Consider the following 280588-nt stretch of genomic DNA (forward strand, 5'->3'; position numbering starts at 1 on the left):
ATGCTGCCAGGGGTCGTTGCCGAATCGATTGCCGATGTGCCCCATTAATTAGTGGAGCTGGCGCCCATCGCTCGTCGTTCATCGCTCGTCGTTCATCGCCCATCGCCCAACGCCTGGGGATATTTACCATAATAGACAATTCATCATCAAATTCTGTGTGCCCCCAAAGCAGGCCCCCTTCCCCCTTAAAGCCCTCATTCAAACTGTCAACTGCAGTTCCTAGTCTCGTTCAAGCATTCCCCTCTTGAGACGTCTCCGCTGCCTGATTTCCTCTTCTACGATACGCAGGTTCTGCTGGGCCCTCGATAATTGCACTGTCACTTGGCTGAAGACATGGCAATTTGTGGCCATAAAAGCGCGCAAATTTGTTATCCCCCCCCCCCCCCTGCAGCCACTCTCCCCCTCTGTATCTCTGTGGCTGTGGCTGTCTTTATGAGGCCTGTTGATGAAATGGAAATGCAAAAGACCCAGTGAACAGATCTGCACAGACTCTGAGCCACAGCCCAGGCCAGAGACCCATTGAAATCCATTTAATCGAGCCATCATTCCGCTTGCCATCGTCTCCGTGGAGCTCTGTTTGTTGATTTATGAAATATTTTGCGCCGCATTCGCGCCAAATGAAAATCCATTGCCCATCGTCCAATTTCATGGGACCGCGGCAGAGCCAGAGCCAGGGCTAGGGCCATAGCCATGGCCATGGCCATGACCATGACCAGGGCACGCGTTCTCTTGGATAGTGGATAGTGGATGCTGGATAGTGGATGCTGGATGGGTTTATGGATGTGACTGTGGCTCTGTTGGGCGCTCGTGTTCATTCTTAAGCAGCTAAGAGGCGTTGCACATAATTTGCTTTGATCTGTTTCGCATTTGGCCAGCTGTCAACCCCGAAATGGGGCAGAGGGGGCTTCCCCTCTTCCCCCTGGATGATGGCTGACAATGGAAGCCATCTCCTGGAGAGCCATGCCGGCCTGCTGTTTAGGCGTAGGTTTCTCCGTAAATGCCAATTGCCAGAGATCTGTTTTGCAATCAGCCCGCATGTCCAAATTAATTTGCTGAAATAACAAAATAACAAATTGAAAAGTGCTCTCCGATCTGCGATCTGCGATCTGCGATCTACGATCTACGATCTGTGCGCAGGAAATGAAGATTTATATATAGAATACAATTTATGAAATGTTTTCTTGTATCTTTCGAAAGCACTTGCATTACCATAAAACCTTCGAACGAACCTCCCAAAAAGAAACCAAAATTTATGTTAATTTCCAAATTCGAGGCCCCAGAATTGCTTCTAATAATGTGGCCTGCCCTGCCCCCCTTTCCGATGATCCCCCACTTGTACTTTAGATCCAGTGATAAAAAAAAGTCTAAAGCAAACACTCGACTCGATTCGAATCGACTCGAAAGCGCGTCACGTTTTTCGGTGGGTTTCGCTCTTCGCTCCCCACAAAAAAAAACTGTGGTCTCTGAGTGCCGGGGAAATATATGTTAAGAAAATAGATCTTCAGCTCTTGAGTTGTTCAGTTTTTTTCCAGTACTTTTGGATGTGTAACAAATTGAGGTTTGAAGACCAAGCCCCAAAGCCCACCATCGATTGTCATTATCAATGTGATAAGGCCATCCATCGAGAGGAGCAGCAGACGGGGCAGCCGCGGCAGCAGTGGATGCCTCATCTGTGGCACAGCTGCTGTCAGTCGGAGACGCATCCACAGTCGCGGGGGAAATACTTCGAATGCACTTGAGACATTTCTCTTGAACTTCAACGCCTGCCATGCCGCTGTCAAAATATTTCAATGGGTTCTGCTCCCCCCCCCCCCCCCCTCCCCCCTCCCCTGCCCCCTGCTCTTATGCTCTCTCCAATTCAATCCAATCCAATCCGCTCTGATTCTGATTCTGAATCTGTGTTTTTTCCCCCCTTTGTTGCCTTTTTTTATGGGGACGGACTCGTTGTGCGGTCTTTTGATGAGATCTCAATATGACGGCTGTCCAATCCGTATCTCTCTCCAGGGAGAATGAGAATGGTTGCGTGGTGTGGACTGGAGTGGCGGTGGCGGTGGAGGTGGAGGTGGGGCAAAACAGTTTGTTAGACAAATTAAATCTGTTATTTTCAATTTTCAATACAAACCAGAAACAACAAACACCAGAGGAGGGACAGCAGATGGGTTGTGGGGGGGGAATGAACTTCTAAGTAAGTGAAACTTGTTCTTAGAGAGAGCCTGGAGAGACCTTCCCAATTTGCCACAGAGCCGCATTCCCATGTCGCGTTTTGTAACCACAAGATGATCGGATCGGATCGGATCGGGTAGATCGGATGATCGTCGGCCACCGACCATCCTCTCTCTCTCTCTCTCTCGCTCTACTGACTGCCTCCTCTGTCTACACTCTCGCATATTCTTGTATTTATAAGGTTTCTGTCATTTCTGTTAAGGATTGAGTTATTTGCTTGCCCAGAGCCCAGCCCCAGCCCCAGAGCCCAGCCCCAGCCCCAGCCACAGCCCCACATGTTTTTACCTTCTCTCTGGAGGACGGGGAGAGCGCCTTGGGGATGGGACGTGTGCAGAAAATGCGGTTGTTTTGTTATTGTAAGGCGATACTTTTTGCCCCAACGAGAATCGATCGCAACGATAAAGATTGTCGCACTTCATTCCGCAGTACATAAAATGTGAAAAATCTTTGTATAAATCATAGATGGGAGCCGCCCCTTTGGTCTTTCGTTCAAGGACTCCAGAATGCAAGAATAAAGGAAAAGCCGAAGAAGAATAACTGAAATATAATGCTCAGAGGGAGATCGGTTGGGAGCTAGAAAAGATCACGAGTTTCGGAAGTTTTCAGAGTCGGCAGGCTCAGCCTTTCCAATGTTATAGAAGGAGTAACTTCTGGGCAATTATCCCCCACAATCACCTCTATTTTGGCTTTGTTTGATGGCTTTCCCTCGATTTACCTTTAAAGCCTTTAAAGCGGAAATTAGTTTACACTCGAAGGGCCACCATCTGGCCAAATCTGGCAATAGAATTGCCATTTTCCTGGGCACTTAATGACATCAAATTTCCATGGCCGACAAAAGCCTTTTGTTTGCATGTGTGTGTGTGTGTGTGCGTGTGTGTGTGTGTGTGTGTCATTAGCATTGGGTGGGTCGGTGGTCCCTCCTTTGGAATCAGAGAAATTTCCCACAGCAATCAGAACTAATTTAATTGTGATAAACGACAGCTGCAGTCAACAATATTATTATTGCAGAATTTTCCCAGAGCGGAGTAGGGTGGGGCAGAACTTAGAGAGCAAACAATAAAATAGCAATTAAAGCAGCAGCAATAAACATTTGATTGCCATTATTATTTTCCAATATGTACAATATTCATGCAACATGCAGAATCCACACACACACACACACGCACGCACACACACACAGAGATGCAGATGCAGAGATACACTCGTGCGAGTGGGTAAATTGTTGGCCAGCAAATTGATAAAATTGCAATAAAGTTAATTTCACATGGGCCGACCGCCCGCCCGCCCCTCCCGCAGAAGGAGGGGAGGAGACGCCACTCGGCTCTAGCGGCTCTAGCGGCATCTCCGTATCGGCATCTCTGCATCTCTGCATATCTGAATCTGAATTTGCTTTTATTGACACTGTCTTATCATAACTAAAATCATTTGCATGCAAAACAAGGATCGGATGGGGATCCCCGGGGGTGCCAGGGCTGCCAGGGATGCCACGGATGCCAGGGAACGGGGAAAGAGCAAGAGAATTGTCGCTGGCAAACATGAAAATTCAATAAGCATAAGAATTTCAAATTTACGATGAAATTAACAATAATATTGCAGCCAGCAGTTGCCGGAGGGCTGCACAACACGACGACACACGGACACACAAGGGGGGCGGGGGGGGACACTTCCTATCTATCTGTCTCAGGCTGTATGTCTCTCTGTCTGTTGCCCCCCCATAGGGCGGCGGGAGAACTCTAGGTGGTGGAACAACAACAAAAACAACAAAAGAAAGCAAGAAACTCACATTTGCACGGGTCCATTTTCGATCCTGAACGAGAGTAAGAGCGTATTCACTTTGTTGTGCAGTTTGCCACAACCATTGATGACCTATTCAGTGGTTCTTAACTGTAAAACTGTATATCCCATTTAAACCAGGGCTAGGATAAGCGCAGATGCGTTTTTTGGGCTTTGGAAGAACTTCCGCATCGACAAAAATCAATTTTCGTAGCGATTTCCATCGTTTGGTTGACTTCCAAATGACATGCGAATTAGCGGCAAAAAAAGAGACAGCCTTATGGGTAAAGCATGCAGTTAGAGAGAGAGAGAGAGAGAGATATGTGCTGAGAAAGCTGCTGCAGAAAGGGGGGCGAGATTGCGGGGAATGGCAGAAATTAAGGGATGATATTCATATGGAGACCATACAATCGATATACATCGATAGATATCGCAGGGAAAGCGAATAAAGAGCACAGCAAGTCCATGGATGTTTTTAAAACATGAAACTATATAAATTTAGTACATATATCCCCTAGCAGATGGCAGCGAGCACAGGCACAGGCACAGGCCATCGCCCGAGACCCAGGCCCAGGCCCAGGCCCCGTCCCGGACTCCCAACGTCACAAAGCGTCACAAAATGCTCTATTTTGCACGCAAAGTGAGTGCGGAATTGCGGCACGAGGCTGTGGCCAATCTGCAAGTAGCCTTGTCCAGGCCTACAGCAGGGAAGCAGGGGAAGGCCGCACTGCAAAGCACTTGCAGAAGATTCCTATGCACCTAAGTATACGCACTGCCGAACTGCCGCGTGAGGCGCCGCTGCGTCTGCGCAGAGTGCTTCAGACGGAGGTGTACAACACTCTCGACGTCGCGGAAGCGAGCAGAGCGCATTCCGGGCCTATAGTAAATAGTAAATCAAACACTTTGCAGGTCTTGTGGGATGTGTGATGCAACAATGTACATCTCTGGTCTTTATTCGCGGTGTTGTATTTGTATTATGTTCTTATGTTTTTGGTCGTTTGCTTATGTTTGGTATGGGGTGTGGTAGGTGTTGGTTACTGCCAGCCAATCGATTTGAAAATGTGGTCCATCTATTGTGGAGGTGTTGGTGGGGCAGTGGGGGCGACAGGCTTGGCGTAGCGAGCGGTCCACTCGCGTGCCAAGCGGTCGTACTCCTCGCGGTCCTTCTTGAACATGGCGGCGGCGGCGGAGTTCATGGGGCTGTCGGAATTGGGGTCCGACAGCAGCGATTGGATGGAGAGCAGAACCTTTTCCACGGTCAGGGACGGCGACCAGGCTGAGCTCAGAATGTCCACACAGATTTTGCCGTTGGCAATGTTGCAGTGATAGATTTTAGTGAGGAATTTCAAAAGCGGCGGTTTGAACGGGTAGCCGGTCGGAAATTTGATTTCCAGCGGGAAATGCCCGCCCTCATAGGGCGTGTTCGAGGGGCCTAGAATAACGGCGCTCCAGGTGTAGATGGAGTCGTCCACCAACGCCACTGTGCACCCCTCCGTCGGGTTGCTCGTCATCATGGCAATCTCCTTGCGGATGCGGCGGGCGCATATATTATCCTCGTGTCCAGTTTCTTGAGTCGCATCTCCAGGGCCAGCGGTTGCAGGCTCCGCGGCGTCGCTGCGGTCTGGGGCCACGGCATCGCGCACAGCGTTGTCGAGGCGCCGGGTGGCAGCGCGCGGACGGCCGTTAGCATCGAGTCTCATTCTTCTTAGAAGCACTCGGGGCACCCTCGGCATGACGGCAAACAGTCTTTTCAGATGAATTTCAATTGAAAAAAATTACTGCTTGCGAACGCTCTTACACTTAATACACTAGCACTTGATCTGAAAATGCGAGTCACGGCATATGACAGCCGTGTGGCAGAGCTTCCTTTGACCCGCTTTACAACACTTATTCCTTTCCTATTGGAAAAGCGGGCTGTGAGAGCGAGAGCGAGAGAGCCTCAGTTCTTGGACTGAAACACACTAGCACTTGATCTGAAAATGCGAGTCACGGCATATGACAGCCGTGTGACAGAGCTTCCTTTGACTCGCTTTCCAACACTTATTCCTTTCTTATTGGAAAAGCGGGCTGTGAGAGCGAGAGCGAGAGAGCCTCAGTTCTTGGACTGAAAGCATATGACAGCCGTGTGACAGAGCTTCCTTTGACTCGCTTTCCAACACTTATTCCTCTCCTATTGGAAAAGCGGGCTGTGAGAGCGAGAGCGAGAGAGCCTCAGTTCTTGGACTGAAAGCCGGGAAGCTCGTCTGGAATGCTTCGTGAATGCTTACAAGAATTTTGGTGTTTATATGTCTGTCTCTTGTCTTCTACCAAAGACAATCCCAATAGTAAAATTGTTTGCACTCCAAGGTCCAGGGCTGGCTTCAGGGCTGGCTCCAGGGCTGGCTCCAGGGCTGGCTCCAGGGCTGGCTCCAGGGCTGGCTCCAGGGCCATAGAGGAAGAGCGCTGAAGAGCCAGCCCATGATGCAATTATACAAGGTGGTCTCGTCGGGAGCCGAAGTTTGTTCGTGTTATCCCTTATCGTCAGTGAATGCTTGCTTGTTGATTATGAACGTTGTTCACGGACGACTTTTTTTATATATTCTTAACCCTTATGTCCCGACTGCAAAAAAAAATCACATATTGCATATTATATAAATAGCATATAAAGAAAATTGTAATATAACTAAAAATGTTGAAGACAAATTTTTAATGGCTGCATAAAATTTCAATATTAATATATCAGTAAAATCATTTTATTTTAAAATTTTAAACGCCACGGGCCTGTTAAGGTTTAACCAACATCAACGTATGCCGTCTCACTCACACTCACTATACTATGTGGCTTTCATTCGTTATCATTCGTTGTCATTCGCATACGTTAAGGGACTGACTTTTGCCGACGAGACCACCTCGTATAATTGCATCATGAGCCAGCCGATGTCTCGTTCAATATATGAGACAGGTTACATACCTGACAGACACGATTCTCATACATTTTAGGGCTGGAAATCGGCTGCTTCTAGATCTGAATTCTCTCTGGAGCTCATTTTGCTTTAAATTCTACTCTCATTCGAATAGATTGCAGAATATGAGCCTGTGGTCACTCGTCGCTGGCCATCTTTCAAATTGCATTTATCATTTCGCTGATTCTGTGTACCGCAAGAGCATTTGCTCTGCCACCACCTCCTGTTGACTCTGGTTGGCCCCGTGGCGTCCTTTTTCTTTATAGTTTAATGCATTTATTTAATAAATTCATATAGGAAATTCCGCACAACGCCAATGGGGGCAGCATGCGAGAAAGAGAGACGACCCACGGCCATTGGATGGCGTTCACATCACGCACACAGAAAGTGGCACTTGAATGGTTCTGTTCATCCATTGAGAGGCCGAACGAGCACACAGCACACCATGCCACACCGCACCGCACCCTAGAGGACGGGACGGACGTACTGTACCATCATCATCGTCTTCCATCGGGCATTGGGCATTGGGCATTGGGCATTGGGCATCCCATGGATCCCCATCGAACGATTGTAAACAATTTTACGAGCTCGCTTGCAATAATCTACGCAATTTTATTGACACTTGGCTTTTTGTGTGTAATTCATGCCGCACCGCGGGATATCCACAAGATTGTCGCTGCAGACAAAGAGAGAAAGAGAGAAAGAAAGAGAGGGAGACCCTTCAGATGGAGAGCTCCCAAACTTTCTCCAGCCAAATCTCTCTATCGAATCTATCAGCGGCACTTGACATGGGGAATGCGCTTCTCTTACCTTGCGGGTTGCAGGTTGCGGGTTGCAGGTTGCAGGTTGCAGGTTGCAGGTTGCAGGTTGCTGGTTTCGGGTTGCAGGTCATCCCCGCGTTTTTGGGAAGTGGAAAGGGACCTCCCAACTATCTTCCATGACCCATCTGATTGTCACCTAACGTTTGACTAATGAACTGCTAGATGGAGACGGGATTGGAGGCTGCCAGCTGCTTCATTGAGAGTGTGGAGCGTGGAGCGTGGAGCGTGGTGTGTCGACTGCTGTCTGCGGTAGCTGTCTCCCATGCCACTTTCCACTCTCCGATAAGCTATCTGCCAATCTGGCATCTGGCATCTGTGCTACTTAAATGTGGCACTTAAATACTCTTAAACGAACCCAGCCGAATGGTATTTAGCATAGTTAAAGAGCCACGCCAGGCCGGGCCATGCCCCGCCAGGCCCCGCCATGCCACCCTTTCCATCCCCATCCCTATTCCACAGTCCCCAGTCCCCAGTTCCCAGCTCCCAGTCCCTAGTCCCCTCTCCTATCCTCTCTGTCATTCATTATGGCCCTTTAATCGCTTGTCATAAACTGCAATCGTATTCATTTCCCTCTCCGTCCTACGTCCTACGACCGACGTCCTACGACCGACGTCCTACGACCGACGACATGCAATTATATGTAAATAAATATTTTTATTTAAATGCTTATTTATTTATAGTATGCTCTTTATGGCCATGATTTACTCTCTGCAGTTACTCTCTTGTTAATAAAATTATTATGGATTGGATTGGAATGGATTGGATTGACTCTCTCTCTCTCTCTCTCTCTCGCTCTCTCCCCTTCTCCACCTTTCTTAGAATGCCAGCATTCTCTATCCTCACAGTCCACTCCCTCATTAGGCATTCGCTTCATTCACATATTTCCCAGCTTCTGGTACAACTTTCCAATCAAGAAACGAAAGAGAGACAAGCATTTGCTGCCAAGACTCAATTAGCCAACATTCACCCGAAAAAAAAACAAAATAAAAGAAGAAAAAAACATTCACAGCCTCATTTCCAGCTTGGTATTAAAATATTCGTCAATTTTTTATCGATTTCTTACACACCTCGAAAACACGGACACACGGACACACACTCTCTCATAATTATTAACCTTTAGCATTTTCACGCTTGAAGCTTTATGGGAAACACGAAACGAGAAAAATATTTCAAAAATCAGGCGGGAAAAAAACGGGGAATATTTAAAGATACTTTTTTTTATATTATTTATGAGTATCTATTTGTCAGTGGAGATGCGCAGGCAGCCGTGACTAATCAGGCAGTGAGGCAGTGAGGCAGGCAGGCTGTGAGGCAGTCCCATATTCTGATTCTCATTCTCATTCTCAGGGTACGGGTACGGGTACGGAAAGTTTTTCTGCCGTTTCTGCCGCTAATTGCCGTGAAGGCGCCGCTACCAAGCCGGGCAGCTGGCAACCCTTCCGCGACTCCTCCACAGCGCGGAGCCAGCCGCATGCAAATTGCGGCAACAAGTGCAGCACACACTCGACTGCGAGAGTGTTGGCCAAAAGCGAGAGATTTCAGCTTAATTATCATAGCGCACAGGGGCTGGATGAGAGGATGGGATGCAGTGTGCAGTGTGCAGGGGGCAGGGGAGGCGAGGGGTCTGCGATTTGGATTGTGTGTACAACCAATCAGCAGCAGAGTCGCTGCAAGTCCACCAAACAGCAAATGAGCATCTGAGAGAATGTATGGTGGCGCATGGATGTGTCACTAAGAGTTTGAGGGGGAGGGATCGCCGCCAAGAGGAGGGGGGCTGCTGCTGCTGCTGCTGCTGCTGGTGCAACGTGTTGCGCTAATTTTATATGCAAATTATGGCAAAAGCGCGACTTGTATGCTAATTTAAGCCCCCCGGCCCACGGCCCCCGGCCCCCAGTCCCAACCCCATCGCTTCACACTCCTTCATTTTAATGATCTTTGGAGCTGAAGTCCGGAGTCCGCTGTCCGGAGATGGTGGCAAATATTTGGGGAATGCAGTGATGTGGCTGCGGCTGCGGCTGTGGCTGTGGCTGTGCCCCTTTTGGGTTTTTTTTTTATCTTGCGAAAAAGTGTGAAATTTTGACGCAACGTCAAAGCAATTTCCCGCTTCACTTTGCAGCGATATGTGGATCAGAAAGAGAGGGCCCGACCGACCGGGCTGGTGGCATGGGACCTGGAACTTCCTTTCACCGCGTGTTTTGAGGCCCGTTAATGATTTTTGAATACATCATGCTGCGTTCATTTTAACACTCAAACACTCACAAATTCACACACCCATACACCCACACACTCGCTCGTATTCGCATATTTCGCGTTCTTTTGCCTTAATTTTGTTTGGGAAGTTTTACACTTGGCATCTTGTCAGGTTCCTCTCTTTCTCAGATACATTCCCGTACGATACGAGTGTATATATTTTGGCGTGTTGCATGTAAATCCTTTGGAGTGTGTCTTAATTAGATGTGCCACCAGACAGCGACAGCAAACGACCCAAAAGATTATATATTGTGTACTTAAACTTTCCTTTTTTCGGGTTTGTTCTGCTTCCCTTTTTGGTGGTTATTAATCGAGAAATATATATATTTAAAAATACCTTTAAACTGCTGGGGAATATGCATTATTATTAACATTTATTCCTAAAGAGCTGATGGCTTTGGGAAGCTTATAAATCATGAAATTAACCCAAAAGGTGTTCTTTTTAAGAGCCACTCCGTTGAGTGGTACTCGAATATATTCAAAGTATTTAAATATTATCGGAAATATTATTGTAAAGCTCTCTGTTTGGAGAGACCTGCGGGGCTGGTATATGTGGGAAATATAGCCAAACAAATCTTGAATATTATTCCAAAATTATCTGCAATAATTATATAGTTTTTGTAGGCCATATATTCAGAAATCTGTTGAAGATATTCCTTCAAAGAATCGGCACCAAAGGAACTCCTTTTAGTGGTTTTTTGGGTTTATTAGCCCCTATGAAATATGGGAATATAGAAACCCAATTAACTATTGAAACTGGGTCACTTACGAGTTATTTACACTCCGGGCAAAAACTTTTTGTGCAATCAACAGATCGAAAAGCATACATATAAAACCCAAAATCCAAAACCCAGCGCCAGGGAATCACAAAAAAAGAAACAATTTATGAAAATTTATAGAAAACGCCAAACGCAAATCAAGTGTTACTAAATTGTGAATAATGACTCCATCGAAGCAGCGATCCAAGCAGTGGAGCCCCAACGAACCAGCGCTGGAGCTGAAGCGGTATCCGAGAGGCTGTATCCGCGAGCTGCACAATTTCTGAGCGCTACAAAAGCGACCAGCAATACAAAGTCTAACGAATCTAATCAAAAGATAAACTCACGCGCATCGACATCGACGTCGACGTGGAGGGACGTAGAAACCCTGCTCCTAACGAGTATTTTTTAAGTTTCAATCAAAAATTCGTTACACTTTGCATGCCACAGAGATGGGGCATGGCTGGAGGGATGGGGAGAGAGGGGGCTGGCAGGGGGCTGGCTGGTTGCTGGTTGCTGGCCGATGGAGATGCCAACTCGTGCAGCTAATAAGCCCCGGCTTACAGCAATGCGGCAATAATCATCATTTATTTTTTGGGTTCCCCGTTTTTTGTCTCTTTTTTTTGTTCCTCTTTCCTCTTTTAAGTTTTATTTTGTTTTTCGTTGGCCGCAAACATGAAATTATGATTTTTATTGAAGAATTCGCACAGCGGGCGGTGTAATTAATCAGCGGCACATGGCGGCACGAGGGGTGTGTGGAGGGTGGAGCGTGGAGCGTGGCAGCGTGGCAGCGTGGCAGCGGCTGCTGCGGCGTGAAACGGGGCGAGGTCGAGTGTCAGCAGCAGAGGCGGCAACAAGCAGCAAGCAGCGAGCAGCGAGCATCCCAGGTAGTACTGCCTTTCCAGACAGTGGCTGTGCAACGTTTGCGGGTCATGCCACAATGCGTATGAGTAACTTTTTGTGGCATCGACTGCGGCCGCCGACCGGCAACCCGCTGCGAAAGTGAGTTTAACGGTAGTTTCCGCTGCCGTCTAACAATTCGATTGCGACTCCATCGACATCGACGCTGTTTGATTTAAATTGTTGGCTATTGTTGGCCCATTACTTTTCGGTCGAGTCTTTTGGGCCACACACACGCCGCCCCGCACCGCGCCGCACCGCTCGAGAGCGCTCCACAGAGTGGAAATGCTTTTAATATTGGTCTAGTACCCTGTACTCTTGGCGGAGGGTGTTGCCTGGCCTTGGGTCAAGAATCAATTCGGTGTTTGATCTAGAAGATCGCTTTTTGAACAGCTCAAAGACCTTTCAGCGGACCATCGAATATTCTGCAGGAGGGACGGAACTACAGCTTTTAACGCGCCTCCAGGAAGTAGGGGGCTCTATTCTCCACAGATGCTTCTGAAGCCCTTAAGCATTCGTTTCGGGCTTGCATGGATCTTCTAGCACTCTTCATACCCTTTCTCGGACTCACACGAGGATTCCAGGGCGCCTCAAATGTGCCCATAGTGGATCGCCGTATTGCTGTGGCAGGAATCAATGGAATCAATCGCTTTCCAACTGCCGTTCGGGGACCTCCGGAGAGCGGCTCCCCAGTGGCTCCCTGTGCCAGCAGTGCCCTGGTGGAAGGACCACTTTCTGTTCCTTCTGTTCTGGCCCTCCCATTGCCTACTCTCCGGCGCGCTGCGGGGTATTTCTTAGTCCAGTTCTGGGCCCCCCCGTTTTTCAATCGTTTGCGTACTCGTGGCTCAATCAAAGTGCTGGCTGTTCCATTTGCAAGCCAACTTTTGGTTTTGTTTTTGTTGTTGTTGTTGTTTTTGTTGCTCTGCGGTGCCTTGTTAGTCGCGGTGGCCGCGTGGCACTTAAGCCGAACCTAAATTACGCCAAAATCGATTGCAATTGCGTTGATTATCGCTGTCCGAAGCGGCGGCGGCGGCGGCGGCGGCGGAGGCCCGCGTTGCCGAATTTATCGCCCGCAAATGCATTTCACGCGAAATTTATGTAGTTTTGTGGGTCTCCTCCTTCACCCTCCAAAAACCCCGAAAAAAAGCAACAAAAACTCAATATATATACCAAGTACGATATATATTGGAAGCTGGATCGAAGTGGCCGGCTATTTGGCCACCGGTTTTAAGCCACGGTGGCAGTGGCAGTGGCAGCCACAGCCGGCGCTGCTCTTTGGCTGCTTGCAGCTTATCGTGGCAATTACAACGAGAGATTTATATATGGGGATGGAGGGTGCAACGGAGGGGCAGGGGACTGCTGGAGGCAGGAGCGACTCCGCAGAGGTGAGTGGCAAACACCCGCATGGAGTTCAAACGAAACGCAGCCGGCAGGCAGGCAGGCAGGCGGGCAGGCAGGCAGGCAGCCCCCCCAAAAACGATCCAAACTAATCGCCAAGTGTTTCCCTTGTTTTGGTATACCCTCTCGAAGAGGGTACAATGCCTGCTCCAGAGATGCTAGCAATCTACAAGGATATAAAGGATTCGTTTCCTTGCTAAAAGATACTTTTCCCTCTTACGTGCAGCACCGCCCCTCGGTCACGGTACTCTGCTGCGTCTGGGCGGATGCTGCCTTTTCCAAACACCCTTTCGATGGAAAAAATGCATCTCCTAGCGTATCTGATGATTCGACCTCAAGGATCGATTTTCTCTCTTGGCTTGTGTTATTTTTTGGGGCCACAAAATGTCGAATTAAATGGATTTTTATTGAAATCAAGCCTCAGCCACAGGGAAGTGACGGCTAAAGGGGGGTTCCGGCTGCTTGATTGGATCTTAAAGGATCTAATTGGTCGCCACGTACTCGATAGAAGGCTACAACTGGGGCTGAGGGTCGTGCGGGGTCAATACTGTGGTGTACTCCGATCTTAAACCATTGCAATGAGGTCTTGAGACTGCGAATTCGGTTGGTCAGAACAGCCGGCAGATACAATCTCCTGAAGCTCATAAAGTTCTCCGCTGACAGATCGTTGGCATATAATCGAGAGGCGAACGAAGTGGAATTAAAGCCAAAACTTCTTAAGATTCTGCTCTCGACGGAGGGTCTTCGCCTGAGATACTTCTGCATTCCACGACAATCGCCTGGAGGGCTTAAAGGCTATACGCGAATAGAGTCATAAGCATATTAGAGGCTCCATCTCCCTCTCCCTCTCCATCCCGCATCGGGCATCGTTTGCCGTTTGCCACATAAAGTTATTCACGGCCAAGTGCATTACTAATTGGCAGCAGATTTTTATCTAATCCCAGTGCCATGAATTACAATTTCAACTAATTACAGTGGTAACTGTGAGGAGTGGAAACTGGCAAGCAGGCGGGCAGGCAGCAAGGAAAAGCAGGTGAAGGATGCTACAGCCATGTGCCATGTGCCATGTGGGCAGATCCATGTGGCAGAGGCTGCCTCCGCTGCCTCGGCTGCCTCGGTTGCCGGGCATTCAATGATTTATTGGTTTGTAATTTCCATTCGAGGCCCACGAGCCTTGAACACCAATGAGCCCTGCCCTGGCTCGGGATTTGGCAATGGCTCTGGCTCTGGCTGCTCCACATAGACATAGACATTGAACATGCGACAGGAAAAGGCAAACATGGACACTGATCGCACAGCAGCAGTCGAAGCAGCAGTACAGGCCCAGGCCCAGGCCCAGGCCATGGCCCAAAGCCTTGATGATGGCCTAGGAGGAGTCTCGTCTCCGTGCGTCCGTCGTCTCTCTCCTGCCGCGCTTGAGGTTGACATTGGAGCAGCGTCAACTAATGAAGATGCGCGATGCATCATGATGCACCTTCCACTGCCTCGGCCACGGCCACGGCCACTGCCACTGCCACTGCCACAAGAGTGTGTGGAGCGTGGAGTCAAAAGCCCAGAAGCAATTTTCGTAATCAGAGAAATTCATAAAAATTAAAAGAGTCATTTGCATGTTGTTGCTGCTAGTCCGAGAGCTCTCTGCGATGGCTGCGGCGATCTGAATACAGTGTCAGCTCCCTAAAAGGAAAATTTCGATTATAAATTGGAGGAATTTTCATTTGAAGGAATCATCTATATCTGAACACGTGAATAGTTGCTTAGAAATACTTGTTGCCTCCATTCGGTAGGCGTCACGTGTAATGCAGCAGCGCCCATCGGTCGCCGGAAGCCTTTGCGTCCTGCGTATTAATAGCAATAATACTTTTGAGCTCTAGATATCTAAAGATACTCATATTCTGATATCTCAAAGATACTTTTGTGCATATTTATCCTTCAAAAGTCGTCTTTCGAGCCGCCAGTCTACAGAATTCGTAGCCAAAGATACGTTTTGTCCCTCTATCGAATGGCCACTGTATGGAGCTCGTAATGCAAGAAGGATTTGCTGTGTGTTGCATAGTCGTGTGGCCTCTCCCCCTCTCCCCAACTGGTTTGCTGCTGCGGCGGCCAGAAGAGTGCTCTCGGCATTTGGGTGTAAAATAAAGGAATGACTAATTTTTCAACGTTTTCGACGAATGATAAATGTGGCATGTGGCGAGCCCCGAGAGCAATCATGTTGCACTGTCACTTGTAGTAGCCCCTGAAGTCGACACACACACACACACACGCACACACACACACACACAGCACAATCGCAATGGCAGAATCCCAGTAGACGGTCACCTAAGCTCCACTGTCGTGTGGTTTGCTGCTGCTGCTGCTGCTGCCACGTTTGGAATTGTTGCAACGTCATAATTATCCCAGACACAGTGCCACATACTCGTGGTAGTGGTACTCCCCCTGGTACTTGTCCTCGGGAGTCGCTTTTCTCGTCCCTGAGAAAATGAGTAACGACTGCGAGACGGTAACGACTCTCCAAAACGACAACTCCACGAAACTTCTGTGGCACCCAGCGATTCATCCTAGAAACGGGGCGGGTGGAAGGGCCGGGGGGGGCTTCAGCTCATGCCACATATATTTCGGACCTTCGACTAACTGAAAATTTACATTTTACGAGAGTGACGAACATCCTGCCCTTCCGACCAGCGGTTCAAGTCATTAAGCATCCTCCGACGTCCATCCCCCAGTGCGAGGTGGAAGATTTAGGACCCTCACAGGGTAAATAATGTGTGGGTAAGGACACCAGGGCAACAGAGAGAGAGGGGAGCTGCTGCCGCTGCTGCTGCTGTCCATCGAAGGTGGTCTGCAAAAAACACCGCGAAAACAACGACTGTCCAAGTGCCAAGAGTAACAGCAGAAGAATGCCCTAAAGGAATCATTTTATAGACATCATCGGAAGTTGTGGAACCCAAAGGAGCCACAGAGCAGGCAGGAGGCAGGAGGCACAGAGTGGAGGCACAGAGTGGAGGCATGGAGGCATGCTACAACGACTGGTAAACTAGTTTTCGTAGCATTTAATGAAGTCATTAAAAGCCGCGCGTGTGGCGCGATCTCAAATTACTTCGCATAACCGAAAATTACATACGAAATGAAGGGCCAGGGAACGGAGGAGCACTGCTCTGAGGCTGAAGCTGGGACTGGAACTGGGACTGAGGCCTAGTCCCTTGGACTAGGACCGCGCCCCAAAGAGCTTAAAATAAAACGATGTTTGCAGCAGGCGGGTAGAGAGGCACAGAGGTGGGGAGGCGGGGAGGGGGGCAACAACTAATGGAGCTGGCAAACTGGAAACCCGGAGCCTGTTGGGATGCCTGAGCGACTGTCAAACCGGTAGAAGAAGTACAACCTTCAACCGATGACTGCATCCACGAACGCGGTTGCAGCCACGAACTAATGGACTGTGCAAAAATGAGTGACGCAGCATCAGAGCATCCAGAGGAAGACGAAGATGGAGCTGGAGTTGGAGTTGGAGACGCGACTCCAATGAAGTGGCGACGGCGACGGCGACGGCGACTCATTGCTGCAACGGATGGCCAGGGCGGATGGATGGATGGTTGGATGGTTGGATGGATGGATGGATGGATGGCCAAGGCAATGGCCATATTTAGATAAGGTAACGACACAAATTTTTACAATATAAATGCAAAAGTCCCCTGGTTTCCCCCTCTTGCAGCCGTAAGAATGATGTAAAACGCATTGGGAATGGAAAATGGCAATGGGAATGGGAATGCAGATGCAGATGCAGGCAGAGAGGCACTCAAGCGGCATGAGAGTTAAATTCGTGTTGAAATAAATTAATTGCGCTAACTTGCAACTCATGCGGCACTGCATCGTAGCGCAGCGCAGTCCTGCGTGCCGTGCCGTGCCGTGCCGTGCCTCCTACTAGGCCAAGGCCCCAAAGAAGGTGGAGGCATGCCCCGTGCATTGAATTTGTCGTCGGAACTGGAAGATTGGACACTCAAGATGTGAGCTGAGGCTTGAAGGAAGCCTCTATCTCGTATCTCTCTCTCTCTGTCTCTCTCTCTCGTTCTGCCTGCAGCATCATGAGTGCCATCGATCAAAGTCTGCATTTGAGAGGGAGACGACTCCTGCCTGCTGCCTGCCTGCTGCCTGCCTGCTGCCTGCCTGCCTGAAAGAGGCATGTGGAAGCCTTGAAGATGAGGTTCTGTGTGTGTGTGTGTGTGTCGCCTCGAGTCAAATGTCCACAAATTAATTTTCTTTATTAAATTTCAGCGATGAAAAATGACGCGAAAAACGCTTCCGCATGCGCAAAAAAAAAACAAAACTCAGGTGTCGACCGTCGACCGTCGACGGTGCGGCCAAAAGCAGCTGCAGCTGAAAAACAGACTTTAATTTGGCCCAAAAAAACAATGTGCCGTTCCATGTGAAAGATTCTTGGTCTCGGAACGACGGTAGCTTAAGCATTTAATTGATAGGAGAGACTGGAAAGACAGGAGTGGCATGCCACCCTGCCACCGTGCCACCCTGCCACCGTGCCACCGTACTGTGAATGTGAATGTGAATACTTTGATTAATTTCTTGTCTTAACGGGGCATGCAACGCCTATTGATTAGCCAACCCCCTTCTGTGATGGCTAACAAATGGACAGGGCAGACGATCCCCATTGATCTCTGGACGGAAGAGCCCCCGATGTCCGTTCAGAGTTTAAGCAAAAGTTTAGTTAATTAAGCAGCCCATTTAAGTGTCTCTCTAATTACAGCCCCCAAAGAAAGACCCAACATAATGAAGAGATTAGAGAGAGAAAGAGCCACAAAAGGTACAAGTCATTTCCCCATAGGGACAGTGGCAGAGACAGAGACAGCGGGAGAGACAGCGACTGAGGCAGAGGCAGAGAGAACTTCAATTAGGGAACAAATCCAAACCGAAAGAGGAATTGGAAATAATAAGGCGTAACTAAATAGGCGCTTTAGTCTATAATCATGACACAATTTCCTGCGCCAAAGAGTACCGAAGTACATATCTGGGGTGCCCCTGCACCAGGGGTCGCGTCGCCCGCGTTTCCTCAGCCTCAGGAAGTTCTCCCGCTCGCCCAGAGCCCCAGACACATGACTTTTGCACTTCTCAGAGGTCCGGTCTGCTCTGTGGCCCAATGAGTTGGCAGAAAGCACTTGTAAATGGGAGCATTACAATACACACTCGCCGAGTCGCGCGCCCCTGCCCCTGCCCCCGCCCGCGCCCGCGTCACAGTTGAGAGTTCAAAGATGAAGCGAAGAGACACCGACTCCCCTCTAAGTAGCAGCCCTAAATAACAATGATGATGATGATTTGTAATAAATTGAATATTAACCAGCATTTCGGAGCCACAAAAGCCACACAGAGGGCGGCCCAGAGGGGGCCCGAGTGTGTATGTTAATTCCTGTCAAGGAATGCAAGTCTCCGGCGAGGAGTGTCACTCATTTCGCGGCATCAGATATGACAGGTGCACAAAGCACTCTCCACAATCCGCTCTCCACTATCCACCATCCACTCTCCCTGCTTCCTGTTGCCTGTGCCTCTCTGGAGGTGTGTGCCACCTATAATTAAGATACCAAAGTGGTGTAATATGCACATTGTTTCGGCATTGCCGCAGCGAAAAGGGGTAGGTGCATATACATACGAGTCGGCCATATAGGAAGCGACGGCCTGCCCGGCTGTGCTGTTCCTCCATAATTTGTGAACAATTACGCTTTGTAATACCATTTAATGACTTCATTGCGCCCGAAATATACGTATAGCAGCGGCCCGGCACCGTCTGGCATTCCATTTGGCGATTCTTATCGCACAACATTTATGGAAAAGCTTTCTGTTGGTGGGAAAACCGAATATTTCCCTCTCCAATGCAAGAGGAATCAATGGAGAAATGTAACATCGGTAGTTCTATGAGTTCCATCGGGGTCTATCTCTCTCTTTGAGAAGCAGAAGCAGACGAAGAAGAAGAAGAAGCTTTCTGTTCTGGAAATGGATCTAAGTGCAAAATAACTCTAAGCCCCGAATCGGGTTCTGGGCCACAATTTGTTTGTGCAAATTGCAAAAAGCTTTTAGTATTATCTATAGGGTAATCTGATCCGATTATCATTCGCTGGGCACACATTAGCCCATGCCCCATGCCCCAGGCCGCAGGCCCCAGGCCCCAGGCCCCACCACTCTCCACGTCGGATCAGACCCTCCTCCCTAGACAGACCCTAATCCATGGGCAAAAATGTCATTAAAAATATTTAAAACCCATCTGAAAATGGAACTGAAAAAGGAGTAAAACAGGAACTGGACCTGGAGCTGGGGAGCAGAAACTGGAACTGCTGGAACTGCTGGAACTGGCACTAGGACAAGCTGTTGACGTCTGCCTTTAGCCGCTCTCTCTCTCTCTCTCTCTCTCTCTGGGATCCTCGGACTCTTCGGGTTCCTCTATAATCGTAAACATCACTTTGCATAATAAGAATGCTCCATCAATTTGTGCACTATCTAAAGTGATATTAATTAAAAGATCATTTATATCGGTGTTCATAAAATAGCAAAATGTTGAGGCTGCCGCTGACGTACGACGGGGACGCGACTCTCGCGGAGACTCTCATCAATGCCAAATGGAATCAGAGGAGACCCCTTCGGATGATGATGATGATGCTGATGCTGATGGCATGGCATGGCATGGCATGGCATGGAAAGAAGTTGTCGCTGCGGCGCGTTGATATTTATTGATACTGACAATGGAGTCCGCCCTCTCTGCCGTCTCTTCTTGCCTCCTTCGTGGAGCACTGGGTGCTGCACCGGCACCGGCACCGGTTGTGGTGCCACTCTTTCTCCCCCTCCCCACGCTCTTTGGAAGATGACAAGTTATGCAAATCGTGGAGACACCAAGATCAAAATAAACTTTACGCATCTGCATCTCTGAGGTACTCCTCCTGCTCCTGCTGCTCCTCCCACTCCAGAGAGGGTACTCCTCAGGTGAGTGGGCAGAACGCACATCCAACAACATGGACAAGGTCATCCTCTGCAGCACGCAGGGCAATGGGGGGCGGGAGCGGGGGGGAACGTTGCAATTCCTCAAACTAAGTGACTCAGGCAGATGACCAAAAGGCAATGGCAATGGCAATGGCAAAGGCAAAGGCGACTCCTCTGTCCGAAACGAGTGCAAAAGTGAAAGATTGATGGCGAAATTACTTGAAATGTTTGCGTGTGTGTGTGTGTGTGGATGCCACAGGCGGAGGAAGGTGCAGCGGCATCAGCGGCATTGAACAGCGAACAGGAGCGGATTAAGGCTTATGGCATGGGGCCCAAAAGGGAGCTGGAAAGCCATAGGGAAATTTCAATCAGAAAACCATTCAAAGAAGATTCCCAAAAATATAGAACTCTCGGGGGAAGCACATCGAAGTCCCCGACGCTTCCCATAGACTTCTCTAGGACCTCAGTCCGTGGACTCTTCTCATGGGCTTCTTTCTTAGATATTCCGTTCCCGTATCTGTTGGATCGCCTCATCCATGACAGTGCAAACCCTAAAACGTAAACAAGGCAACAGGCAGCGTCTTAGACAAACGTCGCGTCGGTTGTCTGTGTCTGTGTCTGGCTATGGCTATGGCTATGGCTATGGCTATGGCTATGGGTATGGGTATGGGTTCGGGGGGCCCTGGTCGTCTGTTGATCAATCTGCGACGCCTACCCAAAAAGCAAAGAGCGGCTTAGTGGTCTTCCAGCCGCAAAGATGCACCGCAACTGCAACCCCTGCGCCTCCTGCCATCCACCATCCCGTGGTCCCGTGGTCCCGTGGTCTTGTGGTCTTGTGGCCTCTTCTTCGTTGGCGACAGGCGACAAACCTGTCTGGTTAAAGAGGAGTTCTTTCGGATGCTTGATGCTTGGCCACTTGCCTACTTTGTAGGCCGACTGTTGGCTTTGGCACTGGCTTTGCCTTTGGTTCGCGGCTTTGGCCATCAACTTGTCCGCTGAGCGATGAAGATGGGGGCTTGGGTCCGGTATGGGATTGAGGATGAGTCTGGTCTCTGGTCTCGGGTCTCTGGTCTCTGGTCTCTGGTCTCGGTCCCTGGCTCTCTGGCTCTGCCTTCAATCAGTCGAACGCAATTCGAGTTGACAACATGTCGCAAATGCGTGAGGTGGAGTGGGGTGGAGTGGGGTGGAGTGGAGTGAAGTAGAGGCAATGTTACAACATGCTACACTCTTATGATTATATAGATTATATTGCCTGCCTCCAGCCCATCCCTCAGTGCCACATGTGTATGCCACATACCTTGCAGCGCGCCGTTCCCCTTCCCCTTCCCCGCCGTGGGGCAGTGGGGCCGTGGGGCCGTGGGGCTGTGGCTGGCGTGATTGAAAGATTGAGTGCCAGGCACAATTAAATCGCTCTATGGATGAGATGATGTATGTATGGATGATTGTCACAAGTCCTAATTTGGTTGAGGGTTTGCTGAGCCAAATTCATTGGAACAGCAGGTGACACGATCAGGTGGCACCAGGTGGCACACAGAGCTCCATTCGATTGGGGAATAGTTGGATAACACACAAGTCATAAGGAGATACTTTACCTTTAGATACTTTCACTGAAAGTATTAGAAGGTTGTACTTCTCCCATGATTATCGGGCTTCGGGCTATCGGAAGGTGTACCGATACCGATTGGTATCGATTATTCATCAATCATTCCAGTAGCACGTATAGCAATCCAGAAAGTTGAATTTTAACCATCATTTGTCTAATTTGTGGGTACTACGAATAGTAACACTGCCAGTTTTAGTCGAAGCTAAGTATCTATCGATTAACGATGATCATTTTTCGATTACTCATCGATTATTTATCGATAATACATCAATATTGATGGATTATACGCCGATTACTTATCGGTAATTAATCGATTTCTTATATAGTTTTCGGAACAGTTAAAGGAGAGAGCGATGCTCAATGCTCAATGGATTTCGAAGATTATTTGTGGGGGAAGGGGACTTTAATCTGTCCCCAGACTTTCCCCAATAGTCCTCAACGGCTTCGACTTCGAATAGATGCAACTGCAATCCACGCATCTTCTACTATCCATCCATCCATCCATCCATCATGCCACAGGAAGAACTCCAGTTTGCCGACTCATTCAATTTGTTTATGAATCGCAGAAGCACAAACAGAAAAAGAAGAAGAAAACCTTCATTATTTATATGTGCTTATCGCAGTGATAAAACCGCTTCAACGGCATTCGCGCAGCCCGGAGCTGCTCGGCATTTTCCCCTCGCCTTTCTTCGGGAGGGAAAAACAAATCATTAAATGCATCTTCTCTGGAGACAGAGACAGAGGGAGGGACCGCGGAGGGACCCCCTCCCCTCCCCGTCTCCTATCAAACGCCTATTCAGTGGAGCACCTGTCTTCACCTGGCGGCCCAGAGGCGCCTTTGGAAATTGCGGAAATGCCACAGCTTCTGCCTCAGCAATGGAACGGTCAATGGTTCGGGTTTGGGCTTTGGGTTTGGGCTTTGGGTTTGGGCTTTGGGTTTGGGCTTGGGTTTGGGTTCCGTTTGGTGGGTAGCAGCCGCAGATTATTGACACAACAATAAAGATGCACAACAATCAAAATAATACAAGATTTACAGCACAACACAACACAAGACAAAAAATGAAGATGCGCGATGCGCGATGGTAGATGCTGGATGGTGGATGCCACAAAAAAGTGCAATGAAAATGCACAATAAAATAAATAAGCGCATAAAAAGGTGAGCAGCGAAAATTTGCAGTAATTTGAGATTACGTTGGCATTATGGTCCGACAGGGCCCAGAGCCCAGAGCCCAGAGCCCTGGCCAGACCAGACCAGAGCAGAGAAGAGCAGAGACCCTCTGCGAGACTTTGAAGGCTGAGGAGGGGGGCGGGTGCTCTCCCCCCCGTCCAACGCGTTGCGGCAACTTTTACTGCGGCGACAGCAGAAACTCAAAAGAGTCTGAAAGTCGCAGTCGCAGTCGAAGACGAAGTCCAGTGTCTGCCACAAAAGCCGCAGCTGTTAATGAATGGCAATGGCTTTGTTGGTAATGAAGTGTTGGCCATAATGCCACGATGACGATGACGACAACCGCCATCAGCAGCAGCAGCAGCAGCAGAAGTGGCCCACAAGACAAAGAGAGCCAATGCAGGGGAGGTGTCCGATGATGACGACGACGAAGACGACGACGACGACGACATTGACACACAGGCGTGATAAGCCTCAGATAAGAAGAGTCCTCGCTTAGTCACGAGGTTTAGCTCTGCCTTTAAATTGGTTTAGCTTTTGGTTTGCCTTTTGCTTAGGAAAATCCTTGCCCGCAGCAACCAATGCGGAAAGTGAATGAAAACAAAGGAAAATACGCATGAAATTAGCCATAAATTGGAGCAGGACAAAAGTAGAATTAAAGATAGATATACCTGGAGGAGATGGAAGATGGATTGCCCATCGAAAATATCAAGTAGAAGATTTACTTACCCAAAGAAAATGTCACCTCCTGATGGGAGCAAGCAATCCGAAGGATGGAAGATACATTTAAATGTATGACGAAGACATGATATCTCAGAGATGGAATTGCAAACTGAAGAACCTCATCTCTCTTTTACAGAAACAAAGTGTTGGGTCGTCGTCGGGCAAGGCGAGTGAGCCGAGGGTTGGCGCACGAGCGAAGCTTTAAGCTATCTAATATCTTGTAGATACCAGGACAAAGATTAGAGGACACAGATCTACAAAGAACAGCTTGGGCAGGAAAGGAATGCTCTCTCTCTCTCTCTGTCTCTCCCTGTCTGTCGCTATATCTATTTCTCTGTCCAATTTCCCAATTACTCGACTACGCGCTTCAAAGAGCAGCAGCAGCAGCGGCAGAAGTAGCAGGAGCTTAATTAGTTGGTCCAAAGTATCCAAGATTTTTATTGCAAAGCAGCCTCCGTCCATAAAGAATTCCAGCCAACAATTTTGCCAACTTCCTTGGGGCATTACGCGTACAAAACGCGCCTAACGAATGCATCTTTTTCTTCGGCGGCGAAGTGCATAAATTATATATTTCTTATACTAATGGAAAACTTTGATATGGATATAAAATATGACGTAAATTATTTTACTACTCAGCCATAAAGCTCGACGGCAGACGAGCGGCTCGCAGGAAAAACTTCCAGGAAAAAGTGCAATGTTTTTGTTTGGGCTGTAAAAAATCGAAGGAACTTGCCAAAGTTAAAGAAGCTTCGGCCGAAGTCCGACATTCACAAATCACAGAAGGAGACAGAGAGACAGAGAGAGAGAGAGAGAGAGAGAGAGAGAGAGAGAGTGTTAAGTGTGTGTGGCAAGTGGCAAGTGGCTGTGTCCGTTGTCCACTGTCCAGTGTCCAGTGTCCACTGTCCATTGGGTTTTGTAAATATTTGTCTTTGATTTAAGCGACACTCCTGCATCTGCATCTTGGCTCTTGGAGATCTGTTTTTCGCCTGTTGTTTTCTACCAATAGTACGAGTGCATGGTGTGGCATGCCCCCAAACTGCCTTGACAGCCCCCAGACACAAATCATGATTTGTAGTTGTTCCCAACTCTTTCTGCGCGCCTTCGGCAGCACGGCGATGGAGGGGCAAGGGGCACGGGGCGGAGGCGGACCCGGAGTCGGAGACGTCGACGACGTCAACAATGAAATTGTCAAGTGTTGACAAATAAATTTGAGGATTTTCGAGAAGATTTACTTATGCTAATGAAAGACACTTGTCACAGAGATCCACACATGCCTCTCCTGGCCCCCGCCCCTCTATCCCCTCTAAGCCTTGCGGCATATCTTCTTGAAGTGCGACGGAGGCAACGGCAACAACGGCAACGTTGACTCGCATAAATATGTTTGCTCTGGGAGTTTTAGAGTTTTGGCTCTGACTGTGGCTCTGGCTGTGGCTCTGGCTTTGGCTCTTGGGCTTTTGGCCAGTTTTGTTCATGGTAAAAAGTACCGTAACAAATTTGCAAAAGTGAAAGAATTTCGAGGAGCAGCAAAAGGCACTAAATTAGCAAAATGGCGAGAGAGAGAGAGAGGAGAGATGTGTTCCCGGAATGGCTGTTCGTCACATTAATATTTATGAATGTTAATGCGGCCCAAAACAGGGGGGGGGGGGGGGAAACCAACCTGTGGCCAAAGGGAGCTGCTTTTCACGGCGTTTCCCCCGCACCCCCCCACTCATCGGGGGAGGGGGGGTCGTATACATATAAACATATCTCGCATCTAATTAGAGTCCACCTGCTTCGATGAGGGTATCCATGGGATGCCTTGAACAGCATTTCACACGCTCATCAAAAACCATAAATTCCCTTCTCCGTCCCCCTTCCCCTCCCGCCACTGCTGTGTAGATGAAAAATCTCAATTGCCATCTACCTGTGAACTCTGGCCGATAAAAAACAATAAATTTGTGAAAATTGCATGCCCCAAACACGGCACAGCACAGCACAGCAGAGCGGAGCACAGCACACACCAGAAATGAAATAAATCTCAATCCTCAAAACTGAAAACTGAAAAATCCTCAACCCCGACCGATCTGCGCCTATTTTTGGGTTTAGGTGGCAGCATAATTGAGTAATTAACTCCGAAAGTCACTCAGAAACGGAACCTGTTTTGCATTTCACTCGGGGCCCGCAAAGCACTCGAGCGGCGAGCAATCAGGTTTCGGCTACGGAACGGCAATGGAACGCACCCGACGCCGGACGAAGCCAGCCGAGGGCGGACGAAGCGCGAGCCGAGACGAGCGTTCCGATTCCACGCGGGAATGGAACAACCATCGGCGCTGCTGCCTCGGCCTGCGCCCATGCTGACTGCGCTGCTGGCGGCGCTGTTATGCTGGCCACAGATTCAGATACGTTTCGTCGAGGTTCAAGATACTCTGAGTCCAAGTTGAGCGCTTTCGACGTTCGCAACGCATTTCCGCGCGACGACACCGAAGCTTGCTGAAATTTTGTCGCATCTCGCAAAAAGTTTCGTCGAATCTTTCGAATTTTCGTCGAATTTGTTCGCAAAAGGAAAATCTTAGCAAAACATTCTAAAAAGAAATAAGTCCGATTTTTTTTTAATTGTATTTTTCTGTATGTATTGTGTGTGTGTCTGTGTGTGTGTGTGGCGTGTCATTGAGATTTTTTATTTGTGCAACAACAACAAAAGTGCCTGCAACTGAGATACAAATGAAATACAAATATTTATGCTCGTAAAACGCATCTAAAATTCTATCTAGTGCCAAAGAGAAAACCTTTTTCACACAACAAAATCTAAATAAATATATAACCAAGTAAAACACAAAAAAAAAGAGGAAAAACAACAAGAAAAAAAAGGGAAAATCCATAGGTTTAATAATAGAATATTCAAATTTTGATTGGTATTCAAAAATGCACAACTAAATGAAAATCGAATAGAATACATTAACAACCGAAAAGTTGTGTGCATTTGTTCTCGGTGAGCATCGTAGCCGTAGCCGTAGCCGTAGCCGTAGCCGTATCCGTATCTTTTCCTGTGCTCTGTGGCACTCACTCTCTGTGTGGATTCTCGCTGTGACGCCTGCGCAGCAAGCAGCAAGTGGCAAGCGGCAAGTGGCAAGCAGCCAGAGTCGGCCCGGAGTGAAATAATTCTAATTGGATACCAAAACGGACACACAGGACAGGAAACGGAAGTTGGCTGCCATTTGCAGAGCCACTTGGCCAAGGTAAGTGCTTGCGATACAGATACATACACTCGCCCAAAGATACAGATGGATAATTAGCCATTCGAGCAGGAGATAATCTATCTTTTAGTGCCACAAAGTACAAATACAAAAGTATCGTGCCATAATGCTGACAAAATAGTGTCCGTCATTCTGCACGTGTGCCTGTGTGCCTGTGAGAGTTGTTTGGATCTTTTGTATCTTGTATCTGGCGCTTTTTATAGCCATGATTAAATTTGACAGTTGACAACATTTTGCCGCCTTATCTGAGTGCCTCGAATCGCTCCATTTTCCTCCTCCACTGCTCTGTCGCCTGTGTCGCCTGTGTCGCCTGTGTTGCCGGTTAATTGTGCCACAAATTTCGTATAAATTGACAATTCAACTGGCGTTTTACATGTCGCCAGGCCCGTGTGTAAATTCAGCAGACAGATTGGCATTGACCCAATGATGAGAGTGTGCTTGTTGGCCTAATGTTTTATTAACTAGAGCAATGACAGGCCACAAGACACACATTGGGCACACACACACAATGGGCGTGGATTTAATGGGCCGAAATGTTTATTTTCTTTCGAGTTTTTTTTCGTTTTTTCTTTTTTGAAGGGCGGAATCATCACAAATGAGCGGAAAAACTTAGCAGGTGATTTACAGCGACATTAAGGGCTCTCTAAATGGTCTATTTGTGAACGCAATCATGATATCATTAACATTTTTGGAGGTCTGTTTAGCGAGAGATTGAGCCATTGGCCGTCAAACTATCTTTAAGGGTTACAGGTGTATGGGAGATGGGGAGATATCTGTAGAATGTTTAGTCCCATAGCGATTGAGACCTCTGTACGGGCTTAGAGACTGTTAGAGACCCCATTAAAAAATGAGCTAAAATCTTTAGCTTTCGATAAACGGACGATTCTGAATAGATCTAGCAGAGAAATCCTTTCATTTCAATAATAAATTGAGGCCTCGATTGAACTCCAAATAAGCACAAATAAACGTTGGATAGAAGCAATCTTTATGGAGATATTTAGACAATAAAAGGATTCCTAGTATCCCCAGCCATAGAAGAAGTAATCATTCAGAAATCGAAAGGGTGCCCGCAATCTACACCTTCCTGCGAAGAGTCCTCTCTGTTTGCCCCACAAAGCGGCCATCTATCAACCCGAAAAACCGAAAAACAACCTCGTAATTGTTTAGCCAAAAGACCAGCGTTTATCGTTTTTAGATGGGGGAAGGGACGTTCCCTTAACTTGAACGTGACCCCCAAATACAAAAAACACACAAAAAAAAGTGACACAAACTTTTTCTTTGGCAAACTTTTGCTTTTCCGCAAACAAAAAGAAACCCGAACAAATTTTTCAGTCATGCAACATGCCAGTCTATTGCCTCGGAGAGTGCGGTGTGTGCAACAAGCATAAAAGTAAACATCGAGAAAATAAAGAAAATGTATAGAGGAAAAACCAAGCCCCAGCCACAGCCCCAGCCCCAGCCCCAGCCCCAAGGTCAGGCGGTGGCTCGATAAGCAGCTGCTGGCAGCGGGCCCTGAAACTGGCCCTAAGCCCCGAATCTCACGAACATTTTGTGCGCTTTACGTGTCGCCAGAAATTCTTAGAGATTTTGAAAGCATATTTGCAACACGTTCTAGCCAATCGAATGGCTCTGGCTTATGGGTCTCTCTTTTTGGTCTTTTGGTGGCGTCGATGGAAATCTGAATTCAAATGAGATTCTGGGGCCGCTTCTTTCGTTGATGTCTCCATCGTTTGTCGGCGTTTAATTTATGGGATATTCTTCATTAGGATTCTCACTGTTTTGCCCGGCATAGCATATACGAAATGTGCCTTTCATGTTTCGTTTTGTATCTTTTGGCCTGGCCTCTAATGTTTATTCAAATATGCGACATATTCCGCCATCGAGAGTCTTGATTGTCTTGGAAAAAGAAACAGCAGCAGCAGCTCTGGCTCTGGCTCTGGCTCTGTGTCTGAGCTCTTTCTTCAGTTTCTGTCTGCCTCAACTGTCTGCCCCTTCTGCTATCTGCCCCTTGTGTCTAGACAGAGAGACGCATCAGCGGAAGGAAGCCCAAGACCTGCACTTGAACTTGAGACCAGACCCTTCTCTATATGCAAACTCCTTCTCATTCTGCTTCTCCATCGCCCCCGCCATCGCCATCGCCCTCGCCCTCGAACTCTCAGGTCTCTGGGATTCTGTGTGTGTGGGTTCGCAACCCTTTTTGCATACCATATATTTCTTACCCTCCATAGCAGAAATATAAAAAATACATGCCACAAGCCTCCATGAATGAAATAAGCCCTGGACCTGCAACGAGGGTGATAAGCAGCAGACGGACGGCAACTGTTTGTCTGTGATTGTGTCTGTGTGTGTGTGTGTCTGTGTGTGTGTTCTCCCATGGCTAGACCGCACACCAGACAGCACAGCACAGCAGAGCAGAGCAGACCCGACCAGACCAGGCCTCTGACATGCCACAGAGCCCACTCCTAAGCCCCTGCCATGCCTCAGACACCTTTTGTTTTCCCCCAGATCTTGATGTCTGGGGCAAGAAGTGAGCCGCTTAGTGGCCATGCCTCCCGCCTCTCCCGACTCCCCTGCCTACTCCTGTTGCCGCTGTCAACTATTGTCAAGGCTTTAATTAGAGATTTCCATTGCGATGCCACCCGATTATGTTGATAGATTCCATGCTGACTCTGCTCATTTATATTATGATTTACGGGGAGCGACAGCCCCACTCGTACTCGAGAGAGAGAGAGAGGGGGAGAGGCAGTTGAACTTTGCCACTTAATTGAAACTTTCAGCACACGCCTACATCTTCCGCCTCCCTGCAACAGCCTGGCTGGAGCTACGCTGCGTATACGCAATATGGATGCCAAAAAGTTAGTCACTTGAACTAACTTGTGGCCCAAGCCGCACACAGACTCGCACGAATGCTAATTACACATATTTATGGCCAAATTATATTATCACTGCGACACGATAGGGCCCCAAGGCCGAAAGTTTTGATGGAATAATGAGACGCAGACAAGTTCCTTCGAAGACGTGGAAAAGTTTCGCCCAAGGGTTTCCCATTGAACGGGTTCCAGTCGGGGGTCCCTCAGCAATCGACAGAATATTATTCGTGTGTCTGTGTATCCGAAAGATACCCATAATTCAATCGGGTATTAGTGTGGTGCTACTTGGTTCATTCAGATCTAATCAGCAGATAATGCAAATTTCGCTAATTCTGCGATGAATCGTATCTTCTAGATACAGCAAAATACGATGTACCTACGGCATGGAAGAGCCCTGAAAAAGATACAGCCAATGCCCGATGCCCGATGCCCGAAACGACTTTGATATGGGGCCGAATCGGTCCGATGATGAGCTCTAATTTCGAAATTATACAAAATTGCTTTTGTGTGAAAGAGAAGCAGAACTGGAGCTCTGAATCCCTCTCTCTCTTGCTCTGAAGTGGATGTCAGTTTTGAAGCTCAGTTTCGGTTTCCAAACTTGAAATTGTCTCTCCCTCTGCGGCTGCTTTCCTGCGTTCCTCTGGCGGTTGCCCGTTGCCCCGTTGCCTGTTGCTTTTGTTGCCTTTGAGGCCCCATAACAAGTTAATTTTGATGTAAATTTTCACAGACTTCACAGCCAGAGATTCGATTCTGTGGCAGAACACAACAGAAGAGCGGAAGGGCAGGAAACCGGTTAACATAATCACTTAATTTCCTGTGATTGTGTGTGTCTTTCTGTATCTTTTGGTATGGCATTACGATGCTTTAGATGAAAAGAAGTGTCAATATTATTAAGTGATGATGTCCCCCCCCCTCCCCCTCCAGCAGCCCACCGCTATCTGCTCCGCACAAACGATGGGCAGAGGCAGAGGCAGGGGCAGGGGCACAGGCTTTTGATAAACGAGCCAATGCTGTAAATAAAAACCAACACCAGATAAAAGATACTCAAACAAAGCCCCGAACTAAGCTCCAAACTCATCCATGGAGTTGATAAATTGTATCTATATTTATGATACTGTGTGCCGCCGTTGCTGCAAATAATTTACAATGTTTGCAGCTCCACGAAGAAAAAAACTAAAATTCGGTGGCAAGGCCAAAAAGCTTGTAGAACGTAGAATAAAAAAAAATAACATGAAACAAACACACAAAAAGAAGTAGCTAAAAACAAGCGCAACAAATGCAAACACACAAAAAAGCAAACAAACAAAAAAAAGAAGAAAAAAGAAAGTTTAGAATTTTGGTAAAACGAAGTTGAAGATACTCTTAGAAAGCCATTGTTTCGATGAAAGCCATGGGATATGGAGGACTTATAGATCGAAGATACTTTAACCTAGGGCTTTTTGGAATATCTTCAGAAACAACAGAGAATTCAGAGATTGTTAAACCGATAGGCTAGATTTATAGGATATAGCAATACGATAGACTACCGAATGTTTCTCAAGTGTTTTGGGGGGTGCATCCCCTCTTCGTATCCACATCCGTATCCATCGTTTTGTGCATTTGCAAACATCTGTTTGTAATCGTCGTACCCCGTCCCCCCAAGGCAGGGTATAAAAAGTCGCTTCCAAACAAAAACAAAACGAAAAAAAAAAGAAGAGAATACAAAAAATATTGAAACAAATGCTGAAATGCTGAATTATTAGCACACAAATCGCCGGCAGCAGAGGCAGCGGGAGCGGCAGAACTACAGGCAGAGGAGGTGGCAGCGGCAGCGGCAGAACTACAGGCAGAGGAGGTGGCAGCGGCAGCGGCAGAGCTAGAAGCAGTAGAAGAGGCAGCGTCAGCGGCAGCGGCAAAGCTAGAAGCAGAGGAAGAGCGAAAAGCAGAACTAGTGGGAGATTCCTCCTCCTCCACCCTCCTCAGCCCTTGCTCCACTCTTGGATCTGGGCTCTGGGTTCTAGGGTCAGTGACGGGGACTGAATCTTTTTTGTTTTTAGTTTTATTTTCGTTGAGGCTGCTTATTCATGGCTACAGCTCCCCCGCACTCCACCCTCCACCCACCACTCTCCACTCTCTGCCACTGCCGGTGCACTATAAAAACAAGAACAAATGCCAAACGAAAGAAATCTGAAAAAAGAAAAAAGAGAGCTGGCAAAAATAGCAACACGTGAAAACCGCAAGCGAAAAACCTGCCACAGCAAAACACACAACAAAACAAAGCAAAACAAAACAAAAAAGAAAAGAATGGAAAAAACTAAATCAACAAGAAGATGGAAACGGACCAAAAAAAAAAACTAGCAAAAACAAAAAAAATGAAGAAGAAAAAACAACGGATAAAACCACACACCACACTTGGAATATGACGAAAATAAAAACTAAAGCACACACACACACACACACACACACAGACAATTTGCAACAACAAATGTACGCCAAATGCTGCTGCAAAGAGGGGAAGGGAGGTGCGGGGGCGAGGGCGGGGACGGGGACGAGGGTGGAGCGAAGATTTCCAGGGGGATTAGGGAGCGGAAAATGGGATATTCACGATGGGATGTTAAACGATTATTTTTGATGTAATTAACTGCATTTTCGCGAAAATATTTAAAGAATTTTCACAGGAGGATGGAGGATGTTTTTTGATGATCCCTTCGATATGGAATATATTTGGATGGTTTTTTGTTTGATTTCTTCCTTAAATATGGATATGCCATTGAAATTTCAGGTCTCCCAATAACAATAATATGTCATACGACCCTCTGCAATGAGAATTACCCTCGCTTGTGGTCCGCATCCTCTCCCCCTCCCCTCGCTGTGTCTATGCATCCCTTAGTGCGTGTATCTATGTATAACTCTGCATTTATGACGAGATCTGAGCAGCATCATAATCATGCAGCAATGCAACGCAATGCTGCAACGTATGCGCTTGAGGTAATGCCAACCAACAGGAGAAAGAGAGAGGGAGGGAGAGGGGGAGAGGGGGGGGGGGGGGGGGGGGGGGGGAGCGTTAAAACCAAACTAACTATAAATAAAACCAAAAGCCAACAATAGCAGCAGCAGAGGAAAAAAACATAACAAAATAAGAAACCACACGATGGGTGGAAAAAAACTTCAAGCCACAGACGATGGGAGGAAGTAACATCCACATCACACACACACAGATACACACAGATACACAGATACAGATACAAAGCACGAGATACAAGCAACAAACATTGCAGCAGCAGCAGCTGAAAAAGCGAACGCATCCACAAAACACAAAAACAAAGCAAAAAACAAAGCAAAAATAATAATACAAATAACTATAGATGCATAGATACGAAGGATAGTTAGATGAAGGAAGGATGTGCTGCCAAGTCCCTCTCTCTCTCTCTCTCTCTCTCTCTGTCTCCATCCTCATCCTCAGTCTTCGTCGTCGTCTGCGTTGTCGTTGTCGTTGGGCGATCGCATAGCCGTTGCCATAATTGTTTAAGCGGCCCAAAAGCATCGTCCCCGCCCTAGCCTTGGCCCACCTGAGAGGCAATGCTATCGGCCATGCAACGGCACTGTGGTGCCTGCATCCGAAAACCACCAAAAAAAAAAAGCCCGATCCAAAGGGGTAGCTTCTCTGGGACACAAATTTCATCGGGAAAAACATCTCGAAGAATTCCTTGGTTTTCCAATGAAAATTCGTATAATTTTCCTTGCTGAATGTTGGATCCTTCAGGCTTTTCCTTGATCCCAAATATTCTGTGGCATGTTTTCGCCTCTTGCAGCCCACTGTGGCTGCCTGTTGGCCGGACTGCTCTTTTGTGGGCAATCATGTGCAGGCAGCAGGCAATAAGCGCTGGAGCCGCCGACGATGGGGCCGTGGAGCCGTGGAGCCGTGGAGCAAGTTACTCCCTTTATGCATGGAGGCCCTGTCTTTGGCTCTAGCTCTGGGCTCTGGGCTCTGCGCCTCGGCCTCGGCCTGGGCCTCTGTTGGCTCTTGTCTTTGCGGCTTTCTGCTCTTCGTGGCTAAAACCTGATTATGACTGGCCCCAACTGTTTTGTTGGCTTACATGTTGTGTATTCTAACACGCTGCGGACGTCCTCATCATCATCGTCATCGTCATCGTCGTCTTCGGCTGGGATGGGATGGGATGGGATAGGAATGGAATGGGATGGGGATCTGGGGATCTGCTGGGCAAACAAAATGCGTCTTTAATGCAAACATGCAGCAGCAGGCAGCAGCTTCCTTTGAAGTTGCACGTTGCAAGCAGAGAGAGAGGGGCAGCGGGGGGCAGCGAGTGGAGCTGCAGCTTAGGGCAAGAGGAAGCAGCAGCAGCACTGGCGGACCTGGCGGACGGGAGGACTGTGGCATGGAGGAGGAGGCCTGTTGCATGTGCGTACAAAACTTTAAACAGGAATTTTAACAACTTGCTTTTGTACTTGTGGCTGCCTTGTACTGGCTGTTGCAACAACATTGCAACAGTGCGGCACAGGCAGCGGGCAACGGGCAACGGGCAAACGGGCAACGGGCAACAGCCAACAGGCAACATTGCAACAACTGATTTATACAGAAAATTTCCTATGCGTTCGCTGCATAGCCCCCCAAAAAGGAAGTGCATGCCAATGGGATGCTGGAGGTACTGTTGCATGCCAAACAACGTGCCACAACAATCTACAGCCAATTAGAAGATTTTCATATTTCTGATGCCACATTTCAATTAAGTGGCAAGACATACAGCAGCGGCAGCAGCAGCAGCGGCAGCGACAACAAAAGGTCGAAAGTTGAAAGCGAAAGCAATGCCCGAACATCTTTATGGATTCCAGTCATCAATCATCTCTATGCATTTCAATTAGCCACCGATTGGGGCAGCGAACGGCAGCTTCAAAGGCCGCACGACAGAGGCAGCGGCAGCTGACAGAGAGAGGGAGAGAGGGAGAGACTGATAGTCACATCGGCTGCCACAAGTTGCGTTATCGCGATAATTAACCAAAAAGTTGAAGTTGAATACGTAGTCGGAGTGGCCGCCCCCCAGGGGTCGGTCGATCCACAGCTGCTGCGAGTGGCACTTGAGTCTCCGCTGCTCCGCTGCTCCGTTGCTCCGTTGGAGCAAAATTTCTGAGCGAAAAACTTTATCTGTTTTCATTAAATATTCGCCACAAAAACATTTTTAATTATGGCAGACGCACACGCAACACCGGCAACGGCCGCAGCAACGGCCGCAGCAAAAGCGAGAGTCAATGTTGCCCCCAAAATGGGAAAAAACAAGGTCAGGGCTATTAAAACTGCATTACAAGCCGCTAAACATCATAATCATCATCGATAGATGTGGCACTGCGGCACTCTGTTGCACTTTTTGACAGCTGTGCCACATTGCCAGCCAAAGCCGAGGACCGCTTCAGACGGGCGGCGGGCGAGGGGCGAGGGGAGACGGGAGCTTCTGTCAGGCGGCATCCACCATCAAAAGTCGACGGCTGTTACACATATCTCATAATTGTGGAACAGAGCCCTCGTGCAACACATCTTCATCTTTTGGGCTACTGCCTCAAGTGGTGACACACCATCCATCCATCCGAAGCGACGTTTGAGCCAAATCTGCGAGTGCGAGTGCGAATGCGAATGCCACATTGCCAGGTTGAAGTGCAGTCTGGGAGCGCGCTCCTTTTACTTTGGAGGCACTCGGCACAGGGGTAGAGGGCTACAGGGGGGATCTGAGAGATGGAGTGCTCCAAGGAGCCAGAGAAACCACAGAAACACTTTCCCAGAAGCAGAAACCTCTTGGCTCTGAAGGGTTTCGGCTTGGTTTCCTATGGAAATAGATTCCAGTGGGGCGGGGGGAGGGAGGGATTGCATTTATCTGTTGGAATATAGCGATATGTCCAATAGATTTGTCCTTGGCATCGGGTTTCAACATAACGCAGCTATTGTTTACACTGTGTGCACCACGGCAAACAATCTCACGCCCCAACAGCCCACACACCATACCACATGCCACGCCACATCACACGGCAGACACGCTGCCTCTGCCGCTGCCACTGCCGTCGCCTCTCGTACAACCGTTTAGCAACAATAAGCTATAAAATAAAGGTAAACCCAATAAATGACATCAGTTTTATTAAAAATAAATCCGAAAAACGAAACGCCAAACCCGCCGCTTGACAGGCAGCGACAACAGCGACAGGCAGGCAGCAGGCAGCAGGCAGCAGCAGGCAGCAGCGATGGCTAAAAGCCAATCAACGGCATGGCATGGCTTGGATTGGCTTGGCTTGGCTTGGCTTGGAGTGGAGTGGAGTTCGTGGCCAGATCAGACCACTGCAGTGGTGGAGTCCATGGGCCGAGACACCTGTGCGCTCCAATCTCTGCTGGCGAGAGCGAAACGTGTTCGCACGCTGCTGGCGAGAACCGTCAATCGGTCGGCGTGACGCCAACAATAGGCAAAGAGAGACAGAGAGAGGGAGGGAGGGGGACAGAGGGAGAGAGGGAGAGACAACGAGCCTGACCTTTTCTACGATACGGGGGAAACACAGTGCGGAACACACCCACTCCCAGGAGACAGAGACGCCAATGCCCGATTCGTCGTGCCCCTGCGCCTCCCTGCGCCTCCCTGCGCCTCCCCGAAAAGGAAGGGCGACTGTTCATCAAATTCTCGCATGTTGCACTGTCAAACTGTGCAGCTAAGAGATGCAACACACGCATCAGCCTGCTGCTTCGTTGGGGCAACGCCATCTGCAGCTGCCGCCTCTGGTGCTGCAACTGCAATTCCTTTGAAAAAATTCCACCACTTGCCACCAGTTGCCACCAGTTGCCTCCAGTTGTGGCACTGCACAGATGCTGCAGAGTGTCGTATTTGATGTGACAGCACGAGCATATCCCCGTTTCTCTGAGTGCATCTTTTGTTTGCTCTCTGCGCGCCTCCCCATAATGTTTTTATGATGACCCACGGGCGCAACATTCTCTCTCCAAGAAACATCTTTTGCCCCTCTCTGCTCTCTGCTCTCACCCTCTGGCCTTAATCCAAAGAGTTGTCTTTATTTTTGCAACTGCCACTGCAATTAGCTGCAGTGCTGCAGTGCTGCATGCCCCACACACACACACACACACATACAGAGGGCAGGAATTATGGGACTCCAGTGGCAGACTAGTTGGCATTACGCCTCTGCCATGAGTAAAAATGATATTTCACATGAGAAATCGAATGAAATTTGAGCATCGATTGTGGGTCAAAAGATACCCATTGACAACCAGAGCCCCCAAAACAGCTGGGCTCCCCACGAGTCGGCCAGGCAGCCGGGAAGCCGGGAAGCCGGGCAGCCAGGCAGCTGCGCTCTCCTAGAAGGCCAGTGCCTGCAATCCATTTCAATTGCCGCTTGGCGTTGCTTGGCGTTTAAGATTACGCAACCGATTAGCCAGGCAGCTGGAAAATGCGGCCCCAAAGAGCGAGCGCGAAAGATGGGGCAGCCAGTGGCCAGCAACCGGCAACCAGCAGCACGCTTATCCCCGCCATTCGCCATTCGCCATTCGCCGTTTGCCATTCCTTTCAGCAGTAAACTTGTTTATTAGATGGCCAGCAGTTAGGTGTGTGTGTGTGTGTGTGCGATCCCCTCCTGCCACGCCCCTGGCACGTGCCGCCACATAACTCACGTAGGTGAGGCCTCGGCGGCGACTTTTGGGAATTGAAATTGAAACAGATCCGCATCCGCATCCGCGTCCGCGTCCGCGTCCGAGACACGCGTCCATGGCCCCATCTATGAAATACTCGGCACAAACTATAATTAAAAATCAATGCTAAAATGCTCCACCAGAATGGCAAAAAAGTGCCATTGCCAAAAGCAGAAGCAGAAGCAGAAGCAAGAAACTTGAAGTTCAATGCAGAAGAGTGCCGGCCGAGAGTCAGCAAGAAATTTCCCCGTTGACTTTGCTAAAACTTTTCACTTATTAATCAGTGAAAATGAAGCAACAAGATAGAGAGAGAGAGGGGAGGGGAGGGGGGAGTGCAGTTAAAGTGGGTGGGTAGTGGAAGGGGGAGGGGGGCGGTAGTCGTTGGTGCAATCAACTCGGAGACACAGACACAGCGCAAACAAAATGCAAAATGCTAAAAGTGAAGCTAAAACTGCATAGGAACCAGAGCCGAAGGATTCGAGTCGAAGGAGACGACCAGGAGATACGCTGTAGAGTGATAGCTAGATGGGGGGATGGATAGATAAATAGATGGATGGATAGATGGATAGATAGATGGATGGATAGATGGATAGATAGATGGAGAGATAGATAGATAGATGGATAGATGGATAGATGGATAGCTAGATGGTATATAGATACATGGATAGATAGATCTATCTACGGATGGATAGATAGACAGACAGATGGATAGATGGATAGATCGATAAATGAAAGATAGATAGATGAAAGATAGAAAGATAGATAGATGAAAGATAGATAAATAGCTATATAGATACATAGATAGATAGATAGATAAAAGACAGATGGATGGATGGATATATAGATGGTAGATAGATAGATCTATATATGGATGGATATATAGAGAGATGGATAAATTATTGATAGATTGAGATAAAGATAGAACTAGAGTACTGCCTATCATTACACTCGCTCCTTAAATAGATACTTTCTTATATGGTAGAGTGCTCTAATGGCCAACCCCCGGCTCACTCGCTGGAAGCTTGCTGGAATAAAGCGGGCGACGATCCCCCAAAACTATATGGTATCCATACTTGCTTCAATTCTAATATTCCGTGTCCAAAGCAAACGGCAGTCCGTATATGCCAGCGCCAGTGCCAGGGCACTACAGGGTATCGACAACAACTCAAACAAACATCCTCTCATTGCAGTTTGCAGTCAAAGTTGACTCTTTTACGCATTTTTAAGCGCTCTCCTCCTCGCCTGGGCATCGCCCCCACACCCGCCACACCCCCCACACCCGTTATGCACACACACACACACACACACACTCTGCCTGCTGCCTGTCTGTCTGCCGTCTGTGTCGGTGTGTGTGTGTGTGTGCCGGACGAGCATAGTGTGGGAAAAGTAGGCGTGGCCATTGGGCATTAAACGGTATATTTTCAACTTTAGCTCAAGCTTTTGCTTGCTTTTGCTTTTGTTGTTGCTTCGGCAATGGGCTACGGGGATCGGCTGCAGCCGTCGGTCGGGGGCGGGGGGCAGGGGGCGGGCCGAAGGGGGTTCGTTGATTTCATTTGGTTTTACTTCTCTTCTTTTTCTCTTTCTTGTTTTTTTTGTGTTGCGTTGTTTGCAATTAATTGAGGAACGACGACTAAAAATAAGAGTTTGTGAGAACAAGAGTGGTGCACGGAGAGAGGGGGGGTGGTGGAGGGAGGGAGGTAGAGACACAAAACAAACAGAGACGTCATGTGAACTGTCTGGCGAGGGACACACACACACACACACACACACACACATACAGCACACACGCACACAGAACACTTTGTATGCAGCATATCCTGTGAGCTTGTCCATTAATGGGACTCTCCTCCTTCGACTCCCCTAATCAACTCAACTTAGTTCCGACACAGAGAGGGATCTACAGATATACAGATATACAGCTATATAGACAGTCATGCCACCATGCCCCTGCATCTGCCCCTGCCTCTGCCTCTGCGAGCAACTTCATCATTAGGCTTCTGCCGCCGCTGGCAAATTGATTCATTAGTCAAAGTGACTTTTATTTCAAGCAAAAAGACAGACAGACAGAGAGAGAGAGGGAGAGAGAGAGAGGGAGACCCTATCCTCTATCCGTGCATTCCTTTCGCTTTGCATGCACTCCACTTTTCAGCATTCATTTATTTATCGAAAATTGCATTTGATTTCTCAATTAAATATTCTATTTATTGCTTATTAAAACCACTTTGGATCCGACTCTGTAACTCTGTGACTCGGTGACTCTTTGGCGCCCATAAAACGCTAACGCTAACGCTAATACACACACAACACAAATGCTAAAACACGCCCCGGTCTTTAAGCCACAGCCGCGCCAACCGGTTCGTGGCCAATGGCTCTGGGGAGGGACTGGGGCTGGGACTGCGGCTGGGACTGCGGCTGGGACTGCGACTGGGACTGGGCCGGGTCTCCAACTGTGTTATCAATAAATGAGCCGCCGCTTGCCGTTTTTGATTGTGTCACATTTTGTGTGTGTTTATGGGCAACAGAATCTATTTTTATTACCAAATTAATGTGGTATTAGATCGCTGGCAAATCAACAGGCGGTCCCCCCAGCTCCCCCCAGGTCCCCCCAGGTCTGGCCAAAAACATGTTATCCCTTTAACGGCCACAAGCTGTTGTGCTCTCGTGTCTCTCCCACGCATTGCTCAATCATTGGCCCATTGGCCGACCACTGGTTTCGTTTTATAGTCCGGAATATCCATGGGAATTAAGGCCCCTACGCAGCGGCAGACAGGGAAAGAGATACCACGTCAATGCCGTTTTTGGCAGAGAGTTGCGTGCGATGGACTGATGAAGCGATTTCCCATTTGTCTATGGCCAAAGAAGTTACAGTTAATTAGAGAGCGACAAAAGCTTCTCCGGGTAAACGCATCAGATAAACGCCAGACTCCTTTTCAAGAGGCCAAGCTTTCGGGCTTGTGGAAAAGCTTTCAGAGATCTATAGCATTCCAATGAGAACGAAATCCCTCCCTCCTCCCCCCCACCACCACCAAAAAGCAGCAGCTGCTGTCCATACTTTTACTTTCCGTTCGAGGATCAGCAGCAGAGCAGAGCGGCAGCAGAGCAGCAGCAGAGCAGCACTGCAGTATGCCAAAGAGTCATTTCAGAGATCAGCAACTGTACAATATCTGCTGTATGTAATCTATATATAGTGACAGCCACAGGGGAGTGTCACCTTTTGCGGTCTTGATCGTATCCTCTACCCCTCTTCCCCTCTTCTCCTCTCCCCACTCCTCCCGTCCCGCGTTCAGCGTCCGCTGTCAGGCGTAATTTTATACGATCAGCTTTCGATTTGGCTGAAGCCCGAAGCCCGAAGCTCGAAGCCTGAGGTTAAAAATTAACATGACCAAAAGCCGGCGATAAGTTGAGATTGGGGATTGGGCTTCGAGGCTTTTGGCTGTTGGCTGTTGGTTGTTGGCTTTGGGGCAGCAGCAGCAGCAGCAGCAGCGCATGTAATTTTGTGGCTAAAAAAGAAGCGGAAAAAACGGTGCAGAGTGGCAGAGGGGCAGAGGTGACGAGGTGAAGAGGGGGGTGCTTGGCCTTTTGGGTTGAGGTGCTGCAATTGATACTATGGCCAAAGGGACGAGCGCTGGAGCGCTGGAGCGCTGAAGCGGATTCGTATTCGATTGTCAAATCCAATTGTGTGGCATCGAGGAGGAGGAGGAGGAGGAGGAGGAGGAGGGTATTGGCCATGTAACATTGGCTTTGGGTATGGACATGGACAGGGACATGGACATGGGTATGGGTGTGCGTATCTGTGTGTGGCAGTTGCCTTGCGGTTGTCAGGCATACTCGTATCCTCTCCAGACCACTCTTTTACCACCTCTTCTCATCCTCTTTGAGTCCCGCGCTGCCTGCTGCGACGAGCTGTCTTTTCCCTCTCTCCACGCACACCGCCCTCCCCCCCTCTCTCTCGTTGGCTTTCGCTTTATGCGATATGAATTACACAAGTTTCCTGGCACTTTTGTGTGCGAGCGTTTTATGGCCGTTTTCCTCTTTATTATGGCTGCAGCTGTGTGTGAGAGATCTCTGTGCGTCAGTGTCAGTGCTGCCTGTGTGCCTGTGTCCCTGTGTGCCTGTCCCTGTGTGCCTGTCCCTGTGTGCTGCCTTATAATATAATAATTAAATGAATTGCCAAAGTGTGTCCGCAACAGACGTGCGTCGTTCATCCGGGTCCCGGTCCTCGGTCCTCGGTCCTCGGTGAGTGCAAATTTAGGGATGGGAGATGTTTTTTGCATACGACAGGAGGAAATGAAGTTCGAGTATATTAGGTATAATCATTTAAACAGCGACATTTGAAGGAATATCTCAAAGAAGTCTCCTCTCTCCCCGTCCGCAAACTCTCCTTCAGCTGTGCTTTTTGTTTGACACATGTATAAAGGGTATTAGCAGTGTCGATAGAGCCTAGAAAGTGTATGGCAATAAGGAAGTGGATATAAAATGCAGAATCCACGCAGTGAAGTAATATCCCGTTAGTTATTTCTCATGCTTCGCGGAAGGAAGGGCTTCGCTGCGCCTCACGACGCCGCGCCTCGCCTCGTCTAGTATTTTCTGATCAGCATTGTCGAAGGGGGAGGGGAGAGTCGCACAATCGGCACCTTCCCGACAAGATTCCGCAAAACAACAAAAAGCTCCCTTAATGCGTCAACGCAGCCGAGTGTCGTCGTATTGTTGTTCTTGCTGAGAGAGCAATTGAAATGGAGAATAGCCCAGATTTGCCTAGAGAGAGAGAGAGAGCGAACTTCTAGAGGTGTGCGAGATGCAAAGAGAGCGTGATGGGATGGGATGGTAGTGAAGGTTGTTGGCAGGGGAGAGGGGGGCAGCAAAAAATTCCAATATCAGAACTCACGATCACGTCTCGTTTCACGCTCTCCGCTCTAGCGCTCGTCCGTTAGTCCATGCGGAGTGTGAATATTATTTTCGTCGAACATTTGGAAAGCCAGCAGGACAGCAGGCCAGCCCGAAGTTCCTTTCTGTGCTGGCTGGCTGTCGAAAAAGGGTTTATATATTATTACTCCTGCCTTTATTTGTTCTTTTCCTTTTTTTCCTTTCTGTTCTTTTGCACTCGAGGTGTCAATTTCAACGCCCTTCTTTTGTTCGCCAGGGAAACGAATATACAAACGAGTATAAGTATTCATAAGAGTATATGGATATTATATGCCATGCACATATACATACATCCATGTGCATACATGTGCATACATCATTATGCATGTACGAGTATGGATATTACCCTCGTTTTTAATTTCTGCCAAATTATGCAAAATGTTCTCGCTTGCCCTCCTACCATCGTCGTCTTCATCGTCATCGTCATCATCATCAAGGGGTTAACAAATGAACTTCTCTCCCTCGCTCGCCCCTACACTGTGAGAAATGATATGCTTCACATACGAGGTCTATAAATAAAGGCTGCCACCCACACCCACACAAGCACCCACACCCACACACGCACACGGACACACACACGCACACGCATTGAGGAGGCAGCGAGAAGAAAACGCCCACAAAATGTTGAGCAAATTTGTGAAAAATTAAAAGATTGTCGTTTACAATATATTCTATTGGAATATGGATGGTGCGGTGGTGCAGTGCAGTGTAATCTTTATGGCAGGGGGGCTGTTCTGTGGGGCGTTGCAATATCAGCACCTCATCCTTCCACATGTGTCGCACGTCTCGTGTCGTCTCGACTCCTTTTGCATACAATTTTATTTGGCTTTTCCCCCTAGTATTTTTTGCTTTTTGGGTGTGGACTTGGGAGTGGGCCGGATTGAGGCTGGTGGAGGCGTGGCCTGTTGCCTGTTGCATTTGCATCATGTGTTCCATTCCATGCAACTGACAACTCAATAAAATGTCGCTATTTTAATTTCGCCTTGATGTCGTCACGCGGATGTGACATGAAGCTGCTCCCAGCTCCCAGCTCCCGGCTCCCGGCTCCCGGCTCCTGCCCCACACTCTGCTGCCTCCAGTGCTGATTCAGTTGCAGCTGCAGCTACAACTACAGCAGATGATGATGATGATGATGTGTATATTGCCATCAAGCATTTATATCTTTTATGGCTTTGATACCAAGAAAATGCAACAGAGTTGAAAGGGAGATTGCGGCAAGACCTCAAGTCTTTCCATTGAAGGCAAGTCACAAGGGGCATGGCACGGAGAGAGGCTACAAAAGTTGGCCAAAAGTTAAGGAAACTCAAGTTTAAGCTTCTTTTTTTTTCTGTATGCAAAGGCAATTTGTGAAAACCTCAAGTCTTTAAGGGATCAGGAAATGTTCCGAAAAGTCATTATACCATGTTGATAATCTTCGACACAACTGTTGATCGAATTTCTGTGCATGTTTCTGAGGAAAAACTGCGATTGCAGAACCTCCTTTTCCATAGAAAATCCAATCTAACAGCTGGATATCGTTAAAATATCGTTAATAAACAGATGGATAAATTCCTATCCAACTTAATACCAGTTAAAAAAACAGATTTTGATGGAAAATCCCCAACACTCCAGAAGGGAACTGCTGGTCAAGAATGTATCCCAAGCCCGGGGGCACCACACTTGGCCTCACAGGCAATTTATCTATTGAATAAGATCTAACATAAATCTGCTATAAATCTAACATGACATGAATCTAACATTAAATGCATTTCTCAGGCATTAACCCTGAGATCAGGTGTACACACTCGTTAAATCAGATCCCAACGATTGCGACTGCCTTATGCATTCTTATTAAATTCGCCGCTTAAGTTTCGCATTAATTTTAATTACACCACAGATACAGATACAGTGTGCAGTGTACAGATACAGATACAGATACAGAGGCAGTGTACAGATACCGTATATACTCGCTGAGTGGGGGAGGGGCAATAGCTATTGTTGCTGCCTCATCAATTGTGAGTCGCCAGCGGAAACGGCAACAGCAACAACATCCCCATTCCCCGGCCACGAGAGGAGCGTGCAACGTGAAGTGGAACTTGAATCGAAGCAAGTGAAGCATTTCGTTCGTGGGTTTAATGTTGGGGCGGGAATGGGGGGATGGGGGCCTCGGTTTTGGTTTTGGCAATTGAGCGCGAATTTCGTTGCTCATTCACTTGACTCTTTTTCTTTTTTTTTTTGCGTTGCATTTCCTTTGGCCTGCTTCGGCCTGCCTCCGCGCTGCAAGCCCCGGCCCGGTGCAAGCTCTGTGTTTTACTCAATATTAATGAAGTCATTAAGACGACATCTTCCTTCGAGATCGCGGCGCGTAATGCGAGCGAATTATTAACAACGTTCCCGCCGCACGAAAACAAGGCCTCAACCCCCGGCTCCAGCTCCAGCTCCAGCTCCGGCTACATCTTCAGCCTCAGTCCCAGTCTCCGTCTCTCTTGCAGCTTGAGATACAACTCCATCTTCAGTCCCTGCTTCCAGATCAAGTGGCGTGTCCCGTGTAGTCGTCGTCGTCCCGCCGCCAACGGCATCAATAAACAACAACAGCAGCGGCGGCGCGGCGGTAAAAATTAATACACGAGCAGCGAGCAGCGAGCAGCAAGCAGCGAGCGGCAGTGCACTCCGCCTCCTCGCAAAACTAAAGGAATATTGTATACTCCGTACAAGGGGCCTTTCATAAATTTGCATGTCGCTGTCACACAGCCCCCGGGGCGGGGGGGAGGACGGCGAACGGATGACGGAGGGGGCAGGTTATGAGGGGGCGTGACAACAAGTCAATTCGGGCTCTCTCAGTTGTAGGCCCCCCGAAAAAAAAAAGCCAAGAAAAAAACCAAAAATGTAGCACAGAAATCTTTTTTTTCGGCAAACTGAGAAAATATCTTTAACTGGCAAGACAAGGCACCAGCCAGCGAGGAGTAACGAAGTGCGGGATGCCCTACCCTACCCTGCCCTGCCCTATAAAGGGTGTGTGCTATACCTTGGAAATATGTGAGATACATTTCTGGGAAATATTCCAACAAAGCTTATGATTTTTCCAACATAAAATCGATTAAAAATGCAACAAATTGAAAAGAAGAAATTAAAAATAAGCACAAAATATTCCCTTAGAAATATTGAAATATTTTAAAAGATTATAAGGGAATATCTTGTGGAATTACACAGCCAACTCTTGGCAAAAAACCATCACATCCTTCAGCCTTCGGCCTGAGATAAAAAAGGGTATTCCCTACATTAAAAGTAAACACCAAAAAATATGCAAAAAAATGAATATTTTGGTGTACAAAGAAAGGGGAACTGCTAAAACAGCGCAAAAAAAAAAAGAAAAAAAAATTGTTGAACGCATTAGAAGATTGATGCTGGCGGCTGTTTGCACAGACGACGAGCAGAGAGAGGGTGAGGGGGAGGGGGAGGGGGTGGTCTCGGGGTCCCTCCCCTCGGACCTGCACGTGGACCTCCATAAAAGTGATTGCAATTCCTTCGGTGTATTTTTCTCTTTTAATTTTCCTTTTTTTTCCCCCTGTTTTGTGTTTACTTTTGTGCATGAGAGCAGATTTACTCTTTTTTGTCGTTTTTTTTGGGAAGAAGGAAGGCAACAGAATGCAAAGACGTATTCAAAATGTTTTAAGGAGATTTTTGTTGATTTTGGTAGGTAAGAAAAGGACAAAAAACAAAAAGGAAAGAACTGGGTTAATAAGATCGCTGGGGGAGCCGGCGCCTCTGTATCGTGTCTGTGTCTGTGTTGTTGTTGTTGGTGGAGCTGGTGGAGCAGCGTTTAATAAATAGCTGCTTTTAGTCCGCAGCAAAAGCGCCTCATTTGTTATGCATCAAAGATAAACCCTAACTGAGATTAATGTCTCACTTCAGATGCAAAGACAGTGGCGATAGATACATAGATGCCAGAGTCCCCATGGCTTCTGTTTGGAGACCCAATCATCACACTGCCACGCGAGGGGGGAGGCGGGAGAGCGGAGGGGTAATGGGATATCGAGAGTCATGCACAAAGAGATTATGCATCGAAAATGCATGGCAATTATGTCTCTTATTATCCAGGGTATCGGTGTTTTTCAGACAAAATCCAATTACCACAAGTTGTTCTTCGGTTATTTGGTGGCGGTGGGGGGAAGGGGGAAGGGGATGTGAGGGGTAGCAGCTGCAACAAAAAAGAAAAGGCTTTTGCAACACGCAAAGCCAAAGCCACTGTCTGTTAACCTTGGCTGTGGCTGTAGCTCTGGCTCTGTCTTTGGCTCCGTCTTTGGCTCTGGCTGTGTGGTTTTTGCTCTCTCTTTTTATTAATTCTTTGCTAATTTGAATTAATTTTGTTGTCAACACGTAGTCATATAAGGATGTGAACAGTTAACCAGTTAGCAGGCAATCTCGCAGGGTAATTGAGAGCAGAGAGCAGAGAGCATCCCCACAGAGGAAGTGTCTGTAATGGCCCATGGAGGGCGGGACGGAAGGCGCTGGGACGCTGGGAGGTAATCATGGGAAAGGTTTCATGGAGCCTGGGAGTGGCTTTTTCGAGAATGCCTTTGAGGGGACAATGGAAACAGGTGCACAGATAAATGGGGGATAATCCCACCGGTGGATTGCCTTGAAACGAATGGAACTTCCCTTGAATTAACATATTTTTTGCCTTTTATTTTCGTTTTAGCCAATCAATACAGTACAGTCCCTTAATCCACATGATTTCTTGTTTGAAAAATTGCCTACTTTCCATCATTGCCGTCATCTTAATCACCTTTTTCGTTGCACCCCCAAAAAACAAAGCAAAAGAGAAACGAACGAGCAAATCGAACCCCCATTAGGCTGTCGCCAATCCAGGGATCTGATCCATCAGCAAATGCCAATACTATTAACAACAGATACGGCCACGGCTACAGATACAGATACAGATACTTGGAGTGCTATCGTAGGTTGCAACTAGCTCTCGTTGCCTCGTTTTCGGTGTGGCCTTAAATATAGACTACGGATTCCTATAAATCAGAGCCATATTTCTCAACACCCCAACACTTTTACGCGCCAAGCCGCTCATTAAAAACCATTAAGGAAAATATTCAGAGCCAGCTAAAAATTATGGCGTAAATGATACCCTCTGCCGCTGCCGCTGCCGCTGCCTATCCCCACCTGCTCCTGCTGCTGCTGGGGGGGAGGGGGGGAGGTGCCTCCAGCTCTAAGCCACGCTCTGGGGCTCTCTAAGCCGCGGCTTAAGCTCGGTTTCTGTGTCATTTTCTTGTCTGCAGCTCGGTTTTAAGCGTCAAATAAATTCGCGTCTACAGCAAAATGCGAAAAATACAACAACAAAAAACGAGGAAAAAACGATAACTGGACGGAAAAACTAAAAGGAAAAAACCAAAAAGAAAAAAGAAAAAATACTTTGTGCTGTGTGTAGACGTTGTTGTTGTTCTTTTTGGCGGGGAACGAAACGAACATTTGCAACAATTTGTTATTGGCCATTTAAACCGTTTGCTGTTGGCCCTGTTGGCTGGCCGCTTTCGACCGCCGCGGCGCACTGCGAAATCTGTTGAGTGTTAATGACATTTTTATGTTTTAACGCTTGAAAAACGCTGCGGCTCCGACCGCCGTCGTAGAGTCCATTTTTGGCCCCTTGGGTGGGGGGTGCTGCTGGAGAGGGGGGGGGCAGCACTCTGGGGCACCTGGCACTGCTCTATTTTCGGTGTTGAAATGCGCCCTAGAATTGCACAGAGTACATGGCGATTCAGCGATGACATGTAACAGAAGGCCAGTGCCCGACAGACGATCGAAGCAGCACAAGAATCTTCGAACTTGGATTATCTGGGAGGTATCTCAATCCATTCAAGTCCTTGTGGGATATGGAACTGCCCCGAGTTGATAATGGATACAAATTGTATCCACAAAACCTTGAGAACGGATCGCTTTTGTATCTGGGATAAAGAATGCCCCCTTTGCAGGGTATCTGCTAGTCTCAATATCCGCTCTACGCCAGGTGGGGGGGGGGCTCTCCGTTTTTTAGACAGCAGGGGCGTTCTGTGGCCAACATTTGGAAATGCGGTCTCTGGTCATCCATTCGGCTGCGGTCTCCGCGTCGCCTCGTCGCTTAATGGCGGATTGTTGTTGGGTTTCCATTTCCATGGCCTGCTGTAGATGCCACATGGGAGAAATGACAGGTGACTGTGGCAGCAGGCCAGCGGCGGGAGGCGGGGGAAGCACAAATACAGGGGAAAATGCCAAATACCAAATGGAAAATGGTGAAAAGTGTGGAGCAATAAATGTACAATATTTCCATTGAAAAGTTTAAGTGCCCAAAGGTCAACCATTCAATGGTGCACGCCATTTATTCGCAGTCTCAATAGCATATCCCCCCCTCTCCACCACTACCCTTTGTACCCCCTCTCCCTCCCTCTCTCGATCTACCCGCAGCAAATCCAATTTCAATTCAGTTCTGGCCTTAACTTTTGTGTCAACATTAATTAAATTTCCCTGCGCGAATTTGCAAAAGTTTTTGAGCAGCTAATTGGATTTTTGCTTTGGCAGCGGCAGCGGCAGCGCCAAAAGCAAAACATTCGCGTGCAGCCGCAGTCGCGCGACTAATAACCGCCAAAGCCAAAGCCAAAGTCGCGTCAATCGGTGGCAGGGGCAACAACAGCAACAACAGCAACAACAACAACAGCAACACAAACCAGTCGTCGCCTGCTGCAAGTTTCCTTCCTGCCACGACTGCCTCCTGCCTGCTGCCTGCTGCCTCCTGCCTCCTGCCTCTCGAGGAAGTTTTTCAAGCATAAAAAAAAGAGGAAATGCTCCTATTAAATATACGAAGTATTTCTGTTGTTTCAGGCTTCAGTGATGCCTGAAATTTTCGGGCCAAAAACAATTCGTGGCAATTCCGGCCGATTCCCTGGCCAAAAAAAAACAAATACGAGAAGCAGGTGGTCTTCGACTTTGACTTTGGCTTTTGGCCGGAGTGCGTGGCGCGGCGTGGCGTGGCGTGGCGTCTCTTTTGGCGGGTGGCAAGTGGCAAGTGCAACGGACTCGATCGGGGGTCCATGTACTGCCACTCCTGCTCCTGCTCCTGCTCCTAATCCACCATTTCCCTGGCAACTTCCTTCCTTCGGTGGCACTTCCTTTGGCAAAAGAGAAACAATGGCCAAAAAAAAAGGAAAATAAAAAACTAATAACACTTTAGAGCCAGCGACTGTCTCTCTCTCTCTTACGCTTACTCCGTCAGGGCTTGCCGGGGTCTAAGCCAAGTCTTAATTATGGCTGGAACAACTTTTTGTTTTGGTTCGCAGCTAAAACGCTTCCTGCGAGAAGCAAAGACAAAAAGCTGCCAGCTACTGAACTCCAGAGATGCACTCCACAGAGGAGCTGCCGCTGCTGCTGCCGCTGCTGCTGCCGCTGCTGCAACGTTGCACTCTCCTGCTGCAGCATGTCGTTGCTACATTGCAACAAAAGATGCAGCAGCAGCAGCAGCCGGCACCACATCTCCATGCACCACCTCCTCCACATGCACCACTTGCCGCTTGTTTTGGCGGTTGCTTTTCTTTTTTTCTCTCCTCTTTTTTTTCGGTTTCCACTCGTGTTTTTTTTTTCGTTTCGTTTCGTTTCCCAGACTTCAGTCAATGCACTCTCTATGACGTCGTCGTCGTCGACGTCGTCGTCGTCTGACTGCACAAAATGAAAAAGTTTCGCACAAAAAAAAAAGTAATGAAATCCCAGGCCCAAAAGGAAAAAACTTGCAAGCTAAAAATGCATGCAGAAATACTCCAGAAGGGAAGAGTACAGGCAGCAAGACACCCTACCCAATCGGTACTGCTAAGCCACTGTGGAAGAGGGCGTCTAAGCCACAGGAAACTGAATTCCATCGAGGCACACGTACCTCGACATCCAGATATCTCCACTGTACTCTTCTCCGTGCACTTTTATGAGGGAGAGTAAAGGAGAGAATCCCCTCAATCTCCTCGAGAATACTCCCACCGATAATATCGAGGCACACGTACCTCGACATCCAGATATCTCCACTCTACTCTTCTCCCTGCACTTTTCTGAGGGAGAGTAACGGAGAGAATCTCCTCAATCTCCTCGAGAATACTCCCACCGATAAGATCGAGGCACACGGACCTCAACATCCAGATATCTCCACTCTACTCTTCTCCCCCTTCACTTTTCTGCAGGAGAGAATCCCCTCAATCTCCTCGAGAATACTCCCACCGATAAGGTACATCTTTGTTCGATGCCACCCCTCCCTCTTTCATAGTTTTACAGGGTATCAAGAACAGCAATTCCAACAACCAACAAAACAACACACACAAAAAAAGTTGAAAAAAAAAACACAACAAAACACTCGTTGCATTTTTTTGCAAACACAAAAAAAAGAAGGAAAAAAACAAGAATGATTATTAACGCCTCTTGGGTATGCCACAGGACGATGTCTGCCACCGACTGCCGCCGACTGCAGCTCCAACTCTGATTCCTACCTCTGGCTCCCGACTTCTCCCTCCACTTGCCCCCGCTCCTCCAGGGGACAGTGGGCTGGGGCAGGGGCAGGGGCAGGGGCAGGAGGGGGCTACTGTACAAACAGTTTTCGTCATGTTGTTCTTGGTGTTTTTTCTTTTTTTTTTTTTTGGTGCATTCGCCTGCAGCAGCCTTTGGATGCAAAATGCAGCAAGCGGGGGCCAAAACAACAGCCACCGCCACAGCCGAAGCAGCAGCACAGCAACAACATGTCACAGGAGGCAGGAGAGGAGAGGAGATGGAGCTGTGGATGGAGGCAGGGGGCAGGAGGCAGGAGGAGGCTGAATCCAGGGAATGGAGGAGTTGGGAGTAGGCTGGAAGCCAAAGTCATGACTGGCATCGCAGATCCCCCCACTCATTAGGCCCCCACCTCTCTCCCCCGAGTGTCTGCCCCGTATCCTGCCAGGGTTGGGGGCCAGTGGCAGGTTGCATACTGCATCCTGGGCACCAGGTTTTGCGTCTCAGGCAGTTGCAAATTACGCTCTCAGACTCAATTGTCTTGAGCCTTTGGGGAGACTTACAGCAGCAGCGGCAGCCTCCAGGAGCAGCAGCAGAATGGGGACCCGAAACGACACCAACAATGGGCTGCATTTTAAACGCAGGTCTTAGCCATGGTCTAGACAGACAGACAGACAGACAGGCCACCAGACTGGGCTTCCAGACTGTGGAATCAGAGGCATCTCCCCAGGGGCGTAGAAGGAGAGGCAAGAGAGGCTGGAGAGGGAGGCATGGGGCAGTAGGTGGCAGAAAAGCGTCGCGTCATCGTCGCGTCTGGCACTTGAAATTTTTGTATATGTTCATTAGAACGGTTCTGTATGAGGATGGGGGATGGGGCAGGACGAAGGATGGGGCAGGATGCTTGAATGCCCTGAAGTAGGCAACACTTTTCTGGCAGGCAGGCATTGCACTTCTTTTGACGCATGCAAAAAACGATGCAGGTACAGTTGTGCGTGAAAAACGCATGAAAAAAGAACTGAATTTGTGATGAGAATTTCTTGAACAATTCATATGAAAGCTACAGCAGAAAAGGTTGTTAAATGCTCACCCACACTTCACGGCTAAGACACACTGGAAGAGAGTACTAAAGAATTTAATTTGTGTGCAAAATTCATATGAAAACTACGCCAAAAAAAACTTCTAGAGGTCTCTACAGCATGACAAATATAGATGGAACTCCACAAGAGATAAATTCATGAAATTTGCATTAAATTTCGAGAAAAGACTCCAGAATTGTAGAAAATATAGACCACATGAGTAGAATTTTTGGGGATTTTTTCAAACCCTTTTCCTTGATTTTTAATACGAATTTCTTTACAAAATCTGTATGGCGAAAATGCTTACGCAAATGGAAAATTGAGGAGATTATAGATTAAATATCAAATAAATACTATTTTTAGGAAACTGTTTAATCCCTTTTGAAACTAAAGCAGAAAAGTTTCCACATGTCTTACCTGTTTTTCTTTTTGTTGCTAGTATTTTTATGGAAATTCTTGTGGAAATATATAATACCCAAGACTAATTGAAATTGTTATCCACTTTAAATGCAATAAATATTCAATATTTATTTCTTATATATTTCAGAACCTGTCCATGGATTTATGAGGTACGTAGATCAAACAGTCGCCACCATAAGTAAACGTACGGGTATGGGTATTGGTATTTAAATCTGCTCATGGGGCACAACAAAAGCCGCTTACGATTACGTTTAATGTGCGGCAAGCCCCAAAAACTCGACAAAAAATCAACCTGCATGCAGGAACAACAAAAATAATGTAGGTACTATAAAAAGCCGAAAGAAAAGGAAACAAAAAAACCGAATGAAAAAAACGAAATAAAAATTATAAACGAATCTATTATGACAAGTGCGTGGGGGCTCTGGCTCTGGCTCTGGCTCTGGCTCTGGCTCTGAAGGCTCTGTGCTGAAGTATTTGTACGGAACAAAAGCCCTGTGTGGCAGTGGCAGAGGCAGTGGCAGTGGCAGAATACGGGGGCTGCCTGGGCTGTCGAAAATGAATGCTGAACGGCGGACGGCGGACGGCGGACGGTGGACGGTGGACGGTGGATGGGGCACCCATCATCATGTCAAACGGCAGCAGACAAGAAAACCCAAACGATCAAATTAATAAACGCCACACAAAAGATGACGAGGGAGAGCGGGAGAGATCTACAGGTAGATGTAGATGTATCTGTGGCCCATGCCACGCCCCAAACAACAAGCCAGAGACGGAGGGACGGGGAGACCGGAGACAGCTTCCATGATTGACAACTATGTTGAAATATCAAATTATAAACCGAAAATTCACATCAAAAGAAGCTAAGAGGCTTTCAAAATTCGGTAATTGCCTGATCTATTAGGCCCTCTGATGGGTGCGGGGTGTGGACGACCCTATAAGAAATAAGATCTGTGGAGATCTTAAGACCCAGATTGAAGGTCAATGACAACACAAACACACACTCGAGCCATAATTGATTATTAAACATGGTTCGAAGCGAAAATTTTCATTAAGAAAACATGTTCTTGAATTTCATGCCTCGCAAGAATTTTAATTGCCACAAGTGGCAGTAACAGTGGCACTGGTAGAGGTAGTGCTAGTGGTAGTGGCAGCAGTAGCTGTAGCCTTGGCATCGCTTCAAAACATGAACTAGAAAATAAAAGTGGAGGAGATCCGTAGAGCTGAGAAAACGGCAATCGACATTCACATGGTGCATGCCGCTTGCTGCATGCTGCATGCTGCATGCTGCTCGGTTATGGCCATATGAAAGTGCCACATAATTCTCTTTCTACTGCTCTCCCACTGCCGCAGTGCCGCAGTGCTGCATGCCGCATGCCTCGAGCCAAAACAATTTTCACACCACACCAGAGATCCGTGTGGCACTTCTTGAACTTCTTCTCCTTCGAGAGTGCATCTCCTTTGAGCATCTTTTTTTTTTTTGGGGGGCAACTAAAATGGAAATCCAATCAATGCCTTCTGCAATTTACCCCCAATGCGGTTAATGCCTTTTTTTGCTGTTGTTGTACTCTTCCAGAAGGTATTACCTTTTCAGATTAGCAGTTGAAAAAATGTAGAAAAAGCCAGGAAACTATTGGGAGATTCTCTTCCAACGATTTGAAGGCATCTTCGACACCATATAGAACGTATTCTTGGTGGAAGACTCTCGAAGAGGACTATCTACCTGTGGAATACTTCTGAAACATTCCAAAACATGGCACTGGCCATATTCCAGCATTTTCATGCCATTTTTACAGAGCCCTACTTCAATCACTTCCACCTTCTTCTATATCTTCCATACGATCTCGTATCAAATAGATCGATCCACAGAGAGTATCTAGAACTTCGACGCCGAAGCCGGACTTCTCTTGAGTTTTTAGTGGTTTTTGTAGGCGTAGTTCTAGTTTGAGAGAGTTTCCCCAGTTTTCCACTCGTCCTCATATGTGGGCTCGTCTTTTTTTTTTGAACAAGTTGCCAACGAAGTTTCTCCCAAAAGGAAAGTGCCGAGGATTTGCAATCAAATCACCTACGTGACTTCAGGAACAGAGTTCTCTTCTTTGGTTTTTCTTAAGCTTCAGATTGAAAGATACTTGTCTGGCATGGCAGATTGGAAGATACATATTTTCTATGGAATATTGAAAGATGATTCTTCTCTTTTGCAGACTGAAAGTTTCGTTTCCTTTAGATGCAGATTGAAAGATACTTCCTTTAGTTTTCTTTAGCTGCAGATTGAAAGATACTTCGTTTCGTTTCGTTACTTTCCAGATTCAAAGATAGTTTCTTTTATGGTTTGTGGAAATTAATTTGAGATTAGTTTTTCTCGCAGCTTTCATTTAAATTTTAACAATATTTTCCTCTCCCCCCACCGTTTGCCATAAATCAGGAGAAAAAAGTCTCATGAGACTCCCCTAAACGGCCGCTCCCACCGACCGAGCGACCGACAGAGCGACAGAGCGACCGAGCGAATCTCGGGCTTACACACATGGGGAGGGACGTTACCCATGGGCTTATGGCTTACACATATGTAATTATTGTGAGGCATTCAGGCGGGCAGGCGGGCGGGCAGGCGGACAGCCAGCCAGGCTGTGGGGAGAATTTTTAGTTTACGAGCACATAAATGTAATTGGATGCGCGAAAAATATTACAGGAGTATCTTTCATGCGAGTGTATGGAAAAGAGGAGTCCAGAGGCAGCTGGAGCTGGAGATGGAGCTCTCCTCTATGTTTAGAGGAGCCGCCGTCTGCTGCTGCTGCTGCTGTTCTACTCTGCAATTTTCAGGCGGCAGCTGCTTCCCAGAGAGCCTCATCTGTGGAGGATCTTGAGGCGGAATATCCCGGGCAAAACGTGTCATCATCGATTACGCAGAGTCTATGAAGAACGTGTTGCAGTGGCAGAGGCAGCGACAGAGCCAGTGACAGAGGCACTGACAGAGGCAGAGGCAAACAAGTGGCGGCTGCCTGTTACTATCGCTTTGTGTTATCGTTCTGTGAGGGGCAGGGGCAGGGGCAGGCACTGTGGCAGTAGTCCCTCGGGCGCGTAACTCAAAGCGACAACACTTGACACTAATTAATACATACGCACCGACCTGGGGAAACCTGGGCTTCCCTTCCCGCCCCCTTCCCTGCCGCCCAAGAGCCAGTCCCAGTCGCAGCTTGCCACCCACTCGGTGGTGGCAGTGGCATGTCGACGCATTTCAATCAAGACCACGTCAGCCGTCAGTCAGTCCGTCAGTCAGTCAGTCAGTCATTCAGTTGTGTTGTGCGTCGAGACGAGTGGAGATTCGTGGCGTGATAAAGTTGTTTGCAAGTGTTGCACATGCAACACACATGCACAGATACGCATAGTTGAGTGCCTAACTGGCACATTGACTGCATCCACTGCTTGCCACTGCAGCGTGCAGCGTGCAACACCAGCTAGGAAGTGCAGCAGCTGCCACACAACGAGGAAGAGAAAGAGAGGGCAGGCGCTGTCTGTGCGGCATTGTACTACTGGGGCGGTGCGATGCTTATCAGCAGCAGCCGCCTGCTGCTCCTCTCCGCTGGGCTCTGGCCTCCTCCAGATCCCAGGGGGAGGCGTGGGCCTCTCCGCTGATAATGTTTACCGTTGCATTTCCTATGCCCGATTAAGGTTGCTCCTCCGCTTGAGACGAGCGACACTCCAGGGTGAGTGGAGAGAGGGAGAGCGAAGTGTCGCTGGATGGTGTCCAAAGTTCAATTAACATGCAAGAAGTACGGGGAAAGCGCCGGGGAAATGTTGTGGAAAAATATGGAATTTTGTGGAGGAAAAGTCCCAGAGGAAGTACGAAAGAGATCCCACCTTCTGGTGGAAAAAGGTGATACCTCTCCTCGAAAGCCCTTCGCGTTCCTTTGCAATCATTCAGGCCAGGCCTTTACTGCGAGAAAAACCCCTTCAAAGGTTGAAGCCCCGAAAACCTTCTACTCGTAAAACCCATTCAGAGTCTCAGAAACATTTCCGCACAGGTTTTCGGCATTTGATTTGACTTTAATTTGGGAATTTGACACAGCAATATGCCACATTTAACGTGTCATTCATCTGTCATGCAAATGGGCCAAATGTATGGCCAAAATCTAGCCAAAATATGGCCAACAAATATGCAAATTAAGGCATTTCCTCTATGATTATACCGCTTTTTATTGACCAATTAAAAGCGCTTGTGTGGCGGAAGAAATGATTCATCTAAGTCTCTCCCTCTCTCTCTCTCTCGCGAGTCTCAGGAGCCTCTCAAGTGGAGGGCTGCTGGGCTGTCTCATCAACATTTGTGGGGGCCCTCTGGCATTTTGTGTGTATTTTTGTGTAGATTTTTGACAATGCCACAGTGCCACCAACCGACAATGATCGATGAAGTTGCGCCTTGGACTTTAACTCCGAAAAATCAGTCGAGAAATCAAATAAAAATCAGAAAAAAAAAAAAAATGTTGATAACAAAGAAAAACTGGCATTAATTTTCGGGTCTCTTTAGAGTCGGAAATCTTTGACACCCAATGCCTGAATAAATGCTTAATTAACACTCAATGGCGCGCCTAAAGCGAATTTTCAACGTAAACTGCAAGGCAATTGGAAGGCGAGAGGCAGTGGCAGAGGCAAGAGGCACAGACGAGGGGCAGGGGCAGAGGCAGAGACAGGCGCAATGTTTGAATGCAATCCAAAAGCTGAAATTAAAGGTTTTTCTTCGGTTTTTTTTCCTTTTTATTTTTCCGCCAAAACAGAAAAGCAAACAGCGGATAAAATTGACATTTTGCTTCACTCGACAGACAGGCAACCGAACGAAAAAAATGTTTCGTTTCTTTCGAGATACTCTTTCGAAGAGGGGTATTATGGGCCCAGGGGGTTTTCAGAGATCATCTTTGAGACTTTTGCAAGGGGTTTTGGGTTTTTTCCCAGAGGGTTATTGAGAAATTCAGTCCTTGATGATCAAAAATACCTTGCATCTCTCTGTCCATCTCTTTTCTGCTCTCTCCCAGTGAGGCTTAGCAGAATACCAATAGTTTTCCTTTGTTTTTAAGCAAATTAATTGGGAAGTCTGATTTCAAGTGACCAAAATCACAGCAAAATCTCACTCTTTCAATCACTTTCGTATGCATCTCTCTTCCAGTGTGTCTTAGCACAGCGAGAACTGTTTGATGCCCTACCTGCTCTCTCTCTCTCTCTCTCTCTGCCTCCATCGTTTCTATACAAATGATTGCCCCAAAGACGCTGCTCTCTCCCAGTATGGCTTAGCCTTTAAGGATCCAGCTTCTACTAGCGTATGCCATGCTTCGGCTTTCGATTTTGAGGCAAATTTCGCTGGAAGAAGGCAAGGCCCAGCAGGTCGCCGCAGTCGAAAATTCGGCGATTGGTGGAAAATGACAGTCGCAGTTATTTTGTACGCCAATCGTAGAAATCAACAAAAGCCAACAAAAGCCAGTCGTCGAGTCACTAAAAATGACTGACTTTTGGCTCTTTGGCCGCTGACTGAGTGACTGACTTTGTTTTGGGGCCAATTGGGGAGGCAGGAAGGCAGGACGGCATTCGACATTCGGCAGGCAGGCAGGAAAGTGAAAAGCAGGCACCTGAGGGCAAGGAGTTGCTGCTGCTGCTGCTGCTGCTGTTGTTGCTGCTGTTGCATTGCATCATGTGCCCCACAGTGCTGCATCTGTGTGTGTGGGTGCACGAGCAACCCGTGGATCGATCGATGGATCGGATCGCGTTGAAATCTACTCGCATGTAACGTTTAAATTTGTTGGAAAGTCCAAAAGATACGAGCGCGACGGAGAGGCTGTGGCTGTGGCAGTGGCAGCGGCTGTGGCAGTGGCAGCGGCTGTGGCTGTGGCAGCGGCGGCGGCTGTGGCAGCGGCGGCGGCTGTGGCTTTTCATGGCTTTTCTGTGGGCAAACAAGAGCTTGCACGATTTTCTTGTAATTTTCCGCGCAATTTCCCGAAAAACCAAGTGCCGTGGCCATATAAATCCTCGAATGTTTTGTTTGTTTAATTTCGTGTGGTTTTTTTCTGTGCAGCCTTTTTTTTATTTTGTTTTAATTTGTAGCCAAAACAAAAAAAAAAGAAAATCAACGACGACGAAAACTTTTGGCTAATTGTGTGGCGATCCATTGCTCATTACGGCTCATTATTTGTTGTTTTCTTGTTTGTTTTCTTGTTGCATGCAACAGTGTACCCTGTACAGGTTCTTGTGTGTTTTCTGTTTCTGTTTTTGTTTTTGTTTGGTTGCGGCTGGCGGGGGAGTACCATTTTATTGTCGGAATGATCTTGTAACGAGATTAGCATAGATATTGTTTTTCCAATCCCCCGATTAGATTCGCGATCCTTAAAGCACGATTTTGTTCGGGGACAATTGTCGGGAATGTGGTGCGGCATGCCTCCCAAAGTGCGAGGGAGGGAACGGAACTTGCTACAACTTTGCAACATTGTTAGTGGCAGTCGCAGTCGCCGTCGCCGTCGCAGTGGCAGTAAAAGTTGTTCCTACCTTCAGTCTGGTCTCTTGTCTGTTGAGGATGCTCTGCAAAGACTTGTCGCCAGAGATGACCATAAATTGTGTATTCCATGGGTTTTATGAATGGGGATTTACATATTTATTGGTCTTACAGAGTATATATTGATGATTTCAAGGGTGTGTTTACGACTTGCCTGGAATTCACTTAAAGATATTTGCATTTCATAGAACATTTGAGTGGTCTTCATTCAAGTGATGTTTCAGTCAAAAGAATCACCAAAGAACATAAAACTCGTATATCGAAAACTATAGGCAGACCTTATGGGGGGGTCCAATAGAATTTTCGCGATTATAATGCCCAGAATGAAGAAACTTCTCTTTATTTCACAGTGTGGCTTAGCACTTAAGGGTGTCTCTCCATCCTTCTACAGCATTAGCTCTCACCCAGTGAGACTCTTTCCCTCTCTCTCCCAGTGAGACTCGTGCTTCTCTCTCTCTCTTCCAGTGTGGCTTGACAGCTAAGGGTGAATATCTATCCACCTGTAGCTCCCTCCCAGGCCCATTGCGCTTCAGTTATTGACTTCCGAAAACAGATGAATACTAATAGAATACCTACGAAATGCCTTCCCTCGCTGATGATGATGTAAACCTTCGTTCATTATGTGGATATAGATCATAAAAATCGATTCCTAAATCAACTGCCATTCGAAATTCGTGAAATTCATGAAACAAGATACCAATTTTGGCAATCAACACACATCACAGGGCCCCCATAAAGACCATCACTAAATGGGGGCATAAAATTGGATGGGCAGGGGGAGGGGGCAGGGGGCATAGACAATAAAAACGCCAAAGCTTTGTATTTCGTTGGCAATTTAGAAACTTTTTCTATGCTAAAAGATTATAATGTGGCACATATCGTAGGTATTATTATAGAAACTTGAATCCGTCCGTCATAAAGATTTCAGCGCGTATTTTCCTTTTGCGTGTGATTGGAAGATGCCATAAAATGGGGTTTTGTTTTATGTTTTATGGGGTTTCTTCTGCTTGTCTGTGTGTGTGTCTGTGTGTGTGTGTGTGTGTGTGTGTGAGAGCCCCTCCATTGTTTCAAATGCCTCAAAGAGTGAGTAAATTTGAGCAGCTTATTCGCATAGAGTTGGATAAATTTGTTGATTTTGCATATGAGAAGAGCAGAGGATGAGGAGCAGAAGAGGAGGAGGAGGTGGTGGAGGCAATGGGGATGTGGCACTGACTGGCTTTTACGACTCTCGCTTTTAATGGCCAGCGGCGGCTCCGAGGCACTGGCTCTGCTGTAGGTCGTCGTCGTCGTCTTCGCCGTCGTATTATGAAATATTCGATAGGCACCGCGTCCAGGGTAAGCCGATGCCGATGCCGATGCCAGTGCAGCATTGGACTTGCAACAAATCTATAAAGCAGCTACAATGCGGCAATGCGGCACGGACCACAATGAAAGCGAGAAGAAAGGAGCACAGCAAGAGAGCGGGAGATTTGGGGCCAAAGCAATGCAAAAGCGATACAAATCGAAGCGAGGCGATCATCGACGACGACTGCACCGCACCGCACCGCACCGCTCCGCACCGCTCGCCGATCAAGTTGCAAGTTTCAAGTTGCACTTTCTGGCTGCCGAGGCTGCTGCATGGGGCTGCATGGTGCTCTCCACGGTGCAATCGTGTGGCAGAGTCTCTGGAGTGTGGCGGAGTGTGCTGCCTGCGGCACAACGGCAAAATGCTCGACATAAAGGGCAAGAGTTCAGAAAATTGTGACTGTGGCAAGAAATATTTTCGCTATTCTCCACACAGGAGAAACTGTAGCCGATGTGGCAGCAGCAGCGGCAACAGCAGCGGCAGCGGCAGCAGAAGATGCAGCAGGAGGCATGCCTCCGCCAGTGAAGCTGCTTTGCATCGACAGCGACAGCGAAACCGAAACCGAGATTCGAGATGAGCATTTTCTTCACTTCTTTTCCTGGCGGAAAATTGAAAGTAATTGTCACCTTTTGGTGCACATTTTCATTTCGCTTTTCCCCGTCTTTTTGTGGGTTTCTAGTGGCATCGAAAGTGTGCCTTTATCTTCGAGAGACGAAGGATGGAAGAATGTGCTTCGATTCGGCTCAGAGAGATGTTCGTTTGAAAGTGAAGTTCGTGGAGGGAAAGTGAAGGTTTTGTGGAAGGAAAATGCTATTGAAATCAAAATGAGAAGGCCTTTGAAGGGCCCTTCATGAAGATGATGAAGATAGAACCATAAACGGCGTTTCGTTCAATCCAAAGTGCAGTTTGGATGATCAAAGGTGAGGGTACATTGATTAGTAATGAAATATGATCAAAAAACTAAAGTTTCGTGTGATTAAAACATGTAAAAGATGATACAAAAGGATGCTTTGGTTGAAGGAAGTGAAAAGTGCGAAGAAACGTAAGGTTTTGGTATCAAAAGCCAGTTTCTGATGAGCAAAGAGTCCATTACGATGATGACAAGTATCATTGTAATGATTTAAAGCTAGACAAAGTTCTAAGCCCTAAGGAGTAGGTCTGAAAATGCCACAAAATGAGTCAAAGCCACTGCACATAGAGCATTTAATGATGAATCCTTGCCTTTAATGACTTCATTTCGGGTCCCTGCAATCAGTTGGTTTCCATCTTGCATCTCGGGATGGCATCTCCCATGAATAATCAGCAATTGTTGTTTAGAATCTCCCAACGCCCAGCTCCGAGCTCCGAGCAACGAGCAACGTGCAACGTACGAGTACATGACACAACCAATTAATTTCCTGATGCCTCATGCAAACCAAAATCATCATCTGTGGAGTGCTTCACAGTGTGCCACAATCGTACTACGGGTATGATGTGGCATGCAGCATGCAGCATGTAGCATGTTTGTGTTTATAAATCGAAGTCAAATTGCAATTCCAGTTTGTTGCAAGCAACCAATCTACTCGACTCGACTCGGCTCCACTCCGCTCCACTCCACTCTCTAATAAAGACCTCAGAGGCACCCCCGCAAAGAAGTGCTCCATCTACGGCTGCATCTATGACTCCTCTAGCACTTGGAGTCGACTCCACCACTCACTCGAGTGATTCAGTGAGGCATGCGGCAGGGAAATGGATTTGCTTGTTGCAAGTTAACATGGCTGCACATTTTGCCAACGGGAGATGCATGCAACATGAGAGCGGCAGCAGCAGCAACAACAACAACAACACAGCATCGTCGTGGTGCATGCAACACTTACCAAAGCAACAAAATTAAAGGCAAATCGCAACCAATCACAAAGATTACCCTCCCCCACACACACAGCACACTCCCCCGCACTCTGAAGGGTACAAAATGGTGGCACACAGTGGGAGAGGAGGAAGGGCGGCACGGGGGGGAGAGGGGGGAGGGGAGCAGCAAAACATGCCCCCAAAGGCGCCTTTCTGCATTGGTATTTTAAACACTAAACCCAAGCACATAATCAAAACGCTTAAATTATAATAACTTTATTAAGTCTCTGCCTCCAGTCGGCCCCCTCCCTCCTCCCCCCGCCCCTAGGGCCCTCCCCCCATGGGTGCCGCCACCCTTTTTCCCTAGAATATGCGATCTGGGAACAGGTGTAGTGGCAGCAAAGAAAAAGAAAGGTACAAAAGGGGCAACGGCAACGGCAACCCAGCGGATTGTCTGCTGTTCGGACGCTGCTTTTATTATTTCATGTCTTTTCGATACCCTTTCCAGAGGGGGCTTTACGGCTATGGACGCGGCTTGGGGACACTAGGAAGAGGGCATTTCTGGCAGAACGAAATGATTATGGTAATGGAAAACCATAAAGAGAATCATTCGAAGGGATAGTCGCCTAAAAGGTGGTCCGAATGGAACGAACGGATCAGAAATCTGCCATCGAAACAGCTGATCTATCTAAGGCCTTGGCCATTGAGCATGGGATCCCCAATTCACATAGACCATAGACGATCCATTCATCCGTTTCAATCAAATTAATATATTCCATAGCCACAATCGATTGAAGGGTATCCAAAGCCTCCAATCATTGAAAATAGCCTTTTCTCTGTGGCTTTTTTGTTGGTTTTCAAGTGGATTTTACTTTGTACACACTCGAAGAGGCATTGTTGTAGAGCTGTAGAGCTGTAGATGTTGGCGGTTCGGTTCGGTTCGGTTGCTGCCTGCTGTTTATGATTGTTTTTTCATTTTCTCAAGTGATGAGTAGGATATCTGTCTGCCAAGGCAGCAGCAACAGGCAACAGCAACAGCAACAGGCAACAGCAACAGCAACAAGCTATTTGCGACTCACGACTTTTCATGCAATTTTGAATTTAAAATTCTTCACACACTCTTTTCATTATGTGGCTCTTCATTGCTGTGGCCCCTACTCCGCGGCCCGCAGCCCGCAGCCCTCCCCCTCCGCCTCCAGGTGCCCCTTGTAGGGTAAAATCAAGCAACGGGCCCGCCATCGAAGCACAAAATAAGTAAGATGCTACTCTTGTGGCCATCTTTGAAGTGGTTGCTGTTGTTGGGACTCGTAATGGGTGTAAGGCCATCTATAGGTGAGAGTCATAGTCCATAGGGTGGGTTTACGAGTGGTAGTGGTAGTGGCAGTGGTAGTGGTAGTGGTAGTGGCACCACTAGAGCCACCAGACGCGCCTCACAATCATGCGATGCGCCATTCAAGTTTGGATTGTCGCTCAATTGCTCAGAGAAACAGTGGTTCCATGCGACATTGGTCGTGCAATATAATAGACGGGGACTAGTAGGGAATGTTATGGGGCATGTGTCATGATAGTATAAGCACAAAAATACTGCATTATGCATGCTGGATAGACGCATGTTTGCGTGACGTTTGAAGGGGCAGTTAGTTTCCATGAGATCAGGAAAATATTAGAAATAATGCCACAAAAATACCACAAAAAATACCAGAAAAATACTATACAAAATACTAGAAAATATTATACAAATCAGCAGAAAAATACTATCAATACACAAGAAATTATTCGAAAAAAAATTGATAATTACTATATAAAATACCACATAAAATATTAGAAATAATAACAAAGACAGAGATGAAAAATACCATTAAAAACAAGACAAATACTAGGAAATACTACTAAATTGAACCCCAAAATGTCAGGGGTGCCGATGCCATAGATCCCTTTTGGAGTTCATCAGTAGGCCTGGAATCCTAACGTCCTAATTGATCCCCAGCTATGGGCTGCAAGCTGATCCTCAACGATTCTTTGCGTCGCACGATGGTTCTTGTAAAGGACTTCCTTCTCTATAAAGAGAAGGTTTACTGGCACTACCACTAAGATTATCCCCCTTCGGTTCCATCCAGGATTTGCTGCTTTTAATGGACATATGTCATCCGTGGAATATTATAAGCAATCATCTTGGGCGATGATTAGCCGAAATAGTTGATGAAAGTCTTCAAGCGGCGACTCCTCTTGCTCGAAAATATTCCACGCTCAAACCACTGTGCCTCGTTGCATCTGATGCCTGCCCGAGACACCGCTGGACGATGACTGGCCGCTTGCCGCAACAGCTCACTGACTCCGGTGGCTAAGAGCGGCTCATGGGCTCAGGGGCTCAGGGGCGAGGCTCAGAGCGGCTCAGAGCGGGCTGATGATGACTTCGAGTTGTAGCTGGACGGACGATGGATTCAAGCGAATCAGCGGACCGGCCGACTGACGGACCGACAGACCGACAGGCCGAACGAAGGAAGGAACCAACGAACGACTAGCCACTTGGTGGTCCAATTCAACGAATTGACTATAATCAGTCCGAGTGGCAAGTACGTTTCAAGTGTCTGCTGCATGCAGCAAACACTCCTGTGTGTGTAGCGTGTGGCCAGAAGAACTTGGCTGCAGCTTCGTCGGCACCGTTGCAAGTGCTTTGTGGCACTCTCATACGAGTACGAGTACGAGTACGACTGCGAGTACGAGTACGAGTGTATGCAAATGGGTGCACTCTCACGAGTGTGCTGCAGCGGCACTGCAGCGGCGGCGCATAAAATTAATTTATTACAATGCAACAAATTACAACACTCATTAATATTTTAGCCAACGTTTTTAGTTCCTTTTTTGTCCCGAGAGCCAAGAACCGAGAACCGAGAACCGAGACCTGAGAGCCCAGAGCCCAGAGACCAGAGCTGCTGTTGCGTAGAGTTGTCTGGAATTTCATTTGCAGACAGGTTCAGGGGAGGCTGTGCAACATGTTGACTTGTTCATGGACCCACAGAACACACTGAGATACCCCAGAAGAGAGGGCGTGGCCCAGGGGCTGTGCGAGTCTCATACCTAATAAATCTGTAATTTGTAATTAATGTGAAAAATTGCCGCCCGAGACGGGAAACAAGCCTAAATTGTTATTATGGCCAGAGTCCAAGTTCCAGTTTCCATTCCGACAGTCCGACAGTCCAGCAGTCCGCCAGTCCGCTGTCTGCAGTCTCATTCCACAGACTGTCTGTGGCACAGTCTTGAGGCACAGTTTCTGCGGCCTGTTGTGGGTCAGAGTCATAACTCTTCCACAAGTTCGCCAGTTTCGTACGCTTAATGTTCGTGTCTTTGCGGCTGGCTCTGTGCGAATGTGTGCCTCGTACTCGTATAAATATAAATTAAGCCACTTGACTAACGCACAACCAACGCGTTACGAAAAAAAAGTGAAAACTTGGTCAACCGTTCAACACGAACAAAAAAAGAACGAGCAAAATCTCTTTTTTTATTGCCGCAGGTCGAGGAGATGGCCTCAAGATCCCCAAGATGATGGGCCAGCAGCAGCAGCAGCAGCAGCAGCAGCATATGGCTCCATTGTCTGCTGAAAGCACGGCTCATGCGGCGTGATTAATATCGAAGGTGGCCAAAAAACACATGTGATAAAAATAAATATGCTTTGAGCAATAGTTATTTATAAACGAAAGGAAACAACTTAATCAAGGAAATGTTACAGAGATTATTGGCTTAGAGAGAGGGAAATGGAATTGGAATTGGAATCAGAGAAGTTATGATAGATGATAGATAGTCCGCTTGAAGATTGTTTGGAATACTTCATTATGGAGATTTCTAAATACGGATCCCAGAATAATACCAGAACAAATACCGCAGTTACTACGAACAAGAATCATTTCTACATATGTAAATACCACGGAAAGTACTTAAGAAAAGTACCAGAATCCATAATGGATACAATGAAAAACAATGAAAAATTCCCTAAACATACTAGAACAAATAGAAATCATATATGTAGTTTCAAATTCAATAGAAGACAAAGCGTATAAGCGTATAATTACTTCTCCCCCACAAATTACACCCATCGTAAAGATGTGCTTCATAAAGATTCATCATCTCCTCCAGAGACTCCGACTCGCCCAATAAACAGTAGTATTCCCCGAAAGTGCTCTCCCATAACCCACTCTCTCTTTCCGTCTTTCCGTCTCTTTGGGGAGTTCTTGAAAACAATTTGCTTTGATGTTGTTTCTAATTTTAGAGTTTTGCTGCCTAAAAAATAAAAAAAAGAACAACAACATCTGGAACACAATTCGTGCATTAAATCATAAAAATGTAAAACAAAAAAAAACAAAAAAAAAGGCGAACTGCTTAAAGGTCTCATGACAACAAATCGGGCGTAAAAATGTCTGCATGATTGATAATATTCGAAAGTTTCAAACGCATTGACCGCAACAGAGACCCACAGTACGAATACTGTATATGTACATATGTATGTGTGTATGTATATTTGCGATATCCGACCCCTGGAGACCCTTTTGCCCCCCCTACGATTCGATGCGGTGTGGGGTCTGGTCCGTGGGCTGCTCAATTGCTACTCCCGTCGGTCAGTGGCCGAATAAAACAATTTCTTGATCATGCTGGTGGCCGAAAGGCCGCCGAATGAGTGAGTGATTCAATGGAGCAAAACGTGAGCTAAAGACGTGATACAACAACAAAACCCCCAAACAATTGTTGCCCCGTTTATACGCCTGATGAGCGCGAATCTGAATCTGAATCGGATTCTGTGGCAGCGGTCCAATCCAGCCCGTCGGCCTTTTGAAACGATACTCTCGGCACTCGGCACTCGGCACTCGGTACTCAGTACTCAGTACTGGTACTCGTATATCATAAAAATTGTTGTTGTTGTTCTTCATTCACTTGTGATATTTTTGATTTTTTTTCTCAACGAATCAATCACAATGATTATGATAAATGATTTTGGTATTTCAGTATTTCGGTATTTCTCTTTTTTTTCTCGTATTTATTCACTATTTTCTTTCAAAGTTTCCATTGTTAGAATGGGTTTTTTCTTCTCTGTTTTCTGTTTTGTGTTTGTGTTTTTTTTTTTTTTTGCATAATGGGCGATCAGACGATCAGAGGTTGTAATTGCCGGCTTATAAATCACAGTGAAAAGATATATAATTTCTGTTCAGATGATCTGTGGGTCTGCTGCCGATGGCCGAATCTTTGATTAGCACATTTGTCTGCCGCTGGAGTTTCACTTTTTGTTTGGTTTTTTTTTTGTTTTTTGGTTTCCAGCGGTGTAACGCTGACCCATTGAACTACAAATGCGAGTGTTCTGGTCAGTACTCGTTTAATGTTGATTTATTTGTGGGAGTTTGCTAAGTAATAGCTGACAAGTCGACTGTGCCAGAGGTAGAGCAAGTTGAAAAAGCAAAGAATCAACGCAGCAAAGTCAGAGTCCCGTTAGTTAGTTCATTCGTACGATAGCAGATAACCAGAGCCATGCCCGAGAGCGGCAGTCGCACCGGCACCTGGCAAACAAAAGCTTCTCAAAAATGAATTTCGCGAAAGCAATGCAACAACAACAACAAGAACAAAGCTTATCTCAATAAATATAACAAATAAAGCTCCCGTAGTTCGTAGGCAAGAGCCGATTGTCGTCGGCTTGTTTTTGTTGCTGTTGCTACTGAAAAGTTGAAGAGAGAGAGGAGCAAACGAATTGAAGGAATTGCGAGAGTGTGGATTGCAGTGCGAGGAGCGTAGGTGACACGATCGAAATGCACAGAGAGAGAGAGCGCGCGAAAGAGAACAGCAAATTGCGACTTGTCGTGCGAAATATCGTCGCTTTTTCTGTGCATTCATTGCACCGCTTATCGCGCATTCGAGGCGTAGTGTAAACAAAAAAATGCCAGCACAGAAGCCAGAAGCAGCTCTTTTAATGCTGATTTATTTCATGCTATTCTTTTTTTTGTTATTTTTTGTTATTTTTTGCCATTTTGTGTTTATCATATTTCTGTAATCTTGTTGGGAAACTTCATTAGTGTCAGCCGTGCACCCGCCTTGTGGCTTTTCTTTTTTTGGCTGATTAATGTGTGTCGACGCGGGGCGTGGCCAGGGGGAGGCTAATTTTTGGGTGAAAACCTGTCTCCACCCAAAGGCGACGCTGTTTGCATAGTCACAGCCACAGCCACAGCCACAGCCATAGCCATCTGCCACGCCCCAAACAATGTTGATCGCGAGGCAATTTAAAGTCTTTATTGTGGAATTATTAATTGGGGTGGAACCCGTATCATTTATACATAGGTAGGTCTTTCGGTTGGGGGTGTCCATGGCTTATGAGGTCGGGTGTATGGAGTACATATAAGGATATTCCACCAGCAGCAATGTGGCAGGCAAAACAACTTTCAAAAAAGAGTCAAAGTTGCCCCAGTCCCACCAGCCCCGCCACTGGCAGCAGGTTTTTCTTTTTGGGGCCAACAAATTTGACAATATTTGCCAATATTTATTAATAATTTTTTGGTTTGATTTTCCGCCTCCCCTCCCCTTGCAGACTGTGCAGCAGAGAGCCGCTCCATGAGGAGATCCGTCTGAGGCCCCGTCTTCTCTCCGCCTGAGGCGTACATATAAAATGTTTCAACGTCTGCCCGCTGCTGGCGGCGCGGACATTTACCAGGATGCTGCCGCCGCCGCTGCCGCCGCTGCCGGCACCACCACGATGCGCTCCGTGTTCCCCAATTCCCGCTTGGACTCGCTGGCGGAGAGCCAGCTGCCGGCGCCGCCACCAATGCCGCCAACGCCCCAGCCAGATGGAGTCGGATCCCTCGCTGGCGGGGCCGGGGCCGGGGCTGGGGCCGGGCCTGGTGGATACAATCCCTTAGACGACGACTGGTGGGCCAACGCCATCGAGGTGGACACCTTCGACTCGCCGCTGGCGTTCGATGCCAGCGAGAATGGTCTGTGGAATGGACACTTTGTGCCGCCACCGCCGCGTCCTCCGTTTCTGGATGAAAGCGTAGCCGCTGATGGCTTGACCACCTGTGATCTATGCACGTGGGCATGGCAGCGGAATGCCTACTCACTGGATGGTTCGATCGGTAAGTGGAAGCGACGGTGGGGCGTGGGGCGGGGGGGGAGGGGTGCAGCAGATCCCCTCTCTAGATACCCCCTGAAACGTTTTTTTCAATTAAAAAAGACAATAATCTTTGGGGGCGCACAACAGCCTCGTCTTCGTCCCCGTCCCCATCCCTGTGTGTGTGTGTGTGTGTGTGTGTGCATCGATCGCTGATATCAATTTATCAAACTGATGTTTGGGGCGTGTGTTGCATGCCTCGCGATTGCTTTTCGGCAGAGCAGGGAGCGCCCTTCCCCATTCCCCGTTTCCCCGTTCCCCCGTTCCCTTTGCAGCATTTGCAAATTTAATTTCTGCACATAACTCTTTGTGGCAGCTCTTAGGCGTTGGTTCCCCCTCCAGATGCAACCTCCTCCTCCTTCTGCGGCTGCTGCTGCTGCTGCTGCACTATCGCCCTGCCACATCGCCAGTCATTTGTCTCTGCGCTTGTAAAAGGAAACCCCGCCAGTCCCCCACTCGCTGAGGAGTCGCCGAGGAGTCGCCGAGGCGGAGGCGTCTCCTTAGATGAGGAAAAGTTTATGAAAATATAAAGCAGTGGGCGTGCTGCAGGCAGAAGCGATGCCAGATACGATAGAGGATGCTCTGCCACAGAGAGAGAGAGAGAGAGAGAGAGAGAGTCGGAGAATCAGAGAACTCTTTAATTTAATCCGAGAACCCAGGGAGTACCCACTCGCAGGAAAGGAAGCAAGGAAAACGGAAGGAAATGTATGGAAAAGCCAGGCCCTGTCATTAGGAATTGATTTTTGCCCAAGAAATCTTCCGTTTGATTCGTGAAATGTACAGAGAAAATCCAAGAAAACCAAAGTCTTCGATTCAATTGAATTTATTTTAATAGGAAGATCGGATAAAGGGGAGAAAAAGGAGAAAAACAAAGGGAAATCCTCTCTTGTTGGAAACTGATTGCCTGAAAGATTTTAAAAAAGATCACTTTGATTTGTTAATTAAGAAAATAGAAAGACATTGCAAGGAAAGAGTAGAAATAATAGCGGAAAAGCGAAGGGGATTCGCAGGAAAATGAAGCCAGAACCCATTCCCAATTGCTGCTCAGGGGAAACGGAATTCAGAGAAGGACTTTCCATAGAACCCTTTCATTAGATCCTTGAAATCACGAGGAAAACGCAAGCAAATTCAAGGGAAAACCGTCTCTCATTAAAAACTTGCTTCATTTAATTTCCTTAAATGCAAATTTCCCCCGACTTTCCCAAGCAAAAACACCCTCGAGAATGTCTCTGCATAGGGCACCCCCTCCCCTGCCCCTTAATCCATATCCAAAATCAAGTAATCATAAAACACAAAGTGAATGCCAAATGACCGCATGGAGCCACCATCCATCCATCCATCCCTCCATCCATCCATCCACATGAGCATCGGGCGGCATACATGGACTCCACATGGTATAGGGGGGTGAGGGGGTGGTGACGGGGGGATGTGGGATATGGAATATGGCATGGCATTTAGCCGTTTGCGAGTATTTGATTTCCAGGAATCGCTTTTCAGGGCAAATTGGAAGTCATTATAGTCGTAGTGGAAACAGTCCGAAAAAAACGAAGAAAAAAAAACATGAAAAATACCCAACTGCGGGCCAAAACGAAGCCCCAGGTTCTGCTCGGTTCAGGCCTGGCGATGGGTGCCCCTTGCGTTATTAGAGGCTAATTATAGAGCAGAGAGCGGAGCAGCGCAGACGAGAGGGGGGACGGGGGGCATAGTGCGGCATGCGGCATGCATCATATGGAATCCAGGAATGGAATGGAAATGACTTTATTCATGCCGACTCTATCCGCGTCCACAGAGCGAGAGAGAGAGAGGCGTCTCTTTGTCGCGCCAAATGTCTGCTGTGGTTGTTTCCTGTGTGTGTGTGTGTGTGTGTGTGTGTGTGTGTGTGCCCCAAAACGACGTGTCAACTAATTTGCAACACTCGCCACTCCACTGGACAGGGAACTGGCCGAGGGACTCCCATGGACTCTCTTCCATGGAAGTACCTGCGGGCTGCCTTTCGGCCAAGGGATTAGCAGGGGCCGGCCCCGGCTCTGAGAAAACAAAAACAAAAAAATTTGACTAATGTCTTAATTTTGGTGGAGCTTAGCAGCGGAGCCGAGCCGAGCCGAGCCGCTTTGTTGCTTTGTTTTGCCGCGCGGTTCGTTTCGGCTCTGGAGATACCCTCGAATGCGCAGCCGTGCCGCAGAATGGGGCAGGCAGGAAAAAGTCGTGCCTCCTGGAGACTGCAGCGAATTGCCATTCACTTCGCTTCATCTCAGGGGTTTGGTGGGGTCTCTACCTCGGTCTGGGTCTCTGGGGCTCTCGGTCTCTGGGGGCTCTGGGGGCTCTACCTCTGATTCTGTCTGTGGCTCTAAATTGAGTTTTTGCATGTCGTGCCCATGTCTAGGCCTTGCTTTGTTTCGTTTGTCTCGCTCTCTGCCACACAATTGACAGCTGAATAAAATGTTATTATATTTACACCATAATTTGCATGGCAATTAATCAAATGGCATGCAAAATTCGACAACACACAAAATGCCAGGCCAGAGCAGGGGCAGGGGCAACAGCAGGGGCAGGGGCAGGGGCAAGAGAGGTTTCAAGCGACACATATTTCTGGGAAAATATAAATATTCCCCACGCTCTCTGCCAATTCCCATTCCCATTCCCATTCTCAAACAAAACTCACACAAAAATACAATGCATACCATTTTCGACCCACCAAACCCCCCCGAACCCGGCCCGCCCCACCGCCTAAATGTCTTTATTATGAATCGGTGTCCCACAGCTCGTTAGGGGTTGGGCCCTGGCCTATTGGAGGATTGGGGAAGGTGTTCGAATAGAGACATTTACGAATGAATCAGAGCAAGGAGCTCCTCGTAATCGTATCATTGCACTATCGGGGAAACTCTTCCCAAGTTATGGAACCATACTCCCCCCTCGCTTTGGATGCCCCTGCGCCTGGGGTAGTCCCCAAAGCCCCCGTTCGGCCACTCGACACGTAGCGCCCCCATATATTTACTTTTATGCTTTATGGCCGTGGGATTAAGTTAACCGCCTGATAATTTCCACAGCATATTCTGTACAATTTATGCCCCTCTATGACACCCCATAATAACGGGATATAAAGGGTAACAGTTCCTATTTTCTGCCAATATTTACAACAATTTGTGGCACACACAATGCTCGCAATAAAAAATAAAAAGGAAAGGTCTTGAAGACCCAACGAAAAAAGGACTCGTGTCTGACTTTTGTGCGGCTGTGCGGCTGTTGAATGAATGTTTTATGGCAACAACAAATACGAGTATGTCCAGGGGAACAATCAGGAGAGGGAGAGGGGCAGTCGGTGCCACACAAAAGCAGCTGCTGTGGCCGGGGCTGGGGCAGGGGCTACTTCCTTCCTTTCTGCTGCCTACTTTTCGATATTTTTTATTGCTGTGGCGGAATAAATTCTCAATAAATTTATTTAAGTTGCCGCTTCTTCGGGGACTCCTCTGGCATTGTCCTTGCCACGCCACAAATACTTTCACAGTCGTAGACGAAATTATTTATGGCCTGATTTATGCTACGCTAAATGCCATTTGAAAAGTGGAAAAGTGTGCTTTCCCCAATAATTTGTTTAGCAGAGGAGCAGGAGGAGCTTATAGAAATTTCTTTTAAAATCATAGAAAAAATCTCTGTGAATTGGGAAATAGTTTTCTACTGCCCGGAATGCTCTTCAGCACTCCATCAGAGTCTCGGGTAAGAGATCTTATAGTGTACGATCAATCTTCATCTTCCTCCGAGCAAATTTTCCTACATTTTCCGCTTCGTTTATCATCGCCTTCGCTGACCATTGACTCATGGGCTTCCATGGGGGATTCCATGGAGAAGAACCCATGGCTCGTTAGCGCTTCCCCTTTGGAGGGGGGCGGGGGGGACGCGGGGCAGGGGCAGGGGCCGATGCAAATACATGACTAATCTGAAGATTATGATTATGAAATTTATGCTAAAACCGCAAGCAATGTGATTCGGTTTTTTGTTTTTTGTTTTCTTGTGTGTTTTTTTTTCGCATTCAGAAATATTCAAATCTGTAAGCGGAAATGAGTAGATGGATTTTTCTAGGTTTTCCTTCTGGTTTTCCTCGGTTTTTGCTGCTCTGTGACTCGTATAATTGTTGCAGGAAAACGCACTGTGGCCTGAAGCAGCCCATAAAAAGGCAAACAAAACACACAGCCCTCCCCGCCTCCTCCCCCCACCCCGCCTCCTCCCTCCTGTCTGAGCGAAGAAGTGAGAAGAAAACTTATTTGCTATTTTCATGGAATTTACCATAATTTCTGCTTCGTTTCCAACGTTTTCCTTCTGTGGCTTTTTATGTGGTAAAAAGATAAACAAAAAGATCGACAGAAAAGTGCAACAGAATTATGATTTCTTTCTGTTTGTGTGTGTGTGTGTGTGTGTGTGTGTTTCCATAATATTTTCCACTTTTTTGTTTACATTTTGCTTGCATTTTTATTGTGGCAGCAGCATCGCTCGTCGTTCCTCCTTCTCGATGGATTCTCGAGCCCCCCTCGTTTTTTTTTGTTTTAATCAATTAAAGCAAGCCGATCCCTGGCCTGGGGGGAAGACCACACACAGAGACTCTTCGCAAGATGCGGGCCTCCCCCGTTTCAGAGTTGGGGGGTCGCGGGGTCGGGGGTGGGGAAGAACTAATGGGAATGCTGATTAAAATAGTTGGCACTCTTTTAATCACGATTTATGTTGTGTAATTTCGCTTCATTCGTTTACTAATTATTTTTTCGAAACGATATTCGACTCCGCGCCGACTCAGAGTCTGTGTCTTGTGTCTGCGTCTGCCTTTGGGGCTCTGCCTGCTGCATGCCGCCTGCCGACTGCCACAAGAAGATCAAAGGAGGAGGCAGCAAACGTCAGCGGCAGACAAACATTGTCTCTTCTTTTGGGGGAGACATCAAAGGAAATTTTAGACTCAGTTTTCATGCCACAAACCATAAACAGCCGCCACAGCACACCATTCCATTGCCATTCCCCTATTTTGTTCAAAAATCAATTTTTTCGCCTCATTAGCAAATGACAGTGGGGGCAGTGGGGGCGGGGGCCGACGGGGGAAAACTATACACACACACATAAATGAAAAACTTGTGAAATTTCGCATCGAGAAGGCGGCAAACGATACTGCTTCGTGGTGGGGTCGGGGGCGGGGGCGGGTACGGGGGCGTACAAGTATTTATAGTGTGAAAATCAAGTGAAAATTTTGAAATTTACTAACGGGACGAAACGCATATAAATTTCGCCTAATTGAAAATCCATGCCGGCGGATAATTATGAGCGCCAGTTGGCATTAAATTTTCCCTGGGAAAGTGCGCTGTGCGGCCGTCTCGGGGGAGTGGAGTGGAGAAATGCTCTCGAATGGAACGATTTGAGTGGGTGGCCGAATATGAAATTAGGGAGAAATGTATTTCTCTATTTTATAGGCACATTCTAGCCCCAAAGCACCAGGGCACCAGGGCTCCAAGGCTCCAAGGCTCCGAGTCTGTATACCTCAAATTCGAGGTAAATTTAATTAGCTTGCAATTTTAATGCCTGGATCATGGCATCCATCCAGCCATCTAACAGGCCTCCATTAGGCATCCGAATGCAGGTCCTAAACTATCCATTTAATGGCTCTAACTAGTACTCCGCCGACTACCGGCACTCCTGCACTCCCGCACTCCCGCACTCGGACTGCCATTCAAGTGGAAAGCAAATTAAATTAAAATGTAGGTGAAATCGAGCTGCCATTCGACCACACGATCATTAAAGCCATTCCCCCCCGTAATTTCCATTCGTAAAACCCAAAGATCGGGCAATCAAATTATAAATTACAATAAAATGCACTCCGGAGAAGGCCATTTCTCCTCCAAGAATCGTGGCCTGAGTCGTCCGAGTCGTCCGAGTCGTGGGGTAAAACAATTTTCCCAAACTCCTGCCAACAGGTGGTAGGCGGCAGGCGGTAGGTGGCAGGTGGCAGGAGGTCGGGGGCGGCAGTCGACTCCTATTCATTAAGACTTCATTCTCGAGGGGTGGGCGAGTGGGGGTGTGGCAGTAGATTGTATTTTCCTCTTTCTGGTCAAAGATCATAAAAACACAGACATTTTATGAACTGAAAACGACAGCAATGACAGCCGACAGCCGACTGCCGACAGCGATTCCGCTCCTGTGTCCTCACACCGCCCGTCCACCCCTCCGCCCCTCTGCCATCCGCCCCTTGGGCACTGCCTGGCCGTCGCACTGTTTACTCTTGACACCTAAATGTTTAACTAATTTCATTTCAAATATGTTTTTACGACGCCCCTACCTGGTCAGCCCTCCAGCACTCGCTCCACACTGCATTTCTAGTTTATTTATTTTTTTATTTGTTTTCGTTGCTTCTATTTTATGAGACATTGTCGCCTGTTTCTACTGTTTAAATTTTGATTAAGAGATGACGAACGCAGATAAGACTCGTGTGTAACTGTTGCCCTGCCTCGATCGTGCCCTGATATCGGCTCTCTCCCGCATTCCCTCATTCTCACGCTGTCCTTTGGTTACGTTTTGCATTTGCATAGGGCAGTGCATTCGGGCGTCGGTCGTCGCATCGTCGGCCGTCGCATCGTCGGCCGTCGCGTCGTCGGTCGTCGGGAGATATGGATCAACGGTAAAACAGTAAAATGTCTCTGGCTTTTCTCCTTTTCTCCCTCTCTTTCTACACTTTTTACGATAGAGCGACGGAGCGACGGAGACGACGGCGCACGGGCTCTTGTTTGTTTAATTGTCTTTTACTATGGCATTTAGGCATTTGCCTTTGACTTGACTTTCGGTTTACGGGCTTTTATTTGTTCTTTTTATTTCCGTGTGTGTCAACAGTTCTGTTTTTTCTATTTTACGAGAAAGGAGATATGATACAGGGAAGAAGAACTCCTCTCCTAGCCCCAGATACAGCTGATTGGAGGAATCGACGGGGGAGGGGAGTGGGGGAGAAGTTAGTCAAAGAATTATCTATGGCATCGTTTTGGGAATAGTATTGTATGAAATCAAGACAAAACCAAAAATTCCTAAATTAAGGAACAAACGACGTCTGAAACCCGTGATATCGATAATCGATAGCAATCAGTGCTGTGCTATTTGTTGTTGATTTGCAGTAAAATCTGAGATACGATGATAAATAAGTTCATTAAATGCATAAAGACATGTGAAAGTTGATTTTTAAATTTATAAATACAAAAAACAACCGGTTTATACGTAAGAATACGTAATCGTAAGAATCTTGCGATTTGCAGAGCACGCACTTTGTGCGGTTTGCGATAGCCCGCGCTTGGCTGTGGATATAATATACTTTTTACTCCCGAAAAATTATAATTTAAATATCAAAACGAAACGAAACGATGCCACACCTCAATGGCAGTCCCAAATCCCTTCATCGAAAACTATTAAAAGAATTTCCAGAACGTATTTCCACAGATACTCGTACGTACTACCCCGCCTGGTGTATCCATCAGATTAACCTAATGTCCCATATAAATAATCAACGAAGGGAAACAAACATTTTCCATTTGGCTCGGGGGCTCGGGGGCTCGAGTGGGCGTGTCCGCTGGAACAAGAATTTTATACATTTCCCAAATGGCAATCCAAAAATATTCTTCAATTCTGGGGCTCATAAATAAAACATTCCGATTTCTAGGGGGCATAAGCTGTATTTTGGATGCTTCATAAAAAAAATATCTTTTCCAAACAATAAAGAAAACACACAGCTTTCTGCACCAATTAACAGGGCATCCAATAGATACATATGTATCTATGTATCTGTTTTCTGTATGGGGCATTCAAATTTTGATTTGCGCTTCATTAAATCCTCAAAATCAGAAGAGGCCAAGTTTTCAGCCTAATTGACTTTCAGGCCATAAAGTTCGCGACATACAAATTAGCGTGAAGGCGGCAGGAGTGGGCGGGGCACACACACACACACACACACACACACACACACACACACAACAAGATCTATGCTTGCGGCTCCGAAGTTTTTCCATGGAAATGCGAAATGCGAAATGCGGCAAATCAACAAAAACTAATTAAAATTCAACTTTTGAGGCAAAAACAGAAAGTTGCCGCTTCGCCTAAGCAATAAATATTGTAAAATATGTACTGTGACACGCCCACGCCCACACCCACGCCCACACCCACACCCAGTGGGGGTCCTTTATTCCTGGGAAATGGCGCACGCATTCCTACGGGTTTCCCTGCTGCCATTTTCCTGCGGTTTCCATTTGTCATTCGAGTGCCAAAGTTTTTTGTTCCCATCGAGTGGTTCCGTTCCATTCCGCTTGAAAGTTGCAAACTGGCAAATCTTCAAGGAAAACTTAATGAAATTTTGACTCCAAAGAAAAGCCCCAATTAATCAGAGAGCAACTTTTCAGCAGAAACTAATGGGCAAATCCCTTGGGGGAGAATTAGCTTTTGATTAATTGTGAAACGCATTTGAATAGAGAGGAGAAATCATTGAAATGCATGCCCCTAGCCCATAGCCCCTTGCCACATGCCCCTTGCCCCTTGCCCCCAAGGAAATTGAAATTCTTTTCAAGAAGCGACAACACAAAAACACCTGAGAATTACGAGAATAAACGACAGGGCGACAACATTTATCATGTGGCACTAAAAGAGAGAAAAAAACTCGAAAACAGGAACTGAAACTGAAACTTTATTTACCTGCCGCGCGGCCATAGATACACAGATACCCGAGTATCTACGCCCTGCCCCGCCCTGAAGTCCTTTTCCCGAAGTGAAGGTGAAATGTTTCTGTTGTGTGATAAACCTAATGAGCAAAAGGGCAACATTTTGGTGAGCAAACGAACCGAACGGAACCCATATTCCCGTAGATAAAGATCAAGAAAACGTAGCGACGCGGGGATCTGACTCCGACTCCGACTCTGCCTCAGACTCTGACCTGAAAAATCGTGTGCCATGTGGCATATAAAAGACTGTTGTCACCTTCTGTCCCGCTGCCCCTGCCACTGCCCCTGCCCCTGCCACTGCCACACATGACATTTAAATATTTCAATTTGTGGAAGAGAATAGGCCCTGAATTGAATGGCTAAAAGGTTTCTATCTGGTTCTGGTGCTGCTTTCCGAAGAAATTCCCAAATGCCGAAATTCCGAAATTCAATTAAGACGTTTTTCAAACATTAAATGAGCCGCGGACGTGGACGTGGATGCCGACGCTGACGCCGACACCGACGCGGAGAGATTGCCACTCTTCTGTGGCATGAAATACGAGTATCTTGGAAATATGCATAATTCCCACAGATATAATTACTCGAATGTTTAGTAGATAATTTGTTGGCATTGTTATGCAAATTCCGAGAGCAGAGCTGCAGCTGTTTTGTGGCCCCATAATTGAGACATTTGCCGCTGGATGGGGCACGGCATGTCCGATTCTATTGGTATGGAAATCTCATCACCACATTCTGCCGCAGACTGTTTTTGCATATTAAATGAGAATTAAAAACGCTGCGGAGCGGTGCGGAGCGGAGCGTCTTCCTATTAAAAATGATAACTCTTATGGAGATACATTTTTTGTTCTTTCATTTGTTTATTTATTTGTTCGAAATTCGAAGAGGATTCCCACTCTGGCGGCTACTGCGATGGCTATCTGGTCTTTCGGCTTATGCCTAATTTATGTGGTAACCCTGGTAGCTCCTGCCCAGGGTAGTCGCCATCCATCAAAGCGCAGAGCGCGAAGCGTGTTACTCCACTAATTGTTTTCAGCAATTAATCAATGTTTCCATTGTGGGAGCGCGAGAAAAACTTTCTATATTTCGTTATTTCTTTATGTCTTTATTTCTTTAATTCCCTCTCTCGTGTCGCAAACAAATAAATAATAATTTCAGTTGACATTACATTAATTCTACGCACTGTCTAGGCCAGAGACAGAGACAGATACAGAGTGGGAGAGGGAGAGAGAGGAGGGGGGGACTACTGCTTGGTAAATTGAATTTTCTTGCTCTTTTGCATAATTGAATTTATTCCGCCGCCTCTCCTGACACTCAACAGATTTTGGCTTTTACTTTGCCAAGAAGTCAACGTCATTTAATGGCATTATGCCAATATGTATCTGCTGTATCTGCGATTGCTGCCAAACAGCCAGACAGCCAGCCACAACAGCAGGAGGCAGGCGGCAGGGGGCAGGGGCACAGGGCAGGAGGCAGGAGGCAGGAGGCAGCTCCCATTTGCAACAGCAGCAGAGAAAACGTGGAGTAATCAAAGTCGCAGGCGGAAAGGAAAGGAAAACTTGGCAAACTCTCCGCCAACTTGGCAGATTTTTGTAAGTGCAAAGAGTCCACAGGAGATCCGACTTAAAGCTAGGACTAAAGTTGATTAAGGAATTGATCCCAGTTCTCCCCCGTCCTTAGATCTGCAAAAAAGTGTCACATTGCTGAACCGCAGAGAGAGGCATTTGCGTAAGGCATTTGGCATCGACATCCAACGGACCTCAAAGATCATCGGAGCTCCTTTCTTATCGCCTGCTTTCGGTGAAAGTTCTGCGCAGTCCGTTATCGATACCAGGGGCAACGGGTAACCCTTGGGTGCACTGGATAACCCCGTCCCCTCCCCGGCCCCTCCCTGTCGTCTTATAAGGAAGTGGCAGCAGATGTGGGCCAAAAGTCAAACCGTCAACAGAGGAATCCCCACATGCTCGCATGGCAAATATTCCATTACAAAAGTTTCGTACAAATTTTCGCGAGGACAACATATGGCCGTCAAAGAACAAAAAAAATACAGTCAACAGGAGGCACATCCAAGCAGAAAGAAGAGGAAGACAAAGGGAAAGAGAAAGAAAGCAGTCGCATGTTCAGCGAAAAAAAAGAAACGCACAAAAATTAAATGACAAATTAAATAATGTCAGCAACGCGGCGGCTGGCAAAAGGTTAAAGCCATAAAAAAGAGGGCCAGCGCAGGCCAGGCCCCAGCGACAGATCGGTCGGCACTCCATCGGGTCTTCAAGCCAATATAATAAATTACATGCCGACAGTGGCGATAATCAAATGAACAACAGCAACAACAACAACAACAGCAACAACAATGTGCAACATGCGTCCGAAGTTCAGGTCTCCGAAAGTCGTTAACAAAAACGCACTGAGAAAAATGTGGATACCCTCTGGAGGAGGGTGGATCCATGGATCGAGAGAACGAGAACGAATCGAAATAAAGCCACATATTTTCCCTCTGTTTTGAGGATTTCCAAGTGCAAGGATCGTAGCACTATATGATATAGATTTCGTTGAAGAAATCGATGGGAAAAACAAATTTTGATCAAAGAAACATTTTCTTTTCCCAGAAATGAGTGGAGTGAGTGAATAAAGATGGTTATACATGGAATGTTGGACATGTCCTATATATCCCAAAGAAACATCCCAACAAATTCTTTGGTTTTCCAAGAAAATCCCATCCAAAAGTCAAGAAGCAGCAGATCGTGGGGACTATATCCATCCATCTACCATTTCGAAGAGTATCTAAAGCTTCGGTCTTTCCATTTTTAATGGGTGTTTTTTGTTTTGTTGTTTGTTGTTTGGTCAACGGCTGCAAAATTGAAATAAAAATTAAATTGAAGGCAAAGCCAAAGGCGCAGGCGCAGCCGCAGGGACAGCATCAGTGAGGAGCAGGACCCCCAGCGGCGGCGCCACCAGATACAAGATACAGATACAGAAATGTGGCATTGTGGCTTGGGGGGTAGCGGGTAGCGGGTAGGGGGAGAATGCGCGCAAAAAGATGCGACATATGCCGAAAATTTTCAACAGAAGTTCACTTCTCGAAAGGAATTTCACATGAAATTTCTCGAGGTTTTTGGCAAATTTTCAGGTTTGTTTTTTTCCAGAGAGACCTCCACTTAATGGGGGGGGGGGGGGGGGAAGAGAGGTGCAACGCTCTGTGGGGCATCGCAGCTGGGAGGGGGGGTGGCATCATTAGCGGGCCAAATGCGAAATGCGAAATCCTTTTTGTTAAACAACAATTACAAACAAACAAAAAACAATTAAACGCAAAATTGAGTTGTCAAATGCGGAATGAGAGGGGCAGAGCAGAGCAGAGCAGAGCAGAGTGGGATATCATGTAAAATACTCGTATGTTGCATGTTGCAGCACACGCACCAGAGAGTCGCCTCTTCAGGCAGAAGCATTTGCCTTGGGGGGCATTTGTCTGGGGTCTGGGGTCCGGGATGCGGGGTCTGGCTTTTGGGCCATGGCTCGCTCCTGTGGCTCTCTCCCGTTCTCTGCTGTGCACCTTTTTGGTCTAATTAAGCGCCACAATTAAGTGCAAATGCGGCTCTCGGAGTATCTGTAGCTCTGTAGCTCTGTAGCTCCGTCTGTGTAATGTGCACCGTAATTACGCACTGCAGCAGACCTCTGCTGCCACTGCCGCTGCCACTGCCACTGCCACTGCCACTGCCGCCTTGTCTAGGGGGAGGGGGATTGTTACAACTGTTAATTTGTGGTCAATACCACACGTTATTTGACGTCGCTCTTGTCGGAAAATTACCTTCCCTGGGGCGGGGATTTTGTGTTTTGTTTTTTGTTACCTTTTTGGCAGGTGAGAGAAACCTGCTACTGTTGCCACCAATGCCACCAATGCCCCCATTGCCACGACACAGACCAGGCCAGACGAGACCAGACCAGACCATTGGCTGTCATTAGCCGTTTGTTTATTCCCAGTTTTCATTCAGTTAATGACTTAATTTCACCGCACAAAAACCTAAAAACAATTGTTGGGTAATTTGGGAAAATGCATAGAGAATGTCCCCCCAAAAAAAAAGAAGTAGAGGGTGGTTTGCTGATTGCTTGGAAACGAAGAGAAGCGATAGGAAAACCAAACAAGAGAAGGAGCTAAAGCACTCACAGGTGACCAGGAAATTTGGTGTTTCACTAAAATATAATACTCCGAAAATGGGACTTTTCTGCCCAAGGCCTTGCCTTTGCCTGCCACATTTCTTTGGCCAACTTTTGTGTGGCTTTTATCTGAAATTCAATTAAAATCCGGGCGATAGGCCACCGGTTAATGCCGCCCAAAACTGTCGCTAAATCATTTCTTAATTGCTCAATTTGGAGACACACACACACACACAGACACACACACACACACACAGACAGACACGCACACAAAGGCAGTCGCCATTTAATTTAATTGTGTGGACCGTTAATTGAGTCGTACTTTGGGCAGTCCGTTGGCTTTTTATTTCGGCACGAAATGCGGCACTGCGGCACAGCCCCCCAGCTGCCAGCCCCCGAGCCCCCAGTGCCACGCCTCCCTTCTCGCTCCATTCACAAAATCCGCGATACGCGATGCCCGATTCGCGATTCGCGATGTTAGATAATGTTACAGCCGCCTGTTTCTGTTTCGGTTTCTGTTTCTGTTTCGGTTTTCGTTTGAGCGGAATGTTTCACGGGGGCAGGCAATTAAAACAGGAAAAATGGAAAATGCTAAATGCAAAATGCAAAATGGGAAAACTCTGCGACAGTTTTTTGGTGGCAGTGCAGCTGCAGTGCCAGGAGGTGCCGGCGCCGCCTCCGAACGTGGGCTGTTGCCAGCCAATTTTAATGATTTACAGCAAAACAGGCGAAAACTGTGTGTGGCACAGCACGGGGGAGTGGAGGGGACGGGGGCCACATTAGACGGCGGCAGGTGGTGTCGAAATTTGCATATAAATATCGTAGAAAACGAATGCATTATCCGATAATGTAATGTGCTTGGAATTATGTCGCCGTGGCTTTCGGCATTCCAGATACAAAGATACAAGCCTGTTAACCCAACAGATACGTGGCACCCCATGGTGGGGGGATGGCGGAATGGCGGAATGGCGGTATGGGGGTTATGAGGCGGGGGGCATCATCAATCATCTCTCTGCCATGCAGATCGATTATTACAATTGCTGACAGCCACAGAGCAGCCACGGACACAGAGAGCATCCATCTGCGGTCTGGCGGCCCCCTCATTTGTATCTGATGGATGTATCTTTCGGCAGCCGAGCAGCCGAACAGCCGAACAGCCGAACAGCAGGAGGTGCAACATGCTGCAGTTCCATGGAAAACAGCTGCACAGCTGAAGAATAGTTCTGCTCCGTGTCAAGTCCTAAAAGTTCCAGGAAAAACCCACAAAAAAAGACCCCAAGCCCCCGTTCCCCGTCCCCCGGCCACCGTCCACCGGCCCCATAAAAAACGCCATGTTCTGTGCCAAAAAACAAAAATAAAAGGCTGAAGCTGAAGCTGAAGCATTACAACTTTGGAACGGCTTGTCCATTGTCCAGTGTTGCAGTTGCACGTTGCACGTTGCACGAAAATTATTTTAATGAGTTGCCAATTAGGGCCGTAAGCCGTAAGGCCGTGGGCCGTGGGCCCGCTTCAAATAGATCAGTCATTGGAGAGTCTGCTAATAAATACCTGAATGAGTGGCTCGCTGGACCGCTGGATCCCTGGATCGCCCCTCGAATTGCGTAGAGAGCGCAGCGCCAGTGCACACCTGTTGCATGAATACTTGAAGAGTCGCCGCCGCCGCCGCCGAATGAAGCAGCAGCCCCCAATCGAGTGGCGCAGGAAACTCTGAGATGTCCCTCTGCTGCCCCTGCCCCCTGCCCACCTCTCACCCCTGACTCCTCCTGATGTCCGATGCTGTTTTCAGCTATATTTACGAGTCTTTTAGGGAATTACATTCACAGATCCGCAAGACACTGACAGCATCCGACAGGACAGGACAGGACAGAAAACAGAAGGGAATTCGCTCCGTATGGCCGTATGGCTGGAATGCAGATGTTGCATGCAACCGAACATGGCCATAACTTGCCCCAAAAGCCGGACGAATTTCGTTTTTAGTTGAATATTGATTCTTGAATTGCAATCTGATGAGCTTTTCGCCTCTTAATTACTCTTGAAATGAACTCCTACTCTTAAATGGCGTCTCTTATAATTGATTGGTGGCAATCAAAAGGTGCCTGCTATGCAGCTAGATCACACAGAGAGTGAGAGAGAGGGACACACACGAATAGAATTCCACGGGCCACGGCGCTGCTCTAGCCTCTCTTTTTTCTTGTGCTTTGCTGCGTGTCTCTTCTTTTCAGAGATCTCTCTCTCTCTCTTTCGCTCTCTCTCTCTCTCTCTTCGAACGCTTGTCTGTTGTTTTCCCTCTTGTTACTGCAATTAACAACTGGAGCGAGAGAGCCCTCGTTATTTCTCATTTCATCTTGTGTTTTTTCTTTTTTTGTTTAACACTTTGTGAGGCGCCGCTTATTAACGCGTTTCCTGCTGGCCACGCCCACATCCTCAATTCAAGCGAAAATTGCTTTCCACTCGCTCCCATGTTCTGGAGTGTTGGGTGGTGGCTTGAGGGGGTTAAGGAGTTGTGGAGTTGTGGAGTGGGGCGGGGAGGGGTTATTAATTACACAGTTTCCAAAGACTTTACGCAGTTTCCAGTTTTCGGAGTTTGCCTCGTGGCTGCGTGCTTCTTTTATTTGCCCAATTGAATTATTACTCCAAAGACAATGAAAGGGAGGGGTAATAGGGGGGAGGAAGCCCCGAAATACTGAAATACCGAAATAAGCGAAGAAGCTGGCAGAAGTGAAAGGAAAGAGTAATGGGGATTGGGATTGGGAGAGGAATTTGGCGAGGGAGAGGGGGCCATAACATAATGGCGTTTGCTTTCATTATAGCACCGACAGCAGCAGCACCGAGCAGCATAAATATTTAAGCAACTGACAATGAGATAACAAACGCTAAAGGCGGGGGGAGTGTGCGTTGGGATGGCACCGTTAATGGGGTCAAAGGAGGTGGTAGTAGGAGGGCGAAGGAGTCGGGGGCAGTCCATTCATCAGTTGGTGGCGTCGAGTAAATTACATTCATTTTGCTGGATGCCATTGTGATGCTCTTCGAGAGATTCCTTCGCTAAAGGAATTCCATGAGAAATTTTATAGAAATATGTTTGGAAATACTACAAAAATATGAAGAAATGCCTAAAAACGCATTTAGAGAAATACTAAACTAAAATACCGCAAAATACTTAAGAAATACCACAAAATACTTTCTACATTAAAATTTCACAAAATACTTAGAAGAATACTACTACTTAATATGAAGACAATCCCAAAAATAAACTATTCTTGTGTTTACCAACACTGATATCGCATGACATCAAACTATTTCGAAAGGAAGGGCATCTGATCGTCGTTTACCTTCAATTGCAGCTCTATTCCTGTCTCAAATTACGCCTCTTTCGGCTTCCATCAAAAGGATGTAAAGGATGGCTAAAAGGAAGAGGCGTGGAAAGGCCAAAGGGTGACTGAAATATTTATATGCGTGTTGATTTCTGTTTGCTGAATTTAACCTTTCACCCACCTTCCGCCCCAGACGCCCGCTCGGACTCAAAGAGAGGAGATCCCCACTTGTAGATAACGGTCTTCTCTCTCTCTCTCTGTTGCTCTCTCTGTTGCTAGGCGCAAAAAAAAGGGTCAAATACGCAGCCGCCATGGCAGGCCGCATGTGAAAGACCTTGTAGCGCCGCCACCTCTGGCCCCATAGTCATCCTTAACCCTCTGCTGCTCCCGTTGCGCTTGCCTCATTTAACTGCCGCCATAAATATTCGAAATCACCAGCAACGGGGGCAGACAGCGACAGCGACAGCCGCAAGTTGTTAAGATAATAAAGTTTGTAATTAATTTTGCATCGTTAAATGTTCCAGCAGGCACCATATAATCGTAGATACGACTGCAGATACACGTACACGTACACGTACTTACCGCTGCCGGTGTACAGAGTCAGTGTCTACGGACTCTTCAGAGTAGAACCGAAGAAGAACCGCTTTCTAGCTCGAATCCGAAGCCTCAAAGTCTCGAAGTCTCCATATCCATGGATCCATAGTTTTATGGGTACTATATGAAATGGCCTAATTGACTTTGCTCACGAATTTCGAACAGTTGCCCCTAGACTTTCGTCTTTCGGTTCTCTGTTTATCCTCAATAATACACACACACACACACACACACACACACGCACACCAATGCTCCCATTCATATTCATAACTTTTTATGAATTCATCATCTTTATCGCCATCGCGCCATAAAATAATGCATAATCATAAAAAAATTACATCCACTGTTGGGGCCCCCATCTGATCATCCAGTTTTTTTTTTCGTATTTTTTATTACGCAAGCAACAACCTACATACGGATACAAGATACATGTTCTATATATATATATACGTTTATTTCTTTGCAGATAAAGCTGGCGAACTTGGATGGGCATTCACCCTAATCATAGTTTCAATCATATCGGCTCTTATAGGTGCTATTGTAATGGTCATAGTTCTAAGATGTAGAAGGTAAGTCCAGTCCAAAGAATACCATAAGAAATGTAGAAATATCCAACAGGTATCCATTCGATCAGAATAAGATGAAAAATTATAGATAACATTCCATGTATAGCCGGAAATTATATTCCCACAAGCGATACATATTTCCGTATCGATATGTATCTAGACACGTCTGTCCCGCGTCATGCAGCCGTGCCCATCGGTGGGTTGTGATACATTTTTGCCTTACCTTAGAGTAAAAAGTAGATCCTTATTAGGTTCCTGATAAAATACCAAGAAAGTTCCAACGATATTCGTTAAAACATTGAACACGTATAAATATTTGAATATTTGAATTGCTTCGAACATAATCAATTGCTGCGATAATATATTTGACTCTTCCTCCCCCAGACCCCATAAATAAACCCATAAATAAACCACTCAAAATTAATTGGCCAACAAAAACAAATAGCAAAATATCGAAATAGCCAAAATTAGAAAAATTATGAATAAACGAACACATTTTGGCATTTAGCTAGAAAAATGCCACAATTAGTCACGATAATGTACTCGTATGATGGCAAAAAAAAACACACACACACACACGTGTACCTATGTATGTATGTATGGCTCCTCTGGAGGGACATTCAACTGTTAACCCCTTTGACGACCCCAACGATCCGTCATGCTCAGAGGCAGGCGACAGGCAGCGGCGACGGCGACGGCGACATTTACAAGAGCCAGACAAATTGAAAAAAAAAACAGCAACAACAACAACAAAAATATACATACCCGTAAGAGTCTCCCCGCCGCAGATATGCGCGCGAATATATACTGTATCTGAGTACTGAGTGTCTGAGTATCTGAGCGGTGGGATCTGTGTAACTATTGAGATTTACAATGCATTGCATTGCCCACACAGGCAACACCATGAGAGACCAAGCGGTACTATGCCATACCATGCCATACCATACCATGCCAGCAATTCAATTAAACGCCCACCGAAAAAGTAAATAAATATAAAACCTCTTAAGTGAGTCAAAGAACAGCGCGCGGTGGCGGTGGCGGTGGCGGCGACGGCCCAGGCCCAGGCCGCAAAATAATCGAAGACCGCAAAACAAAGGAACATGAAATTGCTTTATTACTTAATTGCTCTTTAAAAGAAACACAAGCCGAAACAGCAGTTCTGCCACAGGCGTTTCCATAAAAAACCGAGATACTCTGCGCCTGCCTACATGTGTGTGGGGGGGATGGAAATCATACCCATGCCTACTACAGTACAGACGGGGAGTCTATCAAAATGCCACATACAGAGTGGGTCACATACTTACTCGAATCAATACGAATCGAATCGAATCGAATCGAGACACAAGTACAGGTCCATTCAAATGGGTATTCGATCTGTCGATGGAATGGCATGGAGTGGCATGGCATGGCTCTAACGGGCGCGAGGGCGGTACGGTACGGTACAGAACAACTCACGCGAGTGCCAAATTAACAGAAATTTTTGTTGCTTGGTTTCTGGTGCGGTGCGGGGCGGTGCGGTGCGGTTTCTCCATCGATTGGCAGTTGCGCAGGCGCAGGCGCCGCGCTTGTTGCCACTGCCACCGCCACCGCCACTGCCACCGCCACTGCCGTTGGCTTCCAATTTGAAGTGGAAACGCTGGCCACATGTCGCGTCCAATTAAATTGTCATGTCGTCTTATTTGGCGGCATGTTTGCATAAAATTAATTTCTGCAAATTATTCGCCCAAGCCAACAAAACAAACAAATAAACAAACAAACAAATTTGAAATGCGAAATGCGAAACGAATGAGAGAATTGAATGGAGTTGTTTTTGGAGTCAAATGATGTGAGAGGGGCTTAAAACGGGGGAATCTTTCATAACTCGATGGGAGATGATTAGCTCTACCGAAGAAATAGGGATTCCTTCGGCCTTCGGAGGCGGACCGCAAGATGGGAGGCTGCAAGATCTAAGCTGAGACAGAGGAGTATGCTCCACACACTTTCTCTCTTACCTTTTTCCGGCAGTCTTGACCGTTATTGATCCCTTCTGTGGCTACGGTCTGGCAGAAGAACTAAGCAAATGTATGATATGGCTGCTCTTTTCACATCTCCGTGGTCCGGCACTGGCACTGGCACTCGTTTCGGAGGTCTTGTGGGAGAGCCCCTTCGGCTTGGGTGCTCGCTCTTTCCATGCATCCATGCTGTTCTCCTCTCATTGATGGATTCGTCTTTTTCCCACTTTCTTCGCTCTGGCCTGAAGCCAAGGGCCTCTTCTATTCCATGCTGTGCCTCTGCTCCTCTTCAACCCCAATCAACCTTAGACTACCGCAGTCTCTGAGCTCACTTGACCAGCATGTCGTTCGGGGCTGGTTCCAGCCCCATCCGCCCATATTCCGCCCGAAACTCTGACCAAATTTGCAGCACAATTAATTCACTCCCGTGTAGTCCATGTAGAGTTGTCTCAATCAATGGCAATTGGTCCGCCATTCTCACGGTTTTTGGACCAAATTTGATTTTGCATTAATCACCTATAATACCTGCAACCCGTACCCTTCGTACGGCCCCCCCTTCCCGCCCTCCCAGGCGGACTCGGTGGATTGTCACGCTGTTTACCTTGCCGTCAGCCTTAGTCACTCATTTTGGGGGGAGACTTGTTTTATTCGCGACTACTTTTATTCGGATCTGAACAACCTCTGGCTCCGGCGGTATATCTCTGTCGCTGTCGCATAGCCTCGGTGTGTGTGTGTCTGTGTGTGTGTGTGGCTGTGTGTGTGTGTGTGTGTGTGTGGAGCATGTCACGTCGTGGTTGGACGTGTTGGCTGCCAAATTAGCAGCAATTACATGTAATATCGGTTACACTTATTTGCATATTGATGCAGTTCTCGGCCCCACTCGCTCCCCGCTCCCCGCTCTAATGGTGCTATAAATTTGCTTGGCACATGTCCCCCCGAGTTTGGTTTTGTCTCTGAATCGAATTCGGAAAAGTCTCTGATTTGCCTCGCTTTGTGGGCCACCTTATTGAGCTTAAGTCTTAAGTGGCACCTGCCATTCGGATTTTGTCCGCTTATATCCGTGGGTCCATGTGTATTTTTCGGATATTTTTTTGACAATGTTTGCCCAATGTCTAGACATGGTAATGTCTTTGAAATGCTCTCAGAGCGCGACAGGCTTGTCGGGAAAATCTCAAAGTGCCACTGGAATTGAATTTTGTAATTGGCAATAGGCAATTGGCAATTGAAGGGGCAGTGCTGAAGGGGTTTTTGGAAAGGAGTTTTGGGTGAAAAAACACTGCAAGAGAAAGACTTCCATCGAATCTGAGGGCCTTGCTGGAGGGGATATCATTGCCCTATCATTCCCTTGGCGTTTAACTAATAGATTCCCAAAAGTCCTTCATTATTTGATTTAAGGTTAGATGAAGAAACCCATGCGCTCTCTCTCTCTCTCTCTCTCTGTCCACAGGTTTCTTCTTTTTTTGATGGGGAATGCAGTTCTTTTAGGTGTTGCCTTCATTCAAAGTTCTGGCCCTTCTCTTTTAACTAAAAGTGCCCTCGATTTGACTGCTTTTTTGTTTCTATATCGATTTGATTTCAATAAACATTTGAATCAAGGTCCTCCTAGTCCGCTCCGAGCCCGCTTTTTGTTGGTTTCATTCGTTGGTTGCACAACTAAAAGTCAAGTTTAGAGACCGCTTAATGCATTTAAGACACAAAAAGGCGTGTTCAATTAGCATGCAACCAAAAAACGAAACCAACAAAACCAAAGAAACCCGATCAAACTCTTGGAAAAAGAGAAAAATGCCAACTACAAGCGCAGAAAATTGAACATAACGCAAAGGCAAAAGGAAAATCAGTGGAAAACACGGGGAGAGAAGAGAAAAGCACAGTTTGGGGGAAAATTAGCGCAGAGCCAAGGCCCCCCCCTGGTCGGAGTGGAGCGGAGTCTGGCCGCTTGTTCAATTTAATTGAATTGAGGAGAACAAAAAGGCTAAAAGGAAAACGGAAAAATCGAATTGCAAGTCGCAAGTCGCGTTGCGGTTTAACATTATAATCGATCAAGGCAAAGCGAGGGGAAAATTGTGGATCGACACAGCCGCATGAGGCATGAGGCAGGAGGCAGGAGGCATGAGGCATGCCGCACTGCACTCAATCAAATTGGACCGATTGGACAGACAGACAGACAGACAGTCGGTTAATTGATACGCACAGATCGGTGTATATATCTCTATAAAGATAGAGAGAGAGGGAGGGAGGGGGGAGGGGGAGGGAGAGGGGTGTACGTGTACGTGTATGGGCATTGGAGGTATCAGGTTCGCCCGTTGACCCAGAAAACCAGAGTGCAAACACTTGATTGAAGAACAACAACAAAAAACTGTTCCAGAAACCCCTCTCTCTGTGTGTGTGTCTCTCGCGCACACCTGCCACAAATCACTCACCAGCGGGCCTGTGCCTGGGCCTTTCAAATGCCAAAACATCTTCCTCTCGGCCATGATTTTGCCTGGCTCTAAACGCCTCGTATTGTGGCCCAAACGAATGCTAATGCATTTCTGTTGTCCTAAGATCCGAAGATATTCCGATAGCCAGATACTTTGTATCTGCTGCCCGTCGCACGCACGCAACGAGCGAGAGCGTGCCACCTCCTCCAGTTTGTGTCTTGAGTCATTCGTTTTGTGGTGCAACAAATTTGACATTTAGAATAAGTTTACTTAAGAGCTAATTTATGCGCCACTCTATTAAATACTGCATGTTTTTATTAATTGTTACAACATTTGTACACATTTTTCATTGTCCATTCTTATCTCGTTGCAGAATTAAATCAGCGAATGCCAATGGTAAGTGAATGAAGTATTACACATTTAATGCGAGTCTCCGGCGAGGGAATTGCCCTGAATTGAACTGGTGCAAGTCTTGTGGCCTTCTTTCACCAATTAATGGTTCTTCGAGCAACAGCCCCGTCCCTTCTCCCATCGTTTTTCCTTACTGAATGATCGTCGCTGTCATCGAACTTATTGCCCTTTCATTATGTATCTTTTTTGCTGCTGCTGCTGGCTGCTGCTGCTGCTGGCTGCCCTTTCGTGACTTCCCTGATGATCATCACTCGGTTGGCCTTTTTGCCATGCCTGATTAATTAGCAACCAGCAAGCATCAAGGGAGGGGCCTTGCGGGGAAGGAAGGGTCGGCCTTTTACTCGGAATTTCCATTTCCATTTTTAATTGCATAATTCTGGCGTTGCATGCGATTCAAGGAGGAAATCCTTCATTCTGTTCCCTCAGACAAGTGGCAAAAACATTTTAATTTGTTCAAGAAAATGAAGACAAATTTTTTGACGACAATGCATGAACTTCACGTTCGTGCCACAAATCTAAGATGCTGCTGCTGCTGCTGCTGCTGCCGTTGCTGCTGTCTCCTCCTGCGGCAGCTGAAATTGAAACCAAGAAAAGGAAGAGAAAATTTGTAGACAAATTAAGGCAAAAACCCAAAACAATTGTCATGGTCGTCAAACACGTTTGAAAATCGTGCAGGAAAAGCTCTTTTTCTGTTGTTGTGTTTGTATTTGTTTTTGTTTTTGATTTAGTTGCTCGAATCGCGGGATTCTGTAGCTGCGGCTCTGCGGCTCCGCGGCTCTGCGGCTCTCGGCAGTAGGCGAATTATTGACAAACGATACCTGGACCCAACCCAAGCCCCAAAGGCCACAAGAGACCACCTCTCCCCACTCTTTCTCCCGCTGCACCCCTCTCTCTCTCTCTCTTAATCTCTCCCTCTCTTTTGTGCAATTCTCTGTGGAGCTTTTTGGCGCCAATTTCACTGTCGCATTCGTCGTCTCTCTGGTTTTTTGTTTGTTTCTGTTTCTGTTTTTTTTGGTTTTTTGTTTGGGGAGGACTGACAATCGACATGCAGGACAAATTGTTGACGGCATTTAATGTCACAGCAGCCAATTAGTTGTCCCCCCGTCGAATGTTTCGCTGTTTGGATTTTATTTTGGCAAAAGTGGCATTTCGTTTTCGGTGGTACGCACGGACTGCATGTGGCAGGGAAAAACAACTGGAGACAACAGCCAGAGAGACAACAAAACAATCGCCACAAATCGTTAAGCTGTCAGCAGGCTTTTAAAGCGCGTGATTATGTCTCCGAATGTTGAATGCTGAATGTTGAATGTTGAATGTTGAATGTTGAATGTTGAATGTCGGCGGAGTTGAGAGACAAGCGCCACAGCAGTTGCCACAGTTGCCACAGTTGTGCTGTTGCTGTTGTTGTTGTGTCTCTTTCTCCTTTTTGTCCGTGGAGAAAACTGTTCAAGCTGTTCATTCAACTGTGGCACACATTTTCCATTGAGACTATGGAAAAACCTTTTGGAAAACCTATTGCAAAAGCCCCCTCCCCCCTCGACTAATTTCCATATTTAAGCAGCAATCTTCTCTCAACAATTGCCACATTCTGCTGCCTGTCTGTCTGTCTGTGTTTCCCCATTGGAAATTCCTTGTAATTGCAATTATCTTTCTGAACAGCAGCCAACGTAGTGTCGGTGTCGGTGTCGGTGTCGGTGGCGTATGCGTAACATTGATTCGTTTTAATTATGCATTCAAAAAAGAATGCACGATAATCGGGCAGCAAAACCGACAAAAAACACCGAATGCCATGTGACATTTGTTGGCCATTAAACGGGCATGACACCGGCTGCTCCGCTGCTCCGGTGCTCGGCTGCACAGCGATTGGCATTATCTCTGGCCAAAATATCCAACTATTAAGACTTCATTACACATGTCATATTTGCCATTTGCCGTGGAACCCCAAGCGAAACTTGCCAAAGGAAACCCCCACAGAAAATCCCCCTCCGCCCCCCCTTCCCCCCCTCAAACACACACAAATTAAATTCCAAATCACAAAAATGCTCGTTAATATTTTATTTTTATTTGGAAATTCTCTTTGTTTTTTCTCCTTTTTTTTCTTTGACTGTGAAATATTTTGTTAACAACAATTTGCCGTTTGCTGGTTTTTGGCGGCTGCTGCCGCCGCTGCCGCTGAGCTGCTGCCCCGCGATAAGCAGCCACAGATAAGAGACAAGCGGTAGCTGTGCCACAGAACAGCAGCAGCAGCCGGGTGGCACAGTGGCACCGAAATGCTGCGGAAACTCTTTCTTTGAAGCGGCTTTTAGGGAGCAGCCGATGGGCGCTGCTGCATCCCTCGCTTACACGCAGGAAGCTGGCACTTTGCTCACACTTTTCTGGAGCCAAGATTGTTTTGGAATACGAATCCCCAATATCCCCAAATATTTCCTATAATTTCCTGAAGCTCCCCCGGGGGTTCTACCCTTTTTCTACCACTGTGCCACAGCATTGGGAAACCGAAAAAAAAGGTGGAAAAAATCGGAAAAAAACCAAAAGTGCAATGCAGTTACCTCTAAAGCACAGCTCTCGACTCGACTCGAATCGACTCGCCTCGACTCGCAATGGCCATGCAGCCAGTAGCTGCGGCAACATCGTTAACACAGCGCAAAAACAGCCATTAAATCGGAGTTGCACTTGGAGTCGGGAGTCTCGGGGAACGTGGAACGGGGGGGGAGAGCGGGGGAGCAGGGGGAACGGGTAACGTGTGTGTGCTGTTTTGTGGCATTGGTGACATGCACAAAATGCATGTATATGAGCACCTACATACGATAACTTTTTGCAGTTTGGGGGTAATAATCGCCACAGCTAAAGCCACAGAGTCATAGCCAGAGCCCCAGTCAGAGCCCCAGCCAGAGCCAGAGCTGGACATTCGCTTAGCGGAGTACGTAAATCATAAGCATAAAACAGACTTCGACTCCGACTCCGACTTGGAGTCGCAACTGGCAATGGGGCCTCTCTGCCTGCATTATGCATGTACATAACTTGGGAAGCTGTGTCCGTCTGTCCATCCATTCTGTTGCTGCTGTTGCTGTTGCTGTTGCTGCTGCCGTTGCGTATGCACCAGGCTAATTAGTTGAATCGGCCCAAGTGGCTTTCGCAAGTGGCTCTCGCGAGTGGCTCTCGAGTGGCTCCATCATTTTCCAGAGTTAATGAGAGTGAAAGGCGACTTAAAAATATAGAAATATATATATAAAATATAATATACAGCAACATTTATATAGATTTTGCGCAAACTGCTAGGCAAATGAGTAAACCCGAGCCCCAAAGCGGATGTTGAGAACAGGTCTTCCCCAGAGAGAGAGAGAGAGAGAGAGCGTTTTATGGCTACCAATTATGCGAGAGATGTCTATAAATTATGAGTTTAATGAGTGGCAAACCATATATTTGAGTGCTTTTCTATGGTTATCCTCTGAGTCACATCTTTCGGGGGAGATGGGGGCTGGCGAAGCAGGAGCTCCATTAAACTCCCAGGCCTTAAGATCACATGTGTTGATAGCAGCAGCAGCAACAGCAGCAGGAAGGAGAAACATTTGGCATTTTCGGCCAACTGGTGGTGCAACTGCAGTTGCAACTGCAACATTTTGCCACCTCGATTCCGATTCCCAATGCCGCAGCCGCAGCCGCAGCCGAAGCCGATGCCGATGCCGATTCCCAATGCCAGTTGACAGGCATTTAATTTACGCTTTGTTTGTTTGTTGGTTTGTTGGTTTGTCTATCTGTTTGTTTGCTGTCTTTTGTTTGCGTTTTTTTTATCCCTCAGCAGCAGTGTGTGGTGTGTGGTGAATGTTTGATTTATCGCCCGATTATAAACCGAAAATGTCAGATAGATTTTGTTGTGCTGCCGCTGCGTTCGGATTCCAAGCCGTCGACTCATTGCACTCCATCCATCCCTCCCAATCCCTTCCACAGGTGGCCGCCCGCAGCCCTGGTGGTGTCGCAACAACCGGAATGGCGGCCAGAATCGATCGCCCATCTCCATAAAGCACTCGGCGGACAGCATCCGGCGGCCCACAAGCAACTCTGGCGTCTGGACCTGGCTCGGCGGCAGTCGACGCTCTTCCGCCGGCCCCGACCAGATCGGCCCGCCATCCACATCCCCGGCGGAGAACCACTATACCCACATGGATGATGCCTACAGTCCGGTGGGCGTCAGCGAGGCCCTCTACGCGGAGCTCGACCGGGAGTCGGTGCGCTCCGCAAATCCCTCGTACCAGAATACCGCCTACAGTCAGTGTGGTGAGGTCAGTATTGAAAAGTAGGCCTAACTATCGATTACCGAAGATACAGAAGACCAAGAGAATCGTTTGAGCAGACACAGACTTGAGACGGATATCCTAAAGAAACCCTCGAAAACCCTCTCGTGAAACGGTTGTCCTGAATCGGACGGAAAATTGAGCAGAAATTCCGAATCATTGATATATCATTGATCTCCCCCCGTACGAGTTCATAGTTTCATAGTTTTCTCAGTTCCCATCTGTGCTCAGCAAAATCGCCCAAAACTAATACCGAAATATCTCTGCTATCCTCCCCACAGAAGTACAATTTCCAGGGACACGAACAGGACATTCCCATGGTCGTCTCATCGGCACCGAGCAGTGCCTACTACTCGGATCTGTCGGTGACGGCCATGCCCGGCGGCGGTGGCGGTGGCGGGCCAAGTGGCAGCAATCAGGGGGCCTACGAAATCGTTGGACTGAACGTGATGTCACAGCCGCTGCCAAATTGGGATCACCATGGCGGTGGGGCGAATGCGGGCGGAGGAGGTGGCATTGCCACCACGGGATTGATGCCAGGAGACGCGGTAGCAGCGGCGGCGGTGGCAGCGGCCATGACACAGCGCCGAGCGCCACGATTGGCGGCCATCAACGAGACGAGCACCAGTACAGTGCCCTCGGATTATGTCTAAGAGAAGAGAGAGAAGAGATTGGAGGATGCGGAGGATGCGGAGGATGTGAAGGAAATGAATGTGAAATTGTTCAGCGAGCTTAAAAATGTTAATAGCATATAGGAATACCGTTATACACACCCCATAGCTTGTAAGAGTATATACGATTTATATAAGATTTATCTATGGATACGATACCATCTATCATCTACCATTTACCATTTACCACTTAGTGCTTAGGAGACGACGACTTGTGTCTTTTGGTTTAAATATGATATGATATGATATGATACGATATGATATGATATGATATAGGGGATATATTTATATGAATATACAAGGCAAGAATGTATTATATATCTAGTGTTTATATAGTCTATAAGCAACGATTTAATCGTGGGTGATATTTAGCCTATAATATGCTATATTCTTATGTTCTATATGTACTTTAAAGCATTTTCTAAAAATGTCAACATTTTTTCAATAGCCTTAAGGACGAACAATGAAGCGAAAATAGAAGACAGAAGCGAACCGTATTTCCCCCCAAAAACAAAACAACATATATATATATATACATATATATAAACGATATATACCATATACGAATACAAATACGAATACAACAATATTTATATACACACACACACACAACATATTTACAGCAAGAAATACAACCATTTAGCTCACAGCAAAAAGCAGATACAGATCCAGATGCAGATGCAGATGCAGATGCAGATGCAGATATATCTATCTACCTATCTATCTATAAAGAAACATATTTACAACGATTTTAATGCAACAGATTTCACAATATTTACGCAGTCGTGGGGGAAATGTGGCAGCAGCAGCAGCAGCCAGCACAGTGGCACACACATCATATCATTTACCACAATATTCAATATACTATATAGCTATCTATATACCGATATACACACAGATCACGAATCACAGACTCACCTTTAGCAGAGGTCGCGACGTATTGTATTTTAGTTTTTACGAATAGTAGCTCTCCTCTAATTTAAAAACAAAATAAAACACACGCATTTCCTGTACATTTTTTTTTTTTTAGTTGAAAATATAATTAAACATATTAATGCTATTTACATTCTGAATCCCAAATAAAAAATGGAGTTGTTTTTATGATACTCGTACTAATGGAGTTCGAGGGCAAAGGTGTGCCAGAGAGAAAAGGCGGTAGAGTGTTGGGTCTCATATACATATGTATGTTCTAATATTTTGCCTAAGGATTAACCTATGTATTGGATGTAGCTCATTTCAGAAGAACGGGATAACAATTACACCATATAGCATATTTTAAATTCGTGGTATCAGTATTTTCCACAAATTTAAACCACTCAATGGATGACTAGTGCTCCTACTTATTCCTACTGAATTCCACAGAAAGTTGACTTTAGAGCAATTCTCCACCCAGTACGGATATGCCCATGGGCACTACCGAAACCACAGGCACCACTGAGACCACAGGGACCACACAGACCACAGGCGTTGGCGGTCTCGGCCTGGATCTCTCGTGGATCTTTCGGTGAACGCGCAGAGTGGCGGGCTGGGTGAAACCCTTGCCACACTGCTTGCACTTGTAGTTCCTCTCGCCCGTGTGGGTCATCTCGTGATATCGCCTCGTGTGGGACCTCACGAAGGTCATGTTGCAAAAGCCGCAGGGAAATTTCCTGACAGCCTCATGGACCGCTCGAACGTGCGCTCCCAGATTGGTCGAGCTGTTGCACACCTTCGAGCAGTGCGGGCAGGACCAAGTGCGCTCCAGGGTGTGGTGATTGATGTGGACTTTGAGCTCGTTCAGGGTTATCTTCTTCTCGCCGCAGTGGGGACACGCGTAGTTCTTGATGCCCTTGTGTCGCATCGTGTGGTCCTGTAGGTGGTGCCGTTTCCGGAAGCGCAAGGAGCAGCCCGACTCCTCGCAGGCAAACGGCATTTGAATCTTGTCCTTGTGTGTGTACCGATGGTGGTTGAGCGTGGCCGGAGTGTGAAACACCTTGCCGCAGAACTCGCAAACGTGCGACTTGGACTTGGAGCCTATGTCGTGGGCTTTTCGCTGGTGCGCCACCAGCGTGCCCTTGTGGCGGTATTTCTTGTTGCATCCCTCCTGCTCGCAGGAGAACCAATGAACCGTATGTGTCTTCATGTGCTCCGTGCGCTGCTCCCGTCTATTGAAGCTCTCCGCACACCCAGGCTCTGTGCAGGGAAAGAGCAAATGCCCATCATGCTGCTGCTTGTGGATCTGGCAGCGTCTTTCGGTGGCAAATTCCTTTGAGCAGATGTTGCACGTGAAACGGCTGAGGAAATCCAGATTGGCGGTTTGTCCAATAAGCTCTACTGCATGTGGATCCGTGCGCTCGATATCGCCAGTGGAACGGTAGAGAATCTCTCGAAGCTTTAAAGGAACCTAGAAGATCGTGTAATATCCGTAAATTGGTCCTCGCTTGTGGTCTTCCACTCACCTTTTGTGGAGTTGGATTCTTTGCATTTTGTTCCTTGTCCTTCCTTGAACTTTGAGGACTCTTTTCGGCATCTGTGCACTCCACCAGCTCCAGTTGTGTGGACTCCTTGGCTGGAACAGGACTTTTCTCTGGTGCGGGTTCAATGGATGAAACAGAAATTACCTGTATGGATTCAATGAGGATAGGACTTGGATGTATGGATTCCATCTGTGCGACAGGGCATAGCTGTATGGGTTCCATGGGCGGTTCAGGACTTAGCTGAATGGATTCAATGATGTCATCCTCATCCTCGGTGTCCTCAACGTGTATCTCCCTTGCCGTGTCTTCTTTTAGTGCGCGCCATTTAGTGTCCGTCTCTATGCAGAGAGTGCGGAATGCGTAGAACTTTTCCAGCTCCTCGTAGCATCCACAGCACAATACACTGGGCAGAAGAAAATCCTGCCGAGGGTCCACCATCAAATTTGTGCAAGCGGTGAACATTGCTGCCGCTTTGGGGATTTCCATCAAGTTGTATGCCTCGTCCTCCCGTTTAACTCTGCAACAGCAGACACGGCATTTGTCCAGTTTATCCATTTACAAGGATTTTTCCCCAAGACCAGTGTGACCGCGGATTTATCGATAAAATATACCTCATTTTCAAAATATACCGTAAATATACTGACCAATTCAAGTTCTATTTTACATATTCCTCGTTTTTGACATTCCGTCGAATATTACTAGCTATATGGAAGATTTAGCCATGCCCACATAATTTTATACGATTGGTGAATCTATTTCCTACTTGATTGGCCTATTCGAAATAATTGTTTCATTCATTTCATTTAATAATCTTAAGTCTTAATAATACTTATTAATAATAATAAAGTCTTAATAATATACTAATCACTAACATCTCTATCGTCACTAACGATGTCGCTGGGATTTTTTAACAGCATTTCAGTGTTCGGTTCGAAATTCTCGCAACCGTTGTTCTTCCTTAGACATTGTCTCACATATAAAAGATTTGAAACATTTATATTTTTTAATCTATTTCTTCTATTTGTTTTTATTAAGTTCACTTCGGAGAAAATTCTTTCACATGATGCATTCGAAACTGGCTATATAAGCTGTACTTGTGAAAATTTTGAAATTGTTTCATATTTTATTTCATTGTTGAAATCTTTTATTTGTCCCAATGTATACCAGAAATGGCCAGGACTTTTGTGTGTTTTTAATAAACTAAAAAGAACCTCATCATTTTTTAAGAGGACAAAGTCATTATCGATTCCATGCGGATCTTTAATAAGTTGAGGAAATCTTTTACACAGGTCATGAAAATCTGATAATTGGCCATTGACTATGTCTTCAGGGTTTAGGAATGAGAGAAGGTTAAAACCCTCGTTAAAAGGCAACCTTTTCTTTAACTGCATACTCAACTCGATCAAAACCACACATATCGAAACGTAATCGATATATTTCACAAGTGTTGGAAAACGTGAATCAAATCTGCAGTGCTTCAGGGATTTGGCGACGTTTTCAAATCAAAGAGCGCGAAAGTTTTGACCCGTCACAAGGGACGCTGTTCGTAAAAGGGACGTATTGATTTGTTGTTGAAAGCTGGGGGATGTTATCCTTACGCGATCTCTCTCAATTATGCTCGCAATTTCATGATAGATGGGATAAGCATGGAGAGACAGAGGGAAACCATGACCGCTAGTTAATTCTTGAACTTAGCTTATGCGCTTTCCACCTACTACCTACTTTCTTCGAATTTTAATATATTTGATCTATTTTTATTGTACCGCTCTTTTTTATTCCGCAATGTCTGTCTCTCTCTCTCTCTCTCACTCGGCTATTAATGCTGATCAATAATTTATATACTTTATAGGGTGGAAAACGCATCCTTCTGGGTGTTATATACAACCAGCAAAAAACTAATATATCCCTAAACACCTCGATCATTGGGTATAAAAAACAGGAAAGTGAGAAAAGCTTTGAATTAAGTGGATTTTTTTCGTATCAGCATATACACCTATTAGCTGGTGCCCAAATTGTTGTTCTTTAAACATTGGAAACTATATTTGAAGAGTTGTCAGAAGTGAACTGTATTCAGCTCTGATCAACCTGGCCATCACACGGAGATTCAACCTTGTACAACTTTTAACCCGAATGTACCGAACGGCACGCTTCGCAATGCCAACTCTCAACATATGGCAGACGGCGCTGATCTTATTCACATGATCCCAGTGAGTCTGGTCGCATGAGACCTCCAAGCGGATTTCTGAATGGCTGCAGTTGTAGTTCCAAATACTTATCTGGTTTATTAGAAACACCGCGCGCAGCTGGATGACTAGCTCATTCGGGTTGTCCGTAAAACGGAGCGCATGGTGCTTTTCGGATGCCACATCCTCACATGGCAATACGACGGTCCGGTGGGGCAGATTCGTTCCGGTGTTCACTTGACCAATGGCGTCGAGCAATTTGTCCGACTCGATTATGCCAGAAGGACGCACCACATGCAGCAGATCATCGATACTCATGAGGGGGAGACGTACGAGCGAGACCACTGTCTTGATGTCCTCGCTGGGATTTTTGTCGCTCCATTTCCATACTGCTCGAAAGATGTCTACTTCGGGGACATTAAAAAAGTCACGTCGCAGAAATTCCTCAATTGATTGCTTGGTGAGCATTTGGAAGGAGTCATGTTTGAGTACGTCGTACGCATTTTGATCCATGAACGTCTGGCATTCTTCGATGCTCTGCTCCAGATCGCAGCGCTTGGCCGCATTTAGGATCGCGCACACGTTGCTGACGGACATCTTCTGCTGGAGGTATCCGGTTATAAGGGTCTCTACGTAGCCCAAGCAGTAAAAATGTGCCAAATCGCGTACATCGATTAACATATCCACGTCTAGTGAGGAAAGAGGTAGCTTGCCCGTGTAAAGGTACTCGAGGATTGCCTTGAAAGGCTCAAGCGGCACCTCAAGCCGAACTTCTCGTTGCCTCGACTCAAGCATGCTGCCACAGAGAAGGGCGCGGAAGTACTCGCTGCGCTTCGCCAGAACTTGGCGGTGGCCCGGCAAGCGCTGACCCTCCACCAGGAACTCTACGTCCGAGCTCATGTGGAGACTGGCCATGTCCGCAATGAAGGCGTCGAAGTTGTCGGCAGTTGTTTTCTGGGTGCTCATTTCCTGTTTCCTGGGCGTGAAATAGAGGATGTCAATATTTGCACTCCTTGTGTTATTTAAACTTACTTCATTTCGCTTTCTTAAATAATTTACGCTCACAGCTTGTCTTGTCTCTCGCAGGTGAAGTTGGCAGCGCTTGAATACAACGATTGGCTCCTATAGCGACCTATCGATACTTTGTAGCCAAGCCAATTTACTTGGTAATTTTAATTCTTATTACCGATCACCACAATCTACGCATAAGACAGTGGTAGAATGTTATTAACCGACGATACCGAACGAAGATTAGAGACTGCTTTAAAGGTTATGTACATATATATTTTTTTAGATTCTGCTTAGTCCGCGGCTTTGGATCTGAGAAAATAAGAAGTGAGAAGTCAGTAAAAGCGTGGTGCAGTATGTGTATGTTATCTGTATGTGTGATGATTAAAGTATAGATTTGAGGGAATTCCCTTTCTTTGTTTTCACAACATACCTTGTGAATTGAAACGTTTTTTCTCGAATAACGGCGCTATGATCAGAATATACCCTTGTAAGTCCTTAAAAAGAGTACATAAGAGTTTCTATGTAGTCTCACAGTTATGAAGCCAACTCGCTGAATCTGTCATTGAAAGGAAAGGAATATACTACTATTTATGTTAATATAAAAATTCGCACAGGAAAACAAAATAAATACATAAATCAGCTACTGAGAATGCACATCGAAATTTTGCATTCTGCAATGGTTGTCTCTCTCCCTCTCTCTCTCTCTCTCACGCTTCCCACAACAACAGCCACCTTTTTATCTCGCTCTCTTCCGACAGGGGGCGCACATTGCACGATGAAGAGAGAGCAAGAGATAGAGACAGAGAGAGAAGAGAGAATGAGTAAGGTAACAGTGTGATATCAAAGGAGTCTGGATGCAAGATCTGAAATCAAGGCTTCATTCAAGACGGACAGACATGCCAATATCGACTCGGCTACTGATGCTGATCAAGAATATATACCCTTTATGGGGTTGGAAACACTTCCTTCTGGGTGTTACACACGTCAACATCCACCAGAAAACTAATATATTCCCAAACTCTTCGAGCACCAGATATAAAAAACAGTTTAAATCCAAGCAGAGACCGCAAACTAATATTCAACGTGGCTAAAAAAACAACAAATGTATCAAAATGTATGATTTGTCAATGATCTAACCTATGGCTTGAAAGAATTCAAATACTATAACTCCTGGGATCTGCCTCTCAATTAGGATTCCACAACCTTAACAACAGGAGCCTTTGCCTGATCCCGCTCATGGATCTTTCGGTGGGTGCGCAGGGCCGCAGGCTGGACGAACCGCTTGCCACACACTGCGCACCCGTAGTTCCGCTCCCCCGTGTGCGTCAGCTCGTGGTACTTCCGCGTGTCCGGCTTGGTGAATCTCTTGTCACAGATGCTGCAGGCATAGCTCTTGGTCTTCTCGTGGTTCGTGCGAATGTGCATTTTCCTGCTGGTGGAGCTGTTGCACACCTTGGAGCAGTGCGGACAGGGCCAGGTGCGCTCCAGCGTGTGATAGTTGATGTGCAGCTTCAGCTCATTCTTTGTTGTTTTCTTGGCGCCGCAGTGGGGACACGTGAAGTTCTTGATGCCCCTGTGCCGCATCATGTGCACCTTGAGCTTCTCCTCGCTGAGGAAGCGTACAGAGCAGCCCGGCTCCTCGCAGGCATACGGCTTCACCAGCTTGTCCTTGTGCGTGAACCGATGGTGGTTGAGGGCAGCCAGGCTGTTCAAGACCCTGCCGCAGAACTCACACACGTGCAACTTGAGCTTCGGTCCGATTCCATGGCTCTGGCGTTTGTGCATCACCAGAGTGCCCTTGTGGCGGTAGCTCTTGCTGCAGCCCTCCTGGTTGCAGGTGTACCACGTGCCCGTGCCCTCATGCTCCCGCAGGTGTACATTAAGGTCCTGCAGCCGACTGAAGCTCTTGTCACAGCCAGGCTCTGTGCAGGGAAAGAGCAGGTGGCCATCGTGCTCTCGCATATGCGCCTGCAGGCGACTGTCATCGACAAACTCTTTCGAGCAGGTGTCGCACTTGTAGCTCGCACCCGGCTCTTCCGTTGGCGGAACCTACACGATCGGGGAATTCTTGCATGTAAATCAGAGGTTATTTAATGGACTCCCACTCACCTCTTTAGGATTTGTCTTCGTCCGTTTCCCTGCCTTTTTCTCTACCTTTTCCTTATTTCCTCTTTTTATTCTTTGGCAAGGGTTTTTCTCTTGGAATTCGCCATCGACCAGCACCACCTCGGTGGCTTCAAGGGGGGGCCCAGGGCTTTTCGTTTCCAATGTGCTGAGCGGCATGTCGTCCACATCGTCAAACCCGTCCTCTGATTCCACAAGTGTAAACTCCAATTCCACCAGTGTGCAAGCGCTTTTCTTCTGCAAGCGCCATTTATTGTCGGCCTCTATGCAGAGTTTGCGGAACGAATGGTACTTCTCCAGCTCCCCGTAGCAGCCGCTGCACAGCTCGCTTGGCAAGAAGTCCTCCTCTTGGGGGTCCACTACCAAATCTGTGCAGGCGGTGAACATTGCGGCCACCTCGGGCAGTTGCAGCAAGTTGTATGCCTCATCCTTGCACTCAATGCAGCAGGAACAGATGCGGCACTTGTCCTGATCGTCCATCTCAAGGGCTTTTCCTTGTAAACATCAGGAAACTCTGACTTCAACAATTTCTCTGATTTGTAATCTTATTTGTATATGTTTTATCCTTCACAGCACTGCAATCAGATCAGCTGTTCGCCCCAGCTGATTGTCGATAGGCAAAGTGGATAGAGATGAGCATACTTGTCAGCATATCCACTGTGACTGTAAAACATTGAAAAAATTAAAATTGAAAATAGTTCAATTGTTGCGTCACCATCCACTGGATATAGGAAAACTTTTATATGTGGCTATGCAATTTTCACACGTACATGTGAAAATAAAATGAGGCGATCTTCATGTAAATGTGACCTCTGACAATACTGTGACTCACGGGGGACTACTGAAACTCATCTCTAATGGTGGGCGGATGAAAACAAGGTTTATATTTTGTTTTTTCTTTCAAAAACGATGGACAACTCGAATGGAATCCATTACATTGAGCTGTCGCGGAATCCCATACGCTTCGATGCCGTCAGCCAGCTAACGAATGTCTTCTTCGATGACTCCAACAAGCAGGCAAGAACGGCCACACACACTTGAAAGGAATATTAAAGTCACTATCTGTCTTGCAGATCTTTGCTGTACGTTCGGGCGGTGCCACAGGCGTCGTGGTAAAGGGCCCTGTCCCCAACGAGGACACGGTTATATCCTTTTGCATGAACGATAGAGGCGGAGCCATTCGTTCGATTAAATTCTCGCCGGATAATCAAATATTGGCTGTGCAGCGGAAAGAGAATGCAGTGGAGTTCGTCTGCTTCCAGGGGGAGCAGCCTATGCTGCAGGACATCATCACGCATCAGGTGAAGACGATGATCCATGGCTTCGTGTGGATCCACAACAGGGAGGTGGCCCTGATATCCAACACTGGCGTAGAAGTCTACACTGTACTGCCGGAGAAGCGTCAAGTGCGTTCTGTCAAGTCCCTGAGCATCAGCATCAAGTGGTTCGCGTGGTGCTGCGATGCCAATGTCGCCCTGCTCTGCACCACCGAGGGCAACAGCCTGGTGCCCGTGCTGGTCAAGCAGAAGGTCATCACCAAGCTACCAAAGGTGGATTGTGAGTGATCCTCGGCTGTACTCTATTTACAAGTCTTCTTTAATGCCATTTCTATCAGTAGCCAGTCCCAGTCGCGAGGTTCAGGAAAGCAAAGTCACTCTCGGACAAGTGTATGGCGTCCTGGCGGTTCTCATACTCCAGTCGAACAGCAGCTCAGGCATGATGGAAGTGGAAGTTCATCTGCTAAACGGTCCAGGGTTGGCTCCCCGAAAGTGCCATGTTCTGCGCCTCAGTCTCGTAGGACGCTTTGCCATCAATACGGTAGACAATCTGATTGTGGTGCATCATCAGGCCACTGGGACATCGCTGCTCTTCGACATATCCCTTACCGGAGAGGTCATTCAGGATATCACGTACCATGCCCCCATTACAACGGGTCGTTCCATCAAACCCTTTGGCTTGAAGCTGCCCTCTCTATCGCCCGATGGACAAATCCTCCAATGCGAGCTGTGTAGGTAGATTCGAGGGCCGTTTTCTATATAATCTGATGCCAAAAGTGCCTTACAGATTCCACACATTGGGTGCTGTTCCAGCCGAACATTGTGATCGACGCAAAGCTGGGATGCATGTGGTACTTGAATCTGTGCATTGATCCGATTTGTAATCTGATTTCCGATCGCATACGTCTCACAGAGTTCCTGCTGCAGCGAAGCAGTGGCAAGCAGGTTCTGCTGAAGGTCCTCGGACAGCTGGTGGATGATCAATACAAGGGCACGCTGCTGCCCGTCCTAGAGACCATTTTCAGCAGGATTAACAAGATCTATGCGTATGTCAAAGTTCTTCCGAAAGTTTGGGAAACCCTTATAACCCTTGTCTTTCTTCAGCTCCTGGGTGCAGTTGGAGCTGCAGAATCAAACGGCACAGCCCTCGAACGTAAAGACATCAACGGTGAAGCACACCTCTCCCCCCATTGTTCTCATAGAGCAGTTGGATATGGTTCAGATATTCCAGAGGATAGCCAGGAGGCCCCACACCGAAACTATTTTGATGCTGTACCTCCAATCGTTGAATAAATTCAACATTGCCGCCCAGGAGGAGCTCTCGAAGATGATCATCAGCGAGCTGATTCACAATCATAGCTTCGATACACTGCGTCGTCTCGTTAGCTATTCCATGGTGCTGGAATCAAAGGCGGTGGCTTGCTTTCTGCTCTCCCATTCGGATGTGGATACGGCCATATCACAGGTGGCCATCGATATGCTGGGGAAGATTCAGGCACATGAGGTAAGCCACTATCTTCCTTGATGACTGGATTGTGTAAAATGTGTTCCTTCATTGCAGATCATCATTGAGGTGATGTTGGGGCAAGGCAAAGTGATTGATGCTCTGCGTTTGGCCAAGAATTCTTTGGGCCTTGATAAAGTCCCTGCTCGCAAATTCCTGGAGGCTGCCCATAAAACCAACGATGATTTGATATTTCACAGTGTTTTCAGGTTCTTTCAGATGAGAAATCTAAAATTATACGAGACCCTGGCTTTTCCCAAAGGTAAGTGGAGGAAACTATGTCCAATTTTCAAGATGCATCATTGAATATATTTTCTTTTTAAACAGCAGAACAGTGCACGGAGTTTATACAGCATTATAATAGCACCTTTCCTGTGGATAACTCCCTGAAACCTCAAATAAGTTGAGGAACTCTATGAGAAATGTGATTAAATGGGAATTTTCAGAGGAGAAAATCCCAAAATCCTTTCCACAATCGGAGTGCAATATAGAATATAATTTGATATTGTATTATATGCGTATATGTATAGTCTATAAATAACCTTTAAGGATATATTTCCCTGAGGATCAGATAGCATTCGCAACGTATTAATCGATTCACGTTGGTAAAAAGAGAGCAAGAGCGAGGTTGGAGAGTTGATTGCTCTCTACCTCTCTACCTCTCTCTCTCTCTCTCTCTCTCTCTCTCTCTCTATCTCTCTCTTCATCGTGCAATGTGTGCCCCCTGTCGGAAGGGAGCGAGATAAAACGCTTGGTGTTGTGTGAAGCGTAAGAGAGAGAGAGAGAGACACAACCATTGCAGAATGCACAGTTTGCACTAGAGCTAGTTATGTTCTAATGTTTGAATGCCATGGTTCCTCGAAGAGGAACTCTGTGTTTGACGCATCTTGTCGACGGCTTGTCGCGGCTCGCAGCGTTCCCTGTCGTTTTGTTTCATTGCGATCAAGGAATCCAGCTAAGATCGGTATTTGCTTTCTTTGAGTAGGGTTTTTGTATTCTTCTATCAGCAAAAACTAAATGTAAGAGACGTCACAAAGGTCAACAACCACAGTCACCATATGGAGCGATCGCTGATTGGAGGAGATGAAAGGGATCAAAAAATGTCGCTACCAGGGAGTGACCAGACACAGATGCCACAGGAAAGTGAGAACAACCTGGATTTTATTCGTATCAGCATATACACCTATTAGCTGGTGCCCAAATTGTTGTTCTTTAAACATTGGAAACTATATTTGAAGAGTTGTCAGAAGTGAACTGCATTCAGCTCTGATCAACCTGGCCATCACACGGAGATTCAACCTTGTACAACTTTTAACCCGAATGTACCGAACGGCACGCTTCGCAATGCCAACTCTCAACATATGGCAGACGGCGCTGATCTTATTCACATGATCCCAGTGAGTCTGGTCGCATGAGACCTCCAAGCGGATTTCTGAATGGCTGCAGTTGTAGTTCCAAATACTTATCTGGTTTATTAGAAACACCGCGCGCAGCTGGATGACTAGCTCATTCGGGTTGTCCGTAAAACGGAGCGCATGGTGCTTTTCGGATGCCACATCCTCACATGGCAATACGACGGTCCGGTGGGGCAGATTCGTTCCGGTGTTCACTTGACCAATGGCGTCGAGCAATTTGTCCGACTCGATTATGCCAGAAGGACGCACCACATGCAGCAGATCATCGATACTCATGAGGGGGAGACGTACGAGCGAGACCACTGTCTTGATGTCCTCGCTGGGATTTTTGTCGCTCCATTTCCATACTGCTCGAAAGATGTCTACTTCGGGGACATTAAAAAAGTCACGTCGCAGAAATTCCTCAATTGATTGCTTGGTGAGCATTTGGAAGGAGTCATGTTTGAGTACGTCGTACGCATTTTGATCCATGAACGTCTGGCATTCTTCGATGCTCTGCTCCAGATCGCAGCGCTTGGCCGCATTTAGGATCGCGCACACGTTGCTGACGGACATCTTCTGCTGGAGGTATCCGGTTATAAGGGTCTCTACGTAGCCCAAGCAGTAAAAATGTGCCAAATCGCGTACATCGATTAACATATCCACGTCTAGTGAGGAAAGAGGTAGCTTGCCCGTGTAAAGGTACTCGAGGATTGCCTTGAAAGGCTCAAGCGGCACCTCAAGCCGAACTTCTCGTTGCCTCGACTCAAGCATGCTGCCACAGAGAAGGGCGCGGAAGTACTCGCTGCGCTTCGCCAGAACTTGGCGGTGGCCCGGCAAGCGCTGACCCTCCACCAGGAACTCTACGTCCGAGCTCATGTGGAGACTGGCCATGTCCGCAATGAAGGCGTCGAAGTTGTCGGCAGTTGTTTTCTGGGTGCTCATTTCCTGTTTCCTGGGCGTGAAATAGAGGATGTCAATATTTGCACTCCTTGTGTTATTTAAACTTACTTCATTTCGCTTTCTTAAATAATTTACGCTCACAGCTTGTCTTGTCTCTCGCAGGTGAAGTTGGCAGCGCTTGAATACAACGATTGGCTCCTATAGCGACCTATCGATACTTTGTAGCCAAGCCAATTTACTTGGTAATTTAAATTCTTATTACCGATCACCACAATCTACGCATAAGACAGTGGTAGAATGTTATTAACCGACGATACCGAACGAAGATTAGAGACTGCTGTAAAGGTTATGTATATATTTCTTTCGCTTCTACTTAGTCCACGGCCTGCTTTGAGGGGCTGTAGGGTTGCTTCGTAAGCTCCCTTGGTCGATGTTGTGGAGACGGATCCGTATGAGGCTTATATGGTTAAATTTTGAGCTTTTGCTGGCTGGCAGCCGTAGTCACAAGCTGTATCGATTGTGACAATAGGGGTACTCTAAAAGTCGCAGCGTAAGATGTTGAACTACCTTCCGAACAAACAATTCATGAGTTATATATGTATATTCTTACAGAAATATCAAAGAAATTATATAAATACATATACATTTATTCCTCGAGCGAAGTGTAGTGGAATGCGACCCGCGCTAACGCGGAGTATTCCCGAAAAAGCCTCCGTTTATCATGCAAATTTATTTACGTACACATCGAAATATGGGAATAATATTGAAAAACAATAAATAAATAGAGGGCATGGGTACGGACGTGGAATATACAGAATATATAGTAGTGCTAACAGAAACGTCTGGGCGGGGCCTTCAGCTGCAGAGCACCCATCTCCATGGCCGAAGATGGGGAAAACAGCCGGCGATTGGTTCGTGGCAGCCGCAGGCAGCTGCTCGTTTGTCCATTGTCTCCTACTGGAATCTGCGCAAAGCAACGCGGACACTCTTCCACTGGCACTTGGGGGCACTCCTCCAGGCATTCCTCGTGCAAGGCGTGACCACAGCCGCCCATCACGAGGATCTGCGTGTGGTTGGACAGCCGCTGGCGGCAGATGCAGCATTTGGTGCTGGTTATCCACAAGCCACGCCGTGCCAAGCGCTGCTGCTTCACAAACTCCATATGCAAGTCCTGGCACAGAACCTCGGCGCCAGTGCGAAGTGCCTCCGTTTGATGCCGCGAACTGTCCAGCATTCCCATCAGCAGATCCTTGATGTCCCCAAAGCTGCTGTTCACGTTGTGGGGCGTGTTCATGATCAGCTGCACGAGATTGTGCAGATCGATGTGCTGCGAGGCCTCGTGCAGCATGGATTTCGTGATGGCCTGTAGCTGCTGGTGGGGCAGAATGTATTGCAACAGCGAGAACCAGCAGCGCTCCAGCTCCTGCGGGGGCAGCGTTCCAACGGATCGGGCGAGCAGAGCGCAGATCTGCCGCGCCTCCTCCACCGCCTGCTCGCCGACCGCATCCCTCAGCAGATCCATGGAGAGCTCAAAGGCTTTCGCATAGCTCTCCTGCTTCTCGTAGAGGTAGATCACAGCTCTATTAAGTCGATGGCGCTGTGCAATGGCAATGGCTTGCTCCAGGCGATAGCCGGAGTTGTTGGCTAGAAATTCCTTCACGGCCGCGGGTGTTTCCAGTTTGCAAAAGAGTTCCAGGAGCAACTCCATCTGTTCGGCATCCAGCTCGCACTGACGCTCATTGAGGCACTTTAAGAAGCAGAAAAGCAGAGCTTCCTCCTTCAGGAGGTTCTCCAGCAGCTCCATAATCCTCTCCGGGTAGTGCAGGGCTAGCAGCCGCGTTGTTTCCTTGGCATTGATCGCCAGCAGCTGTCGAAGATGTCGCTTCAATTGCGGATAAATGCATCTCTCTGGGACAGACACATGTCGTTCCATATACGCGAACATGGTCTCGTGCCTGGACTCATTCTGGATGTAGCAATCGAGGATGTTGTCGTACCGCTGCAGCTTCTCCAGGAGATACTCCACCACATAGTAGCATCGGGCACGCTCTGCCAGAGCCAGCTGCTCCTCGTCGGTGCTGATGTCCGCCAGGCAGTTGCTCGACAGGAGCTCATGCCAGGCACTCTCCCGCTCCGAGTGCTGGCGACTGCTCTCATTGTCGATATGCTCCTGGGCCAAGTGGCTGAGGACGCGCTGCAAGAGATGCCTGTCTCGCGGCAAGCATTGCATGGAGATTTGTTGGGCAATGAAGTTCAGAAGGCAGCCAATTTCCGCCCACTAGAAAAGAGGGAGAATTACAAAAACATTAAAAAAGGAGATCCTTCCATGAGGTTGTTCTGTGCTGTTCTCACTGTGGCATTTTCGGGCGTCATGATCTCCAGCAGCAAATAAATGATCCTCTTGCGGTGGGAGAAGCCCAGCTCGTTGCTGAACTCCCGCTCCTGAAAGGCCAGCGAAATGACATTTAGGGTCTCCCGCGTGTCGAACTTCAAGAGAGCCCGCAGATAGGGATACGGCGGCTCCTCTTCCTCGTGACCCGCTTTGGAATGCTGCGAGGTAAGACACCTCAGGACGTCGTTCTTCACCTGATGCACCTGCTCCACGGGAATGTCCCCGGTGGGATAGCCCCTGCCAGCGAGGCAGCTGGAAACGTAGACCAACAGACAGTTCCCCAAATCCGTCTCCTGGGACGTGACCAGAGGCAGGAGCTCCGTCAGCGCTGCAGTGTAGTCATTGAGGGCCTGCGTGTTGAGGTAGATCTGTGCGCGGTACAAGCGGTGCCGCTTCACTGCCTTCAGCACCTGATTGAGGTCCAGGCACATCCAGTCCAGCTTTAGGATGAGCTTCTCCAGCTTCGCAGGGGAGCGCTCCAGCCAGTAGTCGACCAGGGCCTGCGATATCACCGGATTAATGCTGTGAATGGTCTCCTTTTCGATGTGCTCCGAGATGTGCTGCAGAAAGAGCTCCGTGCTGTTGCCCTGCAGCTTCTCCCAGAGCTGTGTCCACAGGAGCTCCAGTTCCCCGATGGTGATCAAACAATTGACTATGGATCCCAGGCAATAGTCGGGGGCCCGCGCCGAGTTGGCTATGTATTCCCTGAACAGCATTATGATGCGCTCTTTGGCTTGGGCCCGCTTTCGGGGACGATCCACGGAGGCAACGTAGCCATCGAGGGCCAATTGGCAAGCCTCCTGCCATCGATGGTGCTTCACCAAGTAGCTAATCCTCTCCGACCACGTCCGCACGCCAATGATGTGCAGGGAACGGGCGCCCAGGACATACAGCTGCGTGCCGCGCGACACTACGGAATTGTAGCAGGCATTGCTCCCGGCCAGGGCGAACGCAGGAGAGACATTTCCCCCCGTGGCCAGTCCCTTGAACTGCGCCGAGCCGTAAACGAGTCCTGCATTGGCCATATCCATGCACTCGAGCTCCTTGCTGGAGCGCACATCCACCAGATGCAGGATCTCCGAGGTGTCCAGCGATGCCACGCACTTGGGTCCGAGCCAATGGGCGGAGAGAAGGCTTCCGTGGAGCTGTACGTGTCGTAGGTAGAGCAGCGTGATCCGCCCATTCGACACGAAGAGCTGGTGGAAGAAGAGCTGATTTCCACGACCCACAACGATGACGGGATCCACCGAGCGAGAGGTGTCCGCCGCTTGGATGAGCACCAGGTGCCAGGCGAGGAGTGGCAGGCAGTCGGGAGGCCCCTGCAGGACATGATATTTGATCACACGAAGACGCGGTCGGACTGTGACGATAAAGTACTTGGAGAGCGTCGCCAGAGCCACGATGCAATACTGATCGAGGTCATGCCGCCCCTGGGAGTCCATGATGAGAGGCTCCACGGCACAGACCTCACCACGGGCTCCAGAGAAGAGGCACCGGGAGCTGCAGCCGCGGATCCCCAGCTTTCGAGTGAAACTCAGCGACCAAACAGATCCTCCCGCATCCGCGCAGAGCGCCAGGGATGAGCGCGATGTCCACTTTACGTGCAGGACTCCAGTATTTGGGGTAATCACATCGAAGAGCTCTCGCAGAACATCCCCTGTGTGCGTGTCCAGCATGGCGACCAAGCCGCGGGCATAGCCTGCCAGTAGACGCGTGGAATCCGCGTTGAATGCGAGGCTGGAGACGGCTCCGTGGCCGTGCTTGTCCTGGTGGGCCCACCGCAGCGTCTGGGTCACATCGAAGTTCAGGATGTGGCCGTGTGAGGTGCCCACGGCTATGTAGGCGGCCACGGCACAGGCGCTGGCCGCTCCAGCGTTCACTCGCTCCCCCGCGGACGACAGTTGGGCTGATATGCCATGGAGGAGGGTGTATCGCATGATGGAGCCTCCGCCGCTGCGGCCGTCGCCACGGAGAGCGCTATCCTCCCCTATCGAGGGGGTGGGAGTGGCATGGGGCACCGGCATCCCCAGCTCTGAGGCAACGTCCGAATCGGCCTCAAATTCGCTGAGCACCGCCTCCAGGGTGGGCAGGACGTCGGTGGGCGGAATGGCAAACTCTGCATCGTCCAGCTGTTTGTGTCATTAATAAATTTTCAAGTGAATAACGATTTTTCTGTGCTCTTTTCAATGGAAAAACACTCACGTCCTCAAAGTCGAGCTGTAAAGATTCGGCCAGCAGGCTGTCGGTGGAGCCGCGATCCGACTCCAGCAGCGACTGCAGTGACGGTGCCTTCAACTCGGACATGCTGCACCCTCCGCTACGTGGCGTAATTGATTAATTATTTATGAATTAATGCGATAATGTTTTACTGAATGAAATAATTTTTACGCCCACCCCACCAGTGTGGACCGCGGATTTACCGATAAATTTATCAGAAATATACCAAAATATACCGTCTCACTTTCAAAATATATACTGACGAATTATTCAAGTTCCAAGTTCCAGTGCTCATAACAATGAACCACCAGCTCGCTACCTGGCGTCAATTCATTACTTTATGAAACTACGTAACGTTTATTACATTTATATGTTAATTTCAATAATGACTTTTAATTGTGGGTTAAATTGGCTGAGGTGAACCCAGTTCTTTCACTGTTTACTGTAAATAACGTTTTAGTTCATGAACCCAACTTCCATCCGAACCTGAAGCTCATACATGCAACGAAAAATTGTGCATCATATGCATAAGTAGGTCTAAGACATGTCAGTCTCATAACAAATCATTACTAATGTTTCAAATCAGCTTGGGAAATAAAATTTTAATTCAAATTACAAAAAAAATAGGGTGTACAAAAGTCCATATCGCCGGTTGACAAGCAACAAGTGTTCAAATGACGTAACATTTCATGCTCCCTTACGTTTCATTTCATCCTCGCTTACGTTTTATTCTTTGGGCTTTTTTGTTTAAACCGTGTTTTGGACACTATCAACGGCAACTAGTCTTTAAAATTAGCCAATCTTATAGAAAATGTATTTATTGATATGCTTAAGCTATGTGCTCAGTGCCGAGAGTTCTATCTAGCTAGTAAAATTAAACCGAATATCAAAATAAAGGAATACGAATTCCTATCAAGGACAGCGAAGGATTAACCCATTGTCGACCAGTGGGTATTAAAATACTCTCCACGAAAACTAAAAAACTTGAAGAAAGTTTAGCAGTGTTCAGGTAAAAGATATCGTGGTATTTGCTTATTTAGCAATGATGAATATAGATCAATATAAAAACAGTGTTCTTTTCCGCGTTGTTACTCAAGCTGTTCAAATGTTTAAATAGAGGGGGTTAAGTGGGCTAAGCTCGAACGAAACGATAAATGCGCGGTCACACTGTTCGCAAATGTTATCAAAACTTCCAATTTTTTTGAGGCGAGCGGTCGCAGCGCGTCGTTGTAAACAACAATTCCAATAAACGAACGCGAAACACAGCGTGCTGCTAAAACAATTCGCTGCTAGGCGGTAGGCGGATAGATGCGCTAATCGGCCAGCCTTATCAACAAAGAGTCAGCTCGCGGATCAAGGGGGCAACGAGCGTGGAAATTTCGATTTTTGCCTGCGACGCTGCTGGTTTTTTGTTGCAAAATTACCCCAATTACCGCGCAATGTTCGAAATACCATTACAATATTCCTCAAGAATTGTGCGCGATTAAAAATGTATAAATAAATTTTGTTTATTTCCGTGCGGTTCATGGCAGCGGAAGCGGCGGCGGCGGCGGGCGATTGATTGCCAATTTCTCTGAGTTTTTTTTTTTTTTTGTTTCTCGCTGGCATGTTACGCGCCTTTCATTCACGAGAACGTTTGTGTGTTTGTGCGTGTGTGTGGGTGACGTAAACAAATGCAAAAAGCGAATGAGTGTGTGCAAGAATTCGAAAAATGCGCTTCTCGATTCACGTGCCAAATAGCAACAAAAGCAAAAACAAAAACAAAAACAACAGCATCGAAAGTGGAAAAAGCAGCAGCAGCCGCAGCAACAAGAAACAACCGTAATTCCAGTGTTTGGCAGCAGCAGCGGAAGCAGGGAAATTGACATAACTCTTTATTTTTCGCATTGTGTTCTCTGCGCCTCTGTTTTGGGCCTCACATTCGTTGCATTTACCAGCTGTGCGAATCTGCAGTGGTAGTGGTGTGCCTGCCCCCGTACATGTGTGTGCGCGCAACACGTTTGTGTTTGTGCTGCTGCGTAAGCGAAGCCAGCGTTGACGTCGGCGTCGACAGCGTCCGTGCGTCACAGATGCGACAGGTAAAAAGAAGAGGCAGCAGCCAGCAAAGGCTTGCCCAATTTCCCCTTCCCCCTTCACCCTTCTATTTCCCCTTGAAATTTACATAGTTAATTACTTACCCAACACGAGTGCTCCAAATTTGAGTCTGTTACTGTAACTGTAACTGTCAATGTGCTCTGAATAATTCCGAAGATACGAATACGAATACGAAAATATGGAGATACATATTGTAGATATGAAGCTTATCAATTAGTGGCCGGCGACGGTCGTCGGGCGGCGGGCGGCGGGCGTCGGTAACGACAGCAGGTAATTTTCCACACGCAGCACAGACTCTGCACCGTGCCGCACCGCACCGCAGCCAGGGCATCGATTCTTTTGTTTTCGACTGCCAGTGGGATTCTGTGGAAGTGATTTCTGTAATTAGAGTGATTTCTTGGGCAGGAATTTCTGCAGTGAAGCGATGCGATCCCTGTGGCGAGGGCATTTCCCTAGCTCCGAACACGTGCGTCTACGAGCAAGTGGGCAAGTGGGGGAGGAGGGTATGGGGAAACCTTTCTCCTTCTTGTATTCTTTATTCGCAATGGCTCGTCAAGAGGAAGTTTCGGATCCCTCTCGCCTATATCTCCCTCTCTCGTGCCACCTTTATCCCCCATTTGTACCCGACACATGAATGATCGTTCACTTCCCACGGGAGTGATTGGTCTGCAAGGGTATGTCATGCTTCGGCTAGCCCAAAGCTTGCCTCGCTCTTTTTCTTACCTTCCTTCTTAGTTCTTCGTTCGTCACACGTTACGCTGGCGTCGGTCGGCGAGCGTCGGGCGTCTGTCTTCGGGCGTCTGTCGTCGTGGCCCCTAACTTGTCTTGGAACTTGGTCCAGCAGCAGCGACGGCGGGGACATGGGGCTGGCTGGACTGGACTTCGGACGTCAGTTGCTTGCCGCGCTAGTTTTTCCACATTTGTCGGAGATACCCTTTCCGAGAGCGAGAGAGCGAGACAGAGGTAGGAAGAGTCGCAGGGGCAAAGGCTGTCCATTAGGTACTCCCTCCACATGATATCGTTCGTTCCGAAGGTGCCGCTTAAATCCCTCTAAATACGATATGATATACGATATTCCCATAGGTTCTCCTCTTTCCTGGTCCCCCTCGCATAGTTTCAAGACCAAATTTTGTTCATTCTTTCGATGAAGTCTTTGAATACAACTTTCTGGTATTCCATTCAGCATTATTTATTTGTTGTTTTGACTCTTTTCCCAAGCAATCAACAGAGAGAGCATTCCATATTTGTTGTGCCTTTCCCCTTTCCCCCTTTCCCCCTAATCATTCTTGTTTATTATTGTCCCCCCATTCTCTTTGTTCCCCTCCCTCCCTTTCCATCTCCGTCTCTCCTTTGCTCTGTGCTTGTCGTTCATGGTCAGAAAATTTATTGGTCAACATTTTATCTTTGGCCCCCAGACCGGACCGGACCGGGCCGGACCCCCGTCGGAGGGGCAGCCGGCAACCGGCAACCGGCGGCACCCACGTAGAGCAGAGCTCTAGATTCTAGCGACTCCTTTCCCATCGTGCAACTTGTTTGCTTCTCTCTCTCTCGCTCTCTTTCTTGGGGGAACACACGCCCACACACACACACATATGGGAGAAGAGAAACTTAACGCTTCAACACGCCACAGATTTTCCACCGAAATCCACATCCATTGGAGTACATATTAGGGAAAACGGTGTGGCATGGGACAGGGGGCAGGGGGCATGTGACAGGGGGCAGGGGGCATGGGGCATTTTGAAACACACACACAAATATTTTCAACATAAGTTATGGGCATTTTTTGCTCTCCCTTTGCGTATGAAAAGTTTATGGGAAATATCTTAATTTTTATAGACCTCGTGGACTCATGGCAGCATAAACCCCATAAATTATCGGTGAGGAATGGAATGGCATGGCATGGAATGGTGGAATGGAATGGAATGGAATGCCATCCGCTTTTCCCGTGTGTGTGTGTGTGTGTGTGTGTGTTTTACGCGGTTTCTTGTTGTTGTTTTCCGGCATTTCTGGGCGCATACTTTACGTGACTTTCTGCCTCCGTTTATCGTGCGGCGGATTGTTTATCTTTGGTGCCGTGCCGCCGCCGCCTCACAGATACAATATTTTTTCGGTGCTTGTGCCTGGCTGCCCCCCACCCCCACTCTGGTCTGCTCTGCTCTCTTGTGGCAGTGGCATTCGCATCCAACAAATTGGCAATTGCTGTGGAATGGACGACTCCAACAGCATCCAACTCCGAAAAGCGTTGCAGCTGCCTTTGCCGCTGCCTCTGGCTCTGGATCTGCCTCTGCCTCTGGCGGGACCCCGAAGAAGGCCTTCCCTCTGCAGACCCTTAACCCTTTGTTGCCCACGATGATAAACGATGGCTTGTTAATAAATCAAATGGAAAATTCCATGCGTGTGCGTGTGTGCGTGTGTCTGTGTGTCTGTGTGTGTGCAGAAAGTGGAAAAAGTTGTTGAAAGTCTTTCTCTTAGTCTCTTTCTATTATACACTGAAAGAAAGCCTATTTTCAATCTTCCACCCCGAAACATTCATCGATGGCTCCCAAAGTCGCTCCAGAAATACAATTTTCCGCCAAGAGAGCGCTGCCCTGCCTTTCCCTGCCTTGCCTTTCCCAAGGAAAATCAAATGGGCGGCTATTGGAGGTATTTCGATCGCGAGGACCTTAAGGGCCCATTGTCTTCTTTATTTGCCGCTCGCTTTTCTCGGTGTACCGTTTGCTTCCTGCCTGGGGATGCATGCCACATGATTGGCTCTCTGTACTCAGCAGCAGCAGCGCAGGATACACTCGTATTTCATATGCCTTTCGGTAGATTTATGAAGTGCGCCCAGTCGCCTGGAGGAGAGGAGGCAGAGTCCTTTACTGCTGAAGCTCCTGCCCCTGCTGTCCCTGCTGCCCCTGCTGCCTCTCCTGTATCCTGTATCCTGCCTCGTGCTTCGAGCTTCGTGCCTCTGCTGCCTTTGCGGCATTCTAATAATTTTTTATTGTTGTCGCTTAAGTGGCCCATTGTACAGCTGGCAACATATTGTGTGCTTGCAACATGCTCCTGCCACTTCTGCCACTTGATATATGCTACGTTTTTGTTTGATTTTTTGGAGCTGGAGGCAAACATCCAGCCCCAACCAGTTGTCCAATTTTCCTTTTTTTTTGCATCTCATGCCATGCCCTCGTGGCGCTCAAGGGGGGCGGAGTGGCTCTCTGATGGAATACTCTTATAATTAGACGCTCTGATTAGTGGATGGAACCGGAATAGCGGCCCCTGAGGATTCCTGTGCTGCTGCATTGATGGGAGGAAAGATCAGCTGGTGGAGATCGTCGTGGGGCATCTATGGGGCATCATTCAAGGTAGATCTTATGCAGATTCCGAGGGTCTCCTAATACTTCGTCTAGGAACCCCTCTTCCCGCATCCCCCTTCGGTTGAGCTCTGATCCTGGAAGTCGAGAGCCTGGAGTCCATTCTTCATGCCACATCGGCCCTCCTCTCCCTGCCAGTGGCTGTGGCAGTGGCTGTGGCAGGCAGCTCTGACAAATCTCGTTTGATGCGGCTTAAGATGATGATGCATTGAGTGCCCCAGTTGTGGGCCCCATCCATTCGTTCATTCATTCGCGTTTCTTTCATGCAGCAGCGGGTCTCGAGGTCTCGAGGTCTCGTGGCCTCGTGGTCCCCACTCATGGATGGATGCGGCTTAGTCATTATTTTGTGTGCCCCCGCGTGCACACCATCGAAAGTGGGGGCCCAACGGAGGAGCTCGCTTGCTCAAGTCCTAGAAAAGAGTGCTGCCCCTTCATCTCCCCGCTCCCCGCTTCCCGCTCCCGGATGAAGGATGAAGGAGGTCAGGTCCCGTCTTGTGTTTAATAAATGATTTGCTGCAGCAGCAGCGGCAGGCTTCTCCATAGAAGCTCCTTATTTGTGTTTCTTTTTATCCCCACTGTGATTATGATTTCGCCGAAGAGACAAAGGCAAAATAATGCCAAATAATCCGCTCGCAGGAGAGCAGAAAAGGTCGACCCGCCCCGCCAGTGGCGACCCCATTTGGGTCTCGTTTTGGGGTTCGTTTCGTTAACTGAATTTATAAATAATCTGCCACTTTTCTATCTTCCCTGTGCCTCTGTCTCCCACTTCCATCGTTCCCTTCGTGGCTCTCCTCCAAGCCGTCCGTCGCGTGATCGTTCCATCCCGTTCCATTCCCGCTGCCCATGGCTAGACTGGGACAGACATCCGTCCTGCTCCATTCCAGGGGATCTCTCTCTCTCATTTGTCGCTCTTCTGGCCCTCCACAGCCGCCTTCCCTGCGCCCTCATTAACCCTCTAGTGCCTCGGGCCCCCCCGCCCACAAATTCTATTGCCCCGCGCCAGTGCTGATGCATATAACAGGATTATATCTATCGATTTATTTCTAAGCCCGCATTGGGATTGATTTCCACCATCCAACAGTTTTTGGAATCTGCGAATGTTTTGTGTTTTGTGCTTTGTGCTTTTGCTCTTCACTTTTTTATTATTATTTTTTGGTTTTTGTGTGGGTTCCCAGCGCTAATTAGCAGCAGCACAGATTCTGTAGAATTTTCTGTTCTATGAGATTTGTTCAACGCGGATTCCCGCTGCTGCCGCCCCCGCTGCCGCCGCCTCTGCCACCGCCGCTGTGCTAATGACTATGCTAATAATTGCTTTTGTTTCGGTGGTATCGCCGCCTGAAACTGCCACTGCCACTGCCACTGCCACTGGCACTGGCACTGCCACTCCTAGTGCTGATGATGTGGCTGCCACAGCTGCCACTGTCCGTCTGTCCGTCCGTCCTCTTTTGTTTGAGGATTCCCAATAAAAGCAGCAAAAGCGCGCGAATGCCGTCCGTTTCTCCGGGCAGTCTGCAGTTTTCGGTGTGGATCTCATTTCATCGGAATTCCCCTCGTGAATAGTGTTTTCTAGAATTTATACACTCAACGGAAGGGCCAATGATTGGATGAATCGATGTTTGTGCCTCCAAAAGTAGGACGGACAGGGGAGTTCCTCCCAGAAGTCGCTCCTTGGCTCTCGAATGCCTAAACTCTCCTTGGGAAGAGATCCCCAATTGTGTGCACGATCGAATGAGAACCTTTTCCCCCGTCTTCCTAATCCCCTTTTGATGCCCTTGTGGCGCCCCACCTCCTCTTCCATGCGTCTCGGGAATAATGTTTCCCCATGAACTAATAGATTTTTCCAACTGCCAAAATTGCCACTGCCACTGGCACTGCTGCTGCCTCATTTACTGCAGTTCTGTGCACGCCGTAAGCTGCTTTGCTGCCCTGCCACCCTGCTCTCTCTCCATCTCTCTTTCTGGTTCTTTTTCTTCTCCTTTCTCGTATTTTGTGTAGTAAATGTTTCTGTCAGTGAGGTCTTTCATTGCTGCAGCTGCTGCCCCCCCCCCCTCAAAGTGTTGCAAAACGTTGCCTCCGAGTCCTTGGAGTGTGAAAACCCTCGTAAGTTATTAGTCCCTCCATTAGGAGGCGATGCTGCTTGCTGCCAGGGTATTACGACTCCGAACAGATGTTTGCAATTCACAGAAGAAAACTTTCAAGGTAGATCCTCAGTGCGAAGGACATTTTGCTGAGCTGCTGCCGAGGGAATGCCTCCCGGGAAAACTTTATTATCATTTCTTGAACGAAGGGGCTGCTGTCGTTCCCCTGCCGCTGCCCCTGCCCCTGCCCCTCATGTCGAACTCCTTCTGCCAGCGCTTGAGGTAGGCGTGGCTGACCACGTTGTAGGAGTCCAGATAGTTGTCGACGCAGGCCCCGATGCAGAGCCGCTGCTCGGGCGCCAGCGAGGTGGAGATGCTGTCCACGCAGCTGCGGAAGCACCTGTCCGATATCCTGGCGATCATCCGGCGCACGTTCTCGACCAGGAACTTGCTCTTGATCTGCCCCATCGGGGAGTCCTGCGCGGGCTCCTTGGGAGGAGCTTCTGTTGCCGAATCTGCCATTTCGTTGCCTCTATTCTATTCGTTTCGTTTTTTTGCTCCTGTATTTTAAAACGTTTCGAATGTTTTGTTGCAACAATTTGACGGCTTTGCCACAGCTGTGTGCTATTCCACTTTTTTATATTTGTCTTTTTGCTATTCCTGCAGTTTTTTATTTGGCCAAAACACACACACGCACACACACACGCCCCACATTCCACACTGACGCACTGCTGGCCAAACAATGCGGCAGCGGCAGCGGCAGCGGCAGCGGCTTTTGGCCGTTTTTCACACACATTTTCCCCCCCTCGCAGCCCCAGCCGCAGCCCCAACCCCAAAAACTTGAAAGGTTTTTCTTGCGCGCTGCAGCTTTTCCGCTGCTGCGGCTGCCCCCCCTCTGGGTGCCCCCCCCCCACCGTCCTAAAAGTATGATGTGCATGTGCCGTCTTTTGTCCTATTTTTTTGTTAAACAAAAATTTGTACTACACTGCGCCAAAAAAACAACAAAAAACAACAACAAAAGGGGGAAAAGAAAACATAAGGAATAAAAAGATGAGAGCGGAAGGAAAAGCGGAATAAAATAAAAAATATAATAAATTTTAAGCAAAGCTAGCTGTAAAGCCGCCTTTTGTTAATGGGCGGGTGGGGGCGTGGTGCGGTGGTAGGGGCAAAACTTTATTCCCGCTGGCCATCGTTCGAGACAAGGTATATTGAGAGGGTGGGGTGAGGGGGCGAGAAAGAGCCGGAAATAGGTCACCCGTGGCGGGACTGCCTTACCGTCCGCTTGAATGTACCCTGCCTCTTGGCCCAGCCTCTTCCTCATTTATTATTTCTTTTATTTTTTGCATGCATATAATTTTTTTTTTTTTTTTATGTTTTATGCGTTGTTCCTCCTCTGCACCACACACACACACACACACACACACGCACACGCATGGTTTCTGCTGATTGCTTTGTTCCGGCGCTTAAGCGTACCACTCCTCGTGCTTCTCTCTCTTGCTCTCCCCCTCCTCTCTCTCGCTCTGTGAAGACTTTGTAATGCTTTTTACGAGGGGCATTATGCGATATTGTAGTACAACATTTTTTATGCACAGCCAAAGCAAATTTCGCATTTATTTATAACGCCATAATACCAGCACTATTTTGTTGTTGTTTCCACACACACACACACACACACATAGGTGCTGCTGTTAGTGTTTTAGCTGTCAAATTAGTGCACAGTTTTGCGGTGCGGGGCATGTCAAACCATCAAATTAGGCGCCGTTCGGGATCCAGTTGGTGTCAAACCCCAGCCCTAACTGTAGCTGTGGCCGGGCGTCGAGAGCTCTCTTTTGAGTGCCGTCTGGCAGCTTTCAATAACAATTCAAGCCGCGCAGAGAGCGAGAGAGGGAGCGAGAGCGCAAGGTCTGGTTGCTCAAAGTAGAAGTCGATCAGAGAGCGACATTCTTCGCTGCGTTCGCTCGCCGCTGCAGCGCGATGGTGAGTGGCGATAAGGAAGGAATAACGGGAGCTGCAGTCGGCCACTCTACATACACATGTACATATGTACATGCACACGTACATATGTGTATGCATGTAATGTATTGATCGTTATTCAGTTCCTGAAAACTGCCAGCCTGCCAGTGGCTGTCAAACTATACAAATTTGTTACTCTGCAAATTTGATGTACAGCAAAAATTGGCACAGAGCCACAACCAAAAACCAAAAATCAAATTACAACATTATCAAATGACATTTTAATTGCATGTTGGGGTGTACGTGTACGGGTACACACACACACACACAGTCCCCGTGAAATGTTGCAGCCGAGAGTGGAGGAGGTGTCTGAAATTTTCGCGCATTTAGCTGTCGTCGCCCCCCTTCCCCCTTCCCCCTACACCATTTCGTTCCGTTCCGTTTTTGTGGACAGTTTGAAACTTTTTTGTTTTGTGTGCACCTTTGACAGGAGCGGAAAATGAAATGTTTGCCCGCCAGCCAGAAACCGCGATGGACGGCCAGCAAAAAGGATAAGGGATAAGGGGATAGGGGGATAGGGGATAAAAGGGCGACATGTCCATGCGTGGGCTGGCTGGCCCTTTCCTGGAACGCTGTTCATTTATGTGTCGCCGTTTTTAGTTGCTCTAAAACTTTGCCTCCCGCTCTTCCGCTCCTCCGCCCTCCCGCTCTCCCGCTCTCTAAGCTGCCGTTTTGTGTGTGAATTGATGGGAAGAGATTGGATTGGATGGAAATGGGATTCGGTCCAGATTTCAAATGGGAATGGAGATGGCGGGAGTGGGAGATGGGGGAGTGGGGGAGGGAAATATCGAAATGGCTCACATAAAAGTCAATTTGTAAAATGGTGCGTCAGTTTTCGGGTTGGCCATCAATGGAGTGGAAAGCTTCCGCCTCCTCCTCGTCCTCCTCGTCCTCGCACCCGGATTCATGGACAGCCGGACAGAAAAAGAGATATTCGATTATCCGCCGGATTTGCGGAGACTGATTTTCGGCAGTTTTGGGTTTTTTTTATTTTTATATTTATTTTTAGCTCCGAAACGTGATTTGTGGCAAATGATTTCGTTAAAAGTCTACACCCATTCCCCTTTTGGACCATTTTCGATGTATCCTAGTGGAGCCCCGTACCCGTACTGGAATTTGGGAGGATATTTCCGTGGCTTTTGTGCCGCTTTCGTGCACTCCAAAGGCTCCACTCGCCTGCAAATCCCCTGCAATGATTACCAATTAATGCAATTCCCTTTTTAGATGCGCTTGTCCTTTCCCTTTCCCCCCACACCACACACCACACACCACAAGGCCCCCTCCCCCTCCCCCCTCTCTCTGCTCTGGTCTCCTTTGTGTACGCCACTCATTACTGTTTCCCGTTAATTGCATATTCGAAATGCCCCCAAAAGATCACAATCATTTAGCCATGCCACGTGCCTCAATTACAAATTCCCCAAGGTGCACTGCCACTCTCCAGCTCTCTCTCCAGCCCTCTCCTGCCCTTCCATTTCCATTGCCAATCCACAATCAAACGCACAGATACACCCACACACATCCGCACATCCATCGAGTGGGGGTGGGGGTGGTGGTCTGTGGGATGGGGGTGCAATTGGTTTTTGTTCTCCTTCTTTCAGTTTTAAAACGCATTGACTCGTTTTAAGTGTAATAGAGTTGCCTGTCGGCCACACACACAGATGCACAGATCCACAGATACACAGATACACTCACAGATGCAGCTACAGCTACATCTAAAGCTATAGATACAGATACAGATACGCCCAAACTATTGGCAAATGCAAATGAAAGCCAGCCAAAAGCAACAAAAGGAAAACCTATGGCCATCATTGGGGAAAAGGGCAAAAGCCAACAACTACCCACCCCCCCCCCCCCCCCCCCTCACCCGGGCCACCCTCCCACTGCAAAAATGTACAACAATAAGAAGCGCTTTAGCCCCCAAAAATACAACACAAAGCCGCTCCCTCTGCCGCTCCCTCTGCCGCTCCCTCTGCCGCTCCCTCTGCCGCCCCCTGGCAAAACCCCAACTGCAACTGCAATGCGACAAGGGGATGAGAGGGGGGAGCGACGGGGGAGAGGGAAAGAGAACCCATAACTAGAGCAAAAGAGAGGGCTGGAATTAGCAGCAGAGGCAGATTGGAGGGGTGGGAAGGGGGGGAGCGGGGAGCGGGGAAGCCTATAGAGATCCGGTCCGAAAAACGTTTGAACTTTGAGTCCTTGACAAGTTCCTCGAAAATTTGTATGGAGTGGAGCGTGGAGAGAGTAGAGAGAGCGGAGGGGAGGGGAAGACAGAGCTGATAGATTGTAATCCTTGCATGGAGCAGCTTTCAATTGGCTCCAACTGCATCCTGCTGCTGCTCCTCTTGGGGCACAGGAGGCATGCCCCCGAGGCGGCAGACAGCAGCAGCAGCAGCATCCAAACTCTCAATTGGCTTTGTGTGTTGTTCGATTCGAAGGGAGAGAGAGAGGGACCCCTCCCCCGTAACCGCCCCAACACGAGGAGGATAGTGCGAAAATGATGGGGCAGGCAGGAGGAGAGGCAGCAGCCACCAGTGTGGATATTGTGTGTGCCTGTGTGTGTGTGTGTGCGTGTGTGTGCGTGTCCTGCGTTAATTTAGTTTTGTTGTCATCGAGAGGGACCGACTGGACGGAGGAGGGAGGACGGAGGTCCTTCCTCTGGCAAAACCAATTGAAACAATACCGAGGACACAGGACACAGAGGAGCCACAGTGAACACCGGCTACAGTGCTCGGTGCTCCTTGCACAGTTCACGCCCCCTAATATCCCTTTAATGACTGGAGGCAATCGTCGGGGAAAGGCTTTCGCTGTAATTTGCTTTTCATTTGCTGCTTAAATCTGCCGCAAAATGCTTTTATTTCTTTGATTAATTGCCAGACGACGGCTTGGCTCCTGGCTCCTTGGCCCTCGCTGTGCGGATAATGATAATGAGGGGCCTTTTTGGTCCTGCCAAAGGTCCTGGCCCCCGAACGGGGGTTGTATCGTACTGTTGGTGGTGGATTGCGGGGTGTCCCGTCCTGTAGGCGTTTTTCGTTAACAATAAATAACGCTTGAGACAGCGCCACTTCCACCCCCCCACCGCCAACCCCCTCGAGCCGTCGAGGGGTTTTGTGCGCTCCCTCGAGTGGGCCGCAGCCGAGAATGACGACGAGGTCCTTTGATCCTTGCGAGAACGTGCGAAAACGTTTTAACCTGGCTAAGAACTTTCGCCCCGAGATTGATGTGGCGTCTAGTGGCGGAGACGGAGATGGAGATGGAGAAGGGGTGGGAGACGGAGTCCTGGAGTCCCGGAGTCCTGGAGTCCCGGAGTCCTGGAGTCCCACCTTGTTTGCTTTTCATAATGAATGCGGCTTGAATCAAAAGAAGGAAAAAATAAGCCAAGGAAAAAGTGAGAGACAGCACACAGGATACGGGATACGGAGTACGGGGTGCGGCGTGCGGGATACACGATACACACATCACATCTAAGGCATTTCCTGTGCCACACACGGCCGCTCCCCCAACACCCCCACCCTCCCCCATCGCGGGGCAAAGTTTATTGATCAAATATCGCATGTCCGTGGGGGGCGGGGGGAGCGGGGAGGGAGTGAAGGAAGGAGACGCTTTCGACCATAAAATGCCAACTAAAAATGTCATTTAAATTGTCGTTATGTCGTGTTTACTGTCGCCGTCCCGTTCTGTGTCTCTCTGTCTCTTTTTCTCCGTCTCTGTGTGGCATGTGTCCCTCAAACGGAGACCCAGGAAACCGAGAGCCTCCCCCATCTATAGGGGCCATCCATTGTATTGGCATTTGGCATTTTGTTTGGGGCTTCCTCGAGGTCTCCATTCCATTCCGTTCCGTTCCGTTCCGCTCATCATCATCATCATCAAAGTCCATATCCACGTCATGCGAGTGACGGGGAAAAACTTTCAGTTTTTTACGGACTCTCGACGGACTCTCGACGGACCCAAACCGCAGACAGATCCCTCCTTTTTTCGGCGGACTGAAAAACGATGAGCATTAAGAGCGACAGAACAATAAATTGGCGTAAATTATACATGATGATATGCCAGGAAAAACAACAAGAAGCACACGGGCAAAAAAAACACGGGAAACACAGGAAAATGTGGCTACAAATGTACTCGGTATTTGTGTTGTTCTGCGGCAAATCAAAAATTTGTAAAAGACGAAAATTAAATTTTCGGAGCAGAACTTGTAATTAATGCCTTGGAAATTAAGGGATGAGCCGCTGCTAATGGGATTGGGGCTTATGAATAAATCGCAGTTTATTTTCATTAAAAGCGAAATGGAGTTTTCACTGGAAAAGCGCGGATGGAAAATTATGAAAGATAAGACGAGGGGAGAGGAGAGGAGAGGAGAGGCAGGAGCAAACGTGGAATACGACTGATGGATGGGCTATTGCCATGTAGAGCCAAAAAGTGAGCGAAAAGTGATTTTTAATTGCTTAACGGAGGGACACGTGGGAATGGAACAAAATCTAGCGATGAGAAAGAGAGCGTGAGCAAAGTGTCGTTGATCATCGTCGGGAGGGAAGTTGCTAACGAGAAGCATCCAAAGGGAGGGATCTAACGAGACTGATCTGACGAGAGGGATCTGTCGAGACTGATCTGACGAGTGGGTTCTTACGAGAGGTTACTAACGAGAGGTTGCTAACGAGAGGGATTTAAGGGAGGCATCTGACCAGAGAGATCTAACGAGAGGGTTCTAACGAAAGGTTGCTAGCGAGAGTCTTCTAACGAGAGGGATCTAACGAAAGGTTGCTAGCGAGAGCCTTCTAACGAGAGGGATCTAACGAGATAGTTCTAACGAGATGGTTCTAACGAGAGGGATCTAAAGAGAAGTTGTTAGCGAGAGCGATCTCAGGAGAGGGTGTTAACGAGATGGTTCTACGGGTTGTGTTTTGTGCTTGATCTAGATACGTCACCCATGGGTTCTACAATCTTTGATAGAGCTTAAGGCTCTTATTCTCGACAATCGGAATTTTTCATGAGGGATTCGATCTGAAAGGACGGGTTTATGTTCTTAAACTATCGACTATAGATTGCTCCTCCGTAACCTGTGAAAATAGTTGGAGGATCTTTGCGAGTGCCTGAACTATGAGAGTACAGGTTTTGCTTGATTTTGAAACATTTATCCCTATTTTGGTTAGGTCGGAAATAATTGCAAATATTTTGCACAGGCGATCTTTGAACCTCTAGCCATCTGGCAGCTGGCATCAGGATAGTATTCTTATCAATCTTCATCAAATGTTGCTTCAATCGTAAATCACATCAGATTATATTCAACAGATTCCTGCGCCCCACTGTGCCCCACCAGCCCCATCCCACGGGGCGGCCACTGTTCCATCATCTAAAAGTGCATTAAAAAAGTTTTATTGTTGTGCTTTTTGTGTCCCGTCCTTCTGTCCGTCCGTCCGTCCGTCCGTCGAGGGGTCGTGCGTCGGCCATATTTGTTTGGCTTCCGTTTCCGCCACAGCAGCAGCCGCCGTCGCCGTCGTCGTCGGAAGTTGCCACATTAAAAAGTCTTTTGGGTTCCGTTGAACCCCTGCTGCCCCGCTGGCACGCCCCAAGGCCACGCCCTTCTGCTCTTCCGCCGCCTTAAGGAGCGATGGAGGAGGCAGAAGAGGCTGTCCTTTGGCCAAACAACAGCGAGCACTCGAGCACTCGAGCACTCTCTCATCTGTTGCAAGGTGTGAAGAGCCAACATGTTACTGCCGCCGCCTGCCGCCTGCCACCGACTGACCCTGGGACCCTCATTAACTTAATGGTCAGCTTTTCCCTCTCCCTCGACCTTTCGCTGCTTTCTCCCTTCTTCTGTCATTCGCCATTTTGTTTGTTTGCAGAGAAAAAGAAACTCATTTAAAAAATTATTAATTTTCTGCTCATTTAAAATGGTTTTTTAATGGCATCTCCCCCGCTCCAGGACTCTCCAGGAGTCTCCAGGCCCCGCCCCATTTGCCTGCCACCTTTTGTGCGGTCTGTGGCAGTGGCACTCGCTGTGGCTGCGGCTATGGGCCGATGGGGGGGCATGCCACCAATTAGAAAATCAATACGCCGCTGCACTTTGACACACAACTTAATTCAATTTGTCGTGCGGAAGCCAAATGTAATTAATGGTTTCGTTCGGGGCCCATGGTTTTGTGCTGCCTCTTGGCCATCGGGGCAATCAAAGGAGCGGGGGGGCAGCACCAGCTGGCGGCTAATGAGATGAAATGTCGTCCCCCATAAAAAACTTTTGAAAGAGTCCTTTTTGCTAGCCCCACTTTTTGCCGGAGCGAAGCCATAAATGACAGACGGAATATATAACTTTTTGATTTATTTTAATTGCTTTTGTTTTTGCTTTTATTTCCTTTTAAATTGAATGCCCTTTTGAGCTGAATGAAAGTGTGGAGGGGCCTTTGATGGAGGGAAGGAATATATATTTATAGGTGTTTCAACTCCGATCTGCACTCTCTCCCAGCTTCGAGATGTTTTTTCTTACCTTCCAATCGATTCAGAGTCCGGCAACAGCCCCAACGGAAGCCCCCAAATTCGGGCCAAAGTTCTGCGAGGCCTCGAGTCCCTCCAAACTCCTTGGGTGGGCATTCGCGACTAGCTATTGGGAATATGGCCGCCGGGCCTCCTTCGGGAGCAGCCAGTGGTAATCCTGGATGCATTCTCAGCTCAAACGCCTCTCGATCCTGGCGGGAACGAAGGATCTCCTGGAGTTGAAGTCCGTTCCGAGGGCCTAGGGCACTTTGATAAGGTGCACGCCCTGCTGTGTTTTGCGTCCTTTCGCTTATGGGCAAGTTGTAGGCACCACAACCAGTGAAGCAACAAAGTAATTCCCACCATTCCGCACGCGAATCGGTCCCCGGTGGAACAGTGGAATCGGAGCTACCCCGACAGCGACCATCACTCTTCTCAGAAGCCATTTGCCACCTCGTTTTGTCCCTCTTTGTGGCCCAAATCCCAACAAGCCTTGTTATGTGGCTGTTATGGCTGTTGTTTCCTTCGGCCCAGAGACACGGAGACAGACACTTGGAGGCGATTGCTGTGACGATTATTACCATAATGTGCGGCGGACTTCTGTGGCTAATACTCGTGTGTGGTGGCTGCCATAAGGCTAATACGAATGGTGCTTGACGGACAGACAGACAGACAGACAGACAGACAGACGGCCAGACACCATAAAAAACTATCTCCAGCATTTGGTGTGCTTTTTTATGGAGCAAGAGAACAAAAAACCACACTAAAGGGGACACAAAAGGCGATAGTCGACACTGGGAGGATACCCATTGAAAGGGGCCCCCCCGGTCGAAAGGGATCCCCATAGCCCCTAAATTAGGGACCAAGGATACAGGGGGTACGATGCAAGGCTCGAACGAAGGAGCTAAGGGACGACTGCCTCCTCAGATGCCAATTAAAAACATTCTATTCAAATGTATTCTATATGTATTTTAGTGTTTAGTAGTTAAGGTTCATTGAATGTTGATTTTCAGTACTTCTTCGTGTCTTGAGTCCTTGGTTTTTGTTTTTCTTCGCTTCGCCTACGCGTCGTCGCTCTAGGGATGGGATCAGCGTGGCTCTTCGTTGTCTAGGGATGGGAGTGGCTCGAACATAAAGAAGCCCTGGCTATTCCCAGTGGAGAAGACTCGCTCAAGTCTCGCGTTTAGCGAACAAATAACAAGCGACTACCAAAGGACCCGAACTAAGGGGGAAATGTGGCTAAAAGCCAGAACCTAAAGGCTCACAATAAGCGTAACCTTTGCAGCCAAAAACAGAGCGATCAATGCGGATCGCTTTCGATAGTTTCTAGAGGGATTCTTCGGCTGCAAACATTTTGGAATGGGATCTGAAAGGGGATCGTCTTCTTTTTCCGATTAGTTCTAGGATTGGGATGACTTTCGTTGGATCTGTGGATAAAGTAATGGAATCTAAATACTTGAGGGCTTCAATCCAGTCCACAACTTCCAGCTGGGGAATATACCCTTTGTGCTCCTTGAAATACCTCGCAGAAAAGCAACAACAACATTTCTAATACGAGAGTTTTATTTTATTACATTTTATGGCGCATAAGTTGGCTACAAAATGCGTTAACACATACACGGACACACGGACAGGGACAGGGACAGGGACACGGCCACAGAGACATCGCCCCAGTCACACAGATACCAGCCACACGCACACACACACACACACACACACACACGCCCACACAGAGACCCCATTGATAGATACAAACCATTGAAGCAGGAGTTTATTTTGTTTTTTGAGAGTCCTGTCATGGGCCATGTCCTGGCTGGTGGCTGCTGGCTGGTGGCTGCTGGCTGCTGGCTCCTGGCTGCTGGCTTCTGCTGCCTGCCATGTCCTGGACACGTACAGCGTATCTCCGTTTCCGCAGATAAACGCGCACCGTATCTGTGTGAATAGAGGCCTCGCCTCTTAGCTGTCTGTGTGTGTGGGTGTGTGTGGGTGTGTGGGTGTGGGTGTGTCTGTGTCTGTGTGTGTGTTCGTTTCCTTTTAACAAAATGTTTTGATTTCCATGGGAGAGAGGACAGCATACAGGACACAGCATACAGGACGCCGCTAGTCAGCGTCCAACTAATCTGTTATCCTTGCCGTCCCTGCCGCCTCTCCCCCTGCCGCCCCTGTCGCCCCTGCCGCCCTTGGGGCTCCCGTAGTCCCTTTTTTTTGTAGTCCTTTGCCACAGGGATAGTAACCGCCGCCGCCTGGCCTCTTGTTCTTTGTTCTTTGTTGGTTTTTGCCTTTTCAATTCATTTTATTTATCGAAGCATGAAAGACGCCCCACACACACACACACACTCGCACACACACACATTAGCAGTCTATAGATATAGTCGGGCCATAGATACAAATACATCTTCGGCAGCTACAGGATACAAATAGAAATCAGTAGAAAGAAACCGAAATCAAAATGAGAAATCGCCACCTCATCGCCCCATCGCCCACCCACCGCCCCCCTCTGCCCCAACGCCCCCTCATTTGTTGCGAATAAAATTCCATTTCTTGTATTTGTTTTTGTTGTTGTTTTTGTTGGTTGATAAATGAAATGGAAATGGAAATGGCTCGACCATGAAAGATACTCGCTTTCTTTTACAGAATGCCACTCCCCCCCACTGCCCCACTCCCCCACACACCGACAGATCCTTCATCCCCATTGTATCCTTCGGGTTTATCTTTGAAATCGAAGCCGAAGCCTCTCCACACGCCACTTCAATGTCCTCTCTCTCTCTCTCTCTCTTCCTGTCTCTCTCCCTCTCTCTGTCTCTCCCTCTCTCTATCTCTCCGTCTCGTTGTCTGCCTTTTGGCACTCATTTTGGCCTTAATTGATATTCATTTTATGCATTGGCCAAGGGGGGGGGCCGGGACCTCTTCTTCTTCTCTCGAAATATGCTTGCATTTTCCCCAAGAAAACGAGAGAAAATCCCCCCGCCTCCTCTGGCTGTGTGTGTGGCTTGTACTTTTGCTGCCAGAATCCGTAGCATACTTTTCAGCAACAGAAACAGAAACAGCAACAGCGACAGACGAGAAGAAGGCTAATTAGTCATTGTCGAAAGGAGATTGCTGGGCAGGCAGGGGGGAGTGGGGAGCGGGGAGTGGAGCCGAGAGATGGCTCCCTTTTGTTGGCCAGCAAATTGAGTTGGAAATTCAATTTGGCAAATCACAAAACGAACCAGCAGTAAACCAGGAGAATCTCAAACTCGTAAAAAACTTGTCGCCCCTGCCCCAAAAAAAGGGGGGGGGGAGGGGGGAGGGACAACAGGAAAAAGCCTTTGCCCAACAATCAAGAAGCAGCGGCAGTGGCAGTGGCAGTGGCAGCGTCACCAGCGGTGGATCCCAGTGTCCACAGCCTTCCATCGAGTGTTGAAACAACAAAATGAACTTCACTTTTGATAGCGAAATAAAAAGAAAGCATTGCAATGGGGGGGGAGTGGGTGGGGGATTGGGGGGGAATTCTAGATTGGGGGATTCGGAAATGAGAACGGGAATGCCACTGCGAGGCCACGCTAGAAATGACAACGAAACGAGGATGCGACTGCTGCAGCCTTCCATCCGCTGGAGGAAGCCGCCTGGCCGCCTTGCCTCCTTGCCCCCTCGCCTCCTTGCCCCCTTGCCTCCTTGCCATTGTTGCAACAGCAGCAGCTCTCCCTTGCTCTTGCTCTTGCTCTTGCTATTATCCTGCCACTGGCAATAAAAACCTACACCGCCATCGTAGTCCTCGTTGTCGTTGCTGCCGTTGCCGTTGCCGTTGCCGTTTTTTTTCCTGTGTCGTCCTGTGCGCCTCCTCCTTGCTGTTGCTGTTGCTGCTTTGGATTTTTGCAACTTTCATGCCAAGCATTTCTCGGTCACTGACATGCCCCCAAAAGCGAGAGGCAGCCAGGCAGGCCGGCTGGCTGGCAGGCAACGAAACGCGGCTTTTGTTGCATGTTGCAAGTTGATTTCTTTCGCATTTTTCTACTCTTCGCTCTCCTTTTTGCCCGTTGTAGTTGTCGTCGCTCGTCGTCGTTGTTGTGTTGTGGCCTGCGGCGTTGGTTGTGACAAAAAAATCTGTTTTTGGTTGACTGCCCTGCTAACATGGCTAAAATGTGCGCATAGGCAACGACAGCAGGCAACGGCGACAGCGACAGCGACAGCAACAACTTTTCATTAGAAAAATAGAAGAAACAAAAATGCAGAAAGGTTATGGCTCGAATACGGCCTTGGGGATGCCCTGTTTTGCCTCAAAAAACCACAGATGAAAGATCCATAGACCCAAGAGACATGACTGGGAAAACTATGGACTCCACGGGGTCTTACTCGTATGTACTTAGGGAAAACAAAAGTGCACCTCAATGGCTGAAATCTAGAGATCTAGAAGTTCAGAGATCATCTTTGGGACTTTTGCAGGCGGTTTTGGGTTCTTTCTACGCAGGCTATTGGGGAACTCCATCTTTAATGATCAAACAATCAAGAATACCTTGCGTCTCGCTCTCTCTATCTCCTTTGTGCCCTCTCCCAGTGTGGCTTAGCAGTGGAGCTATTCATAAATCGTGTCTCAAGTGCCCAAAAGCTTCCACAAGTCTCGGGCCCTCTCTTTGTATCGCCAATTCCCTCTCTCCCAGCGAGGCTTAGCCATATAGCATGCAGCTTTTCTTCGGAAACCCATCCGATGGCCAGGAAAATGGTCGGATGGGTGGAAGCTATCAGCATACCCCACGAGTACCCTGCATGGAAATGACAGACAGACACAAAAAACTCCACTCAAACAATGGACAAAATATTAAAGAATGTCTCGGCCGGGCCGGGGAGGGGAGGGGAGGGGCCACGCCTGGGCCGCCCAGGGATAAACTTTGTGGACAAATATTTGCCGCACATTTAAAACAATTGAAAACAATTTAAAAATATACACGCCCGTGTGTGGCCCCGTTGGAGGCCCCAAGAAAATGCCAAATAAATTAAATTCAATCAAGGAGTAAAACTTGCGAGAGTGTAAATATCCTTGCAGAGAGTGGAAAACTCCCATTTAAATGCTCGGGCACAAAGTTTTCCCCTCGAAGAAGAAGAGGAGGTTAATTTTCACCCGAACCCCCTCTCCCTCCCCCTCCCCTCCCGCCATGCCGTCGCCACTAGTGTTGCCACCGCTGGGGCACCGCACCGCTGAGCCACGACATCGACATCGACGTTTGTGCCCCTCTGACGTCTGATCCCCGCGTCGAACAAACATGCATATAATCGTGTTGCATGTGTGTGTGTGTGTGTGTGTTGTCTCGAATAAAAAAGAAAAAGGAAAAGCATAGTTTCCATGGCATATTTACACATGGCCTTTGGCATTGTTTTCACAGGCGGTGGCGTGGCGCGATATCAACATGCAAATGTGTTGTTGCAAATGTTGGAAAAGGTTCCCCTCGTTCCCCACTCCCCCCATGCCACTCCAACCCCCTCCATCCCCCTCTCCAGCACTCGCTGATGCTGTGGCTGTTGGCTTTTTGGCATCCTAAAATAGTTGGCGGCCGTCTGTTGCGGTTAGCATATTCCCGTTCCCATTCCCGTTCCCATTCCCGTTCCCATTCCCATCCCGTTCCCATTCCCATTCCCATCCCGGCTTGTACCATTTCCATTCACATTTCTTGGTTGTGGCCTCCGCCCCCACCCCCCCTTTTGGCCCCTGTCGAAATAGCTGAAAAGTGTCGAAATCCTCCATCACCCCTTTACCCCCTTCCTGTTGCCATTTAGAGCAGATTTTATTGCTACTTTCCATGGGATTTTCCCCTCATTTTGCCCCGTAAAAAGAGTGACACTTGCAGGATTCTGAATCGAAACGATACGATACGAAACTGGAGCCAAACTTTATCAAAATGCAATTGATTTTGAAGCGGTGGCAACTTTTATATTGACCCAAATTGGCGTAAACAACTTTATCCCTGTAGAATCTCTCTCGCACTCTCTCTCTCTCCGAAATACAATTTCATAAATTTCATTACAGTTTGAGCAGCCCCTAATTCCAGGGAAAACTTTGCGGTGCCTTCGACACTCCACAGAACGGACGGATGAAAAGTCCAGGATATTTTTATCAATAGATGTCCGTATTTTGTGGGGCACAAAACTTTTGTTATAAAACAAATTTTCGTACTTAACTTTTTGGGGCTTCTGCTGTCTGTTTAATTTGCTGTCCGATGTCCAAAGTCCAAAGTCCGATGCCCGATGCGGGTGTCTATATGTGTCCTGTCCTGTCCTGTCCTGTCCTGTCCTGTCCCGTCCTGCCCTGTCCTTCGGCCATCGATAGCCCTTTCTGGCCAAAAATCTCGGCGGAGTTTTTCGGGACTCTAGCAATTCGCAAACATTTTCCGGTCAATTTGTTGGAAGTTCTCTCCCCGTCTCTCTCTCTCCCTCTCTGGGTCTCTGGGTCTCTGATTCTCTGGCTTCGATTAACTTTTGTGTGCGAATGCGAGTGCCAGTGCGAAAGAGGAAAAGTTTTCCCTGCCCCCAACCCCTTCCCGTTCCTCCCTTCCCGTTCTTCTTTCGGGTAAATAACACTCTGGGAAAAGGGGAAATTTAAAGTTTGCTAAAGACTGTCCGAGAGAGAGAGAGAGAGGTGGTGGGGGCTAAGTAACTCTGTGGATATTATCTTTCACTGCAAGTTTTTACCTTTGAAAACATACACACTTGTATACGCACATATGGATGTACATACATCCCCACTCTCTCATCCTCTCACTTTAGCTGTACAAGAGAGGAGCACTCTAGGAGCATTGTTGACAATGCAAGATCTGATGCTTGGCAACATTCCTCAAGAAAAACGACCTTGCGCCAAGGAGAATTTACTAATAAGGCTACGTGGTCCGATATGGTGAGGGCCCATCCACTTTTTCCAATTCGCTCTCAGAGAGAGCAAACGTTTAACGTCCAAACCTCCAAAAAAAGAGCAAATGTTGCAGTCAACACTCTCTGTTGCCTGGGAACACGCTCACCAACATTGCCGACGATCAGGTGCTTAGCAGCATTGTGTTGCAAAGGAGGCATCAGCAGCATGGCAACATGTGTACATATCGCTAAGTAATGACGTCTGAGCTTTTGCTCTCTGTTTGATCGCTCTCTATGGACTAGTGCTATGACTCACGCACAAGCGAGATGGCAACACTGATAATTGAATGCAGCAGCTTGTAAACAAAGCGTCCATCCTCACAGCCACAAAAGCTCCACGTGCTGCTGATGCAGCGTTTCCAAGCAGCTTTACATCGCTCATCTCTCTCTGATGTTTAGCAACATCCTCTACTTAATGTTGCAGTCGCTTCTTCTCTCCCTCTCTTTGCCCTCACAGGATCATAAATAGATTCTGTATATTTACGCTACTTAAGACGCCCTACAAATCGGAAGTTCCATGGAAGTTTTACCTGTACATCCCATCCCCACCCCCGCCCCCGCGTACAGTCCCCACGTAAATGGAGTTTTTGTCTCGTTTTTGAGTGAACTCTCGTTTATGAAGTCATAAAAATCTGTCAGCTGCAGCCATAATTTTTTCAGCTCATTCAACAGATCGTAAAAAACCACAAAAACAAAATCTCATAAAAACCTTGTGGAATTTCGTGGACATTTTTCCACATTTCCACACAGCATTTCCACAGCGGTTAAAATACGTACAACTTTTCTGTCATTTATAATTTGCGGGACCTCTGTGAGAGATGTTCATTTATGTGTTTATATGCTTATGTGTGTGTGTGTGTGTGTGTGTGTGTGTGTGTTTATGCTCTTCTTTTTTTTCTTTGGTCTTTTTTGAAATGTGTGTAAAACGTTTTCGCCGCTAATTTGATGGAAATCTGAATCTCTCGCTTGTTATCGTTTGAAAAATTTGCAATTTCAGCGAAAATTGTTCAATATTGTTCCATGTTTCTCCCCCCCTCCCCCCCAGCCCCCTTTATTTTGCTTATCAATTCGCCAAACATTTTCCAATTTCCCCACCCCACCTCGCCCCCCTGCACCCCATTTCTGAAGCTTAAATTCAATAACAAATGGAAGGAGGGAGGGGTAAGGGGGGGAGGGGGAGGAATTTCGTTTCTGCCAACTTTTCATGCGATTTATTTATGACATAAAATTATTACCCTGCAACTTTTGCCATCTCTGTGTACCCCATGCCCCGCCCCCGGTGTCCCCCCCCCTGTCTGTGGAAGCAGCTATCATAATTTTGGCCCTGTCAAAGTTTTGCAACAATTTTTCACGATTTTGATGACAAAAAACGATGGAAAAAGAGTGAGGAAAACCCCAAGAGAAAAATGCGTTTCAATATTGCAAAATATTGCAGTGGGGGAGAGCAAAGAGTGGGGCGGAGGGGGTGGGGAGCTCGGTTTGGGGCAGCTTAATTATAAGTGGGAGCCGCATTTTCAGGCATTAGAACGAAAATTATTTATAATAATTGTGTTTGTTGTTTGTTTGTTTGTTTGTTTGTTTGTTGCCTTTTCATGTGCAAAACTTTTCATGTAAATTGTTTTTCCTTTGCAATTTCCCCAACAATAACGAGGGAAAATTAATGTTTTATTTTAATAAAGCCATCGCCAGCAGGGGTCATGGGTCATGGGTCATGGCCCGTGTGTCGGTGTGTCGGTGTGTGTGTGGACAGGAGTGGACCGGAATGGACAGGAATGGAATGTGTGAGAATATGCCACTAAATCAACATAAATTAAGTTTTTGTTGCATATATTTATTTGCAATGATAAATGCTCTTGGGAAATGGAGACTGGGAAATGGAGACTGGGAAATGGGAAAATGCACACAAATTTCATTTAATTTGTTGTTTGTTATTTGTTCGTTATTTGATTTCATTTCTGTGGAAATTCCAAATTTGCTGTCGGGATCCCAGCAGAGAAGGTGGATCGACGCTGGACTCCATTTTGGGCGCCTAAATATATGAGGATAATGTAATTTGTGTGTTGGAAAAGGATACAATTTTCACACTTTTGGAGGAAGAATTTCTGTTCGCTGGAAATTCCCAAGGAGTTGGCCTTTTTCAAAGCCCAAAATCAAAGCGTTTCTATGCTTTTCTCAGGATCCGAACCTAGGCTCTTTCTCTGCTCTGCTCAAGGGTCAAACTTGAGCCGTCATTCTTGGTGATTCTCCCACAAAAAGGCCAATCTTTGCAGTTCTCAGGGCCGGTCTCTCGACTTGGAATCAAGGTGTCGTTTCGCCAACTGTTTTCGACCAGAAAACTCGTCGTAGGGCCGGTAATTTGTCGGATCGAAAAGGAATAACGGGGTGCTGTTAAGAGCAAACAAACTGGGTTGCTTTGATGATGGAATCAGCTGTTTGGGCTGTGTTTTGTGGCCTTCTTAAATCCACTATCCATTGTATCGAGCCGAAAACTCTTAGCCGGCAGTCGGCCCTTGACGGAATCATTTTTCGTTCTCGGCCAAAGATGGTCCTCGGCTGCGAATACCCACAGAGGCAGAGCCCTTCTCAGAGTTAGATCCCATCCCAGAGGTTTTGAAGGCCCATCAATACCCCCCTCCATTGGAGGTAGATATGATAGACAGACATGATAGACCCCCAATGATACCCTGCCTTTCATCTACATCCGAGTAGGTGCTGGGGCAGGGGCAGGGCCAGGGGGATGGGGGGGAGACTCTTCTCCAAAGTCAAAAGCAAACTTCGGTCCCTGCTTCGTCCGAAGGATGGAAGTTCTCTCCTCTGGCCGTGGCATAATTTCCACAGCCAGTGGCCACAGCGACGACAATCTTCAAATTGTTTAGTGCCTGTTTCCATCATCATCATAAAAAGCAACGCTGGGGCGGCGCGAGTCGCAAACTTTGTGTCAAGTCTAAGGAAATTGTTGCACTCTGGCGGGGGTGGGAGAGGGGGGAGAGGAGACGGAGGTGTGGTGGCATGCCTCGAATATGCAGAGTGGTGGCTCGTCTGGCGAGCGAAACAACATCATAATGGTAGAAATCTCTGGCCGCATTAACATAATCGGGCGAGCGATGGGCCAGGGAGGAGGTGGGGGGCTGGTGGGGGCAGTGGGGACCGTGGAAAATGGTTCCGTTTCAGAGCTGTGCCTCGTGATGGTTTGACGATGCCAGTGCCAGTGGCAGTGGCAGCAACATCGCGACAGCTACAACATCATTTTCATTCGCAACCAACCAGCAAGCCCTTCCCCCTCCCCCCTTCCCCCTTCAAGGGAGGAAGCCCTTCCAAGGGGTGGAATGGGGCCAGTGGCTGGGGCAGTGGGGCATTGCGATTGTTTGGCGTTTGGCGGAATAAACAACGCGCGACGGTCGTGTCCACTGCAGAGGACAGAGAAAATGAGTGGGAGCCCGGGATGGAGGGGGGTGGGGGGCTAGGGGGGACTGCAGAAGGGTGCCTGCCACACGACAGTTGGAAACCGGCAAAGTTTTCGCTTAGCATGCATTTCCCCCTCCCCTCTCCCTCTCGCTCTCCCTCTCTGCTTGCGCTCTTCCGCTGCTCCACTCTTTGTTCTCCCGCCACCCATCTAGCCATCTCCCTCGCACTCCCCTGTCAGTGGACGCGCATAAATCAAAACAATAAAGTTCAAGCGAAAACAATGACGACACAGCGACACAGCGTTGATTATGATTACGGGCGAGTGGCGAGTGGTGAGTGGCGAATGGCGAATGGCGATAACGATAACGATGACGCGAGTCCGCGATGACGACGACAACATCATCATCGTTGCTGTTGTTGTTGCTGTGGTTGGACGTTGCTCTGACGTCTGACGTTGAGACTCTTTCGGTAGACAATGCCCCGGTTGCTCCGGTGCCCCATTGTTGCCACACCACTTGCCCCCTTCCATCTCTCCCTCCCTCCCTCTGTCTCTTTGTGTGTGCTCTCTTGCATCACTCTCCTGTCCACTCGATTGATGTTTGCTGCGACAAATTATGTCATTGAACTGCAGTACACCCCTCCCCCCTCCCCGCCGCCCCTCTGACCCCCTTCCCCCCTTGCATACCTCTTTTGCCGCTTGCCTGTGGCCTCCTCTGCTCTGCTTTTGCTTTGTTTTGGTGAAAAATGAAAAATTACCCAGGAAAATGCCGAATGGGGAATAGACAAAAAAGAGAGAGAGAGGGAGAGAGGGGGGGAAGGAGCAGACGATGATGATGCCCCTGAATAATATTTATTTAATGATTTATTTCTCAATTTTTTTTGACTGCTTTTTTCCTCTGTTTTTTGCTCTGCTTTTTGTGTTTTTTGTTTATTTGCCGACGTTGATTTTTTGTTGATTTGTAAGCAAACGGAGGAAAACTCTGTGGGGAAAACCCAGAGGCGGGAGGGGGGCGGGAGGCTGCAGAGGCGGAGGAGCAAACGATTTTTGTTTGTATTTTCAAAAGATAAAGATTGATTGCAGATACAGATCGATGCAGAAAAGCAGAAGCAAAGTGGAGTGGAGCGTTCGAGCGGGGCAGCAGGGGGGGAGGCAACAGTGGGGGGGCAGTTTCTACCACTTGGTGGCAGGGCGGGGCGGGGCATGGCAGGGGGGCGGGGCAGCTCTTGAGACTCAATTAGCAAGTGCTTATGTGCATATGGGAATGCATGTATCTGTATCTGTATCTGTATCTGTATCTGACATAAATTCAACAATTATTAATGGCCATTAAACGGACTGTCTGTGTGTGTGTTCGGGTGTGTGTGTGTGTGTGTGTGTGTGTGGAAACTGTGGCAAGTGAAGCCACAATTCCGTTCCACAAAACGAGAGACGAGAGACGAGACAACGGTCTAATGGATAAAATATTTTTATGAGACTTCACTTTCAAGGCGTGTCCAAAGCGCACCCCCAACCCCCCCTACAGCCCGCCCACCCTTTGGGCAGCCCAAACCCTAAAACCCGAACCATCGTTAACCCGTAAAATGGGGCCATTATTTATTGCTTTTTACATGGCCAAAACGAAGGCCGAAAGAGGCCGCCGACTCGCTGGAGGGAGGGATGGCTGGGTGGGTGGCAGGCTGACTTTTTGATGGGCTCCCACAACCACAAAGAGAATGAAGCTCCCAGAGAATGAATGAAAGGAGAGACAAAGAGAGGGAGAGAGAGAGAGGGAGGAAGCCCCCTGGATGGATGGATGGATGGATGGACGACACTTTGCGGATGAACCCGCCAGCCTTTTGTATATTAATGAACATTTCCAGCTGCATTCCCGATCCCATGGAGGGAGCTCGCCTCCGGGCCGTGCCCCTCAACACGATTCGCGTCGATTATGCGGCAAACCACTTAACCATGTCCTGGACACATCACTCTCCAGCTCTCCACTTTCCCTGGCCTTTCCACTCCCCCCTCCCCGACGCCCTCCCCGCTGGATGGTTCATTATGATAATAAGTCTGTTTTCGTGGTCCGCCGGTGGCTGGGGGGCTGTGGGCTGTGGGCGGGGGGTCACTGGGGGGAGGGGTTAACGTTGCGTGCTTAAATGTCGCCAATTGCGTGTATCCTTGCCTCTCCATAGCCAGCGAGCAGGAGAGTGGACACACACACACACACACACACACACATTCCGCATATATTGCACCGCACAATGTTGCATGTACGTGTGTGTGTGTGTGTGTGTGTGTGTGTGTGTGGTGTGGTGTGTGTGTGGTGTTTGTTTGTGCCTTCTCATAATTATGCAGCTGGTGGCTTAATTATAAAACGTTACTCCTGCAGTTAACCTGGGGAATTACGGAGAACAACAGCAGCAACAAACAACAGCAGGACATGGGCCACGAGCCTGCAGGGATGCTCAATCACAGCCCCAGGATCGGGAAGCAGGGGGAATACGCTTACGGGGAGTGGAACGGAGGAACGGGCGGGCAGGAGTACGGGACGATGGATGGAATGGAACAATGGGATCAACTGGAATGGTTAATACCCTTATTGGAACAATTGAATGGAACATGGAGCGTACAGAAAGATGGAAACTATGGAACGATGCGGAACGATTGGCATTCACTGGCACAGCATTTGGGAACGATGGGAGAACGAAAGGCAGGGACATCGGATAGGGTCACCGTTTACGTGGTCTACGGAATGACCTGCAGTACGGAACGAAGGGGGACTACGGAACGACGGGAAGAGTACAGAACGATGGGCACTAAAGGGCGCAGGGGAGGCACGGGATGACGGTGCGGGGAGGGACACCCCGTTTGTGGCGAGCCCAGGACGAGTGCGGGGGCGACTGATGGACGGATGGAGACGCCACACACTCGCAGAAGAGCCCCCACCGAGGGGGGGGGGGGCCCTGGCTGGCCTTCCATTATTACATTCCAGTCTCTGGGTTCATTAGCTAATTTTAGCGCACACAAATAGCATAATAAATTGATGGAATGGGAAATGGGCCTGCCCCAAGAGGGGGCCAAGAGGGAGGGAGGGGAGGGGGGGTAGCCAAAATTAGGCCCATATTTGCATAGGCTTTGGGCCACGGGACTATGAAAACTATGGAAATTCATTAAGTGAAATATAATTTGGGCTGTGGCCGGTTTTTGTTCTTCTTTTTGCGGTGGAGGGCAATCGACCTTCGAATCGATCGATTGGAGGGCCCTGTACTAAAGTTAGTACTCGTACTAAAGCAGGCCTGGTGTAAGCGGAGAGTCACTCAAATAATCCCGATCATTATTATTGTAATTATCGCGTAATGAATGGCTTTAATCATTCGATTTGCGATTCATTCGGTAAAACCTGCCCGTCATCGTGTTATGCCTTGTTAATCGCCCCCTCCGCGCCCCCCTCCGCCCACTGGCATTACCTCCGCACTATCTTTAGCGTTTCTTTCAGTGTAATCGACCATTAATTGAATTAACTCGTAAAGGGGACAGTGGGTGGGGCAGGGGGTGGGTTACGAGCATTTGCCGTACGATAGATCCAAGGTCTGCCCTGCTTCTGTGTGTGTGTGTCCGTGTGGGGCACTGAAATCACTTCTAAAGCTTCATTTGCCGCATTATCGCGTTCCGATTGATTGCACAGACAGCACCCCAGCGGCAGGCCAGCGGCAGGCCAGCAGCAGGCCAGCGGCAGACACCAGCAATGGCTCGTAAAATGTTCATAATTATCGAGGGAAAGAATACAAAGTAAATATAAATACCCTTTCGGATGCAGCGAGAGATACGTACTCCCCGCCTTGTGGCAGCATTGAGCTTGACGCCCACTCCTGGTGCTGCGGGGGCCCGGGGGAGGGGGGGGGTTTAGCTGGTTTTGATTCTTGGATTCTTCTGCCTCTCGAAACCACAAAAGCCAGCGGAAAATCCATCGAAGCGAACGCCTGCCGCTCTGTGGCCTAAGCCCCGACTCTGTCCCTGCCCCTGCCCCTGTCCCTGCCCCTGCCCCTTGTGGTGTTGCAAGTGCAGCCAGCAATTTTGGCCAAGATTTTGTCGTGGGCTGAGGCTGACGGCCCACGCGTTTGTCTGCCGCAGACAAAGTGAGTGACAGTAGAGCCTCAAATGGCGGACAAGCGGAGCGAAAGAGCACGAGAGAGCGGGTTTTCGAGCCGCTCAGAGAGGGGGGAGGGGAGGGGGCAGTGTCATGGAAGTGCAAGTCATAAGCGGCTCAAAGCTGCGTTGGTGTGGCAGAAAGAGAGAGGGAGAGAGAGAGAGAGAGAGGGTATTCCGATTATTTGAATGCAGTGAATGGAAGATATACACGATACGTGTGTAAAGCTATGGCTTTCCATGGGAAATATCCAACGAAATCCCCAAGAACCATCGCTCTGCGTCGGACACATCTGATCCCTAGGAAATGCTTGCATCTCTGGGAGTATCTTTGCCTGGTTGTATCTGTTAGAGTATCTGCGACGGCGACCCCGGAAGGCCTTTCCTTCCCTGGGATGGGGATTGGGATGGGATGGGATCGCTGTGTTGTAACTGGTTTCTGGCGCTGAATTATGTGGAAAGCTGCCCTCCGTGCGGGGGCCCCTCTCGAGTGCCTTCATATCTGACCCACAAAAAGTGATTCTGCGGCTAAATGGGGCCCCAAAAGGAGCCAAAGGAGCCACAGAGAAAGAAGGAAGGAAGCTGGAAGTGTCGATTGGAAGACCGCAATAGATGGAGCAATAGTTTCGAATGAATCCCAGAGATATATCTGCAGAGAGACAGAGAGAAGCCTCAGATACTATTCTATCTTTCGAAATGTATCTATATCAGACGGGTGTTTGTCCCCAGCTCCTGTGACTGCCTTTGCTGCGATTTCCAAGACGGAGGGAGCTCCGGCGGCGGGTGCATCCACCTGATCAGCCTCTGCCCCACATAGAATAAATGTATCTGCCGCTGGAGCGAGTTCCTGTGGCTGCCAATCCACTCTCCAGTGCTTCCTTGGCCTCCTTTTGTGTGCTCTGCGTGCTTTGTGTGTTTCTGGCTGCCACCGAATCCTCATTAGTGCAAGAGGCACAGTGCGGCAGACAGAGTGCTGGGGCAAACAGTTTTCCAATTGTGCAAATTGCTCCAGCCCCAGCTCCTGCTCCACCGAAGCCCAGAGCCGCCTGCTCGAGTGTCGGAGGGGCACTTCAGACCATCCAATTGAGGCGCCCCAGGCCCGTGCCCCAGGCCCGTGCCCCCTGCCCCGTGCCCCAGGCCCCATTTGCCGCTGAAGTTGCAGCAAATTGAAATAAAAATCCAAATCGGAATCCGTATCCGAATCCAAATCAAAATCAAAGTGATGTAAAATACTACATTGAAACACTTTATAGACTGGCATTTTTATTGGGTGAAGGGGAGGGGGAGGGGGGTAATGGGGAGGGAGAAGATTGAGGATTGGGGCCTCTGAAGTATTTTTAGAGACAAACAAGTAGGTCAGTATCGGTCGGAGAAGGCCCTGTTCTGGCCACCTGCCACACGGTGGCACACAGTGCTGCCACACCTGCCACCATGGCCCCTTCCCGCTCCGCTCCGTTTTCGTGTTCGTTTTTGAAATATCTGCAAATGAACACATTGAAAGTGTCGTCTGCTTGCCACTTGCCACTTGCACCCTGCCACACGTGCACCCTGCCACACGGGCACTGCTGCCACTGCATTTTCCTATTTTCCCATTCACACTTTTGTGTTCGATTTGTGGCAAGAGGAAAAACTCTGTGTCTCTCTCTCTCCCTGTCTCCCTGTGTGTGTGTGTGCGTGTGTGTGTGTGCAAAGTGCATTTCAATGCTTGCTAATTTTTCCTTAATTAACCAATAAAAGAACCAAAGATAAGACAGCCGCAGCCGCAGAGAGAGAGGCAGATGCCGAGGCAGGGAAATCGGAAAATCTCTCACTCACTGAATGTTATATGAGTGTCTATTGCTGGTAGAACCCCCCTCCCGCCCCCCTCCCCCACCAAAAAACCACTTGAGAGCTTCCCCCTCGCCCTCCACCCCACTGCGGGAGAGAGGGACCTCCTTCATCTCTTTCTGCCTGAGAGGTTTCCTCTCTCTCCCTCTCTCCTTGTTTTTGTGTTATTTTGCAAATGGAAATGCCAGGCTAAAAGAAAACCGGGCTCGAGGAAAAGTTAAGGGCCAAGGGCCAGGGGCCGAGGGCCTAGGGACAAGGGAAAAACAAATATAAAAACCATTAGGCAAATGTTTCGGGGGATAATTGACAGAAGAAGGCAGGGGGGGGGGGGGGAGGAGCAGCGAATGTCCCCACAATTATTGTTGGGGCAAAAAACACTTAAGAGACGCTTCGAAGCGACACTTGACGGAGGGGCGGGGGCACTGGGAATAGGGGAAATTATGGAAAAGCATCCGGGAGAAGGGGAGCGGAAGGGAAGGGAACTCCTTCGGAGCCATCCATAAATAATGGGTTGTCCGAGTTGTCCAAGGAAAAAGATACAAATTCGAAATGTGAATTCGAGTAAAATCGAATAAAGACCACAAACAAAGGCCGCACTTCATTAGTCCCCGATTCGGGCACTCGACGGCAGAACAATTCATTTGCCGAGGCGTCTCCCAGGGGCAGAATCCCCGAGAAGAGACCCCAAAACACACGTGTATATCTATCGAAAATGGGTGTCAATTTAATTGTCAGACAAACTGATTTATGGCCACATAAATAATGAAGAAGAAAGCACTAGAAAATGGGGAAAAGCCAACAGAAACGGACGGGGGGACAGACGGGCGGACAGACGGGCGGAACAGAAGGCGCTAAAGTGTGAAAAACTCATTAAGATACGTGAAATTTGTTTATCTCGAAGATACTCGCACCGTATATACAGTTCCATAGATGCCTCCCACGCATCGAGCCCCCAAAAAGGGGGGGGATATAAAAAGCAATCAGCCATGCCAGTCCCCCTTTCTCTCTCTCTCTCTCTCTCTCTCTCTCTCTGTGTGTAATGGAAAGCCAAAAGTCTCGCATTCATCAGTCAAAATAATCATCGCGAGAGACACGACAGCTACAGATACAAAGATACAGATACAGAAACCAAGAAACCAAGAAAACTGAAACTGAAACTGAAATCGGAGACTGAAGAATGGCGTCTCTGGAGTCAAGTCCCATGTCCCCAAAGGCCCCAAAGGCCCCAATAGCCCCGATGGCCGATGGCCGATGGCCGATGAATGAGTCAGTCTTTGGCTTTCGCTGGCCCGCCGCTGTCAGTGGGTTAAAAGCAACTGTTCTGTAGCTGTCAGTGGGGGCAGGGGGGGGGGTTAAAGCCACACTCATTTGTCCAAAAGTTTATTTTGGTTTTCTCTTGTTTGCCTTTGCCTTTGCTTTTGCTTTTGTTGCCTGCTGCTGCATTCAATTTACTAAAGACAATTGATTGTTTGTTGCTGCTGTTGCTGTTGTTGCACAAATTGAAAACGATTATCAATATGTTGCACGCTGACAGGCAGGCGGCAGCAGGGGGCACGGTGCCACGGGGGGGCGGTGTTGTGTGAATGCGCGAAAAACTAACAAAAAACAATACAAAAAAAGCAGAGAAATAGAAAAACAAAAGACAAAAACAGAACATACGGGGCGGTGGTCGCAGCGGCAGCGGCAGCCACAGAAAAAAGCCAGCCAGGGCAGAGCCTCCAAACGAGAGACGACTGTGGGGATACCCTCTATGTTGGGCAGACCAAGAGCCAGGGGGGAATAGCCGCTCGAATAGCCAGCGGAGTGGGATTTCTGTGCAGAGTTCTGGCCAAAATGCAGCCCCAAATGAAGGTGCAATCCACGCGATTGCAAGGCACTTTGGTAGATGGAGATAGAATGTGTCTCTAGGATGAATCCCAGAGAGGAAGCAGCTCGATGGGTCCCTGCAAAGAGCAGCAAAGCTCTGGAATTTATTAAATACGAATACTACAGAATTTTCTAGATTTATTTATAGATTTATTTTCGATTCCTTCGAAACTCTGGCGATGCTAAGCGATCTGTCCCCCTCCTTCGGATCACAGGGTATGCCCGGCAAAGCAACAACAAACATTGGGGGCTGACTGATAAATGGCCAACACACACACAAACACAAACACACACACAAACAGACACACACAGACACACAAAAGGCAGGCAAAAGAGCGCCAAACAGCAGGGGCGCTGCATGCAGCAGCCGCAGCAGCAGCAGCAGAGTGTGGCAGGCATCTCATGGGTGCCCTTCAACGCGATGCCCCTCCCTCCCCCCCCATTAACCCATCCCCCCTGCAATTTAGAGAGAGATAGAAAGGGGGGGAGGGCGCTGGGAATGTAAACAAAATGTATCGTAGAATAAATAGTTTTTAAAACCATTCTCCCCCCCAAACCCCAGCCCACACCCCACTCCACCCCCCCGCAGAACAAATGCATTTGAGGAAAAAGTGTGAAAAGTTTTCAACCACCCCACACCCTTACCCCCCATCCCCACCCCCAGCCCCACCTATCCAAAACCAGAGAAAAGAATTTCAAGTAAACAGAAGAGAACTTTCGAGAGCTCCTTTTTAATTCGAATAAACTGCTTGGCGACATGGGGACACGGGAAATGGATGGGAAATGATGATTCCCTAAGTAAATTATAAGAAAATTGTGGATGGACGGACGGATGGACGGATGGATGCTTGAGGCAAACATCAAACAATTGAGTGGAAATGTGGGGGAAAAGCGCGAAGGAGGACGGCACTGGAAGGCGGAATTCTGTGGGTAGAGGCTGAAGATACTCTTCGGGGGACAAAAATGGATTGAAGCTATGGCTTTGGATGTGCCAGGGGATTGTCTTTTCTCGGGGTTCCTCAGCAGCTAATGGAAAGCTCTGCGGAGAGAAAGACACAGAGAGATATCAGTGCTCTTCTATCGATCCTTCTCCCAGCTATCCGTCTACCTATCTATCTTCCCTCGATCTATCTATCTTGTATCTGCAAAGAGCACAAATAACAAAATCCGAAGAGAACGAATGAAGCTTTCATTCCAAGCCACAATCTGAGGCAGCAGGCGGTGGGGGGGGAGGCGGTGGAGGCGTCTCCAAGTCCAACCAACCAACTTTTGGATTGTGTCTCGCTTGGTTTCTTGGGCAATTGAAGAGGAAATTAAACAAGTTTGCCTAACGAAGAAAACGCACAAAGTTTTTTCCAAGAAGCGCGCCTTAAAGTATGCAGCGGCAGGAGGGGGGGGTGGGGGGGCGCCGGCACGAGGGGCGGCAGCGGGAAAAGCTTTTCCAAGAACAGTAAACTTTTCTTTTCTTTTATTATATTTTTTGTTTCTTTCTGCAGAAGCCGGAATCTGCCGCTGCCACTGCCACTGCCACTGTCGCTGCTGCGGGGGAGGGGGAGGGGTCACAGAGCGCGTGGTGGCGGAGGGGGGCGGAGCGGAGGGGCGGCATTGTCACTGCTGCTGCTTCTGCTTCTGCTGCTAAACTTTTTGAATCAATTTAAGTTTTGACATTTTAATGATAAATTTGTAACATGCAGAGAAAAACAAGGGCAGAAGGACACCCCCGCCCCCTCCACCACCCTGCCCCTGGCAGTGTGCCTCTCCTCCTTTGTTATGCCTTCCCCTTGCTGCTAGTGGTGGCTCCCCCTCCCCCTCTCCCGCTCTCTGATGGACTGATGGAGGATTCAGTTTATAAATTGCTCCAAGTGTTTCTCAAGATTCGAAAGGGGTGGCCGAGCGAGGGGGGGGAGGGGCTGCGGCGAGAGTTGCTCATGAAGTGACTTTGGACTGAAATGAAGTTCGAGCTCACGAAGAGAGGGGGCGAGGGCTGGCGAGGGGAGGAGAGGGGAGCGTGCTGGTGCTGAAGCTGAAGAAGGGGTTCGAAAATTGATAAAAGTATGTTTGGAAGTGAAAGCAACTTCGATTTATGTGACTTTTCACACACTTTCTCTCTCTCTTCTCTCTCTGTCTCTGTGATTTGTTGAATGTTTAAGGACGTGAAATTGATCAATGAATGGGAATATTTGTACTTTTAAAAGTTATTTGTTGGAGATTTCACTCTTTAGTGTTGGAATATCCACTCTGGAGGATAACGGGGAAGTTTTCAGCACATTTTCAGCATCAAATGTAACTAAATTTCGTTGTATCTTTGGTTTTTCGGATTCTGTAACAATTCAGTATATCAATTCGAAAGTTCTGTAAGGTTTTCCTGAAAATGCGTCTTTTGTATCTCAATAAATGGGATCTGTTCGGAGGAACAGAGAAACAACAGAGCGCTGTTAGCACAACAGAGCGCTAACAGCCAGCCTGTTATCGCTCTCTCTGCTATCCCGCTCTCCGTTAAACCGTTCTCTCAGAGCGGTCTCGCTTTCACGATCCCCTTGGCTCTCGGGCGGCCCAAGATGTATTGAGTAATCAGGCGACGTCGTGCGCTGAGCCGAGGACCATCTCCTCTCGCTCGGCTCTCTTACGTTCTGCACGCTTCCACGCATACCGACAGTCGGATGGACCCTCGAAAGAGAGCAGATGTGACGTCCATCTCGGGGCGGCCTTCGACTACCCCTTTGCAACTGGTGACTCCTCAACGATCCTCCCTACAGTCAAGATCTGTGGGTGGAAGGATCCTCTCACATTCCGAACCCATCTCTTACCTCTATACTCTGAACGTCTCCCTTCCTCCAGAAGTGCCAGCCATTCAAAGTCCCATTCCGGCGCTCGCTTCTGTTATCTCGAACACATGTGCCGTGGCGCAGTGCCTGTTTATCGTGGATAGAACATCATGACAAACATTGGCCATCTAAAACTCATTATTGACTCATTTTGTCGGCCCATAAAGCGCCCAGAAGTATGTTGTCTTTATTTTTTTCGGTTGACAGCCGCAACAGCCAGGCATTTCCAATTAAGCCCCGGAGCCAGAACCCCCTCCCCCCGAGCCCTCCCAAATACGTGAGGATTTGTATCTGCCATCTCTCTCTGTGTGCGTGTGTGTGTGTGTGTGTGCATTTGGGGCCATTAAGACCTCTGTAAACTGCGGCAGGCATATGCAGTTAATGGCTAAACACACACACACAAGCACACAGATGGATAGATAGATATACAGACCGCCCCTCCTCAGATACATTTGTATCTTGAGAGCCGTGCGGCGTGCGTTGAGCGTCGTGTGACGCATGTCGTGTGTATGATTTCCCATTTGCCATTTGCGGCTTTTGACAATTTGTCGCTTTATTTGCAGAGCAGCAGCTCTGTTCTGCTCAGCTCTGTTTGTTTGTTTGTTTGCATTCCATTCGAGATGTTCGGACAAACAAATTGACGAAATGTCTGTCCTTCTGTCCTTCCGTCCATCTTTGGCTCTGCCTCTGGGCTCTGGCCTCAGTGGGCTCTCGCTCAGTGCATCTCGAAGATAAACATCCAAGAAATCAACATTTCTTAATGTCCTTTGGAAGCAATTTCAATTTCAATTCCAACTCCAACTCGAGACTCGAGACTCGAGCGGCGAAATACGAGCACAAACAAATGTCATCATCAATTAGTTGTGATAGCGATTATCGATTCGTGTTCCATGCGCCCCGCCCCGCCCCGCCCACTCCCCTCCGCATCGCAAAAAGTGCTGATAAGCAAAGGTGCCACATGCCGCCAGAGGTGCAACCGGGAATTTATGTTGCAAATTGAAATTGGAGAAGCAAACAGAATTTATAGGCATCGTAATGGGCGACGTCCACTGCGAGTCCCAATTTATGCGATTTTCGTTGGGAGTTTTGTAATTTTTGACCCAAAAACCCAATGAAATGGATTGGACGAGGGTTTGACCAGCGGAATATCTCTGCAGTAGAGGCATCGTAGGGTCGAGGCACGTGTGCTCCATGTTCCATTCCGGCATTCCCCTGAGTAGAATGTGAAGCTCGACGCTCCTTCAATCCTCTTTCGGGCTATCCGTCGCCCACTCTCGGCCTGCTCGGGCCCTGTCATGCCCAAGTCATGCAATTTGTTGGTTTTGAACCCTTTGCGAGTGCGCGGGGGTCAGCGACTGCCCGGATCGAAGGGTATATGGACTCTGCGCCTTTGTATTTGTAGGCAGGGATTCAGTAGCCAGGGGTCGGCGGTCAATGACGAAGCATAAAGGAAAACACCTTGGGATTGGGATTGGAATGGTATGGGGTCTCTGGATGGACAGAATTGAGTGTCTGTCCGCCCAAACAGAAGTTCGATTCGATTCCCCCGCCCCCCTATGTACACGTACTAGCCCTAGAATCCATTCTATATCTATTTCTATATCTGTTTTGGCCCACTAATGAAAAGTCAACAGGGAAAAGGCCCGTTCCATGGGCTATTGTTGGGGCATTTGTGGCTGAATGTTGACACAACCGATAGACAATTATTTATTTATAATGTTTTTCCACTTCTTTGCGGTCTTGCAGATAAGACGCGACCCACTGGAGCCCCCTGGAGCCCCGACTGGAGCCCCGACTGGAACCCCGACTGCAGCCCCGACTGGAAGACTGGAAGAAGGGCCCAGCGGCAGCGGCAGTCAATGTCTGATTGTGTGTGAAAACTGGGCGGAGAACTGGGTGTCGTCTCGCCTCTATGACTGATAATAATGCCATTCGAATACTGCAACGACTGCCCGCCAGAAGAGAGCTGCCACGACAACAACAACAACAACAACAACAACAAGAACAGGAAGAAGAGCTGCCCCCACATGCCACGTGCCACACAATGGCCATGCCACAAAATGAGTATTTGAAAATCAGGAAACATATCAAATGGCGAAAGTGAAGAAAGCACAGAAATAGCAGCAGATCCAGCAGATACTGGAGAGAGAGAGAGAGAGAGAGCAATATATATATATAGAATACATAGGAAAATACCAATTTTTTTTGTTCCGGAAAGAGGAAAAGCTCAGAAAAGCCTGTGCCATAAACGGGAACTTCTATTTTGATAATTATTGAAATAAACACAAGAGACACGAGACACGAGACACACACGAGACATATCCCTGAAAAAAGGAAGAAAACGCTGCCAATTATAGCGATATACAAGGAGAGAGAGAGAGCGAGAGCAAGAGAGAGAGAGAGAGATTTACACGCAGATATAACCACCGATTGACAGCAGCAATAGCTATATATCCCTGCCTCCTCCCCCCAGCAACAATATGACAATATCATCTGGAGAGACAACAGCCACAGCCACAGCCACAGCGAGAGCTACAGCCACGGCGAGAGGCGCCACCACGAATATACATCATGCAACAGCCATAAATCGCAACAAATATGAAAAACTCATTACCAAGCCGCGGTCGCAGGATGCAATCGCGGAAACGGAAACCAATGGAAGTGCCTCCGCCACCGCCACCGCCACCGCCACTCCCGCTCCCATTGGAGCCACTACAGATCGCACAATGCTATTGCCTTTGGAGGACACAAACGCCGCCGCCGGCATTGTCACGTACAAACAGAAATCGAATGGGAGTGCCAGTGGGAGTGCGAGTGGGCATGGCAATGGGCACATCAACAGCAGCGGCAGCGGCAGCGGCAGCACCTCTTGCAGCACCTCGTCATCGACGTCAATTGGCATCAGCAGCAGCGGCAGTGGCAGCGGTGGCAGCCACCTAGGGGCAGGCTCTTCCTATTCCATGGGATGGACGTGCCATTGTTGCAATTTAATTGCACGGCGCTGCTTCGGCATCAACGTGCGGCGGTGTGTTTTGGCCCTGCTCGCCATCACAATGGTTACGATATTCTACTACACGCATTACGTCGATACGGACGTATTTAATGGGTGAGTACAACAGCCACAACAGGCCACAGGGAGGGCGGGGGAAAGCGGGGGCAAGCCTCTGCCTTGTTCCCTCCGCTCTTCTTTTTTGCCCTCCCCCCCTTTTTCGGGGGCTATTTCCAGCGGTATTTTCATTGTGTGCTCAAGTGGTGAAAATGCACTTGATGTCTGCTCCTCCCTCCTCCCCCCCTCTCGATCCCGCCTCTTGCCCCATTGTTTGCTGTGCGAAATCTGTGGCGAGGGCAGCAGCAGCGGCAGCGTTTTGTTCCCTGTTTGATTGGATCCCTATTCTCCCTCCTCCTCCTCCTCCTCTTCTGTTGGTTTTGCCAGGGGGCAGGCACGAGGCCACGCGGCATGGGGCATGGAAAATATGCTGGAAATTGAATCAAATTCGGGCGGAAAATCAGGTGCCAGCGAACGTTAATCGGGAAATTCGTTGCCTAATGATGGAAAAGCTCATTCTCGAATCCAAGAGGAAACCCCCCTCTCCCCCCGGCAGCGACTTTTTTCAATGGGTTTTTCTCTTGAAAGTTTTTCAATGTTTTCGGCGGCGCCTCGGAAAGCGGAAAGTTTTTCGCCTGCGAAAATCGGCGTGGAAATCATCAACAGATTTCTCTACGGCTTGCCACCAAAAGAAAGGACACAATTTTCCGCTATCGTTCGACAAGTTGCAGCCACAGCCGCAGCACAGTGCCACAGCACAGTGCCACTGCCACAGCCACTGCCACAGCCACTTCTATCGACGACATCGTGTGCCACACGCCACACGCCACACTTTTGCTTTGCTTCAACACCTTTTTCTGTGGCTCACAGGAGAACTCCTGGCGCTGGCTCTGGCTCTGGCTCTGCCCCTGGTCTCGGGTGGGGTTTGCCCCCTCTGTTGCCCCCCTTTGGCTCCTGCTTCACGACATACTCGAAAATAAAACTCATTTCGGTGTGGCGCCATGGCATTTCCTTCGGCGCTGAAGTGGCACTCGAACGGGGGGAATAGGGGGGTGTATGGGGGGGAAATATTGCTCATAATTGTGAGCGCTTTTCCTCGTAGTTTTCCCTGCCACGTGTGTGTGTGTGGGTGTGTGTGTGGGTGCTCTTTTCGGTGATTATTGTGCGAGTTGCTGGAATTTTCTTTTATACATTAAATTTTTCGCATGAAATTTTTGCCAGCAAACGAGAGGCCAGTGGCTGTGGCGGGGGCGGGGGCAGGGGCAGGTGCCCCACCTTTTGCTTTCGGCTACTTCTGCCGCGCAATTATGGTTTACAAACACATTTCGCCAGCGAGCAAACGGTTTCCGGCTGCAGTTGCACAAACAACGGGGGCGAAAGTTCTCCCTACCTCCCTCCCTCCCTTCTTTCTTTTTTCTCTCGTTTTCCTTTTCATCAGCAGAAGCGGCATCCAGGGAGGAGCCGAGAGGTGCAGGTGCCTGGAGGTGCAGCAGTCCTTTGTTTTCCTCCTGCCACACGCAACACAGGGCCCCCCCCCCCCCCCTCCCCCAACGATCCGAGGATCCAAGGTTCCGAAATGTTCCTTCCTTGCACTTCACTCGGCATTCCCTCCGAGCTGATTATTAAATATTTATGTTTGGGCTTTGGCTTTGGATTCGGCTTCGGCCAGCACTTTGGAATTTAATTTACGGACTCTGAGAACTGTGGCAAAGTTCATTAGTTTGGAGGCTAAGTGGTTGACCGACCGACGGACAGACCAACCGACCGACCAACCGACCGACCATCAATCAAGGCATACGTATATCCTTATAAGCGTATCCTTATGGCTCTCGAAATATGGTGAATTTTAATGAATTCAGAGACGGCCCCAGGACTCGAGAATGATTGTTGCATGCCACTGGCCGGACTGCCGCCTGCACTGCATGATGCGTGATGCGTGTGCGCGTGTGTGTGCGCGTGTGTGTGTGTGTGTGCGGCTGAGTGTCTGTGTTTCCGGTGCTCCTTGTGGCCATCCGTCCGTTATGTAGGAAAAGGCGGAAGCAAGTGACGTGCCACTCCTCTTTTTGGAGTGTTTTACCTTTGGGCTGTACGGCTGTACGGCTGTATGGCTCTACGGCTGTACGGCTGACGCTTCTCCTGGCCGTGCTCCGCCCCTCCCCTGGCTGTGGTTGCCCCTGTGGCCAAATATGCCAGCCAGAGAGCGGGAGGGAGCGAGAGAAAGGGGCTCTGATGTGCTGCGTGTTTGTTTATGTCGTCTGTCATTATTTGCACGCACACACTGGCACTCACACACACACACTCGCACACACACACACGCCACTGCTCGGAGTAATTGCACACACACGCATATGCCTAACCGTAAATGCATTTGTTGTTGTTGTTGTTTCTGGTATTTCTGGTGCTGCTGTTTCCCCCCCTCCCTCTCCACCTCGTCTCTCCCCCTCCTCTCCTGCTTTTGTAGGTGCAAAACGCATTTTGACAAAATGCAAACGTACGTGATTTGCATGCAGAGTGACTGACAGATGGACAGACAGGGAGAGAGGGAGAGAGGCAGAAGGAGCACATTATTTGAACGGATAACTAGGTGGATCGCTTGTTTGAATACCCTAGAACATACAGGGTGCATACAGGGTGGTCACCGACAAACTAAACTAATCTGGACTCCCTCTAACGTGGCATCCACAGTTGCAGAGCAGCGTCTGGCAGATTGCCGAATGAAGCCCGAATCAACAAAGCTCCCTCTCTCATTCACTCGCTCTTCCTGGTGCAGTGAGCACCCTCTGGCGTAGAAGAGCCATACTCGCTGGGTATGGAGTCGCGGCTCTAGCGTCTGGTGTCTTGAATCGATTCCTCCTCTGAAAGATATATCCCGTGCGATTGTTGTTCAGTGTCTCGTCTCCTTGGTCAGTTCTAGCTTGTTCCTAGCGTCTGTCTATCCCATTGCTGTACTCGCTTAAGAGAGAGAGCGGGACACTCGCTCAGAGAGGATCGCAAGAAACGAGTACAACGAGAGCGTGCTCCTGTGTAACGGCGAGGCGAGTGTGGGCAAGTCGAGAGTGACAGATAAATGGGAAAAGCGTCGCAGAGAATGATTCTCCTGGAGCTGTGGCACTGGCAACGCTTTGAGAGGGCAGTTGCCTTTGAGAGTAATACGATCTTGTCTCAAGAGTAATATACATAATTCATACAGCAGATAAAAAGGGTCTGTGATTAGCTTAACAACTTAATATTTTTGGTAAACTCTCCTTTGGTTCATCATCGTCATACCTCCAGGGACTCCAGGGTATGCAAATCAAGATACATAGACAGAGAAGGAGAGAGAGAGAGAGAGGGAGAGCTGACAGGAAAGAGATGGACGGATAAACTGACAGAAACAACACGCTCGCATCGCACCACAAACCCTTTCTGGCCCTCTCTGGCGCTCTCTGGCCCTCTCTGGCCCTCTCGCCTGTCGCCTGTCGCTTGGGACGAGTGCAATAATTGATTTGTAATGCAAAAACCTGACAAAACAGAACACACACACACAGATACACACACACACACACACAGAGCGAGTGTGCGGCAATTTGTATGCATTTTTCAGTAGCTTGTAATTCTCTAATTCTGCATTTTAATTGAGTGTCAGATTATGTCAGAATGTATGCAACGAGTGTGCTTTTAGGGGGTGGGGGTGGGTGTGGGTGGGGGGAAACATACGAAAAAACAATTACGAATAAACAATTACGAATAAAGTGATTTTCCCTCGTTTCTTTTTTAAGGCGGACTGTCGTGTGTCCTTTATCCTTTATCCTTATTTATGCGCTAATTGCCAGCGACAGTTTATTCGATTTGCAGGACAACAACGCTTTCGACTATCTTGTCGCCTGTCACCGGCGTAAGGGAAGGGGGAGGGGGGCAAGGGGGGGCCACACACACACGAAAATCCACTCCGCTGTCACTTTTGGAGCTGGGACTGCTCTCCCCTTTCTTTTTTTTTGGCGGCTTTGGGGGTGGGGCAGGACATTATTTGCTTTGCGTGAGGAGTGCGATAAATGCAATTTGATGTTTCCGCGGGGGGCGGGAGTGGGCGGGCAGGGAGGTGGTAATAAACAGAAACTAAAACCGAAACTAAATCCAAAACGCCGCCATCGGGCGCCACCGGGCGATAATCAACACAGAAATCGCTGCCAGGCGCGTGGCATGTGGCATGTGGCATGTGGCACGTACGTACTCACTGATGCTCGCGTGCATTAATTGACTAAATATTTTTAATTGAAAATGCGATTATAAATGAGCGATGGCCTGTCCCGTGTCCCCCGTGTCCCCCGTGTCCCCCATGTCCCCCGTGCCCCCCTGTCCCGAGTGTCCTGTGCATCCCCTGTGTCCTCTGTGCGTGTGGGCTTTTATTTTAATATTTTTCCCTTCTCTTGAAATGTGATTACATATGCGTACGCGAGTATTTGCACACAAATCCGTTCTGGCCATAAGGCTCTGTGGATCCCACTCAAGGACTCCGCGATGTCCTGCCACTGCTGACCGGTGGCCGCTGGCCGCGTGCTCCATGCTGTTCCGCCTGTCGGCGAGTGCTGCGAAATGCAATAAATAATTACATTTATTTGCTTTAAATGCAATTACAAACAAACAAACAAACAAACAGAGGGACAAACAGAGGGACAGACACGACAGTCGCTGGGAGAGGCTTCCTCTGCCATGCTCCCCCACTCCCCACCCCCCTCCCGTTCACAGTTCATTTGCCAGAGTCCCGAGTCCCGAGTCCCGAGTCCTGCTCCTGGCAGACACTCTGGCGTCCTGCCCCTGTCGCTGGCCTTTCCTCTGACATTTTCCCACTCATTTCCCGGCTGCAATTCAATTGAACTTGGCTTGATTTATTTAATTAAGTTTTTTCCCTCGTTTTGTTGCCGTCGAGTCGCCGTCTCGGCCTCCTCTGCCCCCTCTGCCCCCCCCGGCCGCCGCTGCCACTTTTGTTGCTGCTTTTCCCTGACGACCACCGCAATCGGCGGATCCGTTTGGAGTCGTTGAGTCGCTTGTCGGGAGTCTTTATTTCAAGTGTTTTCCCTCGCCCCCCCCCCCCGTGCCCGCTCTCTGCAGCTTTCATTGTTCTTAAGTGGCCGTTGCCCGGGAAATTCTTCTCTTCTGTCGAGTGGAAATATGCGCCGCTGCCGAGCGAAGGAACAAAAGGATTGCGGATTGAAGCAATATTGTGGCATCGGCGCGGCATCGGCACGGCATCAGTTCTTATTAAAGTTTTTAATGCCAAAAACCAAAGGAAATGCGGCTTCTGCTTCTGCGGCTGCGGCGGCTGCGGCGGCTGTGGCATGCCACTGACACATTGACAAGCGATTCGGGGCAGCTGCAGTTTTCCACTGAATTTCGAGGCTTAGTTGCTTCCCCCCCTCCCTAAAGCTCTCTCTCTTTGCTTAGTTCTCCCCCTCTGCCGCTCCCCCTGCTCCTCCCTTTGCTCTTCTCATTTTCCAGCATTTTCCGGCTCCGCAAATGTTTAAGTGGCCGCCGCTTTGTCTTCGTTTCGTTTGCTTTTTGTATTTGCATTTTGCACCCCAGAAAGGTCCGAAGTGGGCCACGCCCACCCGTCCCCGAAATGCATGGAAAAAGTAGGTTTTCCCCACCCCCAGAAATAGTACAGTCTCTCGCTTTTTTTTTGGTATTTGTTTTATTCCTTTTTTTGGGGCAAGAAAATTGTTTTTTTTTTTTCGTCCTTAGATATCATATTTTTCTATATGCCATATCCTTGTGCTAGATTCGCATTTTATTATGCCCTTCCTGGGCCGGGGGGGCCGGGGGGCTGGCTGGGCGCCCTGCATTACGTATGCGCCCCGTTTTGTGGCAAGCGGCTGCCGCCTCTGGTGGCTGGCTGCATGCATTTGCTACTTTGCAAATTTATTACAAATTTTTACATACGATTTATTGTCTGAGCGCGTGCAAGGCAGCAGCGGCCTGCCCAGTGGGCGGCGGGCGGGGGGCGACGGGCGGCTCTTCGCGGAGAAGGAAAATCTAGGGAAATCCCCGCCTCCGGGCTCCCCGCCTCCCGGGCTCTTGAGTCGCGCTGCGGCGACTTTATGCGCTCACGGATTCAATAAAACCGCCTCCCGCGTGTCATGTCTTCAGCGCTGACTAATAAGCCTTGGCCATGCCACCACGCTCATGGCCGTGCCCCACTTGGCTGCCCCTGCCACGCTGCGAGCGAGAGAGAGAGAGAGAGACGGGGAGAGAGTGAGCTGTTGGCCAAGTTTGTTGCACGCCCGCATAAATAACACGTCGCAAATGCATAAACTGACTTTTTGTTGCCTAATTTATGCAGCAACAAAAGACGAAACTTTCCGAACCGAGAGAAGCCTTCGCTTGTAGTCCTTGCCCCTGCCCCTGCCCCTGCCTCCTGCCTCCATCCTGGCTGCTTGACTCCGCTTCTCCTTCGCTGCAGAACGGAAACGGAAATTTTGTGCTGTGCACAAATAAATCAGCGAACTGAGGCCCCGGCCAGGTTGCATGCCTCACTGGCTCACTGCCTGCCTGCCTGCCTGCCTGTTTGCCCGAGAGTTGCCGCCCCGCAAATGTTGCACGAAATGCAAACAAGACACAGCGGAGGAGTGGAAGGAGGAGGAGGAGCAGGCGGAGGAGCAGCTCAACAAAATTTCTTCATCATCCTTGCAGCAAGGGGCACGGCACGCGTGGCATCAGAACTTTTCTCCGTTTGCTGATGGGCCAGGAAAATGTCCTGCAGTTTGTGGCAAAAATTAGAAACGGTGAAGCCTTTCTTGGCAGGGAATCCTTGGGGATTCCGTGGAGCCAAAGAGGAAGAGGAGGTCAGAGCAAAGAAAAGCAAAAAGCGTTGCTTTCCATCAAAGATTCCACCTCGAATCGATACCGACAAGGAAAGCGGTGCCACGCGTCTTGCGGCAGCGCCCCTCGGTTGGGTTCGCATTCCAAGCTACCTTTTGGTGGGTAATACTTGTCCATGCCCCAAATAGATGCCTCCGTCTTTCGGCCCTGCCTCGTGGACCCTTTTTCGGGGGGCAATTCCGTCGCTGAGGCAAGAACTTATACGCTCCTTATTTATGGCTTATGTTTTTTTGATTTTGCAGCGGGCATTCTCCCACATTATATCCTGCACTTTGCCCCCTCCCCTCCCCTCCCCCCCCCTCTCTCGTGTTTATGGGGCATTCATTCAGGGCCGAAAAAAGAGGAGAGAATAAACTTTTTGGGACCTGGTCTTGGGGGCTCTTCTTTCCTCTTTCCTATTTCCATTTCCATTTCTATTTGGATTTGTTACAGTGTGCGCCACGAGTGTATGTCCGTCTCCGTCTCTGCCTTTGGAGGAGGTACGAGTGTGTGTGTGTGTTGGTGTGTTGCTGCTATCTAAATATTTTGTTTTGGCAGTGCAAAAGTTTTGCCAGAGTCCGTTTTTCCCTTTGCCTGCCGCAAAGCAGAGCAGAGCAGAGCAGAGAAGGTCCTTGCCGGAGCCCCTCCCGCGCACGATTTTGTAATGCAAAAAGTATTTACATTTGCCCAACGAGCACTGGGAGCAGGAGAAGGAGAGAGTCCTGGCGGCATGCATGGCCTGGATGTCCTGCACGGACTGGCTGGCGCTTTCTCTGCTTTCTCTGCGCCTTGCTTCGGGATTTCGGGGCTTGGCCTAATAGGTTTTTGTTAATTTTAGGGATTTCGCCTTGAAAGGCGCTGCAAAAAGGGTTCCAGCACACAGGCAGGCAGGATGTTGCTGCTTGATTCAAGGACTCTCGGCCCCTGCCGCCGCTCCTGCCGCCGCTCCTGCTGCAATCTAATGTACTGCATGGCCCCGAAAGGTCGGCCCAAAGGTCGGACGGCAGGAAGTTGCAAGGATATGTGGAAATTGCATAAGCTTTATAATAAAATGCTTTGCTCCTTGCCAGCAAGGAGCAGCAGAAAGGATAAGAAAGGAGCGGCAAGCAGGGGAAGGGGCAGCAAGGGCGGGGGCAGCAGTGGCAGTGGAAGTTGCAGGTGAAACTATGATAAAATCGAAACACAAAAACTTGCCCAGGTCAAAGGTGTCTCTCTGTCTCCCTCTCTCTTTATCTGTCTCTCTCTTGTGAAACTTTTCCACTCGTGAAGGCGGGGCAGAGGGGCAGGACACACAAATTCACATTAGAGACGGAGAGGGGGGGGGGGATAGGGGGGCAAAGGGGGTGGGGAGTGGGAGGTGTGGCACGTTTTGCAGGTCGTTTCGTTGGTTTGTTAATGAGAGACGAGGCCGCCTGGCTGTTGTCCTTTAAAGGACACCCAAATGAAGATACATGTGAGACGGGGCGTCTGTGTGTGTGTGTGTGTGTGTGTGTGTGTGCGCGGTGTATCCTGTATCCTGTATCCTGTATCCTGTAGCCTGCGTCTTGGTTGAACAGCAGATGGTCTTGGCTTTTATCTTGCGGCAAACAGTGGCAGGAGCGACAGGAGGAGCAGCAGGAGCTGCCACTTCGCTAACGACAGCGCGCGGCAGCCGTTACATTGTGGTGTGGCATGTGGCATATTACGCATACGCAACGTGTTGTCGCGTATCTCAATTTGTGGCAACCTCCCCGCTCCCCACTCCTCGCCCCTCGCTCTTTGCTACTTCATTTTTGGCCGTGTGCGTCACTCCCCCCGCCCTCTCACTCCCCTCTCGCAGCAAATACAACAAATGAATGCCTCTGGCTGTGGCTCCTCCTCGTTCCTCCTCCGCCAAACGAAGGAGCTCTGGCGGAAACTCCTTTGATGCCACTAAATGTTGCACCACCCCCCACTCTATTCATGCATCCGAAAGCGGGATGCGGGATAGCCCAGGATCTACCTCCCCCCCCCACCGCCCTCCAGTGCCCATAACGTGTCTAATCCTCCCGTTTTGCTTGTTCCTTTGCAGCCTCATCCAGCGGGACACCCACCCGGCGCCGATCATCCACTGCCGCATGCTGAGCGCCGCGGGGAAGCACGTGCGGGACGCCTCGCCGGCGCCCGACCACCGCTCGGAGGCGCGGCTCCGCATCGATCCCAAGGTCCTGGTCTTCGTGGAGACCACCTACTCGGGCCTGGGCCGGGACATAGCCGAGCTGCTGGTCTACAATCGGATCAAGTGAGTGGAACCCAGCCCCACAAGTGCTTCTTGCCCCTCAAAATGGTTGCATAATTGGCAAAGAGGCGGCAAAGAGGCGGCAAAGAGGCGGCGATGCAGCGACTCGACGATAATTATTGCTACACTTCCGGGGAAATGGCAGTGCAAGTGCCAGTGCCAGTGGAGGTGGCAGACTGCCCCACAAAATGAATGGCAAGTGGCTGGCCCCCTCCCTGTCGCTGCCCCTGCCCCTGCCCCTCCCCCTGCGTCTGCCAGGAGAGCACTGACTGGCGCCTGGCCATTGTCAATGTTGACCCAATTTGGTTAGTTGGCCATAAAAAGGCAGGTTATGAAATTAATGCCAGGCCCTAGATGGGACTCCATTCTATCCATTCTGTCGTCCTGTGTCTGCGAGCGGGAGGGGAGGACAGGGCAGGGCAGGGGAGGCCGAGTGCCGCAGGGAGGCAGATACAGAGGAGAGATTGTGGTGCTGCTGCTGCTGCAGCGGGGCAGCAAAGCATTCCAGTTTAATTGGCAACTTATGCTTTTGTGGTCGAGTGCCTCGTCTGTCTGTCTGTCCCTCCCCTCTCTCCCTCCTGGCATATCCATCTCCAAAGCCAGCCCCATGCCAGCTCAGGCGGAAGTCTCGTTTTCTCTGGCTGCTCACCTGCTGCTGGCCCCCATTTCCTGGCTGTCTGCCTCACTTCTGGCCAAGTCAGCAGTTTTTCCATCTGGCAACAAAGTCCCCGTCCTCGGAGGCACTGAATGTAATCCGTCTGGCGGCAGGGAGGGCGCCTGGCTGGGCCCCCGCCATTCTTGAAGGGTATTAGAAATTCCTCGTATCTTTTGAAGAGGGATCCGTCTTCCTTCCTGCCTTCGAGCCTGCCTTCCTGCCCTCACACACATAAAGAGAGCCCTGGCTGCCCTGCAGTCCTGCCATCCGGGGAGGATATGCCTTTGTGATTCCGCTCTGGAGATGTGTCTCTCCCCCCGCCCCCCTCTGTGGCTCTGTGGAGGTGTGAGCCTCCTCCTCCTTCGACCCCGCCCAATTGGTTAACCGCAGGATGACCGCAGGATGTTCATGCAGCCTCCGTTTCCGGCCCCGCCCCCTCCGCCGCCCCCGCCTGCACAAATAACCGCAATTATTATGCCAGCTGCACTTTGCAGCTCTCTGCGGGGGCGTGTCGGCCGGGGGGTGGGGCATGCCGCCACAAGAGACGCCCGGCCAGGACGGGGGGGCCGGGAGGGCCGGGGAGTCGAAACGTGTGGCTAAAACTTTTTTGCTTCACACTTTTTTTGGTTTTTCTTTTGGTTTTTTTCTTCTTAATTTCTGCTTTAATAAAAAAAAGGCACAAAAATGAAGGACATGCATGTGGAATCCTGTGGCAGAGGCAAGAAAATAGTCTCGGGCCGCAGCCGGGAGGAGACCCAGCCGGGGAGGGGGGGGGGGGGGGCATGCCACAAGGACGATCCCTGCCGAACGGAGAAGAAGTCGAAAAGGCAAAAATTTCAATTTGCCGCAGCTTTTGTTGATGTTGTTTGCTGCCTGCCCCTCTAACCACCCCCCTTCCCTTCCCTCTCCTCCCCTCTGCTCTCCTCTCGTCTCCTTCTGCTGGTGGCTCGTCCTTTTGCCTCGTTTTCGGCTTTTGTGTTGTATAATTAAATTTTGTCGTTATGGCAAAGGGGCAGGAGGGCAGGGCAGGGGGGGGGGCACAAACTAGCAATGACAGCCCCCCCAAACCCCTATCGCTGGAGCGCCCTCTCCTTCAGCAGCAGACAAGTGCTTCAACTTTAATGAGATTTCAAGTACAAATAGCAGCAGCGGCAGCGGCAGCACACAGCAATGGCATTCAGTCAGTCGTAGCAGATTGTCCCCCACTTCACTCCATCCCCCCCCCTTAGCTTCCTCCTGGAGCCCTCCTTCCTGCTGCTGAGTAATGCCAGGACATTGTCTCTCTCGCGCAGCAGCAGCAGCAGCCGCCCAAATATGCAGGCGAATGACTCTTATGACCTAATCAACTCTTGGTTATAGATGCCTCTCTCTCTGACCGTGTGGCAGGAGCATCTGCTGTGTGTCTGTGTGTGTCCTGATGAATGCTTTCCCTTTACATGAATGCCTGCCTTCTGTTTCTGCTGCTGCTTCTGCTGCTGCTGTTGTTGTGTGCTTATCAATGACTTCATTAGTGGCAGCAGGGAGACTCCTTCTTCACTGGGGCGCACCCTTCGAACCCCGAACCCCGCCATCCCCCAACCGATGCGATCCTTTGGCGTGGCAACAAATTTCATTAACATTACCATCTCATTACCTCTGTGTGTGTGTCTGCGAGAGAAATTTAGTTGAAGTTTCGCTGCAACACAAGCCTGGAGGTATCTGCCATGCACTCCGACCCCCCTCCACCCCTCCACCCCTGCACCCCATGCAGGGGCCACATGTGCCAGAGGGCGGGGGGCAATCAAAGTTGTCGCTGAAAACACAGACAGACATCAAGGGCGTGGGCTGCCATGGCAGCAGCAGCAGCGGCACCAACCAAATATTGTTAAGCGTTTCCATAGGACCATTTGTATCTGTATCTGTATCTGTATCTTTAGCTGTAGCTGTATCCGTGTGTGCGGGCGTGTGTGGCAGGTGCATTTCCCTTTATAACTTTTTCATGAATCGCAACTTTCCACAGGAGTCTCTGGGTCTCCCATCTGCAGCTCTCGAGCTTTGCCAGGCGCCCATTATCAATTATTTATGAGCCGAAGAGACATCCCCCTCCCCCGGCACCCTCCTCCTCCCCCTCCTCCTCATTGCTCCCAAGTTGCCACTCAATTAGCCATGAAATATGCTCGACTCCATCGACTTTTTGCACTGTCACACGTGGCGTATGCGTAATGTCTGTGGGCTGGCAGCCCATGTGGCATGCCGTGGCACACACGATTCTGATGGCATCCAAGAGATTCCTTCGAGCAGACGAATAATCGAGAGATTATCCGGAGTTTTCCTTCCTTTGGTTGTTGGAAGATATCCTCCCAGTTTTCTCATCTCTCTCCTTCTGGCGCTCCTTTTGGCCGCTTCTTTGCTCGCTTAGACGCTCCAATTAGCCGCCAGTTCATGCTTTCGGCCAATTGATTGATTGCCAGCTTACGAGGGACCCAGTGGCCCCGAAGTGGACGAATGGCGGGGGAGCGGGGGGGGCCAAACGTTGCACATACAAATCGACTGCCAAGAGTCGCCGCCGCTGCCGCCGCCAGGAAGTATGCAAAGTTTTTGGCCAAAGTTTTTCCGGCCGAATTGGCCGCCATTTGTGTCCTGGCCAGCCTCCAAACGGGAAAGGGGGTGGGGGGGGGGGGGGGGGGGGCAGAGGCGGAACAAGCATTAACACAACCAAAAACTTGTTCTGCCACTTTTGGCGGCAGTGGCAGTGGCACGGGGGCAGTGGCACAGTGGCAGCGCCATCTAATGCGCCGTGAAATTCTAATGAAATTTTCTTAGGTAATTACGCGGCCCCAAAGCGGCCTCCCCTAGCCTCCCCCCCTGCCCACACACACACGCAAGTCGTTTATTAAATCGCCATTTATATTGTGCAATGGGGGGGAAGGGGGTGGGGCATGCCACGCCCCTCGCGTGCATTATGCGCGTAATAGCTACTTAACCTTATTTTCAATTTTTGATTCGGCTTTTTGTGCCCTGCCGCCAATCGCTGTGGCATCAGTCAGTGGCAGCGGCATCGGTGGCATCGGTGGCATCAGCATTAGTCAGTGGCGCGGCATGAAGTCAAGCGGCAGGCAGCAGGCGGCAGGCAGCGAGGCAGGACACGGAAGTCATCAGCAGCCTTGTTATCGTGGCACGGCATGGCATTGCCCTCCCCCCACCCCCCGCTGCCTCCGTGCTGTGGCAGGATCCATCTCCATCCCCCCTCATGTGTGTGGGTGTGGCTGTGGCTGGGGCTGTGCGCCTGAATAATGTAGCATGCTTTGTGGCTCAGCCCAGGCCCCGAAAACGGCGCTCATCCTTTCGCCTATTCCAAGCGCTGATTGCGCCACTGGGAGGCGGCGAACTTTTTAAAACGCGAAAAGGCGACAAACGAAGGGGGGGGGGGCACCAGGCAGTCACCCTTCCCTTCCACTGACAGGCACATGGCAAACGCCATAAACAGCCACCACAATTGGAAGACTGCCATGGCAGCCAGGCAGGGAGCCATCGAGCCAGGACCTGCCTGGTTTTTGGCCATCGAATGGGAGTGGGGCGGGGAGTGGGGGTGGGACTCCTGTCTGTCCCTGTGCTGCCATCGCTTTTCTCATCATAATCACACCCTTTTTGGCCCTTATTCGCCCCAATGTTTACTTTAATAATGTCGCGGAAAATTCCCATTTTCAATTTCGTCGCACAAGTCAATGGAGCCACGAGGCCGGGCTGCCAGAGGAGATCCACACTGGCACTGTGGGGCCAAAGATGCCAGAAAGCCCTCGAAAATTCCACAGATCACTGATCACAGATTTGCTGCTTGAACCAGAAGGAAACAACAACAAAAGGGAGACTCTGGAGAGGCTTTTTCGATACATTTCAGGTGCAAGGAAACACGCTTTGAAGCCCCTGAAAACGCCTTGTTTTCCAATCAACAACAAAAGCATTGCTTGGCCAAACAAAAGGGCAAGGAAAACACTCGAATTTCTTGTCCAAATTCTGCTGATATTTTACATGCACCGCAGAGAGTATTTTTGTGTACATTTTCTCGAGCATTTATTGAATTTCCAAACGGAAGTCTCAGCAATTTGCGTGCCTTTTTGCACCCCTCGCCCACCCCCGAAAAGGTATCGAATACAACCCTTAGATACGCCGCCAGCCATTCCACAGCCATCTTCGATTCCTTTCAACAATTAGAAATTCCTCGAAATCAGAATGCAATTCGGATACAAAAAATGCAAAAATTGTTCATTGAAATCTCCATTTTCCTGCATTCTCCTCCACTCTCCTCCACTCTCCTCCACTCTCTCCACTCTCTCCATTCTCTCCACTGTTCTGCGACACAATGGCCATACGATATAGTCCCTGAATATATGTATATAAATACCGCTATGCCCCCCCCCCCCCCCTGTGTATAGTCTTTATATTAACCCCTCTCCCGCTGCCCCTGGCCCCCCCCTTGGCCCCCAGTGAGCGCTGTTTTGTGTGTAAATATGAAGGGAAAAAAAAAGGAAGGAAAGAAGGAGCAAAATATTTGTGCTCTAGCGCTTGTGGCACGTGACGCAGCAGTTGGCTGGCTGGCTGGCTGGTTGTCGTTGCCGTTGCTGCCACACAGAGATTGCTACTGCTGCCACCTTGCAACCTCCTGGCGGCTCCTCCTCCTCCCCCTCTCATGTTTTCTTGTGACAAGTTGGCTTTTTGCCTGCCTCTCGCGCCCTCCCGCCCCCCGTGCCCTCCCGCGATGTTGTGTGTCGCTTGTTGTTAGACGAATATTTTGCTCCTTTCTTTCGTTATTTTTTTTTGTTTTGTTGCCAACAAATTGGTTATTTTATTGAATTACTCAAGCAGCAGGAGGCAGCCAATGCCACCTACGCCTCTGCCTCTGCCTCTGCCTCTAGTGGTGTGTGTGTGTGCCCCCTAACCCTGCCGCCTGCCCCCCATTTGTCGTCTGTCGTCTATCGTCTGGGGTTGCGTGATTATATTGGCCTAAACAGGCGATGGCTGGTGGCTGGTGGCTGCTGCCTGCTGCCTGCTGGCTGGTGGCTGGTGCAAGTCGCGTTCAGCGACTTTAAGGACATTGCCGTTGCGTGTTCCCTGCCCCCCACCCCCCTCTCTCGGGTGCCTCCTCCCGTGGAGCGAGTATATATTTCGCAGTGACTTAAGTAGTTTCGCCGCGTATAATAAATTTTCTAGTTTAAACTCATTTATTGCCCGGGCGACTAAGGATGAAAGAACGAATTGCCGGCAGGAAATGGAAGGGGAACGGGCAGGGGTAGGGGAACGGGATAAGAGGGATACGATACGAGACGATACCCTCTATAATGGCCATTTGTTGTATAATTTTCACATTGTGTTTAGTGCCGAGGCGTGGGAGGAGGGAGCCTCCTTCGAGGGTCTCTTATTTGTGATATATGTGTCGTGTGTGGGAGGGGGGCACTCGAGTATCTGCAGGGGGGGGCGTGTGTTAATTACACTTGAAAATTATAGGCCACGGGGCGAAAATGATGGCTTCATTCGTGGCGGCTGTTTAATCGGAGATTGCGTGCGCGGGAGAGCTGCCTTGCGGCGAGAGCTGATTGCAGGAGGTGCTCTCTCTCTCTCTCTGATGGAAATCAATCGCTTGGTCAAGGAAGGACTAATTGGGGCACGTGTGTGTCGGCTGCTGCATGCGCATCTAATCAACTAATCAGAGCCCGGCTCTTGGCGCTTGGCGCTTGCCCCTTGGGCCTCCCCTGCTAATTGCATCATTATTCACACACACAGACACACACACACACACACACACAGCGAACAAGTGGAAAAGCAAGGAAAAAGGCAGACAGGACAAGCAGATGCCTGGCTTGATGCTCTTTATGGCCAGGGATCACAGCGCCGCCGGGCAGGAGCCGAACGGAGGAGCAGGACAGGGCCTCAGACAGGACCCACAAAGATAGAAGACCCGCCCCTCGAAAGGGGCCTCCGGAAAGGTGCAAAGACACATTATCCGGGGCCAAGACATGGCCAAAAATGAGTATCTTGTGGGGGGAGCTCTTCGATTAGGCAGAGGTGTCTCTGCCCTGCAGGGACTCAGCATCCTATCTGTCCGTCTGTGCGTCTGTGCGTCTGTCTGGCTGTCGCTCTCTTTGTGGCAAACACACAGCGCCCTACAGCTTAATTTCCTGACGCAAATATCAACAGGGAACGAGGGCTAGATGCCGCAACACAGGATGGAGTCGCCCCCAAAGCGCTCTAATGAAATTACAACACACGGGGCCGGGCTGGTTGTGTCTTCCGGCGGAGTGGAGGGCGGGGTGGGAGCGCAGTGGAGACACGAGACCCCGTGTAAGCCAAAGTGCCAGTGGAAAGTCAACTAAAACTAAGCTCATTTAATGCGTTGCATAAGCGACAAGCGGAGTAGCACCTTTGCCCTCCGCACTCTGCTCCCCCCCCCACCCCTCCCACGACGACACGGGGAATCCTGCAAGCAAACAAACAAACAGACAAACAGACAGACAGACAGACAGAGAGAAAGTAGCAGGAAACATGCTACAACTACAGCAGGAACTAGCAAGGAAACATAGATCCTGTGAGTGGGACTATGGAGACCCTGGAGGATACCCTGAAGGACGTGTGTAATCTCAAGCACGATTATAGCCATCCATCTAACAGCATCTGTGTGGTGCAGTCCTCCAATTCGGCTTAACTTTGGATCATATTTAGCCAAGACAATTCCGAAAGAAGTTCTTCCCAAAAACATATCCCCTTCGGAGTTTCAATCAGGCCATAAAGCAATCAAACGTTTCGTTTTCGCCTCTAGGTGCTCCTGTTAGGCGCAGAATTCGGTGCTGTTAGGCGCACAAAATCTCCTGTAATGAGCAACATGCGATGTGCCGATAACCAAAGCGGGCTGCGTCAGCTGTTGGCACGAAAAGGCAAAGTGCTGCTGCATTGAACCAATTATTTCAAAGCAGAGTTTGAGGTGGGCTTAAACAAAGAACTATTCCATGTTTGTGCATCCAAGAGTCATCTGTTTTTTTGTAATTATTGCAATCTGGATTCTTTTTGGTGTTCCTGCAACACTGCACGTCATGCGGCTGCGCCCCTCGGTCGTTTCTACGTTCCTGGCTGGGATTCGCGCGTGCCAGCCACTTGATGGTCTTTTTGCTCTTAACTTCTGCGTTTTGCGATATCGGGAGCACCAGTTTTGGCGTTTACAAAAGTAAATCGCAAAGTGGAGAAGTGCGAAAGTGGAAAACGGAGCCTGGCAAACCTATGATCATATGATATAGGGCTTCCCTTCGCATATTATGCTGCTGTAACTATTATTTGTAGCTGTAAACAAAGGCTTTGTTCCCATTTTAGATGGATGGATGGATGGACATGTAAAGCGGTATTTGAATGCGAAATATGGGGGAATCGGACACGCGATATTCTCTGAGCGTTTTCATTGCTCTTGAGTGTCGGAAGTCCGTTGCTCCCTGCCTAACCGACAGCTCCTCAAACCCGCCGGAAAAGGGTATTCCGAACAGCAAACCAAGAGATGGGGAAGGGGACTGGGGAATGGAGAAAGGAGAAAGGAGCAACAAGCCCAGTCGCTCGCTCAGTCGCTAACGCCGGCATTTGCAGTTTTGCGTTTTACGTTTATCCCGGGGATAATTTAACACCCCATACAAATGCAAACAAATGAGCGCCCGACACTCCGGGACTCCGAGACTCCGAGACTCCGACACTCACTGGCATAAGTCTACGTACGAGTGTACGGGGTGTACGAGTGTACGGCGTGTACGGCGTGTACGGCTGTACGGCTGTACGACGTGTGAGAAAAAACCAAACATTTATTTACTTGCAAGTAATACCCGGTAATGGGTTTTTAAAACAAATCCTCTGCGGGCCTGTAAATGAACTTCCGACCTACGTCGCGCCGCCCGCTGTGTCGCCCCTTTCTCTGGGTCTTTCTCTGGCAATTAAATTTCAAATAACAACACACACACACACACGCACACACGCACACACGCACATGTGTAAGTGTAATCGGAGAGTGAAGGAACAGGAAGGAACGGGAAGGAAAGGGAAGACAAAGGCAAAGAGTGTCATTATATAGTTAATTAAACAAACATTTTGTGCAGATAAAACGCTTTAATTAATGCTCTTAGTCGAGGACTTCACTTTAAAGCTCTTTCGCAGCTCACCCCTCCCTTTCCCCCTCCCCTGCCCTCCTCCCACAGGGCTGTCCTTCTTGAACACCTGAAAAGTATGCAATGAAAATTCGTCACGCTGCTCTGCGGATCATTTGCATGAAAGGGTGTGGGTGGAGGGGACGGAGTGGGTGGTTGGGCCTGATGGACTGGGCAGTGGCTTTGCCGTTGCCATGGAATTGTGTGTTTGGATGCAATATTCAATCGAAAGGATGAAAGTAATTCACGGAAATGCAGCACATTTCAGGGATATAAATATTTCTTTTACAAAAATACGTATTTTCATATCATATTGCCACAAATGAAGACGAATAACCATTTGTGGAAATAACTGGTGCTGGGGATCCTGCGATAAAGAGGGACAATTGAGAAAGGAAACGGTTTTGGGAGGGGCTTCCAAGGTATAAAGCACCATTAATGCCATTCCAAATACTTCAGCCTTCGATTGAAGTGAAAAGTACCCAAATATCTCCCCCCCTAGTCCCCTCAATCACCCCCAATCCCTATAGCTGGCCCCATGGATCTCCTCTGCCCAGGGTATCGCCCCGTCGACTCGCTCTCTCGCTCTCCGCCCGTCTCTTTGCCATGCATGAACATGCATGTCCATGTCCTTTATAGTATTTGCCTCCTGCTGCTGGCTGCTGCCTGCTGCCTGCCTTTTGTTGTTCTTATACATTGTCCAGAAGCTGTCGTTGAGCGTGCGATTTTTCAATATCCTGGCGCGCAACATAAATGACCATTTTTGATGGGGCTTTCTGGCATGACCCCCGCCCCACCCCCCCCACATGGCTCCCGTCCTGCCTCCACGCCAAGGGGTGACACATGGTCTCGTGTTGACGCGCCATAAAATATGCAATGCATGCAGTATGTCAGCGTTTTACCCCCAACGCCCCCCCCCAACCACCACTCAACCCAGCAGCCTCACCTTTTTCGTTGCCTCCCTGCCTGCCTCCCGCCCCCTGCCCCCTCCGACTGCCAGTCAGCTCTCATAACTCGGGAAAAGACGGGGAGGGGAGGGGCTTTGGTGGAAGGCCAAAAGTCATTCCGTTTTTTGTCAGGCCCATCGCACAAAACTATCAATAATATTCCACCCCCCCCCCCCCGCCACATCCCGCAACCAGGGGGGCATCCAGGGGGCACCCAGGAGCTGTTGCTGCCGCTGCTGCAGTCGGACACATATAAACTGTTTTGCTTTATGACTTTTATATGCAGCTGCAGCTGCAGGATTCGATGGAGTGCGGGTGTGGGGGGGGGGGGGGGGCATGCTGCAAATATTTTTAATATGCTTCGCGCGGAGGCTTCGGCAGCGGCAGAGGCAAAAAATGCTTACAATGCCAGCGGCTATACCACGTTACGTTACGCTTACGTTGCGTTACGTATCGTAAGCGTATAGGTAACCTCCCCTTCCGCTATTTATTTTTTAGCATTCCGCTTCGATTCGGTTAAGCGCGGGGGAGAGGGGGGCCACAGGGGGGGCACGCGGATGAATCGCCGTTTGGCATATTGAATGCTGTTTTTTGTTGTTTGGTTGGATGGGGACGAGAGGGTGGTGGGTGGTGGTGGTGGGGGGTCCCGATTCTGATTGCTGAATTTTGGTTTTTGGCATCGGTTTTGGGTTTTGGGTTTCGGTTTTTGTTTAGCTTTAAAGTCCGCTAAATGGCGGGTATACAGGATGCAGAGGATGCAGGATGCAGGCTGCATGGCAGGATGTTGGCGGTGGGCAAAAACCCAAAGCCAGAAACCGACATTTGGCACACACACACTCGTGTGCACAACATGGTCTATACGGTCTACACAGCATCCTGTTTGTGTGTGTGTGTGTGTGTGGGTGTGGGTGCAATGTATCCATAGACACAACAGGCAGGACAGGGCAGGGCAGGACAGGGGCAGGGGCAGGGGGGGGAGAGGGCTGGGGTCAGACATGAAATTCAATCAATTGGAAATTCCATATCAGTGGAAATATTTTAATATTTATGCAAAATATTTACGCACGAGCCAAAGCATTCAGGGGCTACGGGGGGAGGCTACATTTTAGGGGCACGGGAAGCACTCGCTGGAGAAAGAGAAACAGAAACAGAAATAATAATAATAATAATATTGAAATTGAAATTGATTTTATTTATAAGGCCATTCCATTCCATCGAAAATTTATGCAGCATTCTCTCTCGCTCAATGTAATTATTGCCGAGGTTTTTTCCGCTGAGGGCCACTTGCAAATTGCAAATGAATATGCCACAAAGCGTGGCATGCTACCTGTGTGTGTGTGTGTGTGGCGGCATAGGTGAGTGAAATATGAATATTAATGAATGCCCAAAATGGTTCGTTTCGCTGTAAATCATGGCAGCTGTTAAAGTCAGCCACGGCACTGGGATTTAAACTATATTGAATGAATGAATGAATGAATGAATGCATGAATGGACGAATGAATGAGCGTATCGGATGCTCCCATTCATTCTCCGTTTGTGACAGAACAATCTATTCTTGAAAGAAAAACAAACACGACAAAGCACCCCCCCACTCCCCACTCCACCCTACCCCCCCTGGGGGGGACGTGCGATGTGCGTGTGTGTCATGGCAAACAGCTTCTGACAGCCAGATGTCAGATGCAGCTCTGTGCAATGTTCTCAAAGCGAAAGGGAGTGGGAGTCGGAGTGGGAGTGGGAGGAGAGAGAGGATATGCAGCGTCTCATTTGCCCGCACTCTCAATGAATGTCACACGTTTGACAGCTTCATTCTCTTGCCATCTCTCTCGCTCTCCTTTCTCCTTCTCTCTTTCTGTTTTGTGCGGTTTTGACAGTTATTGAGCGTAGATTTGTTACCGTTGGGAATGCATGTGAGAGCAATTGGATGTCATTGGAAGCAATGAGGGTCTTAGCAGAGCTCGAAACATATGCTCAACCAATTTCCCCTTGCTATCTGCTCACCGAAAGGTGAATAAGTAATGAGGTGACGTAGTCCGCGGTGCTGAGGACCATCCACGCTCTCTCGTACAAGCGCTGGAAAGAGACGGCAAACGTTCGGATGGTCCTCGCTAGAGAGACGATGTGGGGACGACGTCGTTCATCTTGCTCTCGTGCTCTCTGTTTCTTACTGATCGGCGAGCGCACACACGAGCACAGCTCTCTCTTGCAAAGACCCTTTGAAGAGGAGGCTGTCGTTCGGCGCTCAGAAGCAAATCGGGCAACGCGTGGAAGGGGAACGAGAAGCTTGTAAGGAGGGACTGTGAGCCTTGGGAATTGTAGTTGTCGCAGATACCTCCCACAGATAGATACACCCATCGAACGATTGCTAAACTCGCATCCTTCCTCTCTCTCTTCTGCAGATACAAAATCGAGGTGGCCGGCAAGAGCCTGCCGGTGCTCACGAACCTCGACAAAGGACGCTACGGCGTGATTGTGTTCGAGAACCTGGACAAGTACCTCAACATGGACAAGTGGAATCGGGAGCTGCTGGACAAGTACTGCCGCGAGTACGACGTGGGGATAGTGGGCTTCCTCAGTCCCAGCGAGGAGACCTTGGTGGGGGCCCAGCTGCGGGACTTCCCGCTGTTCGTGAACACGAACCTGCGGCTGCGGGACGCGAGCCTGAACCCGGGATCCTCGGTCCTGCGGCTGACGCGGGCGGGCGAGACCGCCTGGGGAGCCCTGCCCGGCGACGACTGGGCGGTGTTCCAGCACAACCACAGTACCTACGAGCCCGTCGAGTGGGCCCAGCGCAACACGAACGAGTACCCGGCGGACAGTGTGGGGCAGGTGCAGCTGCCACTCACGACGGTGCTGCAGGACCGCGGCCACCTGGACGGCATCCAGAGGGTGCTCTTCGGCAGCAGCCTGCGCTTCTGGCTGCACCGCCTGGTGTTCCTCGACTCGCTCAGCTACCTGAGCCACGGCCAGCTGAGCCTCAACCTGGAGCGGATGATCCTCGTGGACATCGACGACATCTTCGTGGGGGAGAAGGGCACGCGCCTGCGGCCCGACGACGTGCGCGCCCTGGTGGCCACGCAGAAGAACATCGCGGCCATGGTGCCGGGCTTCAAGTTCAACCTGGGCTTCTCCGGGAAGTACTACCACCACGGGACGCGCGAGGAGAACCTCGGCGACGACTTCCTGCTGCAGAACGTCCAGGAGTTCAACTGGTTCTCGCACATGTGGAAGCACCAGCAGCCGCACCTGTACGACAACCTCACGCTGCTGATGGCCGAGATGCACCTGAACTACGCCTTCGCGGTGGACCACAACATACCCACCAGCTCGGGGTACTCGATCTCGCCGCACCACTCGGGCGTGTACCCCGCCCACGAGCTGCTCTACGTGGCCTGGAAGAAGGTGTGGAACGTGAAGGTCACCTCCACCGAGGAGTACCCCCACCTGCGGCCGGCGCGACTGCGGCGCGGCTTCATCCACAGGAACATAATGGTGCTGCCGCGGCAGACGTGCGGCCTGTTCACCCACACGATGTACATCGACCGGTACCCGGGCGGCAGGGACAAGCTGGACGAGTCGATCCAGGGCGGAGAGCTCTTCCAGACGATCGTCTACAACCCGATCAACATCTTCATGACGCACATGTCGAACTACGGCTCGGATCGGCTGGCCCTCTACACATTCCAATCGGTGATCAAGTTCCTGCAGTGCTGGACGAACCTCAAGCTGGCCTCCGCGCCGCCCATCCAGCTGGCGGAGATGTACTTCCAGCTGCACCCCGAGGAGGTGGACCCCGTCTGGGGCAATCCCTGCGACGACGCGCGCCACAAGAAGATCTGGTCGAAGACCAAGAACTGCGACTCGCTGCCGAAGTTCCTGGTGATCGGGCCCCAGAAGACGGGCACCACCGCCCTCTACACATTCCTCTCGATGCACGGCAGCATCGCGAGCAACATCGCCTCCCCGGACACCTTCGAGGAGGTGCAGTTCTTCAACGGCAACAACTACTACCGCGGCCTCGACTGGTACATGGACTTCTTCCCCTCCGGCGAGGCCCTTTCGCTGCCGCCCAGCAACAGCAGCTCCCCCTCCCCGATGCCCACGCAGGCGGGCAGCCCGCGCTACATGTTCGAGAAGAGCGCCACGTACTTCGACGGCGAGGCGGTGCCCAAGCGGACGCACGCCCTCCTGCCGCACGCGAAGATCGTGACGATCCTGATATCGCCGGCCAAGCGGGCCTACTCCTGGTACCAGCACCAGCGGGCGCACGGCGATGTGATAGCCAATAATTATAGTTTCTATCAGGTAAGGCAAGTCCTTGTCCTTGTCCTTGTCCCTCCTGGGACCCTGGGACACCGCCCCCACTAGCCTCATGAAGTGATTGGAAATCCATCAGCAAATCCCCAGAACAAACACCCACCCAGACGTGCATTCCGGGTTGACCTCAAAAAGGAAAACACAACAAATCGACACAAGGAAAATGAATGAAATTTTCGGTTTTAATTTCGAGCTTCGAAGGCAAACAACAAGCTGCATGCCCCTGCTGGAGTGATGGTGTGCTGGGGTGATGGTGTTCTGGTGCTGCATGCCCCTGCTGGGGTGCTGCAAGTTCGAGTACATTTCATTTGAATTCCAATTGCGGATTGCGGATTGCGGATTGCGGATTGCATTTCTATTTGCACCCACAAAAACACTGACACATTGGAGGCACATGCCACATGCCACATTCCACATGTGTTGTGTTCTCCTAGCTCTAACTGATTCCGATTCTTCTTTCTCCCACTTTCGTCTCGTTTCGTTTCGTTCCGATTCGGTAGGTCATAACGGCAAGCGACTCGGCACCGAGGGCCCTCAAGGATCTGCGGAATCGCTGCCTCAATCCCGGGAAGTACGCCCAGCACTTGGAGCACTGGCTGGCCTACTACCCCGCCCAGCAGGTGCACATCATCGACGGGGACCAGCTCCGGCTCAACCCCATCGACGTGATGAACGATCTGCAGCGGTTCCTCAAAGTCCAGCCGCTGCTCGATTATTCAAATCACCTGCGCTACGACGTGAAGAAGGGCTTCTACTGCCAGGCGCTCAACGAGAAGCGCAATAAATGCCTCGGCAAATCGAAGGGACGCCAGTACCCGACGATGGATGAGCGCAGCGGCAAGCTGTTGCAGCGGTGAGTAAAATGGCAAAAAAACCCCCACCTCCCTCCGCCCCATTCGACAGGAGAAGAAAAAAGTCACGGCACAAAAGGTGTGGGCTGTGGGCTGTGGGCGTCCTTATTCCTTTTCCTATAGGTAGTAGCATAGTAGGTGTGAGGAGTGATTTGGGGCAGACAGCAGAATGGCAAAGGATGCTGCTGCGATGCTGCTGCTTTGAGTGAAGGATTAATGAACATATATGGGTGGCTCGGGCTCTGGCTCTGGCCCTGGCTCTGGCCCTGGCTCTGGCTCCGTCCTTTTTTTGTCCTGTTCGTGTGAGGATGGTTTTGGGGGATGTGAAATGTGGCACTTTGCGGCCGCTAAAAGTGCACTTTGCTGTACTGCGATTTCGGTGTGCCAGCTGTCAGCTGACAAGGGAAACGATTTGCTGAAGGCACACGGAGAAGGACACTTCTGGGGCGACAACATGCCAGCCAGCCCGCCCGCCAGAGGAAGCGATGGACAGATGAACTACTTTGTGAGGCATTCAACGCCACTAAATGGGGGAATATATATGTATGTACATCCCGGCAGCAGCAGGAGGTGCTGGTCGAAGTGGAATAATAGTTCAACGCGTAAGCGGATGAAATGTGAGGTCGATTTGTATGGGAACTGGGCGAAGAGTCTTAGGAAGGCTTATGGAGGGTGTATCGGTGGGGGAGACCGACCGGGGGGCGCAGCTGCATGACGCAGGAGTAGCTGTTCGAGTCGACGACCATGAATAGAGGATATGCTTCAAGTTGGGAGATTCCCACGACCTGTCCCTGGAGTCTTCTGAGGCAAACAAATATGGTTTCCGGCCACAATCTGCCGCAAAAGAAACTCCAATAAAATATACGAGAAAACCCTTCTGACAAGAGATGGGAGCCCGATCTGATCTGCATATTCGCGTAAGAGACAAGCCGCGCCATTTGAAATTCTAATTCGTTTGAAAGCTTCTCTCCGCCTGGCATGCTACCCCCCACTCATCCAGCCAATGGTTTTCCCGTTTTTCCGTTTTCCCTTTTGCAGATACTATCTGAATCACAATACGGCGCTGGTGAAGCTGCTGAAGAAGCTCGGCTCTAGGCCCATTCCTCAGTGGCTCAAAGAGGACTTGTCGACGGGCACGTGATAGCAGCTGTTTGGCGGAGGAGGAGCCGGAGCCGGAGCCGGAGGAGGCGCTGATGGAGTCGGCAGCGGCGCAGGAGGCATAAAGTATCGCAAAATGCGGGCAAAACTCAGGAAACAGTTGCATTGGCTGCACCTGGCGGCGGCGGCGGCGGCAGCGGCGGTGGCGGCACCACAAGAGAGCAGCAGCAGCAGCAGCAACAGCCACAGCCACGAGGACAGCGGCGCCAGTTGGCAGCGCCGTCGACGCCACAACTGACGGCAAACAAAAACAACCATTAAATATAAGATGACAAAAAAAGTAACATAATTAGTCGCGCTTTTGAAATGCATAAATCTTTAATTTTTTTTTGTTTTGTTTTTTGCTTTTTTTGCATTGCTATTGCAATTGCAATTGCAATTGCAGCTAATTAATGTCACAACTGCAGTTGTCAGTTGGAAGTTGGAAGTTGTACGATATACGATATATGAATACAGTTATCCAGCGCATGCATGTGTGCGCGTGTGTCTGTTATGTAAATATGACCCCCGTGGGTGTGTGGTGGTGAGCGAATGTGTGCGCATTATAAATTATCATAAATAACATCCATAACAAGAGGCGAGAGTGGCATCATCATGAATATAAATGTGCACAAGTGCTCTTTGTTAGTTGTTTACTGTATGAATGTATTTCAATATTACTATTACTACTATTATGATTATAATTATTATTAGTTGGTAATCGCCAATTAAGCGCCTAATTTAGTTTTTTACCCATGAATATCGTGTATATTTTGATGACTTTTGTACTTTGTTGTTACCTCAGAGACACACACACACACACACACACACACACACACAATTTTTACGCATTTCAATGCATCCTAAAGACTCAAATCAAAAGCACTTCTCTACTTCTATCTAACTTATGTACACTCTACTCTATCCGTACGCGTATCCGTATCTGTATCTGTAACTGTAACCGTATCTGTATCTGTAAAAGCCATGCCAAAACTGTGACGGATCCTTAACGCCCCCCAAAAGGAGCCAACGAGTGCTACACACAGCAACCAACAAGCAAACACATACTTATCTACGTTTAGGACATAGTGCGAGTATAAGGATAAGGCTGCTCTATCCCATAAGTGTATCTGTAAATGTTTTAAGCCTAAGCTCCACCCTGCAGCGCCATGTAACGCCATGCATCGTCATGCCAACGCTTGCAGCATGCAGCATGCAGCATGAATGTGCGAGTAAAATTGTAAAGCTCTAGTTGTAGACCCTAAGTCCCTAAGTCCCTAAGCACTAAGCAAAGCTCTATTGTATAGTTGGATATATGCGTATTTAGTGTATATGACTAACTAGTTCAAGTTTAGATTGGTAATGCGACAATAATAAAACGCGAACATTATTGCAAGTGTAAAATGGAGTACTACGACGAGTGCCGATGTTCTTCTTTCTGCGATCTCCACCGATCTATTCATCAGTAAAGGCGTTGAGAACTATCTGAATCGCTTCCGTTGGTCTTACCTGCTCACGGCCAACATGCTGATGAGGACTCAGCCACCTCCAATTCAAACGAGGCATTTGAATTGACACCGCAACTGATTATTAACTCATGTTTTTAACTAGTTTTAATGGCGAGAAATTATAATTTTAAATTTTCAACGGCGGCTATCGTGCACTGCACCCCTGGCTTCAATCAGCTGGTTTTGGCTTTGAATCGATATCGATATTTACACCGTGTGTGGCGCCATCACTTAGTCGGATATTGTACATATGTAGCGCCATCTCACAGTCGTCACACTTTACAGAGCCATCTATCGGTGGCAATGGTCAGTCAACTGTCATTAAAGTAATAATCTTGAATTTAAAAATAAACCAAAATCAAGGAAGGGATTGGATTTATTGAATCCAAAAAGATTATCTTCTCGAATTAAGAGTCCACCAGTAGAAAATTACTCCCACATGTGTTTTCCCGACGATTGAACTGTCTGCCAGTATAACTTTTTCTAGTTTCTCGAGTACATTAAACGGATATACTAAATTCGATTAATAACAAAGGTTACAGCTATAGAAATGTGAGCCTAAAATATGGTTGTCTAGTGACAAATGATAAAGTAGTCGTATATTTGAAGACAGTTACAGAAAGAGGACTCGGTGGCACCTTTGGAAGATCTTTATTCAGTTCTGGCATCCAGAGGATGGCAGGTGATTCCTTAATCATTTCAAATAATTTTGGGGGCTTGTAATGGCTTGGAGAACCCGACCTTGATGGGTTGGTGGATGTATAGGTCAATGCCCTCTGCGACGACTATACGATCTGCCTCGGCGGAACCCTTTCCGTGCTCGATATCCACAGGTTTGCTGTAATTGCGCAGCAGCTGCGGTCTCTGGATGCTCGGGCGAATGATACTGGTAGTCGTAATGGATTTCTTCGAGTTGGCCCTGGGCAGATCCGTCGCGGAGGACGTCTCCGAAGTGTCCAAGTCCGTAGTAAAACGTCGTTCCCGCACGGAGTTCCGCCAGTCGTTCACGATCTGCTTGATGTAAGTGTTGTTGATCTCATCCGGACCGGCAGAGGCTCGTCGTCCCTGTTTCGGCTGGGCGAAGCTGACAGACGTCGCGGATCTCTGGGCTTTCAAGGCCATGTTTTGAGCTTCAGAAAATTAGGTGTCAAATTTCAAAAACCCCTAGTCCATCTTAAAGAGGGGAAAAGTCAAGGAATGCACCCAAGATTACAAAAACCAAAGAATTTTGAAAGGTGGTTTCCGAAATATTTAGGCCATTGTGTGGAGCCACAAATGGCTACGAAATCAGATACGGATGTTTATCGAACTGAAGTTAAAGGCCATGACATAAACATAAATGTATATCTTTCACATTTTGTTACCTTTTATTCATTTGCTTTTACGGAGGAAGGTCCCATGCCACCTGGCAATCCTCTGCAAGCGCTGAATGCCCCAGAACGAGAATCTGGTAAGTGTGTTCATAGACAGCGTCTCTTCGCAATCCTAATCCTAGCAATTCCATTTCAGAGCTCCTTTTACTTCGTGTGCAAATGCGTGAGGAAAATCTACCATCTGATGAATGTATATCTAAGACAGTATCTTAAGTTAAATCCGCTAGTGTTTTAGAACCAAACAAATGTGTAAATCAGTGCGAATAAATGCTGGAAATACACTGCATGCCTTTTCTTGGGAACTTATCTGGGGTGCTTTTTTAGCTTTTCATCACCGTCGCCTGCTCTGCAGAGATCATGTACAACCAGCGCTCGATCAAGGAGATCTTTCCGATACCAAAATTGCCAATCGATTGGTAGGACTCTCCCAATCACAAAAAGGCATGCCACGCCCAGATCGTCCCATAAACAGTCGATATATAGCGTACAGAAAAAACCGGTATTTCCACGATGTGTAAATCCCAATCTTTGGAAGGCTATATCTCGGGCAAATAGGGCCAGATCGGTGAAGGACCTAGTCTCCCAGGATCGTGGGGATCTAGACTGTCGATCGGCATCAAAATCTCGACTTCGAAAATGAGGCCGATTTTTGGCAAATTCGATGATGGTTACATCATGATTTTTGGCGAAAATCGTGAGGACATGGATGTCCTTTTTTCTGATGCCAATCGATTGGCAGGACTCTCCCGATCACGAAAAGGCATGCCACGCCCCGATCTGCCCATAAACAGTCGAGATATAGCCAAAGAAAAAATGACAATTAAGGCCGACGTGAAGAGCGAAAACAAAGAAATTTCCAATCGAGGTACTAGGCGAACAGAAATCAGCAGAAAGCAACTTTAGCAAATGAAAAAAACTGGTGCATACTTTTGGGGGCGTACAAATTTTTCCTAAAAAAACCCAGCTACCTTCTGCTGATTTCTGTTCGCCTGGTATCCCAGGTCTGAAATTCTCGTTTTTGGCCATTTCCGCGGACGCAATTTGAGGGTTGTTGTTGTACCCACAGCTCCTTTATTTGTGGACCGATCCCGGCGAGCGACGACTTCCTGTGACCGGAAGAAAATCCTTGATTTTATGGAGTCCTTATCAAGGATCAGGGATCAAGGATATCTCCTCTAGTCATATATATCTTGTTTTCTCAGTTATTTGGGGATGGCCCGGGACGTGCGATGGCTTCCTTCAATCGGAAAAATATCCTTGATCCTTGCATAAGGACTTCGTCATCCCCAGCTATACTTATTTAGTTTTCTCGGCTATTTGTGGACCGATCTGGGGGTGCTATGTCTTACTGTGATCGGGGGAACATCCTTGATTTGATGGAGTCCTTTTCAAGGATCAAGGATATTTTTCCCAGTCACAAATATTTCGGTTTATTGGCTATTTGGGGGCCCCTTTGTGATCTTTCATGAAGTCCTTTTTCAAGGATCAAGGATATTTTTCCCCAGATTTCCCAGGAAAGAAACAAAGCAAAAATTGTTGATAAAGTTTTTATTTTGATCAAAAGGACTTTTTGACACCAGCAGAATTACAAATAAGATTACATGCAATGACATCCTGTATGAGGCCGGACTCCTGATCCTCCTAACGTTTCCTCCAGTTGCAATTGCGCAAGCAGATGGACGATTGTCTCGACGAAACCCACGATGATTACTTCCTACTGCGCTGGCTGAGAGGAGAGTTTACTCCAGAGAATCCTTTGTATAGGTCCTTGCTTACCATCCAGCAGAGAAAATGCTGAGACCTGAAAGAACAAACTAATGGATTACTTATTTCAGTTCGATTATTATTATTGCTTACATCCGTGCAGATCCTGAAGGCGCAGGCTATGTGGAATGTGGACAGCATCGCCAAGACTCCAAAGGATTTTTTGCCGTATGGCCTAGGAGGCTGCGACAAAGAGCAGATAGGCTGGCAAGCGACTGACAGCCTTGAAAAGCCTTGAAAAGTAGGCCATGTTTTCCATAACATTTCCCTTGAATCGATACGGTCCACAATTCTCATTCACTTCCGAGTCTTTGTCGACACTGAACACATATTTTCTGGAATAAAAAAAACCGAAACACATTTGAAATTTGTCTTTTTTGAAAATAGTTAAATCGAAATTAAATTTGAAACATGACCGATCAGCTGGAAGACGTAGAAGAATCTACGGACTTCCGTGACTTAGAAGAGTTAAATGACGACGTGCCCTCATGCAGCGGCACGCAGCAGTACAGGAAGGACCGGTTCGTGGTTAACAAGTGGGTGGCTCATGCTCTCTGGTCCTGGGACGTGACCGTGGACAACTGCGCGATCTGCCGCAACCACATCATGAACCTGTGCATCGAGTGCCAGGCGGATCCCAATGCCAACAAGGACGAGTGCACCGTGGCCTGGGGCGAGTGCAACCACGCCTTCCACTACCATTGCATCGCTCGCTGGCTGAAGACGCGTCTGGTTTGCCCCCTGGACAACAAGAAGTGGGTCTACCAGAAATACGGCCACTAAACCAAGCTGCAAGCTACAAGCTGCAAGATGCAAGCTGCAAGCTGCGCACTGCAAACTGCACACTGCAAAAGAACTGGAACTCGCTCGCGTTGGGTCAAACACGTTGTATATTTGAGAGTTGTAAACAAAATTAAATAAGATTTTCAATGGGCTTCTCCCTCTAATTCATGTTCGGGGCCCAGGAGCTGTTGTGCGGTTGGCCTCACTCCTGTGATCTGCTCGATTTCGTTGTACAGCGAGTCCCGCTCCTCGATTAGGCTGGCGTACTTCTGCTGCAGCTCCTTCTCGCGGTCCATTTGTCGTCGCACATCGTCCTGCAGCGATTCCAGGCGCCGCGGAACGGCAATGGCCTCTTGCTCGCCGAGGAAGCGGAATGTGGACAGTGAAATCGAGTTTAGGTCAATCTGGGAGTAGGTGTCGTGCAGCTGCTTGATGAGCACCTGGGCGCGGGCCTGGTAGCCGCCGGTTAGGATCTTCAGCTTCTTCTCAATCTTGCCGCAGCGCTTGGCCTCCTTGCCCATGTGGCGACGGTTCTGTTCGAGTCGCTTCTCCGCCGACTCGAGGCGATCCTTCTTGCTCGCCAGACTCGCACGCGTGTAGCGGTGCTGGGAGGGTAAGTAGAGGACCTGTCCCAGGCACTCCTGCCACACCTGGGCGTACACATTCAGGGGCAGCTCGCCATGTGACATGCGCTCCTTGACCACCTCCATCTCGTCGCAGAGCATTTTCTTGGCCCTTGCCAGTTCCTGCTGGGAGATCTCCTCGTACGGGTTCGCCTTGAAGTAGCTCTGCAGCTGCTCCAGCTTGTGCTGCGACTGACCCGGCACAGGATCCTTGACAGAGTCGTACACTGCAAAAAGAGACAAGATGAGAATTACAATGTCTGTGGATAAATCTAAGCAGACTCTTCACGTACGCTGCATGGTGATCATCTCGTGCTTGATCAGTTCCTCGGCCTGCTGCTGCTCGGTGAGGTTCTGCTTCTCCGACTGCGGTCGCAGGATCTTGGTGTTGACCTCCGTTGGTCGGGGCAGGCTGCGCTGGATTACCTGGGAGCGCTTCTCGAGCTCGCGCTTCCGCTTCGCCTCCTGTTCGGCCAGGAGGCGGGCGTCGACATCGGCCTGGTCCTCAATGGCGGGCTCTGTGCTTGTGTCCATGGCCTCGCTGTCCTCCTGCTCGGGGACGACAATCTCGTAGTCGTTGCGCGGGGTCGGCAGGGTGGAGAGTCCCTCCCGCAGGGTGGACTTCAGTTGCTTCTGGTAGTTCTTGAAGAGAGCCGGCGTCTCGGTCACGCCCATGCTCTCCTCGGGGTTGATGCTCAGCTTGTCCCGGACATAGGCCGGTGTGGGGACTCCCGGGACACCGGGTTTCACCGGCACCAGAGCCCCCGAGGACGGGGTGAGGAAGCTACCTGGTGTGGCAGCTCCTCCGCCCTCGCGTTGAGTGCGAAAGGGCGTGGCGATAACCGTGTTGGGCGTGGCTATGGAGGCAGCCTTGGGCAGGACCCCGGAAAAGTCCGATTCGTGGAGTGGCGTGTTTAGGCCACCCTTGAGCGGGGTTTCTGTGTGGGTCAGAGCCATCATGTTCTGGGCTTCCTGCATGATGCGGTCGGTGTAGGGAGCCGGAGTCCTGGGCGTGGCCGCCACTTGTGGTGTGATGGAGTAGTCCGCCAGGAGGGCATCTGTCGTCTCGATGCCACTCTCGCCCGCTATCTCCTTGGCCATCTCACTGGCTCGGCCCAGCTTGACCACCTGCTGCAGCTCCATGTCGGAGATCTGGGGAGTGGGCAGCACCAGTTTGGAACGCTTGCGCTCCGGCTCCATGTTCTGCAGCATCGCGGTGGGCACCTCGTTCTCCTTGCGCTGCTTTAGCTTCGATTTGTCCTTCTTCCGCTCGCGCTCCTCTTTCTCCGAGCGCAGCTCTCCGTCGAGGTCCTGCTGCCGCATCTTGTTGAAGTCCGGCTCGTTCTTCTGGAGATGCTCCTCTGCCGTATCGTAAAATCCAAGCGCCGGTCGCTTCTCGAAGGGAATCTCTGCGTTGTAGTCGATGCCCTTGATGCGTTTTCGGTTGCCACTTCCGATGCCAGCGGCGCGCAGCTCGCGCCTCTTCTGGAGCGTGGCCAGGCGGCGGGCCTCCTCCAGCTGCTTCTCGCGAGCCTTGCGCTTGGCCTTCTTGCCCTGGGTGTTAGCCAGACGGGCCCGAGCCTCGGACAGCATTTCCAGCTCGTCCTCGTCCATGTCTTTGGGATCGGGCCGCGCCGGCTTTGTCTCTGGATTGGGATCTATTTCGCCCGGCTTTAGTTTGCGCGGATCGTCCATGGTGTCCTCGCCATCCTCCTTGCGCTGTGCTTGGTCGCTAAATCAACCAAATAATGAGATAAATCTGGAGCAGAACTTACTTAGCAACAAGTAGACTTACAGCAAAAACTCGTAGCGCTCCAGACACTGGGCCGCAGTGCGTCCAATAATGGGCGCAATGGTGCGCCACTGTGTGGGCATCAGCTTGGCCAGATGCAGCAGCTTTTCGTCTTCCTCGCGTGACCATTCGGTTTTCTTGATGCTGGGATCCAGCCACTCGTACCACCTGGCCTTGCACTGTTTGGCCGACTTGCGATGCAGCAGCGAGGCAATACGACTCCATTGGTTCTTGCCATATTTCATGACAGCCGCCTTGAGAATCTCATCCTGCCAGAACACATGGAAAACAGTGAAAAGAATTCCAAGAAACACGTCCAACTTACCTCCGTGTTGCGCCACACGCCGCCCTTGATCATAATACGCGGCATCTTGCAGTTTTAAGTTATTCTTAGCACAAAAAAGTTTAATTTTTACTCCAATTTTAGCGGCTGGTGGCTTTTTCGGCGGCTAAAATCGGTCGAATTCACAGCGAGAAGCGAGATGATTTACCAGAAACTTGTTATTGACATTTCGCACCGCAACAGCAGCGAGTTCCCATCGCAATGGTACATCTACAAATACACATTGGCCACACTTTACTCGTTACTAATGGAAGGGAAAAAGACTGTATATATTTGCTCAATATACCTTGGGCAAGGATATTGTCATTGCAATTCATTGGCTGTTTTTGCCAGTTTTCCACACCCTTTTTTATAGCCCATTCAAAATGACGACTAATTTTTTCGTTGCGCTATGAGCGAAATATACCGTAAATATACCGATGAAAACAACGAACCTAACCTAACCCAATTCTGATAATGAAAGACATAAATAAAATTGATTGATGAATCGATTTTCTACAAGATTGGCAAATTAAATGTTTGTTACATGGCAACTACACGGTAACAACGCAGTTGCTTCAGGCAAAATTAGCATTTCAGGTCGCTTCAGGCGCCAGGTGGTATTTTTTGAGGTCAAAATTGAACTGATGGTATATTTACGGTATATAAAGGTATATTTTGTCAATTTCATCAATCTATTAAATTTCATATTCAACGGTATATCCAACGGAAATCAGTTAGGTAGAAAATTGATTATGTGGGCATAGCTAAGCGTTCTATATATCTAGTAATATTCCACGGAATAGCAAAAACGAGCAATATGTAAAAAATAACTTTAGCTCGTCAGTATATTTATGGTATATTTTTCAAATGAGACGGTATATCTTGGTATATTTCAGAGGGTCATATACGTTATCGATACGTCTGCGGTCACACTGATCGTATCCATCTTGACAATTTTTTCGCAAAGTCAATTTTTATTTCGACAAAAATCAACAAATAAACCGTAACTTGCGAATATTATTAGCGAAAAATCGAAAGCATGGTAAGCTCCGGCAAATTTCGAGTGCAGTAAACGTGAGGGAATACTTTTTGGGGCAATTATTGGCGTCGCGTGCCTTGCAGGCTGTAGATTTTGCGCATTTTTTTTTCGGTCCGACTCGATTTTTTTTTTGCGATGTAGGGTGAAATGGAAATGGTGTATGCATGAAATAATGTACCCGGTGGACATCTTGTGTGTTGGGGCATATCATATGTGGAATGTGCAGCTGCATGACCTTGCCAATAATGGCATGTATGGTGCACAGGGGACGCCGACGTCATAGTACCGTACGGCAGGCAGTGTGTGTATCCATAGGCCACGCGCATACCCGCCGCCGCACCGCCTCATGGGCCGCAAGGCCCGCCTCATGCATGGGCACGGGGAGTAGCAGGAGCATATAGCAATATAGCAATTTAACCATTATTAAACCCATCATCAATCCCATTTTTCACATTACAGGGCAGCAACGACAGAGCCTCCAGATCCCCACGTTCGGATGATCAGCGCGAAATTACGGAGATGCCAGCCACAAAGCGAACGCGCTCCGACTCGGGTAAGTGTCTTGTCCGGCATGGATCTACAACAGATCCACAACAGAGATATATATATGTATGCCTTCTCCTATGTATATGTATACGTACACGTATGTATTATATTCAGCATGTACTATGTTAGAAATGGAAACAAATCAAATCAAATCAAATCAAAGCAAAGCAAAGCAAGCGCCCCCCTCCCCCTAAGGCATATAGGCATATGCTCTCTCTCTCTGTGTGTGTGTATGTACTCTTATATATACATATATTTACATATGTTTGTGTATGGATAATAATCTATAAGTTCATTTGGTAAATCGTGGGTTAAAGAAGACTGAAACTGAAGAGGCGGCTAAATTGTAATTGTATTTTGGTTTCTCCTAAGCATAAAACAAAACAAAAAACATATTTTGTAAAACACACATCTCTATATATATTTCTCTACTACTTGTACTTCTACTCCGTCGCATCTTTACGGGCAGCACCTGACGCCACTAAATAATCGGTTTTTCTTTTGTTCTGCTTAAGTAATTGCAGACTTCATAAACGCACGATGAACTCGAACACTCAAGTGAGGTGTGAGGTGAGGTGAGAGTCGAAAAACTATAGCGAAAACGTATCAATCAAGTGTGTGTGTCAGACAATGCGATCCGATCCGAACCGAACCGAACCGATCCCCAAAGCAAATTGCAAGCGACCCAAGAGTATATGCTAAATATACTATGTATATATATATCTATCGATCAGTAGATATATGCAATCTAAAACTGAAACTGAATATCAGAATAGGGAATATCATCGCCGTGAATGCAGAATGAAACTCCAGAACTAATAAAAAAAAATACAAATAAAATCAAACTCCAAAATATGCAGCATACCATATATAACTATATCTCTCTCTTTCTCTTTCTTCTATATCTCTCTTTTTTATTTTCTGTAAGCGTTTTTATCTCTTTTTAAGTTTGTGTTCCGCCATATATAAGACATATAAAAGTTCCATATAACCGGGTATACGAGATCGAGAGAGAGATGTCCAATTAGATAACTCCACTACTACTACTACTACTACTACTACTACTACCACCAACCACCACCACCAAAAATCAGCCACAAACAGCCCAAGCCAGAAACATCATCACGCGCGAACCAATACGCAATTGATCCACGCATTAATTCAAGTATTCAACCAAGAATCCTCCGCTTCTTCTAACAAAACAACAAGCCAAGCCAGCCGTCGTCGTGGTTAGCAGCTGCCCTGCTAGACAGCCAGCCAGCCAGCCGAGGGACTCTGACTGCTCCTGGTCCTCTGTGCCATATACATTTTACATTAAGTACCAAGTATTTTGTGTGTGTTTCGTCATATATATCGATAGAGATAGATAGATAGATAGATAGTTGTTTATAGAACGCTAGAGCAAGAGGAGTACACCATAGCATTGTCCGTCGTTATCCTTTTATACATGCATATCATATGTATCTTCGGGGGAATGGGAATCAGTTTGGATTCCATACACCCCCCCTCATCCATCACACGATGATCCGCACGATCCACGATAACAAGTCCTTTATTCGCCTGAATCAGAGTGACTCCTTTTTTGGGCCACACAGCAGCCTATCCCTAGATAAAAGCATATCCCTTGAACAACAATTAACTAAAGATCAGACTAAAGAATTAATCAAAGCACACAGTATGATAAGGATGATGATGGTGATGATGATGATAATGATGATGATTATAATGATGATTATTTGAGGTAGGGCGGAGCAGAAAACTTAACCAACTTAAAAACATATTGTTGCTCTTATTATCGTTTCAGCGTCTTGTTTTCTTTTTTTATTTTTCTCTTTTTTATCACAAATGAGCAATGTATAAATGTGTGACCCTCTTCTTCAAGTCAATTACCACGCCCCCCAACTCATGGAAACCGTATCGCAAAAAACGCACATAAGGTCGCTTATAATTTCTAATTTTTATAAAAAATATTTCCTCCCACCCAGAGCTGAGCACACGTGAATTTGGGCCGAAAATCCCCATATCCCTGGCCCTGGTCCTGGTCCTGGCGCCGGCTCCCTACCGTTTTGTGTGCGATTTTCCTTGCTCTAATCATCGCGGGAGGATGGGGATTTTCGCTGGTTCCGTATGCCCAGCTCTTGTTATGGTATATTTGTATCGATTTGTATCGATTGACAGCAATCGAAATCAATCGAACAACTATCGGATATATTGCAAAATCGGATGTGTGTGGACTTGATAATCGATATATCTACATGCATATTGTATATCTATTTGATGTAAATGTACACACGCCCCCACACACACACACGTACAATCTATCTATCCCTCCAGCACTACTACTACTACTTGTACTTCTATTACGTATATCAATCTGAATACCTACCTATCTGCCTATCGATAAGCCTAGCGAATATGTTTTATTTGATCGGGTGCTTTCTCTCTTTTTTATTCTTGCATTTTCCAGCCCTAACACAAATAAATGACAAAAACACATGCCCCCCATCTGCCCGATAAACGATTACCGGTAAACGATAAGCGATAAGCGATAGAATCGAAATCGATATGAAATAGATAAGATATGAAATCGAACCGAAACTCCATACATCTCCAAACCAAGCGAGAAAGTGAGGCAAAAGTGACGCTGCGCTCACTGGATCGAATCGATCCGTGCACACGAAATGTCATTTAATGTACCCTAAGTAACTGTACTCAGCAACGATAACGATAGCACACACCGATTACAGTCGTTCAATCGAATCGAAAGCATGGCCCCATATATGGCTTCAAAATCCGCTCAAGCTGAATGAATCTCCAGCCTCCTCAGAAATCAGAAAAAAAACAAAACAAAAATCCTCTCCAGCAGCCATGCCATGCCATGCCCACATCCACTCTGTCTCTCTCTCTATAATTATTAACAATTTTCTTTCTTATTTTTTTTTCTTCTTTTTTTGTCTTCATCTTTCTTGCAGGCAGCAGGCAGTTTTTGTCTTTATTTCCAAACAATTTCAAACGCAAACTCTTGACAAAATGCACTTTCGTTGTTCCAACTGTTGTTTGCCACCGAGTTGTGCCTTTGGAAAACAAAAAACAATAATAAAAACACAAAAAACAAAAAAAAAACAGACAAAAACCCCGAACAGAATCAAAAAAGAAAAGAAAACTAAAGCTAAAACTAAAACTAAAAAGAACAAATTGCATAGCAGATGATGTGATCCATGATGATGAAACTGAAAACTGAACTGAAAATCCCCCCCATACCCCATCCCCCCTCTCTGTATGAGATGCACTAATCGGTCTGTCCAATTCTAGGCAAGTCCACGGATTCGAAAATTCCCTACCTTTCGCAGCCTCTGTATGACCTGAAGCAGACGGGCGATGTTAAGTTTGGGCCCGGGACACGCTCCGCCCTGCTGGGTCTGCTGGGCGGGGCCCTGCCGAAGCTCACGTCGGAGCAGCATGACCTGGTCAGCAAGGCCAAGAAATATGCCATGGAGCAGAGCATCAAGATGGTGCTCATGAAGCAGACACTGGCCCACCAGCAGCAGCAATTGGCCACGCAACGCACCCAAGTCCAACGCCAACAGGCATTGGCATTGATGTGCAGGTTAGTAGCTCAGTAGATCCGTGCATCCCACGGCACTTACTCGCCAAATACAAATTGTAATGTGATGTAAAACATTTGAAAATGAGTTGTGAAATGGTGTCTCTTCCCATGGCTGTGGCTTCGAGTTACTGAAGGCAGTCGCCCGGGCGGCAGTCATTAAGTGTGCGCTCTCTTAGCTGATAAGATCTGATTGCAGTCCGATGTGCCTGCGCTTTGACACCTCCAAGAAACCTATTAACTCGAAATGCCCTTCCATTCCAGAGTATACGTCGGCAGCATATCGTTTGAGCTCAAAGAGGACACTATTCGCGTGGCATTCACCCCCTTCGGTCCCATCAAGTCCATCAACATGTCCTGGGATCCCATCACACAGAAGCACAAGGGATTCGCGTTCGTAGAGTACGAAATACCCGAGGGAGCCCAGCTGGCCCTCGAACAGATGAATGGCGCCCTAATGGGTGGCCGCAACATCAAGGTGGGGCGCCCGAGCAACATGCCACAGGCCCAACAGGTCATCGATGAGGTGCAGGAGGAGGCAAAGAGCTTTAACCGCATCTACGTGGCCTCCATCCATCCGGATCTGTCCGAGGAGGATATCAAGAGCGTGTTCGAGGCCTTCGGACCCATCCTCTACTGCAAACTGGCACAGGGCACGTCGCTGCACACGCACAAGGGCTACGGCTTCATCGAGTATGCCAACAAACAGGCCATGGACGAGGCCATTGCCAGCATGAATCTTTTCGATTTGGGCGGACAGTTGCTCCGGTGAGTTCGCACTTGCAGTTGCACCTCCGTTTTAAATGTATATCTAATCTCCAATCTCTATTCGTCTTGCAGAGTGGGTCGCTCCATTACACCGCCCAATGCCCTGGCCTGTCCCACAACAAATTCGACCATGCCCACGGCTGCGGCGGTGGCGGCAGCCGCTGCAACGGCCAAGATCCAGGCCTTGGATGCGGTGGCCAGCAATGCCGTGCTGGGTCTCTCGCAGCACCCAACAAACCTCGGAATGGCTGCCGGGGCAGTGGTCACGAAGGTGGGCAACATGCCTCTGGTGAATGCTGCCACATCGGCGGCTGCCCTCAATCCGGGCTTGGCCATGCCAGCCGCTCCCGTGGCGGCTCTGCTTCCTCCTGGAATCTTCCAGGCTCCGACCCCAGTGACGCCCAGTCTCCTGGGCGTGCCCGCGGGACTCCAGCCTCTGCAGGCCGTCGTTCCGTCACTGCCGCCGCCTGCTCTGCTGGCCACGCCCACACTGCCTCTGCCCGGAACCGGACTGGGTGTGGGAGGAGTGGGCGTTGGCATGGGCGTGGGTGTGCTTCCCACGGTGGCCGCCCCGTCCTTGGCCAGCGTCGAGGCCACCAACGGAGCTTCGGTGGCCATTGCCGTGTCGGCGGCTGCCAATAATGCAGCGGCCACCGCCGCCAATCTCTCAGAGAACATCAAGAAGGCCCACGAGAAGCAGCAGGAGGAGCTGCAGAAGAAGCTGATGGACGAGGGCGATGTGCAGACGCTGCAGCAGCAGGAGAACATGTCCATCAAGGGCCAGAGTGCCCGCCAGCTGGTCATGCAGCGGCTGATGAGGCCAACGGACTCGCGTGTCATAATCCTGCGCAACATGGTGGGCCCCGAGGACGTGGACGAGACCCTGCAGGAGGAGATCCAAGAGGAGTGCAGCAAATTCGGCACCGTCAGCCGCGTCATCATCTTCAACGAGAAGCAGACGGAGAACGAGGACGACGACGAGGCCGAGATCATAGTGAAAATCTTCGTCGAGTTCTCTGCCGGAGCCGAGGCGCAACGCGGCAAGGAGGCCCTGCACGGACGATTCTTTGGCGGACGGCGGGTTGTCGCCGAGCTGTACGATCAGGGTGTCTTCGACCAGGGCGATTTGTCTGGCTGAGATTGAGAGGGACGCTTCGATTCTAATTTAGGTTATAGCATTCTTCTGACCTTAATTCTGTCATTTTTTTACTTAGAACTTAAATGCAAGTTTATTTATTATGTGAGCCCCGGCACGAGAGTTGTTAATTGGTTGCCGTTGTCCTATCGCCAGGACCACCCAGATTATGAATATAATGAGATGTTTCTGCAACGCAGTGATTTAGATTTAAAGAATTAGTAGTCCCCCGAGAGAAAGCAATAGGAATAGTCGTTTTTTGTGTGTTATCGAGGCGCATGCTTTCCCCTCCAGCACACAGACACACACACACACAAACTGACACAGACACTGAAGCGGAAAACTAAAAAATTTTTGCGTGTACATTTGATTATTTCAGCGCTTAACTTACAATAAAATAAAGTCTAGTTACCCATTAAACGATGGCTTTTTTAAATGTCAATGGTTGTAAAGTTGGCGCGACGGAGTCCTTGTGACCTTGCCCAGAACCGGATTGAGCTTACGTTATTTTTAATACTTTTCGGTATTTTTCGAGGTCAAACTTGAGACGACGGTATCTTTACGATATAATGATATATTCGATCCATTTCATCTATTAAACTTAATTTTAAAAGGTATATTTAAGAAAAAATGGTATAGAAACTTCCATCGCAGGTTTGTGGAATTTTCGCTATCACAAATCGGGTTTCCGAGCACCACTTGATAGCATATAAATCCTAGTCACTCATTCACTTTCAAAAAATTCAACTTTGGCGCTCAAGTTTGGCGGGACTTCCGAAAACGGTTGACAAGATACAAGTAAGAAATGACGTGACATTCCACAATACAATACAAATTGGTTCTTAAAAGTAGCTAATCTGGTAGAAAATGTATTTATCAGGGCTGAGGGTTCTATCTAGCTAGTAATATTCGACGGAATATGAAAAACGAGGAACACGTTTAAAATAACTCAAATTCGTCAGTATATTTTCGGAATATTTTGAAAAGGTGAAAGTATATTTCGGTATATTTCTGAGGGTCAGAAAGTATATTTGATCGAGGAGCCCGCGGTCACACTGCCTAGAACTCGTACAAAGAAAATAGAAATCAAAAAAATAATAATGAAGTGATTTGACGTCGAAAAACGCAGCAAATACAATTGTTGGCGCAACTTAAGTGCTGTGCCTAGGCAATTAGTGCTACGCATGCAACGCAGGACAGTTCGAACCAATATTAAAACGAAAGACAAACTCGAGCGCATCGCAATAGGAGCGAGGTATTTTGCTGGCTGACAAGAAAAAGGTACATAAAGTTGTGATGATGATCTGATCCCCCCCCAAAAAGCTGCGCTGCTGCACATTCTCGGACCCTTTCAGCTGTTGTGGGGACGGGACTAGTGATTGACTAGTGACTGCTGCTGTTGCTGCTACTAGGAGGACTGTCGCCCCCTGTCCCTGTACAAAAACGCGATAAGGCCAGACAGAGTGTCTGTCGCTCGCTGGCGCTTGCAAGCGTTTTTTCAATAACTACTACGCACCTACACAGAGACACCACGACATACGACAAACGACACAACACGACGCTCGCAAGTAATAGTTTGTTGGCATTTGAGGTGATCCGTAAAGCTCGAATCAGCGAATGCTCGCCTCATAAATATATACAGATTTTCCGCCTGCTTCCGCTTGACTTGGCGCGGGTTCTGTGGCTGCTGCGGCAGCAGACTTTAACCCAAAGCTTAGCCCCGTTGAGGCATAGGCCCCCAGACAAGGCGAGACAATCAATGGATTGAGTCCCGACTTTGTCCTGCATTAGAACACACTCTAAGACAGCACCACACCGCACTCACACTTGTGGGCTTTTAATTGTTTGTTATGTAATTGTTGTTGCTATCGGACATCCGAACATTTGAGCACAGATTAGGGGACACCCCGCACGCCCCCACGCACGTGTCGTGCCATTTGGGAGCGGGGGGAAAGCCTTGACTTGAATTGAATGCTATTCTCGATTTCCATCGATGGCGAAACCCAACCGAACCCAATCTACCCCTCGGAAGAACAGAATAGAACGTTCTTTGATGAATCATAGATACTTTCATTTACCATTAGACACACACCATTGAGTCACTGGCGGATAGCAAACAAATCGTGCCCAAGATGAGCTGTAAGGTGCGATTGATGGAGGACGGCTCACTGGACGAGGAGCCGCTGACACTGAAGGAGATTGCCTACCAGAAGCTGTGCAACAATCTGGACATCATCAGCAGCTGTCGGCCGGACAACAATCAACGTCTGCTGAATGCCGGCATTGTGCTGCCCAATGAGATATGCGATGGCTTTCTGGAGAACTATCAGAGGTTCAACAGGCCCCTGGACGATAATGTCATAAAGCTATTCGAAGACACACAGCGCACATCGCTGAAGATTGTTAATCTACGCAACAGCACACTCAGCAGCAGGGGTAAAGACTTTAAATGGTGATCATCGCCTTTCCGTAAATGATTTGTTTGTTTTGTTTTTTATTGTAGGATTGGAGACTCTGATGCGCCACAAACTGTTTGCCCTGTCCATGTGGTATTGCGACATGATCACCGTGAACTCGCATCACCTGCTGGCCCACTATGGCGACAGCTTGCGCTCCTTGGAGCTGGGCATTAGCTCCCATCTGCTGCAGTATGCCGAGCCGAATGAGAAGGAGCCGGTGGACTTTCAGCTGACATGTCCGCATCTGCGGCGTCTCGTCCTCAACGGCGTGGTGATGCACCATCGTCTGCAGTTCGCCCATCTGCATGACCTGGGGCATCTGGACCTCACCTCCTGTGTGCTGGCCAACTTCAGCTTGGAGGCGTTGGTAATGCTACCGAACCTCCACACCCTGATCCTGTTCAATGTGTGGCCGATCGCCAATCAACTGCATGCCATCTGCTGCCTGCGACGCCTGTGCACGCTCGACATCTCCATATCCAGCTCGGGTAATGGCCACGGCACCTACGATCTGCCCGATCAGACGCTGGAAATGCTAATGGATAATCTGCGCCATCTGACACACCTGGATATCTCAGGCACGAATTTAGCCGGCAACGGGGTGGCCACCAAGGAGTCCACGAATGCCAATGCCAATACGAAAATGGAACAGCAGCACTTTGCCCTCACGGACATACCAGGCCTGGCGTCCCGCACCCAACGACCGCTGCAGTTCCTCGGGCTCTACCATACGGCCCACTGGGCATGCAAGCGCCACGATATACCCGCACTCGAGGTGGCTGGCGATACCAATGAGCAGCAAATACTAACAGCAGCTCGTTACTACCACGACAGACCCGTCCTCCTGACAAGGGTACGAACAGACGAAGAGACAGGTTTCTGTGAAGCTCATGAATCCCTCATTGATTTGTCTTCCTTTTCTGTTTAGGTACTCAACGATCTGTACCATCTGTTTCGATTTGAGAACTGCAAGGACATACACACAGCACTGGATGCTGTGCTCTCAGCCATGGATCGGCATCTAAAGTTCAAGCACATGCAAATCTCTGGGAGGTAAGATTGCCTTTGCCCTTGCCCTTGCCTTTCACAATTGGGAGGCTAATGATACGTTTTCTTTTTGCTTGTTCCTTTTGCAGTGCCACACTGTTCTACATCGTTAAGGGCAGGGAGCGCTCAAAGTTTGGCACTTTGCTGCGCAACCACATCATACGCACGCTGCTCAATGGCATGGAAATGCATCACACGGACGATACAATGCTGCGGAATGGATATCTGACTCTCACACAGTTCCACATGCCAGCCGATGTGGTAAGAACCGAAATCGAAAGACATCTTGCTGCTTTCCCTGCCAATTGATTGATTGTTCTCTGCTTTTTCGTTTGAATAGCTGTTTGAGTACGAACGTCTGATTAAGATACTGCTGCACGGGGTGTCGGAGACAGAGCAGGAGGGATTCGTTCAGCGTATTGCCATCTATTTGCTGAACACTCTGGCCTGCCAGGTGGATGGACGACAGAAGCTCTTCCTGGGCGAATTGGGTGTAGTTAATGTGAGTTCTTGAAGTTGCAATGGATGGAGGGAGGCAGAGACTGTATTAATCATTGATATTGCATATAGACCATGCTGACGCTGATCAAGGATCGCCTCACTCGCTCCGTATTCGATGATGTCATGGAGGTGGCCTGGTCCACCATGTGGAATGTAACCGATGAGACTGCTATTAATTGTAAGAGATTCCTCGATGGACGCGGCATGGAGTATTTCCTTAAATGTTTACACGTGAGCAAAGCCATCCACCATCCACAAAGCATTGAGAAATCCTAAATCCTGCATCTTCTGCGCTCTCAGACCTTTCCCGATCGCGATGAGCTGCTGCGTAACATGATGGGGCTGCTGGGCAATGTGGCAGAGGTCAAATGGCTGCGCCCCAAGCTGATGACACAGGAATTCATAGCGGTGTTCGCCCGTCTGCTGGACTCCTTGAGTGATGGCATCGAGGTGGGTCGAGCGAATGCGATTGCGAGACGAGGGCGACTAGAGAATGGTAATGTTAACCGTGCTAACCTGCGCTTCCAGGTCAGCTACAATGCGGCTGGTGTGCTCGCGCACATTGCATCCGATGGGGCCAATGCCTGGACCATCAAATCGCCCAGCCGGGAGCATGTGCTGCAACGCATGGTGGCAGCCATTGAACGATGGAATATCAAGAGTGAACGGAATATCAACTATCGCAGCTTTGAGCCCATACTCAGTCTGGTGCGCTGCTATGAGACGCCGCAATGCCAGCACTGGGCCGTCTGGGCATTGGCAAATCTGACACAGGTGAGTGTTTGGAAAATAGGATGATTATACCACCCCTGACTTCTGCCTTCTACCTTCTGCCTTCTGCCTGCCATAGGTTTATCCCGAGAAATATTGCCAGCTGGTGGAGCAGGAGAATGGCATACAGATCCTGAACGAGCTGATCGAGCATGAGAGCCCCTACTGTGAGATCAAGCGCATTGCCCGTTTGGTCATCGAACAGTGCGATTCGGGGTCGGGATCAGAGCGTATGGTCGAGGGCTGAGCCAGCGCTCCAACATCAACACCAACACCAACAACACTAACAACACCAACAACAACAACAACAACAACAGCAACAACAACAACAACTGCAACTCCATCTAAATAATTAAATATTAGAAGAATACATCGCGATATGATATGATATGATTAATTGATTGATCTATATCCATATCTGTGTCTGTAACTGTAACTGTAACTGTAGGACTTTGAGTTTTTGTTGTACAATTTTTGTACAATTTGAATAGGCTTTCTCTTTTGTCCTTTCTCCTTATCCCTCTCTGTTTCGTACTTCGTATTTCGTAGTTAAGTGAAAACGTGTTATATTGTTCAAGAGATTCTTACCCCGACTTTTAATGTATAATTCGAGTGCGAAGAGAAGATAAAGATGCCCCGATTAAGGGCAGCCGGAAGACGACAGCAAATAAGCATAATATCCCCCGATACATATACAATTCATAGACTACTATACACATAACATAACATATATATATATATATATATCTGATATATAAATTGTTGTAAGGCAAGCAAGATTATTTTAGGCCCCATCGTGAGGAATGTACATATTGTTAAAAACCGAGAAAACGTAAGAGTTTCGTAGGAGGAACGTACGAAACGTAGCAAAAGAAAAGGCAAAAGCATGAGGCAGCTCCAGATTAAAGAAACAAAATCCTTAAACTGTAATCCGAGTCTTTCTTTGTCTTTAAGCTGTATTTAAAGGAAAACAAAAACAAAAACATACATACTTATATAGGTACATATGTATATCTGTTCGATTCTGTTCCTAGATTTTCGTTTATTCCGATGCTTCCTTCCTGATTTCGTTATTGCATCCGTTCTGCATGGAATACGATATTTGATATGTTTTCTATATTAAGTAGATCCCTAGAACATAAGTCTATAAGTAATGACTGTAAATAATTGCGTGTAACAATTTTTTTTATAGTTTTTTTTTCCCCCCCTCCTTGGCATAAATAATATTTATAACATTGTATGTTATCATTAGTTACACCTTAAACTGTAATCGTTTCTTCTGGGGCCAGAGCACCGGACGTCTAGCAGAGTGCAAAGCGGAGAGACGAGGACCTAAAGACTCTACTCCTTCGCGTGGGAAGCGGAGACCACGTCTGCGTCTGTGAAGTGGAGGCGAGACCTTCTTCCTGTATTTCAATAAAGATACACACACACATGTGTCTCTGCTGCTGTGGCTGTGTGTGTGCACATAAATTGCGGTAGTCGAAGAAGTCTGCGATAGCGAAGGAGGGGAGGTGGGTTGCGTCATGGCGGGGGTGGGTGGCATCGATGACGAAATGCCAACGGGTTGGAAATGACAGCCAAAGCGCATGTGCAGTGGGCACGAACGCGGTCCATCCCCAAAAATAACCCAACCCTTAAGCGCTCTCATTCACCTGCTCTCGCCACACACACTCCCGCCAGTTTCCACTCTCTCTTTTCGCAATGAAGTTGGCGCGCTCTCTGTCACATTTTGCCGCCCGGTGAGGACAGGACGTTCGTTTGTTTATTGTTGAGTCCATGTAAATGTGCTTTAATCGGGGAAAAACAACGGTAAACATAATTAATAAGTCGACAATTAGTGAACTAAAGTAGAGAGCAACACTGAAGCGGTCAAAACTGCATTAAGTTCGAATAATAACAAATCAAAGGCCGGGCCCGGCCCTGTGTTCCGTGTTCCCCTATTCCCATGGTTGCACCCATTCAACGGCATTCGGGAGCAGAGAGGAGAGGAGAGAGAGAAAAACAAGTTTTCATTCACAATCGCAGCGCGAATTTCATTCACAATACGGGAGCAAGCAAGCAATCTTTCAATCAATGGAAATCGAATCGTTTTATTCAATAAATCGTAAACAATAATTAATCCGGCAATTGCTGGCAGTCGGCAGCGGAAAGCAGCAAACGAAATGCAAAACAATTGTTTGCTGGATTCTGCGCAGTCGCGGGTCGCGGGTTGCGGGTCGCGGGCATAACATCAACAAGGAAACTGCAACCGGAACCGGACCCTTGTCGGAATCGCCGCTGCCTTTTGTGGGATCAATAACCTCTCCTCTTATCAGCAGTGCGAAGGGGAGGGAAGGAAGAGTGCAAAAGGTTGCCATGGCAATGAAAAAACACACACACACACACATACACAAGGAAAATAGAGCGAGGAGAATAGAGCAAAACACAAGAGAGACAAACAACAAAAGGAAAAAGAAAACTGTGTTCCATGCATGAAATAGACTAAGGTATTGATTACCAATTTTAGCCTATGATTAAAATGGAATCTAAGTTCTTTCTGGGCCCGCAAAGTAGTGCAACAATTCCAACGAGCGACAAATTGTAACAAATAATTTCACAGGCCACACAACAACAAACTACAGAAAAAGATTTCTCTCTCGACTCTGTCTCTAGGTGGGATTCGAACCACCGCGTAGAGCACAGAGCAGAACAAGAACAAAATCTCGCGCGACTTCTCAGCGGACTCGACCAAACCGACGGCAATTCTTTTGGGCTCTTAATGCCACATGAAGCCCGAAAGCTTTCAAGCCAAAAGCTTGCCGGCGAAGCTTTTCGTAAACATTTTATTTATTGTAAATTTATTGTATTCCTTTATTCGCAGAAACAAAAGACTGTTTTACAATCACTACTCTAAGACCACCCCAAAAAAAGAGGAAAAATAGGAAAAAGATCAAACCTGGATAGCAACGTAGTGCATGAGCATGTGGCCTGGCTCCGAGCGAGGCAGCTCGCGGGCCCTGGAGATCATCCCCACGAGTCAGCAGAATGCAGGCGGTAGTAGTCAGCAGGAGACGCTGGCCGATATCGAGCATATATCCACCATAGCTGGATCGCTGGCCTCCATTGGGTCCATATCGCACACGCAAATGAGATATGTAAGTCCTCCAAAATGATAGCTGAAAGGAGATCTGTTAATACTTTGCACTTCCCAGCAATGTACAAACGATGCCGGCTACGATACGGAACATACCTCCCTAAACTCGGACTTCGACGAGGCTGAACTGCGCAGGGAACTGCTGAGAGATGTGAGTTCTGATGAGTTCTGATGCAGCAGGCACCCCACTAATCATGTACTTTCTTTTGTTTCTACCTCCACAGAAATGGAAACTCCTCTTTGATATGGTAATTACGGCAGGGATTCCCCTCTCCAAGATCTAGCCAAGACTGAACCCGTCTTTCTTTCGTTTGCAGTTCGATCCTGAAGGTTTTGGTGAAATATGCGTCACGGAATTCTTATTGGCCCTCACATCGCCGGAGTTCCTCTCCCAAGTGCCTATGAACAAGCGAGAGCTGCTGCTGGAGCGTGCCAAGAAGGCCCAAACGCCCACTGGCCCCGGCTATGTGACGTTCCAGGACTTTGTGAATGTGGTGAGTGCTGTGCTCCATCTACGGCCCATGTGCACCGAATACAACATCAAACTCGATTTAAGTGCAAACACAGGTGCAAGGTATGTGCGCCTCGGATTCCTCGGAATCGTCGGAATCCTCGCAATCCTCCGGTTGGGCTCGTGTTCAAACAGAGTGCAAAAGGAAGGACACCACACACCGCACCACACCACACCACACCACACCACACCACACCACACACTCTTGTTTGGCAAATGCAAAAAGTACGCTCGGCAAATAGACGCTGCCGCTGTCGCTGGCTCCTGCCTCCTACCGCCGTCCTTTCCCTCTGACTCCTTTGGGGCCGAGTGAGCGTTACGCCCGGCTGGACATTTGATTGTTTGCCTGGTCGTCGTGCTGCTGCTGTTTGTCCTGATGTGGTGCTTACTTACATTGATCGAAAAGAGTGTCCAGCTCAGTGCAGGGCAGGGCCAGGCCCAGGTCGGCGTGGCTTTCCCTTTTAAGCTCGGCTGCAGCTGTTGCCACCTCTGCACTGACTTCTTTTGGATTTAGCTTTGATTGGCAATCGTACTACGTACTATTGCATTTTGATTGATTCTCCCCAGTTGATTGGCATGCACACATGAGGACAGACAGACAGACACACACACACACTACACTCTATGCATAATCAATTCCTGAGTGTGTGCCCCACCCCCACCCTCTTTCTTCGACTTCGACTTCAATTGTTTGCCCAAAGTGTCCTCAAAGTCATGAATTAGCCATGGCCATCAGCAGCAGGACAATGCCTCTATTTGCCTTCTATCTTTGTGTCCTTTGCTCGCTCGCTCTCTCTCTATCTCTCTCTCCTTCTCTCTTTCTCTCTGTGTGTGTTTTAGTCTAACGGTAATTGTGGATGAGCGCTCCTACGGAGGTGCGGTGCCCTTTTCTTTGCACAATGCACAATGCACATCCCCTGTGAGGACATTATTAGGTCCTTGTTTGGTCACTGCCTAATGCATTTGTTATTCCAATTGTGGGTCCTGCCTCCGCCCCTGCTGCCGTTGCTGCTGCTGCTGTTGCTGCCTTTTGTCTGTGGCATTCATATCTTTAGCATCAATCTGGAGATCCTTGTTGCAATCTTTCGTTCGTAGACAACATATTTCCACTTAATTATAAATTTCAATGATCTGCAACTGGCAGTGTGGATGCTGGATGCTTGATGGTGAATGGTGGGGATACCATATGGGCCAGTGAGAAGCAGGACCTGCCTTCGAGCGAAGGAATGCTCCGAACGATGTCTGCTCTGGCAATGCGACATGCATAATGCAGAGAGCCGCTGCTGCCGCCGCTGCTGCTGCTGCTGCTGCAATGGAGATTGCCCTCCGATGATGATGATTGTTGAATTTTTAACAAAAGCTCGCACGTGACAAATCCTTTTATGGCAGCGCAGAGAGCCCTGGGACATGGGACATGGGACATGGAACATGGTGGGGGCACCACCGATGATGACCACAGTGATGGTAGCGACGACGACGACGACGCCACCGAGGGGCAGATATGTGTTGAACGTTATGACAACTGGTAGGCACGAGGCGGCTGCTGCCGCGACTGGTCTGTCGTTTGTCTTCCGACGACGGCGACGGCGACGGCAACGGCGAAGAAGAGGCCGCATCTGGCATCAGGCACACAGCAGGAGACTACCGGCAGCCGGTCAAGAATCAATCTGATGCGTGCGCTGGCCACCACAACGAACACGGGATGCCCTAGGACGAGTAGAATTTAGTAGAATATTATTATCAAAGAATTGAAAGGGCCACAAACCGTGGGTGTCGGGCATCGGTTATCTGGCTATCCGGGTATCCGGGTATTGGTAATTCCATTCTTAAGTCCCGCTTTGACCTTCTTTGAGGCTCCCCGTCCCTGGCGAAAAGGGTAAGCACTTTTAATTGCAGTCGGAAAGAAGAATCGGGCAGGGCAGCAAAAAGCAAGAACGCCGCCAAGGAGCATTCTTGCATTAATCAGAAAGTCAACGGAGCTGCCAAGCATTCGATCATTCGATCATATAGCAACCGGGCCCCGGCCCCGGCCCCGGCCCCGTACCAGTGGCACGGCCTGGTCTCTCCCCATTATCATAATCAGGAGACGCAGCTGGCAGACGCCAAAGCTCCCAGCTTCAGCTCCCAGCTCCAGCTACAGCGCTAACCAGCTGAACCTGAACCTGAACCCGAGACCGAACCTGTGCCGAGCACGCACCAAGAAATTCCAGCGGCTTGTCTTGAATGGGGGCCACTGTCGTGTGGAGAGTGGGTCTCCTCTGTGCTGGAATGCACAGCCAGCCAGCCAGCCAGCCAGTCAGCCAGCCAGCTGCTGCTTCTACATCGAAGATCGAGTTTATTGAATAAACATTCGCGAGTAGAGCTCCAGCTCCATCCTCCGCCGCGGTGGCGTCTGCTGCTGCTGCTGCTCCTTCTGTTGATCTTCAGCTCCGATAGGCGGCGGGAATCAGATCAGATTCGGACTTTGGAGTCCGCTGCTTGGAGTGCCTGGCTCCTTCTCCTTCCTCTTGCATCTTCTGATTCTGTTTCTGTTTCTGGTAGGTGCAAAATGCCTTGCGCCTTGGGCTCAGGGGACGCCTGGCAGAAAACCTGGAGGCGATCGATCGCCAAGAGATGGCGACGGCGACGACGACGACGACGACGACGACGACGCGGTATTAAATCAATGCCAATCCATAAATGGCCTACGCGGCGCGTAGATTGAATTGGAATCTCTTGGCGATTTCATTATTCTGCAATAATATCGCGCAAATCGATGCTGGGGTTGGAGGCACTCGCGCGAGTGGCAAACATTTCTGGTTAATTATGAAAGAGAGCTGTTACCCAATGAACGGGGAGCGGGGATGGGATCTAGATTGGAGGACACAGATGCTTGGCTCACTTTCCAATCCGCATATTCCTGCAGGCTTTAAAGTTCTCTTCCATTTAAGTCCTTGAACAAACGAAATAATCCAGAGGATACGACTGTCCTCCCATTTAATCGCTTTGACGTTTCCCCCAATTTGATTCGATTCGATTCTGTTCTGTTCTTTGACGGACGCCAAAAACAAGTGGGTTCGCTGTTTGTTCCGCCTTTTTCTCTGCTGATGGCTGGATGCTTGAACCTTGAGTTGTGGATGGAGTGGACGTGACAGTGCCAAAAGATGATGTCGCTTGTCCAATTCGCGTGCGAACATCCACTCTGACTCCCACGCCCACACATCCTTCACCATTCGGCATTGAGTTCTGCTCTCTCCACCTCCACCACCAATCGGCATCGAGGTTCTCTGTGCTACTCCATCGGGGGCATTGCTTGTCCTCCTTCGGTGGGGGTGGGGTTGGTTCTCCTCCTTCCTGGTCATCCATCGAGCAGCATTCGTGCTCTGCTCCTCCTCCTGCTGACGATGTTTGGTCAATGGTCAATTTGGCAGCCGTTTATTTTGATTGTTGTGCATCCGGGGGCAAGGATAATGGCGTGCAAACGACATGGACCAGAGCCCCATTCCCTCCTCTGCGCTATCGTCACGGAACGCGAGGAGGATGAAGGACCATGCACATAGATGGTGCCATATCCTACTCCTCCTCCGTCTGGTATCCTGCAGCGTCGTCCTCTAGGTCCAGGTCCCGCTTTTCGCATATCTCGAAATGATCATTTTTGCATTTTATTTGTGCACGTCCCGTGTCCCGTGCCCCGTGTCCAGTGTCCAGTCCTGGCTCCCAGTGGTTCTTCCGTTCAGCAAAGCTGCGTCTGCAGGTGTTTGTCCCGAATACGAGTCGAGTTTATGTAATCCCCGGCCACACCACCACCGGAATATTTATCATCGCAACATTTCAGGAAATCGAATTTTTGCTTTCATTTTTGGTGGGGCGGGGGGTGTGTAATCCGGCTCTATTTGAACACTCTTTCGTGGGGGAAGAGGGGGGGTTTGGGGTTTGGAAATCAAATTAAATTTCATTTGTTCCCTGCCCTGCCCTGCCACCCTTCCCGCCTGCCTGCAACAAACACAGAAACATAGAAACGAAACGAACTAATTATGTTGAAATAAATTTAAATGGGGCACAGAGCACCTGACATTTACGACAACATCATAAAATCCGAAACAGAGAGTCCATTCCAGTCGAGTCCCGTCCACTCCAGAGGGGTCAATGATTGGGAAGAAGCTACATTGCTTCTGTTTCTGCTTCTACTGCTGCTGCATTCCTCGTTCAAGCTCAAGTGCCTCGTATAATTGCTGCAGTGTCGTGTCCATCCAGTCCAAGGCGGAAGCGCAGGCACGGGGTGCGCAATGCGCACATCATTAACCTGTGACCCGACCCATACGCTAATTAGACATCAGTGGCCATCCTCTAGGCCTAGGCCTGGGTCTGGGTCTAGGCCTAGGACACGCGTTGCTCAGGTTTACACCTACTACTCTCCCCTCAACGGCAGTGGCAGTGGCAGTGGCAGTGGCAGTGGCAGCGGCAGCTGAATCGTCAGATTGCGGCTGCTCAGTGGGTTGGAAAACTCTGCTTTCGGGACTAGAAATGTTTGTGTTTTGTTTTTTCGTTGGTTTTTTTGGATTGTTTAGAGCGATATCCGATTTCCAGGCATATGCTTCCTCCATTGGCGGCACGCCCCTTCAAAGGCAAGCACTGGCCCTAGTTTCGAACAGCAGTCAAACAATGCGTATGGCTCAAGTGGAAGGAAGCCGCTGTTTGGGACTCTTTTAGGTTTGGTTTTTGCCTCCATTTTTGCCAATCTGCTGCTGCCAAACAATGTGAGGAGTGGCTGTGCTGCTGCTGCTGCTGCTGCTGGAGTGCCTCGCGTGTCATTCCATTTCCGCTTGCCTCAGAAATCGCAAATCAAATACAGAGACGGCGATGGAGATGGAGCGAGCAAGCGACGACGACAGCTGCTCCTTGGGACTGTGCCGTGCCGTGCCTGCTCCTTTGCATACACACATACGCAGGGCAAGCATATCCTTAATCTATATATGGTATGGAATGGAATGGAGTCGCATATAGCTTTTGATTTGCAATACAAAAGCCAACGGGCGGTGCTGCTGTTTTTCTCTGCTCTCCTCTGTTGTGCATTCCAATTCTCAAGACAATAGACGGCGTCAAAGGCCAAAACGTCAAGGTAGTAGAACATTTTCCACTGATTCATGGATTTCTTAATGTCTTGACAGTGCGTACTCGTACTCGTACTCCCTCTCTTCCGCTCCCTCGCTCTCGCTCTTATTTGGATCGGAGTCTCCTCGTGTTCTTATTGTTCTTGACATCGCAAATACAGGAAACTGCTGTTGCTGGGAAAGGTGCAAACGAACTTCCGCTCCAAATCAGTTTTCGATTTGCTTTTTCCCTCTCGCTTGCCGCTGCCTCTTGCCTCTTGCCGCTTGCCGCTTGTCGCCTGTCGCTGTTTTCCATATCCATTTCAGAGCTCTTTTTGGCTTTCAGCTGCTTGTTTGCACTTTTTCCTTTTTGCCATTCGTTTTGTTGCCTTTGTTGCTGCCGCTGGCACGCGCGCGTCCTGCACTTCGGAGGCAGATGTCATCAATCCACAGATGCAAGGTAGATTCGTCTTCGGGCTTAGGGTTTAAGGATGGCGATGGCGATGGCAATGGCGATGGCGATGGCGATGGCCACTAATCAATCATCATCTAGCTGCCCCAAAAAAACGGTAGCGCCAAAGCCAAAGCGGCTGAAAGCCTGATTACCCTGTAATTAGGCAGCAACCTGCCAAAAAAAAAGGCAAATGTGAATTTAATGAGTAAAAATGTGATAATTAGCGGACTTAACCGGACCCCCGACGAGGCCGACAAAGGTCAGAGCCGAGGCGTATCGTCCTCATCCTCACCCTCATCCTCATCCTCTCGTTTCTCATCTCGTTTTATCCCAGGACTAATTACAGGGCCAGGGAGGAGTCCCAGTACCAGTCCGAGTCATTTGGCTAGACGAAAACCCACCAGCAGAGGCACAGGCACAGGCACCTCAGCAGAAGCAGCAGCAACAGCAAGTGCATCCGTTCTGCTGTAATTGCTGATTGCTGTGTTTGCTTAAGATTTAAACAACTGCTTTCGAAGGGGGGACTGCGATGCGATGTGACGCGTTGCGTTACGTTGCGGCCTGCCTGCCCTCCAGCGAAATGCAAATTGAATTAGGCCTTGGCATAATATTGTCATTCAATTAGATGATCCGTTGGCCAGTGGTTGCGCGGGGCTGCTTGCTCGTGCTGTGCCACAAACAACAAACAAATCCATTCCCATTAAATGAGCTTAGTCTTGTGCTCCTCCAGCCTTCAGTCTCCTCTCTTGGCCATGGCCTGAAAGCACAAGAAAAACAAATGCTAATCAAATGGAAGATTTTATGAGCTGCCAAAGGAATGTCACTCAAGAGCCAGATGGATGGGTATGCAGCATCTGCATCTGCTGCTGCATCTGCAGGCGGACATCCCATTCACCCACTTCTACTGCCACTTGTCCAGTGTCCTTGCGGGGACACCTCTCTTGTCCTCCTCCTCCTGCTGCTGCTGCTGCTGCTCCTGCTCCTGCCCGACTTCAGTTTATAAATATTGCTCAACTGCTTGGAATAAAAATGTCAACACGGAGCCAGAACGAGGTACGAAATGCATAATAGAGTGGTATACAATGCTCACCGCTGGCCGACGACGACGCTGCTGCCGCTGCCACTGCTGCCTGGCCACCAACACGGCACCACCGCCGACGGCGGAGATGTCCTTTTTTGCGCATAGCCATGGGCTGACACACACACACACACACACACATGTGTGTGGTAGTGGTGGTGCTGGTGGTGGTGCTGCTGCTGCAACGGACGTAATTCAAAAGAATTTTTCCATGCCTCATAGAGGAGCGCCGCCAACGTTGTAGTCGTTGCTCCCCTCCTCCTCCTCCACCAAAAGGCAATGGGCCATGTTTGACCATGTCCGGGATCCTGGTTCTGGTTCTGGTCCTGTCCTGTCCTGCCCGTGTGTTAAATGTTTTGCGTCAATTTGTCGCTTTATGTTTGCGACGCGACCCAAAAAAAAAAGAAAACACACACACACAGGCCCTGCGGAAAGGAGCAGAACGTGAATGGAGCAGCGTCCACCGTCCACGTACCTGGTGACGTCATGCGGTGACCAGGCAGGCTTCCATTTGCTCTTGGTCTGCGTCTGCCCAGGTAATGACATTATCAGCCGCAGCAAGGACACTGTTCGGTGCCACGTCGGAGTCGGCATCGGCATAGGCAACCCATGGCGCGCAGTGTGCACACGGAGGAGAGGAGTCACTAAACAAACGATAATGTAATGCAATTCTTTCGGCAGCCCAACCCTCCTCCATTTGGCCCTTTTTCCCATGTTGTGTGTGTTTTGATCGCTTGATCTTACCGAAAAAAAAAACACCAAACCCCATTTGTCACTTGGCCACAATGCATCTGGGTGTTCCCATTGTTGACAACACAAATTCGTAAGGCATATTGTTTGTGCAATTGTAACAATTCAATACGAAGAATTTTTATCGGAAGTAAATCGGAGCATTTGATCTTTTTGGCTTCTTTTCTTGTTGTTGCGAAAAATTATAAATAATTGAACGTTACTCAACACTAGCCAGCAAGTGGACGTGGCAGAATGGTGGGAGAAAGAGAAAGAGAGAGAGAGAGGGAGAGCAAAAGAAACTTACGCACGCCGGCGGGAACGATGTCGTGTCTGACGGGACGCTTCCATTCAACACAATAATTTATTAGTTAAGTGTTGAGTGTTAATTGTGATTAAATTATAAATTGTGTTGAATTAGCCATCATGGCCAATTGATTGGAAAGCAGAAAGCAGAGAAAATCCAGCCGGTCTAGGATTTCACCGCGTAAGTGGATCTGTGCTGCGCTGCGTTGCGGTGCGGTACTGGAAGCTCGTGTAGAGTTTAGCATGCATTTCCAGTAATTGGAAGCACACCCACACATCGATACATACATATGTACTGTGCTGCCACCTTTAGCTGTTTACTATGCAAATATTGTGTGTGTTCGTGTGTGTGTGTGTGTGTGCGTGTGTAGAAGCGGGACAAACAGACGTGGAGAGTAAATGGTAGCCGCATGCCGGCCGTCCCCTTCCCCTCCTGCTTTTTGGCTGGTGATTTATCAATTAAATAAAATTTGATAATTACTAGCATTAAGCCGGCAGACTAGCGCTGATTAACCACAAGTAGTAGTGACACTGGCCCGGCCCGCTCTCACACCCACTCTCTCGCCCCCACCCCGCATAGCGGAAGTAACTATTTTGTGAGCGTTCTCTTTTTTTTTTCTTCGGACTTTTTTTTTGCCCTGCGGCTCTGAAAACTTAATTTGTGTCGGTTTTTTCTTGTTTTCCTTTCGTAATCGTGCATTTTAATTGCGTGTAGGCTTCATTTGGATTCCTCTGCAGCCCCCCCCTCCTCCGCCGTGGCAGTTCCACTCGCTTTTAATTAAACACAATACACATTTTCCGCCTTTTGCAGATTTTCGTCTTGTTTCTGTTGTTGTTTTATGAGCCGCCTTAATTGCGTGGCCCGTTTCGCATCTTTGTTAACATCTTAATTACATAATAAAAATTATTTAGTTTTGCGCTAGTCACACACACTGCGCGTAAGCCAAATGCGAATCCAAAGAGTTGTGTGTTCATAATTTTATGGCTCGTTTAGTTTTGGGGTTAAAGATTTATGCTCGCAGATTCGTAGATTCGCAGACTCACAGATTCCCAGACCAGACCCTCAGGCTCTCCAAAAACAAAAAAGAAACCAACAACAACGGAACGAGCAGAGAGAGTGCGTGGTGCTGTGCTTCCTTGTGTGACTGTGTTTCTGTGTTTCTCACTCCAACGCAGCGCATTCCATCAAGTGTGGAGAATAGGAACAACAGTGCTACGTCCCCTCCGAAGATCGGCAAGTCTCTCCCCTGCGTGCTGCTATGTCCATCCCATTCCATCCCATTTCATTGCATCAAAGGTGGCTCCCCTGAGCGCGTGTGTGTGTGCGTGTGTGTGACTATGGCCATCCCACTCCAATGCAATGCATTCACAGTTACAATACCACTGTTATGACAAAACTCTCCTCGGGGGCCACCATGTACTCGAACTTGCGGGTTACCACCCGGAGGAAGCACAGCTTGTCGGTGGGATCAAGGTCCCGGACGGAGCTCTGGGCCAACTTCACAAAACTCGAATTCAAATGCTTAACGATCCCAACCGCCGTGCTGTTGTCGAAGGAGGTCTGCATCAGAGTGTCCGAACCATTCTCAGACACCACATAGCCACTCGTCTGCTCCGAGATGCGCGCCGTATTCTCCGAATTGCTTTGGACGACAGCCGCCAGTTTCTTGAAGTTAGACTTATTCATTGTAGAAAATATACATATCTATATACTGTCGGGGCTGATGTTGAATTGGGGAGCACAGCTTTCTGGGATCACTCTTCTCATCCTTTCCACCCTTTCCGGATCTCTTCCAGATGAGCGGCAAGCGAACGCGCAGCTTCAAATGCGCAGTCCATCATCGGGATCGCGAGGTCTGCTCTGAGAACGACTTTCAGCTGGTGCTGAACGAGCCGCCGCTCTTCAGAAAGATGGTCCATGCCGTCGCGATGGAAATACTCCCCGAGGAGCGGGATCGCAAGTACTACGCGGATCGGTACACCTGCTGTCCGCCGCCCTTCTTCATTATCCTCGTGACAGTCGTTGAGGTACGCTCTAATCCCCTGCTCGCCGAGCCGAAGCTCCGTCTCTAATGATTCTCTCCGTAGCTGGGCTTCTTTGTGTATCACACGATGGTCACGGGAGAGGCCGCGCCGCGAGGGCCCATACCCACCGACTCGATGTTCATCTACCGACCGGACAAGCGGCACGAGATCTGGCGGTTCCTCTGCTACATGGTGCTGCACGCCGGATGGCTGCACTTGGGCTTCAACGTGGCCGTGCAGCTGCTGTTCGGGCTGCCACTGGAGATGGTCCACGGCTCGACGAGGATCGCCTGCATCTACTTCTCGGGCGTGCTGGCCGGCTCGCTGGGCACCAGCATCTTCGACCCGGAGGTGTTCCTGGTGGGCGCCAGTGGCGGTGTCTACGCTCTGCTGGCCGCCCACCTGGCGAATGTCCTGCTCAACTATCACCAGATGCGCTACGGCGTCGTACGGCTGCTGCATATATTAGTTTTCGGTAAGAAACGAAGAGCCAAGCAGCCACAAGGGGAATCACTACAATCTCTTGTCCCGTCTTGCAGTTTCGTTTGATTTTGGTTTCGCCATCTACGCGCGTTATGCTGGCGAGGATGTGCTGCTGTCGAGTGGCGCCGCCGAGGATGTGCAGCAGCACCATGCCGCCACGGAGGCCGCCGTCTCGTTTGTGGCCCATCTGGCGGGCGCCGTCGCGGGCCTCACCATCGGACTGCTGGTGCTGAAGAGCTTCGAGCAGAAGCTGCACGAGAACCTCCTCTGGTGGATCGCCCTCGGCACCTACTCGGCCCTGGTGGTCTTCGCCATTGCCTTCAACATCCTGCACGGCTTCACGTTGTTCAATATGCGCATGGAGAAGGTACGCGTCACGGAGACGTACTTCAACGACTTTCAGGTGTGAGAGGAGGAGAGACATCCTGGACACCCTCCTGCTTTGTTTTTTTTTGTATTCGGTTACATTTTCGGATCGTTTCTGTTCATTTTCGTTCCGTTCCGTTGAAGTTTTTATTGTTTTTTCGGAAGGCGATTAAGTTTGCAGTTTTCTAGTTTTCCAATTTCATTGTTTTGTAATGTGCGTATCTGTACAATCAGGCAGGTTTATCGAGCACTATATCTATATCTACATATATCTAGGGGACAAATCGTGTGTCGTTTAATCCATTATATATTTTGTTCTGTTTTCGGTAGTTAAGTACAAAGCACCGATGCAAAGAGTATCATCAGAGATCATTGAATTAGAGATATTTACAACAAATCGAACTGATTAGGTGTAACATAATGCTCAAGGAATTCGATATATATACACACATATATATATAAATGCAAGACTTTCTAGGGATAAACAATTTAAGCTGAAAGAAAAAAAATACAAAAAATAAATATATATTGCTTTATGCGCTATATGGAAACCGATATTGGCAATGCACTAATTAATCGAAATTCGAACGGGCCTTAAAACACACACACACACATTGAGATGATGATAATTCCTACCTCAAAATAAAAGAGAAAATATATTATGATTGGATTGGATCGGTTTCAATTTGATATAGCCGCCGTGCATTTAATATCGTCACTGCCAGCCAGCTTTTATGGATCAATCGATTTTGCATCAAATATACACCACATTTTGTATTTACAATGTTTGTTGTACTTTGTAAATAAATTGAATAAAGTCGAGAATTATTTTGTTCAATCAATCCAATTTGAATTTGAATTTGAATTGGGCGCCTTCGCACAGGAGCTTAAGGTGTGGTTACACCTGAGTTCGAGGTGTGGTGACACTTGTCGCTAGTCTCCACGATCAGCGGCCATTTTTGGAGAGTTCGTGTTCGTCGGAAAAGTCGCAGTGCGTTGCGCGTCTCGGTTTTTTTTTGTGTTTTCGCGTATTTACTGGTAAAGAACGGCAATTTAGTCATATAATTTAACAGGATGTGACAGCCTGTCGGGGAGCAGTGAAAAAACAACTACATATATCTCCTGACACGTCCCCTGTATGCCTCCAGGAGCAGCCGCCTACAATATTGAATATTGTCTACAAGTCTCCACGATCGGTGGAGTGAGAAAATCGCAGTGTACATCGCGTCGCGGCATTTGTTTTTGTTTTGTTTTTTTACGTATTTAAAGATAAGGAATGGCAAAAGAAAGCACATTCCTTCGGAGGAACAATGACAAAACAACAATTTCTGTTGTCCAAACGTCTCCACGATCAGGCGACATTGTTGGAGAGTTCGTGTTCTGCCAGCAAATGGAAAAGTCGCAGTGCGTATCGCGTGGTCGTTTCTTTCGGGTTTTCGCGCATTTAACGATAAAGAATGGCAATCCATCCTTATCATTTCACGAGTTATGACATATCCTGGCGGGGAGCAGTGAAAAAACTACAATTTCTCTTGACACGCGCACCTGGGCCACGACAATGTCGCCAACAGGAGCCCGCACCCACACAGCGCCCATCCGCCCTTCTCCAAAACAACTTTGGCTTTTTTGCGAGGCTCCGTTTTGCTGTGTTGCGTGTTTGTGACATCTACATTTACGTCCAGGGTGATTCCTTCACATCACCACTCACCCTCCACCGCTCGCCTTCGCCCGCATCCTCAGCGGCAGTGCAGTTAACAAATCCCAATCCCAGCGGAGGGACATGGAATTTATGTTTTATTTGTGGATACGTACACATTTCACCGTTAAGTCATTCGTCAGCGTTGTCACACCTAACGGAAATAAGCAACGGCAAAGGAAAGGAGGCGGATAGGGAGGCGGAAGGAAAAGTGATGAGAAAACAAATGCAAAAGATGGAATAAAATAAGCAACAACTGTGTCCACGCGCCGATTTCCTTTCGGACAAAAGATGCCGCTGCTGCCGCTGCTCTGCTCTGCTCTGACGCTGATTAATGTTGGAAATGTGATAATTTGATGCTGCCAACGCCAGAACAGAACGAAAGGTAGGTGGAGGAGGATTAGCAGTGCTAAATGGGAGGTGGAGAAGTGTCCACTGCGCTGTGGCAGTGGCTGGAATGTATTCCAGGAGTGGAATGCATTTTAAATGAGGGGTAGGGCTGAGAGAGTGGGCTGCATCTCAATTCTCCAAACCACCAAATGCTGCTTCGGGGGGAAGCGAGTGGGTGTGGAGAGACTGGAGACTAAGAGAAGGCAGGGGTGAAGAGAGCGATGTTTAGCGGGAAAAGAGTGGGTGGAAAGGTGGAATTACCGCAAGAGTTTGTGTGGAATGGAAAGGAAGAGAGTGAGTGGAATCTATTCCACGTGGAAGTTCGAGTGAAGAGAGATCCAATAAATGGATCAAGAAGCGTGTCTTTTCTTTCGCCTCAAGTCCCACTAAGTTTTCTCTGGCCTGTGGCTAATACTTGGATTAACCGCCAAGACTCCACTAAGCTGCGTCGTCTAAAGTGGGGATGGGGATGGGGGTCGGGATGGGGGTTGGGGGAACGAATACCAGGCTCTGGAGTACATAAATCATATCAATAGCCGGTCCCGTCCAATCGAGGCTTCGGCTTCGAGTGCAGTTTGGAATTCAACATTGCTGGAAATTCCTGTGTCCGCTTCTGAGTCCCCTCCTGGCCCCGCTCCCCACTCTCCACTCTCTCCGGTGCTGGGGCTGCTGCTGCTGCTGCCCCATCCGATGCGGTGAGCAAACAAACATGTTTATAAAAAGTACAAGTTAATATTTATGTAATTCAAACAGATGCGAATGAACGAACGAGACAAGGAGATCATTACATTGACATATTCAGGCACACACACGCGCGCACACGCGCGGATGTCCATCCGTGAGGCATTCCACAGAAACAATGAGGATGGGAGGAGGGAGCACGCGACCATGTACCGCAGAGCAAGCGAGAGGAGAGAGCAGAGAGCAGAGAGCAGAGAGAGGGACGGACAGACAGTGCGTCCCACGCGACGCAGAAATCAACCTGCAAGAGGACGGGGCCTTTTGTTTTGAGAAGGTGAGGAGGAGCCTGGAGGAGGAGGAGGCTGGAGGCTGGAGGAGGAGGTCGGAGGAATCTCGCATCTCACAGTTGTCGTCGCTCTATCTGCAACATGGACATGGGGATTCGCAGTCGGACTTGGACTCTGACTCTGACTCGGACTCTCTGCCACAGGAATGAATGCTTATCAAAAAGGCGCACTTGTACCTGTCATAAAAGCAACTGAAATATTGGCGTGGCCGACAGAAAGGAGACCCCGAAAAAACCAGAGAATCGGAGAAGCAGCGAAACAGAGAGACCGGGGGACAAGTGCGAGTCCTCGCCCCCCCCCCCCCCCCCCCCCCCCCCCCCTCTCTCTCTGGGTGCCTTTTGCAGTTAATTCTTTTTTAATAAACTGCACAAAAGTCCACTCCAGGTGGACTCCAGACCAACAAAAAACGAGAACAAAGAGAGGGCCAAGGAGGGCCAAGGAGGGCGGCGAGAGGCAGAGAAGAGGAGTGGCGCGCCCCAGGACCTGTGCCGTCTGTCCTGCCAGACCATTTATCTCACTCGACGGCAAATATGGAAATTTGTTGGCCCAGAGTGGGAGGCTCTTGGCGGCTCTCGGCGGCCCTTTGTGCTGCGCGCTTGAACCGCTTCATTAAACACTTGGCGGCCTGGTCTGGGCCCCACTGTGTGGACTCCTGGGCTCCTGGGCTCCTGGGCTCCTCCAAGTGCTCCTCCAAGTGCTCCTTATGTCCTGGCGCTACAATTCCGCTTCTGCGGCTGGGGCAAATGCTTAGAAAAGCAGCGGAATATGAAACTGTCGCAGGACTAATTATAAAGAAGGAAAGAAGGACTAAAAGGAGGAGCAGGAGGAGGAGGAGGAGGAGCAGGGGCAGGAGTGTACTCTGGACAAACAAATTAATGCTGAAACCAGGACAAAAGTCAAAACAGGACAACAAACAAACCAAAAAGCGGGCCAAGAAAGAGGGGGAGAGGGAGGCCGGGAATAAAGCGGCGGATATTCCGAGGGATAATCAGATTCTAACCAAAGCCCTAGTCCTAGTCCTAGTCCTATATTGGGTTACCTACGTGTCCTTTATGGGCCTTTTAGGTTAATTGCCTCCAATGCATTCCCCCTTTCCCCCCATTCAGCTACTCGCCTGCCCCTTCGCCATTAATCTGGTGGTCACATGAGGTCATGGCTTCGTGGCGGCGCTGCCCCCTGCGCCTGGGAGCAGGCCACTCTTCCCGGATGGACGGACACGAAACACGAAATTAGCCCCCCCGTATCCCCATGTATGCAAAGGACCCCAAAAGGATCGGCCGGAGGACACCTGTGCGTGCTTGCCGGCAGTTTCCTCGCGCCTCGCTTCCGTCACAGACAACAAAGGATTCAGACATTCAGACATTCAGACGTTCAGACGTTTTCCATAATTTTCACATGCTCGAAAATCCCTCAAGGCAAAAGGAGTGTGGAAAGCCAGTCCCTGTCCTTGCCGCAAGGCGTGCCTCTTAATTGCCCGTCGACTACCAGGGGCAGGGGCAGGGGCAGGGGCAGAGGCAGGGGTAATGCTATTAAAGGAGAAGCCAGCCAAACGATGACGAAGTCGACGCTGTCGACGAGTGTGCTGTCCCTCCCGCCGTCCCTCCGTCCCTCCGTCCCTCCGTCCGTCTGTCACCTGCTGGGATTTTGTTGTGGCGCGGGATGGGAAGGGGCTGCGGGGATTCAAGGTCGCTTCTGTGGGAACAATTCTCTCATTTCTCTCTGGCCAAAAACTCAGAGACGTCCGATTTTGTTTTACAAAATTTTTGGAAAGTCTCATCACTCAAAAAAAAAAAAAAAAAAATGATTCCAGCTCCGATCGGCGTTGAAGGACCGGGCGGGAGTCCGCTGCCCGAACAGAAGGCAGCGACTGCTCCGCGGCACGGCCCAAAGATGGATCCTTCGCCTTCAGTGCCTGCCCCGAAGGGGAAACGAGTCGCGGCCCCTCCCGCCCCGCCTGCCCCGCGGCCAGTGATCAGGTACTCGCGCTTCCGCGACGAAGCGGAGCTGGCGCACCTGCAGCGCCTCATCGACGGGACCCTCTCCGAGCCGTACACCCTCTACACGTACCGCTACTTCGTCTACAACTGGCCGGAGCTGTGCTTCTTCGCGCGCCACAAGGAGCGCTACGTGGGCGTGGTCGTGGGCAAGGTGGAGGCCTACGACATGGGGATGTTCCAGGGCTACATAGCCATGCTGGCGGTGGACCCGGAGTACCGCCACCAGCACATCGGCCGGACGCTGGTGTGCAAGGCCGTCGCGGCGATGATCGACGAGGACGTCGACGTGGTGATCCTCGAGACGGAGTGCTCGAACGCGGCGGCCCTGGCCCTCTACGAGAGCCTCGGCTTCATCCGGGAGCAGCGCCTCTTCAAGTACTACCTGAACGGGGGCGACGCCTTTCGCCTCAAGCTGGGCCTCAAGGCCGACGTCATGGAGCCGCCGTCGCCGGACTACCACACTGAGGAATGCTGAATATCCTCCTCCTGCCCCCCTCCTCCCATGTCCTCCCATGTCCCCCCATGTCCCCCCATGTACATATATATTGTAAATTAATGTTTTCTGAATGGGAAAACTCCCTTTACTCGGGAGAGGTCCTCCGCCTCTTGGGCAGCCCGAATCCCAGGTAGTTTCCTTATCGAGGCAGGAGTCCCAACAGGAGTCCTGCGGAGCGACCAATAGCCAGGGATAAGTGCCTTTCAGGGTCAGCAGAATCGGAGCGAAAAAGGAAGGAGGAAGGAGGAAGGAGTACTCCCTGCGATAAGGTGGGTTAAGGTCCCTTAGGTGGTGGTCTCTGCTCTGCTCTCGATCTCTCGTGGCTCTCAAAGAGAACTCTCTGTACTTTCAGGTTCTTTGATTGCAACAAAAACCCTGCTTGAAGGACCATTGAACCCCAAGATCGTTGATCTCTGGCGATATCCCCACTCGAGGCATGCTTATAGCTTCCTCAGTTGCCACTGGCTCTGCCACTGCCACAGCCACAGCCACAGCCACAGAAACTGCCGCTTCGCCTTCTTGCGCCAAATGTAAACAAAAAACGATCCAAAGACAACTTTTGGGGCAGGTGGCACGCCAGCAGAGCTCCAGCCTCTCCTCTGAGCTGCAACTGCAGCTTGTGTCCAGATGACATGCAACGTTTGTGGCACAACAAGCGGCGGCAGCACCGGCCTGTTGGCGGCGTTGATTGAGTTGCACCTGCCATTCGCAGAAACAAGCTCAACGAACGAGAAGCAGCAGCAGCAGCAAAAGCAGGAGTCTGCGGTGGCAAGCAGCACACACACGCACGGGGCACACACATACAGTGGAGGCTGTCCCGATGGCCGCGTTATTTATGTGGATTTTTCGGAGCTTTCGCAGCGGAGACGAAGAGCAGGAGGGAGGGAGGGGAGTGCCTGTCTGACCTCGTCGCTCCATCGGCTGTTGCACATCGCATCGGTTGACATTGTGCCTCGCTGCCACAGCGTCTGAATTTCAATTTGATGGCCGCGAGTGTCTACCATAAATCTCGCCAGCCGCCCAGCCGCCCAGCAGCCCAGATGCTGCTCTCTTTGCGGCATAGATCGTCGGAGTGCACTCCGCCCCCGAAAATGGCACTGCCACTTGACTCTGCGTGGCGAAGGGCGGTGGTGGAGGGGGGGAGTGCCTCTGATAATTGTATAATTTAATGTGAAATTAATTGGCAGATGCAATCAGGCGGCACATCGGCAGGGGCAGGGGCATCGGCAGGGGCATCGGCAGGGGCATCGGCAGGGGCAGGGGCAGCGAGAGCGGCATCGGCGTCTCCTTCTCGGATCTCGGGGCAGGGAGGAGGGGAGTGCCTTGTTATACGCTTCTTTGATTATTCACAATTATTAATTATGCATTTATTTGCTTGTTGCTTGTTTGTGGACTTCCTTTTGCTTCCTTCCGTCCAAGGATTCCCTCAAGTGGAATGCCGAAGGGGCGCGAGGGGCGCGAGGGGGCCACAATCCTCGGGGAAGATGGAATTATGCGTTCTTTTTGGTGCTTAATATTTTCTAAGGTGATATTTATCGACTGCTGTCGCCCCACTGTTGGCCGCCCTGTGCCCCCTCCTGTGCCCCTCTGTTCTTCGGAATTCCATTAGTAATAGCCGTAATATGGGGCAAGTATTGATTTAGGGGGAGGGCTCCCCTCATCAGAGCCAGAGCCACCCTTCTGCTTCGATGGAAAAAGCTCTTGAGACTGAAAGATACTTCGGCTGAGGAATATTTTTGGATGCCTGGAAACTGGGGATGCATTTCCTGGGATGGATGGATCTGGGGTGTATCTACGGCTTCTTGGGCGCCACCATACGACCTCCCTTGGCACCGCCTACAGGGTATCTGGAAAGCTGTGCGCAGTGGGTGGGGGGTGGCGGGTGTGGGGTCTTAATTAAGGATTTTCTTGGGGGCTTTAGTTGCAATTATTCACTCGCCGAATGACACGAGAGAAGTTCTCCGGAGAAGTGCCCACATTTATGCAATTTTTGTTGATATAAAACAAAGGCAAAGGCAAGAACAAAAATGGAACAAATATCGATTGCTGTGGAGTGCCACTCCCCCTGGCACTCCCCCCTATCCACCTCTCCGGGCTCGTCTCCGCCCTGGAGATGTGTCTGCTTGCCGGAATGCGAGAAAAATGCGAGAGACCATCGAGGAATTTCATTTCTAATTTAGACATTTATTTTTGTTCAATTTTAGTCGTTTATTTATTTATGATTTTTCGTTTCGTTACGTTCTCTTTTTGTTTTCTTTTGGATTTTTGCATATTTGCTATTTGCTATTCGCTATTCGCTATTTGCTATTTGATTTCTCTCCGTGTCCGTGTGTCCTTTGGGGGCGTATCGGGTATAAGGGGTGGTAGGGGGGTGTATTTTTGTGGTTTTTCCATTACATTGAAAATTGAATATAGAGTATGCTACGGCTACGGCTATGGCTATGGCTATGGCTAGGGGGGAGGGGGTCTATGGGGGGTCGCCCTTTCTATAGTTTTTGGCTTACGCTTCTGCTGGCTGACTTTTCCAGGCCAGGGATTATCTGTGTATCCTCGTATTCGGGATATCTATTCGGGATACACGGGGAGTACGATGGAGTATCTTGCGAGTGTCCTTAGGTGTATCTATCTATCTTTATGTGTTTATCCTTCGATTAAAACCCTTTTCAAACTGAAATCAAAATGCAAAAAATTTAAATAAAATAAAACAATATATTTGCATATATATTTTGTTGTTGTTTTTGTTGTTGATAATTGTTGTATTTTCTTTGGCTTTTCATCGTGTCGTCTGTGTGTGTTTTTCTCTTTACATTTTGTTGTTGTTTTTGTTTTTGTTGTGTGTGTTTTTTCGTGCTTTTTTCCACTAAATTATTAAATAATTAAATAAATAAATTGACAAAAAAAATGAAGGAAATAAATATATATATATATAAATTAGTAATACTTTTTTTGTGTGTGTGTGTGTGTGTGTGTATTGTATGTATCTCTCTCTCTCTCTGGGGGGAGGGGCGATTACTTAGGGATAAATATTTTGTGAATTTTCTTGAGTTTTCCCCTACCATATCTTGTATCTATCTATCTTTTATCGTTTATCTTTTATCTTGTATCTTGTATCTGGTATCTTGTATCTTCTATCTTCTGCTTTGACTAGTGTGCGGACTTAATAGTATTTACAATTTGTTACGTGATTTCTTTTCTATATATTCCTAGAGCTCCCTACGGCCCCTCGCTGCTGCTTCATTAATTGAAAAAAAAATCCTAAATTATAGTAGAATTAAATGTATGCCCTGGGTGGTGGCTGGGGGGTTGCTTGGGGGGCGGGAGGGGAGGGGGCTAGGGCCAATAAATACATAATTTAGAACAACCATTTAAGCGAAGAAACAAAGCAAAACAAGAACAAAACAAGAGCGAAAAAAATGGAAATATAAATGGAAATACATTTTCCATTCCATTTCATTTCATTCCATTTATTTTTTGATAATTGCTTTATAGCGCGCTGCTGGGATTTTCCTCTTGTTTTTCCTGGTTTTCTTCTGCTTCTGCTTCTTCTTCTCCTTCTTTTGTTTTAGTTTTTTGTTATTTTTTTACACGCGAAAAAAAAAATTCAGTCTTTGGTTCTATCACAACATTTTGTTTACACGTTTTTCGGCTTTCGGTTTTTCGGTTTTCGGTTTTTTACTTCTTGCATTTTTATTTTTGATTTTTGATTTTTATTTCTCTTTTGTTGTTCATTTTTTGTCTGTTTTTTCTGTTGCTTTTTGTATGAAAATGAAACGCGCAAAACGGTAACTAGAAAACGATAACGATAACGATAACTGCGAATCGATAGCAAATCGAAACGAAAGAAAACAAATACGAAACGCGGCAAAATTGCAAAATTCAAACGAATTTCGGATTTAGTTTTGAACTAAAAAATCGTTTGCTCTCTCTTTGCTCTCTCTTCTCATTCTCATTCTCCTTCTCCTCCTCCTTCTCTTTCGTGCTCTTTCGTTTCGTTTCGTTTCGTCTATAGATCTCTCTGCTAAGGACCCGCCGATGGGCCCCAACTGGAGTCCAATGAGCCGGTGAGGAGCGCTTAGGACACACCCAAGTCGTGCAGCAGGTGCTGTGTGATGACCTCCCCCTGCTCCTCCATCAGCTGGGCGGTGACGGTGTTGATCAGGTTGAAGACGATCGCGAAGACGGTGAAGGCGCAGTAGACGCCGAGGGCCAGCCACCAGATGAGCTGCTCGTACTCGCGGTGCCCGAAGTTCTTGAGCACCAGGAAGCCGATGGTGAGGCCCGCCAGGGCGCCCGTCAGGTGGGCGATGTACGAGACCTGCGGCCCCTTGGCGAAGGCCGAGGAGGCGGCCTCCCCGCTGCCGCTGCCGCCGTCGAAGTACTGCGTGTAGAGAGCGTAGCCCAGGTCGCAGGACACTAAAGGAGACACACAAGGAGAGAGCAGAGGGTTTCTCGGTTAGTCAAGGCCGGTGCAGAGGGGGCTGTAGGGGGGTGCAGAGGGGGCGTGGGCGCTCTCAACTTACCGAAAATAACCACCGAGCCGAGCTGCGTGGACGCGGACTTCATGTGCGCGTAGTTGAGGGTGATGTTGGCCAAGTGGGCGGCCAGGAGGGCGTAGACGCCGCCGCTGGCGCCCACCAGGAACACCTCCGAGTCGACGACGCTCGTCCCGAGGGAGCCCGCGAAGACGCCGGCCAGGTAGATGACGCCGATGCGGCCCGTGCCGTGCATCACCTCCAGGGGAATGCCGAAGAACAGCTGGATGATGATGTTGAAGCCCAGGTGGAACCAGTTGGCGTGCAGGAACATGTAGCTGAAGAAGCGCCACACCTGGAGCCGCCGGTCGGGCCGGTACACCAGCACCGAGTCGCTCGGTATCGGCACGGGCAGCCCGAAGTTCTGTGCGGGCATCGTGTAGCGATCGTAGGCGAAGATGGCAATCTGCAGGACGCAAAAAGGATACGGAATCGAAAAGGGGGGGTTAAGTAGGTTTCAACAGCGAGGGGGGGTTTCTGATTTATGTATTGGTTCTTGGCGCTGTCTGGCACGCGATGGTGTCCCCCGAAAACCGAAAACCCAACGAATGCCCCGTACTTTTTGGCATTTGTTCAAGCAACAACATATCATATGCCCCATGGGGCAGGACTCTCCCTCTCCATCTCTCCCTCTCCCTCTCTTTGGCTTTAGTTTCTAGCCAAATAATTTCCACAATTTCCCCTCTCTCTCTCTCTGTTGTTTGTTGTTCGAGTTGTTTACAATCGATTTTCGGGGGAGGCGCCACAAAGTCAGACACACAGACAGGCCGGAGGGGGCGCGGCGGCGGGGGTGGGGGGGAAGGAAAACTTCCGCTCTCTTTTGGCTGGCTCTTTTTGAAACATTTCCTATTGCCATTTCGTTGAAAGTTTGGGGCTATTTCGAAAGTTTTATTCGTCGGGCATTGATTCGTAATAATCATAAATACCCAAGGGGGCGGGGGGACACCCAAGGGAGGGGGGGACACCCAAGGGGGTGGAGTACTCACCTCAATGATGGAGATTATGAGGATGAACCAGGGCCAGTGCTTGCGGTGCTCGTACTTCAGCAGCCCCATCTCGTCCGCGGACGCCTCCAGGGGCGTGGCAGCGGCGGGGCAGGACATGGGCAGGGACATGGCGAGGGCCTCGCGCTGCATGTAGATGTGCTCGCCCTGTCGCGTGCAGCAGGTGCTGCTGGCCGTGCTGCAGTCCGTGTCGTAGGAGGAGGACGCCGACGTCGACGTCGACGCCGACGAGGCAGCGCCACTGGGAATGTCAATGATGGTCTCCACCTTTGCGGCAGTGCCTGTGGCAGTGGCTGTGGCTGTGGCATCTGCCACTTGCATTTTGGTTTCTGTTGTGCTTTCCATTTTTCTGGAGTCCAAGATTTTTCACTTCTGCAACAACAAAAAACACGACATAAAGTTTATAATTAATTAACGTGAACCACAGAAACACACAATAAACAATAAACAAATCAATTAAGTGCATAAATTATTCATTCTCCCTCTCCCTCTCTCTGTCTCTCTCTCGCGTTGCAACACTCTTTTTGGGGGGGGGGAGCCCCAAGAATTTCCTTGGGGAGATTTTCGTTGTGCTTTTTTTATGGTTTTGAGACTTTATCCACTTCCTGGTTTTCCCTCGGAAAAACTGGGTCACCAGTAACATCTCTCCCTCTCCCTCTCTCTACCCCTCTCTGTCTTTCTTGCTCATAAAATTTGATGGGCCTTTTGGAAAAGAAAAAAGTTTTTCTTTTCTTTTCTTGTCTCTTGGGGGGTTTTTTCTTCTTTTGGGGGGCTTGTCTCTCCCTCTCTCGCTCTCTCTCACTCTCTCTGTCTCTGTCTCCCTCTAAAATTAGCCATGAAGCATAGTCAAAGTTTTTCCCAGCCTGATTGTTGGGGAGTGTGGCATGGCCTTCGTTTCGCTATTTATGTAACGTTTTTGTTGCTGTTGTTTTTAACTGCATTTTCTGCTGCGATGCCTTCAGCCTCTGCATCGCTCCGCCGTTGCCTAATGGCCAACTAATCAGCTAATGGTCGGGGCATTAGGCGCATTATTGTACGGAGTAATTTGCAATGACAACGAAACGAAAAGACAACATTTTTCAAACAAAATTATGTTAATCGCATTCGATTCAATTACACACGGAGCCAGCGGCAGAGCCAGCGACAGCGACAGAGCCGACATTCGACATTCAGTGTCGCTAATGATCGACCAACAAAAGGAAAAAAAAAAGCTTCTTTAATTCTGTTTTTGTGAGCAACAATTGTGCTGTGCAGACAGACACTCGAATCGAAAGCGAATCAAAAGTCATATCAAACAATTTCCATTGGGTTTTGCCTCTGCCGCTGCCGCTACCTCTGCCTCTGCCTTGCACAACACTCAATGAAAAGCCGCAGTCGCAGTCGCAGTCGCGCCAACGCGTCTTTGGCGCTGGCACTTCCTCTGCAGCGGCAGCGGCGCCTACGCCAACAAAAAATGAGACTCAAGACTGGCTTTTGCTGGGGTCTGACTCCATGTGGATCGTGGATCGTGGATCGGGGAACGTGGGTTTTGCCGCAAATTCCTTTATCCGCACTATTCCCTTTCATAATTGTCATATTTCTGTCGAGTAGAAGGGTATCCCAAGTACAACTACTACTCTCTCGCTCTCTTTCTCCGCTTCGAAGTTGCGTCTGAGGTCTGTCTGCTGTGACGCCGCCTGCCTGCAGTCGAACGCATTGGTATGGCCATTGGCTGCTGTCTGCTGTCTGTTGTCTGGTATTATTGTAATTATGTCTGAGTTCGACCCACACCTGCACAGGCGGAAAGGAGTGAGGAGTACGGCATGTGGTGTGTGGTGTGGTGTGGTGTGTGTGTGGGAGCACCAACAACTGACCGAAAAAACCCCTACTACCGCTTCTACTGCTTCCCTCCCCTTCGGCTAAGTCCGAGGTTCGTTTCGTTTCGTTCTTTTTGGTTTGGCTTGGGCTTCGGGCTTCGCGGCTTCGGACTTCGTTCGTTTGTTTTCGTTGCCTAGCAATTTCAATAAAACACGAAATCGCAGCAGTCTTTCGCTCTGCGCCTCTTGTTTATTAATTAATTTATTTATTAATTTTAATTATGGCATTTTTACAATTTTGCGCAAGATGGCATGCTGCTTGCTGCTTGCTGCTGTCTGCTGTCTGCACTGAATGCCCAGGAGAGCATGAATGAACATGAACCGCATGCATGAGTGCTGCAGCCGAAATGCACAAGATATCTGTCCGTCCGTCTATCTGTCTATCTGTCTATCTGCCTGTCTATGGATTTCGAAAGATACAATTAATTCCAACTCTCGAATGGAATGTCCATCCCAGAACTTCACATAGTTTTTGCCCGCCTGTCGCCGAGTGCAATTTGCATTTTGCATTCCACTGGCACCCCTAAAAAACAACAACAACTGGGAAACCATCGTAGTAATGGTACTTGCAACCGGGTTGAACAAACTCATTACGCGGCATGCCTTGTCCCCCCCTCCCCCTCCACCTCTCTGTTATTCCCTTTTTGCGACAATTTCTATTGGGGGTTTTTGCCCCTGTTGTTGTTTTGTTGCAGTCATTAAGGTCGTGGCCTTTTGCTTACCTTATGTTTTGTTTTTTTTTCCGCTGCTGCTGCTGCTTCTGCTCTGGATCTCTTCTTTTTTTTTTATCCAAAATGCGTTTTTAATCCAAATGTTAGTTCTTAGTTCTTGTTTGTTTTTTTTAGTTTCTTGCACTTTTGCTGGCTGCTGCTGCGGCTGCGGCTGCAACTACTCGATGCTGCTGATTGTTGTTGTCTTTCACTTGATGTTCGATTTTTGATATCTTGAACTTTGTTTTAACGCTCACAAAATTCATTTTCGGAGCATTGAGCGAATATCAAATAATTTGTTGTGACTCGAACACACCCACACACACAGAGAACGAACGACAAAAAAATATGAATCCAAACGGTCGACAATTTGAATATTTTGCTGCTGCTTTCGGGCTATCGGTGCTCGGGGCTCGGTTTCTCGAAATCTCACGCCAACGCAGCCTTCGCTTTGCTACGTTTCTCTCACACGTTTACTCTTTAGTTTCTTATTTTTGGGTTTGGATTTTTTGCGGCGGAATGACGGCCTCAGTGCCTGCCACCGGCCTTATATAGTGCCCGACCCGTCGGCCGCTCGAGCCCTCGAACATGTTGTGTTTTTGTTTGGCCGTATAAGAGTGGGCTCTCTCTTTGTCGCTCTTTGTCGCTCGCTCGGCGGGCCTTCGAACATTTCGTATAAGTTGCCGGCCCGAACACGTTCGATGCAGCGCGAACACGCTCTCTCTCCGCGGGGGAGGGGGCTCGAGCGTTGGTTCTACCGATGGCCTGCAGGCAGGAATGGCCCGCAGCGAATGGATGGATTAGTCAATCCGAATTGACAATCAATGATTGACTCATTCCCGTATTGCCAATGCCGCCTCTCTTTGTGCTTTGTATCCAGACCGGAGCCCCACTTCTTGGGCGATCGCTTGCGAAAGCACGAGTCCAAGGCCGTTGGGCGAGTGGAGTGATGACTTTCGGGGCGATGATGATCGAAACTGGGCTGATTTGGGAGAGGCCGATGAGGAATACCCCCTCCCTTTTAGGGTGCTCTAGGGGGAACGCTGATGAATGCCCATTAAAACTGATTTCGGGGGGAATAACCATCAAAACTGTGCCCGTTCTACGGGTGGAAATGGTCTCGTCTTGGTCTAAGAAATCTACTGTAGAATCGAGTAAGCGAATATAATTCCGAGTCGAATCATGACCCTCTACCCTCTACCCCTGGAACGTGCCACAGCAGCAGTAGCCGGAGGGAGGGGAAGGGGGAGCATGGAGGGTTAGAAATGCAAAACCAGAATCATCTTTAGCAATGCAGAACATGTCCCCGAATCCGAATCCGAAACCGAATCCTCGATTCTCGATTCGTTCTCTTGTGATTCCCGGTAACAGATCATTGCCTTCCAAGGGGTTTGAAATTTCACACCTTTTTTGGGAGAGAGAGAAAGAGAGAGGGAGAGAGAGGGAGAGAGAGATAAAAATCGGTAGCAAAAATAAATATTTATACAAATTATTAGGCACCTCTCTCTGTGGCATGATCCCTGGGGCAGAGCGAGAGGGAGAGAGACTAAGTCCATTCGCGGGAAAGGTCACGGAATGTTGCACAAAAGGAGTACGGGGCTCTGCGGTGCTCTGCGGGGCAGGATCTCTAGCCGGGCTACGTGGTTACGTGTTTTGCATGTTAATCGGGGAATTTACACAGATTTTGATAGATAATACAAACACACGGCCACGCACACATCTAGGATGCCAGTCATCATCCTTCGACCCACGACCCACGACCTACGACCTACGACCTACGACCCACGACCTCCTTTGGGATGGATAGTTTTCTCCCGCGCACACACACAGCGAAGAACTGAGATTTATGATGACTTTTTAACATGTGCAACATGCAACAGGTAAGACACAGATACACAGATACACGCTGCTACCATGACCAGGCACATCATCAGACATCAGACTCTAGATTCCGTCCTCTCTCCCGCTCTCGCTCTCTCCCTTGCTCCCTCCCCATCGTAAATCCTTTTTTCCCACGTTTCCTCACACGTTCTTCTGGTCTTCTTGTGCCCCGTTCATTGTGGCAGACACGCATCACACAAAAAACAGTGGACCCAAGGCAGGGCTCTCCCTGCGTCACTGTCCCTCCTTCTATTGCCATCTCCCTGTCAAGGTCAATCACAGGTACTGCCTGCCTTTGTGGGCCGCTGTGGGCGTGGGAGGACACTCGATGATTCCTTTGCCTTAAAACCGCGCGCACTCGCGGGAAATTCCTCCATCAACATGTGCGAAACACATGTGGGCCAGGTCGGGACGGACACGGTCGTTTCTGGCCAGGAATTTCCGCCACTTGTGTTTCCCACACAGCAAGGTGCCCCTGCCCCTGCCCCTGCCCCTGCTACTGCCGCCGCCTCATCCTCATCCTCAGCCGCGTCCGCGTCTTTTCCGCTTTTCCCAGAGTTTCATTTGTGTGACTTTTTGTCCGCTCTGCTCGGCTCTGCTCTGCCCTGCTCTGCCCTGTCCAAAAGTGTCCTGCACTTGTCCGCAAGCTACGCCAAGCCTCGAGCACTGCTGTGTGTGTGTGTGGTGTGTGTTTTCCCAGTCCAGGGATCTGCGGGATCTGGGATCTGTTTCGTTAGGGGCGCGTCTGTAGAGCAGCTTCCTGGAACGGAGGAAACCCCTGGATGGAAGGTCCCCCGAGAGTTTCTTCGGTGGAAAGACCGCCCGAAGACGAAAACTTGAGATGAAACTTGAAGGAAATCCAACCCACACTGGAAGGGAGATCCCCTGCTCACCCCCTTCCACCCTGCTCAAGTGAAAATGCAAATTTTCCTTATGGCTGAGAGGCCAGCGGAGGGCAGGGACACGGACGGCGACGGGGACAGGACTTTGACGGCCAATTGTGAGTCGCGTGGATGGAAATTGGAAATTGAAAAATTGATTGAAGAATGGAATCCTAAAGGCGAGGGCGAATCCGAACGCCACTGGATGGAAGGCCAATAATAATGGACAAGTAATGAGAGTGTCCGCCACAGAAGCCGCAGAGGGGCAGGGGCAGCAGCAGGGGGAGGGGGAGGAGGCCACATTGTGGGAGGCATTGCGCCGCAGAAGCCAAGGAATTTTGTCGAAATTTATCTATTGGATTAGGGTCCTTTTTTTCGCTCTCCCTCTGTAAGTGTGTGTGTGTGTGTGTGTGTGTGTGTGTGTGGACGGAGGTCATTATGGCCAATGCCAAAGACAAATTGGAAATTTATTGTTATTTGAAAGGGAAAAGGAAGGGAAAGGGAAGGACGGAAGGAAGGAAGGAAGGAAGGAAGGAAGGATGGAAGGCAGCGTGGTAGTGCTTGAAGGAAGGATAACAGTCCAGCGAATATGCATAATAAAAATGTCAATCAATGGACTGCAACGAGAACCGTCGGAAGGGAGGGGTAGGGAGGGGGAGGCAGTCCTGGATGTACAGGACAGGACTCTGTGGCTGGGGATTCATTTCTGGGACGATAATTGAACATAAACATTGCATTCAAGTAGTAATTGTTGAAATTGTGGAAATTGTGGAAATTATTGTGCATCCTAATCCCCCAACAAACCCGGAAAAACTCGGAAAAACCATCTCGGACATTGGGCATTCGGCATTGGGCATTCTGTGGGATTCGATTCTGTGGCTGCCACACAAAAACTCCGCTCGAAAAGGACATTCTTCGGCTTGGACCTGGTTCCCATGGCCATGTCCCACTTTTCGACTGAGAGACTGGACCATTGTTTCAAGGCAGCAAAAGGACAATTAAAGGAGCAAAAGCAAAAGCAAAAGCAACAACACAAAAGCCAAAAGGAATCCCAAATGGACAAATGGCCAGAAATGGCCACAAATCCAAATTGGCTCTGACTTTTGTGGCAGAGAAGTAAGTCATCAGAAATGAATGAATAAATAAACAGATAGATTGATAGATCTCCTCCCCGACTGAAGGAGTCCCGAAACAGAATCCTGAATCAACATGGATCGGAATCAAAGAAAGAAGGAAGGGTGATTCCCCCTTCCCTATGGGCTACGGGGGGGATATGGAAAGGTTTAAGGGCCATCAAGTATGCCAATATTCAGAGCATTTCCCTTTGATTCTTTGAGGCATATAACAGAAAATCTTCAATAAATACCTTTACAGAATATAATATTAATTCTGCAGGAAAAATTCGAACTTTTTCATCGATTCTTTGATGGAATTTGATGGAATTTCCCCCTAAATGGAAGGCTTTTGTTCATGGAAACTCTTAAAAAATAATAAAATACCATAACAAAATATACAAATATTACATATGTATAAATTACATATACATATAAAAAATTATGATAGAAAATAATACAAAACTTTAATAATAAATTAGTAAAAAAAATTTAAAAAGTCCATGAGAATCCTTGAAAAAGACTGCAAACCATAAGCATTCCATGACCATTCCAATCCTTTGGATCCTTTGACTCGAAATTCGATGAAAAATTAAAAAAAACGAGGGGGAACGTTGTGAGTTGCTGCGGACACCGCAACTCTACGGTTATACCCGATACTAAGTCAGTATGGCTCTCCTCCGGCAGACGCCGCTAATATTAAACGACACGACAAAGAGTGCGTGCGAGAGAGACAGAAAATCAGTCTGAGCGTGACGTCGGGCGCTGCGTAGCCACTGCAAATTGATTTGTTCCTTTTGGCTATAAAAATGATCTGATCTGATCCAGATTCAGCAATCTAATAGATATGGTCATTATCTATGATTCTGCGTTTTTAGTTTTCTCAAATCTGCAATATTGTGGATGCAACAGATTTTCGTCCTTTGTGGGGGCGGATGGGGGTGGGGCGAAATTCTGAGATATACGTTTTATAGTGACATCTTAAAGGAGTGTGTGCACCAAATTTGGTTACTCTAGCCTTAATAGTCTCTGAGATTTGTGGTTGCCTCAGATTTTCGTCCTTTGCGGGGGCGGAAGGGGGTGTGGCGAAATTTGGACAGGAAACGGTCAAGGTCCGATATCACAGGAGTGTGGATACCAAATTTGGTTGCTTTGGCTTTTATAGGTTCTGAGATCCTTGAACTCATATTTTGCAATTGGCAAAACCGACCATGAAACCTGTGTGTTAGAGTGAGACAGAGCGAGAAAGAGTGAAATTGTTTTCGTGATTCTGGCTGTAATAATTATACGATCTGGTTCAGATTTTGCACTCTAGAAGATATAGTCATCTTCTACGATTCTGCGTTTTTAGTTTTCTCGTATCGTCGAAATTGTGGATGCCACAGATTTTCGCCCTTTGTGGGGGCGGAAGTGGGCGGGGCAAAGTTTTGAAATATTTTTGGAGCAGTGACATATCACAGAAGTCTGGATCCAAAACATCGTTGCTCTAGCTCTTATAGTCTTTGAGCATTAGGCGCTGAAGGGGACGGACAGACGGACAGACGGACAGACGGACGGACGGACAGACAGACAGGGCTCAATCGACTCGGCTATTGATGCTGATCAAGAATATATATACTTTATGGGGTCGGAAACGATTCCTTCTGGACGTTACACACATCCACTTTTACCACAAATCTAATATACCCCAATACTCATTTTGAGTATCGGGTATAAAAACAGGTACTAAATGTTGCATTCCGAACAGAATCCTTGGACGCTTTCCTACGATTCATGGACACAAATTAAAGAAGACCTAAAGAAATATCTTAAAAGATTCGACATGGGAGTATTAAAAAGATACTTTTTGTTTAGAAATATACTAAATGTTTCATACACCTTTTTCAACGATTCTTCGATGGAATTTCCCGCTAAATGGAAGCCTTTTCTTTGTGGAAATTCCTTAAAAAGTACAATCAAAAGCATAGGAAATTTTCTGTGGATTCTTCAACTCAAAACGGAATGCCTTTTCTACTTTAAATATTCCACCAAAAATTATATAATAAATAATTAAATAACGAAATTTTCCTTTGATTCTTGGCTGGAAAATGCCTGGAAAAAGAATGTTGAAAAGCAAAAATCGAATTTTTTGCAAATACGAAAATTGAGTTTAGTTTTTTATGGCATTCATCGATGGATGGACGGATGGACGGACGGACGGACGGGGGGCCACTCGGCGGACACTCGCGAAACTCCTCGAACTGCGGCTCCAACTCGAAGCTCGCGAAAGTCTCGTGGAACACTCGTGAAACTCGTGGCGCTAATCAGTTTAAAGGGCGCTTGTCCCCACTTTGGGGGCCCCGATGCTTTACGGTTTTAATTACGCGGCAAAAGTTTGATCCCATGTCGGGGCAGGGCAGGGCCCCACCTCCCCCTCCCCCCCTCTCTGTCTCGCTCGCTGTGGTGTCCGCAATCTGGATGGAGTTTTTTCTGCCGCTGCCGCTGCCCCTGCTGCTGCTCCTGCTCTGGATTCCTCAGTCAGTTAAAGTGCTTGCAACACATTAAAAGTGCAATTCATCCGCAGAGCCGCGCGCCACACAGACACATGTGGAAGGGGCAGGGCCAGGGACAGGGCCAGGGCCAGGGCTGCTGCTGCTGCATGGACTCTGCGGGTGCCCCAAACACTAATGAACATTTTATTACAAAAGTTTGCTCTTACCGAACGAGGAGAAAAGTTCTCTACGACTTTGATTCGCGTTTTTTTCTCGCTGTTTTTTATTGCATTTCATTAAGCGTGCAACTTGGCGTCGGAGGAGCAGGCGTTGCCCCACAGGGGTGGGGGGAGGACAGCCCTTTGCTTCGATTGCTCCGAGGGGCATGGCTTTGAGGGGGCGCAGGGGGCGCGTAGGCCTCCCCGTTGCGCAGCCCCCGAGGGAATGATCTCCTGAAAGTACTTGCACTTTTGCGGCTTCCACTGCAACCCCCCCCTGCCTCCGCCCCCCCCACAGGAGGAAAAGGTGTCTGGCGAATGTCTGCGAATCGGCAGACACGCCGTCTCCCCTTGTGTCGCCCCTCCTGCCTCCCCGTCTGAACCGCGTGACACTCGCTGTAATCGAAACCCAAGAAAACCCCTTTTTGCGGACAGGACAGCCCTGTAGGCCCGTCGCTGCCCCGTCCAGTGAGCTCTGTAATTTGCTGCACTTTCAGCGTGAACTCTGCCCCTCCTCCTCCTCGGTGTTGGTCAGTGGGAAATGGATATCCCCCCCGTCCCGCCCTGCACTCTGATGGAGGGTGTTATCCGAGAAGCCCTCCCCTGCCCCACTGGGGAGACCTCTGACCTTGTTTGCTAATGAACTGCAGCCCGGAAAATCCATGCGTTCTCGGAATTTTTAATCAAGGATTGAAGCAAACATTCCACTCAAATATTTGATCGACAAAAAGAGAGCCAACGCGGAGGAAATCCCTCCCTTCGCTCGAATGGAGTTCCCCCCGGGGGTGAGGGGTGGGGGGTTTCCATAATTATGATTGCACGCCCGAAAACAAAGGGTTAATGACTGTGTTTCTCCACCGAAAATAGAGGGTTAACGATAGTCCGAATAGGGGCTCAACATCCTGCTCTAGTGAGGGGTAGTGGGGTTTTCCCCCACCCCCCACCGCAGAGAGAGGCACGGCACGGCGCACACCTGTTGTTGGAGGGGGGAGGGAGCGAGGTGGGTCTGTGTGGCACATTGACGGACTATGCTGTCAATCTCTTGAGTAAATTACCGCTGGAGCTGGAGCTGGAGCTGGCGCTGGAGCTTAAGCCCCCAGCCCCTCAGCCGATGGCTGGCACGTGCCTCCCCTTCGACAAGTCGTCACTCGAGAGAGGAAAAAGGGAATCGAGCAGGACGGGCCTGAGGCCTGAGGGGGCTGAGAAGCTGAAGCTGCGGCAGAGTCTGGGGCATTTATTACACGGAGGCAGGCGGCTAATTGAAAGCTGCACTTAACCCCTGGACACACGGCCGCTCCACACAATGTGGCGGGTTTTTTGGGGCAGCTGTTGCCGCCACACGTTGGAAAAGTTATGTAAAATGGGGTCGGGGGGGGGGGGTCGCCTGCCCCTGCCACTGCCCCTGCCCCAAAAACAAGAACAGCAACAAACAAAAGAGAGATGTATATTAAAAGCGAGGCAGCTGTCGATTATTGACACTGCGGTGGTTATGAGAGCCGCAAGGAGGCAGGAGCGACGGGGCATGGGGCATGCGGATGGGGCATCGAACCATCGATAAACTACCGCCGGCCGAAAAACAGATGCTGGCTGTGGCAGACGGCAATTACAACACGCGAATGCGAATGCGAGCGTTGCAAGGGGCAAGGGGCAAGGGGCACGGGGCAGGGGCAGACCAGACAACAGGTTGGCCGCACGGCAGGGCACGGCAGGGCTCCCTCTTGGGCCTCCAAAAACGGAGTCTTCTGCCCCGCTGAAACCGAAACTGAAGCCCATCCAAAGAAACGAAAAAACCGAAAGAAAAAGAGACATCCATTGGAGGGATCCTCCCCATCCCCCCATCCCCCTTCCCCCATCCCCCGTCCTGGCATTCGGAGCAATCGTTTTTCGAACGTGGTTTTTGCGCTTTCGGTTTTCGGTTTTCGGTTTTCGTTTTTTTGCGGTTAATGATGAGCCTCCAAATCGTTGAATCGTTGAATCGTTGAATCGTTCGTTGGCTGCTGGTTGCACGGCTGTGTGCTGCCTGCAGTGTGTTGCATGAACCGATACGATACCATACGATACGATACGATACGATAGCCACGGACCAGTGCGATAATTGCCGGTAAAACGCCTCGCTTGGCCTTTTAAATGCCGTGTCTCGGTCTCTGTCGCGTTCCCCAGTTTTTTTTATTCCATTTTTTTCCCTTTTTCTTTTGTTGTTTTTGTTTCATGGAAATTGGTTGAAATTCGTGCCTGGCTAAAGGAGGGTATAGAGACTTTTTGGAGGTTTTTGAACTTCGGGAACGGCTAGATCTGTGCAGGATCTGCTCTTGGATCATTGCAAGAGCTTTCAAAATCAGGAATCCATCGATAGACTTTATTTCTTATGGAAGTCGAATGTTATCCCCTGAAAGGATCCTTGAAACCAATCGAAAAGCGAAGAAAATATAAAAATTTCATTAAATTACTTTTAATTCCATGAATTTTATGCAGGAAAATCTTCGAACACAACAGAGAACATCATTTGAAATTATCTAGTGTCCTTTCAAGGGATATCTGAAGAACTCAGACTGCAAATTTAATGAAATTCATGAACTCAAGATACAAGATATATTTTGTATCTTCAGGGACTTTTATGATTCCTTGTAAAAAAAAAGAAAATTAAAAAAAAACCTAAAAGAATTAAATTAAAAGAAAATTGTGTATTTTCCATTGCTATTTTTATTCCCCGCATATCTCCTTCTCTTGTTTTAGGTGTAAATAGAGCATTGGACATTCGTTCTTTAATCTCTCTCCCCCTCTCCCTCCCCCCTCCCCCTCTCGCTCTTCTGGTCGTTCCGCCTGGCCCTTATTTCTTTTTGTGGGCCAACTGCAATGAGCCACAAATTGCAGCTGGCGCACGGAAGCGGCGGACGCTCCGCTCCGCTCTGCTCTGCTCACGAATCCCGAAAAATCCAAGGGAAAAATCAACCAAAAACCAAACCAAAAACAAACCCAAAAACCACGAAGAGCCAGCACGAGCGCCAGATACAGATACAGATACAAATGTAGGCTCGGATTCAGATGGCGATGGCGATGGCGATGTCGAGCAAAGCACGCGCCGTGTCGCGAGTCGCGACCATCGAACCGCGCCGCGGATCCCCCTGCACCGCTCCTCCCCTCCCCCTGGGTGTGGGGGGGGGGCCTTTCTCCTGTTCTCCGTTCCGATCTGCTGCGACTCAATCAACTGCAGTTGCCTTCAGTTGTTGCTGCAGTTGCAATTGAAGTTGTTGCACCTGCCTCCAAGTGGCAGTAATTAGTGACAGATCGTTGCCTCAATCGCGTGCTGATAATTTTCCATTTCCATTTCAACGCTTCCCCTGAATTCCCTCCAGAGAATCCGGAGAGAGGACGGGCCACTACGGATCCAAAGGGGTGGCAGAGGCCCCGCTCCTGGCTGTCTGTCTGGCCATCGAATCGAATCCACTGCCAGGCGATCCCCGGGCCTTAAGCCTCAAACTCGTAATCCCTGAGCCAGCAATTGTCGAAACTCTATTTCGCGTAATAATTTCCTTCAATCGGTTTATGCCCCGACGCAGAAAAAACAAAAAACCAGAGAGACCTCACGCTGTGTCATTGTTTTGTTTTGTGTGGCAGGAGATCAGAGGAATCAGGAATCAGTGCCACAGTCCGTTACGGCACACACACACACACGCACACTCTCGTTTTAGTTTGTGGCAAGGTCTGATGTCTGCCACTGCCACTGCCGTGTGCGGCGTGCTGCGTGCTGCCTCACGCGCCCTGCAATCCGTCACGGGCCCGTGACCGTGACACACATTTTGTCAGTCACGTTTTAGGGAAATGCGGAAAATGGAAATGGGAATGGGAAAGAGAGTTTATTCGCATTGAATTTGGGTTCCATTTAACCCTCACCCTCCCCTATCCCCCTCCCCCTCTCCACTCCCATTCCCACGAACCACCGACGGATTAGCAGTGCCGCCCAAAGGACACGTTCAAGCGTATGCACAGGGAGACTCATTCATCAGCAAACGATGTACGTGATGCACACCGAATGATGTCCTGCAGGGAGCTCCCACGAAGACTACCACACGGGGCAAGAACGGGGATCGCAGAGGGGAAGAGTTACCAGGAATACGATCAGCCGAAAGATCACCCACAATCGAAGGGAGATGTGGATCAAATTTGGTCGGGAAAGCAGACAGAGCGATCGTGGAAGATCAAAGCAAAAGATTCAGAGATGAAATCGTATAAACGAATCCACTAAAGAGCAGCTTTGGAGCCGAAGGATCAACCACACTTGGAGGGAGATGTTGACAGACTTGGATATGGAAAGAAGACTGCAAATATCACCGATCTTTCGCGCAAAGAGAGCTCAAGACGAGGTTTAGATACGATCGTGAAGATCACTCTTCCACGGACTCCAAAGCGAGAGACTCAGAGACGATATCGAATGAAAGAGTCCACTAAAGGGGGTCTCTAAAGGGGAACATCACTCAACGAAGATCTTCAGGGAAATCAACGTGGAAATCTCTGCTAAACCACTATCAAAGGCAGGCTCTAACCATTCCATCAATGTCCTTTAAGGATCCTACAACAGAGCTCTAAGATTGCATCGAATGAAGGAGATATTTCGATTTGGAAAACAGCAAATGAAGCAACGACAGGGAAAAGACTCCCTACAGACCTCTACTACGGAACATAGCCACCAGATATGGTACCCATGTACTCGTATATCTGGAAAACTGAGAGATAAATGGGAAATTAAGCAGAAAGGACCTTCCCGCCTCCGACGCCAACCCAAAGAGACTCCTAATGAGGCACGCCTGGGCATCGGATCGGATCTGTCGTCCTGCCTAAATATATGCTGATTGGTTGTGGGTGTCCAGCGGTTCCAGGAAGGCATGCGCTGGGCACGCGCTGTGCAGGAGCGAAGGATCCGCGAAGGAGCGAAGGATCCTCGACCATATGGTGGGTCCAGTTGCTGGTCAAAAGCGGAGCCGATCCGATCCTCAATCAAGGCCCCGTAATGGATGCAGCAGCAGCAGGAGCGGCAGGACGAGACGTCATAACAGCGCGTCAAAACTAATTTTCATTTTTGAAAAACAAAACAAGGGAAAGGAAGAAACCGAAAAAAGGAAAAGGAAAGGTAAATCGAATGGAGGATCGACCCAAAGGCGGCAGGAGGAGCGCATCTGTTGCTGCGGCAAGCAAATTAAATTTACAAATTATTGAAGAAACACTTTTCATTTTCGTTTTCGTTTTCGAAAAGTGAAAACTGCTTCTTGCCACTCCTGTTGTGGCAACTCAACCAACTGTTGTCTCCTCGGCCTCGGCCTCGGGGGCAGCAGCAGCAGCCGCAGCAGCAGCATCACCAAATCTGACAGCATCATCATTACGGCAAAGGAGCTGCCTCCTGCCTCCTGCCTCCTGCCTCCTGCCCGTCCCTGGAGTGTCGACTCTTCGCTGACTGACAACTGACACGAGTCTCTCGTCTCTCGTCTCTCCTCTCCGAGTCTCCTAGTCTCAGGTGGTGTTGCACCATCACAACAGACATCGTGATAAGCAATCGTAGTGCTGCTGCCGCTGCCGCTGCTGCTCCTTGGGGCGTCCTTTCAATACACTTTCCCTGCTGTCTCTCCGTGGCATCCACTTTCTTGTGTGTGCCACGCGACTTGCAGCAACAGCTGTGGACCGCAACGACTAGACCATAGACCACGGCCGAGCCGAGCAGAGGAGAGGAGAGGAGAGGAGAGGAGAGCCCTGCCATATGCTGCTGCCGCCGCCACAGCATGTGACACAAGTCCTGCTGTATCCTGCCGCATCCTGGATCCTCATTTGATTCCATAATTTGCAATAAACACGAATGTTTATGTTTATTCCTTGAAGGCGAAGTGGAATGGAATGGAAAACGGCAACTCATTCGAGGATCAATCGACATATGGAGCGATGATCGACAGAGACAGAGAGAGACAGAGAGAGAGAGGTTCCCTTTTGAGATCTCTTGTAGGTTCTCCATGGAAAGGAGAGTATTTAATACGACAGACTGGCCTTACAGCAGAGTGATCTTCTGCCATGAGATTCGGCCTTCGATCGAAGTTGATTTCTTTGTGTTCTGCAGAGATGAGAGGAGATTTCCTTCCTTCCTTCCTTTCGGGAATCATTTATCAGAGAATTTGAGATTGGAGCAGCCCAAGAATTTGGTCCATCCCAATTTCGTTGATTAATAATTCGTTTTTTCTACGTTTAACTCCTATTCTATGGAATTTCCCGCTTAAATAAACCATTCAAAGCGTCATTTTGGAAGGTTTTCATATCATAATGAGAGATATCGTCAGAGATCTTTTAGCCGTGGCTATTTTTGGGCCAAATCATTCCTAGAACTGGTTCTTCTTCGGAAAATTCATCTTTGAGCAAAACTTGGGGTCTTGGGAAGTGGGATCTCAGCGACCACAAAGGTGACCCGTGATCCGACCGACGCAGCATTGCTCTTGGGCCGTCGTCCCGGACTTCGATGGACTTGGAGTGCGGAACGCAGATGGCACACAGAGGTGACTGCCCAGTGGCTCAGGAGAGGATGCAGGGAGGCCTGAGGCAGCGCATGGGCTGGACGGATACCCTAGCCGACACCCTGTCGGGGCTGAAAGGACTGTGTTCAACTTGGTTCAACTTGTTGCCGAATCTCGTGGGGGATTGTCATGTGCCAAAACCTTGAGATGGAGGCATCTTTGGGCCCTGAAGAGGCCATTCAATGCTGCATGGAGGGGAAAGAGTGGAAAGAGTGCCTCTAAAGGTGACGGCCCATCGTCAGGGAGGATTCTCAGTGATATTTGGTTGCTTTATTGTATCCTTTCCACATCATTATGCCTCGCTTTGAGCCGCAGATTAGTGACAGCATCAATCACATAATTATCTGGCGTATCCATAGATGTATCCACGTACGAGTATCTGCGTATCTATTATCTGTCAACCGAAAGCAGAGCACATAACTGATGGCAAAATCAATTGGCTTTTCAATTGGCGAAACACCCCACGCCCCCCACTACCCACTCCCCCTCCCCCCTCTCCCCTGGGAGACCTGGCCATCTAATCCGCTGTGTGGCCCCACAATCTATCCATCATAATGGCACGCGATTAGTGTCTCTGTTCCGTGTGGCTGTCCGTGGCTGTGTGCGGCTCCCATAATCCGACAAACGGAGATACGAATGCATCTATCGGATGCGGATGCGAATGCGATGGCCAGTGCCAGTGCCAGTGCCAGTGCCAGTGCCAGTGCGGATGCATCCATCAATTAGCTCGTTGGCTGCTATTTCCGCCTTTTGGCCATTTAATTGGCATTAAATGCCACACAGCATGCCGCATGCCACATGCCACATGTCCATTGCTCGCTCATTCGTTGGGGATTTCGATTCCCTTTCGATTATGGTAATGTAATCCCCCCCCCCGTGCCCCCCGTGCCCCCCCTAGAATCTCCCGTGAAATTTTCGGTGGAATTTTTGGCCAAAGCTAAAATTGAATTTCTCGCCGCGCGATTTTCATGAAAAACTAATTTCATTAGCAGAGGCGCCAAAGCGTGTGCCCCCCTTTCTGCCGCATGTGGCATGCCGCTGTGCTGTGGCACAGAAAACGGATTCAACGGTGGGGAAAAACACAGCGAAAAATGCGGGCAAAACAGGGCCTTTAATCGTCCTTCTCTTTAATATTTGATTTGCATTCATTTTTGAATCTCCAATGAAGCATCGCTCCGATCTGCAACATGTAAGAGACTCCATTATGCATCCCCCCCCCTTCCCACCCCTCGTGTATGCACATAAATCCGGCATTACAGCCTGCAATCCTGGGGTCCTGTCAGGCCTCGCTTACGCGCCGCCAGGGGCATGCCACGCAGCATTTAAATGGGCTTAATGAAACGAATCCCTGGCCCGGCCTTCGCTTATTAAAAACTGAAATTCTTTTCCACTTTTTGGCGCTAATGGAGGAGCCCCCCCCGCATCCCAGTCGCCGCCCGAATGGCGTACATATTTATGTGTTTATTGTGGAGCGTGGAGCGTGGAGTGGCATGCCACATCGCATCGCACCGCATGGCACAATGCATAAAGGGGGCGTCCCTTCTCCGATCTCCGCCCTCGATCGCTGGCACTACTAATAAACTTATTTGCGGGGAACTAAGTTGAGCAAACATTTGAGGGAACAGCCCATCAAGTGCACCTCCTCCATCCTCCATCTTCCATCCTCCAGGACTCCGGGACGGAGGCGTCTGCGGCGACTCATTAAGGGAACACCTACCGCACTGTCCGTGCCAGTGGGCACGCGAAAGGGAACTAATTAATGCCGAAACACCGAAAAGCGCGAAATAAACAAATGAAAACAAGATGTGGAAATCCTCAGCGGAGGCTGTGGCACCGGGGATGCTCTACAAACCAAGGATATCCCATCCAATGGCACGAGGGATACTTCTCAAGCGATAAATACTCATGTCTTACAGTGGAATCCAGCTGATTTCGAACTGTGTCTATTACCAAAGCCTGGAACTGCCTTGTGGAAGGTCTCACAGATATTCCACGACTATAAACCGAGTTACCAAAGAACCCTTGGAGCATTTACACGACTATAGGGCATACACCCCCTAATAGATGGAAAATTAATGAGAAAATTGGTTTCCTATGTGAAAGATCATTGTTTTTTTGTCATAACTTTCTTATCGACTGGGAAATCCTATCGATTGAAGGACATATGGGATTCTATAGGGTTAAGGCCTAACCAAGCCAAGATTCATAGGAAAAACTCCGCTGGAAGCTGAGTTACAATAGAACCATTGGATAATTGCAAGAATTTGATGGAAAAGTGACCATTTTCCTGGACAGAAACATAATCCTTCTCAGAGGAAAGGCTCCCCAAGCACTCGAATAGGGCATCGTCTCTGGGACGCTTGCGCTCTCTGGCTGGGTGTTGAGTGGAGCAGCCTTGCCCCCAAGTTACAGCCTCCTGCGAAAAGCCACGAGAGAGACTTTTTAATTAATAAAATAACCGAAAGGGAGAGCCAGGAATGCCAGGGAGTGCGGGATGTGGGCAGGGCGGGGATTCCAGGGAACGAAGGGACTCCAGAGTCCAGACTCCAGACTCCAAGAGAGTGCCACACAGGGCCTGGGTTCTTGGCCTTTGATTTCTGTTTCTGTTTCTGTGGCGGGGTCCCTGCTAATCGCTGGGATTATTAATTAGTCAGAGCCGTGTCGCTTCGCGCTGCGTCGCGACTTTGTGGAATGATAATTGCGGCTGTCGTTGGTCCTGAGCCCCAGCCCCAGTCCCCAGCCCCAGCCCCGGCCAAATGATTTGATTAGCCAATCAATAATGGGGCGCCCCAACCCCTGCCGGAGAGCACACCAAGGATCCCTTATGCTGCTCCAGTTGTGGCTTTGCTGTGCTTTGGTTTCATCCCCATCCCCATCCCCATGGCTATGGCCATCGCCATCGCCATTCATTCCCCCGCAGATCTTTGGCGGCGGCAAAATGATTTTGTTGTCTCGCCGCAGGCCACAAAGGTGCCAAAGGAGGAGCGTGGTGGAGCAGAAGGAGCCGAAGGAGCATCGGGAGCACTGGCAGTGGGATCTGTGGAGGGAGCATTATGGATTTGCCTCTTGGTTCCTTCTGCTGCTGCTGCTGCTGCTGCTGCTCCTTCGGTGGCTGTGGCAAAAAACACATAACATTTATTTATGCCCGAGACGGACGCATCGTTCTAGAAGACTCCGTTTTGTTTTTGTGTGCGCTCTCTCCCCCTCTCCCCCTCTGTCTCTCTGTGGGGAAACCAGATCCAGATCACTTATTATTAATTTTAGTGGTTAAGAAAATGGGAGCCACCTCTGCACCGATCTCTTGCCGATCGGCAGCGCCCGGAGGGCCCAAAAGGCATGCAGATGGGCAAAAGGTTGCTGCCGCTGCCGCTGCCACTGCCGCTGCCTTGCCACAATATGTGTCTCAGAATTGTCTCGGGTTTTTGGCTCGAGTCGTCGTCTACTCGAAAAGGTTTTGCTTTCTGTTTGGTTTCTGTTTGGTTTAGGTCTTTTGGCCATACTCTTTAGCGGGCCTAAAAGGGGGGTATATGGGCTATGGCATGGAGAGGGTTGCCTCTCTTCCAGTGTGGATTAGCAGCAGTCAAGGAGAGTGCTCTCTCTTTGCCAGTGTGGCTTAGCAGAGACCCTCGCCATGACGCAGTCTTTCAAAGAGTATCCCCAGCTTCTGGCTATCGCTCCGCGTTCCTAGCCCTGATCTCTGTGATCTTTGGCTCTGGATTCTGGACTCTCGGTTTTGGGTTTTGTTTTGGGGCGATTTTAATTAGTTTTGGTTTGAAGGCTCCTCTCGCTGAAGCCCCAGCCCCGGCCCTCGGCCCCCAGCCCCTGCTCCTCCCGGTGGAGAGTCAATTTGCAGCAGCATATGCGCTACTTGGAATGCGTCGTCGTCGTCGTCGTCGTCATCGCGGGGCACACACTCAGAACTCACTCATTTTCCCATTCAGTTTGGGGCAACGCCCACTTTTGGGTACGCTGCTTTTGGCCCCATGTTGCAAGAGTCTCATTTTCGGCTCATGGGCCGTTGGGCTGTTGTTTTTGTTTTTGCTCTTTTAATAGTCCTCCTTTCGCCATATACGCAAATCGATTAAAATTGCGAACCGCAGCAGCGTCCCAGGCAGACTGCCAGAGCACTGGAATGGAATGGAATGGTCTCTGGGGCAGGACTTGGGGATGGGTAAGGGGATGGGTAAGGGGATGGGCACGGGGATGGGCACGGGGTTGGGGAGCTGGACACACACTCCTCTCTCTCGCTCGCTCGTATTTAAATGCCAAGTGAAAAACTATAGCCAATTACTTTAAATTAGTGTAATTCCCATGGCATGGCATCGGGGGCAACGTATCGTATCGGATTGGGATTGGGATGGGGATGGGGATGGCGATGGGGATTGGATTGTGGATCGTGGATCGGTTGGTGCCAGACTCTGGTCTCCACTTTTGAATTGTTGTTGTATTTATAATTTTAGAAGTCCTCCGCACTGGTCCCTCTCCCCCTCCCTCTCCCCCTCTCGCTGTGTGTGTGTGTGTGTGTGTGTGTGCCGTGCCCCACATGGCCCGCGGGTGTAATTTTAATTTCTGCCGAACTCCTACTCCTCCTGCCATAATCCACGGCCATGCCATTCCTCCACAGTCGTACGACTCCCCCCATTCCGATTGGTCCTTGGGTCTCGGGGTCTCAGCTGTTTAGAGACGCGTAATTGCCGCCACGTCCCCCTGTCCCTCTGTCTCTCTGTCTGTCCCTCTGTCGCTGCGTCTAAGCCCCACGCTCTGCACGCTCTTCACGCTCCCCATGCAGCCGGCTTCCATGCTCCATTTCATGTCACAGGTGGCCTCCCAGCCCCCCAGCCTCCACCTCCACCGCCGACTCCTGCCTCCTCCTGCAGCTCCCACTGACTGCATTTAATAACTTTTTATTCGCCGCTTACCCTCGATGACGAGTGACAGGTCTCTGGGGCATGATGATATTGGCCAAGGATAAGACCTGCTCCTGATTCCTGTAGGGCGATATCTCCCAGTAGCCATCCCCCATTCGATCTCTGAACTCCTTCCCTTCGAAATCCCTATCCAAAAAGAGAGTCTATCCCCTGAAATTCAACCCTTATCCTTATCCAATTTGTGTACTAGTATTTTTCCAGTATTCTTATTGCATTCTTTGTCTAGTATCTTTCTTGTAATCTCTTTATTCTGGTATTATTTTTTTGTACGTATTTTTCTAGTATTTTATCACTATTCTTCTGATATTTTCTCAGAGTTATTTCACTATTTTGTTCTTCTAATATTTGTTCAATATTCTTTCAGTATTTTCCAGCTGTATTGCAGTATTTCTAGGATCTTCTAGGTTTCTTCTGGTACTGAAAACCCTCTCTTCTCTCAGCTACAGGGTATCCCTGCAGCAGTACTCCTTTCTGATAGCCCACCATTCCACATTTTCTTTCACTTTTCGATCAGGCTCTCGGTTGCACTGTGGGAAAATATGTAGAAGCTGGCAATCAATGTCCAAAACTTTGCCCCACGGCCATGACAACTTGCCTCTCGATTTATGAGCCTACGCCTTGGACGCCGTGGACGGACTCCCCCTTTCAAAAACCGAGCTAAAAACCAAAGCAAGACCAAAGCCAAAGCCAAAACCAAAACCCAACCCAACCCAAAGAATCTCTGTGTGCAACAGGCTATTGCTGCGGCTGCTGCTGCGGCTGCCGTTGCTGCTGTTGTTTCTCATGGCCTTAGATTTGTGGCAATAATTGATTTTAATTTATAGAGTAGAACACTTTGGAGAGCTGCAAAGGTAGGAAGCGAAGGAGTTGCAACAGCAGTCGAAGGAAGCGCAAGAGTTGCAAGAGTTGCAGGAAGAAAACCACAGCTAATCCTTTTAGCCGGGCAAACCACTTTCCTAATAGATTCCACCAAGTGTTGGCCCTTAAATTGGCCGAGGATTCACCCTACCGTATAATTGTCGGGGTCACCAATTAAGGGAATAACTCTACCCACTCCCGCAGCGAGTGTCGGGGTCACCAGTTTAGGCGGGGGCTTCCACTTCCTCCCTAACAACAGGCCAGATCTGCGCTTTGAAAAGTTGTAACAACGTTTACTCGAGTGTAACTTTTTTTTGGGTTCAACTAATGAAATTATGAGGCCTTTAATTTCTTCTTCTTTTTTTGTTTTTGGCAAGATGTCTCTTGCGGTGGCCTCTGCGGAAATTAACGCTGGGAAACGCTGGAAATACTTGAAGGAAAGAGGTTAAAATACCATTCTCATACCATTCTCGTGGCAGAAGACAGAAGAATGCCGTTCTACGAATGGGGTTCTCCCATGGTTCTCCGAGGTCTCTGGGCCCTCGGCTCTGGGCTCTGGGCTCTGGGCTGGGGGTCTCTGCTCCAAACTCCAAAGCAATTAAAACGCGTTTTCGCAATTAAATGACTTTGCTATTTTTATTTTCCCTTCTGTGTGTTTTTGTTTCTGTTTCTGTTTCTGTTTTTGTGCTTCTGTAGTGCTCTGTGTGTAGTTTTCTCGTGTAGTTCTTTTAGTTGAACAAAAGTTTATGTCAAAAATTTAAATCAGCAGCAAGAACGACAAGGGGGGAACGGGGGGACGAGCAGGGGGCATCGCCAAGGGGTTTAAGCGGAGGAATGACTTTTGGTAATTAGACTTCTTGACTTTTTTGGGGTGTGGGGCCCGGGGGCGTCCAACAACTTTTTTGGCTTGGAGAAACACCCTTTGGAAATTGTTTCCAATTAAATGAGACTTTTCAGAGAGGGAGGGGGTTTTTTCTTTGGGGAAATTCAAGAAAAATAAATACGAAATACTGAAACACGAAATACTGAACTACTGAAATACTGAAAAATGTTATAATTTTTAGAGTTGGTTTTTATTTGCTTTCTGGAGCACAACTGTTTTTGTCAAATGTTTCTTCAGCGAAGCGAGATGACGCTGCAGGTTTCATCTCTCTCTCTTCTGCCACATGCCCCTTGGATGGTGCATGGCTTGCAGGGCGTGGGGTGGGGAGGGGAGGGCATCATTATCATTTCTAGAACGCGACATTAACATTAACTTTGAGAGTAATGTGGCTCGGGATGTATGTGTGTGTGTTGCCGTCTCTGTTGATGCAACTGCGGAGCGTAACGAACACGCTTACAACGAGCGAGTGAGCGGGCGAACGAAACGAAACAATCCCCAAAGGAAAACACAATCATCATTAGTGGTAGAGTCCACATAGCACAGTTGTACGAGAGCGATATAGTGTGCATATACTCGTAGTGGTTCCATGTTCTATATAATCATTTGGAGCATAGACCGAAAGACCGAAAGACCGACGACCGATTTGTGGTGTTGGCAGGCAGGCAGGCAGGCAGGCAGCGTCTTTGGCTCGTGGTCACACCTCGTGGGGCACTTGCAAGTGCGCCTCCAACGCCAACTCCAACTCCAACTCCAACGACTCCTCCCCTGGCACTGCCACTCATCATCATGTCTCTAGTTAATTGGGTTTTTTCTTTAAACAATTCTATCAATGCCTGAGCATATATTAGCTTATAGACCGACCGGCCGACCGACTCCAGGTGCTGCTGCATAAGACACCTATTAGGGGCATGCTTCAATGCCTCCAAATGGCATGCAACCACAACTGCAGCCCACTGGAGTGGCGAAAAACGGGGTTGGCTTTTCTTAGGAAAACAGTTTTGCAGCAGGAAAATTAACTTAAACGAAGGCTTTAGCTTTCAAAGGGGGAGAGTGTTTTCCCTGCTTTTATGGGATCAACAATTCTCAGGAAGTGCCCCTAGGTAGCTTCTTGAAGTGATGTATTGGGTATGGAATACTATTTGAGGGGTCTTAGAATCAACATCCAGGGAAAACTCCTCCTGCATATCCACAGCTCTTTCTGTGGCATTCCACCAGCGATTAAAGATCATTTATAGGATCCTGAGACCCAAGAAGTTCTTTAATTTGGTTTTTTAAACAACACTTTTGGGAATCTATTGATATTTTAGTGTCTCACATTCGCAGATCTCGGACGCGTCATACGGCAGGGCCCCTCGGTCGACCCTTGAAGTCTCCTTTAAACTCTTCTCTGGTAAGATTTCCTTTAAGAGCGCCACCAGCTCTCATATCTTCCGTTTCCGAGCGATCTGATTGGCTTCCCTTTAAGCCAATTTCCTTATAAAACCCATGGCTGACATAACTGTTAATGTTACGGCCACTTCCTTCTTGAGAGATCACCTTTTTGGAAGCCCACACAAAACCGAAGTTCGATTCCGGATTCCCGATTCCAGATTCCAGATTCCAGATTATTCGTGGAAGTAAATTGAGATGTCAACTTCGAATGCCTTTCTCTCCGCTCATCGCGATAATGATGATGATGATGATGATGATAACGATGATGCTAACAACGGATTATAGATGGATGCTAGATGCTAGGTGTTTCCCAGATGAGCAAACACCGATAGAGGCACTTAAAAACGGAGATGCCCGGTAGATGATGCAAAATGTGGCCTAAACTCTGGTAGATTTACGGATGGAAAGTGTGAGAATCGAATGACAAAAACGAAAGAAGCAGGGAGCAAGGGAGCAAGGGAGTGAGAGAGTGACAGAGTGAGAGAAGGTTAGAAAACAGTTAGAAGATCATTATCTCCCTGGCCCAAAGAGACGCAGACAGAGAGAGAGAGAGGGAGAGAGATAGAGAGAGAGGGGTCATCAGTGAGCCGTGAAATATGATCAAAATATTTATGTCTCTGGCCGCAATTATGAAAAAAGAGACAGACCAAAGAGCAAAAGAGATGGAGAACTATTCGGAGAGCAAAAGAGACAGAGCCAGAGGGAGAGAGAGAGAGAGAGAGATAGACAAAAATCACAGAAGACAATGGTCTATCGATCGGCTCTCTCTGTGGGACACGGACCCTCATTCCGATATTTTGTTACCTGTTTTTTTTCGAAAATATACTTTTTTATGACTCTATTTTTATTTTTTTGGTGTAGCCGTAAATTGATTTTTACGAGGAGGCACACGACGACGACGACGACGAAGACGGAGGCAGACAGGCGGACGGACGGACGGACAGAGAGTTTCGGAAGTGCAACGAATATTGGCAATAAACATTCCAATTTGATTTGTGCCCCTCCCTCCGATCGGCGACGCGGAGAGTGCACGAGGCCCAAAAGGGCAGAGGGGAGCTGCTGCAAGTCCAGTTTTAAGTGCAATTACAGCGAGAATGGGCCCTGCACTCCAGAAAGAGAAAGAAATTAGAATCAAAGACAAATTGTCGACAAAACTAAAGCAGTGACAGTGCAATTAATTATTTTGTCAGGGAAAACGAGTGTCGACTGCCGACTACCGTCTGCCGAGTGCACCTGAAAAGTGCCTGCCCCGCACAACCCTCCTCCCCGGGAAAAAATGCCAAGAGACAAGTGAGAAATGAAAAACTTTTCTCCCTCCCTCTCCCTCGCTCTGGGAGAAGGGGGAAGTGCACTTCCGACAGGTCAAAAATGAATCGCATCGCGCAATTAAACAGTTCTCTCTCTCTCCCAGGGCCTGGGGGCACCCAAAAGAAGAGGGGAACAAGAAGAACAAGAAGACGAAGGTGTGAAAACTTAATTAAGTCGAAAACAGAAGTCGCAACAAACGAAAAGAAACGAAAAGAAAGCCAAAACGAGGTGAAAATCACTTGAGGATGGAAATTCCCTCAAAGAAAATTCCACGGATTTACACACGAATTTAATGCGATAGAAAACCCCCATTTTATTGAAAGCTAAACCCCAAAACTAAACTGTTGGCCAAATAGAATTTTGCGGTTGCGATTTCCTGCGGTTTGGCGGCCTTTGACGCCCTTTGACGCCCTTTGAAGCACCCTACGATAGGCTGCATGCAACATGCAGCAGCAGCGGCCTTTCGGTGGGCCAGTGAATGGACTGAGTTTACCTGAATCTGCCGACCTGTGACCTCTCGATAAGGACAAACATTCCCGAAGCATGCGTCACAGAGACATAAAAATCGAAAAATCCATTTCATTGCCGGTCGATTTGATAAGAGAGGACGGAGAGCAAGCCGGAGAAGCGGAGAAGCCAGCCCATCCTTGGAACAAAGGACTCGCCTCTGATGTTGCTGTGTTGCTGTCGTTTTTGGCGTGGGCTTCTGCTGCCTGGGAGGGCATCGGCGCATCTTCCTCGAATGATTTATGCGTGCATTTTCAGTGCATTTCATGGCTGCTTAATTAGTGATTAAAAGAGCTGAAAAAAACAGCAACCAAACCCAGAAACACTCCCACGAAATGCCCGTCGCTGCAGAGTCGTGGGTGCGGAAGAACCACCGCCAGCGGATCGCTGCAAGACGGTCCTCCACAGATGGCATGAATGGGAAACAATCGCCCAGGAATTAAACAATTAATGTGTAATTATCACAGTTTCGCACACAGACCGCAGAGCGCACAGAGCACAGCGCACGGCGCGGGATGCCCCGGAGCGCCAGCAGAGGAAGGAACTGCTTCAATCCCTGCTGGATTCGAGAGGAGAAAAGAAAGAGAGTCGTCAAAACGCCCACTGGACGGACGGGCATGGAGCGTGAGGTGTGCGGTGTGCGGGCGGCTCCAGGGCGTGCCGACAAACGATCCTTACTCGAGGGGCCACCAAAACGGAGAACGGCGAACGGAGAACGGATCGGAGAGATCGGAGAGAGAGCAATACATCATCATCAGAGTCGGCCCAAGGAGAGGAGCAGGAGGAGGTAGGCCTAACGATCGTTGAAAGTCCTGGAGTGGTGCCGAGTAGGAATCATGTAATTTTCTAAGAGAGCGGGAGGGAGATCGGTAGGGAGATCGGTGGAGAGATGATTGTTTTTAGGGGTTTTAGATCATCCAAAATGTGATCGCTGATGAAGGCGCCGGCACCGCTTCGGCAGGAGCTTCTTCGCCTCCAATTATGTTGTTACGGCACGGAGTGGAGGCGGGGGCAGGGGCAGGGGGATCAAAGCGATCAACCGATGATCAGGCAGCCATCAACGAAAATTGTTTCGGACACTGATGTGCGGCAATTAGATGTTGAAAGGAGTCGAAGAACCCAAGAGGCACCGCGCGGAGGGCCAGAGTCGCCACGTGTTGCAAGCAACCAGCCAACTAGCATCTGTATCTGTAGCTGTAGATGTATCTGTATCTGTATCTTATGCAAATCAGTTTTAGGGCTAAGCAGCAGCAGGAGGGGCAAGCGAAAGAAGGAATTAGCATTCGCAACAATTGAATTAATGGCGCTGCAGAATGTCCTTTAAGGAGCTTAAGGACGGGCGGCAGGGAGAGGATTTGCAAGCCTCTTTCGAGGATTGAATTAAGGCCGAAACAATGGCCACAAATTAACTGCTTTTCGTGCTCTAATTCAAGGTGCGTGTGCACCCTGGCCGGAGATTGCTCCGCTCCTGAAATTAATGGCAATTATCCCTGAGCCCTCGCTTTAACCGCAAAATTGTCCTCCCAAAAAGGAGCGGGAGAGGGAGCGGCAGAGGCAGAGGCAGAGATCTCTGTGTCTCTGGGCCTGAAAATGTCGTGTATGCGTGTACGTCTAAGCCGCATTGTCTCTGCGTTTGATCTTGTGCCGAAACAAAAGTTAAACTCTTCCCCGAGAGCGAGGGAGAGGGAGACAGGGAGAGAAATCCAGAGCAATCTTCCGTAGATGAAGCTGTGGGAGTGAGTCCACTCCGTGCCTGAAACGATGGATGGATGGATGGATGGATGGATGGATGGATGCTCTTAAGGCGCCGCAGATCTTTCAAAGCATATCAAGTGCTTAGCATAATTAGTAGATGCATACTCGGGACTGGACTCTGGACCTATTGTTGTGCCACCAAAATCTGCTTAACCCTCATGATCGTATGCGTTTAGGCAACTTATCGAGTAGAAGAGATCTGAGAAGGGCAGCAGAGATCTCCCTCTGTTGAGGATCTTTTTCCCATGCAAAACAATGGAGAGATCTAACTTTGAAGATCTCTTTCTTACAAATTGTTTGGCTTTTGAGCTTTTGATGCTCCCCAATAAATTCCGATATGAATGTCCAAATATTTACACAAATTAATGCATTTCCTTCTCCCTGTCCCTCTCCCCCTCTCTCTCTCTCTCTACTCTTCCGATGGCTTCTGTTGTTATGGAAAGTGCGTGCCCCAAAAGCGACTCCAGAAGCATTTTCCCACAGAGCTTTCGTTTCGGTGTTTTATTTTTTTCTTTCGATTGAGAATCTTTTTTTTTTTTTTCTTTTTTTTCTTTGATGAACACAAAAAACGGATTTTCATTCTGTCGGGAGGGGGGTGGGGGCTTTTCTTTTGGGGCGGCTTAGGGAGACGCAATGACACCTTGAATGCCGCGGCGGCAGCGCCCACACGAAATTGAGACATCCACTTGGGGCAGGCCACGGCCACTGGTGGCAGGTATTTGTTTCGGGAGCATGGCTTTCCCATAGCTTTCAAGTGGAGGAATGTGCTGGGTGTTGCATTCAACGGATTAGTAGCAGCACTCGGCTGCAAGTGATCGGTGATCGTAATGACTTTTGGATTTCCAGAAGAGGAAGCCGAAAGGCCAACGTGGGAAACGTGGGAACGGAGTGCAGCAGTGACATTGAAGTGGATCTCGAGTCTCCAATCTGTGGCCTGGACTTGTGACACGAACGCCCTTGCCCTGGCCCTTGGCCTGGCCCTTGCCCTGGCCCTTACCCTGGCATTTGCATAAATTCCAAGCCGTGTATCATTGCGGTGCATGCACCATTCATTCGTGCATTAAATTGTCTTTCGATTGACCGCAAAAGAAGCACGGATCTGTTGCTGCCACCGCAAAGTGGAGCTGCAAGTTTCGGCATTCATCAAAAAGTTGCAACAATGTTGACATCTTTCTCGGTTCGGTTCCCGAAACTGCTCTCCGCCGCTCTCCTCCCCTCTTTGTACTGCATATTTCCCTCCCTCCTTTAATATTTTGGAAATATTATGCAGGGTAATCCTTTAATCGCCTCCGAGTGTCCGTCCCAGCCTCCTTTTGTTGGCCATATTTTCCACTAATTTTCGTTTTTGGTCCGCAATTCCATTGGTTTTTGCTGCCACAAAGGGATACACATTTGTGTCGAATAATCCCTAAGTGGACATAATCCTTTTGTTTGCCACTGTCTCTGGGACCTCTGAGGATCTCCAAGGATCTACGGATCTATGGATCTGTGCGTTTCTGTTTCTTTTTTTTTTTTAATAACTCTTTTGCGTCTTTGAGGCTTTGTTTGGCGAAGATCATAAAGGAAGTGCAGGCTGAGGCATTATCTGGACAATTGTCCAGTGGGCGGATATGGATATTTAATACTTTTTTTTGTTCAACCAAAATGCGGAAGGCACTGCCAAAGTCCGAGCAAAATGTGAGTTAAATACGAGAGGAACTGCGAACTGCGAAACTGTGAGAGAAATGCCATTTAAATGGAAGAGAAAGTGCCCGATTTTGAGTCAAAATTCGAAAGAAGAATCCGCAAATACTTAATTTAAAAAAAATGGGATTTAAATTTGTGAAAAGTGAAGGAAAATGTGGAAAAACTTCTCGATAACGTAGAATTTTGATTTGAATAGGAATTAGAATAAGAAAATGTCTAAAAATATGTGAAAAGTGTTTAAAACTGAAAAGAAGTTTCCAAATATTGAGTGAAAAGTGACTAAAAAGTGGTGCAGGACTAGAGGGATCCATGGATCAAAGAGGGACTTATCCCGACCGATAACTGCTTGCCAGCGACACCATATGCCGGTGGTTTTATCATCGAAAATCCTGTTAAGGGGTAATCGGCCCCCTACCCCGCCCCGCCCCGCCCCCGCAAGAGCGAGAGCTTCACACATCTGTCGGAACGGAGATCGGCGACCGGAGGGGGGAGTCTGCAGCATGCATCGAAGGTGGTCCCCCCAGCAGCGTCCGAGTCGCTGTCTGTGTCGCCGCTTAATAACCGAATAAAAAATGATAACCCCGAAAAATAAGAAGACATCAAAAGAAGCCACAGATGCAGGCGTATGCATGGAGACGGAGGTGGAGACTGCAGGCCAAAAATTAAGAGAACATGGTCAACAGAGAGACAGAGAGACAGAGAGAGAGAGAGAGAGAGACAGAGAGGGGTCTCTAACAAGCTAAGCAAAACATAAGAAAGAAAGAAGGAAAGAACAGAGAGAGAGAGAGAGAGAGAGAGACAGAGGTAGAAGCGAAGCCTCATAATGCACAAAAAAGGGTCATAATGATCGGCAGAGATCGCAGAGAAATTGGAGGCACACAGATCGCCAGAGACAGAGACAGAGCCAGAGACAGAGACAGAGCCAGTGATCCCCAGCCACAGAGCTGGCTGTGTGGAGACCACCGATGCGTCGTCTTAATTTATTCACACAGAACGACCTCTGGGGGATCTCCTGGAGATCTCTGTGCTGTGGGTAGCCCAGGCCGGCCCAGGCTCTTTAAACTCTTATTAATGAGCCGCAACGCGCTGCAGCCTCGCAAGTGTCGCACGCAACGCACGCCGATTAAGCCCCAGTTAACGTTTCCCCACAAAAAGGTGGCGATCCATGTCGACCATGATCACGGGGCATGTGTCTCCGTGTCTCCATGTCTCCTCGGTCTCTCGGTAATCACGGGGCATGTCTTTTTGATTTTTTGGGATTAAAGTGCAGTCGTCGCAGGGCTTTTATCGGCCCTAATGGACCATGGAGCATGGACCATGGCCAGGCCTCCGTGTGACAACTTCTTCTGTCAGCTGGAACTGTTGCTGTTGTTTCAATTAAGATTCCCATAAACCCAGAGACCTTCTCGCCGGCACTGGGACTGCGGTGTGCGGCGTGCGGTGTCTCCTGGTTATCTCCGTGGCCTGTCACTGGCCGCGCCTCCGCCTCGATTTTGTTTTCCACTAAATAAAGACATTAAAAGTGCCGTCCAGGTTCTGTTTTTTTCTGCTTTTTCTGTTCTGTTTCTGTGTTTGGGATTTGTGATCTCGGTTTCGGGTTTTCGGGTTTTCGGGCTTAGGGCTGTGGGGATTTATTAGGGACCACCTTTGTGGGTCCCGGGCTTAACACTTTTTTGTGCTGGTCGCTCGTTGGCTGTTTTTAATTTCACTTGCCACACGGGGCAATCAATCTCCGGGCGGACTGTGTCAACCCCGGTTATGAGCCTGAGAAATGGCCATAAACCATCATTAACAAGCGGCAGCTGCCTGTCCTCTGGCGCTTACAACCTGGACATGGCAACGGATTCCGATTCGAAGTCGGATTCGGACATGGAGATGCAGTTGTGTTTTTTTTATGGCGTTTTCCTCTGTGCGGCTGTGTGTGGTGCAAGTTCCAGGGAATCAGCTGCTGTGGAAAGTGTTGACATCTCTTGTGCCGCCCAAGCTGCCGCCGCTTCTTGTGGGGTCTCTCCTCTTTCGGCCAGTGTTCTTTTGGGGGAATCACAGAGAGAAGATTCAGGGGAAATTCGTTGTGGCCCAGAGAGCTTTTGTGCTCTAATTTTTGTTGAAAATCCCCCCCAGGAAATCCATGATAATCCCAATTAACGTTTCAGAAATTTCCAGCAGAAGAGACGCGTCGAAATGCCCTCCAGAGACAGAGACAGAGGCAGAGACAGAGACACAGAAAGGCAAAAAACTGGCCAAACAACTGCCACATTTTCATGAATGAATGAATGAATGAATTTTCGATTTCCACTAAAACTCCTACACCGCAAAAGATACATAGATACGGGATACATTGAGGCGGAGGCAGAGACAGTGGCACGGGGCACGGGGCACGGGGCACGGGGCATGGGGCTGCCACAACCTACTCGGTCATGCAAAACACGATTCACTATTAAGGCAAAAAGTTGTACAAGTGGGGGCTGGGAGGGGGGCAAACGGGAGGAGACTGCCACCGCAATGGGGCAGGCACAGCCAGGCAGACAGGCAACGAACAAACAGCTTTTGAAGCATAGAAGAAATTGAATGGAGGAGTCGCCACAGACACAGACACAGGCACAGACACAGAGACAGAGACAGAGCCCCCGGGTTGGGGCAGTGGGGGGGTTACGCCGTCTGGAGTGGAGATCGCTTCGGCTTCGGCCTGGCTTGGGCTTTGGCTTTGGCTTTGGCTTTCATTCATAAATGGCCTAAGCGGTGAGACGAGGTTTTGGCAATCTGTACGAGCTGTGCTGTGCTGTGCTGTGCTGTGCTGTGCTGGCTGTGGAGCCCTCTTGGCGGACGGGGAAAACACTCTCTGGAGGATGAATCATCTGCTGGCTGCCTGGCAATGCAATGGGGCACGTGATGCCCGTTGTGTCGAGGTGTGTCAATTAGCAGTTGGTTGTTGCCTGTTGCCTGTTGCCTGCTGCCTGCTGCCTGAAGAGGCAGAGGCAGAGGCAGGCACATCCATAGCCAGACGATGATGGTGAGGAGGAGGCACTCGTTGAAGCACAGCCGCACGATGGGGCCGAGGCGGAGGCACAGCCAGAGTGGAGGGGGGAGGAGGAGGATCATGAGAGGTAATCGCTGAATGCTTAGGCGTAAGTCCACGGCATGACTCATCTTGCCACACAGTTGCGCGACTGTTGTTGCGCCACAAAAAGCAGCTTCTCCTTCAGCACCGAGAACCGAAGGGACTCCGTATTTGAGCAGCGCAAAAGAACTACCAGAGGAGCCCAAAGAGCGAGGCACTAGACACCACTGGCTTTTCCTGGATCCACCCTGAAGAAATCGTGTGCCAAAGAAGTGTATGGTATGGCCGTTACTCTTGCGGAAACCCAATGAAAAAGAGCTAGTTCTTTATGGAGGAACCTCTATGATCCGCTCTATGAGTGCTCTTTGCCTCTGGCTCTGACTCTGGCTCTGACTCTGGCTCTGCCTCTGCCTTTTGCCAATTTATGAATGAAGTCGAAGCCGAGGCCGAAGCCAACTGGTTTTCCCTGCTGCTTCCTGCGCCGATAGACTCTTGGAGGCGATGTCTGCGACTGGCACCCACATGGAGTGTGTGCCTCATGTGTGCGGGTGGTGTCCACATCCCATATCCATATCCATATCCACATCCATATCCATATCCACATCCACTTCCACATATCCACATCCGCTGGCTTCTCTATTAAATGCGGAAGAGGGCGTTGCGGCGATTCATTCTGATTCATTTGTATGCGGCATGCCCCAACCTCAAGCTCATCATCGTCACCGTTCCCGTCCCCGTCACCGTCAGCGTCCCCGTCACGTGCTGGGCGGGATTCTTGGATTCGAATTTGGTTTTTTGGGACGACTTTGGGGTTTGGCGTTGCGGCGTTGTGGCGTTGCGGCGGTACCCTTTGTGGCGCCCACAAGCCACAAGCCGCGTGCCGCTTTGATTAATTATGCGATGGTAGCCCTACTCCCACTCCCCCTCCCACTCTGCTGTGTGCCCCCCTCCATTGCCGAGTGGCAAGCGGTGTGGAAACTTATTGGCTTAAATACCATTTGTACGTCTTTTTGTGTGTGTTAGAACAATTGCCTCGCATTGGGGGGACACCGGGGGGATACGCCAGATGATTTTTCGTGTTTCCACTGGCCAGCGATGGCCTATATGTCATTATCTTCGAATCGGAGCTGCCTGGGACACCATTTATCGAGGGAAACACACACGACAGAGGCTCCATTCGGGATACTGTTTGAATAGATAGGGAGATCGGAGCTGTAAGTAGTCAAAGCCGAAGAATGTTTCCTCCTCCGCATACCAGAGAGAAGTCGGCGGCCTCAGCGCTGAACCGCAAACAATTTCCACCCATCTTGCAGCCTCTTGCAGCCTTTGGCAGCCCACAAGTCCACAGAACTTTATCCTTGTTGGGTATTTGATTTCTTGGCCTGGAAATTTCTCGTTAAACTTTGCAACAAAGTCGCGGACGGGGGCGTCAATTAGGCTGCCTGCCACCCGTGCAACCAGGCCATTGTTGAGGCAGATTCCGAGGCAGAGAGAGAGAGAGAGGCGGGAGGGCAGGTGTGTGTCCAGAGGCCGGGGCCACGAGCGCCACATGATGATGCAGCTGCCGCCAGCCGCCAGCCTCCTGCGCCGGACAGCGGCTAATTCCACCGCCTGCAAAATGGCAACACAATGGCAGAAGCCGCCAGGGTGAAGGTCAGATTTCGAGGCAATCAAACAATGGGAAATGCAAAAGACACAGAGGGAGCGGAATATCGTTTTGAATATGAAATGAAATGGAGGCAGAGGCAGAGGCAGAGGCAGAGGCCAGCCTTGACCGTAGGTGGACTCCAATTACCCTACACCCGGCGGCAGCTGGGAATGGAATCGCCTTTCGATGCCCGATGCCCGACTCCCGACTCCCGACTCCTGATCGATCGACAGATTGATCTTTCAATCAAATGGCAGCTGTGCTGCAGCTCTGATTCTTTTTGGAGTGCGCCAATTTCCAGACATTCGATTGGGTTTCCAGGGAATCCGAGTGCCAGGGAGTGCTTTTTATCAAACCCAAAACGAATGAAACGAAACAAAACGAAACGATCAAGAAATTCACAAGAGAAGCCTCGTCATCAGCGCAGATTGAAATAATTCCCCCCCGAGCTGGCGAGCTGCCGAGCTGCCGAGCTGCCGATCTGGCGAGCTGCCAACTTGCCAAGTCATCACGAATATATTGGTCGGTAGCGGCCCCGATCCTCTGATCTTTTGGCCCAAAACGCAGGCGCGCAGCCGCTGCCGCAGACGCAGATCGCAAGAGTCGCAGATCGCGTGCGATAAGCAACGTCAATATTTGTGTTCCGCCGTTGGATAAATGGATGGATGGATAGGATAGGATGGATAGGCTGGAAGGTATATGCTCTGAGGTCTCGCATCTGATGGAAGCGGCGATTATGAGGTCCTTGTTAGTCGGCTTCACCGCCTTTGAGGTCCAAGAGGGACAAGTGGCTGCTCTGCTCTGCGCTGCGCTGCTCTGCCCAATTTGCGCTCTGTTTGTGTATCATTTTGTTGTGGGCCTGGCTAATTGTTTTGCTACCTGCTGACCTCTCCTCTCCTGTCCTCTCCGCTCCTCTGCCCCGATCTGTTGATCCATATCCAAGCACTAACCACTCCACCGCCCTCCTCCGATCATGAGATCGGCTACGACGACCTGTGGGAATCACTGTCGGAATGACTGTTTGCCTTTGCCTTTGCCTTTGCTGTTGGGTTTTCTCTGCGGTGGGAAATCCACAACCAGACTAGAAATGTAACAAGTTTGCGGTTTTTCTCTCTTTTTTTGAGAGAGAGAGAGCGAGGGCCTCCCGGGATCTCTCAGTTTCGAGTGTTTTTTGGAGTTTACTGGACAACTTTGACACCAAATATGATGGTTTCTATTTTTGGAAACAGCTTGGAAACAGGGCCATTAATTCTTACATTTCAACAGTTCAAAATCAGACCAATAATCTCAGATGGGTTTCTTAGAGGGCTGTGCATCAGAGATACAATTATTTGGCTTCCATTTGACTTTTAATCTACTGATTATTGATTATCTATCATTTAAATGCCACTGTACTTCGGAGGACAGTATTGTTTCTTAAATTTGTTCATGAGTTGCCTGCTTTTTGCCACCCCAACGAATGAAACAAACCAGTAGTCTCCTCGTTGGCGCCTTATATCTGCTGAAAAGCCATTAAAATACTGTGAAATACTCGAAATACTTAAGTTTACTTTAAGAAGCCCCCCTCTGGCACTGCACTGGTTCCCACTTTCCGTTCCACCAGTTCCGTGGCTCTGTGCTTCTGTGGCAACGCTTTTTCTTTACTATCTGGCAACGCTGCGTTCAGATTTGTTGCAGCTTTTGACGTTCTTTGCTTTTTTAGTGCGAGTTTTATTTATGCGTTGATTTTGAACACTTTTAATTGCATTTATCACAGAAATGAGTGCGGAAGATCTGGATGCTATTGAATATCTGGAATCCACTGAAGACGCCACAGACGCCGACGTAGACGATGAGATCATGTATGTTTTTCGGATTGTTTTCAAATTCCATCTTATTTGACGTGTGTGTTGCAGCTTCTTAGATGAGCCGCAAGAGGAGGATCACGAGGGGGAGCAGGACGAGGGAGGAGCTCCTTGGAGAGGCAAAGGGTTGTTGTTTCGTGTGATGCAAAAACGAAACAATCAAGAGGTAAAAACACTGTGACTTCTCTAATTTCACCATTGAAAAATGTCTGTGCTTTCCATTGTCCAGGCGACTGCTGCCGAATGGCTGGAACTGTACGACAAGTGCCCCTCGTCCGCGCTGGTGCGCCTGATGCAGCTCGTGGTGGACGCCAGTGGCAACCTGTACCAGATACCCCCCGAGACCAAGGCCCCCTTCCAGTACGGGGACATACTGCTGACGGCCAGGCAGGGGCTTAGATGCGTAAGTATCGGAATACCCAATGGCAAGGACACCCCCTAAGAACGCTTCTCTTTTCAGACCAGCCGAAGTTACTCCTTGTATTGGAGGAACGGCTGCACCACCGCCAGGCTGTCCTCCTTCGTGCGGTGTCTGGTGAAGGCTCTCGATGCCAAAGGCCATGCTGGTCATGTTCTGAAAGAGTTCTCAGCGTTTGTTCTAGTGCTTTCCGAGTCGGAGGTGCGTTCCTTTCGCTACGCGGGCACACTGGTTGGTGGGTGACTGAAAATACCATACGACAAAGAATGGAATAGATGGATGCTCCACTTCTAGGTCTCAAAGTGATGACTGGCATGCTGGCTGCGGACGCGGTGAGGGCCACGGATCTGGCGACTATCTGGAATGAAATGTTGAGCCAACTGTTCGTGGGTCGTCGCCTGGACATCGCGGACTCCATACGCTGCCTGTGCTGCACGGAGCTCGCCCTGTGGCTGGCTACGTATCCGGCGGTGGCCTGCCAGCTGGCATCCCCGCACATGCACTGGCTGTTCGAGGCCCTGGCCGACACGTCGTCGAAGGTGCGCGAGTGCTGTGTGCTGGGCATATCGCGGGTGTACGGCACCGAGGATTTCCGTGTGAGGCTCTCCTGCCTGTCGCTGGTGGCGAAGTACAAGCAGTGTTTGCTGCTCGTCGCGACCGCGGACAAGGAGTGGGTGGTGAGCGAGCTGGCCCTACGCCTGCTCGCGCCCCTGCTACGCGACTCGCCCGATCTGTGGAGCGAGGAGGAGATGGCCACGATCGAGGGCTTGATGTTGAATCAGAATCGATGCGTGGCCCAGGCAGCCGCCGCGATCTTCACGCAGCGGCATCTCAGCAAGGAGGAGGACGAGATCTCTCGGATACGTCGCGTGGTGGCGTTCGCCGAGAGGTTTCCGGAGTATGAGCATTGCGCCTACCTGGTGGATGCCCTGATCGAAAGGAGCAACGTGGTCCTGGCCTGGGCCCCCATGGTGGAGATGCTGCTGACGGGGGAGGAGCAGCAGAACGAAGACGGCATCATCATTGACCTACTGACGCGTGCCGTGAGACAATCGATAACCGGCGCGATACCCCCCGGACGCTATACCAAAGATCTGGTTAGGCAGGAGCCCATCGCAGGGGCCAAGCAGACGGCCACACAAGTCCTGGCGCCCGTGATGGACAGGCTCCTGCGAAAGTACGAAGGAAACTTGGCAAGTCTCTCGAATCTGCTGGAACTGCCGCAGTACTTCGATCACGAGGCAGAGGAGCACACCGAGCACTTGCCGCTGCTGATCACATGGCTGCAGAGGATACTTTTCCCCCAGCAGGACGTGGCGGTGATGCGCGTGGCCGCCGAGACTCTGAAGAAGGTCTGCGTGCCCTCGAACTGGCCGGATATTCGGGCGATCCTGGCCACGGCCGTGAACAACTATCAGGTGGAGCTCAGCAGCTGGTATGCGGCTGCGAGTGCCAGGGCCACCAGTCGTCTGATGGAGACCCTGCAACTGGTGGCCGCGTTCTGGCGGCACTTTGACCTCACGAAGAATGAACTGCTGGGCCCCGTTCTGCAGAACCTGGAACAGAGTCTCCCGACAGAGGACAACGACAACGACAACGACAACGGCAACGCACTGCCGCGCGGCACCATCCCCTTGTACTTGGAGATGTGCTACTATGGCCTCATTTGGCGGCTAGCTGATAAGCAGAAAGATGCTGCCGCCAACGAGGATCTCAAGTCGAGTCTCACGGCGGTCATTCGTGCGGCATTCAAAATGATCAAGTTGATGCCACACAGTTCCTTCCCATACGTGAGTAAATGTTGCCGAATATGGAGAATATCCCTGCTAATGGCTCGTTCTCGGTGCAGGCCCTGACCACCATCTGTGATCTGTTTCTGCTGTTCGGCCGTAACCAGCAACAGCAGTCCAGGGACGCACCCTATGTCTATGTGCCAACGATCCGGGAGTTTGAACTGCTCGAAGAACACCTGATGATGCATCTGTTCGGTGCAGCGCCCGATCAACTGCACCCGGAGGAGGTCTTCGAGCTCCAGAAGAAGCGGCAGGCCTTGACGGGATACTGCAAAATAATGTCCTTTAATGCAGTGCCCATCATGAGGTTCCGCTTCATTCTGCAGCACTACGACAAGGTGGCTATCGATCACTCCTTCTCCGACTATTCCACTATCGATCTCCTCTTCCGCTTTTCAGTACTTCGACGCCTTCGGGGACTTGATGCACGCCGCCATGGAGAAGTGCCTGTACCTAAATGCCACCAACTATGGCATGACACTGATGCACACGGGCGTGCTGGTCTTCGAAAGGGTGTTGAGGGCGAGTGGGGGGAGCGGAGTGCGTGCCGCCAGAGCCCCCGAGTTCGCGGATCTGCTCAAACTCTGCAAACGCCTGGCGAAGACCCTCAACACTGATCGACTGAGGAGTCGCCGAGGAGTGGTCGCCCTGCACCGCGCTGGCATCTTGTATGCCGCGCAGAACATGGGCCACAGACTGACGCGCCGGCCGACCGTGAAGTTGCTCTTCTTGAGAGTCCTGGAGGTGTTTGTGCCACAGCTACTCTCGCAGGATAAACTGGCGATATTGCAGCATCTGGAGGAGAACATTCCCGCAGAGCTGTCATCGACCTGTCGCGAGGGCTGGGGGCCCCTGCACAGATATCGCACGGCCCTGCAACTGCGCCTCAAATTCAGTCGCCGCCGTGAGCTGCCCGCCCTTTGTTTATGTAACGGCAGCGAGTATCTCCCATATGTAACTCCAGCCGAGTGACAAGATTGCAGATTGCAGATTGCAGATTGCAGATTGGCGGGGCGCTAATCGTCTTTCGCTGGAGAGGATTGCGAGTCCGTGGAGGAGGACTGAGGACTGACTAAGGTAGGATGCCTTCACGTTTTATTTGAAAATAAAATTCCCCGAGGAATTTAGCCATTGAAATGAATCGCACTGCAATTTCATCTACGTTTTCCGCCGCAAACAGCGAAAGCTCTTCGCCCTCCCACCCATCCAGGCGCGGGGGTATCTGCTGGATACATTTGCAGTTACTTTTAAGCAGCAGCTGCTCCTCCCTCCACTCCTCCTGCTGCCGCTGCTGTTGCGGAATATATATCGCATTTCCATCGAAGGCTGCTCAACAAATTTTCAATTTCAATGCACGCCTCGCGCTGACAAATTGACTCGCCGAACCTCCTGTGGGTTCCCTGTTCTGTTCTCCTGTCAAAGGCCGCACGAGCGAACACAACCTTTGACACTACTCCACCAAGGGGCAGGGCAGGGCAGGGCAGGGCAGGGCGGGGGGACACTTCTGCCCCCACTCCAGCTCCTTCTGGTGGTGCCGCTCAAGGTGTGCGCAGTGTTAACATTTTTCGGGAAATGAAATGAAATTCAAGTGGATATTGGGTCACTTCTGGTTTTGGTTTTCAAGTGGCTGTTGGCTGGTGGCTGGTGGCTGGTGGCTGTTGGCTGTCCAAATGGACTCTGGCGGCTCTCGTGTCCATTTCCTTGGCACATGCCACATATCGTATTACACGAAACGAAACCCAACAAAACTTTGAATATCTACAGCTGTGCGAAGGATCGATGCTTAGCTAGGAACAAGGCCAGGATACGCAGATACATTCCTCCTGCCACATCAAGCAACACGGGGGCAACATCTGCTGCTGCGCACAGAATCTTAATTGGAGGAATCTACAGATCTACAGATATACTGAGGAGGCTTTCCTGCCACAAGAGGCACACTTCTGCTCTTGGACAGGTAGACCATTAATATTCGCATAACGGGCACAACCGCTAGGAGGGCAGGGCCCCATCCCCCATTCGCATCTCCATCCGCATCTCCATGGCAATTGCATTTCACGCTCCCTCTACAACGGGAAACCTCATCACAGATGTCCTCCGTGTGCCCTGGCTCTGGCCCTGGCCCTGGCCCTGGCCCTGGCAGTGCCCGAAAGAAAGAGAGATACAAATCAGCCTAAAACGGGGATCGCAACTGATCCTGCCCCTCGCCTTTGCGGCGGTTGCGGTTTAACGAGATGCGTCACCGCCTCCACGACCCTGCTGCCCCTGCTGCCCCTGCTGCCCCTGCTGCCCCTGCCACTGCTGGCACAGAGAAGTTGTGACCCCCGAAACGTGATGTTCGGACGCTGATAAAACGTCCTTCTGGTCTGGGCTGGTCTGGACTGGCTGTCGCTCCTCGCTTCGCCGATTAGTTTGCTCGCTTAACGAAAGTGTAACACAATTTTGTCGAGAGAGACACGCGCATCTGTCGCTGGTGCTCGTTCTCGTTCTTGCTCTCCTTCGATCTTAACTCTTCGGTAGAACAGTTGTCCTCCCCCCGAAAAAAATACAACTTGTGCAAAAAAAACCACACAGAAGGATACTAAAAGAAGGGGTCACGACACGTGGCACTTGATTCGTATCAAATTTCTGTACTATTTTCGGGAGTTTTACAAGGGTTTCGCCTCCGTTGCTCCTCTGCCTCCTCTCTGGCTCCTTAGCCAACTGTCAACCCATTTGGCCGATATTTATGGCCCTTTGCCGTTGGGCATCAGGCATCAGGCAACGCATCAGGCAGCGCATCGCATCGCATCGCATTGGGGGGCCCTGCGACTGCAACTGTTATTAACATGAATTTATTGCTTGTTTCGGCTTTTTTTCGGGTAAAGAATTTACATTTTAATAGTGCGGACTGAAGGCGAAAGTGTGACCACACACACAGAAACAGACAGAGGGGAATTTTGGCAAGGAGAGCGTTGCCAACGTTGGGCTTGAGCTTTCAGTGTTGCCAACAAATTGGTTTCTGCCATGTGATGGCCAAGAAAATGCATTGCGGTTGTGGGAAATATGCTGGGAAAGTGGTTTTCCCGTTTGAACATGCGCCAAAGAGCATTGCCAACGCGAGGAGAAGGATGCAGGACTAGAATTACACATAAATGGCATTGCCAACACAGAGCAAGCAAGGCCCAAGCTTTCAGTGCTTAAAAATTCGTACGAAGAGCATTGCCAACGCAAAGAGAAGGTTCCAGACGGGAAACTTGCATAAACAGCATTGCCAACGCACAGAAAATAAAGCTTAAGCCTCCAGTGTTTCCCCTCAAAATATCGTAGCCCCATTGATGATGTTGATAATATGGTAGAGGAATGGTATGGGTATGGGGAAAACCTTTTGGCAGGAAACAGCATTGCCAGCGCAAATAAAAGAAGGAAGTCAAGCCTCTCAGCTGTCAAATAGCTGTCAATATGATACAAAGTATATAATCCATGCTAAGAGATCATCCAAAGAGCTTCTTTGGACTCCTTCGCTCGATTTAATTTGAAACTCTTTCATACGTACATTTCTCTCCATTAAACCCTCCATTTGGCCTAGCGGCTTCCGAGCATTAATCAACCATTTCTCACTCTTTCTTTGAATACTTGAGAGATGTCTTTCTAATGGGCTGGAGGCACAGAACAACATCAGCAACATCAATATTCAGGGGCCACTCCCGAGGCCTAAAGTGTGTGCTAGACCCCGTCCGATGTCAAGTTGCGTGTAAAAACATGAATTCTTCGATTCATCATCGTGACAGGAGGTCCTTCGCTGCTTCGCTGCTTCGTTCCTCCGTTTCTTCGCTCCTTCGACCAGTCCCATTGATGAATGCCACAAGAAATTTGTCAATTGTCAATCAGGCATCCGAGGATCAAGAGGATTGTGATCCCTTCTGCACGACTGACAGCAAACACGCGGTATTTTGTTTTTTCTTCCGTTTGTTCTCCCTGTTTGCTGGCTGTTGTTTCTGTTGCTGTTTCCTAATGTCTTGGCAAATAGGTAGCGCCGATGGTAGTCCTGCCATGAGGGTGAGGGGATGAGGATACTCCCCTGTAAATCAATGTTCCCTGTTTACAAATGTGTCGCCATCGCGTAATTCAATCCGTTGTAGCCGCGGCAGGATGCCGCTCGACAGCCGTCGCCGTCTTGGCAAACCAACAAATACCATTTCGATTTGTTGCCTTAAGGACTCTCTGGCCCCTGCCCCTGCCCCTGCCCCTGCCACTGGTCCTGCCACTGCTTCTCCGGCGGCTCCTGCCACGGCTCCTGCCACGGCTCCTTGTGTGTCAACAGAGTCATGTGTCGGCGTGTCGCCCTGTCTTTAACATATGTCCTTTGACACAGGGATCGACAATGGTTCGAAGGTGCAGCTGAACCCTGCCAGGACACGCATAAATTAACGCACACACAGGACACAGGACACAGGAATCGCCTCGGCAAGTAGAACGAATCCGTTGCGCTGATTGCCGCTCTAATCCCCGGGATCCTGGCCCCACATTAGCACGCGGCAAGCGTCGTGCGGCATGCGGCATGCGCACGCGCGTTGCCACTTGAACGAAAGGCTGAAAGGGATAAGGATTCAAGCTGCACAAATGCAGGCTCCTCCTGGGCCTCCTGGGCCTCAAGTGCCGCAGGATCGCCTCTCCGCCCCTCCGTCGGTGCTTCGGGGTTAAAATTAGTCGTGGCCTGTCAGCAAATCTGATTTACGCGCCATCTGCCATCTGCCATCCGCGGAGCTACAGATTTCGGGGGATCCGTGTTCCCCCCTCTCCCAGATTATAATTTTAGTGGCAATCTAATTAAGCAATTACAAGCGTGTTGCCCTTTCGGAGTGTGTGTGTGTCTGTTACATCGAGTCTGAGGAGAGGAGATCTCCTGGCAGATGCTGGGCAAGGGACTTGCTTTCTCTCTACTTCGAGGATCACTGGGAAACTGTTTGCCCTTTGAAGTCTCTTTCCCTTCAGGAGCTTTAACGGGTCTCCTCTTCCGTCTATTCAGAGACTGAAAGATGTGCATGAGATGGCAGGTTGGCTTTTGTCGGGAAACTCAGGGCGAAGGAGGGCAATGAGGAGGTAGCTTTTGGCCCAGAATGCGAGGATATAGCTTATTGATTTTGTGGGGAATACCCACTACCCCCCCCACCCCACCCCGCCAAAAGAGCCCGCCAGGGAGTTGAAAGACCCCAAGGACGCTGCAGGGCGCAGGACACGCGACAGCTGCTGCCAAAAAAAAACATTCCACTGAATGTCTGACCATTTGCACTTTTATGGCCCCTCGTCGCAGCGCAATCGAAACGCCTCTTACGAAGAGACAAAATCCAATAAAAATAAATTTAACACATTTGTTTTCGCGTGGCGGGGGGGTGGAGAGAGGGGGGGAAAAAGGACACAAAGCCTAAACCAAACCTCATCCTGAGGCTGTTTCTGGTTCTGGTTCCGGCTCTGGCTCTGTCACAACAAATACCAAAGGGGAAGGGCCCCCAAAGGGGCAGACAAAATATTTTCAATAATAAATCTATTTGATGGGCCCGGGTCTCGCTCGTTTTTATGATCTCCGAGATGCGAAGTCGATGCCGATGCCGTGGCCGATGCGATGTCAGCAGGCGCAGTCATTAAAAATCTCACAAAAATTATATGTCGCTACGGATGATTAATTGCTGGAGAGGAGGGAGAAGATGGAGAGGAGTACGCACTGCTCGAGGAATACATACGGACTACAGATTACGGAAATATATGCATAATATATGTATAATGCCCAACGAACGCTGTTCATCGGCGACCGGCTCTTGGATGTGTAATTAATTTTCATTCACTTTCCCATTGAGTGTTTGAGCGGGTAAAACACGACGTGCATCTGTTGCAGGCAGCCACTTGACCCAAAGAGGCAGCACCATCACCATCACCATCGCCATCGCCATCAGCCCTCCCTCGATGGTCTATGCTCGATGGCCTTTTGACCATCTGTGGTGGTCATTGGGGTCCAGTGCAGTCCAGTCCAGTCCAGTCCAGTCCATCGGGGTTGTCACCTAATTTGTCCAATTTGTGGTCCGTGTCAGGTGCTGTAAATATTGCATTTAATTGAACTGTCGGAAAATGTGTCAAATGTCCCGTCCAGAGGGCCCGAAAGGGCCAAAAGGCCATCAGGTCAACGGAGAAGACCTTCATAATTTCTGGAAGTCAATGAAGCGGATAGGAGGTTTGATGGCTGATTTTTCCAGTTCTCAGACAGAAGCCATTACTTATGCTCCTACCCGAAGCTTAGGCTGGAAATATGGCATTAAAGCAACTCCAAGACTCCCAAAGAGAAGCCTCACATTCCTCTCCAAGACTCTGCGTTCTGCCGTTCTGCGTTAATCCCTAAAGACATTATCGATTGGAATATCCTCACGGAGTGGAGTGGATTGGAGTGGAGTGGAGTGGAGTAATCCTGTACACAACACTAATTAAGAGCTTGTAGAACCACAAGATGGATGACCAGAGGGCGGCTGGGGGGTGGGGTGGGGTGGGGTGGGGCAGCAGCCACAACACCTTTACACATAATTAGAGGCCTCTGTGGACTGCACCGACAATGGGGATGGCACATCTCCCTCCTCTTTGGACGGTAAACACTTGGAGGGCCATCTCCATCTCCATCACCCATCTCCAGCTTCAGGTGCATTCTCTTCCATTCATTAATCCACATAGAAATGTGTGCGGATGCGAGCTGCATCCATGGCGACCAGACCACGAAACCCAAACGCAAACACACGGCGGCACGGCCACAAAAGCCGCCAAGAGGCCTATTAGCCACAATAAAGAGGCAGCAGCCAGTCAGTGGGCCCCCTCGCGCCCCCTCGCGCCCATAGAAATTCTATTATGCAGATGAATGGGAGGCGGGGGAGGGGATGGGGCTGCAGGTGGTTGGGTGACGGGCACGGGGGACGGGTGTGTGTTTGGCCCCGCCAGATGCCATTACAATGTAAATTCAACAAAAAAGGTCACTCGGCAAACTTGATGCGGGTCCAAGGAGTGGCAAGGAGAGGAGAAGAAAAGGAGAGGAGACAGACAGCATAGACATCTTCATCTGCCCCAGAGGCCAGAGGCCCTTGCCACAGCACAGCGGAACAATTGATCAAATATCATAATTTATCAAATGACAATGCAACAGGCGTTTCGGTGCGGTGCGGCGCGGCACGGCACGGCAGTGGCGGCAACGTCTGAATGTTCTTGATCTCCGGACACCGTCGCTGGCCTTGTTTGCTTGCCCCAATCCCCACACCATGCCACACCAAGCCACACCATGCCACACCGCAAAGTGTCGCTCTCTGTCGCTCTCCGAGGCCTCCTCTGGTATTCCATTCCATTCGAAAGCTACAACTTAATTTATTTGAACAATTTAAGTCGTGTGTTCGTTTGGGGCTCTCTTATTTATTTCGATGGCCATCAAAGCATCTATTTAGCATAATTGCAGTGCATCTCCCGAGCTGCAGCCAGAGCTCCGGCCTCTCTGCTCATCAGAATTCCTCCGGCATTCTTGTGTGGGGTCTCTGGGTCTGTGGTAATCCTAGATAACGTCCAACCTCCCCAACCAGTGGGTCAAATATCAAAAGTAAAACCCAACCATTTATTGTTCTATTATGGAAAATGTCTGTTGGAATGAAAGAAGAGCTTAAGTGGAACGTTTCCTATCTTAAGCACGGACATTTGTATGAGAATTGTCTCCAGTTTGCTCACAAATTGATTAGCTTATGATTAACAGATTGATTTCAACCTAGTTTGTGGTTCTAAGAGCGAGGCCAATGGAAGTTTTTGGTGAAATTTTCTCTGGAAAAGTTGTTCAAGAGTTGTCCAAGAGTTTCTTAAATATAAATTAGATTTAATAGAAAGTACAGGGCTTTCTTGAAAATTCAAAGAAATTCATGGAATATACTCCCAACACGTTTTCGTGGTCTAGAAAGTGGTCTAGAATTGATCTGAATTCTAGAAAAAACATTGGCAATCATATAATGGATGGTTTTGTTTCCAATATTCCACGAAAGTTGAGGGAAAGGTCGTATAGATTGGAATATCTTAAAAAGACGTTTTTGTCGCGGCACACTTTACTCTAAATCGGACGAAAATCGGATGGGTTTTACCCAAGTTTCGATCTTATAAAATGCTTCAATAGATGTCGATTTTGGCAGAAATATAAAAGTAATCTAGATGTGTACAAATCGTTCAAAATTTTCATTGAAATTATGTTTCCAGAATTTCGAAATCAAGGAATCGACACAGGCTTTGCCTTTCATGACAATAGTCGTGGCATTGGGCATTCATTTCATTCAGTATTTATTTGGCTCTCGGACTGGCTAGTACACCTTTTTTTCGAGAACAGTAGCAAAATTCGTGAAGTTTAATTAAGAAAAAAAAAAAAAAACAAAGGAAGCCCTGCCTTCTGTGTGACAGCAATGTGTTCGACATTACCAAGAGTCGCGTACAGATAATGCTGATCCGTGGCATCCACTCACAACGAAGTGCTGCCACCAGGCCAGGCCCATCATCGAGGGCCGCCCATACAAGGCCGACTGATAGCTGTCGGCGATCAGCATTATATGTGCGGGGCTCTTGGGCATGTCGTCCTCATTTTTGCCACACAGATGGTAGGGTCTCCAGTTCTGCTACTGTTCTCGCATGTACGAGAATGTACTAGCCCTGATCCGAATCTGGGGCACAAGCTGCAGCAGTGTGTGCCACATCGATCGGCGGACGGGGAAGCAGCACGGCATCGCCTGGAGGACAAGCAACCCACCGGCAGTCCAACCGCCAGTGGCCTCCTTGTGAAGGATGAGGACAGCAGCCCCCATCACTGCCCCGTGGACTGCTAGCACGACAGCTGCAGTGAGTCCTCCGATGTGGAAAACACCAGCCCGCAACCAACCGCCAGTGGCCTCCTTGTGATGGCAGTAATATAAAAGTAATCTAGATGTGTACAAATCGTTCAAAATTTTCATTGAAATTATGTTTCCAGAATTTCGAAATCAAGGAATCGACACAGGCTTTGCCTTTCATGACAATAGTCGTGGCATTGGGCATTCATTTCATTCAGTATTTATTTGGCTCTCGGACTGGCTAGTACACCTTTTTTTCGAGAACAGTAGCAAAATTCGTGAAGTTTAATTAGGAAAAAAAAAAAAAAAAACAAAGGAAGCCCTGCCTTCTGTGTGACAGCAATGTGTTCGACATTACCAAGAGTCGCGTACAGATAATGCTGATCCGTGGCATCCACTCACAACAGTGCTGCCACCAGGCCAGGCCCATCATCGAGGGCCGCCCATACAAGGCCGACTGATAGCTGTCGGCGATCAGCATTATATGTGCGGGGCTCTTGGGCATGTCGTCCTCATTTTTGCCACACAGATGGTAGGGTCTCCAGTTCTGCTACTGTTCTCGCATGTACGAGAATGTACTAGCCCTGATCCGAATCTGGGGCACAAGCTGCAGCAGTGTGTGCCACATCGATCGGCGGACGGGGAAGCAGCACGGCATCGCCTGGAGGACAAGCAACCCACCGGCAGTCCAACCGCCAGTGGCCTCCTTGTGAAGGATGAGGACAGCAGCCCCCATCACTGCCCCGTGGACTGCAAGGAAGACAGCTGCAGTGAGTCCTCCGATGGGGGAAACACCAGCCCTGATCCGAATCTGGGGCAGAAGCGATCATCGGACGGGGAAGCAGCACGACGTCGTCTGGAGGACGAGCAACCCACCGGCACTCCAACCGCCAGTGGCCTCCTTGTGAAGGATGAGGACAGCAGCCCCCATCACTGCCCGCGTTCTGCAAGCACGACAACACGACAGAGTCCTCCGATGTGGGAAACACCTGCCCTGATCCGAATCTGGGGCAGAAGCTGCAACGGTGTGTGCCACATCGATCAGCGGACGGGGAAGCAGCAAGGCGTCGCCTAGAGGATGAGCAACCCACCGGCAGTCCAACCGCCAGTGGCCTCCTTGTGAAGAATGAGGACAGCAGCCCCCATCACTGCCCCGTGGACTGCAAGGACGACAGCTGCAGTGAGTCCTCCGATGTGGGGAACACCAGCCCCGATCCGAATCTGGGGCAGAAGCTGCAGCAGTGTGTGCCACATCGATCAGCGGACGGGGAAGCAGCACGGCATCGCCTGGAGGACAAGCAACCCACCGGCAGTCCAACCGCCAGTGGCCTCCTTGTGAAGGATGAGGACAGCAGCCCCCATCACTGCCCCGCGTTCTGCAAGCACGACAATACGACAGCCCTCCGATGTGGGGAACACCAGCCCCGATCCGAATCTGGGGCAGAAGCTGCAACGGTGTGTGCCACATCGATCAGCGGACGGGGAAGCAGCACGGCATCGCCTGGAGGACGAGCAACCCACCGGCAGTCCAACCGCCAGTGGCCTCCTTGTGAAGGATGAAGACAGCAGCCCCCATCACTGCCCGCGTTCTGCAAGCACGACAACACGACAGTCCTCCGATGTGGGAAACACCTGCCCTGATCCGAATCTGGGGCACAAGCTGCAACGGTGTGTGCCACATCGATCAGCGGACGGGGAAGCAGCACGGCATCGCCTGGAGGACAAGCAACCCACCGGCACTCCAACCGCCAGTGGCCTCCTTGTGAAGGATAGGACAGCAGCCCCCATCACTGCCCCGTGGACTGCAAGCACGACAACGACAGAGCCCTCCGATGGGGAAACACCTGCCCTGATCCGAATCTGGTGAAGAAGCGATCAGCGGACGGGGAAGCAGCACGGCATCGCCTGGAGGACGAGCAACCCACCGGCACTCCAACCGCCAGTGGCCTCCTTGTGAAGGATGAGGACAGCAGCCCCCATCACTGCCCCGTGGACTGCAAGCACGACAGCTGCAGTGAGTCCTCCGATGTGGAAAACACCAGCCCTGATCCGAATCTGGGGCAGAAGCGATCATCGGACGGGGAAGCAGCACGGCATCGCCTGGAGGACGAGCAACCCACCGGCACTCCAACCGCCAGTGGCCTCCTTGTGAAGGATGAGGACAGCAGCCCCCATCACTGCCCCGCGTTCTGCAAGCACGACAATACGACAGCCCTCCGATGTGGGGAACACCAGCCCCGATCCGAATCTGGGGCAGAAGCTGCAACGGTGTGTGCCACATCGATCAGCGGACGGGGAAGCAGCACGGCATCGCCTGGAGGACGAGCAACCCACCGGCAGTCCAACCGCCAGTGGCCTCCTTGTGAAGGATGAAGACAGCAGCCCCCATCACTGCCCGCGTTCTGCAAGCACGACAACACGACAGTCCTCCGATGTGGGAAACACCTGCCCTGATCCGAATCTGGGGCACAAGCTGCAACGGTGTGTGCCACATCGATCAGCGGACGGGGAAGCAGCAAGGCGTCGCCTAGAGGACGAGCAGCCCACCGGCAGTCCAATCGCCAGTGGCCTCCTTGTGAAGGATGAGGACTGCAGGCCCTATCACTGCCCCGTGGACTGCAAGCACGATAGCTGCAGTGAGTCCTCCGATGTGGGAAACACCAGCGAAACTGGGGGATTACCTGAACCAACTGTCGGCCTAGGAAGACCCCCAGGATCTGGCTAGGATCAGCCCCCTGGAGAGCCAGGATCAGTCTGCCAGCGAAGCAGCGATTGAGAATCGAGCTGCAATCTGTTTCTTCCTTGAGTCTAAGATTTGGGAAATACAAGGAATTCAAGTGCTCATTTTGGCTGTTTTTTCTGTTTTTTTTGGGGGATTGCGACGCCCACACGGGAGCCAACGGCGGCGCCTTATCGCGCCAGCACAGATCGCAAAGCGCCTTGACAATGGGGCACTTAAAATGCCATTCCCTCGGTTGTAATCGCCACTAAATTGCTGGCACCTCAACGAGACTCCTGCGGACGGGCTCATGGATGGAGATGGGCTTCTGTTCGCGCGTAGAGGTTCCACATAAATCGCATGGCGTATCTATGGACTTGCATCTCGCTCTCTGCTCTGGAGGCGCACACACACACACACACACACACAGAGTGCGGCAGAGTAGGCACGGGCTGGTGGCACTGGGCCCCTGCTCTGGGCTGGGCTCTTATCAATCCTGGCTCATCTCGAACTGGGAACAGAGTCGCGAAAACAGAACATCTTCTGCGAAAAATAGTAATTCCTGTGCAACTTGTCACAACTTTTGTAAGATTCAACGAGGAGGCAACGTGCAAGATGTCTGTCTGTCCCCAGACGAGAGACGCCTCGTGGTGGATCCACCAGCAGGGGACGGCCGGGAGACGGCTCTGCGGCAGATCCGGCAGGGGACAGACGAGACGCCTCTGCGCCAGGGATTGTCAGAGTATAGAAGTCCTAGTCCTAGTCCTATTTTTGGGCTCTCCAATGATTCTCCAGCTCCAGCTCCAGCTCCAGCTGCAGCTCCAGTGTCTTGGCTCTTGTCTCCCGTCTCTCTGTGGCATGTCGCATTTGCATATAGATTTATTTTTATGGTCTGCCGCCTGCCAATGAAATTTGTGTGACGATCACCGGAACAGCAACAGAAACAGCCCCAGCCACAGCCGCAGCCCCAGCCCCAGCCCCAACGAAGCGTCGTTTCTTTCTTCATTGATTTCCAAAGAGCAGGCTCTTTCCACTCGTTCCGCCTCCGGGTTTCCACTTAAATATTTGGTAATATTTCGCCGTCTTGCCAAATTTCTTAATTATGATATGCTCGCCATTAAGCTGGTTCTGTTTCGGATATTACCCTAGATCCAAGTACCCGCCGTAGGGGGGAGAGTGCTCGGTGTGGGGCTGTGGCTGTGGCTGGGGCGGGGATAAACAAAAGCACAGAGCACTCCCACAGATCGATAGAGCACTCATTCGGATCGGAAAAAAACCGCCTTGGATCGATGGAAGAGTCTAGCAGATCGTTCCGGAGATAGATCCCTCAGATTGCCCGAGAAACCATTGAACTTTTTTCCCAAATAGCCATCAAATTTGCATCTAATACTCAGACCCTGGAAGTTCTTCTTTTCAAAATGCATTCCGAGACCGCGGCTGCTGATCCACTCGAAAGTTCACTTTGATACTCTCGAGGGGTCCCTGTCCCTGTCCCTCCCTGTGGATCGCATCTCTATCGCTCTCTCTCTCTCTCTCTCTCTCTGTGGCTCTTAATAGTCTTTTTATAGTCTGCACTTTTTCAACTTCAATTAATGAAGTGTCGAGTTGTTAACACCACAAAAACACACACACACACACACACACACAAAGTGGGAGCTGGGTGCTGGGTGCTGGGTGCTGGGAGTCGCCCCAATGCATTGGTTGGCCCATCGTTTGGGGCGTCTATTTCCAAACATTTTGCCCTGGGAGCCAGCTAGCTGCCTGTGGAACAAACAAACAAATTAAAACGAGCATCGACAGCCGTCTGCCTCTCAGGTGAGAAAACGGGGGCCCCACAGCAGCAGCAGCGGCAGCAGCAGCACAGAGCAATGCATTTTCACGGCAGCGGGAAAAGCAAACAGAGGCACGAGAAGCTGTGTGGCAGAAGTAGAAGCAGAAGCAGAAGCTGCTGTGTGGCTCTTTAATCCCTCAGAAAGCTTTTGGCCAGCACTTAGCGGTTTACGAGGCGGCAGCGCAGGGCAGCAGGGGCAGGGCAGCAGGGGCACGGCAGGGCCTTTAAAGTGTATTTAGATATCACAAGTGGGGAGCCGAACCGTAGGGCTTTTCTTGTCTTTTATTCCCTTTAATTTTGTGTATCTTTTGGCGACACTTTGTCGTGATTAAGTTGTTAAAAATGGGATATTCAATCAAGCTCAAACGATACGAGGATTTACAGTGGTAGAAAATGATGGAAAAAGTAGTTCCAAATTTGGGAAAATCACAAAAACTCAAAGAATATCCTTGCAATATTCCCAGTAATTTCCAGCATATTTCTTTGTATTTTCCCCCTATTCGAAATACTTGCCAATTTCCAACTGGAATTCCCCCATCTTTGGGATGCCAGCATTTCATGCCTCCCTCCCCCCTCCCCCCTGGAAGTTTACTCTTCTGCTTCACGGTGTCCCGCCGCCGCCGCCGCCCGAAATCAGTGTGGGAAAAAAAACAGTTGGAGCGTCAAATGAAGCGCCGCCCGTGAGCGCCGAAACCAATTCCCATTTCAGGTGCAACCTCCCAAAAAAAAGAACACAACAAAACCAAAAAAAAAAAAAAAAAGCAACGAAGATCTTGCCGCCAACGCATTCGAGGAGAGAGCAGATCGAGAGAACAGTGAGAAAAATGTTAATGATAAACCTGTTTGTCAATTAAACAAAAATATATTGTAATAGTTGATAACAGACTAAGCAAACAGACGGACGGACAGACGGACGGATGGAGAGACAGAGCGACAGAGCTCCAGATGCCGCGATGAGAACTTCCCAGAAACCAAGAAACAAGAAAAGGATGGATCGCGGAGGAGGGGAGTGGAGTGGTGTGGTGTGGAGTGGAGTGGATGGAGGGGGTGGAGGGGTTACAACCTGTCAACCCACAAAAGAAGCCCAAAGGCTGGACCCTGACATCGTCGCCTGGGTTTCATTATCGCCTCGCCCTGGCCCTGGCCCTGGCCCGGGCCCGGGCCCTCCCTGCCCCGCCCTGTCCTCAACTCTGAGGCATGTCGCTGTCTCTGCCCCAAAGTCTCTCACTCGCATCTGGTGCTCTGGCTTATTGTTTAGTGAAGCATTTAACTTATAAATATTGTTGTGTGTGGCACTGGCACTGGCACTGGGAGAGCACTGGAAGTGTTTTTTGTATATGTGATACCGTTTTGAAAGGCAGCGTTTCGAATGGGCCAACGGCAAGGGCAAGGGCATGGGCACGGGCACGGGCATGGGCCAGAGGCACGGGCATCGCAGGCTGGGCAGGCACTTCAGTTCAGCGTCAGTCTCTTCTCGGGGGGGCATCTCGCTCTGAAATATTTCCCATGACAATTCTGTTTGCTTTTCGTGTGCATTGTCTGGCTATGGCTCTGGCTATGGCTCTGGCTCTGCCTCTGTCGTTCGTTCTCTTGGCACCTCCTCATCTCATCTCACCTCACCTTGCCTCACCCCACCTTGCCTCATCTGGGGGCTCGATGGCTGTTCTGGTCTTGTCGTCGCCCACTCGTCGTCGACGCAGTGGATCCCAGGGAAACAAGTGAGTTCAGTTCGTCGCTCTATTTGCTTTATCTATGCCTGTGCCTATGCCTATGCCTATGCCTATGCCTATGCCTATGCCTATGCCCATGCCCATGCCCTGAAACCCATTGGCATTTCTCGCTTTTCTTTGTGGCGCTGCTTTTTCCCAGGCCCTCGGACACAAGCCTGTCAAAGCCGAATCGTCCAACTTTAAGAGTATTCTCTCCTGCTCCAACTCCAGTCCAAATGGCGGCATTTAGGACTGTTTTCAACAGCCCGACTGGCACGAGTTGGCATCCCAGGCATCCTGCCCCCCCACACCCGATACTCCTTCCCGTCCTTCGATTCGAACCAGTTGCGAAAATAACCAAACATTTTGAAAGGGAATTATGCGATATTCATGGGGTCTCGGAAATGCGACCCATGCGATGCTCTCTCCTCCCTTTGGGGAAGAGATCCCTGAAGGATCTCTTTAGTGTGGGATTCTGCTCGGATCCTTGGGATCGTGGAATAAACAAAGGAATATCTTTAAATCACTTGTGATATCTATGTTGAAGCTCTCCTGACCAAGATCTCCACATATTCTTCACCCATAAAGACAGCAACCTAACACCGATTCCCCAAGAATCACGCGACATGCAGCAGCTCCCATCGCATCGGTTGGTGGTGGCCTTCTCTAGGTCTAAACTTTTGCTTTAACGATCCTCTTGCACACCGTAGTCAAAATATCCCAAGCTCCCCAAGAAGAGTAGAACTTATTAAGCCTCCACCTCCCTCCCTTCCCCTCCCCATCCCCCTTGGTAGAGCTGTCGGCGAGGTCAATGAAGTGCCGCCGAAATTCCGCGGAATTAAACCGCCAAAAAAGAAAAGAAAAAGAAAAGAAAAGAAAAGAGAGAACTTAACTCGAAACAGAACTGAAGCGAACGACGCGGCCAATTTGCGATCGTTGGTAATTATATTTGTGTTTGCGGTTTCTGTGGGGATCCGGGCCGACGGCTCTCCTAAAAGCTGGTCGTACGATTGGGGCAGTGGTAGTGCTGCCACCAATTGACAAAGGAAATGGCAGCGGGATTGGCCACGGGAGCGGGGACTGCTGCTGTCGTCTGGACGGACTGGGGCTCCTCCTGTGGCACCTCCTGGGGATTCAACGTCTGCGACTGCAACTGCGACTGCGACTGGGGCCGATGCCGGTGCTTGAGCAGCTGGCACAGCGAGCAGTAGGGCTCAAAGTTGAAGCGCAGCTCGTACTTGGAATGCCACCAGAAGAAGCGACGGTAGAGCTCCGGCTGGGCCATCAGCGCCTTCAGGTGCGCCACCAGATGTTTGGGCGATGCAAAGTCCCGGCTGCTAATGTAGGACCTGGGCGGCACGAGATTCGTCAGATTTCCGCCGCCAATCAGGACCGGGACCACGTATTTATCGAGTGCCTGATAGAAGTGCGGGTGCACATAGTCCGGGCAGGAGCTGGGCTCAAAGATCAGCATAAAGTGATAGCCAGTGCAGCTGTAAAGGGTATGAGAAAGGGTATCGGCCATGGATGGAAGGGAGGACCCACTCAAGGACTCACTCGTGATAGCCCAGACAGCTCTCGTGTGCCTCCAGCTCCGCGTACTTTCTCACCTCCATCAGATAGTAGCTCTGCGCCATCGTGTGCTCATTCACGTCGTACATCATGTACACCGCCAGCCGATCCTTTCTCTGGAGCTGCTCGTGAATATCGACGATTATCGGGGAGGAAATTTCGTCGGAGAAGTTATCGATCGGCTCATCGAAGACATTGATACGTTCCGGCTGCCGAAGGCGGGTGAAGTAGTACTCGGACCACACCAGATCCGAGTCCAGGCGGTAGCTCATGGTCAGGTTGAAGGGCGGCCTCAGGGTGGGCATGGGATTCTGGGCGAGGCTCAGGGGAGCGCTGGCAGAGAACACCACCAGGTGGTCGGGAGTGTGCTCGACCGTCTCCAGGCCCTGCTGCGAGTACGGCTGATCGGCGTTGAAGACAATCGCCGCGAAGGGCTCCCCGTTGTAGTTCCGGTTCCTGGTCAGCACGCAGCCGCACTCCATGTGCCCGGGCCGCTCCCAGGTGGGGCCCTCGTTCCACAGCAGAATCACCGTGTGATTGAGCCCCACCTGGCACTTCCTGTAGAAGGGAATGATGGCGAACAGCAGGCACACCGTCACCACGATGCTCATCATCTTCAGCATACCCATGTAGTACTCGGGCGTCCTCCGGTAGCGCTGCAGGTTCTGGCGCGACACGGGCGAGCGGCGCGGCGGCGGCAGCGTGTCCAGGTCCGCATCGGTATCGTCTCCGCCGGTGGTGTTCTTGCGGTAGGACTTCTCCTGGCTCTGGCCCTTGGGCGAGTCTGCACGCAGTTGACGCGGCAGGAAGCTGGGCCTGTCCTCCATTTCCCTCTGGAGCTGCTGCGGGTTGCGTCGCAGGCTGAGGATCTTGTCGACGGGCATAATGCCCCCCTTTTTGGTTATTGGCATTTTGTAGAACAAACAATTTGGTAAACTGATTCAGAAATGTGTAAACGAGCTCTCCTTCGACTTTTAGAAACGGGAAAACTTGTGCGAAAAATTGGAACTGCTTCAAGTTGTGGGAATTTCGAGGGAACGATTCGATTTGACAGAAGGTTTAGTGCGGTTTACTCGTTCTGAATGAATGAACGAGTCGAATGCTTTGACTTGTAGATTGTGGCATGCTATGGGGCTCCTTTTTCTCTTCGGAAAGGTTCTCTTGAACGTCAAAAACACATCACAACATCCAGAGAAATGGCTCCTACTTACACTTTGATTTGAAATTGTACATCAGAGAGTGGAAAGAAAGTGTTTTTCACCTACACTTTGCCATTTTAATGAAAGTATGAGATCTCAATAGATGGGGAGCCCATCTTCCCGTTGAGATTAGTCTAAAATCCTATGCCTCCGCTGTGATACGGGGCTACAACTCACCCACACCTAATGGAAACATCAATCTCGACACTGCCACCTCCAAACCCAAGATCATCTTTGCATCACTCCTTTAACCAAATCAGAGCTTAATATATACCCTAGGGATCTCCTTCCTTAAGGATTGTGATATTCTTCAAAAAATCTAGACATTTCTCTCTCATTGTAACCTGAAAATAGACGTACTATCATCGGCGTCCCATCATCCAACCGAAGGGTTATATTTTGTACTTAAAAACCGAATATCTCTCTATTGAAAACAAGAGCTTTGAGCGAGCGAACGAAGCGCGTGAGTCGGGGGTTGCTTAGGGTGTATTCCTTTTGCCTACCTTTCTCTAGACTTATGATCTCTTTTCTATTGGGGCAATCGTTTGGATTGTTTCTTAAATATCTCAAAAATATTTCAAGGAATATCTCCTTCTGTCCGCCCACGTATATCGGTAGCCCTTGAAAGTGTTGTCCTACTAGTGTAATTCCTAAAAATCAAGCAGCAAGCTAGAGCCGAGCCCAAAGTCCTGCCAAAAAATAGCCAATTGATTGCCTCGATCGCACAGAGAGACACACACTTTTCAATCAATCCGGAGTCGAATGGCTCCGCTCCCCACCTGATGATGATTCCCATTCGCATTCCCATTTCCGATTTGCCACTTCCATCGTCAGCCGAAAAACAGGAACAAAGTAATCAATCATTT

General features: G+C 49.1%; 20 protein-coding genes and 2 long non-coding RNA genes across 26 annotated transcripts; 10 read left to right on the forward strand and 12 right to left on the reverse strand.

Moving 5' to 3' along the window:
• Positions 1 to 4916: 4916 nt before the first annotated feature.
• LOC6599540 (ubiquitin-conjugating enzyme E2 D4) lies at positions 4917 to 5822 on the reverse strand. The gene has a single exon (XM_002024598.2). The coding sequence runs from the start codon at positions 5727 to 5729 to the stop codon at positions 5067 to 5069; it is 663 nt and encodes a 220-aa protein (XP_002024634.1). The 5' UTR covers positions 5730 to 5822; the 3' UTR covers positions 4917 to 5066.
• A 20627-nt stretch (positions 5823 to 26449) lies between these two features.
• Positions 26450 to 68474, forward strand: LOC113566728. Its single transcript, XR_003409209.1, has 3 exons — positions 26450 to 26737; positions 52310 to 52331; positions 68437 to 68474. It is a non-coding gene; the product is annotated as an uncharacterized LOC113566728 (long non-coding RNA).
• Positions 68475 to 68514: 40 nt separating this feature from the next.
• On the forward strand, positions 68515 to 96402 carry LOC6599542. The gene is made up of 5 exons (XM_026993603.1): positions 68515 to 68980; positions 86250 to 86352; positions 91134 to 91156; positions 95120 to 95451; positions 95745 to 96402. The coding sequence occupies exons 1-5, from the start codon at positions 68515 to 68517 to the stop codon at positions 96114 to 96116; spliced, it is 1296 nt and encodes a 431-aa protein (XP_026849404.1). The 3' UTR covers positions 96117 to 96402.
• A 745-nt stretch (positions 96403 to 97147) lies between these two features.
• LOC113566723 (zinc finger protein 358-like) lies at positions 97148 to 99158 on the reverse strand. Of its 2 annotated transcripts, none has more exons than XM_026993620.1 (2): positions 98573 to 99158; positions 97148 to 98505 (listed from the first exon to the last, which is right to left on the reverse strand). In XM_026993620.1, the coding sequence occupies exons 1-2, from the start codon at positions 99143 to 99145 to the stop codon at positions 97507 to 97509; spliced, it is 1572 nt and encodes a 523-aa protein (XP_026849421.1). In that variant the 5' UTR covers positions 99146 to 99158; the 3' UTR covers positions 97148 to 97506. The 2 variants fall into 2 exon arrangements, with proteins under 2 accessions (XP_026849421.1, XP_026849420.1); XM_026993619.1 differs by having other exon boundaries at positions 97148 to 98517.
• Positions 99159 to 100044: 886 nt separating this feature from the next.
• On the reverse strand, positions 100045 to 101934 carry LOC113566725 (BTB/POZ domain-containing protein 9-like). Its single transcript, XM_026993625.1, has 2 exons — positions 101806 to 101934; positions 100045 to 101749 (listed from the first exon to the last, which is right to left on the reverse strand). Exons 1-2 carry the CDS (start codon positions 101808 to 101810, stop codon positions 100627 to 100629), a joined length of 1128 nt encoding a protein of 375 aa, XP_026849426.1. The 5' UTR covers positions 101811 to 101934; the 3' UTR covers positions 100045 to 100626.
• A 910-nt stretch (positions 101935 to 102844) lies between these two features.
• Positions 102845 to 104423, reverse strand: LOC6599543 (zinc finger protein 595). The gene is made up of 2 exons (XM_026993618.1): positions 103894 to 104423; positions 102845 to 103833 (listed from the first exon to the last, which is right to left on the reverse strand). The coding sequence occupies exons 1-2, from the start codon at positions 104386 to 104388 to the stop codon at positions 102973 to 102975; spliced, it is 1356 nt and encodes a 451-aa protein (XP_026849419.1). The 5' UTR covers positions 104389 to 104423; the 3' UTR covers positions 102845 to 102972.
• Positions 104424 to 104773: 350 nt separating this feature from the next.
• Positions 104774 to 107245, forward strand: LOC6599510 (regulator of MON1-CCZ1 complex). Of its 3 annotated transcripts, none has more exons than XM_026993612.1 (7): positions 104774 to 104925; positions 104982 to 105465; positions 105524 to 105916; positions 105973 to 106231; positions 106290 to 106689; positions 106747 to 106951; positions 107020 to 107245. In XM_026993612.1, exons 1-7 carry the CDS (start codon positions 104818 to 104820, stop codon positions 107094 to 107096), a joined length of 1926 nt encoding a protein of 641 aa, XP_026849413.1. In that variant the 5' UTR covers positions 104774 to 104817; the 3' UTR covers positions 107097 to 107245. The 3 variants fall into 3 exon arrangements, with proteins under 3 accessions (XP_026849413.1, XP_002024638.1, XP_026849412.1); XM_002024602.2 differs by having other exon boundaries at positions 104775 to 104925; positions 107017 to 107245; XM_026993611.1 differs by having other exon boundaries at positions 104776 to 104925; positions 105527 to 105916; positions 107017 to 107244.
• Positions 107246 to 107865: 620 nt separating this feature from the next.
• On the reverse strand, positions 107866 to 109204 carry LOC6599511 (BTB/POZ domain-containing protein 9). Its single transcript, XM_002024603.2, has 2 exons — positions 109095 to 109204; positions 107866 to 109038 (listed from the first exon to the last, which is right to left on the reverse strand). The coding sequence occupies exons 1-2, from the start codon at positions 109097 to 109099 to the stop codon at positions 107916 to 107918; spliced, it is 1128 nt and encodes a 375-aa protein (XP_002024639.2). The 5' UTR covers positions 109100 to 109204; the 3' UTR covers positions 107866 to 107915.
• A 408-nt stretch (positions 109205 to 109612) lies between these two features.
• On the reverse strand, positions 109613 to 113764 carry LOC6599512 (vacuolar protein sorting-associated protein 8 homolog). Its single transcript, XM_002024604.2, has 3 exons — positions 113581 to 113764; positions 111339 to 113507; positions 109613 to 111264 (listed from the first exon to the last, which is right to left on the reverse strand). Exons 1-3 carry the CDS (start codon positions 113680 to 113682, stop codon positions 109816 to 109818), a joined length of 3720 nt encoding a protein of 1239 aa, XP_002024640.2. The 5' UTR covers positions 113683 to 113764; the 3' UTR covers positions 109613 to 109815.
• Positions 113765 to 114841: 1077 nt separating this feature from the next.
• On the forward strand, positions 114842 to 179063 carry LOC6599514 (bifunctional heparan sulfate N-deacetylase/N-sulfotransferase). Its single transcript, XM_026993636.1, has 6 exons — positions 114842 to 115673; positions 152270 to 153629; positions 162454 to 162663; positions 174806 to 176711; positions 177224 to 177576; positions 178613 to 179063. Exons 2-6 carry the CDS (start codon positions 153004 to 153006, stop codon positions 178713 to 178715), a joined length of 3198 nt encoding a protein of 1065 aa, XP_026849437.1. The 5' UTR covers positions 114842 to 115673; positions 152270 to 153003; the 3' UTR covers positions 178716 to 179063.
• A 1756-nt stretch (positions 179064 to 180819) lies between these two features.
• Positions 180820 to 181533, reverse strand: LOC6599515. Its single transcript, XM_002024607.2, has one exon. It carries the CDS (start codon positions 181339 to 181341, stop codon positions 180919 to 180921), a length of 423 nt encoding a protein of 140 aa, XP_002024643.1. The 5' UTR covers positions 181342 to 181533; the 3' UTR covers positions 180820 to 180918.
• A 1737-nt stretch (positions 181534 to 183270) lies between these two features.
• Positions 183271 to 183542, reverse strand: LOC113566730. The gene is made up of 3 exons (XR_003409210.1): positions 183450 to 183542; positions 183369 to 183393; positions 183271 to 183309 (listed from the first exon to the last, which is right to left on the reverse strand). It is a non-coding gene; the product is annotated as an uncharacterized LOC113566730 (long non-coding RNA).
• Positions 183543 to 183728: 186 nt separating this feature from the next.
• LOC6599516 (RING-box protein 1B) lies at positions 183729 to 184290 on the forward strand. The gene has a single exon (XM_002024608.2). The coding sequence runs from the start codon at positions 183768 to 183770 to the stop codon at positions 184137 to 184139; it is 372 nt and encodes a 123-aa protein (XP_002024644.1). The 5' UTR covers positions 183729 to 183767; the 3' UTR covers positions 184140 to 184290.
• Positions 184229 to 187094, reverse strand: LOC6599518 (cell division cycle 5-like protein). The gene is made up of 4 exons (XM_002024610.2): positions 186880 to 187094; positions 186558 to 186823; positions 185056 to 186494; positions 184229 to 184989 (listed from the first exon to the last, which is right to left on the reverse strand). Exons 1-4 carry the CDS (start codon positions 186922 to 186924, stop codon positions 184283 to 184285), a joined length of 2457 nt encoding a protein of 818 aa, XP_002024646.2. The 5' UTR covers positions 186925 to 187094; the 3' UTR covers positions 184229 to 184282.
• A 753-nt stretch (positions 187095 to 187847) lies between these two features.
• LOC6599519 (poly(U)-binding-splicing factor half pint) lies at positions 187848 to 194391 on the forward strand. The gene is made up of 5 exons (XM_002024611.2): positions 187848 to 187921; positions 188378 to 188471; positions 191777 to 192071; positions 192333 to 192836; positions 192909 to 194391. The coding sequence occupies exons 1-5, from the start codon at positions 187919 to 187921 to the stop codon at positions 193972 to 193974; spliced, it is 1962 nt and encodes a 653-aa protein (XP_002024647.1). The 5' UTR covers positions 187848 to 187918; the 3' UTR covers positions 193975 to 194391.
• A 682-nt stretch (positions 194392 to 195073) lies between these two features.
• On the forward strand, positions 195074 to 199059 carry LOC6599520 (protein zer-1 homolog). Of its 2 annotated transcripts, XM_026993593.1 has the most exons (10): positions 195075 to 195252; positions 196056 to 196407; positions 196475 to 197283; positions 197359 to 197483; positions 197567 to 197738; positions 197818 to 197979; positions 198048 to 198209; positions 198279 to 198428; positions 198507 to 198752; positions 198829 to 199059. In XM_026993593.1, the coding sequence occupies exons 2-10, from the start codon at positions 196104 to 196106 to the stop codon at positions 198994 to 198996; spliced, it is 2298 nt and encodes a 765-aa protein (XP_026849394.1). In that variant the 5' UTR covers positions 195075 to 195252; positions 196056 to 196103; the 3' UTR covers positions 198997 to 199059. The 2 variants fall into 2 exon arrangements, with proteins under 2 accessions (XP_002024648.1, XP_026849394.1); XM_002024612.2 differs by having other exon boundaries at positions 195074 to 195252; positions 198279 to 198752.
• A 10982-nt stretch (positions 199060 to 210041) lies between these two features.
• LOC6599522 (protein rhomboid) lies at positions 210042 to 213712 on the forward strand. The gene is made up of 4 exons (XM_026993633.1): positions 210042 to 210213; positions 211830 to 212060; positions 212121 to 212532; positions 212597 to 213712. Exons 2-4 carry the CDS (start codon positions 211830 to 211832, stop codon positions 212947 to 212949), a joined length of 996 nt encoding a protein of 331 aa, XP_026849434.1. The 5' UTR covers positions 210042 to 210213; the 3' UTR covers positions 212950 to 213712.
• LOC6599523 (dynein light chain roadblock-type 2) lies at positions 211017 to 211764 on the reverse strand. The gene has a single exon (XM_002024614.2). It carries the CDS (start codon positions 211717 to 211719, stop codon positions 211405 to 211407), a length of 315 nt encoding a protein of 104 aa, XP_002024650.1. The 5' UTR covers positions 211720 to 211764; the 3' UTR covers positions 211017 to 211404.
• A 4096-nt stretch (positions 213713 to 217808) lies between the features above and the next one.
• LOC6599524 (N-alpha-acetyltransferase 30) lies at positions 217809 to 218584 on the forward strand. Its single transcript, XM_002024615.2, has one exon. It carries the CDS (start codon positions 217821 to 217823, stop codon positions 218490 to 218492), a length of 672 nt encoding a protein of 223 aa, XP_002024651.1. The 5' UTR covers positions 217809 to 217820; the 3' UTR covers positions 218493 to 218584.
• A 3648-nt stretch (positions 218585 to 222232) lies between these two features.
• Positions 222233 to 226646, reverse strand: LOC6599525 (protein rhomboid). The gene is made up of 4 exons (XM_026993617.1): positions 226628 to 226646; positions 224032 to 224421; positions 223034 to 223451; positions 222233 to 222926 (listed from the first exon to the last, which is right to left on the reverse strand). The coding sequence occupies exons 2-4, from the start codon at positions 224392 to 224394 to the stop codon at positions 222586 to 222588; spliced, it is 1122 nt and encodes a 373-aa protein (XP_026849418.1). The 5' UTR covers positions 224395 to 224421; positions 226628 to 226646; the 3' UTR covers positions 222233 to 222585.
• Positions 226647 to 259543: 32897 nt separating this feature from the next.
• LOC6599526 (cohesin subunit SA-2) lies at positions 259544 to 270689 on the forward strand. The gene is made up of 8 exons (XM_026993604.1): positions 259544 to 259626; positions 259681 to 259795; positions 259859 to 260032; positions 260090 to 260282; positions 260342 to 261837; positions 261897 to 262178; positions 262240 to 262744; positions 270505 to 270689. Exons 1-8 carry the CDS (start codon positions 259544 to 259546, stop codon positions 270687 to 270689), a joined length of 3033 nt encoding a protein of 1010 aa, XP_026849405.1.
• Positions 270690 to 277839: 7150 nt separating this feature from the next.
• Positions 277840 to 279572, reverse strand: LOC6599546 (alpha-(1,3)-fucosyltransferase C). Its single transcript, XM_026993621.1, has 2 exons — positions 278509 to 279572; positions 277840 to 278444 (listed from the first exon to the last, which is right to left on the reverse strand). The coding sequence occupies exons 1-2, from the start codon at positions 279432 to 279434 to the stop codon at positions 277943 to 277945; spliced, it is 1428 nt and encodes a 475-aa protein (XP_026849422.1). The 5' UTR covers positions 279435 to 279572; the 3' UTR covers positions 277840 to 277942.
• Positions 279573 to 280588: the final 1016 nt, after the last annotated feature.

The sequence above is a fragment of the Drosophila persimilis genome, unplaced genomic scaffold (genome assembly GCF_003286085.1).
Source record: "Drosophila persimilis strain 14011-0111.01,24,50 unplaced genomic scaffold, DperRS2 tig00000863-arrow-arrow-pilon, whole genome shotgun sequence".
In the NCBI taxonomy this organism is placed as follows: Eukaryota; Metazoa; Arthropoda; class Insecta; order Diptera; family Drosophilidae; genus Drosophila; species Drosophila persimilis.

Excerpts from the sequence above, each read along its gene's own strand:
- LOC6599522 (XM_026993633.1), top strand. The coding sequence starts at position 211,830 with ATGAGCGGCAAGCGAACGCGCAGCTTCAAATGCGCAGTCCATCATCGG. Across the intron at positions 212,061-212,120 it reads TCCTCGTGACAGTCGTTGAG|CTGGGCTTCTTTGTGTATCA; the intron begins GTACGCTCTAAT and ends TTCTCTCCGTAG. Across the intron at positions 212,533-212,596 it reads GCTGCATATATTAGTTTTCG|TTTCGTTTGATTTTGGTTTC; the intron begins GTAAGAAACGAA and ends CCCGTCTTGCAG.
- LOC6599514 (XM_026993636.1), top strand. The coding sequence starts at position 153,004 with ATGACAATATCATCTGGAGAGACAACAGCCACAGCCACAGCCACAGCG. Across the intron at positions 162,664-174,805 it reads CTGGTCTACAATCGGATCAA|ATACAAAATCGAGGTGGCCG; the intron begins GTGAGTGGAACC and ends TCTCTTCTGCAG. Across the intron at positions 176,712-177,223 it reads ATAATTATAGTTTCTATCAG|GTCATAACGGCAAGCGACTC; the intron begins GTAAGGCAAGTC and ends CCGATTCGGTAG.
- LOC6599523 (XM_002024614.2), bottom strand. The coding sequence starts at position 211,719 with ATGAATAAGTCTAACTTCAAGAAACTGGCGGCTGTCGTCCAAAGCAAT.
- LOC6599542 (XM_026993603.1), top strand. The coding sequence starts at position 68,515 with ATGTTTCAACGTCTGCCCGCTGCTGGCGGCGCGGACATTTACCAGGAT. Across the intron at positions 91,157-95,119 it reads TAAATCAGCGAATGCCAATG|GTGGCCGCCCGCAGCCCTGG; the intron begins GTAAGTGAATGA and ends TCCCTTCCACAG. Across the intron at positions 95,452-95,744 it reads CCTACAGTCAGTGTGGTGAG|AAGTACAATTTCCAGGGACA; the intron begins GTCAGTATTGAA and ends TCCTCCCCACAG.
- LOC6599519 (XM_002024611.2), top strand. Across the intron at positions 192,072-192,332 it reads GCATTGGCATTGATGTGCAG|AGTATACGTCGGCAGCATAT; the intron begins GTTAGTAGCTCA and ends CTTCCATTCCAG. Across the intron at positions 192,837-192,908 it reads TTGGGCGGACAGTTGCTCCG|AGTGGGTCGCTCCATTACAC; the intron begins GTGAGTTCGCAC and ends TTCGTCTTGCAG.
- LOC6599526 (XM_026993604.1), top strand. The coding sequence starts at position 259,544 with ATGAGTGCGGAAGATCTGGATGCTATTGAATATCTGGAATCCACTGAA. Across the intron at positions 260,283-260,341 it reads CTACGCGGGCACACTGGTTG|GTCTCAAAGTGATGACTGGC; the intron begins GTGGGTGACTGA and ends CTCCACTTCTAG. Across the intron at positions 261,838-261,896 it reads CACACAGTTCCTTCCCATAC|GCCCTGACCACCATCTGTGA; the intron begins GTGAGTAAATGT and ends TTCTCGGTGCAG.
- LOC6599510 (XM_002024602.2), top strand. The coding sequence starts at position 104,818 with ATGGACAACTCGAATGGAATCCATTACATTGAGCTGTCGCGGAATCCC. Across the intron at positions 106,232-106,289 it reads AGGATTAACAAGATCTATGC|CTCCTGGGTGCAGTTGGAGC; the intron begins GTATGTCAAAGT and ends GTCTTTCTTCAG. Across the intron at positions 106,952-107,016 it reads GACCCTGGCTTTTCCCAAAG|CAGAACAGTGCACGGAGTTT; the intron begins GTAAGTGGAGGA and ends CTTTTTAAACAG.
- LOC6599520 (XM_002024612.2), top strand. The coding sequence starts at position 196,104 with ATGAGCTGTAAGGTGCGATTGATGGAGGACGGCTCACTGGACGAGGAG. Across the intron at positions 196,408-196,474 it reads CAGCACACTCAGCAGCAGGG|GATTGGAGACTCTGATGCGC; the intron begins GTAAAGACTTTA and ends TTTTTATTGTAG. Across the intron at positions 198,753-198,828 it reads CATTGGCAAATCTGACACAG|GTTTATCCCGAGAAATATTG; the intron begins GTGAGTGTTTGG and ends TGCCTGCCATAG.
- LOC6599512 (XM_002024604.2), bottom strand. The coding sequence starts at position 113,682 with ATGTCCGAGTTGAAGGCACCGTCACTGCAGTCGCTGCTGGAGTCGGAT. Across the intron at positions 113,508-113,580 it reads TACAGCTCGACTTTGAGGAC|CTGGACGATGCAGAGTTTGC; the intron begins GTGAGTGTTTTT and ends TGACACAAACAG. Across the intron at positions 111,265-111,338 it reads TGACGCCCGAAAATGCCACA|TGGGCGGAAATTGGCTGCCT; the intron begins GTGAGAACAGCA and ends CCTCTTTTCTAG.
- LOC6599546 (XM_026993621.1), bottom strand. The coding sequence starts at position 279,434 with ATGCCAATAACCAAAAAGGGGGGCATTATGCCCGTCGACAAGATCCTC. Across the intron at positions 278,445-278,508 it reads AGCTGTCTGGGCTATCACGA|CTGCACTGGCTATCACTTTA; the intron begins GTGAGTCCTTGA and ends TACCCTTTACAG.
- LOC6599543 (XM_026993618.1), bottom strand. The coding sequence starts at position 104,388 with ATGGACGATCAGGACAAGTGCCGCATCTGTTCCTGCTGCATTGAGTGC. Across the intron at positions 103,834-103,893 it reads CGAAGACAAATCCTAAAGAG|GTTCCGCCAACGGAAGAGCC; the intron begins GTGAGTGGGAGT and ends CCGATCGTGTAG.
- LOC6599518 (XM_002024610.2), bottom strand. The coding sequence starts at position 186,924 with ATGCCGCGTATTATGATCAAGGGCGGCGTGTGGCGCAACACGGAG. Across the intron at positions 186,495-186,557 it reads GAGCGCTACGAGTTTTTGCT|CGACCAAGCACAGCGCAAGG; the intron begins GTAAGTCTACTT and ends TGGTTGATTTAG. Across the intron at positions 184,990-185,055 it reads CGAGATGATCACCATGCAGC|TGTACGACTCTGTCAAGGAT; the intron begins GTACGTGAAGAG and ends CTCTTTTTGCAG.
- LOC6599516 (XM_002024608.2), top strand. The coding sequence starts at position 183,768 with ATGACCGATCAGCTGGAAGACGTAGAAGAATCTACGGACTTCCGTGAC.
- LOC6599515 (XM_002024607.2), bottom strand. The coding sequence starts at position 181,341 with ATGGCCTTGAAAGCCCAGAGATCCGCGACGTCTGTCAGCTTCGCCCAG.
- LOC6599524 (XM_002024615.2), top strand. The coding sequence starts at position 217,821 with ATGATTCCAGCTCCGATCGGCGTTGAAGGACCGGGCGGGAGTCCGCTG.
- LOC6599525 (XM_026993617.1), bottom strand. The coding sequence starts at position 224,394 with ATGGAAAGCACAACAGAAACCAAAATGCAAGTGGCAGATGCCACAGCC. Across the intron at positions 223,452-224,031 it reads TCATAATCTCCATCATTGAG|ATTGCCATCTTCGCCTACGA; the intron begins GTGAGTACTCCA and ends TGCGTCCTGCAG. Across the intron at positions 222,927-223,033 it reads CGGCTCGGTGGTTATTTTCG|TGTCCTGCGACCTGGGCTAC; the intron begins GTAAGTTGAGAG and ends TGTCTCCTTTAG.
- LOC113566723 (XM_026993619.1), bottom strand. The coding sequence starts at position 99,145 with ATGGATAAACTGGACAAATGCCGTGTCTGCTGTTGCAGAGTTAAACGG. Across the intron at positions 98,518-98,572 it reads AGAATCCAACTCCACAAAAG|GTTCCTTTAAAGCTTCGAGA; the intron begins GTGAGTGGAAGA and ends ACGATCTTCTAG.
- LOC6599540 (XM_002024598.2), bottom strand. The coding sequence starts at position 5,729 with ATGCCGAGGGTGCCCCGAGTGCTTCTAAGAAGAATGAGACTCGATGCT.